General features: G+C 43.8%; 7 protein-coding genes across 18 annotated transcripts; 4 read left to right on the plus strand and 3 right to left on the minus strand.

The window, feature by feature from the left end:
- Positions 1 to 2,424: 2,424 nt before the first annotated feature.
- PLGRKT (plasminogen receptor with a C-terminal lysine) lies at positions 2,425 to 13,552 on the minus strand. The gene is made up of 5 exons (XM_035097382.2): positions 13,404 to 13,552; positions 11,310 to 11,396; positions 4,163 to 4,293; positions 3,318 to 3,427; positions 2,425 to 2,944 (listed from the first exon to the last, which is right to left on the minus strand). The coding sequence occupies exons 2-5, from the start codon at positions 11,388 to 11,390 to the stop codon at positions 2,823 to 2,825; spliced, it is 444 nt and encodes a 147-aa protein (XP_034953273.1). The 5' UTR covers positions 11,391 to 11,396; positions 13,404 to 13,552; the 3' UTR covers positions 2,425 to 2,822.
- Positions 13,553 to 20,935: 7,383 nt separating this feature from the next.
- LOC118075403 (programmed cell death 1 ligand 2) lies at positions 20,936 to 45,155 on the plus strand. Of its 7 annotated transcripts, XM_035097352.2 has the most exons (7): positions 28,983 to 29,492; positions 35,826 to 35,894; positions 37,766 to 38,122; positions 39,693 to 39,992; positions 40,302 to 40,445; positions 41,427 to 41,459; positions 43,334 to 45,155. In XM_035097352.2, the coding sequence occupies exons 1-6, from the start codon at positions 29,444 to 29,446 to the stop codon at positions 41,444 to 41,446; spliced, it is 939 nt and encodes a 312-aa protein (XP_034953243.1). In that variant the 5' UTR covers positions 28,983 to 29,443; the 3' UTR covers positions 41,447 to 41,459; positions 43,334 to 45,155. The 7 variants fall into 7 exon arrangements, with proteins under 7 accessions (XP_060124805.1, XP_060124806.1, XP_034953243.1 ...); XM_060268822.1 differs by lacking the exon at positions 28,983 to 29,492 and adding an exon at positions 20,936 to 21,035 and having other exon boundaries at positions 41,427 to 45,155; XM_060268823.1 differs by lacking the exon at positions 28,983 to 29,492 and adding an exon at positions 20,975 to 21,006 and having other exon boundaries at positions 41,427 to 45,155.
- Positions 45,156 to 62,781: 17,626 nt separating this feature from the next.
- RIC1 (RIC1 homolog, RAB6A GEF complex partner 1) lies at positions 62,782 to 114,610 on the plus strand. Of its 3 annotated transcripts, none has more exons than XM_035140482.2 (26): positions 62,782 to 63,282; positions 71,197 to 71,304; positions 76,234 to 76,310; positions 83,793 to 83,900; positions 84,974 to 85,116; positions 85,318 to 85,451; positions 92,585 to 92,676; positions 96,013 to 96,101; positions 97,120 to 97,264; positions 98,040 to 98,088; positions 98,901 to 99,044; positions 99,344 to 99,547; positions 100,057 to 100,095; positions 100,310 to 100,420; positions 101,604 to 101,693; positions 102,196 to 102,356; positions 103,773 to 103,911; positions 105,242 to 105,358; positions 106,123 to 106,851; positions 107,822 to 107,980; positions 108,340 to 108,476; positions 108,727 to 109,013; positions 109,551 to 109,745; positions 110,532 to 110,709; positions 110,874 to 111,062; positions 111,560 to 114,610. In XM_035140482.2, the coding sequence occupies exons 1-26, from the start codon at positions 63,142 to 63,144 to the stop codon at positions 111,846 to 111,848; spliced, it is 4,254 nt and encodes a 1,417-aa protein (XP_034996373.1). In that variant the 5' UTR covers positions 62,782 to 63,141; the 3' UTR covers positions 111,849 to 114,610. The 3 variants fall into 3 exon arrangements, with proteins under 3 accessions (XP_034996373.1, XP_060124832.1, XP_060124833.1); XM_060268849.1 differs by having other exon boundaries at positions 92,588 to 92,676; XM_060268850.1 differs by lacking the exons at positions 62,782 to 63,282; positions 71,197 to 71,304; positions 76,234 to 76,310; ... (1 more) ...; positions 84,974 to 85,116; positions 85,318 to 85,451 and adding an exon at positions 87,829 to 87,849 and having other exon boundaries at positions 92,588 to 92,676.
- Positions 104,676 to 158,271, minus strand: ERMP1 (endoplasmic reticulum metallopeptidase 1). 2 transcript variants are annotated; one of them, XM_060268853.1, is made up of 16 exons: positions 157,804 to 158,271; positions 145,935 to 146,236; positions 144,545 to 144,672; positions 142,566 to 142,671; positions 139,492 to 139,638; positions 137,547 to 137,639; positions 136,704 to 136,916; positions 133,897 to 134,114; positions 132,032 to 132,206; positions 128,442 to 128,632; positions 126,937 to 127,089; positions 124,906 to 125,108; positions 121,774 to 121,889; positions 120,482 to 120,648; positions 117,580 to 117,762; positions 104,676 to 104,693 (listed from the first exon to the last, which is right to left on the minus strand). In XM_060268853.1, the coding sequence occupies exons 1-15, from the start codon at positions 158,154 to 158,156 to the stop codon at positions 117,598 to 117,600; spliced, it is 2,730 nt and encodes a 909-aa protein (XP_060124836.1). In that variant the 5' UTR covers positions 158,157 to 158,271; the 3' UTR covers positions 104,676 to 104,693; positions 117,580 to 117,597. The 2 variants fall into 2 exon arrangements, with proteins under 2 accessions (XP_060124836.1, XP_060124834.1); XM_060268851.1 differs by lacking the exon at positions 104,676 to 104,693 and adding an exon at positions 114,679 to 117,008.
- Positions 158,272 to 164,210: 5,939 nt separating this feature from the next.
- Positions 164,211 to 175,582, plus strand: MLANA (melan-A). 2 transcript variants are annotated; one of them, XM_060269194.1, is made up of 5 exons: positions 164,211 to 164,300; positions 169,504 to 169,598; positions 172,172 to 172,268; positions 172,909 to 173,013; positions 174,800 to 175,582. In XM_060269194.1, exons 2-5 carry the CDS (start codon positions 169,525 to 169,527, stop codon positions 174,866 to 174,868), a joined length of 345 nt encoding a protein of 114 aa, XP_060125177.1. In that variant the 5' UTR covers positions 164,211 to 164,300; positions 169,504 to 169,524; the 3' UTR covers positions 174,869 to 175,582. The 2 variants fall into 2 exon arrangements, with proteins under 2 accessions (XP_060125177.1, XP_034996949.1); XM_035141058.2 differs by lacking the exon at positions 164,211 to 164,300 and adding an exon at positions 167,404 to 167,534.
- Positions 175,583 to 180,596: 5,014 nt separating this feature from the next.
- BRD10 (bromodomain containing 10) lies at positions 180,597 to 216,814 on the minus strand. Of its 2 annotated transcripts, XM_035140995.2 has the most exons (8): positions 215,681 to 216,814; positions 204,931 to 205,131; positions 195,738 to 197,134; positions 193,506 to 193,582; positions 191,083 to 191,172; positions 187,178 to 187,293; positions 186,447 to 186,625; positions 180,597 to 185,106 (listed from the first exon to the last, which is right to left on the minus strand). In XM_035140995.2, exons 1-8 carry the CDS (start codon positions 216,274 to 216,276, stop codon positions 181,448 to 181,450), a joined length of 6,315 nt encoding a protein of 2,104 aa, XP_034996886.1. In that variant the 5' UTR covers positions 216,277 to 216,814; the 3' UTR covers positions 180,597 to 181,447. The 2 variants fall into 2 exon arrangements, with proteins under 2 accessions (XP_034996886.1, XP_034996887.2); XM_035140996.2 differs by lacking the exon at positions 204,931 to 205,131 and having other exon boundaries at positions 215,681 to 216,813.
- Positions 216,815 to 239,447: 22,633 nt separating this feature from the next.
- On the plus strand, positions 239,448 to 251,253 carry LOC118097825 (uncharacterized). The gene is made up of 9 exons (XM_035141083.2): positions 239,448 to 239,529; positions 239,631 to 239,681; positions 239,795 to 239,833; positions 240,764 to 240,881; positions 242,998 to 243,042; positions 244,590 to 244,690; positions 246,207 to 246,269; positions 247,561 to 247,734; positions 250,669 to 251,253. The coding sequence occupies exons 1-9, from the start codon at positions 239,470 to 239,472 to the stop codon at positions 250,690 to 250,692; spliced, it is 675 nt and encodes a 224-aa protein (XP_034996974.1). The 5' UTR covers positions 239,448 to 239,469; the 3' UTR covers positions 250,693 to 251,253.
- The last annotated feature ends 7,498 nt before the right edge of the window (positions 251,254 to 258,751 follow it).

Here is a 258,751-nt window from a genome sequence, read left to right on the forward strand (position 1 = left end):
ATCACTTCAGCACTTTGTCTATCTGCTCAGAAGTAAGTCCTGTTGAATTCAGTGGTGCTTACTGCCCAGTAAGTGTGTTGGGATCGCAGCCTATGTTGCCGTTCCTGGGTCAAAGGACAATCAATCATCAGGAAAGTTTACCAAAGTTGCTTATATGTTTGTTTTTCATATTATTTCATGCTCATGTGAGGAGAATGAGGCTTTGGCAAGTTTCCCCGCCATGTTGGGGAACCTAGGCATAAAGGAGATTATTTATTATTAAATTTAGATCCTGTCTTTCCTCCAAGGTGCTCAATGTGGCATACAAGGTTCTCCTCGTCTCACAGCAACACCATGCTGGGGGTTAGGCTGAGAGATGGCGTTTGCCCCAAACTTTGTGGTTCAGTGGGGATTTGTACCCCTCCCCATCCCCACACACAGTCCCACTCCGAGTAAGAGACACTAGCAACCATGCCAGACGATTTTGTCTACCATAACCAGCAACTTTTCCATTAATGCTGAGCTGGACACGAGTATTGACAAGGCAGCTACGGCAACGGCTCGCCTCTCCGAAAGGGTGTGTCTACCAGGCTTGCAGTGAGCCCACTGCTTTATGGAAGCGAGTCATGGGCAACTTACAACCGCCAGGAGCGACGCCTCAATGCCTTCCACATGCACTGCATCAGAAAGATTTTGGCGGGGTAGGGTTTCAAACAAAGATGTGCTCTCCCAAGCCCCCATTCCCAGCATGTTTGCAGTCCTGTCTCAGCAACGTCTATGCTAGGTTAGTCATGACTACAGAATTGCAGGAACCCAAAGGATGTGCTCAACGGGGCAGGGGCGTACCCAGGATCAAAACTAGGAGGGGGCAAGAGAGGAGAAGAGAGAGGGAAGGAAGGAGGGAGGGGTGAGAGAGAGAGAAGGAAGGAAGGAAGGAAGGGAGGGAGGGAGGGAGGGAGGGAGGGAGGGAGGGAGGGAGGGGTGAGAGAGAGAGAGGAGGGAGGGAGAGAAAAAAAAGAAGGAAGGAAGAGGGGGGAAGGAAGGATGGAGCTCCCATCCGCCGCCCCCCAAGCTCAGGCTGCTCCTCCCCCCTCCCACGTTCCTGTCGCAGGCTGCAGCTGCGGAGAGGGCGGAAACAGCCCGATTTCCATAACCCACAGTGACTTTTCCCCTTCAGTTTTCGGAGGGAAAAAGTGTGGGTTATGGTCCGTAAAATACGGTACTTTTTTTTTTTTTGCTTCTGGGGGGGGGGCAGCTGCCCCTCCTGCTGCTCGCTGGGTATGCCCATGCAATGGGGAGCTGGCTCCAGGCACCAGGCCTGTTGGCAGACCAACTCCATGATTGCAAAGGCTGGCAACATCAACCCTACCTAAAACATTGTGTTATGGGGACAGACCAGAGCTGGCTAGTATATTTGGGGCCCTGTTTGGCTACTCGGTCACACCAGCCTAGAGCCATCCTCTCCCCATCCCGTTTCTTTTCTGGTTGGCATGGGTTCTGGGATGCAGCAATCCATCATCCCCTCTCCCTTGCTGCTCCTCACTAGGTGTTAGAATTGCTCTGCTAAGACTTTAAAAATGGCACCAAAATGATGCAGCTACGGAACGGAGAACAATTGTGCTGCTTCAATGGCACTATCTAAGCATGTCATGGTGACCACGCAATTTTGTCCTAGACAGATCTTCCAAAAAGTCCCATTTCCCCGAAATGTAATGTGGCGAAGGTCAATCTTGAGGAAAGACGTCTGGGTCTCATGCAACAAGTGGCCTCCTGTGAATAGCCCAAACAGGCAATTCAAATTGATCCAATTTCTCAAAATGCCAGCAGGTTGAACTGGCATGAGTTACAGAACGTGTGACAATCAAGGCTGAACTACACATGACACCAAATCTTTTCTAAGAGCAGTCACCCGTGGGAGAACTTCCCTCCGATGCCGAAAAGCAACTTGGGGAGAAGGAGAGACATTTTCATGCAGTCTCCGTCCCGATTATTATTTTATTGTTGTTAATTTAATTTATTGCCCACCCTGCACCCTAAGGTCCCAAGTTGGAATGCACAACCATTTAAAATAAAACATTAAAAACTGTTGGAAATAAATTTCACAAGTAGAGCAGGTCCTAAAAATATACCTCTCAGGTATCCAAAGGCCAAGGTAAACAGGTGTTCCGGTGGCTGTTTAAACTCAGTCACGCAACTCCAAATGACAAAAACCATAATGGGTAATTTGGCCCCTTTGCAACTCTTAAAATCCCCACACACCCTACAACTCCCTTGTTCAGGTGTCTCGCCATCTTCAAGGGAGTCCTCTACCATTTCAGAGCTGCTGCAAGGAGATCCAGGTTGCACTGAAAATGTGAGCATCTGCAAAAATTCCATGCTCGCTGTAAAGGAATCTCCTGCTGCTATTAGAAATAAGACACAATGAAAAGCACAACCCAACCACAATTGTATTAAATCCGTTTTATTCCATAATGCGCATTACAGTCAGATAATAGTTTTTTAAAACAAGTTTGCCATGATCCATCTAGGTATAGTGCATGTAGTCCTCTTCTCTGATCCAACAGGAGAAATTGTGTGTGCTTAGCCCAGATTAAAAAATAATAATTGGCCTATCGGCTTTTTGAGAGGGAGAGCAATGGTCTCTAGAATCTAGACACACACACACACACACACACACACACACACACACACACACCAACTGTCTTTCTTGTCAAGCAGCTTGACTGGTGAGATTTTAGCAAAGGCTCCCTGCATACACACTGTTAGATCAGAGCTTCACAAGTCAGTGACATGATTACAAATAGATATTTCTGTTCTCTGAAGCACTGCTTCACCACACCAAACTATTTTTCAATGAAAAACAAGCTCTGTGCTCTTCTGGCTTTTTCAAGGCCATCGAAAGTGAGGGGTCCTTTTGGCATTTCCACCAACGCGTTCTCTGTGTCAAGTATATTCTCTGCTTCACCTTGGGAGAAAAATACGGACACGTGTACAGTATATACGTTTGTAAATTGTGAGAGCAAAATGATGACAAATCTGCCATTAACTAAGTGTTGTTTGCTTATATTAGATTTATATACCGCTCTTCATCGTAAGATCCCAGGGTGGTTCACAGAATAAAATACAGGATAAAATCAAGTAAATAAGTAAAACAAAACACCAAACAATACCCCCCCTTCCCACAGACACATTTAAAAGGCTGTAGTGTAGGATATTAATCAGCCCAAGGCCTGGTTGAAGAGGAATGTTTTTGCCTGGCACCTAAAAATATATAATAAAGGCGTGAACCTTTCTGGGGAGAGAATTCCACACTGCAGTGTGGAATATACAATACCTACCTTTCATTCTTTGCAGAAGTGATCCATAACCCATATCATAATTGTAGGCAAGTATAAAACTTAAAGGAACAATTGGAATGAATAATCCAGGCTTTTTTCTTTTAATTGCCCTGTTTATTTAAAAAAAGTAAGTAAGTAAGTAATATCCTAAAGCTTCAAACAAAACAACACATTGAATCATAGCATCATAGAATTGTAGAGTTGGAAAGGGACCATGAGGGCCATCTAGCCCAACCCCTTCACAATGTGGGAATCTTTTGTCCAAGGCGGGACTTGACCCACGACCCTGGGATTAAGAGTCTCATGCTCAACCATCTGGAGGGCTGAGTTTGCCTATGCCTGTTATATACAATACAGTAGTCTATTTTAATTCCCTTGCTTTTAACTTGCTTTTAATCTTTTATTATTTTACTGTGTGCCTTTTTGCTTCTATACTGTTGTAAACTGCTGTGATATAGTTCTATGATACGGCGGTATATAAATATTTTTAAAATGTGTGCAGCGAATGACATCTGCTTGCACAACAGAACCTTCTTCCCTCTCCTCCCTCCATGGACACTCCCCTAAGTCCCCCCCCCCAATCCTCCAGAGAAGATTTAGGGGGCACAAGAGACGGGGAAATCCCATTGCACAAATGGACCTCATTCTGCATGCACACAACAGCTTGGCTGAGTGCCACCCACTGAGCAAAATTCAACTAAGTTATACCCAGAGTAGATGCACTGGTATTAATGGATGGACCTAACTTAGTCACGTCCATTAATTCCAACAAGTCTACTCTGAGTAAAGCTTAGATGACAAACATGCAGTCTCCCTTGCATTATTCAGAAAAAAGGGGTGCATACCCAGCTGTGAGACCGACGACAGAAAGTCCGAAAAATGCTCCAAAATACTTGAGAAATTCCCGCGTCCAAGCAACCTGCATAGCCATTTGCCTCTCACGCATCTGATTTTGCATCAGGAGTTGCCTTTCAAGCTGTAAGTAAAAGAAAAAGACAACAATAATTTTATTTGCAAATTTAAGTAACTTTTCTACAGGACAGTTCCTACGTAACTGGTAAAACATGGTTTTTGTATTAGTGTACTGTATATACTTGTTGTTATGGTTGATATGACCATGACGGTCAAAACAACAAACTACGTAAGGATATATTATTTGTGGCTTAAGAGCAGCGTCGTGTCTAAGCTGTGTGGCTGTTCTAGAACTCTTTCAGCAAGGAAATTACTGGCAAGTGTAATATTTCTATTGTTCTTTTGAAGTGTATGATGTGCCCTATTCAGGTGCTCTTTTTAGAGGGGGCAAAAGCATGAGTCAGGAGCAATGATCTTTCTAAAGCCACCCGCTAGCAAAGGTTATTGACATCGCTGCACATTCAGTACATCTTGCTATTTGGTCAAGAGATTGTTGAGCTAAACTGCAGGTGACAACTGCACACACACATATGGTGATGGTTTTCTGGGTTTGCACTACACAGAAGCGTTATCCACTCCATGGCACCGAAAGCTTCAAGAACAGACCAGTTTGGCCAGTACACTGCCACAGCAAAATGTTGCCCTGCGCGTCCTTGCATGTGCTCCACCACGAAGCTCGCGGGGTGACCCTGGGCCAGTCACTTTCTCTCTCTCAGCCCAACCTACCTCACGGGGTTGTTGTGCCGATGAAAGGAGGATGGGGAGAACCATGTCCCTGAGCTCCGTGGAGAAATAGGTGGCATATAAATGGAGCAAATGAAATCCCCGCTTACTTCTGTATCATGTTTTAGCTGGAAACCCGTGATCCTCGGGATGTTGGTTGGACTCCCAGCTCTCACCTGTATGGCTGCCATGATGGGAGCTGGAGTCCAACCTCAGGAGGAACACCGATTCCCAAATCCCTATGTTAGTAGAAAAAAATTGCTCTCCATTGAAAGCAGTGCAATTTGAACAGCGGCTAAACTTTATTAAAAGCGGCCACTGTGGCAGCCTAAGCTTGCAATGTTATCGATTTCACAATATCCAATATCTTGCTTAGGAGGCAAGAGTTATCCAGCTCTGCCTTATCAGGGACTCTTGTTTCGTAACCTTCCCACTTAGGCATAGGGATTACCCTAGCTTCTGTCCTGCAGCAGCCATAGACTCTGAAGGCCTGCATAATATATTGCATGAGAGTCAGAGGGGGGCATGTCCTCTCCTTGTCAGAATGCTCAAACAGCTATTTTGTGTCCTTGGTGCCAGTATAATGGTATTAGTTGTTCCGCCAAGACTGGTGCAAGATTCCAACGGTAGAGCATCAACTGTACTGGGTATGGCGTAGGATCGTTCAAAATCATCATGTTCAAGCAAACAACATGATTTCTTACTTTGATAAAAGAAAATCTGTGAATAGACTGCATTTATTGGTATAGTTGTTCGGACTGTTGGGTCCACCCAATAGAGGGTCCAACAGTTGCTGTATGTTCTGTAGATGAAAATGAAGGGAAGGTGGGGCTAATCAATCTAAGAAGGTAGCCCATCTAGGAGAAGGAAAACTCTGATCCTAAAGCTCCACTGCTATAATGATCTCTGGCAGGCGAGTGGCCTGGTAAAGCAGCAAAGACTTGCTGTCAGTCTTATACTGTACAAGTTTATTCAAAGGAAAAACACATTCAGAGCATGGCAATCTGCCTCATTAATCTAGTTGCTCAGTCTGACTTATCGTTCCTTCCCCCAACAGGAAGAACGCCAAAATCCCACCTTTCGTCTCCGTTGCGCTCTAATCTCCTCATTTTAGGACTGCAGGGCCGAGCTACCTCTTCCTCAGAAGACTCAGCCTCTGACACCTTCTTATCTGCTGGTTGCCTGGCAAAGCCTTGGCCAATGTCCAACTCTCCCACCCCTTGGGAACTAACTGCTTCTTCCCTGGAAAGGAGGGGCCCTGGGCCGTTCCCTCTAAAATCAGACAGATGGCTCACATCTACAGAGTCAACCTCTTCCTCACTCAACTCAATTTCCAAGGCTGACTCTCCTGGTGTGCTCGGGGGGCGGGGAGCACATTCCTGACAACTGCTTTACAGGATATCTTTGGGAGAAGAGAAGGCTAAGGAGCAAACCCTACACAAATCCAGAGTGGAGTTCCTAAAATGGTTGGATTGGGCTTTGTACACCTCCTTCCGGCAACACCTGGAGCCAAGCTGGCGCCAAACATATTGCTCTGCTTTCCTTTGGACCACGTCAGTGACGCCGGGAAGGGGGGGTCTTGTCATTTGGGCAGCCCCTCCATACACACTGCCCAGGTTACTTTGGTGCTGCTAATGCAGCGGTTTAACTCCCCACCACCACCACCGGAGGCGCACTCCATTGTCTCTCAAGAAAAGTTGTCCAGATTCTAACTACAGAAAAGCAACATTTGGATACCTGGATTTTCAACAGGCAAACATTGCCATATAAATTGAGAAAAATCACCTAATTCATTTCATTTATTGCTCTCTCGACTCTAGCAAAACATTGTGTGTGTTTTTTCTTAAAAAAAAAACACATAGAAAAAGATACAAGGTAATGCTGGCATGTTTTGCCGGAAGCTAAAATAAAATTAGTTATAAAAGATTTCACTACCAGTTTTCTTTGCCAGCACTACCATTTTTAATCCACAAACTAAATGGAAAATTGCATTTGTCCACATAGATTAAGCTACAGCCAAGACAACTGCAAGATAGTTATGACTTTTTTCATATTAGGCCTATATGTATTCCCACACATTCCCACACTTGACAAATTATTAAATGCCAAAATATGTAAGCCATATGCAAAACTTGCAAATAATTTTAAACTGCGCATTTCCACAGGCAAAAGAGGTGAACAACAAAGAACACCCTGTAGACTTTCTAATAAATGCTTTTTGGACTCCAGCACTGGAAAGTAGCACCTTCATAAAGTAATTTTGAATCCCACATACCATTTTTAAATACAGTCGTACCTTGGTTGTCGAACGGAATCCATTCTGGAAGTCTGTTTTACTTCCAAAAACATTTGACAACCAAGGTGCAGCTTCTGATTGGCTGCAGGAGCTTCCTGCACATAATCGGAAGCCGTGTTGGACGTTCGGCTTCCAAAGAACGTTCGCAAACTGGAACACTCACTTCCAGGTTTGCAGCATTCAGGAGCCAAAACGTTTGACTCGGAAGCTGTTTGGCTTCCAAGGTACGACTGTAGTTGCTGTTCTCAAGCTTAAAGATATACTGTAATTTACGATATTCCAGAGAACTGGGTCTGAAAAAGACAAGGGCTGGACCACCATTTTAAAATATACTCCTTTTATTTTAAGCACATTGGTGCTTATTTTCCCACAACGCACTCCTGAAAAGGGCTCCAAACTATGCCAGTTAAGATGATATAAAGTTATTTCCAGTTCAACTGAGTCTAAGGGAGGGGTAAAAAATGGGAAGGCAGGACATGAGAGAAAATGTCACCCCTCTCCTGTCATGTCCCTCAGAAACTTCCACCACCCCAGAACGGCTCTCTTAGAATTTTGATCAAATCATGACACTGAAAGGGTATCTTTTTTATGTTACACTTAATAGTGGGGAAATCACCCTGATAGTCTAAAATACATCTTTAAAGGTCATATATTTTTGCAACGGTTCAACTAAAATATAAGCTATGAAATGTTGAAGTTAGAGGAGTTTCTTAAGATTTATAACAATGAAAACTCCAGCCTTCTCCTGCTACTCCTAATTTTTTTAAAAAAAATAGTTACCAAGACCCTTCTGTCTACTACCAAGACCCTTTTGTCTACTATATTGACATAATTATCTGAATCAAGTACTAGAAATGTAGTAACAGAAATATATACTATCATCATATTCTGCAAACAAAGCATTCTTTACATAACTCAAGAAAATATTAGTGGTCCTTATCTAGAGAAAAGTGCAAAATCTCCTGGAATAACCATGTTTTATAGCCTTGTGCCCTTTGGACTTAATATAGGGCATCCTATATGACTTGCGTTAGCCATTACTAACAAGTTAAACATCAGGAAAAACTTTCTGACAGTGAGAGCCATTCGACAGTAGTACAGTCTCCCTCGGGAGGTTGTGGACTCTCCTTCCCAGGAGGTTCTTAAGCTAAGGTGGGATGGTCATTGGTCATGGATGCTTTAGCCAAGATTCCTACATTGCAGGGCGTTGGACTAGATGGCCCCTGGGGTCCCTTCCAACTCTAAGATTCTAAGCCCTATGGATTTCAGTGTGTCTACTCTATGCATAATCCAGAGATCCAGCCCAATGTTGCGAACTTGCAGTAGGTTAATCTTCTGTACATATTTGATTCATATCCTTACTCAAATATAGTTGCCATTAATATGAAATCCGAGATCAGCTCTGCGGTTCATTATGTAGTACTGGACAAGGCAATTTATTAGGTTCACATTTTACATCCTCTTTCACTGAAATCTCGGATGCGTGAGGGGGAGGGCAGGTGGCGAGAGAAATCAGAACGTGAATAACATAGTGGTTAGCAATGAGATAAAATCATTATCCAAGCTTCTTTTGGTGTTCTTACATTTTTAACAGCCGGTCCGCTGCGAAGTGCTACTAACAGAAAATGTAATGTTCCTATTTCCTCAGAGAAGTTTTAAATTTCATAGGACACCCACCCGCCCTTATGCCAAAGGCACGATTCTCCTTCATTATAACTTCACAGTGTCACTGTCTGTTAGATGAAGCTAACAGCTATGTGTTAAACTGGTGTAATTCCCATTATAGTCAGGAAACAGGAAGCACGTAGCTTCTCTCGTGCTTGCCCCAACGTTTATTATTATGTTCTTCAGCTACAACCCAAAAGAAACACTGTGTGCACTTTTTAACAAGTCAAACTCTTTAGTCATATGGCGGTAAGATACACGGCAAAAAACATTCCAGTAGCCGATATTTTGTGACAACTGAAAGTGACACATCTAATTTAGTGGAAGACACCCAAGCAGAATTTATTGTCATTAAAAATTAAATTTATCCACCTGAGTTCTATGATTCTATACAGTATTTAGTACGTATCTTGCTGCAGACATTAAAAAACAACAACACTGAACTGCAAGAACATCAGTCACTCTTATTTTCTAGACCAGGGGTTCCCAACAAAATTTTCTCGAGGACCCCTCATCGAGCCGCTATTGTGACAAGGACCCCCATTAATTCCTAATCCTAAAATTAAAAAGTGAGAGCCAAATTAAGAGACTTTTTATATTTTATATTTATACGTTTTTTACAGTTACAACAGAGTACTCCATCAGTATACAGTTAGTTTTAATTTTCAGTTCTTAATGAGATGAGTTAAATCTGTCCTTTGAGTCCATTATTTCTGAAATATTAGGTTCCAAACTTGAAACCTTCACTCTGAAATCCGACCGCATGTCGAGCCGATTCCTATACAGTGGTACCTCAGTTTATGAACACAATTGGTTCCGGAAGTCTGTTCATAAACCGAAGCGTTCATAAACTGAAGCGAACTTTCCCATTGAAAGTAATGGAAAGTGGATCAATCTGTTCCAGACGGTCCGCGGAGTACTTAAACTGAAGTGTTCATAAACTGAAGCAAACTTTCCCATTGAAAGTAATGGAAAGCGGATTAATCTGTTCCAGACGGGTCCACGGAGTACTCAACCTGAAGCGTACTTAACCCGAAGCATGGGTGTAATTGGTTCCGGAAGTCTGTTCATAAACTGAAACGTTCATAAACTGAAGCAAACTTTCCCATTGAAAGTAATGGAAAGTGAATTAATCCGTTCCAGATGGGTCCGCTGCGTTCGTAAACCGAAAATTCGTAAACCGAGGTGTTCATAAACCGAGGTTCCACTGTATTTGTTTTTCATGAAACACATGGAAGAAAATGCTTGCTCACACCGATATGTGGTTGCAAATGGAAGGATCTTTTTCATTGCCTTATCTCCAAGTTTCTTGTAGTCCTTGCGGCATACAGCAGAACTACTGCCTCTATCTAATTCTAGTTTTGCGCTAGACTCTGCTCATGCAGGAAGCGGCCAAAACAAAAAATCTGTTATCATACGAAATATATTTAATATATTTTTTATTCTAATAGGATCTTGAGGACCCCTCTGGCATAGCTCGCGGACCCCTGGGGGTCCCCGGACCACCTGTTGGGAACCACTGTTCTAGACTAAACCATCTTTTCTTCACCCTCTCACAGGAAACAATACCCCTCTAATTCATTACTTTTGTTTGCTCGGGAGTTTGCCAGGCTTGGATTACACAAAGTGTGCATGCACACGAAAGCTCATACCTATGACAAACTTAGTTGGTCTCTAAGGTGCTACTGGAAGGAATTTTTTGTTTGTTTGTTACAAATACCACTGTTAAAACTAGGCAGCATATCATTCAAATAACTAGGAGCGTAAAATATTCTATATTTTGAACCACATACTTTAAACTCTTCTGCCTCCAAGAGAGCCCCAAGGACTACTTTAAGGGAAGGAAAAAATATTTTGAAGACAAATTGCACCAAGTTTAGAATGTGATTCTGGAAGCAGAGAATACGTAAACAAGCCCTGCAGAGGTTTTTTCCCCTTAAAATAAACATCAACACACAATTATTTCGGATATATTTGTATCGCTTAAGTGTTCTGAAGCTGCACAGCAATGTATTATATTAACAGTAAGGTCTTCAGGATAAGACAATCCGATCACCCAATCAGATTTGCCAAGGAAGACAAAGACAAAATTAAATTCTACATGGCAGATTTATAAGATCTGCAGGAAAACAGGATACTGTACTTTATTACCTTTCTGTTCTTTAATCTGCTTCCTGTTCTCCTACTGGGAAGGTTGGGCAATGAAGAAGAGTCTTTGGCAGTTCCAAGGTGCTTTTGTCTGGGAACAAATGATCTAATCCATATTTTTACTTCAGTTCCCAGTACCACGTATGAGATGCATGTCATTGTGGGGTAACCAATGCTGTATGCACATATTTTTCCACCAGAGTATAAAATAATTGCATTGCTACATGCTCTGTAATATAATAACCAACCTGAAGTCGAGAGTTCATGAGCATAAACTCCTGTTGACTCTTCAGGCTTTCATTCACAGACTTCGAAAACATGAAACCCATTTTGACCTAAATGGAGATAATATATATTTTTTTGCAATGAGCATTAACACTGTTGAAATTTGAGCTACAAGTATTATTTCCCCTCCCATAAAGAAATGACTCAGTAATAAAACGCACCAACTGTCCAAATCTAACACCTGAGAAAACTACTTATTCAACCTTTGCATGTTATTGTCAACACTTCTCTTTATTTGGCATTTTATTGACACTAGCCCATCCAGAGAGGCAGTGGCCTGAAATTACATAGTAGGAAATGTGGAAAGCCTTGCTGTGGATTCCCAGCCCTGGTGCCCTTCAGATATTCGTTGGACTCGGGTGATTTCCTTCAACCCCACCCAGCATAGCCAACAGCCAAGGGTGATGGGAGTTCAAAACACCTGGAGGGCACCAGGTTGGAGAAGCCAGTCCTAGAAGGTGGCTTTCTACAGTCTCTGGGTGGTAGAGGCAACTCAATCCTGGAGGTGGGGGGAAATATACATCACCTACCCAGCCCCACAAGTACTTAAAAGTAATTGGGATTTACCCAAATGGCAGACTATCTGTGGGGTGGGGTGGGGTGGGGTTGTTTTATATACAGTGGTACCTCAGTTTATGAACACAATTGGTTCCTTAAGTCTGTTCATAAACTGAAGCGAACTTTCCCATTGAAAGTAATGGAAAGTGAATTAATCCGTTCCAGACGGGTCCGCGGAGTACTCAACCTGAAGCGTACTTAACCCGAAGCATGGGTGTAATTGGTTCCAGAAGTCTGTTCATAAACTGAAGTGTTCATAAACTGAAGCGAACTTTCCCATTGAAAGCAATGGAAAGTGAATTAATCCGTTCCAGATGGGTCCGCAGCGTTTGTAAACCGAAAATTCATAAACTGAGGTGTTCATAAACCGAGGTTCCACTGTACATATATACTGTATATGTGTGCGTGTGTTGTTTTATATGTGTGTGTGTTGTTGTTGCTGCTGCTGCTGCTGCTGTATGTTGTTTTATATATATTTACAGTGGTACCTCGGTTTAAGAACAGCCCTGTTTACGAACTATTCGGTTTACGACCTCTGCAAAACCGGAAATAGTGTCCCGGTTTGCAAACTTTACCTCGGTCTAAGAGCGGAATCCGAACAGCGGAAGGGCACTGGCGGCAGGAGGCCTCATTAGGGAAAGCGCGTCTCGGCTTAAGAATGGTTTCAGTTTAAGAACAGACTTTTGGAATGGATTAAGTTTGTAAACCGAGGTACCACTGTATACTGTATATGTGTGCATGCATTGTTTTATATGTGTGTGTATGTGTTGTTGTTGTTGTGTGTGTGTTGTTATGTGTGCGTGTGTTGTTGTGTGTGTGTGCATGCGTTGTTGTTATATATGTGTGTGTGTTGTTATGTGTGTGTTGTAGTAGTAGTATGTGTTGTTATATGTGTGTGTGTTGTTGTTATGTTTGTGTGTGTTGTTATGTGTGTGTTGTTGTTGTAGTAGTAGTATGTGTTGTTATATGTGTGTGTTGTTGTTGTTGTTGTGTGTGTTGTTATATGTGTGTGTTGTTATGTTTTTCTGTGTGTGTGTTGTTATTTGTGTGTGTGTTGTTGTTGTTGTTGTGTGTGTGTTTATTTGTGTGTGTGTTATGTGTGTGTTGATGTTGTTGTAGTATGTGTTGTTATGTGTGTGTGTGTGTGTGTGTTGTTGTTGTTATATGTGTGTTATTTGTGTGTGTGTGTTGTTATGTGTGTGCGTTGTTGTTATATGTGTGCGTGTGTGTGTGTGGTTGTTGTGTGTGTTGTTATATGTGTGTGTTATGTTTGTGTGTGTGTGTGGTGTTGTTGTTGTTTGTGTTGTTGTTTGTGTGTGTGTGTGTGTTGTTTTTGTTGCAGGAGGGGAGAATAACAATACAGGGTGCAGAAGCGCTCCAGGTCCGAAGGTCCACCCTGGCAGCCAGCCCTAGAGAGCAGGCGCTACCCCTGGGAAGCTTCCTCCCGCCCCCTCCTCCTCCCTAGACCCTCGCTCGCCCCTCTTTCCCTCCCCCCTTACCTGCCGCCTCCCCGGCCTCCCCTCCTCCTCCTCCTCTCAGCGGCCTCCCTCCGTCAGCCCAGCCGGGCTCTCCCTCCTCTCCGCCCGAGCGGACTTCGCTTCGGCCCGCCAAGACTCGCTTGTTTGCGGGGAAGCTGTCCGTGGGCCAGGAAGCGACGGGACGTCATTTCCGGGCACGTTTCCTCCTCCTCCTCTTTCTTTTTTCCCCTCTTCTGCTGCTTCTTCAGCGGCCGGCCGGCGTTTTGGCCGGAGTTTGGCATAAGTGGCCCCGTCCCTCGTACTGACCCGTCGTTTCTACGGACTGCTGTGTATCTTCTATGAATCCTAGCAGGTGTGGTAAGGGGCCACGAGGGTCATCCAGCCCAGCCCCCCCCCCCGCGATTCAGAAATCTTCTGCCCGACGTGGGATTCGAACCCACGACCCTGAGATGAGGAGTCTCGTGCTCCACCGACTGCAGCTGTAGAAATCTTCCAATAAAAATAAATACTGTAAACAGGGAACGATTTCAGCGGATGGGTGGAAACTGCGGGAGGGAAAGAGAGGTTGGGAGACCCTCTTTTTTATTTGCAAAAAAGAAAAGAAATGAAATGAAATGATCACACACATAGGGTTACTAGACCAGGCTTGCGTGCTGTGTTGTGTTGTGTTGTGTTGTGTTGTGATTCCCCAGCTACTGTTTAGGGGGCACATTTATGGGGAGTAAGCCCCGCTATCTTTCAGGTTTGCTTCCGAGTAAAGCTCGGGCTGTGGGGCTGCAATCCCCAAGCTTACTCAGAAGCAAGGCCCATTTAATTTAAGTCAGGGTTTGTAGGTGGGAGTGGGGAAATGTGTGTAAAAGAAGAGGCAAAGCTCTTCTACTTAGGATATAACTGGCCAAATGAAGTGTTCTGTTCAGCAAAGGGACTTTCCCTCAGCCCCAGCCAGGATGGCCGATGAACAGGTATACTGCATTATTGGCTGAAACCAAAAGTGCATTCATTGAAAGTGCGTAAGTTCCCCCAAAGAATTCTGGAAATTGTAGTTTCCCCTTCCAAGTCCTACCCTGTTTCTCATATTTTAAGACATACCCATAAAATAAGCCATAGCAGGATTTTTAAGCATTCAAGGAATATAAGTCATACCCCGAAAATAAGACATAGTGATAGGCGCAGCAGCAATGCCGGCCGCGGCAGGAGGAGGAGGAGGAAAGAAATAAGACATCCCTTGAAAATAAGCCATAGTGTGTTTTTTGAGGAAAAAATAAATATAAGACGTGTCTTATAATATGAGAAACACGGTACAGCTCCCAGCACTTCTTAACAAGCTTTGGGGGGAATCATGTGCTTCAAATGTGTGTTGAATGCACTTTAAATGCATGGTGTGGATCCAGCAGAAGTGCGAGAAATATATTTTAAATGCATGCATTTTGTAACCAAATCAGTATGGAAGTGGCTTTCCAGCTGCAAAAGCTGTTAATCAAAGAAAGGGACCAGAAACTAGATAAAACATGAAATCTTTAATTCTCTAGGTCAGATCTTTGGACGCCCTAGATCAGTAACATTGTAGTATATAGTTGGAAATTGCATGTATGCGAGACTATTTAAGGTGCTAATTTAGTTTATATGCCTAGTCTCCTTAAAGTTTTGTGTTGTTGTTCTTGTTTTTAATGAACTTACCGTACCTATGCACAGGCCTATAAAGTACAGTACAGTATTCCATTGCTTCTTTGAAAGGAAATGACCACAGACCTTGTACTTATTGTACACCAGGTGGCACTATTTCTTTTCCATTGTGCTGCAGTTTGGCTACTACTAGACAACTGAAACGTGCATGGTGATGGCTTCCAGGTTTTTAAAATCTATATAGGGCCACATCCGTATTATAATTTAAAGCACTATTATACCACTTCAACAGCTGTGGCTTCTTCCAAAGAACCCAGGGAACTGTAGTTTGTTAAGGTAGGGTTGCCATATTTCAGAAAGGAAAAACCAGGACAGGACTCGAAAGTTGCTGAGCTTTTAAAAGGAAAACCCCTAAGATCCAGGTATTCCACCTTTGAAACAGTGGCATGGCAGCCCTAAGTTAAGGGTGATGAGAACTCTGTGAATTTTAGCTCTGTGAGGGAAATGGGGGTCTCCTAAGGGACGCGGGTGGCGCTGTGGTCTAAACCACTGAGCCTTGGGCTTGCCGATTGGAAGGTCGGCGGTTTGAATCCCTGTGACGGGGTGAGCTCCCGTTGCTCGGTCCCAGCTCCTGCCAACCTAGCAGTTCAAAACCACGTCAAAGTGCAAGTAGATAAATAGGTACCGCTCCAGCGGGAAGGTAAACGGCATTTCTGTGCACTGTTCTGGTTTCGCCACATGACCACATGACCCGGAAGCTGTCTGTGGACAAATGCCGGCTCCCTCGGCCTATAGAGCGAGATGAGTGCCGCAACCCCAGAGTCGTCCACGACTGGTCCTAACAGTCAGGGGTCCCTTTACCTTTAAGAACTCTCTTCAAATGAACTCCTGGTCCCCATGTTACTTCTAATTCTTAATTCTAATGTATTATTTATTCTCTAAGTGACTTTAATATTCTAATTCTCTTTTGTAACTGCTACTTCCAGTCCCCCACTTTATTGAATACCTTAATATACTGTCTTTCTGTGGTACTCATTCTAATCTAGCACAACCTCTTTCCCTTTCCTTGTGTTAGGCCTGTTCCTTACTACTACCGGTATATTTCCTAACTAGAGCCAAAGATTTGATGCAGGGCAAACAAGGATAATGTCCTGATAATTTTTACTGCAGCAGTGATGGGCTCCAGATTTGATCAGAGCAGAGCCGTTTCCCCAGTCAATATGGTTCCATAAAACTGCTTTTGTTCTGTAAAGGTTAAGGCCATAGGAATGCAAGTATTAACTCTTCCTCCCCTTTGGCTTCTTGCACACTCCTGACATCTGCTCAAGAGGGGGGAGGGGCTTCCATAGCAGAAGAGAAACTGGAGGTTCAAATTAATTTCCTTACAGCAGAGGCCATTTTTTTTGGCATAAGGGCTCTGCCGGGGTCCCAGAGTCGTCCTGCCTCCTTCCCAAAGCCTAGTATATTGAGGATGATGTCTGATTTATGGTCAGGAAGGGGTATGCCTACGTGTCGAATTTCACATGCAAGTGTGAACTGAACTAGTTGTAAGCTTCTAGTGAAGTATTACTTCGCAAATAGTTTCTTCATGAGACATGCAATATTGCACAGTCATGATTTCTTCTTTGTATTACTTTCTGTTTCCAGTAAAGCTCCAACATTCTTTGGAATAAATTTCCCCAGAGTAGCTTCCTGGAGTTCGCCTATTTATAAAATAATTTCAGTTTCGTTTGTTTTGTTTTTACTAAAAAAAACATTTGCAAGCAGCACAAGTCACTGAAGGTTCAGCAACTAAGGCTGCCATCCTACGAATATTTAGGAGACGGCAGAAGCACTTTATAAACTCTAGTTCAACTTGTCAGTAAAAATCAAGCCACACTTTCAATCCTGTCCCTGCTACTTTGGAGTTAGACCCATCAAAGGGTTTTGATGCACCATAGCTGACATTCAGCAGATGGGAAATGCAGCAATGCTTCGGCCAGGACTGAGCCCATGCACACTGCATGAGACACAGTTTCTAAGCCTGAACTTGGCATCTTCTGAATCACCTCAGAGGTTTCCAGAAGTATGCCGCTGGATAGAAAGTTAGGAAGCGAAAGCCTTTAAGGCTGTTTTCAAAAGGCCATGGCTCTGGCATGAAGAGTCGTACTTGCTGGGCACATGCCAAGACCGCCACACTTACATGGGTGCCATGAAGCCCCCCCCTCCACCACCACCCCACAATGCGCCTGTTCATTTGTCCTCTCTGACCATTCAAGCAGTGACAAGAGGGAACAGAACCTCATCTTCCACTTGTGTTGTAGATAGAGTTGAGAGTGGGAAAGTGTGTGTGGGGGGGAATTATATTCCATTTAAAGGTGGACTTCCCTAATTCACACCCTCTGACATGATATGCAAACAAAGTCAGCTGTCCCTTAAAATGTGCACTTCTAATTTCACAAATCAGGGTAAAGTGTTCATAAAAATGTATATGTTAGTGAAGACGAGATACAAAAATACATCTGTATTTGGGGAAATGGCCTGCAAAGGTCATTAGGCAAAAACGAACATGCAGAAATGTGTAGGGGGAAACTGTACAAAGATGCTGTTGAATTTTCGTGCAGACTTTTTTTGCAAACCGAGGTGGAAATGTGGAAGACTGAACTTAAGCGTAGGAAATTTGAAAGTGCCACCCTCGTGCATCACTAGCATACAGTCAGACTATGAATAGGCAGAAGCAAAGAGGAGGTGAGCCAACTTGGCGTCTTGCCCAAGCAAGGTCTTCTGAAACCTGGAGTTGAAACTGCAGAAGACAAGGAGTTCCTCAGAGAATGTCATTGCCTGAGTCACTAAAGTCCTGTGTGATCCCCCATGAGTCATGGGACGTATGCTTGGCCAATATGAGAACAGGATGTTGCACGAGATGGGCCACTGGGCTGATCCACAAGGCTCTTGTTATCTTCATATGTGTGCATACCCTCCAACATTTCTCCAATGAAAACAGGGACATCCTATTATTCAATAATAATATTTTATTATTTATACCCCGCTCATCTCATTTTTTGACAGAATTACAAGCCTGGTAGATGAAGGGAATGCTGGAGAGAAGTGACTAGTGGGGTGCCACAGGGTTCTGTCTTGGGCCCAATCTTATTCAACATCATTATCAATGACTTGGATGATGGGCTTGAGGGCATCCTGAGCAAGTTTGCAGATGACACCTGTCACAGTGGCCTGGGTGGGCTACTTCAGAGTAAAGACTCCACACAGCTCTGCATTTTATCCTTTTATTGGTGCTGTGTATTTACAGTGCTGAAAACAGTGCTATTTACAGATAGTGGTGCATGCTGTCAGTCTTCCGCAGAACCTCCAAATGGCGGTTCGCGCGTTTTCCTCCAACAAAGTAATCTTGGCATACTGAATCTCCTCCCCCGGCGCTTCTTACGCAATTCCGGAGTAGCTGGGATCGGCCTCTTTTCCACCGTCTCCCTGCTTCCCTGTTCCTTTCCCCGGCGGTGCCTGTGCTCCGCTAAGGTACTCAAGCTCCTGTTTCCACTTCCTGAATCACCACTCGAAGTCTCCCCCTCCCCGCTGGGGGAGGAGCTGGTATTCAGGATGGGAGGGGGCTGTCGGTAGCTCTTATCCCTCACAACACCAAATTGGGAGGGGTGGCTAATACCCCAGAGGACAGGATCACACTTCAAAATGACCTTAATAGATTAGACAACTGAGCCAAAGCAAACAAGATGGATTTTAACAGGGAGAAATGTAAATTACTACACTTGGGCAAAAAAATGAAAGGCACAAATACAGGATGGGTGACACCTGGCTTGAGAGCAGTACATGTAAAAAGCATCTAGGAGTCTTTGTAGACCACAAATTTGACATGAGTCAACAGTGTGATGCAGCAGCTAAAAAAGCCAATGCAATTCTGGGCTGCATCAATAGGAGTATAACATCTAGATCAAGGGAAGTAATAGTACCACTGTACTCCGCTCTGGTCAGACCTCACCTGGAATACTGTGTCCAGTTCTGGGCACCACAGTTCAAGAAGGATACTGACAAGCTGGAACGTGTCCAGAGGAGGGCAACCAAAATGGTCAAAGGCCTGGAAACAATGCCTTATGAGGAACAGCTTAGGGAGCTGGGTATGTTTAGCCTGGAGAAGAGAAGGTTAAGGGGTGATATGATAGCCATGTTCAAATATATAAAAGGATGTCATATACAGTAGAAGAGGGTGAAAGGTTGTTTTCTGCTGCTCCAGAGAAGCGGACACGGAGCAATGGATTCAAACTACAAGAAAGAAGATTTCACCTAAACATTCGGAAGAACTTCCTGACAGTAAGAGCTGTTCGACAGTGGAATTTGCTGCCAAGGAGTGTGGTGGAGTCTCCTTCTTTGGAGGTCTTTAAGCGGAGGCTTCACAGCCATCTGTCAGGAATGCTTTGATGGTGTTTCCTGCTTGGCAGGGGGTTGGACTGGATGGCCCTTGTGGTCTCTTCCAACTCTATGATTCTATGATTCTATCTGACTGGGTTGCCCGAGCCACTCTGTGCTGCTTCCAGCATATACAGAAACATAATAAAACAAACATTAAAAACTTCTCCCCACGCAGGGCTGCCTTCAGATGTCTTCTAAAGGTTGTATAGTTACTTATCTCCTTGGCTCAGGGGGTCACATAACTCCATACCCAACAACATTTCTCTGATGAAAATAGGGACGTCCTAAGGAAATGTGCAGGATCAAATCAGAAACCGAGATGGCTTCTGTATTTATGGGACTGTCCCTGGAAAATAGGGACATTTGGAGGGTCTCCGTGTGTGGATGTCTAAGCCATTCCTAGGATTTGGCCATTAGCTACTCGAAATCCCTCCAAGTGTTAGTAACCACCTTCACTACTGTGTCCTTGAAACTGACTTTTTTTCCATTCTGCCCGATGAAGGGTTCTGGTAAGCGTGCATGTTGGGGGAATAAAAAGATTGCAAAGTGTTGTTGTGTCAGTTCGGAACTGCCTTTGTTGCTCTTCAAGCAAATCCCAGGCATGCCCTAGGATTGCCCCAAAGAGTGACTTGATCTGAAAGTGAGGGAAAAGGAAGTATTCTGTTTTCTCACCATGTAGCCTTTGGTTTTGGTTAGCATTGTGCTCTTGGCTGGAGTAAAAAAGGTTATTGGTCTACCATGGACCTTGGTGTTGCTCTTACTACTGTTCCTCAGAAACAACTACTGTCCATAATCTGTTCCCTACTACAGTGTTTCTCAACCTTGTGCCTCCAGATGTTTTGAGACTACAATTCCCATCATCCCTAGCTAGCAAGACCAGTGGCCAGGAATGATTGGAATTGTAGTCCGAAAACAGCTGGAGGCACAAGGTTGGGAAACACTGCCCTACTACACCACTCAGAGATTGAGGTGGCATGTAACAATATAAATGCAATAATATGTTTAAAATTTATAAATGCTTCAAATACCAATGATTAAAGGCACTTTTTAAATGTTGCTTGATACATAAGCTTTGTAGCAGCTATTTCCGCGTCTCACACCAACCTATGGAACATTTATTCATCCTAATAGTGACTTTTGCACTGTTTTTGAGCTTTAGCACCAGAGTGGGTGTTGGAAATGTGTGACAATAGGCTTACGGTATATGACAACTGACCTTTTAAAATAAGGTTTCATCCATTGTTGCTTCTCGTTAGCCTGTCAGCACAACCATCCTTCTTGCAAACATGCCCCACAGTCTGATGAGTGAATTAAATAAAGACTTTCGTTCCTAATGCTAGTTCAAACAAATCTCTCTTTTGTGTCACGCCTGGGAAATTTTGCAAAAACATTTCACTGATACAGCCGAGAGAGAGGGCTTCTTTTTTGATAACTTATCGGTCAACAGGGGTGGGAACGTGGGTGGAGAATAAAGAATTGGGAGTGTTCTTCCAGTGGGGAAAGAAGCTAAGAAAGTTCAAGAGGAAGTTCACTTACCACCTGAAGCAGATGAGATCAGAGGCTTCCAATTGCTGTCTGCAAGGTAGACTCAAGCCCGTCTTACCCATTGAGGTTAGTGGTGTGGGGCGCCGGGGCGCCAAGTTCTAGAGGGCGCCAGGTGAGAGTCCAGGGAACACCGAACGAGCGTGCTGAGTGAACGAGGGTGCGTGCGCCGCTCCCACCAAGCATCGGCTCTGTTTTTTCCCTTTTAGCCTGCAGGCGCCGAATTATGTGGGGCGTCAGAAGGCTAAAAGGGAAAAACCAAGTCAATGCTTGGCGGGAGCAGAGCATGCACCCTCGCTCGCTCGGCGCAGACCCCCCGCTTACTCGGTGTGCTGCTGGCTGTGGCCACCGCGGCATGAAGCAGTCAGGTGAGCCAGGAGGCGCCGTGTCCAGCCTCCTCTTCCCCACCGGAGGGGCCACCCTCCAGCCGCTGCCCGCCTCCTCCAGCCCTAAAAAAGGGTCAACCCTGGGAAAGGGGGGGCACCGGAGGGATCTTTGCACCAGAGCACCAGGTATGCTTAAGACAGCGCTGGGTAGACTAGCTTGTATTAGCTTGTGCAAAGGGCAAGGCATAAAACTGTACCAGTTTCCAACAATATTTGTGTGATTTGGCTCTGGCTTTGCTTTTTTTAAAAATGCAATTTGTATTAACCTTTTCCATAAACGGATAGACACATGCACATATATGTAACCGAAAGAAAACAATAGGAAAGCACAGGAAAATAAAGGAAAAAAGAACTATCAACAACTATCCCGTTGAGGAAGGAATTGCAAGAAGCATATATTTTGCAACAATGCAATGTCGTGTACATGTCACAGGAGCATTGCTGATCTGGAGCAACTGATGATATTGAACAGGAACCAACAGAACACCTGTGCCACGCTCAAAGTTGTGACGAGCTCCATGGAAACTTCTTGGTAGGACTGGTGGGAGGGAGAGTATGAAAGTGCTGAGCTTGACACAGGGGAGAGGCTGAGGAGTTCAACTGGAGGCATCCCTGCCCCACTGATGCTAGACATTCCCACCGAGGTGGGAGAGATGCCTGAAACAGCCCTTGCTCTGCTTCCTGTCCGTAAGGTTTTGTTACAGCCCTGTCCAAAGTTCTGTTGTTGATCAAGGAGGGACCAAGAGTCTCGGAGGAACTCTTGCCTAAGAGCAGAAGCCACATACATAGTTGACAAGCCATAGGTTAGGAAATCCTGATGATCACAGAGTCAAGGGTCCAGAGGGAGAGCAGGAAGCAGCAGGTAGGGCTAGGAACCACAGGCATTGTTTCCAGCACCTGAGTGCTGCTGATAGTTCTGCTTAGGAAGGCCAGAGCCAGCTGGTTCTCAACAGTGCCTTCTCCTCTGTGAAGGCTGATCAGCTGCAGGTGGAGTCATTTTGCCTCCTCCCCTTCAGGATGCTATTCAACAGGCACAGCTAATCACCGTCTCGTGACAAGTTTCCCTAACAACTGGGAAGGCACCTGAGCCAGAGTCCGCCAGCGAGCTAGCCAGGTAGGCTCAGTGCCCATCTTCAAGGAAATGCCATTGGGTGTTCTGGCAGGAGCAGATCCAGTCTACTTTCAGGAGTGCCTTCTTCAGACCTCCTGAAGATCAGGGTACTAATTTACACAAGGATTCTACCTGTAGTCCAGTTGCCTCCCTGCTATAGAAGTTCACTTTGCAACATTTGGAAGGGAATGGAGTCAGTGATCGGGAAACAAAGAAGGGGAAGAAGTCAATGGGTTTGTCTCATCTCTCTCTCTCTCTCTCACACACACACACACACACACACACACCACACACACACACACACACAGAGCAGTAAGGGCAAGAACAACAGGGGAGAGATACTGTAATGACTTACTGAATTCAAAACTCCTAAATATTGAATTATTGTTTTCACTCCACTGTTTGCAAAACTCACACTTATATTCACAGAGCAGTACCTTTGTCCCCTGAGGTCCAGCGTCGAGGGCCTTCTGGCGGTTCCCTCACTACGAGAAGCCAAGCTACAGGGAACCAGCCAGAGGGCCTTCTCGGTAGTGGCACCCGCCCTGTGGAACGCCCTCCCACCAGATATCAAAGAGATAAACAACGACCAGACTTTTAGGAGACATCTGAAGGCAGCCCTGTCTAGGGAAGCTTTTAATGTTTAATAGATTATTTTATTCTTCTGTTGGAAGCCGCACCGAGTGGCTGGGGAAACCCAGCCAGATGGGCGGGGTATAAATAATAAATTATTATTATTGTGAGTCCAGTATCTCTAATTGAAATGGTTCCCAAATCAATGATTGCTATTATCTCAGGAAAATACTCACTCTAAAGAACGTCAGCTGACTAGTGGTCAAGATGTGAGCAGGGACTTTCTGACAAAGGTTCATGTTGCAAAACCTCTAGAGGATAAGAGTGCTCCCATGAGTCAGCTTTGTTGTATTATGAAACCATTATGTGGGACTGATTCATAAATGTACCTCAGAGATGGCAATAGGCATTCAAAGGCTCCTGTCACAAGGGCCACACAAAGTCACCTTCCTCCACCTTCACTTTTCCTGATAAGGATTGGCCAGCCGACACAACCCTTGGGACTCAGGGACTCGGATAAAGATCCTAGATGGGTAAACCGGCATTATATATTTATCTGGCCCACTGAACAGCTTCACACCACTGACAGGCTCTCAGTCCCCGAGAGCAAAATGCAAATATTAGCACACTATAGATTAACTTCTGTTGCAGGACTTTTACGAGCTCTGCGGGGCCGGCTCTAGGTAGAGTCCCGGTGGCGCGGGGCACTAGGGCGCCAGGCCGGTAGGCTGGGCGCTGCGCAGCAAAGCCGCGCGGAAGCCATGCTGCGCCCTGCGAGGGCGGGGGCGCCGGAGCGATCTCCGCCCCTCAGCGCCAGGGCGCGCGACCTGCTCGAGACTGCCCTGGAGCTCTGTATAAAACTTTTTGTTTTTCACTGTATAGAACTTTTTTGTTTTTGTTCACACACCACTTACTGTACTCTCACTGCATTTCCAGTGGTTCATCTTATTTTTGTCTCTAGACAAAGTGTGAAGCGATTTGCATAGGGGTAAAGACCCTAGCCACCCCCACCCCATGTCCCCCAGTATGTACACAAAAATAAATGAATTGAATTGCTGGTGTGAACAGCTAGCGGGGGTGGGGAGAGCTGTGAAATGCACTGAAAAAAACAACACTGTGCTCTAAAGCAGGGGTGCAAACATACAGTATATTCCTGCGTATAAGACTACTTTTTAACCCAGGAAAATCTTCTCAAAAGTCAGGGGTCGTCTTATACGTCGGGTCGTATTTCTTATACAGTGAGTATATCCCAAACTCTATATTTTAACTGGAAAAGTTGGGGGTCATCTTATACGCCCAGTCGTCTTATAGGCCGGAATATACGGTACCTTAACAAAGGTAGGGTGCCCGGCCTGCGTTTCTGTGTGCGGAGAAAAGGCATTTGCAATCTATGCTCTGCGTGAGCCTCATTGTAATCCTGCTCTGACTGCTTCCTTTGTGACCATCAGCCTCATCAGTCTTGTTGTTGTTTAGTCATGTCCAACTCTTGGTGACCCCATGAACCAGAGCACACCAGGCACTCTTGTCTTCCACTGCCTTCCGCAGTTTGGTCAGACTCATGTTGGTAGTTTCAAGATCACTGTCCAACCATCTTATCCTCTGTCGTCCTCTTCTTGTGCCCTCCATCTTTCCCAACATCAGGGTATTTTCCAGGGAGTCTTCTCTTCTCATGAGATGGCCAAAGTATTGGCACCTCAGCTTCAGGATCTGTCCTTCCAGTGAGCATTCAGGGATGATTTCCTTCAGAATGGATAGGTTTGATCTTCTAGCAGTCCATGGGACTCTCAAGAGTCTCGTCCAGCACCATAATTCAAAAGCATCAATTCTTTGGCGATCAGCCTTCTTTATGGTCCAGCTCTCACTTCCATACATCACTACTGGGAAAACCATAGCTTTAACTATAAGCAGGGCCGCCCCTACGGCAAGGCTGGGTGGCGCAGGGGGACGCCGCACTGCTGTGCCTGCGGCAGCTGCGCAAAACACTGTGCCCACCAGACAGCGGCACTGGGAAACGGGGCGGGAGGGGCGCTGGAGGGATCTTCGCACCACGGTGCCAGGGCACCAGATATGCTTAAGACGGCCCTGACTATACAGACCTTTGTCGGCAAGGTAGTGTCTCTGCTTTTTAAGATGCTGTCTAGGTTTCTCCATGGAGTTCTTCCAAGGCCATGAGGACAATTTGCCAGACATCTTTGGCGATCTGTTGGTGTTTATTGACCAGAGTCTCCTTTTATTCTTAGTGTTTTCCTATAGATTCCCCCTCACCATACCTAAATCTTGTCTGCTGTTGTTTTCTTGTACAGTATTATCTGTTTAATGATTGCCAAAGGGCTCTTCTGTGTTGACATGATTTTACTTTTGTAATTGGACTATTTATTTTTAATAGAATAGACCTCCCCCGCCGCTTCATAATTTAAATGCAATTATCTTAAAACTTCGACTCTCCAGAACACAAACCTTTTCCCGCCCCCATCTCCATCTGTGCAACTACAAGATATCCTAGTTAATGCAGTGAAAAAAGAAATGTTACAAATGTTTTTATGCATGCTGAGTGATTTTTTTTTCATGTGATCTTTTCCATGTTATTTGTGTTGGGCAAAAAGCAAAACATCTCTGGTTATGACACCCGTGATTTCCCCTCAGGCACATGATTGTGAGATAGCATGTGATTATGTCTATTTCTTAAACGATCTTCTGAGGAAAAGCCAAAGTAAAAACAAAAAAGCAGCTGTGCAACAAGATAATGGTTGCTCAGATTCCAGTCAGGAAACGAGCAGAAATGGAGGAACATTTATACATCTAAGTTTGCATGAGGGCAGTAAACAGTTCTTGCTTCTGTGACATCATCACAAGAGCTGGGGAAAATAGCATCTTCAGCCACTTCCCTCAAGGAAACCGAGTTACTTTAAGAATGATGGTGGATCATTAATCCAAAGTGTAGCCACTCAACTTAGAATTTAGAAATACAGCATGGAGGCAACTTTGGCATAAACTAGCAGACCCTTCAAGTGTCCCTATTTTCCAGGGACAGTCCCGGATTTACAGAAGCTGTCCCAGTTTCTAATTTGATCATGGAATGTCCCGCTTTTCCTTAGGGCATTCCTATTTTCATCAGAGAAATGTTGGAGGGTATGGAGTTAGGCTACCTCCCAAGCCAAGGAGATAAGTAACTATGCAACCTTTAGCAGACATCTGAAGGCAGCCCTGTATAGGAAAGTGTTTTTTGTTTTTTTTTAAGTATTATGTCTTATGTTTTTGTATATGTTGGAAGCCTCCCAGAGTGGCTGGGGCAACCCAGTCAGATGGACGGGGTAAAAATAATAAAATAATTCTTATTATTCGGATTATGGACTAGGGTGGCCCCAAGTTTAATCGGAGAAATGTTGGAGGATATGAACTAGGTCAGAAACCTTGTTTAACAGGGCTATTCAGAGTGAAAAATCCATGCCCCACGGCCTGTTGTTGGCTCCTGTGTTGAGCAGTGGAAGAGCAAGGAGCTGGGCCAATCTGAATAGTCTCGCCCTGATGTAACGGATTGACACGGTTTTGAAATATTTATTCCTAGGTAAAGGTAAAGGGACCCCTGACCATCAGGTCCAGTCGTGTCTGACTCTGGGGTTGCGGCGCTCATCTCGTTCTATAGGCTGAGGGAGCTGGCGTTTGTCCGCAGACAGCTTCTGGGTCATGTGGCCAGCATGACAAAGCTGCTTCTTTTGAACCAGAGCAGCACACGGAAACGCCGTTTACCTTCCCGCCGGAGCAGTCCCTATTTATCTACTTGCACTTTGATGTGCTTTCGAACTGCTAGGTGGGCAGGAGCTGGGACCGAGCAACGGGAACTCACCCCGTTGCAGGGATTCGAACCGCCGACCTTCTGATCAGCAAGCCCTAGACTCTGTGGTTTAACCCACAGCACCTACCTGGCTGGAAAAGAGTTCATCCACCTCCAGCCTGACTGATATAACATTCTGGTGGGGGCGGGACTGTTCCCAGTTTAAAAGGAGGGAGCAGCGGTTTTGTGAGTTGAGGAGAGGGAGAGGGAGTGGGTAGGTGTGAAGAAGAAAGTATAGAGGCCAGGATAGTGGGGAATCTAGATGAGGTTTTGGAAGGCTCGATGTTAAATGTTTGACAGAGATTATCTACAACTGAAACATATCTTATAAACACATGAAACGTTAAAGAAACAACTATGTTCTAAGGTTAATAAAAATTCTTCTCTTTTGTGCCAAGAAGTATCGTCATTATTTTTCCGGGACTCACAGAAGTGGTAACTCATTAGAGGACAAAACTTACCTCAGGAAAAGAGGCAAAGGTTTGTGTCTTAGAGTAACACTGAGGAGGCTTAGGAAGATAACCTGGGGTGTCCACAAGTTGCCAGCGTGGAAAGGGCAAACTTTTGCAGTAGGGGGAATCAAGCCAAGAGAGAGACCCTTTACTGGTGGCAGGAGGTTATTCTATTAAACAGCCTAGAGTTTTTCTTTGATACCAGGCCACGTGAGCTGGAAGGAGAGTCTCTTTACTTATAAACCCACAAGAATAAAAGGGTTTATTTGGGGGCGGGGGGCGGGAGAAGAGTGTGTGTGGCTTAACCTCTGGATTCCTGTGTCACATTTTAGTAATAGAGAGGGGGGCATTCGTCGCACCCGACATCACACACTCCTTCCCCAGGTGTCTGCTGCAAACACAGAACAAACACCTGCAAAGATTCTGGCCTTTGCCTGCACAACTGTACATGCCAAGGCTTACGCAGAATGGTTCCAGAATATGGGTAGGTCTTTGGGTGTACAACTTCTCCTTACAGAGGTGAATGCTGAATGCTCAGGCATTGTGGGAGGAACATGTGATGCTGTGGTGTATCTGCTCCGCACAGGAGCCCCGTCGCTTGCGAAAAATCCTGAAACGAGTCATTTGTGTCATGAAGATGCATGTAACATAGCAAGGTTTTCATTAACATGCTGGATGCCAGAATAAAGATTTTTAAAAAGGTAAAGGACCCCTGGATGGTTAAGAGCAGTCAAAGGCGACTATGGGGTTGTGGCGCTCCTCTTGCTTTCAGGCTGAGGGAGCTGGTGTTTGTCCACAGACAGCTTTCTGGGTCATGTGGCCAGCATGACTAAACCGCTTCTGGTGCAACGGAACACCATGATGGAAGCCAGAGCGCATGGAAACGCCGTTTACCTTCTTGCCGCAGTGGTACCTATTTATCTACTTGCACTGGCGTGCTTTCGAACTGCTAGGTTGCCAAAATATACTTGGTTAAAAGAGGGGGCAACATTTCTTCTCAAAACACTTGAGAGCCCTTGAGAAATATTTGGGGACTAAAACTATGAAAGGTGAAACATGAAGGATTTGGGATTTTTTCAAATTTGCCACAGAGAATCCTTTGCGTCACGTTATATTTTTAAACATATGCATGCTACCATGAGACCTAGAACTTTGTTGTTGTTTTTTAAGGTACAAGAGTCCAGATTTTCAGGACTTTGAAAATATTTACTTCACAGTCCTTATTTTATGGTATACGAAATGATTGGTCATTTACGTATCAGTGCACTTCCTAATTTGGGTGTATAATGTGAAAAACTGGATTTATATCAGGAACGTTTGATTCATCATTATTTCTTGTCAGCTGCCTGGATTTCTTGTCAACCATTTAGAGTTTTTATTACAATCAAGCAGTATATAAATTTTGTTAGATAATAATGAAGATGTACATTATTGGTGTTTTCTTCATAGATGGACAGAGACAGCAAAGTAGGATGATAACAGCAATGTTACAGTGTGCTCATTACAACATATTCATGAACGAGGATGTATTTTCTGATGATATATTTATTATTTGGTCTGCATATTTGCATCATCAGTTATTTGCATTCAGGCACTTGAAGAGGGAAGCTCTTGGCTCCTTTAAAAAAAGAAGTTTACATACTCTTTTCCAACTAAAACCAGTCCATTTGAGGGTGTTATTTCACCAACTCGTAAAAACTATAGCACTCTGAGTTTCCTTTTCTCCTCCTCCTCCTCCTCCTTCTCCTCCTTATGTTTTCCCTACCACCCCGAAAACTACAATACACATTCACCACTTCCTTTTGCAGAGAGTCTCTCTGGGCTTAGAGACAGCATAATCGGAGAAGAAAGCGCAAAGTTAAGCCATAATCTTTGTCATTCATCACCTAGGAGTCCACATTGGATAAGCCAAATTCAGGGTGCTGAACAGCTGTCAGCTTGCTGTTATTTTCAAACAAAGCCATGCTCGTGCTGCACATGTAGGTCAGATTAAAATGAAAGAGAAACCACAAGCACTTCATTTCCCGAAAGAAGCTGGCATCTGACTCTAACCACTTTCCTCAGAAAAGCTAGTAGTTGAAGTTCAGCATTTTATTCACGAGAGGAGACTCTGGCAATGAAGCATGATACCTTGTTCCTCTCTGACTGTCTCAAGGCACAGACATCAAGGAGGTACTCTTTTGCCTGGGAAAACAAATTCCACTGTGGAGGAGATCTGCCTTAAATCTTGAGGTGAATATAATTCTGATACAGAACATCAGTATTTGTAATACGCTCTAGAACAAATAATTTGTCTGGATTGTCAGGCAACTCTCTTGGCATAAAGAAAAACATGAGATGTGAAGGGAATTGGTGAAGATTAATCATGGCCAAAACTTTAAACAAGGAAAGGAGTGTGTGTGTGTGTGTGTGTGTGTGTGTGTGTGTGTGTGTGTGTGTGAATTTTTATGTCTTTATTGACATTATGCAGTGGGCAGAAACTAGATCTCTGGTAGATCTCTAGGTGATTTGCAGTAGATCAGACCCCCAGTTGTCTAACAGTCTCCTCCCAGTCTAAAGTAGGGATGTGTGCCCATTATACCTTTAAAACACATTATTTCCCTCAAAGAATTATGGGCACTGTAGTTTGTTAAGGGATGGCTTGGAATTTTAACTTTGTGAGGGGTAAACTACAGTGCCCAGTATTATAGGAGAAGGGATGTAGGGTTGCCATAGGTCCTCTTTTTCAGTGGTACAATTTCTGTCCAGGCGGATTTTTTGAATTTGCCAAAATGTCCTCATTTTTTTTCTTTGGTACTAAAGGGAGCATGTGAGCGCTCTGGAACTGCCATTCCGGGAGTGTTAAAATTGGACAAGAGCTGATTCAGACATGTGTGTTTGGTTATTCTTTTACTTTTTTTCAACAGTTGTCTCCTTCTTTCCCATAAAAGAAAAATAAATCAAGGAAGCAAACAATGTGATAGGAAATTAAAACAATACCAAACAATAAAATGCATACAATTAGGCTAAAACAACAATAATCTCGAAGTCATATGCTGGAGGGGGAAACCAGTTCATCAAAAGGAGTGCTGTGATGAGGCTGAACTTCCTTTCTTGTTGTCAACATCAGAAAGCCCCCATCCTGTGACTTACATCCTGTGCTTAAGATGGAGGGGGAACAGGGCCTTAGAGGATTATCTCGATAATGAAGCTGAGAGCCAACATGACACACTGGTTAAAGCTTCTGGGCTGAGCCCATAGGTCCATAACAAGGATCCTGAAGGATCAAGCCATATTTCTTCTTCTCTGCCGATCACTTGTAGCCGAGTAAAATTGTCATTCCATAAACACGGTTTTAAAAGTGAGTCAGTAAGTGACTGTAGAGGCCAATCCTGAATCCACATGTCCTTCCACAGTGGGGACATAGGTTTTCGGGCGGGAGTTGATCATGATGAGGGTTTGCCGAACGTGCCTTGCTCTTAGCACATTTCTCCCATTTGTCCTGAGTTTGAGCATCTTCAAAGTCCATGGCACGTTTGGTAAAAGCTGTTCTCCAATTGGAGCGTTCACAGGCCAGTGTTTCCCGGTTGTCAGTGTTTATATTACATTTTTTAAAGATTTGCCTTGAGAGAGTCTTTAAACCTCTTTTGTTGACCACCAGCATTACGCTTTCCATTTTTAAGTTCAGAGTAGAGTAGTTGCTTTGGAAGACAATAATCACACACCCAAACAACATGACCATGTTGAAGAATCATTGCATCCAAACAACATGACCAGTCCAACAAAGTTGATGTTGAAGAATTGTTGCTTCATGGTGATCTTTGCTTCTTCCAGTACACTGGCATTATAGGGCTATCTAGGCAAGCATCTTCTCTCCCACATCCCTCTCTGCCCCCCACCCCAGGCCTCTTTTTTGCTCTTCAAAATATGGCAAGCCTAGAATAGTGTGTACTTACTTACAATGTGCTTTGAAGTTAGTATACATAGCCACAACAGAACCCTAAGGCGGAGACCAGGAGTAGACTACGGTGGGAAGGACTTGTGGTTCTGATACGGATCACGAACTTTTTGCCCTGAGTTTGTGCTCAGAGGCATCTTTATTAATTCCTAATGTATGTCTGCTCTCTCCCATTGGTAGACTCCAGGGTGGTAGTAAAAAAAACACTCCCGACAAAGTCCAAAAAACCCAACGAAGTCCAAAGTCTGCCCCTCCTCCCCAGTTTTTAGACTGTCCTATAACAAATGTTAACAAAATCTGGTCTGAAGCTCAACATCAAAAAACCCAAGATCATGGCCACTGGTCCCATTACCTCCTGGCAAATAGAAGGGGAAGAAATGGAGGCAGTGAGAGATTTTACTTTCTTGGGCTCCTTGATCACTGCAGATGGTGACAGCAGTCACGAAATTAAAAGACGCCTGCTTCTTGGGAGAAAAGCAATGACAAACCTAGACAGCATCTTAAAAAGCAGAGACATCACCTTGCCGACAAAGGTCCGTATAGTTAAAGCTATGGTTTTCCCAGTAGTGATGTATGGAAGTGAGAGCTGGACCATAAAGAAGGCTGATCGCCAAAGAATTGATGCTTTTGAATTATGGTGCTGGAGGAGACTCTTGAGAGTCCCATGGACTGCAAGAAGATCAAACCTATCCATTCTGAAGGAAATCAGCCCTGAGTGCTCACTGGAAGGACAGATCCTGAAGCTGAGGCTCCAATACTTTGGCCACCTCGTGAGAAGAGAAGACTCCCTGGAAAAGGCCCTGATGTTGGGAAAGATTGAGGGCACTAGGAGAAGGGGACGACAGAGGACGAGATGGTTGGACAGTGTTCTCAAAGCTACGAACATAAGTCTAACCAAACTGCGGGAGGCAGTGGAAGACAGGAGTGCCTGGCGTGCTCTGGTCCATGGGGTCACGAAGAGTCGGACACGACTAAACGACTAAACAACAACAACAATAACAAATGTTCTTTATCCCATGACAGCTTTACTGCTCTCTCTCTGTACACACACACACACACACACACACACACACACACACACACACATTTTTAATTGGAGATTTTATTGTTGTCGGCCATGTTGTCAGCATTGTTTATGGAAAGGCAAGGTACAAAGGTGATAAATTAATGAGCTAGTTGTGCAGAACAACACATCCAGGTAAAGCTGCAGACTGCTGTCCATGTTAGATGTTCCACCTGGCCAGTTCAAGACTTGCTGCACACATCTGCAGCAGCATGCGCTGTACGCATGGGAATCTGGTGCCTCACAGCAGCAGCTCAGAAAGGGTTGGGGAAGCAGTGGTCTTCTCCAAGCAGTAGTGGTGCTGTGCTGATGGGCAGGAGTGCCAATTTGGCCCTGTGACCGTGGGTGCCCAGAGCCATGGGTGCCATGCAACGTGCATGGCCTTGGCACCAAAATTTGTGGGTGCCTGGCTCCTTCATGGAGGAACCTATGCTTATGGGGATAGGTCAGGGGAGTTGGGGGCAGTAAAGTCAGCAGAACTCCTGGTTGGAGTTCTCATTTCCTCCCCGTTTCTCCTTTTCACCCTTAATCTCAGAAGTGACAAGTAAGAACACTGGGCAAAATGATGAGTGAGATCTATACTATTTCTGGGTTGTCCCCTCTGTTCCCCATGGAGAGTTTGCATGAAGCATAGGTTGGGCAATTCAAAGCAGAGGTCTAGTGGTGAAAAAATGAGTTTCCAATCTTACTTGGCCTGCTCTCTCTCTTTTTTAATCATTCATGGCAGCATATTTGTGTCAAGGAATGTGTGCCTCTCAGCATGTGCAGAAGCTGCATCTGGAGAAGATATGGGGCAGGCTCATGATATACTTAAGGCTATCATGCTAACTATTGAAAATGAGCGTAGCTCAGCCTTGCATTTCCTTGCTTTTCAGCACAAGGTAGCCTGATCAGGATGTGCTCTGAAGTTCCTACCTCAGATGGCAAATATTGGGTGTAGCATTAAGGTGGAAAATGTAAAATATATCTCATCCTTTGGCCCCGAATATTTGTGCTCCTTGCAGTGGCGAAGCTGCATGTTTTGCTACCGGGGGCAGAGAGCAGGTGGGGGGGGTGGCTGGCGCCCCCGGGGGTGTGACGCACACCCCCGGGGGCATGGCACGTATCCCGGGGGTGTGGTACGCAACCTGCGAGGGTGTGGCACACCGCCAGCAGGGGCGTGACGCGCATTCTGGGGGCGGGGCGTGCCATTTGTGAAGGTATGGCACACACGCATGTCCGGGGGGCCCCACCGCGTTGGCACCCTACCGAAATAGTGGTGCCGGGGGTGGTCCGCTCCCTCTGCACTCCCGTTCCTCCGTCAGTGGCCCCTTGCAGTGGTGATGAGGGTTCAGCCTCCCAATTGGTTTCCTTGCATCTACCCTGTCCGAGACCACACCACTGTTGTTGGTTCTTGGCTCAAAACCAATATCAAAATGCATTTTAAAATGTATATTTTGAGAGAGAAAGGTTTCGGGGAAATGACCGCATTTTCCCATGTATAAAACGATGGGGTTTTTTGCTTTAAAAATTAGTCAAAATTTGGGAGCGGATGGTGAATGCACAGGGGTTCGGGTTCTGGCTCTTGAAATACAGCAACCCTAACTATTTTTAAATGTTGATTTCTTAATTTGGGGTTCCAAAAAAATAGGGGTCGCCTTATACATGGGAGGAGCGTCTTATATGTGGAAAAATACGGTATATAGAAAGTTAAGTTTAAAGTACAGTAATACCTCCGCAAGCATCCGCCTTGTCTAGCGTCCATTCTGGCGAATGTCTATGGCAAACCCAGAAGTACCGGAACGGGTTATTTCCGAGTTTGCAGTTCATGCATGCGCAGAAGCGCTAAATCGCGCTTCGCACATGCGCAGAAGCACAAACCGCTCCACGCTTGTGCGCAGACGCGGTGCTTTGCCCTGCATCCTTTTCGGCTAGCGGCCGGGGCTCCGGAACGGAACCCGGCCGTAAATTGAGGTACGACTGTACATATTTAAGTGTGGTTTTTGTGAGAGGGAGATCATACACACACTCTCTCTCTCTCTGATTAATGTGGCTATGGGATGAGACAGACTTACAACTAAACACATAATGCGAGTGATTTGGATGAAAAATAGGCTGATTCATCCATTCCTGGTTGTCACACCCTATACTAGCTGACATCTCCAGCTGTCATGCAGCTAGATCAGTTCCTGTTGGTTAGAACAGTTCCTCTTGGAAGGCTGTATGAAGCATACAAACTGATGCCGTCTTGGAGCTAGCCAGGTATGTGTTCATGGAGCTTGGGGGGGGGGGAGTCTTGCAAGTTTGGCACCTTATTACTTAAATTGCAAATTGTATGGAACAATGACTTCCCTTCGTCTCTTTCCATGCTTCATTTTACCTATCATGCATCCCATTCAACCATTCAAATCAGTTTCCCACTTTTACATCCATCAGAAATTATTTGCTCTGTTGATTTTATCTCAATGCTGCCAGTGTTTTCAGCTGTACACAGTTATTTTGCATATATTCAATAAATGTTTTCCACTCTTCTTTAAATGTATATTCTTCTTGCTCTCTTATTCTATATGTTACCATAAATTATGTCAATTTAAGGTGTCAATCCTCTTTAGTTGGGACCTCGCTCACTTTCCGTTTTTGGGGCCAACAAAACACGGGCCGCAATTGTTGCATACATAAATAACCTTTTCTGACCAGAAGCCTGGAAGAGGCACGAGGGAGGGAAGTGGGGGGGGGAGGAGTTACTGAAAACAAACAAACAAACTTCTATGACACCTAGGAATTTCAGTCTTGGTTATCCCCAACAAAAAGGACTCTGTTTTTTTTTTGTGAAAGTAATTTTAAACATTTTTTTTTCAATTCATTATAAATTATTTCCCAATACATTTTTACCTTTTTACATGTCCACATGAGAAAAAACATTTCCTCCATTTCTTTACATTTCCAACACATCTGATTCTGTTTTATCAATCTTAGCCAGCCTACTCGGAATTAAGTACCATCTGTTAATCATTTTCAGGTACGGTAATTCTCTTTCAATGAATAACATGCAGTAAATTTCAGGTCGCTTCTCCAAAGTTTCTCCCAAAGGTTGAGCTCTATATCGTGTCCTATATCTATTGCCCAGTGTGTCATTGAAGCTTTAACAAGCTCATCTTTTGTTTCCCATTCTAGTAGAAAGTTATACATTTTGGACAAAAGTTTATCCATATTTTATAAAAGTTATTTTTCAAATTGTGAGCCATGTTTATTGTATTTCTTACCCACCCAGAACGGGTTACAGCAAAGCAATGATGCAATTTAAAATCAGATAAAACGAATACTTAATAGTTCATCGAAAGTACAGTTTAAAACAGAGAATAAAGTCAGGTTCAAAACATGTATCTCAGCTGTCAAATTCTCTTCTTTTAGGGGTATATTACTGAATCATAAAGCTGCTTTAAGTGGGAAGACATGCATTCTTTGGCAGAGCAGTTGTTTATATGCCACAATGTAGGATGTTTATCATGTCGACATTGCCTTTCAGATATGTCTAGGCAAATGTCCAAGCTCCTGCCAATTGTGCTACTGGAAATCCATCTTCATATGATTGCAGGTGAGAGCTTTCATTTGGGCAGGTTTACAATGAAATCCTCAAAGAGTTGTACATTTCCCTTTGGATTTGAAGTCTAAGAGCTTCAGAGCTATCTGGAAGGCTTGGGTGGGGTCACACATTCCTGAATGCTAGGGTCAGAAAAAGTCTACCATTGTGGATGGAGGGTTGCAATTCTTGGCTGCTGGGCATTTTCCTTCCACCTTTGCAGTCCGCAGGAAATATTCCTGAGCCCTGAGATGCTCTTACGGTACTTAGGTCTCTGTCACTTTGTGTCCCAAATGGGTTGTGCCTTTGGTCTGTAGTAACAGCAATGGAATGTGTCCTCATGGGGTCCAGGACATGCACGTGATCCCAGCCTCATAGAGTGGTTCAGGGAGGGTGGTGTGAGAAGGACAGCGCCCTTCGCCCTTCGACCCTATCCTCACCCTCACTTTGCAAGGCCGGGATTGAAGGGCGCATGGCTACTGTGTAATATTATAATAATAATAATAATAATAATAATAATAATAATAATAATAATAATTTATTATTTATACCCCGCCCATCTGGCTGGGTCCTCATGCGCCCCCCCCCAAATGTGCCTGGAGCCATTGTCCAGGCAGCCCCCTTACCCCAAGCTACGCCCCTGTGTAGTGATGCCCAAAGGACTGTATTTTCTTGTGGATTCAAGGACAAAAAGGCAGGCAACTGGAAACAAAATCCGCTCTGCAAAAGAAGTAATCTGTTAGCAGGGCTTGGGGGGGGGCGCGGGGCTGTCACCTTTTGCATCGCTGTTCCTGAATATGTCCATGTCTAAAATTATCCATGATTTTAGAATCTCCCTCCTGGTACACTTCCATGTAATTCAAATTGGTCCAACACAAAGAGCCTGGAGGAAACACCGTTTACCTTCCTGCCACAGCGGTACCTATTTATCTACTTGCACTGGTGTGCTTTCAAACTGCTAGGTTGGCAGGAGCTGGGACAGAGCAATGGGAGCTCACCCCGTTGCAGGGATTCAAAATGCTAACCTTCTGATCGGCAAGCCTAAGAGGCTAAGTCAGGCATGGGCAAACTTGGCCCTCCAGCTGTTTTGGGACTACAATTCCCATCATCCCCGACCACTGGTCCTGTTAGCTAGGGATGGTGGGAGTTGTAGTCCCAAAACAGCTGGAGGGCCAAGTTTGGCCATGCCTGGGCTAAGTGGTTTAGACCACAGCACCACCCGCATCCCTAGGCTGAGCAAATGCTGTTCAATAACCATAAATGATGAAGGAGGAGTGGCTAAACAATCGTCCAACCAGGAGTGCCAATGTGAATTAAATTTTTAGAGGGCCCATTTGAGCTCTGCCCTAATAATCGATCACATGGCATGGCATGCCACACATCTATTGAATGACAATACCCATCAACTTTTGGGGGGGAGGCCAGGCGAAGGTTTGGCTCCTATGGGTCCAACAAAGGAAGAAGATGTCTACAATATCCCGTCTCTCTATCAGCATCCTGAATGTGTTAAATGCATAGTTCCTGAGTATGCATGAAATTGGTCTTATGGGAGTTTGAAGTTTGATCCTGGTTGTGTGAAAATTTACTCAAATACTTTTTTAAAAAAATGGCAGCAAATCATGGCATGATTTTACAGAAACTCATTTAAAGGGCCCAATTCTGCATTACCTTTACACTATAGTGTGGTGACATTGGCATGGGAAGGGGCTACCCTACTGAAGCAGTCATGTCACTAAGCAGTCATGTCAGTAAGTTGTGAACAAGAAGAAGACATGCCAACCAGAAATCCACACTCTGTTGATATCAGACTAACTGGGCTTCTTCTGTTCCGCATAAATCCTGGCGCTTCCAGGATAAGAAACTCATGCTTTGTTTCAACCTCTCAGCTTTATTCACAGTCAAAGTTCTTCAGCCACGTTACACTGCGGAGTATGGGAGTGATGTGATTATGGGATGTCACTTTCCAGTCCATTCCCCATTAAATTTGATGGGACTAAGTGTCTCGTGGCAAAGAAAGCTGTCACTGGGGGACAAAGAAGTCTACAAGCTCAACAATGGCCAAGAAGACCTCACCCATCAGGATTCCGATTATCACGGGAGAGCGTCATTGTCGCGTGAGGAGTTAGACAAAGGACTTTCCTTGTTGTCTATCGCCAACGTAAAGCCCACAGATGCGGGAGTTTACATCTGTGTTGTTAAATACGAGGGAGCAGACTACAAGTACATTACTTTGGAAGTTGAAGGTTGGTAGCTGCAGCACCTACAATATATATATATTGTAATATTATTGCACCCAAGCAGTGAGAATTTCAGAGATTGATTTGCAGCATTCGTTTCCCCCGGAGGTAAGAATGCTGAATACACCGTGTCATTTTAATCCTTTGTTTCTTTTTCCCCCCTTTTAATTTTTATATCTCTTTATTGTTTAAAATCAGTACATTTATAGAAGAGAAATACATAGAAATAAAAAAATACAAAAATTTACAAGCAAACCTACATACATTTAAAGAAACAAATAAATACTGTAACATCCAAGCTGAAATTAGCAAATTTAACATGATCTATCTTATTTATAGGGACCCAGGTGGCACTGTGGTTAAACCACAGAGCCTAGGGCTTGCTGATCAGAAGGTCGGCGGTTCGAATCCCTGTGACGGGGTGAGCTCCCGTTGCTTGGTCCCAGCTCCTGCCAACCTAGCAGTTCGAAAGCACGTCAAAATGCAAGTAGATAAATAGGAACCGCTACAGCGGGAAGGTAAACGGCGTTTCCATGTGCTGCTCTGGTTTGCCAGAAGCGGCTTTGTCATGCTGGCTACATGACCTGGAAGCTATACGCCGGCTTCCTCGGCCAATAATGCGAGATGAGCGCGCAACCCCAGAGTCGGTCACGACTGGACCTAATGGTCAGGGGTCCCTTTACCTTTACCTTATCTTATTTATATATCCAACCATGAAAGTAATTTAAAACCTGAAAAGAAAAAGGTTAAAAATGACTTCCAATTAATCTCACTGTGTTTTGTCTAGTAGTTACATCTTTCGTATATAATTTCTTTGTAGACCATTACAGACTTCTATTTGTCTCCTACAAGGGTCAGTCTAATTCTGCCAAGAGGTTTCCTTTTATACCACAGTTTTCTAAATAATCTTTGAAGATTCTCCACTCCTTATAGACTGTTAGTTTTGTTTGTCCCCTTATCCTTCCCGTCGCCTTTGCGAGTTGCAAAGTTCCACAGCTTTGAACAGACAGAAGGTATGCAGAAGGTTTGAAAAGGACTCCTATGTATATACAGCTGTATGCAATGGTGGTTGGTCCTCTAGGTCTACTTCTTTCGTATCTTTAAAAAAGAGTTAATTATTTGCAGTTATTTATGTGAGAATTTGGAGAAGAAGAAAAAAGAGTGGCTTTTGCATGTGCTACAACTTTCAACACGTGTGTGTGTTATTGGAATTGCAGGGTTAGTTAGCACTGTATGTGTCTCTAGGTTTGAGAGAAGTATGCAGAGTTTGCACTCCTGTTTCACTTCAAGAAAACTAACCCCCTGCTAACCTCGTGGCCCAATCAGGACAAGCAAAGCAGAAAGCCTTGGCTTCTCGTTATGCCTGAACGAGATCTCCTGGTTTGCTTCTTCCAACGTATTTTAAAGATGTGCACATTCAATGCAAAATGTATGCAATGTCCTTTCTTGCTTAGTTCAAAGCATGGGTCTTCTCTTATATCCTGATTGCGTAAATCAAACAAAAGGAAGAGAAGCGGGGAAAGTGCCACCAAAATACTGCAAAGCGCTCTGTGATACTGTCCTCCGCCTCTTGCAGCACCCTACAAAAGAATCAATCTACAGGAAAGAAGAGAGGAAGAAGACTTGATCTTAACTTGCCATTCAGAAGGGTACCCCCTGGCTGAAGTTTCTTGGCACTATGATGAGAGGAATCTGAACGCCAGCATACATGCAAACACTACACATGAAATGACAAGTGATGGACTTTTCAACATAACCAGCACCCTGAGAGTCAGACCAAGCACCCCTGGAAACTACAGCTGTGCATTCTGGAACCAGGAACTGAATCAGGAGACATCAGCCCACAAATCAGTGGTTTTGCCAGGTAAAAACTTAGGTATGGCTTCACGTTAATCTGTAGCATGCCCCTACAATCAGCTGGTCCCAAGGGCGAGTTAAATACCAAAGTGCACCACCAGCAAGATGTACCAATGAATGTTCTTGGTCGCATCACAGCACCTGGTGAGATTCGTAGCGTTAGCTCGCTGTCCATACGAGAAACAGCTTCAATTGCAGGGAGAATTATGAAAACAGTTGGGGGGTTTTAAAATTCCAAATTAATTATATCCTGCTGCTTTGGTCAAACTGAGCAATGTATCAGATCATGTGCGGGATAATATACATATTTTAATTTTCTTGTTTACAGATAAAATATCTCCAGAACATAATGGGGGGAAATCTCCCATCTCATTCATCCTACCAATTTGTCTGCTGGCATTATTTTTACTCATAGCAATTGCCATTAAAGTCCAAAGGAGCAAGTCAAGCACAAAGCTGCGTACTCAAAAAGGTGAGAGACTATGGCAAGACTTGGGCTCTTGGAGTTATTTCCGTATGTGTGGGTTTTGTTATATATTTACAATCTATTGGAAGCCGCTTTGGAGATATTTCAGTCAAAAGGTGGAGTATAAATCATCAAAGCTAATAAACAATTAACTTTGATCATACAGACCATAGCTGTCAACCCTCCCGTTTTTGGCGGGAAACCCCCGAATTTAAATCCGTTTCCCGCTGCAACCCCGGATTGTAAACTACCCTGTAAATGTCCTGGCTCCCGGCTGGCTGCTCGCTCACTTGCCAAGTGCTGCCGGAAATCGCCTCTGCGCATGCCCGGGCATGTGCAGAAGCGATTTCTGGTGCCCAGACATGCGGACATGGGCAGCCCAGCACCGGAAGTCGCTTCTGCACATGTCTGGACTTCCGGTGCCGCTCTGCCCATGTCTGGGCACCAGAAATCGGGCAGAGCCAGCACCAGAAGTCGCTTCTGCGCATGTCTGGACATGCGCAAAAGCGACTTCCGGTGCCACGCTGCTGCTGATCCCTTATTTTCCAATCCGGAAGTTGACAGCTATGATACAGACACTGAAATTCAGTGTGTCTATTCTGATTATGGCTTAGGGGAGCACCACCCAATTTGGGGGTTGTCCACACTTCCACTTGTCCCTTTGCCTAGAAAGTACAGGTCCAAGCGATTTTGCCTTTGCCTCACAGATTTCCCTGGGAAAACCCACTCTTCGCGGCTAAATTGGAACAAACAGCATTCCGTGGAAAACCCTATTCCAGATTTCTCTAGCAATAGATAACAGGAAATATCTAAGAACAGCTACTTCCTATTGTGGGGATTTACAGCTTCACTGATGTTTTGGCACGATGATAGATTTGCTAGCGTTGCTTGCAAATTGCCACGCTCGGAAACTCTCTTTGTATAATTTTGCATGTTTCTAGGTAAACACCTACCAACATTTTGTTTCCTTTTCATATTTCTTCCCAGGAAAAAGAAGAAAATTCTGACAGTTTTTAAAGAGTATGTAATTCTGATACTGTATAATTCTTTGGCTCATTTAAAAAAAAACACCACACCTGCAGCTTTAGGCAAATCTCCAGTGAGCTTTACGGCTAAGCGGAGATTTGAACCTCACTCAAACCAGTCATAATCCAGTAGGCTTCCACTGCATCACACTGAATCTTACTGGAAGGAAAAGGTCTGTGTTGGTTTGTGTGTTGTGCACCTCTATATGCTTATTTGTAAATAACTGTGAAGCTCCAAGTTTGGGTTTCAAATTGGATTTGGGTCCATGAATCAGGCGGTGCCCATATGTATCCTACCTACATGGATCATGAATGTGCATAAGGTAAAATGAAACTCAAGCTGTGTACATGTGGATTTGTGTGATATTTCTCCCTTTGGGGGGCAGAATGATTACACAAATCATATGCAACCCACACCTCATGTTACAAGCTCTCCCCACACCTTCATGTTGTATATCCCACCACCACCAAAAGATGTTTGGTTGTGGGGGGTGGGGGTGGGAATGTAAGATAGGACCTTTTTTGTGTGGCAGAACCCAAGTTGTGTAATTCACTCCCTCGGGAGTTGAGACTAGCTCCATCCCTGATGGTGTTGAGCCAGGCTAATGTTCTTATTCCACACGGCTTCTAATGGCTGTTAAAATAAGATGGAAGGTTTTTAACTTTGCTCCTTTTCCATTCGAGTTTTAATTTTTATTTCACCACTTGGTGGTGGTGGTGGTTGTTGTTGTTGTTGTTTTAAAAAATGTGAACCACATATTTTATTTATACAACTGCGAGGCAAAGGCAATGTGAAAAGTTGTATAAATAAGAGAAGGGGTCTCTTCTGGTAAGTGTGTGAATTGGCCCTGGTTATTCCGATGAACTGAAGCGCTTGTCTGAGAAATGCCTTCTCACAATCTCAGTTGCCCACCCAGAGGTGAATTTGCCTCCTAAATTGGCCGTAGCTAAATCATACCGCCGAATGTTCGCATCGCCATCTGGCCCATCCTAATGCTGTTTAGCTGCTTCTCTGTTTATAAAAGTATTTGCATACTGGCCAGCTCATATTATTATTATTATTATTATTATTATTATTATTATTATTATTATTATTACCCTGCCCACCTGACTGGGTTTCCCCAGCCACTCTGGGCGACTTCCAGCAGAATATTAAAATACAATGATAAATCAGATATTAAAAGCTTCCCTAAACAGGGCTGCCTTCAGATGTCTTCTAAATGTTGTCTATTTCTTTGGCATCTGATGGGAGTGCGTTCCACAGGGTGGCCGCCACTACTAAGAAGGCCCTCTGCCTGGTTCCCTGTAACCTCGCTTCTCACAGTGAGGGAACCACCAGAAGGCCCTTGGCTGGACTTCAGTGTATAGCAAAGTGTTGCATAATATATCTATGGTGATGTTATTGCTTCTGAAATCCATGGCATTGTTTCCATCCAAACTATCAATCTGTTGAGTCCACCCACCGTCTCAAGGGAGAAAGGAAAGGCACGCTAGATTTACTTTAAGGACTGAAAGTGTGTTCAAATCTGTGATTAAGCCTGTGAAAAGCAATCATAATTCTCACCTCTCTTTACTATGTAAGCCGCTCTGAGAACAATTCGCAACCACCACCCACCCCGGTATTTCCTGTTTCAAACCCAAAAACTACGGATGTGACTCCGGAAATTACTCATGGTCCATCAATCTGAGAAACTGGGGGTTCTCCCCGTGTCAGTTTCTGAATTATGAAGTGTCGTATGTACCATGCACAAAGACAGGAACCTTGAACTTGTGGGACTCTGGAACATCCAGTTAAAGTAAAGGAGACAAAGGCTTTAATCCTTTCCCTTTACCACTTTCTAAAGTTCTTTGTCTTTCTGCTGTTCCAAGGAGATCTAGATCTTCAAACCAAGGATCTTACTGGGCTGACTGTTACAGACTGAAGAGCCAAAATGAAGCTGGGAAACTGTTCTTCTGAGCTGCCTGCAATTTTGCACTTTCCACTTAATTCCGCTTTTAGAAATGTATGAGGAAGCGCTGGTGCTTCAGAGGTTAATAGGACTGACACTTCTGGTTTTTGTCAGCGCTGCAGCATGTTCATTTGCTGGTATTCTTTGTGCACTTCAGCACTGTCTTTTTAAACTACAGAAAATTGGGTTGCTGGTCAGCACTTCAAGGGGTTATTTGAGTACATACATTCTGTGACTGCGTGTACCATTTCTCTGAATCTCTCCTTCCCTAGTTTCCTCGAAATGGACATGTACATGCATAGACATGCACATCAATTTATGCATTAAACATCCGTTGTTATTTTAGCTGAGTTAACTTCTTTTCCTCGAAGGGAATAGCAAAACAGCTGCACGTGGGCACTTAAGGTTCAATCGTGTATCACCTTATCAAACCAAGATTGTGACCATCCAAATGTAGCCAATGCAACATGCAGCTGAAAAACTTGATGAGCAGGGTCACATGCATTATTATTATTTTTTGCTGGACTGAACAGATGGGAGACTAACAGCGCAATCTTGTACATGTTTACTCAGAAGCAAGATCCACTGGGTTGTACTCAACGTAGCACTAGGTTCTGATAGTACAAGGATTTCTGCTTATGCAGAACTCCCCCACCCCGCTTCCATTGGACCTCCTGTGACGGGAAAGTTTGTTTTGCTGGGCAGGTTGGGTCCCCAAGTGTCTTCTTTTTCTTTTTCCCTGCCAGCAAACGGTTAACACATGGCAGCCTCTGATTGGCCAGGAGAGGGGGTTGAAAAGGAAAGGATTTGGAGAGACAGTTTTTTAGGTTAGGATAGAGCAGGCATCGGCAAAGTTATCCGGCCATGGGCCGGATCGTTCCCACGGACATTGTCCGTGGGCCGGATGGGCGCAGCGCGATGCCGTAAATGGCGTCTGCGCATGTCCGCAGCGCCAAAAATCGCTTCTGTGGCTGCGCAGACGCCAGAAATTGCACCTGCGCAGAAGCGATTTCCGGCGTCTGGGCATGCGCAGACGCAGTTTTCGGCATTGCGCAGGCGCCATTTCCAGCGCCGCTCAGCGAGTCCTCGCGCCACGCTGCGCTGGTTTAGCACAGCGCGCAGGGGACTCGCCGAGCGGGCGGCTCAGTTCACGGGTGGCCCGTGGGCCGGATAAATGGCCTTCATGGGCAGCATCCAGCCCATGGGCCAGAGGTTACCAACCTCTGGGATAGAGGTTGGGAGAATAGGTTGGGAGATAGGTAGGGAGTGAGAGGAGAGTTGGTTCTGGGGACTGGGTAGGAACATCCACTCTGAGGAATATATCAAAGCTAGAAAAAAGGAGTCACTGAGCTTAGTGTGAAGGATAGTGTGTGGTGTCCTGTAAGAGTAATAGGCCAGGAATTAACTGGGAGGCTGAGGCTGAGCCAGGAGAAGTCGAAGCTGTGAGGATACAGTCTACTTAGGTCTCATTCCAGCCAGGCGGGGAGAGATTCTTCTACAAAAAGAGAAGACTCCCCAAACCAGTTAAGATGGGTGTAGTGATCCCTTGGGTCTGTTACTTGGAGTACCTCAGGAGTAGGGTTGTCTAAGGGGTGTATAACTTGACAGGAGGTACCACCTTGTTTAAGAACCAAAGATTTAAGCAGCTGCAACAACTGAGAAAGAACTGGAGTGAAATCACATTACAATTTGAAGTATCTCATGTTTTAACCACTTTGTGTCATAAACTTTCTTTATTTAATACAGCCATTCTTGTTTATTTGATCAAAACCTGCCTGAGACTCCAAGTTATTAAGTTTTCCCTCACACAAGTCCCCCCACAAGATAATCCGGGGTAAAGGTAAAGGTAAAGGGACCCCTGACCATTAGGTCCAGTCGTGACCGACTCTGGGGTTGCGCGCTCATCTTGCATTATTGGCTGAGGGAGCCGGCGTATAGCTTCCAGGTCATGTGGCCAGCATGACAAAGCCGCTTCTGGCAAACCAGAGCAGCACATGGAAACGCCGTTTACCTTCCCACTGTAGCGGTTCCTATTTATCTACTTGCATTTTGACGTGCTTTCGAACTGCTAGGTTGGCAGGAGCTGGGACCGAGCAACGGGAGCTCACCCCGTCACAGGGATTCGAACCGCCGACCTTTTGATCAGCAAGCCCTAGACTCAGTGGTTTAACCACAGCGCCACCTGGGTAGTTTGTAGGAATTAATGGAATTGGTGTTCTGTGAGGTGGGTGCACTATATTTAAATGAGGGCGGGTCCAATGGCGCCAGGGGGGAAAGGGCCGTCGCACCTCCTCAAATTGGTTTGAAGGGTTTCCAATCCTCCAGAGCAAATTGGGGGAGGGAATCATTGTGCTGGAAGGAATCATTGTGCTAACAATTAGCAGAATATTGGCAATTTGGTACAGGACTGGAGGCAGCCTAGGGCTGGGCGATATCTGGTTTTCAACATTGTTATATATCACCAGCTAAACATTGTGATATACCAATATATCAGATATCTGAAATAAGGTTTTCCCCGTACCGTGATTTTTGCCAGTGCCTGTTCTGGTGTTTTGCTGCCCCTTGCTAGAGGCAGGAAAGAGCTGAGCCAGCAGAGTTAACAGGGGCTGCGGGAACCGAGAGAAACATTGGCTGGTTTCGCAGTTTCCCCCACGCTGTGATTTTTGCACAGCGGATACACACATACTGTAGCCTTATCAGCTACTAAGGGTCCTTTTAGTTGCGCCCAGGCAGGGACAGAGACAGTCAATAATGACACCGGGGGTTGAATTCAGAGAAAGAATTTAATCCTTAAATTTAAGGGACTCTCGGTGATCCATGTTTCACGACAAGAGTAAAGAAACGCAAATTTGCAAAGCTTCTTATACACTTCTTGGGCTCCTTTCCCCCTCCTCTGTGAATGTGCGCATGCAAGGGGGGTCACAAGTACATATAAGGAAGATCCGTATCCTGTCCTTTTCATAAACACATGATGACTCAGCAAAGCCTTCAATACGACTATGCATCAAGCTAGCAGCTTCCAGCATCAGGCTGGACGTGCGTCCACTGATAAGCCTTTCTCTGTGATCCAGACAAGGTCAGCTCTTAGCCTTGATAGCAAGTCTCACTGTTACATTGCACTTTGACACACAGAGGCATAGAGGCAAAGAGGAAAGCTTCTTTAAGAAGCATTTTAGGAGGAATATTGGGGGGGGGGCAATGCAAACTATAGGATCAGATCTAGCTCAATAACACATTTGGCAAACCCCTCCCTTCAATACTACGATTTGCGATATATCGTCCAAAATTATGAAACCGATATCATGACTTCAAACCAGTTTGGATGATATATTGCCCATCCAGAGATCCAGTGTGGTGAAGTGGTTAAGAGCGGTAGACTTGTAATCTGGGGAACCGGGTTCGTGTCTCCGCTCCTCCACATGCAGCTGCTGGGTGACCTTGGGCTAGTCACACTTCTCTGAAGTCTCTCAGCCCCACCCACCTCACAGGGTGTCTGTTGTGGGGGGGGAGGGGAAAGGAGATTGCTAGCCGCTTTGAGACTCCTTCGGGTAGTGTAAGGGGGAAGGCTTACAGAGAACAGCCTCCCCTCATCAGGAGCAGCTCGTCTCCGAGCAGCCACGAGAGCGAAGGGTCTGAGGGGCAGAGCCAGGAAACGGAAAGGGAGTGCCAGCCCTCGAGCAACATCCAAGAGCCTTGCTCCATAGGCAGGGAGAGAGGGAGGGAGAAAGAGGGGACAGGAGTCAGTCAGTCCGCAGGCCATTCACCCCGACACCGGAATTGAGGAGGCGGAGAAAAGGGAAACGCTTCACAGTTCCGAGGCTTTTATGTTGGTCTAGAACGCGACGATCGCCAGTGCAGGAATCTGATTCGGAGTGAGCAGACATGAAACCGGCAGCTCGCTACACTGTAAATAATGTGCACTAATAAAAGCATCTGAAAGACAAGCATGTGGAGGGTCGTTACTCAAGAGTAGCCACAACAACCCTGACAGGTAGTGATAAAGTGGGATATCAAATCCAAATTCTTCTTCTTCTTCTTCTTCATCCTAATGCCATCATGGCTAAGCCCTTACATCTCATGGGAACTAATTCTAAGAGCCAAATCACATCATGTCTCAAGTCCTGGTGAACCAAATGCACTGTGGGGGCTCATGACCCTCCCTGGCGCTTTGTAAGAGGCCAAATTCTTTGCCTCCTTGGATTAATATCCAAGGGAGGATAAGAAACTCCTCGCTTTCCCTTCCTCCCCTTCTCATCAGTTTCTGGTCTGCAGCAATGATGATGAACAGCAGTAGCAGCAGTATATGGGGAGGTGAGGAAGGAGAGCTGAAGTTCTTCTCCAGCAACTCCCTCTCTGTTCCAGCTGCTCGTCCTTTGTAGGAGGTGGACGCAGCTCTCGGGTGTCAGCAGCTGGAAGTACAGTGGTGCCTCGCTAGACGAAATTAATTCGTTCCACGGGTCTTTTCTTATAGTGAAAAATCCGTCTAGCGAATCACATAGGAATGCATTGAATTTTTTTTTGCCCATAGGAACGCGTTAATTGAATTTCAATGCATTCCTATGGGAAACCGCGATTCGCTAGACGAATTTTTCATAAAACGCATTCGTCTAGCGAGGCAACCTCCGCTCAAAAAATCCTTTCGTTAAGCGGAAATTTCGTTAAGCAGGGCATTCATTAAGCGAGGCATCACTGTACTTGTGTGCCAACTCTCTAGGCTTCTGTTTTATCGGAGGAGTTTCTGAATCGGCCATTTCTGCCTGAGCATGTGGATGCAACCGTTCAACACAAGTTTCTTATGCACTTTCTGCTTCACCTAATCTCACACAAGCGGACACTTCGAAGCACCTGTGGGAAGCATTTTCTGGCTTGGGACAGCACAGATGAAAGACAACCATCGCAGGAGAGGATTTTGAAAGCACACCAGGTTAAGCAATCCTAGTTTTCACCGGGCTGCACAACTTAAGGGTTGGACTTCAGCTGATGGGTCACTTCTCCATAAAAAAATCCTTACATGATAATAATAATAATAATAATAATAATAATAATAATAATAATAATAATATTCATTCCACCTCCCATCTGGCTGGGTTTCCCCAGCCACTGGGCAGCTCCCAACAGAACACTAAAAACAGAATAAAACTGCAAACATTAAAAACTTTCCTAAACAGTGTTGCCTTCAGATGTCTTCTAAAAGTCAGATAGTTGCTTATTTCCTTGACATCTGATGGGAGGGTGTTCCACAGGGTGGGTGTCACTACCGAGAAGGCCCTCTGCCTGGTTCCCTGTAACCTCACTTCTCACAGTGAGGGAACTGCCAGAAGGCCCTCAGAGCTGGACCTCAGTGTCCGGGGAGAACGATGGGGGTGGAGACACTCCTTCAGGTATACTGGGCCAAGGCTGTTTGGAAACTTCAAGGGTCAGCTTTTATGAGCAGCTGCACAATGATCTGATGGCATCTTTTTCCAGCTATGAGAAGCATATTGTTGACAAGCAATGACTTCCCTGTTGTCTATTCTCTGTACCTTTATTCAAAAGCCCAGGGGTTTCCCAAAAGGAACACAACGAACAACAGACTTAGTGACTCTAGCAATGATGCACTACACGAAAATTAACCAAGGGTCTTTTTCAAAGGAACCACAGCCATCTGCTAGCTTACACAATTATAAGGGCAATGAGGAACAGTAAACATTATTTACAGGGATTGGTTCCAGGCAGACACACTTCCCTAATATCAGGCTGTGTCTAACACAGATGTGCAATTACTCCTAAGGAGAGCGTTTCGATTGTTCACATATCCATGTATATGTTTGAAGATACACTCAAGGGTCAATGCAAACAGCTGGCCAGCAGCAACAGGACTTGATAAGTCTCCACCACTTCTAGGCTGGTGCAGCAGAGAGGTCTGGATCAAGCCCCTTGCCATTATGTGGCGGTAGCATGGACAGCATGGCAGTAGCAGGTGCTGCGTCAGTCTACCCCACCCCAGCCCAGCCCCCTCCCCTGAAACCCCTCATTTTGGAGTTGCTCTGTTGCTGCCACCAGTCAGAATGGCACTGGCAGTAGCTTCCACCTGCCTTTTGGACAGGCAAATTGGGGTGCTCCTTGCTAGCAGAGCACCCCTGACACTGGAGGCCCGCAGGTGGTCAGTTTCCCCTCATCCAAACTCCTCCAGCGTAGCTCTGCCAGCTTTAAGAGCATATTTATGAATGATTCAGTGCAGATAAGTGGCAAGACCACCCTAAGCATTTGAAACGCGTAAGGACCATTCCCTCCCGCCCGAGTGCTTCCGTAACACATCCCTTTGCAGCTGTCCCAACCTGTGAACAATATTGATTGTTGAAGTGGTGGCTATATTGCTGCTATCTTCTTCTCCCCCCCCCATTAAATTTTATTTAGTTTCCATATCCAATATAAAAATTCATTACTCATACACCACAGTTTCCTCAACTCTGTATATACTTAAAAAACTTTTCCCATAATTCAGAAAAAGTAAAAAGGCACAAAAAAAGGAAAAGGGAAATTAGGGAAATTAGGGAAAAAACCCATATCAATCAATTCAAACCTTTATTGCGTTAGCATACAGCCATAGCAAAATAAAAACAATACAAAATGCCAGAGACAAGCAACAAAGCATAATTCAAGGCGATATTGCTGGTGTAATAACATTTAAATTACCCTAAGACAATAACGCAAAGATTTAGGTGCCAGCACCAAAAATCTAATATGCAGATATATGTAAAGCATAAAATAGCCCAAAATAGGCTCGGCACATTAAGTTAAAAAATATAAAAGAGAGAATTAAAACAGGTCCAGGTCTAGGACACACTACCCTGTCAGGGTAGCCCTGAGTTTCAGAGCCTGCACTATGAAGATTGCCACCCCACGTGAAATTAGGAGATTTGCGTCCACAAGAAGCAATTTCAAACAGTCTTCCTTAGATGTAATGGTGGACGGGATCAAGAGGAGGAGCTTAGATCTTATTGGCTCATAAATGGGGCAGTAGAAAAAACCATATCCATAAAGCTGACATTAATACAAATACTAAAATGTGACTTCCACCCTACTTTCACCTGCCTTTTTAGAGTCTTACTTTAACTTTAGTTTAACATTCTTTATGCTTTAAATCAGGCATCCCCAAATTCTTTAGATGATTTGGCATAACATTCGGTTTGATTGATATATATATGTGTATAATTTGAAATATTGAATGTGATATAATTGGTTTTAATTGGAAAATTAATAAAAATATATATATTTTTTTATAGATGTAATGGTGGACGGGATCAAGAGGAGGAGCTTAGATCTTATTGGCTCATAAATGGGGCAGTAGAAAAAACCATATCCATAAAGCTGACATTAATACAAATACTAAAATGTGACTTCCACCCTACTTTCACCTGCCTTTTTAGAGTCTTACTTTAACTTTAGTTTAACATTCTTTATGCTTTAAATCAGGCATCCCCAAACTGCGGCCCTCCAGATGTTTTGGCCTACAACTCCCATGATCCCTAGCTAACAGGACCAGTGGTCAGAGATGATGGGGATTGTAGTCCAAAACATCTGGAGGGCCAAAGTTTGGAGATGCCTGCTTGAAATCATAGGTCCACTGTTATCCATATTTTCACAATCATCTAAATTCTATTTTCATTCTGCTATATTGCTGCTATCTTCTTCTTTAGCGATCACACATAGCCGAGTAAGATTGTCTTCCATGGAACGGTCGTAACAGTGAGTCTAGAGGTGACTGTGGAGGCCAATTTTGGATCCACATGTCCTTCCATAGTGGGGACATAGGTTTCCGGGTGGGAGTTGATCACAGTGAGGGTTTGCCAAGCATGTCTTCCTCTTAGTACGTTTCTCCCTTTCGTCCTGAGTTCGAGCATCTTCTAACTCCATGACACCTACTTCTATTTGTACACGCAGGTACATTATAGTGGGGGAGAGACTCCATCAGGCAAGGCCTCTTTCCACCTGCCTTGCCCCATCCCCTCCAGCCCTGGGACTCCTCATAAGGAAGCTGTGACTGGAGGAAGAACTGTGAGGGGAGAGACTCCATCAGGCAAGGCCTCCTTCCACCTGCCTTGCCTCGCCCCCTCCGGCCCTGGGACTCCTCATAAGGAAGCTGTGCCTGGAGGAAGAACTGTGAAGGGAGAGACCCTCCAGTCTCTATTTTTCAATTTGTATTGTATTGTTTTATGCACTGTGGCTTGCTGTTGTTTTATTGATTATTGTTTTGAAATTATTTATTGTAAATGTTAAGAGTGGGTTTCTGTTTAATTTTCATATGCTGATATTATTCTATACTATTGTAATGATTGTTGAACGTTACATTATTTGATTGCTTATTTTAAAGCTATGTTTTATTATCATATTTTTGTATTGCATTAGATTGTTATAAGGTTGTTTTGTATTTCATGAGATTCTGTTTCTTCAGCTTGTAAACCGCTTTGAGTATTGTATGATAGAAAGGCGGTATACAAATTAAAAGTGATGATGATGATGATGATCAATGAACTCAACTCCATCCCTCTAGTTAGTGTTTCCCAGTGCAATTTCACTAGTAAAAGAAGTGTTGGAACTCACCATGAACACCTCCCTCATTCTCTTAGAATGGCAATGGCATCCACCTAAGAGGTGCCGGAATTGAATTCCGGTGAGTTCTGGCTGAAAAAAATTTCCTGGTGTTTCCACACCCCATTGCAGGCATGTGTGCATGTATTTATTTACTTGTATGCACAAAATTGTATTTTTTTCTTTAAAAAAATTGAGACCCAGGTGGCGCTGTGGGTTAAACCACTGAGCCTAGGGCTTGCTGATCAGAAGGTCAGCGGTTCGAATCCCTGTGACAGGGTGAGCTCCCGTTTCTTGGTCCCAGCTCCTGCCAACCTAGCAGTTCGAAAGCAGGTCAAAATGCAAGTAGATAAATAGGTAAACGGCGTTTCCGTGTGCTGCTCTGGTTTGCCAGAAGTGGCTTTGTCATGCTGGCCACATGACCTGGAAGCTGTACGCCGGCTCCCTCAGCCAATAATGCGAGATGAGCGCGCAACCCCAGAGTCGGTCACGACTGGACCTAATGGTCAGGGGTCCCTTTACCTTTATGCACAAAATTGTATTTTTTTTTCTTTAAAAAAATTGAGGTATACGTTTTCCAGTCTACCAGACTTGTGTGTGTGTCCTGCCTGACCCCTCCAGTAGGTCCACCCTCCCTGAGTTCTGGAAACCTGAGGTTCATAGACCCACGGAAACCAATGGACCTCAGTTAGCCATGCCAATTAATTTTGCCGAGTCTACTCTGAGTAGGAGTAGCATTGCTACAACCATTTATCCCCTTTGCTCAACGAAAAGCCCCTTTCTGCTTTAAAAGGGAACTATGTCAAAAGCATAGTTCTTGGAAAATGTCAACAAAATCTTTTTGGAAGAAAAAACCCAAACCCCTAGACCAACATATTGGGTTAAGGAACTAGATCCACCGGCGGAAGGATTTCTCCTTATGCAACAGACTTCACGCCCTCCCCTCCACCTGCCCCCTAAATCTGTTTGAGGGGTTCCAATGCCCCAGACCAGATTGTGGTGGCTCAACGCATGCACAGGGGGAGAGAGCTGGGAAGCCCCTTTGTAAACCTTGATCTCACAGGTTTACTTAAATATTGCTGGAGTCTCCAATCTGGACTTGCGTCACCCTTCATTACTTCATCAAAACCCTGGATTCCTTGCAAGAAGTAGCAGACATCTTACTAGGAAATTTCTTAGCATGAGGGAAGCGTGCAGATTTGGGACTTTTCATTCTGGAGAAAATGTGAGTGATGGCGTGATATAAATCTATAAACTTTGCCTTTCCGCATGGCATAAGCAGATAGGAAAAGTCCCCTTGCCCCGGTAGAGGGGCTGCTGGGGCGATGGCCCCGGGCACATATTTTAAGGGGGCACTGCGCATGTGGCTCCACGCGCCATCCTGCCAGCCCTGCGCTGCTTTGCGAGGCTGGGATCTCACCTGAATGATTCGCCGGGTGAAATCATTCAGATCAGATCCCAGCCTCGCAAAGTGGCACAGGGCCGGGAGGGCAGTGTAAGAAGGACACAATAGCCACATACCCTTCAACCCCAGCCTCACCCTTGCTTCATGCACCTGGGATCGAAGGGTATGTGGCTGCGGTGTCCTCCTCACTCTGCCTGTGGGCGTCAGGGGGATTTGCCCGCCAAGGGCTGCCTTGGCTGGCTGGGATTCCCTCCCCCCCGCGCGGGCGGGCAAGCGGCACAGCGTGGCCCCACTTGGCTCCAGGGGGGCGCCCTGGTGGTGTCGGTGGCAAGGGTTGTTCTCATGTGGTGGGCTCCATTCACCCTCCATGCCCTGCCCATCCTGGTGCATATGCGCACCTGCCCCGGGTGCCAGCAAACCACACTACACCACTACACATAACACTGTACCTGAAGCTGAATGCTGGAAGATTCAGGCTAGATAAAAGGAAGTACAGTGGTACCTCTACTTACGAATAACTCTACTTACGAATGTTTCTACTTACGAAAGGAGCTCCATCTGCCATCTTGGATGCGGTTTAGATAGGATTTTTTCTACTTATGAATTTTTAGATAGGGTTGCTTCGACTTACGAATTTTTTCTCCCAATGCATTCCTATGGGATTCGACTTACCAATTTTTTCGACTTATGAGTGTGCGTTCGGAACGCATTAAATTCGTAAGTAGAGGTACCACTGTATGTCTTCATGCAACACACCATTAGAACCAACTGGGTTTAAAGAGGAATTGGACAAATTAATGGAGGGCCAGTGGCTACTAGTGTCAATGGTTCTACTCTGCCACCACGTGCAGAGGCTGTAATGCTTCTGAATGCCAGCAGCTGGAAACCACATGAGTGGGGTGCTCTTGTGCTTGAATCCTGCTTGCTGGTTTCCCACAGGCCCTGTGAGGAGGATGCTGGGCTTGATGGGCCATTGACCTGATCCAGCAGGCTCTTATATTCTTGCTTAAGGAGGATGGCGTCAATCTGACAAATGGATTTCCATCAAGGAGACACCCTTCTCTCGCACATCTTTTCTCATGTCAATCGCTCTTGCCTTCCTCCCCATGCGCCAAGTGCTGCAAGGTCACAAAGAAGCGTCCTCGTTAGCCGGCCTGCGGTTCTCTTGAATTCTTTCCCATGGGAGAAATGATCAGAGACAAGACAACAGAGACTAAATGATTCCAAGAATGGTATTTACATTTCCCAAGACTAAACCAAACAAACAAAAACTGCATCGCTCAGAATGCCCAAGGTTTTAAAACTGTACAATATCTGATGGCTAGATTTGTAGGTGCTGGTGCTTGTAACCTGATCCTACGCCTATTCCTTGAAGGACTCCCTCCCTCCACCCACCCTGATTTTAATAAATTAAATATGTCCCTCTTTATCGATTTTCCAAATGGATCCTCCCCCCCCCCCCCGTTTCACATGTGAACATTTCCCTGAAAGCCAGAATCTGGCATGGAAATTACATTTTTAGAAACAGCAAGGACCTTTTTTCCAATGCATCCCTCCATCACTTTTTAGGGAAGCTTTTAATGTTTAAGAGATTGTTGTTGTTTAGTCATTTAGTCGTGTCCGACTCTTTGTGACTCCATGGACCATAGCACGCCAGGCACTCCTGTCTTGCACTGCCTCCCGCAGTTTGGTCAAACTCATGTTCGTAGCTTCGAGAACACTGTCCAACCATCTTGTCCTCTGTCGTCCCCTTCTCCTAGTGCCCTCAATCTTTCCCAGCATGAGGGTCGTTTCCAAGGATTCTTCTCTTCTCATGAGGTGGCCAAAGTATTGGAGCCTCAGCTTCACGATCTGTCCTTCCAGAGAGCACTCAGGGCTGATTTCCTTAAGAATGGATAGGTTTGATCTTCTTGCAGTCCATGGGACTCTCAAGAGTCTCCTCCAGCACCATAATTCAAAAGCATCAATTCTTCGGCGATCAGCCTTCTTTATGGTCCAGCTCTCACTTCCATACATCACTACTGGGAAAACCATAGCTTTAACTATACGGACCTTTGTCGGCAAGGTGATGTCTCTGCTTTTTAAGATGCTGTCTAGGTTTGTCATTGCTTTTCTCCCAAGAAGCAGGCGTCTTTTAATTTCGTGACTGCTGTCACCATCTGCAGTGATCAAGGAGCCCAAGAAAGTAAAATCTCTCACTGCCTCCATTTCTTCCCCTTCTATTTGCCAGGAGGTGATAGGACCAGTGGCCATGATCTTGGTTTTTTTGATGTTGAGCTTCAGACCATATTTTGCGCTCTCCTCTTTCACCCTCATTAAAAGGTTCTTTAATTCCTCCTCGCTTTCTGCCATCAAGGTTGTGTCATCTGCATATCTGAGGTTGTTGATATTTCTTCCGGCAATCTTAATTCCGGCTTGGGATTCATCTAGTCCAGCCTTTCGCATGATGAATTCTGCATATAAGTTAAATAAGCAGGGAGACAATATACAACCTTGTCGTACTCCTTTCCCAATTTTGAACCAATCAGTTGTTCCATATCCAGTTCTAACTGTAGCTTCTTGTCCCACATAGAGATTTCTCAGGAGACAGATGAGGTGATCAGGCACTCCCATTTCTTTAAGAACTTGCCATAGTTTGCTGTGGTCGACACAGTCAAAGGCTTTTGCATAGTCAATGAAGCAGAAGTAGACGTTTTTCTGGAACTCTCTAGCTTTCTCCATAATCCAGCGCATGTTTGCTATTTGGTCTCTGGTTCCTCTGCCCTTTCGAAATCCAGCTTGCACTTCTGGGAGTTCTCGGTCCACATACTGCCTAAGTCTGCCTTGTAGAATTTTAAGCATAACCTTGCTAGCGTGTGAAATGAGCGCAATTGTGCGATAGTTGGAGCATTCTTTGGCACTGCCCTTCTTTGGAATTGGGATGTAGACTGATCTTCTCCAATCCTCTGGCCATTGCTGAGTTTTCCAAACTTGCTGGCATATTGGGTGTAGCACCTTAACAGCATCATCTTTTAAAATTTTAAATAGTTCAGCTGGAATATCATCACTTCCACTGGCCTTGTTATTAGCAGTGCTTTCTAAGGCCCATTTGACTTCACTCTCCAAGATGTCTGGCTCAAGGTCAGCAACCACACTACCTGGGGTGTACGAGACCTCCATATCTTTCTGGTATAATTCCTCTGTGTATTCCTGCCACCTCTTCTTGATGTCTTCTGCTTCTGTTAGGTCCTTACCACTTTTGTCCTTGATTATGGTAATCTTTGTACGAAATGTTCCTTTCATATCTCCAATTTTCTTGAACAGATCTCTGGTTTTCCCCATTCTATTGTTTTCCTCTATTTCTTTGCATTGCTCATTTAAGAAGACCCTCTTGTCTCTCCTTGCTGTGTTTTGGAAATCTGCATTCAGTTTCCTGTATCTTTCCCTATCTCCCTTGCATTTTGCTTGCCTCCTCTCCTCCGCTATTTGTAAGGCCTCGTTGGACAGCCATTTTGCTTTCTTGCATTTCCTTTTCCTTGGGATGGTTTTCGTTGCTGCCTCCTGTATAATGTTACGAGCCTCCATCCATAGTTCTTCAGGCACTCTGTCCACCAAATCTAAATCCTTAAACCTGTTCCTCACTTCCACTGTGTATTCATAAGGGATTTGATTCAGATTGTATCTTACTGGCCCAGTGGTTTTTCCTACTTTCTTCAGTTTAAGCTGGAATTTTGCTATAAGAAGCTGATGATCTGAGTTACAGTCAGCTCCAGGTCTTGTTTTTGCTGACTGTATAGAGCTTCTCCATCTTTGGCTGCAGAGAATATAATCAATCTGATTTCGATGCTGCCCATTTGGTGATATCCATGTGTAGAGTCGTCTTTTGTGTTGTTGGAAGAGAGTGTTTGTGATGACCAGCTTGTTCTCTTGACAGAACTCTATTAGCCTTTGCCCTGCTTCATTTTGAACTCCAAGGCCAAACTTGCCAGTTGTTCCTTTTATCTCTTGATTCCCTACTTTAGCATTCCAATCCCCTGTAATGAGAAGAACATCCTTCTTTGGTGTCATTTCTAGAAGGTGTTGTAGGTCTTCATAGAATTGGTCAATTTCACTTTCTTCAGCACCGGTAGTTGGTGCATAAACTTGGATTACCGTGATGTTAAAAGGTCTGCCTTGGATTCGTATCGAGATCATTCTGTCATTTTTGAGATTGCATCCCATTACAGCTTTTGCCACTCTTTTGTTGACTATGAGGGCCACTCCATTTCTACTACAGGATTCTTGCCCACAGTAATAGATATGATAGTCACCCGAACTGAATTCGCCCATTCCCTTCCATTTTAGTTCACTGATGCCCAGGATGTCGATATTTATTCTTGTCATCTCATTTTTGACCACATCCAGCTTACCTCCATTCATGGTTCTTACATTCCAGGTTCCTATGCAATATTTTTCTTTACAGCATCGGACTTTCCTTTCGCTTCCAGGCATATCCACAACTGAGCGTCCTTTCGGCTTTGGCCCAGCCGCTTCATCAGCTCTGAATCTACTTGTACTTGTCCTCCGCTCTTCCTCAGTAGCATGTTGGACGCCTTCCGACCTGAGGGGCTCATCTTCCAGCGTCATAACTTTTATATGCCTGTTGTCTTTGTCCATGGAGTTTTCTTGGCAGGGATACTGGAGTGGCTTGCCAGTTCCTTCTCCAGGTGGATCACGTTTAGTCAAAACTCTCCACTATGACCTGTCCATCTTGGGTGGCCCTGCATGGCATAGCTCATAGCTTCTCTGAGTTATTCAAGCCCCTTCGCCACGACAAGGCATTGATCCATGAAGGGGGTTTAAGAGATTATTGTGTTTTAATATTCTGTTGGGGAAACCCAGCCAGATGGGTGGGGTATAAATAAATTATTATTATTATCATCATCATCATCATCAAACAGCAAACACCCACTTTTTATTTTTTTAAGTGGGTTTGTTGTGCTAGGGTGACGAAGCACTTTAATATACTTTAAATGTGCAAACCTAATGTTCTGACATGGGCTTGAACTCCTTCTGCAGGGAGCCCTGGGATGTAAAAGCAAATATTCAACTGCTTTTAGAGTCAGCTGCAATGTCTGCTATGAACTACATTTTATTCTCAAAAGTACAGTACATCAAGCTTTGTAGCTCCCCCTTGTGTTTGTTTTTTAAATTACATTGAAGCACCATACACTCATGTGGTACCTCGGTTTACGAACTTAATTCATTCCTGAAGTCTGTTCTTTCTTAAACCAAATCCATTCTTAAACCGAGGCACACTTTCCCTAATGAGACCTCCCGCCACCGATGCCCTTCTACCATTCAGCTTCCGTTTGTAGACCGAGGTAAAGTTCACAAACCAGAACATTACAGGTACTTCCGGTTTTGCGGAGTTCCTAAACCGAATAGTTCGTAAACAGGGCTGTTCTTAAACCGAGGTACCACGGTATACCTATAAATTTATTTATAGCAACTAATGCCTTATTCAGTCCACATAACTTCCCCTTGTTGCAAACTATTGCAGAAACTTTGAATTAAGAGTGTTCTGTGGGGTGGGGAATATTTGCAGTTTTTGATTGACAAATGCTGTCTCATTTTATAGATCCAGACAAACTAAAAATGATTGAGCAAATAAAATAAAATAAAACAGAACGTTAAGATTCACTATAAGTGTTTGTATCCAAAGTAGGGTCTCCTGAAGGAAGTGGGCTGCATGTTCAAATGGAACTCAATTCGCTGTTTTCACAGCATCAGTTTCTCTGAGCAAAGGGGTTCTGCACCAGAAATATAAAAATTTACATCAGAATATGTAATTATCCTAATTTTATATACTTCACGGCTCTCTAGGACAGCGTTTCTCAACCGCTGTTCCGCGGCACACTAGTGTGCCGCAAGACGCTGGCTGGTGTGCCGCGACGTGCCGCGACGAGAAGGGCGATTTGCATTGTCACGTGCCTGGCGGAAAGCAATATTTCTCCTCCTCTTTCCCAAAGCTCAGTGCAAACGATCCTGGCGGCCGCCAATACACAACTATGACCTGCCGGACGGCTTGTGAAGCCTTATTACAGGAGATTGCAACCAACACAGCAATTGGCAAGTGTTTCTTACAGTCATAATTATAGTCAATATAGGGCGGCACAGAGTTAAATTTTTTAACTTTTTTAATGGTGGTGTGCCTCGTGATTTTTTTCATGGAACAAGTGTGCCGTGGCCCAAAAAAGGTTGAGAAACACTGCTCTAGGACATACTGTTTGACAATGACTCTAGATAGATTTATGCATCAATCTAATATTCTACACGCCACAGTACCTGAAGAAAAATATAGACTGCATAACAGAAAAGGTTTGCAATGATGTTGCGGTATTTACTCTTAGTAATAAAGATGCATTTGCCTGTGAAAAAAATTAAGTGGCAAAACCTCGGGGCAGATGCAGAAGAGAAAAAGTCTGCTATGACAAGTTTTCTGTTTCTGAGGACGCAAATGAATTTGTTGAATGAATTTGCCAAATGGATACTGTCCCACTAACTGCAATGGCCGGGTGCTCATTTACTTTTGTGTACAATATTTTTCAGCCAAGCGTGCAAATTTGTGGAATGTGACAAAAGCTCATTTTCTCAACTCCCAAGTCCTTCTGTTTTGCGTGTTTCTAAACAGGCAGTCAAGTTTTCTGCTCATTTGCCAGTCTTCTTCAGAAACCGCAACCAATATCAGGGTTCAGAAGTGATAGCCATTGACTTCCAGTCTTCAGTGTGTGGTATCTCGTACAGTGGAACCTCGGTTTATGAACACCTCGGTTTACGAATTTTCAGTTTATGAATGCCGCGGACCCATCTGGAACGGATTAATTCACTTTCCATTACTTTCAATGGGAAAGTTCGCTTCAGTTTATGAACACTTCAGTTTAAGTACTCCGTGGACCATCTGGAACAGATTAATCCACTTTCCATTACTTTCAATGGGAAAGTTCACTTCGGTTTATGAACGCTTCAGTTTATGAACAGACTTCCGGAACCAATTGTGTTCATAAACCGAGGTACCACTGTATTTAAAATAGAAAGTATGATGTGAAAACCATGTTTGTTTCCATAAACTGTGTTTTTCTGAACTTGGCTTTGACAACGACAAGGCTTTCCGAATGCTAATACAATGGAGGCCTAGCGTTTTTGCAACCTGTCCATGTCTAATTTGCCAACACTCGCTTTAGTGACTGGTTTGGCAATCCAAGCTCTTTCAGTTTTACCAAATGTAGCATTGGGGGGATTTCCTTCTTCGTAAGCTTTTTGCAAGAGGCAGAACAGTGGCCACATTTTATAACTTCAATAAATGGGAAATTTGTATTGACAAGCATTGGAAACTAGCTTTAGGCACTTGATAATGCTGTTTATTTTGTAAATATTTATGCCTTGGGCTGTTTTGATGTAAATGCACCAGTTGAACTGGTTAGTATATATATGCCTTTCCTCTTGCTCTACTACTAATCTTTGTTGGTTATTTTAAAGAAAGGTATGGATTGCTTTTTCTTTTCATTTCTGTTTGAATTGATGTGAACACATTAATTGTGTTTATCAAACACTGGGTTTACATAAGCATAATACAAAACACATGAACCCACAAAAGTTTAATTCCTAACATGAAAAAATGTCTTTAGATGCAGATATTGTCAAACCTATTATGCTTCTGCGGGTGCCTGCATTTGACTAGTCGTTAAGAATTTTCTTTATAGAACCAATTAACTAATAAATGAGCAATCATATTTCCATTAAAGGAGATCAGAGGTCAAGTGTGAGATGGACTTCAGACTGCAAGGGAGTTTTAAAAAATGTTCCTCAAGCTGAAAGCAAACAACAGGGCTACAGCTGCTCTTAAGCACCTACTAGTGTTTCAATTTCATTTCTAGTTCTCAATCGAGAATGTAACTGATTTCACTCAAGAAAATGACGTCAATGGTTTGTTTGGGAGGGGGAAGTGTTTACAGAGTTCTGAGTATACATGTTTGGAATCCACTGGTCTCCAGTTCTGTATTAGTATCAATCACACGCAGGTTTTCAATTGTGAAGATTTATATTTGGGATAACAGAAGATACATACAGAGAGAAGAGGGACAGAAGAGGAAGAAACCTGTGTGGGAGACAGCTTAGAGTGGTTTTTCTCAGGGGGAAAGGTTGAGAAAGGTGGAAGCTATCCCAGGTGGGAGCTGCGAGGACTCACATCTCTGTATGTGAATTGAAGATTAAGACAGAGTGGTGATAGAAGGGGATACACACACACAATATTTCCTTTCTTCTTTCTTTTCCCTTTTATTGCTCGTTTTCTCTTTGTATTTATTTATTTATTTTTAAATTGAAAACCTTTAACTAAACTGATTGGAAAAAAGGAATCTGCAGGTGCCCAATTCAACGCTACAGAAACTTCTGCAGTATCAAGACTTAGCGAGGCGTTTCAAAATTGCATGTACAGTATTCAGCTTTTTCACATGAACCTGCAGCACACAGCCCGTCCGTACCTAAGCACCTCTGCAACAACAGAGATCAATCAGAGCTCAGAAAAGGAAGAACCTATTTATTTACAGAAAGTGGTTTTGTTGGGTGTTATACTGGAGTGGATGAAATGAATATACATAGCAGACAATATACAGCGGACAGACGAAGAATCGGAAGTCCTTTACCTTCTGAATTTCATTTCTCTCTTTCTTTTAACCTCTTCTCTATTTTTCTTTACTTCTCTATTTATTCCTTTCTCTTCGTGTTTCTATTGCATTTAGATCAAAGTCTTAATTTGGGCAAAAAAATAGGGAAAGATATTAATTTTTGTATTCCTAATAAAACAGACCCTCCAAGTGTCCCTATTTTCCAGGGACAGTCCCGGATTCACAGAAGCCATCCCGGTTTCTGATTTTATTCCGGAATGCCTCGCTTTTCCTATTTCCATCAAAGAAATGTTGGAGGGTATGGAGTTCTGCAACCCCCGAGCCAAGGAAATAAGTAACTACTGTATATAACATTCATAAGATATCTGAAGGCAGCTCTGTATAGGGAAGTTATTTAATGTTTAATTATTATTATTATTATTAAATAGGACATAGACACGTCGCGTTTCCTCCACCGCTCAGAACAGGAAGCCAGGGGGCGCGCGCGTTCCAGCCCCAGCCTTCGAGCGGCGCTCTCTCTCTCTCTATGGCCGCCTCGCGGCGACTCCTCCTCCAACGCCACTTCCGGCTCCTCCCCTTCCCCGGCGCCTGAACCAATAGCGGCGCCTTTAGTGTGTCTCCGCTTTCCCCCACCCCACCCGCGGCGTCCCGCCCGCCCTCCTATCCCCAGTAGGGCTGCCGAGTCGTTCCGACGGAGGGCCGCCGACGCTTGTGCGCGTGCGCGCTCGCCTCCTCCCTCCCTCCCTCCCTCCCACCCGCCGGCATATTCCGGCGACCAGACGCTTGACGCGGCTGAGGGGAAGAGATGGCGGCGGCGCCGGCGGCGGAGGGAGCCTCGGCGGGGAGAGCTAGCGACGGCTCCCGGGGGGAGGCTGAGGCGACGCCGCGAGGGCTCCGTCCTGAGCTGTAACGGCCTTTTCCCCGCGACCCGGCCCAGCGGAGAGGAAGGAGCCCCTTCTTCCGAGCTGCCCCCCTCAGCCTCTTCCGAGCGCCCCTCAGGCGGGGATTATGCGCGGCTCCTCCTCCGCGGATCTTCCGCAGGCCGCGCGGGGCAGAGGCCCATGAGGGAAAGGCTCCTGGCTCCGGCCTGCTAGTGCCTCGCCAGCCATGTATTTCCTGAGCGGGTGGCCGAAGAGGCTGCTGTGCCCCGCCGAGGCGAGGGAGCCCCCGCTCCGCATCCAGGCGGACCCGCAGCGGACTCTGTTCGCCGTCTTGTCCCGCTCCCAGCTCGGCATCTGGTACAACAGGGTGAGTAGGAGGAGACCCTATTATTGTTATTATTACTATTATTATTATTATTATTATCTGGGCGGCTTCCAGCAGAATATAAAAACATAATAAAATGCAGCGGCGTAGCAACCCCCGCCGGCGCTGGGGTTGGAGGTTTAAATAAGATAAACAACTGTCTGACTTTTGGAAGATATCTGAAGGCAGCCTTGTTTAGGGAAGTTTTTGATGTTTGATGTTTTATCGTGTTTTTTAATATTCTGTTGGGAGCTGCCCAGAGTGGCTGGGGAAACCCACACAGATGGGTGGGGGTATAAATAATTTTTTAAAAAAATTTGTTTGTTTGTTTGTTTGTTTGTTTGTTTATTATGAGAGATGCTTCAAAGTGGTCAAGCTCTTTTTAGGAAATGCCCGGGACCACCTACCAACTCCCATGCAGCTCCAATGCTGCCCTCCCCCCACCGCTGGTGACACTGCGTCCGCCCCATTGTAAAACTTCCCGATCCAGGGCTGCCTTCAGGTATCTTTTAAAAGTTGTGTAGTTCTTTTTCTCCTGGATATGGGATAGGAGGGCGTTCCACAGGGAGGGTCCATATGAAATATAACTGATAGACTTCTACAGGATGGGGTATTAGTGTGTGGAAACAGTCCAGATCCTAGAATCCCCAAGCGTGCACCTCCAGATGGTGATGTCAGGCATCATCCTCACTTACCGGTAGTCGCAAGTGGTCAATAGCTAGGTGCAAAATGTGCCTGGCAAATTTTGAACACTGGTTTGACCGGGTTCAATGAGATCAGACGGCTGTTGTTTTAATGGGTTTGACCCTAAGCTTAAAAGCCTGGCTTTTAAAATCCCTACACAGTCAGGTTTTTAATGTGCGACTTCGGTTAGAGCCTCTGTTCTTTGACAGCAAATTTGGAAATGATTGGCTTACTTCACAGTTGTTTCATGTTAACTTGCCTTAGTAAAAGGAATGCCAGCAAAACTTACGGCGAATACGTAGTATCATTGTGTTGTGCGGTCTTTTGAACAATCAGGGCAGGGTCCTCTAATAATAATAATAATAATAATAATAATAATATATTATTTATACCCCGCCCATCTGGCTGGGCCTCCCCAGCCACTCTGTGCAGCATCCAACAGATTGAAATACAATAATCTACTAAACATTTAAAGCTCCCCTAAACAGGGCTGCCTTCAGATGTCTTCTAAAAGTCTGGTAGTTGTTATTCTCTTTGACATCTGATGGGAGGGCGTTCCGCAGGGCGGGTGCCACTACCGAGAAGGCCCTCTGCCTGGTTCCCTGTAGCTGTGCTTCTCACAGTGAGGGAACCGCCAGAAGGCCCTCGGTGCTGGACCTCAGTGTCCGGGCAGAACGATGGGGGTGGAGACGCTCCTTCAGGTATACTGGACTGAGGGATGCTTCCCAATCGTTCTCCTCGCCTTCTTGCCTGCAGCCTTCAGATTGACTGGTTTCCAGGGGCTTGTTACTTACATAAATAGCTATGAAAATACGAGAAAGTTGGGTTTGAATGATGCTTACTTATAGGGACAGTGCCCCACAGTTTTGATTGTCTGGTTCTCCTGTAGGTTAAATAGTTACTGATGCTAAAGTCCCTATCTTTTCAAATACTCATTTCAGTTTAAAATGTTGGCACATCTGATCTGTTTTCAATTCTATCTTCTGCTGTACTATAGCAATGATTCAGGTACTGTACATATAAATTAATATTTCCAATAATATGTCCACTAAACATTTAAAAGAAACAGTGGATAACATTAAGTGCAACCTATACCTACATTCTGTTGGGACGCGGGTGGCACTGTGGGTTAAACCACAGAGCCTAGGGCTTCGAACCGCCAATCAGAAGGTCGGTGGTTCGAATCCTCGCGACGGGGTGAGCTCCTGTTGCTTGGTCTTTGCTCCTGCCAACCTAGCAGTTTGAAAGCACGCCAAAGTGCAAGTAAATACATAGGTACCGCTCCAGCGGGAAGGTAAACAGCGTTTCCGTGCACCGCTCTGGTTCGCCAGAAGCGGCTTTGTCATGCTAGCCACATGATCTGGAAGCTGTATATTGGCCTTGGCCAATAGAGCGAGATGAGCGCCGCAACCCCAGAGTCGGTCACGAGTGGACCTAATGTCAGGGGTCCCTTTACCTTTTTATACCTACATTCTTACCCCAAATGATCATTGGTCTTTCATGATTTCTACACATATACAGTGTGAAAATCCACAAAGACCAATTTTGGTCATACACCTTAAGTCTGAATGTTAGGTTTTTAACACAGGTTCCTATTCAGGAAGAGTAAAGTACCATTCATTAGATCTGGAAAAACATATTTTCTTTGAATTTTACACAGTGAGTCTGCACCTTTCAAGCACAACTTGGCAATGAAAGTTCTGCTGACAATAGTTACCTACCTGCTTCTCCATATGGCAGGGAACTGGAACTAACTGCAACTCTGATCAGCTCTGATCAGACTTAAGGTGGTCCAGTGGTCATGGATGATGGAAGTTATAACTGAACAATTTGGATGGTCACAGGTTTTCTGTCTCTGCCATACGGTGTTCATGCTTTAGCAAAATGCTTTAGAGTTGAAATTGTAAAAGGCTGCAGTGAAAAGTGTTTTTTCCCTCTAGACATTGATAGGATACTAAAATCAAATTCAAATCTGTTGCTTGAAGTTGGTCAAAGCATCTTTTATCAATTTTAAAAATGGCAATAAAGGAAAGCAAGTTTCAGATGCTAGTGAATTGCTTAGCTTCTAGTTCAGCTGGTGCCAAATACCTATGATGCAATATTTTACAGTGTCCCTTTGTCACCTGTGATGACTTCAAGTAGGTTGGCTTCAGTCTTTCTCTCTGTGTGATGTTGTCATATTTCAAAACCTTTAACACGTTTATGACCAAAGTCCTAATGCCAATAATTTTTGATAGTATTATTTACTTGGAACATAACTGCAAAGCTTTATTGTTCTCACTGCTCCATTAAAAAAAAAGGATATTGTAGATCTGGAAAAGTGGCAGAAAGGGGCAGTAAAAATGAAGATGATTAGATAACCATTGAGGCTTTTTAGTTTAATTAAAAATAGCTCTGGGGCCTCATGAGGGATTATTGAAATTACAGCATGGGGAGAGAGTTTCTCTTCCTGGCACAAATAATAGAACTTGGGGTAACTCAGTGAAGTTAGTTAATGGTAGGTTAAGGATGGACAAGAAGAAGTGCTCCTTCATTCCTGTGTAATTAGCTGGAATTCACTGCCACATCATGTAGTGATGGACAGCAGCTTAGATGACTTTAAGTAGGTTAGGGTACAGTACTGTACACAATTAACCTGAGAATAAGCCCTGTTGAAAGCAGTAGGATTTACTAATGGGTAAACAAGCTTACTATTATGTTGCAAAATGTTTCTTTCAGTGGTCTGTCAATATCTGTTACAGTAGTTATGACAATTGAATCTGACTTCCATTCACATGCAGTGTATACATTTAATCCCCAAGTTTGGGGGGACAAGCAGGCTCATAATTTCCAAAGTAGACAATTACTGTATAATGATGCTCTGCTGTGAGAGTCTGTATGTGCACAGGGATTGAGGGATACTAAGAGGGGAAAGTGGCTGTTTTAAACAATGGCAGATGTTTCGGTGAGGCAAAGTGACACAGAGGGAGAAATGACAGTTTGAGTTCAGCAAGAAAGGAATTTGGAAAGGTTATGTTGTGCTGGGTTTTTGGTGTTGTCTTATGTGTTGTACCCATCTCTGCTATTTTTCCCTGTTAAAACTGGCTTGTTTGTTTGCAGTTGTTTAAAGCCACCATTTTCCTCTTGGTGTCCTTCCCACTTTAACTTCTGTCATGGTTTAAAATAGCAATTTATACCCTTTCAGCTTGTCTCCCTCCTCACTGTACTCAAACTTCTTCTATTTCTGTTTCCTCAAGTGAGAGAGATAAAGGATGTGGAGGCCTCAAATGTTCCTAAGTACCTTCACACAATGGTATTTCACTCCCAGTACTATATGTGCTGTCTTTAACATGAAGTTCCAGGTTCAATGTAGTAATTTAGTCTAGGTATTTCATCAGCAGGCAAACACCTGTAGATGTACAGCATCCATCAACTGAAATTAACCTTCTTTAACTGAACAAGCTACCTTATGGGCTTGTTTTTAAGATTCTGTTTGCCTTAAAGGTACTGCGACATACATACATCATTACTGGATATGTATACAAAAGGGGGTTACAGAATAGAGAGAAGCTATGGAAGTGGGGGTGATCTGTGTGCAGAGTTGAGAAGAGTAAGGAGGGGGCTAGGAAAAACGGGGTGAATGTGAAAATGGAGGTGCAAAAAAGGTTGCTAAAAGGAGAGAGTAGGGGGCATGGAAATAGGGTTGAAGATGAAACCAGGGGCATTGAAAAGTCTGCAGAATAGGAGGCCATGGTAGCTTCATAATGGGATGGAGGGGTAAAGGGTGCTTAGTAGTTGCAACATGAGAGAGGAGGAATTTGCAGGAAGTTACCACAGAGTGCTTTATGTGCAAGGGAGGGGGATACACAAAAGAGGGGAAGGAGAAGTGGCTTCAAAAATGGGGTTGGGAGAGTGAAAAGTGGTCTGAGTGGCATAGGAAAAAGTCTGGGTGGTTAATGTGGGGAAATGGCTGAGAGGGGTAGCAATGGAGTGAGCAGGGATGCAGTCCCTAGAAAAATGCATATACTCATAAAAATGTATGATTCTTGCCTGCATCCTATCATTTTACTTCATTAGTGGAAGAGTTCAAACTGGTCTGCTCCTTTCTCTTCCAGTGAAGAAAAGAATAGACCAGGGACATCCAACTCCCAAGAGACTGCGATCTACTCCTGGAATAAAAAACCGGCAGTGATCTACCCATTTGGGGGGGGGTGGAACCCAAAGTTGTGGAGCTTTTCTTGGGGGGGGGGCTTAGTTCTGCTCTTTTTCGGGGGGCACAGCATAAATCGCTAACGAAACAATAAACACTCTGCTGCTCCCGCCTCGCATCTAAATCGGCGCTTAGGCGGGCCTTTGTCCACGGTGACGCTCCTGCTCCGTGCTCCCCTCCGTTTGGACCATTGTGGGAATGCAGAGAACGGGCGCAAAGAGCACTCTACCACCGCCCGATCGCATGGGTAGACCCGCACGGCTGGGGATCCGCGAAGCCTCCTGCTGGAGTGAATTTGGCGCACCCTGCCAGAAGGGGCTTCCAGAACACCGGGGCATACCAGGGCACCGGCGGCCAAGGTCACGATGGCCTGCACGCGGATGCTTTTTCCTCGCGGAGGAAAATGAGCCCGCAATCGACCAAGATCAACCACTATCACCCGGGGATCGACCTGTCGATCGAGGTTGACCGGTTGGACATCCCTGGAATAGACAAACGGGACTGCAGTGGTCTCAAATCAGGAAGTTAATATTGCAAATTTCCTGTCCTTTTCATGGTTGTGGCAGCCCTGTTTTCTTATTGTCCTTTCCCTCTGCTTCTATCATCAGAGCAGGTTGCGGTGAGCTTCTGCTAGGTGATATTGTGAGTGGCTGGGGAAACTCAGCCAGATGGGCGGTGTATAAATAAATTATTATTATTATTAACCTGAATTTATTCTTCTAAACTCCACAGTAATACAGTGTGCTAATGGGGCCTTTTTATTTTCTCTGACTTTTAGAACAGCTTTTTAGAGATGATTAAGGACTTTTTATAGCATTGAGGGTTCCACAGGGTCTCTTATTTGGAATTCTGACATTAAAAAATCTGTGCTGTTTGAAGATTTCTGCTGTATTTGATTTATTATCAGTTGTCCAATATATGTTTATTATTTTTATGTAAGTTTTTAAAATGAAAATGTTATTTATTGTATGCTACCTCAAGAAATTTCTTATAGGCAGCATATAAGTATAATAAACCCACTATATATTTTGAAAAGTTGTTCATATGTTTGCTATGCATTTGGACATCTTTAAAGATATTGTAACCAAATTCTACATGATGGCTTCTGGGATAAAGGAGCAGGTTTTTGTCTGTTTGGATACAATTGGACACCATATTGAATTATGATGCCAGACTGCACAGATTACTTTAATGGCTTTCAAAACTGCACTGATTTTTTTGTTTCCCAGAATTCCAGAGGAGCACTGGTTATGAGGGTGGTAGAAAATAATAAACAAGATTGAAACTGCAATAATGTGCAAGTAATAGTTATCCTGATAATCAGGGCATTCAAATGCTCTTAATTTCAGCTTTGAAGTGCATGTAAATTATGACTCCCTTCTCCTTGATTCATACTGTTATTTTAAATATGTTTGAAGAATAGCTGTGAGTTTTCTTTTACTTGTTTTTTGTTGTTGTGAATTGCACTATGCACAGCTATGTGAGGATCAAAAGCTACAATTCTCCAGACTTTGATGAATCTCAGATATTGCAACATAAGTGTGCATTTGAAGGAAACTTTATCATGCAAGTGTTACCTACATGCAAATGAGCACCAGGTTTTAGAGCAGAATTAATGTTTGCCAGCAGTAGCTTCTCTTTTCATTTCTCTTTTCACCTCTTAGGTGGCATGTCTGTGCTTGTAGGATATTAAAATTTGCTAGGTTTTAGTTTAGAGGACTGTAATGGAGAAGGTAGAAATTTGTTCAGTTGGGTTTGAAAGGGGTATTACTTTAACAATTTGAAAAAGACACTAATCCATATATTTCTTGAATGCTTTGGTATCAAGTTCTTGTCATGATGCTCTTCATCTTGATTCAAACATCAGTAGAGAAAGAAAAGCATGACGTTGGAATATGTATTATTTATTCACAAGGCTGCCTAACAATATGAGCCTGGTACATAACCTACGACACCCTCAAACTATTTTTGGAGGGCAGCTCAAACTGTTACCTGTCTACATTAAGAGTAAAATCCAAATATTGGGCAGGCAGACTTCCCCTTTCTCTCCTTCCCACTCTCTCACATACACACCCTGACAGATTTGGGATGCTTGTGGGGGGCTAAGAGGGGAAGAGAGGAAGGCGAAGTCTGCTCCAAGCACAAATACAGAATTATGATTTATCTATTACATGCCCTTCACCCTAAGGTCACAGGGGAGTTAACAGTATTAAAACACAACACTTAAGATGGAACAGAGAGACAAAGCTGAGCGTCATCTGCGTATTGATGCTTCACTCGAAATCTCTTGGTGACTGATCCTAGGAGCTTCATATAGATGTTAAATAGCAAGGGGAGCAAGATGGAAACCTGTGGGACACCACAGAAAAACTCTCATGGTGTTGAACAGTAGCTTCCCATGACTGCTTTCTGGAAACGATCCTGGAGGTAGTACAGTGCCCCAACCACTACCTCCCTGAGATGCCTCAGAAGGATATTGTTGTCAACAGTATCAAGAGCCACTGCGAGATCAAAGAGAACAAGAAGGGTTGCCCTCCCCCTATCTCTCTTCTGATAAATGTCATCAACCAGAGAAACCAAGGCAATTTCAGTGCCATAACCAGATCTGAAGCCACACTTGAATCTGTCCAAGTAACCAGCTTCTGTCAAGCATCCCTGAAGCTGGACCACCACCATCTTCTCAAGCACCTTGTCCAGAAAGGAGATATTTGCCACTGGACAATAGTTATTTAACAGCTCTGGTTCCACCTCCTTCAAGGCAAATGGTACCTTCCTCCATCCAAAGAAGCATTAATCCTAAATTTTGAAGTCTTTGAAAAGTTGAAATCTTTTCCCGGCCTCAATCCTTAATACTTTGCTGAAAAGTAGCTCGCTAAACATTTTTTTAAAAAGTGAATCAGTTAAAGAATGTTTCTGTCTCCCAGAGACTTCCTATAGCTATTTTAGAGAATTGTATCTGTAAAAATATCCAATAAGCTTGGTTTTGTTTTAAAAGTTAGCTTTGAAATGTAGGAGAATTTAACTGGATCTCTTTTCCTCCACAGCCCAGTGTGTTAATCGTAAGCTACAAAGAATCGTCAAAAGCAGTATTGCAATTTGGACCCTATGACCAAGCAGAGTGGAGGCCTGACAGCACCATGATAGCTGTTTCGGTGAGTAAAGGAGCTGTTGGGGAGGTTTTTATGATATGGTGATAATGGTTTAATGTCCAAAGGAGTCCAGCATGCTTTAAAAAGAGAAATTATATCCAAATGAATGCTAGTATTATCCTTTATTCACAGCGAATACTATATGCTTTTGCATTACGGTAACGTACAATTTATATGTGTTGACATAATATTGCTAAGTGGAAACAGGTCAAGCAGATTTATTCACATTACCCATTTCCTATTCATGTATTAAAAATGAATGTCTGAATTGACAGTGACTGACCAGGAACAAGACCTTGGGGGTTGTAGTGGATAGCTCGGTGAAGCTGCTGACCCAGGATGCAGCAGCTCTGAAAAAGGGGAATTCCATGCTAGGTATTATTAGGAAAGAAATTGGAAATAAAGCTGCTGATAATTCAATGCCATTATACAAGTCTGTATACATGGCATGGAGAAAGTGGCTGGAGAGAAGTTTTTCTTATATTCTTCTAGTTAGACCATGGAATTCACTTCCACAAGAGGCAGTGATAGCTGCCAACTTGACTGACTTTAAAAGAGGATTAGACAGATTCATGGAGTGCAAGGCTACAAGCCACAATGGCTGTGTTCTACCTCCATTGTCAGAGGCAGAATGCCTCTGAATACCAGTTGCTAGGAATCACAGGTGGGTTGGGTGCTGCTGTGCTCATGTTCTGCTTGCAAATTTCCCCACAGACATGGTTGGCCACTGTGAGAATAGTATGCTGAAGAAGAATCATAGAATTGTAGAGCTGGAAGGGACCATGAGGGTCATCTAGTCCAACCTATGGTGTATTTTGCCCAACATGGGGCTCGAACCCACACCCTGAGATTAAGCATCTTGAGATGGGCCATTGGCCTGATTCAGCAGCCTTTATTGTCTTCTTAAGGGTTGTTTGAGTTTTTAAATTACTATAATTATCTACTGTAATTATGTGTCCTTTTACTATTACCAGGAAACAATGCTGGTAGAAGTGTGACAGTTCATGCTATCTTCAGCCAAGCCTTCCGTCAGCTAGGGTGAACCTGGTGTTGCTAACTCTGATTGAATCTGCCCTTCAGTGCCCTGATATTGGTAAAATAAACTGCCATGGTTATACTTGGATTTGCCCCATTGATTTTGTTGTGATTTAAATTATATATGATAAACTTAAGTCTGATTGATTTCAGTGGGTCTTCCATAAGTAGGACTGAGCGATATCTGGTTTTCAACATCATGATATATCACTACGGTAGCTAAATATCACAATATCTCAATATATTTTTGCAGTAGTGGAGGGCCTTGCTGGGACTCCCCGCAGCGGCAGAGGGTGCACCGCACTTCCCCACAGTAGGAGAGAGCCTTGCTGGGCCTCCCGGGGTGGCGGAGGGTCCTACCATACCTCCCCATGACAGTGGAGGGTCCCACCGCACCTCCCCACGGCAGCGGAGGGTGTGCCATGCTTCCCCACAGCAGCTGAGGGCCTTGATGAGGTGGAGGGCCTTAAAATGTAAGGAAGTAGTAGATTTAATAAAAAAATATTTAATAATAAATAAATACCCCGCCCATCTGGCTGGGTTTTCCCAGCCACTCTGGGCGGCTTACAACAGAATATTAGAATACAATAATCTATTAAACATTAAAAGCTTCCCTAAACAGGGCTGCCTTCAGATGTCTTCTAAAAGTCTTCTAAAATAAACTTGCCTATAATATATTTAATACATTTTCAATTAATTTAAGAGTAGTTTAAGTGATTTAGAGTCAAGTTGCATCTGCTTCCCCACTCAGAGGTCTTAAGTGGAATCTGTGCATGCATAAGCTGCACTGAGTTCAACTAAACTTACTTCTACTTTCCTGGGAGTAAGCCTCATTGAATTCCGTAGGGCTTGCTTGTGAGTAGACATGCCGGATTCATCATACAGCCCTACACCACACCTACTTATTTATATGAAAAATTCAAATTCACAACCACCCACTTCCGAATGATGTTGGTTAAAGATTTTCATGGTTTCTGTCTAGAACTTAGAAGTTGCAGAGCAATGTTTTAGGAAATCCATGTTTACCCATTTCTGAATTGCTAAATACTTCACTTTCTTTTGTAGCTTGTGTTTGCTAATGCACTGCATCTAGCTGCTGCCACCAGAAATGCTTGGTTCCTGTGCTCAGTTCTGAAACACCAAGGGGGTTAGGTTTCCCTTCTAACAGGTTCATTTTTACAGCAAAGTTAGCCTTATGACAGGCCTAAACAAAATAACATATACCACGGTATCATTTGGAAGAATTGACTGAAGATGGATGTTTTAAATATGCAAAAGCTTCATACATACCATTGATGTTTTCAATTTGTTCAAGTATGTACTGGTCTAAACAAGAATGTTCAATTCTTCAAGGATTTCCTGCCCCAACTAGTTTATAAATAACTATTTTCACATAGGCCTTGTGCTTGCAGTACTGACATCTAAAGTGAATGTCTAAAAAAGGCAGACATTCTTACATTGTTCACTTTTTTACTTTGTGTAATTGTCCCTCTGTTCTTTGGTGACAAGACAGTGAACTTCTGCATGTTCACAAAGTTCTGTTTTTAGCTTTGTGACTGTAAATTTCTTTTGGAAAGTTGTTCTCCTAAGCATTGTAAGTAACATTAAGCACCAACATCTCATGCTTATTAGAAAGGGTAAAAATAAAAATCTAAGCCTGGAACTGTCAGATTCTTCACAGGCTTTATTTAGAACCAAAGTTGGCCTTTAGTAAATAAGTACTGTTTCAATAATGGTTTTGAATAAATTGCTGGCAACAAGTGGTAATGAATATCCTTCAGAAACCACTTACAATTTGAAATCCTTGTGATAACTAAATAGACACTGAAACATAGTAAACAATGATATCTTTAAACATTCACTCTGCATGTACCATAAAGGGATATTAGCAGCACCAAACCAAACTGCAAACTTGAACATGTTGGTATCAATATTGTTTGATAACATGATCAGTTATAATACCTTTGGGCCAGATGTTTTAAACCTTTTGATTGTCAAAACTGACACTTGAGTGAACAGTTTTGTCTATTGCTATTTGGCCTATGGTTACTGTTCTTATAAAAGCACAGACTGGCTGCACTTAGATGTTATGCTGTTCATTTACCATGGCTAGGCAAATTAGTTAATGCATGCAACCCAAGCTCTATTCAGAGAGTACAGAGTTGTGATCTTATGCATAAGGCATGAACTGTGTAGTGGAACATGATAATGGGTTGTTAAACTATGCAGTGGTCAGCCTATTTGTCTTAAATACATTAAAACTAGCTCTTTTCCATTGTGCTTGAAAGACAAGACAGAGCCAGGTCACATGCTGAATAAATAATACGTGATCAGTGATCTACCTCTACCAAGAATGGAAGCTTTTGAACAGTTTTTAGTGCTGTGCCACATGTGACAGCATATTGCAGTTTTTAAATCTTGAGGTTACAAAAGCATAAATAAATGGCAGCTGATAAGAAAAGCTTATTTGCCAGTTGGACTAACAAAAGTTTTGGAGGGGTATTGTTTGAATTAGCTGGTGCCCCCCCCCCCCCGGAAACTTCAAGCTAGTGCTAAATGTTGCTTGGAGCTGGCTCAGAAAGGGGATTGAAATTGGGGGGACTTGAGGTGACAGACTCTGTTGTCTGAAGGACCTGTGACAGAATGCAAGCATGGCCTCCACTCTTGGTTCTGTCAGTTTTAAGCTCTTCTCCTTGTTTCATACAGGTGAATGAAGTGAGTATATTCAGTTCACTTGGATGGAACACGTTTACATGAAAGCTTTGTGAATTTTACCAGTTGTGAAAGTTAGCTGTTTGACTCAAATTCCACAGTGACTGGTGGCAACTCTAAAACCACCCAGTATCCTTGAGTTGTGGAGCATTATTGAATTGTGATTGCGTAGCAAAATATAGCTATATTTTGTTTTTGAAGGGCGTGTGAACAGAAATGAACCTTCTTTACATCATCGACTAAGATTGAGGATGGAATTCAGGAAAGTTAATGCTAGAATGGGAGTTCTACATAGTGTTCTTTCTGCTCTTTCTCATGGCATAAGATACTGCTGCTAGTGTGTGTAAATTGTTTAAAGATGACAGAGCAGTAAAGGCAAGTTAGGAATAGATAGTGTTAACTTTCATCTTGTACGCACTTTGCATTTCAAGAAATATATTTCTCTTGGATTTTTACTAGTTTTGCTTCTAAAACTGAAGAAATGTGACTAGGTGGGACAGCTAAAGAAATAGGCTAACAAGTGTATGGCCTCCTTCTCCTCCTGTATCCTTAATTGAAAAACAGGAAACCATGCCTGGAAAGAAATTTGAAACCTTCCATTTTTCTCCTTCAGCCTTGCCGCTTTGAGAAACATCCCCGGCCAGTACAGTATTAAATGACTGAAATTGCAGCGGTAGCTAAGATGAACTTTTTTCCTTGCATCCTGATCGCTAGCTAAGAAGCTGCTCTGGACCTAGGGTTGACTTCAGATCCTTAGCAAATGTGTCTTGGTCATAAGAAAATGTATTTTCATTTCTTTTTAACGTCACTTCATGAGATTTATTGAAGTACTTATATGGGCATTGTCCCTTTGGATAGCCCCCCCCCCCGCACCACAGGCATTTCCATTCAGAAGGGTCCCCAATCCCTGGAAGAGGCATATTTGGGACTGCTGTGGGGAGGAAGGGAATGGGAAATCAGAGCTTCTGTCGGGTCTCAGCCATGGGCTTCTCTTTAAATCACTATTATTATTTATAAGATTTTTATCCCATCCTCCTAGGGTGGCAAACAAAAATGAAATAAAGATGTTAAAGACATGAAAAACCATAAAACATATCATACACACAGTGTATTGAAATAGCTCGAAGTTCCTGTGAGAACTTTTACATGTGTGCTTCTTTGATTTTTATATCTTACCTCTTTCAGACAGAAAATGGATACATCATGTTTTTTCATCTATCATTGGCAAGAGACAAGTATCTTTATGAGCCAGTTTATCCCAAGTAAGTCTTCCAATATGCTTCACTTTTTTACATTGTATATTGCTATAAATCGCTTCAGACTTTCTCGTTGTAACATTATTTTTTAAGAATTACATAAAGTGACCTATTTACCATAGTGTTTTGGTTGATTGTTTATAAAGGTCCTATGTAGAAACTGGTTTCCTAGAGTGTTCTTGCTGGCAATTATAGAATTGACATTAAGGGTTTTTTTGGGGGGGGGGTTGTTGACTTCCTCAGCTAGAGTATTCTGCATTGGAGTAAAACTGAAAAATGAATAGTAGTTGATATTTGAAAGAAGCCAAGTGGCTCTGCTCCAACTGCATAGCCTTTCTTCCATTTCAGAGTGGAACTTGGAAGATTGTCAGTGTTGGCCTTAAGCCCATGTTCAGTGTGAGCATAAAGAGCACTGCTCAGTTTTAATGTGGTGATGGAAAGCTGATTAAAATATAAAAGAAGCCAAATAAAAATAGCACTAGAAATTAATGTTAGGCAAAAAATTTTTGAGTATGCCACGTGTAAATTCATAATTTTATTCAGGAAAATTCAATAGGGACACATTTATACTGGTTATACTTCAGTTAAGTTGATGTTAAGAACTTAGAAACTAACTGTTAAATACGTAAATGAAATAAAACTGTGAACATACTGAGATGTTGCACGGTATGGGTCTCTTATTCGGTATAAACACAGTACTTTCCTCATGACTTCCTCTCCCCTCGACCTTCCTGATGCCCTCTTTTAGATGTCTAATTTGGACAGAAGTGCAGCCATTGCTGATGTGGCAACACAGATGAAACATTCCTTCCGCTTTCTGTCACAGCATAGTTCATAGATTAAAGGTCAAAGCAATCAATATATTGAAACAGGCTCGCAAGGCTTTATGGCACACTTAAGCACTTCACATGTTTGTGAGCACCTTGCTTGCATATGCCATATGCTTCTCTCACAGTTGTAGCTGCCAAAGGAGGGAGAATGGAAATTGAGAGATCCTGCTTCCTGGCCTGAATATTCAAGAACTGCCACTGCCTGGGGCTGAATTCTGGTCCACTTCCCTCCTAGTAAGATTGTACAGGAAATAAAGCAGCTTTCAGGCAACTGCTAGAGAGCAATGCCTAATATGGCTGGTCATTTCAGGCATTTAAGACTTCAAGTGTAATGTTGTGCAGTTTTCTTTTGAGGAAGAATGAATTTTATCTGGGAAGGCAGATTAATGAATTGGATTTGTGGGGAGGAGAAGAACAGAGTGGAATGGGTTCTGAGGCTGGAGTGGGGGAAGAACAGGGCAGGAAAGAATTTTGGACCACTGCTTTTCCTTGGTTGCATTCTGATTCCTCTTGATCCAAGCCTAATGATTCCAGAAGCACCTGAGGTTTCCACTTCCCCTGTCCTCCTAGGAGCTCTTGTCCCCTAGAAAGATTGTAATGATTGGACACCAGAGATTAAGAGGGGTTTAGGCATGGCCATGGGATTGAGTCTGCCTTAGTTGACCTTTAGAGAATGGGACAAGAGGCTTTTCTAGTGCTTCTCATTCTCTCTGTGGCTTTCGATATCATTGCCCATGGTAACCTCCTGATCTACTTCCATAGATTAGGAATTTGGGGGCACTGTGTTACAGTGTTTCTGGTTCTACCTATGGGACCAAATCCGAAGAGTAGCACTGGGATAGTCCTTTCCATCCCCCTTGTGGTTGTGCTCTGAGGTTCCGCAGGGCACTATTCTGTCCCCAGGGCTATTTAATATCTATATGGACATTAAGAGATTTGGGGCAACATGCATAGGTATATTGATGACACAGCTCTATTTCTCCATAATAAGTGAATCAGAAGGGCTGTGTGGGCCCTGGAACCAATGCCTGGATTCGGTGGTGGGATGGATGAGGGAAAATAAGCTGCTCTTGAATCTTGACAAGATGGAGGCACTGTGGATGAGTGGTTCCCGTGTCTGAGAAATCGGTCAATTGCCTACCCTTGATGGGGTTGCACTTCCCCCTGAAGGAGCAGCTATGCAGTTTGGAAGCTCTTTGACAGTTTTATATGCTGCCTTTCCATCATCTAGATCTTCACGACATCCTAAAAACATCTTCCAGTGACCATTCCTTTCCCATGTGTAGATATCTAAGTATTTTGCAGTGTTGGCTCTGTCTTACATTGTCACTGTTAAAATGAAACTCTATGATAAGTTCATATTGGGCAAGAATTTGTGATGATGCTGTGAGCTGAAAAGCGTATGACTACCTTAACTAACATGGACTGCGTATTTTTTATTATTATTCTGCTATGCACCAAACTCGTTAAACCAAGCTTGTCTAGTTCTTCTTTTAGATGAGGTCACACAGGCAAATTTGTTGAGGAGACCTTAGTCAAGTTCAATTTTTATTACAGCAAAGGCCAGCAATACAGAATATCATAATTCTAAACAAAATAAAATCAGCAATAACACCACCAGAAATAGAACAACTACACAAAAGGAATTTGCAATGTGTCATTCAATAGAAGGGATTTACGTTTCTTAATAGCTAAAGTGCAGAATTTGGCCACGTCATATGACACTGGGCTTGAGGAATCTTCCAGAAGGAATTTTCGTAAGATTTCGGGGGGGGGGGATTCCAAATAATATTGTAAGGGTGTAAATTTTGATAAAAGGGGTAAAATAAGTCGAGATCGTTCTTCACTATAAAATTCACAAAATAAAAGAATATGAGTGACAGATTCTACCTTGTTAGACATGCAAGGGCAAAGGTGTTCATGAATTGGTACCTGCATAAATTTGCCGTACAGCACCGCTGAGGGCATTGCCTCAAAGCGGGCTCTAGAGAAGGCCCATCTATAAGCTTCGTTAGTGATGTTAGATAAGTAAGGGGCAGCTGTAAAATTAGGCCACAATTTTAGACATCTATAATTCTCCGGGAGTAAGGCATCTTCTTGTTGTAATTCGACATCGTAAAGTCTCTGAGTAATAATTGTTTTTGCCTTGTTCAGAGTTCCATTAAAAAGATCTTCAGGATTTAGGCCAATTTGTTTGATCTTGTTAGTTATTTGCATAAGCCAGGGTGGATAGGGAAATGCGGCCAGGAAATGAGGTAACATTCCCTTTGGAGGGGGAATTTGCGGGCGGGACCCGCTCTACGCAGCAAGCAGGGGGCGGGGTCCGCCCCCTGTTCCGCCTTTACCTGCCGCGCTTAGGGCTGGCCAATAGGGCCAGCTGGGGGGGCGGGGCTAAGAGGTCTTTAAAATAGCGCGGCAGGCTCCAGATCGCCCCTTCTCGCCCCTTGCACCACATCGGATCTCCCACCCACCCGCCCTTTAGGTCGTCCCTTAGTCAGGTACATTTTGACCTTGCTATGGACTTCGGTTGGTCGCCTTTGGGTCGCCTTTGGTGGCCCAAAGGGTCCGGGTAGGAGTTTTTTCTCCAATTGGCTAATTGGCACCGGCCTCTTGGTTTTTTCGCCTACCTCGTAGCAATTCGTCACAACTTCTTCGGTATTTGGCGGTAGGCATTGGAATATGGAGTTGTCTGGTGTGTTTGAGGACTGGTTGTGGCCATCATCCAACCCTCCTCGTATAGGGGTATCCCCTTAAGGGATCCGGCGGTCGTGGATCCCGTCCTACGCCCTGCGGGTGGCTAGGGCCATGGCACGACCCCGGTGGCACCAGGGGGAGCTTTCAGTTGTATTTGCATCAACAGGCTCCGCCCTTGGGGTGTTAACCTGATATGACCCCCCGCCGAGCGGGGTGGAGTCACGCTTGCTAGGGAGTCCAATGCCTAAGCCAATACCTCTCACTTGCTTTAACCAATAAAGTTGTGGCCTTATTCTACCCATTAACGTTAATACCACGTGTCACTGTGCCTTCATTTCTTGCGGGGGGCGGGTCCTCGAACCGCAATAGATTTTCAACCAGAGGGATATTGCTTGCTCCCAGACTTTTAATTCCACTCTGGGAAGTCCTGCCTCTTGCCTTAATACTGCATTAGGTGTGCTCTTTGGGGTACCGAATAGTGATCTTAAAAATTTTTATAGTACTGTTTCAAGGGTCTTAAGATTGGCAGAAGGTCCGATTTGAGAGCCAAACAGGAGCTGGGCTAAAGATTTTGCGTGAAAGACTTTTAGGGCCATAGGAAGGAAGCCGGTGCCTTTCCTTCTGAATTATCTAAGGATGGCATTTGCACTTCCTCCTGCTGAAGTAGCTGATGCGGTCAAGTGTGTTGACAATTTGGCATTGTAGGAGGTTATGCCTAAATATTGGAAGATCTTAGTTTGTTCTATGGCGTTTCCATTTATACTCTGATTGTCTTTCTTAAAGGAACAGTCGAAACGTACAATTTTAGTTTTGGCAAAATTAATTGTTAACAATTTGGTGTTGCATTGGTCACTAAACTTCCCTAAGGCACGTTTCAAACCAGCATTAGTTTGAGAGAGAAGAACAGCGTCATCCGCATACATTAGAACTGGTACTTTTCTACCACTAGAAAACTAGGGCGGGTGGGTATCAATTTCATGACAGCATGTGATCAGAGAATTAACATAGATGTTGAATAAAAAAGGAGCAAACATCCTTGTCTAATCCCTCTTTGAATTGGGATTCCTCTAGAAAGTCTGCCGTCCTGATGGGAGACCTAGTCCAACAATATCGGTTGCGGGGGGGCACTGGTTCTCCATTCCAGAAATATCCTCCTTAGCTTGATTATATTCCAGAGAACTCTGGGACCAGGGTAGCCTCAGATGTTGTGGACCAAAAATTAACTGTTCGCTCATCGCCTTTTGCAACTCAGAGCACCCCTTTTTAACCCAGTGGAGATTTCCTGTTGCAAGGTTTGCTAGGGAGAGGCAGGGCAAGGTCCCTGACTGAGGGAGCACAAAAGTTGAAAAGCGGTTATCATCTATTGAGCCTCTGAGACTCCCCAGGAGACCTTTTGATGTACTAAAGAGCGAATCTGACTCCCCTATGGTACTATTTGCATAAGCTGCAGAGCAGCCTTGGTCCTTCTGCCCCAGGCAGCTGATTTTTCAGATCACTCTTCCCCTCCAAAGCAGCTTGTGTTTAAGCCAGCAGTGCTTTGCTCCTCTGTTAAAGAGGCACATTTTCAGAGAGGGGTGGATTAGGCCTTATTTCAGAAGAGGAGAGCTGAAAGAAGATAAAGGGTGTGTATGGGAGTGTTTTTTAAGCAAACTGAGCTTTGCTTTGGGAGTTGGGGGTGAGAGAGGGAGGCTGGCAAATTTCAAGTTTACTTTTTTGTGGGCATTCCTTTGATTGATTGATTGATTGATTGATTATTACGGTTCTTGACCAGCACACATAAATATGCGATACATAAAAACAATAAAAGAAAACAAGAATATCTAAAAATAGACAATAAGCATAAGTTTTAACAATTGGTTAAAATAAAACTAATTAAAAGGAGTATTACTACTTAGGGAGGTAAACTGCAGCAGTTAATATCACTGGATCCTCTTTAGCTAGTCCTGAAGATGTTCTGAGGATATTTGGACACTGCTAATTAGATTGGACCGAATTTTTATGGCTCTAGCACAGAATTTGGCTACCTTCGCTGACACATTAGGGTTAGCGTCGGAAAGAAGCCACTCTATATAGAAATTATCCGAGCGTCCAGGTAGCTCTGCCAGTATGGTGTGGATAAGCTCGCCTTGCACCTCCTCATAGAAGCAGCATCGCAGAAGTATATGGCCAATAGATTCCACTTCTCCTGATCCGCACAGGCAGCATCTCTCACATCAAGGGATCCGTTTGTACTTCCCCTGGAGAACTGTTGAAGGCATTATGCGGTTACGGGCCAAAGTGAATGCTCTTCTATGAGAGGGTATTTCCAGGTGGAATAAATATCTGGCTGGGCGGGCCAAGTATCTCCTTTCCTCCTCAATTAGAAAGTGAGGTACTTTACTTAAATCCTTCTGTCTTTCTATATCTATAATCCTCTGTTTAATAAGGGTCTTTGCTGTATCAAGATCACGTGACATAAGGCTGGATGGATTGAGGCCTATACTCAGCATCTTATTCACTATGGTCTTGCTCCAGAGGGATTGATAGTTATCTTTCACTAGCAACAGAAGTAGGCCCTGAGGATTCATGTTAAGTTTCAGCCATAGATTACAAGCCTGCATCCACACTCTGGCCTCCACAGAGATCAGGCCTGTTTCTAATTGTATGGCCGCGTTTGACACACACGGGGGCATTTGTAAGGCCGCTCTAAGGAATTTGGACTGCACTCTTTCGGCTGTCATCAGATTAGGTGGCGGGATGTTAATACTGTCCCCCCTTTGTTCTAAGAAAGCTTAGAATAGCTGTAGAGGATTTGTGGGCTGCTGTTACTGACTGTATTAGGTGGGCTTTCTTTAGCCCTTTATCGTGAAAGACGACGCCTAGATATTTTAGGCAGTGGACCTGTTCGATTTTCTGGCCGCTTATGCTCCATGTATGGTTCTTAGGGCATTTGGCGAAAGACATTATTTTTGTCTTTTGATAATTGATAGTGAGATGGGCTTCTGTACAGTATTCCGCTAATGATCGCAGTGGGCATTCCTTTCTTATTTACATGAGACTCTGGAAGGCTGCTTTGGAGAGGTTTGAGACTTCCTCTCTTCCACCAACCCCCATTATTTTATTTATTTATTAAATATTTTCTTGATTTACAAAGATATACCAGTATGCAGTGTCTCTCGTAACATTTTTACAAATCGGTTTCATTTGTTGAGACATTGGGAAGAAAGAGGAAAAGAGGTAGATGGTGGGGGGAGAGATGGGGGGGTTGGGTGACGATGTTTATATTTTACTTAATATATGTGGGGTTTTTTGTTAGTATCGCTTGTGGAGGTTCTCTGCTGTTCGCTTGTGTTCCTTAGGCGGTGAGAGATGTTGGGGTTGGCCTAGGGTATGGTTGTCTTTGTTTTGTGTGTGAGTGGGGTGGGTGGGTGTTTTGGATCAGGTTAGCCATATTGATTTGTATGCTGTTGGTGGGTTTTTGTCATTGTCTTGTTGGGCTATGTATGTGATAAAAGGGAACCATACCGGGGTGAAGCCATCTTCTTCTATTTGTCCCCGTGTCAGTTTCAGCTTATTGGTTAATTTTTCTAGTAAGGCTGTTTCCCATACTATTTGGTACCATTGGTCTATGCTTAACCAACCCCCATTAGACCTAGAACTATATTTCTACATTCCTGATCATTGTACCCACAGGATCACAGAGCCTTCAGTTCTTGTACACAACAGAACTTAGTTTAGATTGCTGTGACAACTATCATTTTTGGCTGTTTTCTTTATTTGATTGTTTCTACATAGAGCAGTGATTCACTTTAGTGCAAATAGTCTCTATTTAAAGTATCCTACTTAAGATAGAGGGAGACTTTCAAAATCCCTAGGTCCTACCACCATGTTTCCCCCCTTAAATATGAAATTTACAGTATTGTAATGTGGCACACTTTGCTATAGTTTTTGATTTCCATGTTCTGGGTTTGCTTTTGTTTTAAAGAGGAAGCCCCCATATGAAAGGAACACCACACTATAAGGAAGAACAGTGTGCCCCATCATTAAATCTAGAGAAGAAGCAAGTGTTGGATTTGCAAGCATCTATAACCAGGTATGGCGAATCATCATTTGTGCATCAGCTTTCAGTGCCAGTGCAGATTGTGTGACAAAATTAAATAAGGAAATACTGATGTAACACTTGAGGCATTGAGATTATGGGACTGTGTGATGCTCTCAAAGAAAAACGGCCTAGTAGGAGAATCTTGTGGTGATATACATAAGATACATTATGAAATTGCACCAAACCATGCACAAGCAGGAACTAGCTGCTGCAAACCTTGGGCATACATGCACTCTCTTCCCCTCCCACTTTCAATTTTGGTTAACTACCGTCTGATCCAAGAACTGTTGTCAGCATTAACTGTTTAAAATAAGAAGCTCTCATTGAAGCTGGCTTGTTTCAAGTTCAGCATAAGTAATATTAACCACAGTTTGTCAGTCAGAGTAGGATAACAAACCACCCTAAAACCATACTCTTCTTGGCCATGTAGGGTGGGGTGGAGAACACATAAGTCAGGCTCACAGCCACTCATTCTTGCTCATGCACATCACACTAAACCATGGTTTTGCATGACAACTGAGGACAGCTATGGAATATTTTATTCTGCCATTAGATGAAGTTGGCTGTTGGATTATTACTGTACATTTTTCTATGATTTAGCAAGCCCTCTGTTTTCTGATATTTAGGCAAAAAGCCCATTCCCATGCTTTGGAAAAGTTGAGGGTACACTCTGCTCCTTTAGAAAGGAAAATTGGAATGAATTAAGAAATGACATGCTATCAGTTGGAGGAGACTGATAGCATTGTTCAAAGACTTGCTCTTAGATACATTCAATATTAAATCAGTAGTTAAAGGATATTTGTTGTGGGATCTTTTTAAAATAACACTTTAATAACTGTGCTCTTGAGGGGAAAATGTGCAGGGGAGAAGGTTTTTTTCAGATTTATTTGTGTAAATTCATCTGTGACGGTGGGTGATATTGCTGTATTAGTAGAAATATTTTCATTAGGAAACTGGATCAATGAAACAATGTATTAAGCCTTGAAAAGTACTTCTCTCTGTTGAGTAAATCGGCCTATTTCTTTCAACCTCAGTGTCTGGGGAATGATGTGTCTTTCTTGTAGCTTACAGTCCATGCTGGAGGATCTGATTGTTGCTACTATTGATGGTTTCCTGCATCTTATTCACTGGGATGGCATGATGAATGGAAGGAAAGCCATAAACCTCTGCACAGTCCCATTTTCGGTGGATCTGCATTCTTCTAGAGGTATTACTTCTCTGTCTGGGCGTAAATGGGAGGGAAACGCTTCACTAAAATGAAATCTACTTTAACCAGTCCTTGCAGCTGACGTGAACATTTTTTCATTTATGTAGCTGTGGATAGTACCACTTCTTGTACTGATGAAAGAAAGAAATAGTTTGCAGTATGAAAATGGCCTTTTTGATAATTGATCTTGTTCACTACCAGGTTCATATTTGGGATTTGAAGATGTGCACATCAAAGACATGGAATACTGTGCTACTCTTGATGGGTTTGCTGTTGTCTTTAATGACGGCAGAGTTGGTTTCATTACACCAATATCAAGTGGATTCACAGCAGAGGTATAATTTTCTAACATTTGATTAGTTACTTGTCAGCATTTTTCAGATTTAGCTAAATGTTTGCTGCCCTGCATTAGACTTTGTATTAATCAGCCACAGCTGAGAAATTATGAAACTTCATATGGTCGAAATGGTTTAGGGAATACTGTATGAGGGTGTTCCCCCCCCCCCCCCCGAACATGCCTTCAATGAAAATAATAGAGGAATCTTTGGGCAGAAAAAATATTTCATGTATGTCATTAAAATAAGTCTATAAAGTTCTTTCTGATGTACAGTTAAGAAGACTATAATCTTACTACAGTTAATTTCTAAAATTAATTCTGCATTATCTTCCTAAATTTGATTTATAGTCTTTCTCTCACATTTTGCGTTATGTGAACTGATTATTTTCAAATCCTTTGTACATACTGTCACAGTGGCCGGAGTGGACTACTTCAGAGTAACGACGCTACGCAGCTCTGCATTTTATTCTTTTATTGGTGCTGCGTATTTACGGTGCTTAAGTCATTGCTATTTACACGGAGTGATGTGGTCAGTCGGTTTCAGAACCTCCTAATGGCTTTTGGCGCGTCTTTCTCCAACACAAAAGCTTTGGCAGACCCATCCTCTTTCCCCTCCTCTTTCTGCGTAATTCCGGAGTTGGGGGGATGGGTCTCCCGCCCTTATTCGCCCCTTCCTGTCCCACCTGGGACCCTGGCTCCTCTACCTTGCCTGAGCCTCGGACACGACTTCCTGCTTCCCCACTGGAATCGGAACTCTCTCTGCTTCCCCCTGTGCTCGGCGATTGGCTTGAACTCAGGAGGGGAGGGACTTCGCGATATCCCCTGTCCCTCACATCCACCCCCCTCCCAAGCTCTCCTTCACCCCTCCCCAGGTCCCCCCCAGGTGTCGGTGACGACTGGAAGCCTAAGAACTCAGTGCTTTCCGAGCCCGTTGGTGTGAACACCTCCCCCCAGTCCTGCAAGCCCCCCCCTTCCGCCTGGGAGGACGGGAATCCCAAAAAGTCTGTGGCGTCAGAGCTGGTGGGGGTAAAAATGTTCTGCCAATCTGCTCCTTCCTCTGACTGGGTGGATCTCGGTGACACCCATACCTCATCCTCTGGTTCCTCAAACTCCGCTTCCCAGCGCCATGGTGAACTGCTCTCCCGTGCTTCCTCCCCCTCCCCCTCCCTTTCCATGTGCCAGGGCTTGGGTCTATGGGGAAAGAGGGCGTGAAATTCTTCTACCAGGAATTCCTCCTGTATCTGAGTGGCTGGGACCCATTCATTCTGGGACGGTGGAGCATCCTCCCATGCCATGAGGTACTCCAGTCCCCCCACCCCCCACCTTGAATCCAGGATGGCTGTGGCCTCATTGAGTTGCTCCCTGCCTTCCCTCTCCCCCCCTCCCTCAGGGGTTTGTTCGCTGTCTCGGAGCCTGCTGCTTTCCCTGTACGGCGACAGCAGCGATCTATGAAACACTGGGTGCACCCTCATGTCCTCTGGCAGTGCCAGCCTGTATGCCACCGGGTTGACCTGTTGCGTGACCGTGAAGGGGCCCAACCTTCTGGGCGCCAGCTTTTTGCATCGCCCTCTGATGGGAAGGCCCTCCGAGGACAACCAAACTTTGTCCCCCACCCTAATGACCTCCCCCGGTCGCCTGTGGCGATCTGCCCCCCTCTTGTACGCTTCCTTGGCTCTCTCCAAGTGTTCTCTGAGCTGCTGGTGCACCGTCTCCAGTTCCTCTGCCCAATCCTCAGCCTGTGGGCCCTCCTCCTCCTCCTCCCCCTCCCTCTCAGGGAAAGATCTGAGGTCACGCCCGTAATTGGCCTTAAAGGGCGACACCCCTGTGGAGACGTGCACCGCATTGTTGTAGGCAAATTCTGCCAGTGGCAGGCGATCCACCCAGTCCGTTTGCCTCTGGCTGACGTAACATCTCAGGTACTGCTGCAGAATGGCGTTGACCCTCTCCGCCTGTCCATTGGTCTGCGGGTGTCTAGCCGTCGACAAGCTGACCTCCACCTGCAGGAGGTTCATGAGCCGCCGCCAGAACCTGGAAACAAATTGGCGGCCACGATCCGAAATAACCCTTAAGGGTAATCCATGCAGTCTGAATACGTGATCCACAAACAGTTTGGCTGTCTCTTCTGCAGAGACCGCCCTGGCACACGGTATAAAATGGCACATTTTGGACATGAGGTCCACCACCACCAACACTGCGGTCTTGCCCCTGGAAGAAGGCAGATCTGTGATGAAGTCCATGGACACCACTTCCCACGGCCTGTGTGGCGTGGCTAAGGGCTCCAGCAATCCCGGTGGCGCTGCTCTGACCACCTTTGCCCGCTGGCAGGTGTCACAGCCCCTTACATAGTCTCGAACATCTTCCCGCACCCCTGGCCACCAGAAGTGTCTCATGACTAGGTGAGTGGTTTTGTCCCTCCCAAAATGACCCGCCGTTGGGTTGTCGTGCATCTGCTTGAGGACCGTACGTCTGAGCTGGGTGGTGGGCAGGTACAGTGCACCCTTGTAGAAAAGCAGCCCCCTGCGTTCTGCAAAGTCTTTTGCCTGCTCCCCCCCCCCTCTCAGTTCTCTGAAGATGCGGTTGGCAAATTCATCCGCTGCCGTCAGTGCTGTGAGTTCTGCCTCGCTCACCACTGCTGCTCCGCAGGACCATGCTGACGGGGGGAAAATGTGCCTGGGTGCCGGTGGCGCCTCCTCCTCCATGTACTCTGGCTTGCGGGAGAGGGCATCCGCCCTGACATTCTGCTCTCCCGGGATGTAGTGTATGGAGAAGTTGAAGTTCGAGAAGAACTCTGCCCACCGTATCTGCCGCTGGTTGAGCACCCTGGCAGTTCTCCAGAACTCCAGGTTCTTGTGGTCTGTGCACACCTGGATGGGGTGCTTGGCGCCCACCAGGAAGTGTCTCCAGTGCTGGAACGCAGCGTGGATCGCAAGAAGTTCCCGATCAAACACTGTGTAGTTTCGCTCTGGCTGGGTCAACTTCCTGGAGAAGAAGGCACAGGGTCTCCACTCTCTGTTGGCGTCCAGTTGCAACAAAATGGCGCCCACAGCTTTATCAGAAGCATCTGTCTCCACGCGTAGGGGCGCGTCCTGAACCACGTGGAACAGGTTCTGGTCTGAGGCGAACACCCTCTTGAGGCTTTCGAACGCTGCTTGCGCCTCTGGTGTCCACCTGAACTTCTGCTTGCCTCTCAGGCAGTCAGTGATGGGAGCCGTAACGCGAGAGAAGTTCTTGATGAATTTCCTGTAGAAGTTGGCGAAGCCTAGTAGGCGTTGGGCATCTTTGCGCGTCCTGGGGCTGTGCCAGTCCAGGATGGCCTGCACCTTGTCCTTGTCCATCGCCAGCCCCTTGTCTGACAGCTTGTAGCCCAGGAAGTCCACCTCCTTGGTGTGAAACTTGCACTTCTCTAGCTTCACATACAGGTGGTTCTCCTTCAGGCGCTGCAACACCTCCCTGACGTCTTTCACATGCTGCACTGGGTCATTGGAGTAAATAAGGATGTCATCCAGGAAGACCAAGCATTTCCTGAAGAGGAGGGACCCCAGGACGTGGTGCATGAAGGCCTGGAAGCATGCTGAGCCCCCTTGCAACCCGAAGGGCATCACCAGATATTCAAAAGAGCCCAGAGGCGTGAACATCGTGGTTTTCCATTCATCGCCTTCCCGGATCCTGATCAAGTTGTACGCCCCCCTCAGGTCTAGCTTGGTGAAAATCTTGCCCCTGCGTGCCGCTGTCAGGAGATCATCCACTCTGGGCATGGGGAAAGCCACTGGCTCTGTCACTGAATTCAGCCGTCTAAAATCCACCACCAGACGGCGCTGTTGCGTGTCTTTCTTGTCGACCCAGAAGACCGGGCTGCCCCCTGCTGCCTTGCTTTCTCTGATGAACCCCCGCTTGAGGTTCTTGTCGATGAAAGCGCGCAGATCCTCCAGTTCCTGGTCTGACATGGCGTACAGCTTGGCTGGGGGTATAGTTGCCCCTGGCACCAGGTTGATCTGGCAGTCAAAAGGCCTGTGTGGGGGTAGGTGGTTGGACTCCGCTTCGCTGAAGACCTCCTGCAGGTCCCAGTACGGCTTGGGTATCGCCTCACCCCCTTTGACGTGCATGGTGGCCACCGTGGCTATCGGAGGCCCCTCCCCTGGTTGGTGCTGCATGCAATTTTCCAGGCAAAAGTCCGATCCAAAAGTGATGCATCTCTGGTGCCAACTTATGGAGGGGTCATGGCGCGCCAGCCAGCTCATGCCCAAGACGATGGGGGGGTCTGAGATGGTTGTGACGTTGAATGCCAGTGTCTCTGAGTGCCTTCCCACCGTCATTCTCATGGGGGGGGTTTGATGAGTGATGGCCCCTCCCAGCAGTTCTCTGCCGTCAATGGTTGCCACGTGCAGGGGAAAATCCAGCTGCAGAAGCTGGATCTGGTGCTCTTCTGCAAAGTTTCTCGAGAAGAAGTTGGCTGAGGCACCACTGTCAATTAGGGCGAGGACCGTCAGGGGATAGCCATTTGGGAGCGTGAGCGTCACTTCTAGAACCACTCCTGCTCTGGGAGGGGTGGGCTGGCTCTGCTCCTCTCTGTGCGGGTGGGTGGGTTGGGGCTGTTGTCTGCTGACTGTGCCTGGCTGCTGCCCCTTGTCTCCTGCAGCCAGGCTTTCCCGTTTCCCTGCTGTGGTGCTGCGTCAGTGGGGGAGGGCACAACCGTTCCCGCCTTTCCTTGCCACTCCCTGCGATGTGGGCAGTCTCTGACGAGATGCTGGGGGGAGTTGCAGAGAAAGCAATTCCCACCCCTTCCCTCCTTGCGTCTTGGCGCCGCTGGGGTTTGAAAAGCCCGCGCGCGCGCGCTATCAATCTGCATGGGTTCCTGGTCCTGACTGGCCCCAGGCGTGGCTTGAAAGGGTTGTTGGGGGAGTGGCTTCTCCTGCGACCGTGGGAACCAAGCCCGCTTTGCGCGCGTTGCTTGCTTGTCGCTCCACCGGGATTCCTGTCTCACCCCCACCGCCAGAGCCGCTTTGCTCAGCTGATCCATATTACTGGGCTTTGGACCTCTCGAGAGCTCATCCTTCACCTCCTCATGCAACCCCAAGTAGAACGCCGCGTGCATTGGGGGTGACTCTAGTTCCCACCCCAATCTGTGCACCAGCATGGTGAATTTCGCCCAATACGCGCGAACTGTCATATTTCCTTGGCGTAAATTATGAAGTTCCTCCTTAGTCTGGTCCATATGACTATCGGACGAATACATCGTTTTCAAACCTTCTAGAAATAGTTTGACATTCTTCATGCAAGGATTCTTTGTTGCAATTAACGGTCTTAGCCACTCCCTGGCTGCCCCGGTAAGGTGCTCCACAATAAACGCTACCCTGTACTCATCATCAGGGAACTCATCGTGGTGCAGCTCAAGAGCATACACAATCTCAGTCTCAAAGCCCTGATATTCCTTCGGGTCTCCATTGAACTTGCTTACTAGCGTCCCGGCTCTCCTTCCTGGCAGCACTTGGACTTGGGGTGCCCCTCCCGCCTTGTTTTTCTCTGCATCCAGCTTGTTTTGGAGGTCTACCGCCACCGCCCTTAATTCCTGCTCTCTTTCCTGTAGCGCTCTCACCTGTTCCGCAAGTTGTAGCCGGTCGTCCTGGACCTTCTTAGTCTCTTCTTTAGCTGCCTTCAATTCCCCCTGCGCCTGCAGCGACAGCTGCTGCAGTTCTTGCTGGGCTTGCTCCGCGATCTGCCGCCATCTCTCCGCCTCTGACACGCTCATCCCGGCAACTCCAAAGTAGCCCAAAAAGGATTAGGAGGTTGCTGCCACAGTGGCCGGAGTGGACTACTTCAGAGTAACGACGCTACGCAGCTCTGCATTTTATTCTTTTATTGGTGCTGCGTATTTACAGTGCTTAAGTCATTGCTATTTACATGGAGTGATGTGGTCAGTCGGTTTCAGAACCTCCTAATGGCTTTTGGCGCGTCTTTCTCCAACACAAAAGCTTTGGCAGACCCATCCTCTTTCCCCTCCTCTTTCTGCGTAATTCCGGAGTTGGGGGGATGGGTCTCCCGCCCTTATTCGCCCCTTCCTGTCCCACCTGGGACCCTGGCTCCTCTACCTTGCCTGAGCCTCGGACACGACTTCCTGCTTCCCCACTGGAATCGGAACTCTCTCTGCTTCCCCCTGTGCTCGGCGATTGGCTTGAACTCAGGAGGGGAGGGACTTCGCGATATCCCCTGTCCCTCACACATACTATCCTTTTAAAGTAAAGCAACATGCCTGTTCGCAACATATGGATTCAGTGGTCGTGTATTGAATTAAACCGCCCTTTTACTGGTTACTTTAATTTGTTATTTGTTATGTTCCTTTTTACTTATAGCTTTTCTAAATCTTGCAGAATGGCTATAGGGTTCATATTATCAGTGATGCCTGGCTGCATTTTGAAATCCAAATATGGAAACTATTTCAGCTGCTGACTTTTTATGCTAAATAATTCAGTCTAGATATCTTTTGAAAGAGCTGCACTGTCCAATGGCATCTGGAGGGCCATGGGTTTCCTATCTCCATTAGGTGCTGAATCCCCAGTGATTTGAATGCTCTTTGTCACTTAATTTTCAAGTGTACAATATGCATAGCTTCAAAATGTAGCACATTGTGAGTGATTTCACATGACCGACTTGTTAAGCCAAGACATTTGCAGCCTTCAGATATCAGCCCACAACTGCTTTGCTCGTCCCTCCGTGCAGTTGGTGAAACTAGCTTGGAAGCCACAGTTTCCCATTACGTGTAACCGTTTAATTTCACTGCACACAGGTGGTGTAGTGACAGTAAAGGTTTATTATTAAGTGTAAACCAGGAAACTAGGTTTCCTAACAGGAAACTAAGGTTAATGGCCTCCAAGCCTTGATCTGAAAGCTGTAGTTTAAAGTGGTTTATGTAGAAGATATTAACCATAGTTTCAAGTTCAGACAAAGCAGGATGCTATGGTTAAGTGTACCTTTCTAGCTGGTTTGCTTGCTCACACAAATAAAGGAGCAAGGCAGTAGGAATTGGGGCCGCATATAGGTACAGAGTATTGTGTACATATATGATTGCACAAACATGGCCTGTGGTCAACACTGAGCACGTTTATGGGATAAAATCCTTTGTAATGTTTCTTGCAGCAGCTCCATGGCGTTTGGGCGCAAGATGTTTTGGATGGAACCTGTGTGGCTGTAAATAACAAATACAGGTTGATGGCATTCGGATGCACAAAGTAAGTTGCATGTCTTCGTGTGGAATCTGAAAGGAATGAACTTGGTATCTCCTGTAGCATATCTACCCTTAAATAAAGCTGTACCTACAGTTTCTGAATCCCTGGTTAGGAGGTGTTCTAGAAAATGTTGTACTGTTCTTTAAAGAAAAGTACAAAACATGTTACATCTTGGGGAAACTATATCTTGAGACACATTCATGAAATGAAGCACTTAGGAAATTACAGGCCATATTGGAGAAATTCTGAGCTTTCTGTTTGCTATAGGCAACCTTGCCACCATAAGTAAATGCTTAACATTCTTTGCATAGTTCAGAATGTCTATAAATATGTAAAAATATCAGATCTGGAAAATATTTCCCTTTTTAGTGCTGGCAATAGCTTCCTGTTTTCACTTGTTCACTTAGTAGAGTACCCTGCTTTGTCCAAAATTTCTTTTCTTTTCTTTCCCTCCCTCCCTCCCTCCTTCCTTCCCTCCCTCCCTCCTTCCTTCCCTCCCTCCCTCCTTCCTTCCTTCCTTCCTTCCTTCCTTCCTTCCTTCCTTCCTTCCTTCCTTCCTTCCTTCCTTCCTTCCTTCCTTCCTTTTGAGGACTTTTCAAGTAAATGATTGTTTTGTCAGGAATATGCCTGTGCAATCCACATTATCCTCCCTCACCCCTAATGTTGCTTCAGAATTGATTGATGCTGTACATTTCTGGAGCAGGCAGACTTTTTTTTATTTCCCCAGTTTGATTATTGGAACATTCAACTGAGGGATATCATATGCTACTTTCCACTAACTTTGGAAGCTAAGGAACAGGTGGTTGCTGGAAATTCTTAGCCCTAATTTTTAATAGTACTGTTTAGTTTGACATCCTAAAACTTGAGTGTCTTGGATAGAATGTTGGTTATTTGAAATACATACGTGAAACAGTCCTGCTTTAGAAAGCTGAGATGGTAACTCTTAGCTTGGATATGTAAAAGTTACATTCTTTAATTGATGTCTAAAACCCTAACAGAGCTTGTTGATTTTTTTTTTGTTTCCAGGATGTGTACAGTCTAGCTGTACCTGTTATATAAGGGGTTTTTTTGTGTCACAGTTCAGTTTTGGGGATGGAACTGGATAGTGAACTTTAAACAACAATGTTGCTGTGTGTGTTTAAATGTAGGTTCAAAGCTATCTTTCCTTAAAATAGTTAAAGTATTACACTACCTAACATACTAACCCTAAGTTAATACACACAGAGGAGTATGCTCACACACATACATATCAAGGATCCGGGCTACAGATCTTATAACAGACAAAAAATAGGAAAAAGGTAAGGCCTGCAGAGATGTGTTGCATTTATTGGATTTCTGCTGTTTAAGTCATCTTGGAATTGTAAACCATTTCCCAATTGGAATTGGTTTTCTCAGTTCTGCTGGATCTTCTCCTTTATTGGCTTCTCCACACTGTATTGCCTTCTCTGAGTTGGCGAGGGAACCGTTTTTATGGCTGCAACAAAAACTCTTTCCCATTGAATCTGCAATGCTAGGTGGCTTGTTAAAACTTAATTATTCTCTGCCAAGATCCAGGTTTGAATTGTTTCTGTAGTGTTCTCTACACAAACACACAGACACACAAATACCATAGGTCCAAAGTTTGTAGCAAAGTCCAGGTTGTGGACATACAGATATTGCCAGCTTGCTAATCTGCTAGGCTAAACATGCTTCTTTTTTTTGCTTCTTCGCTCTCCTGTGAACAAAAACCTATTTACACACGAACACACACACTTCTGTTCTGATTACTATGCAGCCAAATAAGGCACATCCAGGTTGATACATTCTGCCCTGCAAAGCTCACAACCTAAGTTTCAAAACCATATGGGTTAAACACAACTTTACTTAATTTTTAAAAAGGGTAGAATAGAATGCAGAGTTATGAGACATGTTTTAAAAGCATTGTGAGTATAGCATAAGCATAAACATCTCTTTAAAAGGTAAAGGACCCCTGACCGTTAGGTCCAGTCGCGGACGACTTTGGGGTTGCGGTGCTCACCTCATTTTATTGGCTGAGGGAGCTGGCGTACAGTTTCCCAGTCGTGGCCAACATGACTAAGCCGCTTTTGGCGAATCAGAGCAGCGCACGGAAATGCCGTTTACCTTCCCGCCAGAGCGGGAACTTGCACTTTGATGTGCTTTTGAACTGGCTAGGTTGGCAGGAGCAGGAACTGAGCAATGGGAGCTCACCCTGTTGCGGGGATTCGAACTGCTGACCTTCCGATCGGCAAGCTCTAGGCTCTGTGGTTTAGACCATGGCGCCACCCGCGTCCCTTAAAGATCTCTTAACAAACATTAAAAAATTGTCCAGTAGCGCCTTAGAGACCAACTAAGTTTGTTCTGGGTATAAGCTTTCGTGTGCATGCACTCGTCTTCAGATATTGCCAGCTTGCTAATCTGCTAGGCTAAACCTTTTTCTTCTTCTTCATATCTGAAGAAGTGTGCATGCACACGAAAGCTTATACCCAGAACAAACTTAGTTGGTCTCTAAGGCGCTACTGGACAATTTTTTAATTTATTTCGACTGTGTCAGACCAACATGGCTACCTACCTGAAATTAGTTTACCAGGTTGTCAAATACACAAGTTGGACCTAGTGCTTTTGCTTATTAGTGTTACCAACCTCTTGAACCCGTGTTTTAAAGATACAAGATGCTCCGCAGTTGTGACACTAGCACTTCTTTTTGTAGCTTGGGAGGGGATTATATAGAGATACTACTGAAGGCGATGGAAATGGCAAAGCAGTGTGAGAAATGCTTAGTGAATGAGCTGGTAACAACAGGCAGACATAAACACTTCCCTGAAAAATAAACAGGATTTTGGAATGCGAAGGTCGACTATTGTTACACGGGGTTTCACTTGATTTATAAATATTGAGAAACCCAAAATAAATATACTTAGTACACAGCCTTAAAATATCTTTCATTGCCTCTAGACCTGATTAGTGGAGCAAAACTGCATAGTAATTCTCTCCTCCTAATCTATTCACCAACTCCGTCTTGAGAGGCCATGGAGGTTCTCAAGGCTTTTCTTTTCCATTGAGCTTTTGAGTTAACTGTTTTATAGAATTGTTTTGTTTAATTCTGGCTCTTGGGGTGTATCAGTTTTAAAGTGCTACTGCTTTCTTTTGTATTTGCTTATTGCAGTTTAGTCACAGAGTTCAACTGAGTTGACTCCCAAACATAGTTTACAGTCTGTTTATAGTCTAATGCTGCGCACAAACTAACACAATGGATTTATTTTAAAATACTTACTTTCCTGGAAAATGTATTTTCCATTGAAAATACAGATTTCTAAATACTGAAAAACTGCTCTTTTCCAGTGGTTCAGTGCAAGTTTATACAATTGATCATTCTACGGGGGCCATGCAGCTGTCTCATAAACTCGAGTTAACACCAAAACAATATCCTGGTAAGTCTGATCGTTACAAGATGGATACGGAATGTTAAACTTTTTTGTTTTTGTTTTTTAATATAGCCCAGTGTTGGCCAAACGTGGCCCTCCAGTTGTTTTGGGACTACAACTCCCATCATCCCTAGCTAACGGGACCAGGGGTCAGGGATGATGGGAATTGTAGTCCCCAAACAGCTGGAGGACCAAGTTTGGCTATCCCTGATATAGCCCATTCTGATTCAATGTAGCAAGTCAGTCATTTGGCAAATGATGGCAAGTGGCAATAAGTGCTTTCCTAAAGGCAGCACTATATTTAAGTATGGGTTACCAGTAATTTTTAACCCATGCTTAACTTTAACTATGCTTTCTATATTCCAATCACTTCTGAATTACTCCTTGTTAAAAATCTACTTTGCTGTTGAAAACCAGTGGAACATTGGTCTTTGCCTTAAAATATTGACACTTACAATCTTGCCATAGAATTCTATAGAATCTCCCAGTTCTAGATTAGTAGATTAGTAGTTCTGCTTCTGACCTCATTTCCTTCTACTATTTATACAGCATAGGCACATATAGAATTTGTGTTTTGGTATTTAAAATACGCACGGTGCAGCTACCTAGCGCCAGTCTGTTTAGATCAAGTGTGTCATGTAAAGTTGAAAGTCTCATTTCGCTGTCTCTTGTGCCTGGGCGACAGCTGTAAATTTCTGGTTGCAAGATTGGCTTACTAACGTGAAAGGAATTGTGGCAGGGATCCAAAAAGCTAAGAGCCTGTGCGTATCCTGTAAGAACGGGAATATGAAAGGCATGCATCTGCCACTCATCTTCTGAGTCCTCATACTGTTAGGGATTGTGAGGAAGATGGAGCTCTCTACCGGTATATGTAGCTGCACCTGATTTGACTGGATTGTGCCTTTTGAGTATCAATAATTTACAATAAATAGTGTTCTCCTTTAAAATGGTTAAAGAGCAAGTGCATAGTTTTTTCATGAGTTTTTTTTTTTTTTACATTGTGGATTTTTCTGCTTTTCAATAGACATTTGGAACAAAACCGGAGCTGTTAAACTGATCAGATGGTCTCCCGATAGTTGTGTTGTTATGGTGACTTGGGAATGTGGAGGCCTCTCCTTATGGAGTGTATTTGGTGCCCAGCTGATCTGTACTCTAGGAGGAGACTTTGCGTAAGTATCTTTTAAATAATGTTGTAACTGAGGAAGCTTAGCAAAATGGCCCGACGCATCTCCCGTTCAGCATTTTATTTATTGTGCATTGTTCTATATTTTGTGCAACACTTCCATGACCGCAGTAGTGTTGTTTCTAGTCGTGCAACAAACCATTTAAAATAGTTTTTTGAATAGACCGGTAAAATGCTCATTATACTATGTTGGGCTGCATTTGCTTTTATCAGAACAATCAGACACTTAAAAATATTATTAACGTTTTGGAATCAGACTTTGTCTCAGGCCACAAAAGCTTATTATTTCTAAATCACACTACATTTCCCATAGATTCTTTTCCTACATCTCATGTGTCTATCCCTTCTGCCACCCCTCATCTCACTTAATTTGTCAATTTGTAACCTCATCAGCTCCTCCTTTTTGACTGATTGGAGCTTCTGAAAATGATCAGGTGTTTCCCACCTATATATCAGAGAAAACATTTGTCATTTGCTAAGGATCACTAGAATTGGGAGAGGGAAATTTTTGATATTCTGAAAATAGAATAGGAGGTATGTACTTTCCCAAAGACAGGAGTGCCTGGCATGCTCTGGTCCATGGGGTCACGAAGAGTCGGACACGACTAAACGACTGAACAACAACAACTTTCCCAAAGACAGGGCCTTTCCTTCTGTTTAATATATCTGGGTACAGGAAAAAAAATCCCTTCTTGTTAACATGCATGCCGTATAAACACTTTAAAAAGCCTCATTTGAATCTGTTTTGTTTTTATTCTAAGTAATCGGTCTGATGGTACCAAAAAAGACCCTCTGAAGATCAGCTCTATGGTAAGCACTGTTTGAGCATATACTGTATCTGTGTCACATGCATGTGGCATGGTCAAATTTCATTTCAAGCACATCCCCTATAAACCTACCTAGATTTAACCCATTGTATTTGACTAGCACTTTTTCTTGCTGTTTCAGTTTAGCAGTTTTCAGGATTATTTTTGCCACCCAGTTTAATCAAGGAATTGCATTCAAGTCCATTGAGGCTTGCCCAAAATTATTTCTGTCTGGGTGAATCTTTCAGCTGTTTTCCCACTTGGCACCACCTTGCATTTCCTCTAGCAAAAGTAGCAGCGAACATGGTCATATAGTTTCTAGTGCAGGCATAGGCAAACTCCAGCCCTCCAGATGTTTGGGACTACAATTCCCATCATCCCTAGCTAACAGGACCAGTGGTCAGGGATGGTGGGAATTGTAGTCCCAAACATCTGGAGGCCTGGAGTTTGCCTATGCCTGTCCCAGTGTGTGATCATGATGGGCAAGGCAAGTGCTACATATATGGTTGGCGGGCTAACTTTTGTGCAGTAGTCTCATCTGCCATTTCTGCTGCCATGACGAAAGCTTGTATGTGTCACATCTAGGCCATTGGAGGGGTCGGGAGGAGACCAGACAGTGACAAATGGGAAAGCGTAAGGACCAGCAGAAGAAAGGGATCGTGGAGAAGGAGGAGGGAGGCAACAAGCCCATATTTTTGGACAGCCTTAAAATAGACCCCTGGGTTATTGCATAGAAATTGCTACAAAATGTTTCCCCCTCCATTATTTTATTCCAGCAGTTTTAAACAATTGATCGTTTTCATTTCTCTCTTTCAGAGTTGGGGAGCAGAAGGCTATCATCTATGGGTGATTGATGCAAATAGCTCTGGGATGGAGAGAGAGGGCAAAAATGAATCCCAGGATTTTGGTATCTTACAGTTTCAGTTCATCAAGAGTGCACTCACAGTTAACCCTTGCATAGTAAGTATGCATAAATCTTCTTGTTAATGTATTATACTTCTAAGTAACTTTTCGTGCATTTTTGGCCAAGTTTATTCTCGTTTCGATTACAGAACAAAAGTTTTCCTTAATACTACTACTATCCCCTCATAATACTACTATGCAAGAGGCACTCTCCAACTAAAGCCTTTCAAAAATGAAAGTGATTCCATTTTAAAACAATTTTCTTTAGTAACTTAATCCATTTTCATTGAAATTTTATTGATTTCTCTTACTGTTCATTGTTTGCTAACTTAAAGTATTTATTCCTATATTTATAGAGCAACCAGGAGCAGGTCCTCCTTCAGGGAGAAGATCGCTTGTACTTGAACTGTGGCGATGCAATACAAGCTCAGAATCCTAGAAATTCTGCAACACACTCTGAACATAAAGCTGTCAGAGAAAGAGGCCATTTTTCAGATGGGAGCTTAGATTCTCAGGGTTTAAGCACTTTATTAGGGCATAGACATTGGCATGTTGTACAGGTAAGGTGCCTTGTTGGCGTTGTTACTGTTTTCTTCGTCTCGTCATTTATTTATTATATGCTTGTTGCAGTGCAGTAGGAGAGGATCAGGTGAAAACTAATGACTTTCCAAGATGAAAACATGAGCTGCTTAGCTGTGTTGGAATTTGAGCCTGAGTCTTGTATATCAAAATCCAACGTCCTATCCAGTGGTATCTATTGTTCTTTCAGAACAAAGAATCCTGTCAATGATAAGTCTTACTTGCACAGTACCTTCCTAATTAAAAATGATTTTATGGCATCGGTAGAAAAATAAACTACTTATCTTGTACGTATAAATTGTCTTGCCTTGCTCTTGAATTGTACCGCCATGTGGCCATTGTTTCCAAAGCAAATTGGAAATAAGTTTTGCATTTGAGCCATGTAGGATTTTACAAAGTGAAAACTGGGAATACCTGAAAGAAAAGCATGCTAAATGGTAGCAATTTTTTATTATGATTGTTAATTCTTTTTCCTTCTTCTCTTTTTAAGATACACAATACTTACTTAGAAATCAATTGGCCTATAAGGGTGAGTTGTTTTAAAATATTTATTTTGCAACTTTGGATTATATATAAATGCAAAGATTAAATTTTAAAGGGATGATATAGCATGAGGAACTTTATGGTACATTGGCTGTCATTACAGAGGTGGGGGTAAAGAAGGCAAGTAGTGAACCAGTGTATCACTGTTCCTATTAAGGCTCTAACAAAGTTTTATTTCTTTCCTTCTTTCCTGTGAACAGTTTTCAGCTATTGATAAGATGGGGCAGAATGTAGCTGTAGTTGGGAAGTTTGGTTTTGCACATTATTCTTTGCTTTCCAAAAAATGGAAACTGTTTGGAAACATTACCCAGGTGAGTAGTGTTTTATATATATATGTGAAGGAATGAAGAAATGTGACTGTTAGAAAAATGCTTTCCTAAATTGCCTGTTGCAATGGTGGTGGTGTTTTTATCTAGCAAAGAGGGGAGCTGTCAGCATTCTCGCTGACAGAATAGATTGCGCAGTTTTAGACTTCTCGCTAATAATATGTGATGCAAAAAGAAGATGCGGGCAGTTGATAGGGCCAAAATGTCTTGCAACTTGCTCTTGCTGTAACCTTAAATCAGCAGACAGTTCTGATGGAGTTCAGTTTGGAAGAGAGATCCAGAGATGACCAAGGAAGGCAAAGGGTGATCACCTCTCCACTGAGGGCCAAAGCAAATGTGCACATGTTTACCAAAACCAGTCTTGTCTCTTTTGTCTATAAAGCAGGGATATAGAGGTTTAACTTTGCATACTAAGTGGAGTGCATAGGAAAAGCAGAAGTAAAACTCTCTCCCCCCCCCCCCGCCGCCGCCTTGCTTGCAATATTCTTCTGCTTTAAGCTGCTCCTCCCCAGCCCAGTTTTGATACCAGAAATGAGCTGGCAGGAATAAAACTGCTGAGAGCAGCAGGATGCAATCACAAAAGGAGGGGGAGGTGTTTGCTCCCTGTTTTTCTGCGTTCTGTTAATTCCGCACCAGGACTTTCAAGCCAGATGAACACACCTGGTTTGACTCTTAACCAGGCAGCACATCACACATTCCACATACTGTGGATGGAGTGGAATGCTGCCTGGTCATTGGTAGAGTTCATACTATGTACGCTAAAGGCCTCAGGTTCAACCTGCAGCATCTGCACTCAGAAGGATCTTATATCTGTTGATGCGAAAGAGACCCTGGAGAGCTGCTGCCTGTCAGAGTAAACAACACTAGGCCAAATGGACAAAAAGTCTGATTAAGCACAAGACATTTTATTCTGTACATGTTGCTACTACTCTTTTTTTTTATGTGAGCCATGTCCACACTGAACAACAGCAGTATGTAGGATGCTGAAACAGTAAAGTGCTTGGCTGAGCCTTTGTGAACCTGATTTTTATTGCTTCATAGTTTACAAATTATGTTCCTGTTGCAATGATAAAGTTTACAAATGTATTTAGTATTTATGGATAAACTGGGGGAATGAAAGTTGTTGTTTTTAAAAAACGTTTAATGCTTGCTTTTTTTTAACTTTAAGGAACAAAACATGACTGTGACTGGTGGCTTAGCCTGGTGGAATGATTTTGTTGTTATTGCATGTTATAACTTAAGTGACCGCCAAGAAGAGGTAAGCAATGGGGTTTTTTAATTGACAATTTGCTAGTTGTTGTGCTCAATGCTACTGTCAGGGAAGGATGGTTTCATTACATCTACCAGTAGAATTCACCTAAGCTCTGAAAACTAAATCCTGAAAATAACATTATTTTTTACTTCTCTATAGAAACATTTCTGTTTAACTTCATGGTTCTCAAGTTTGTACTGAAAGTTTGTACTCGTGAGTTACCTGTGCCATGTGCCCCTTACCTGGCCTGCCCCACCACTAATAGTAGAAGAATGGCGGTGGGGATAAGTAATGGGTGCTTAGGGGGACATTTGCAGTCACACACACCCTGAAATGCCAATTCATAATAACGAGGCCATGGATTCTGTTGATGAACCTGTAGAGCAACAGCAGACTGCTTAACAAATTTCTCTTGCGGGTGGGTCTTGAGTATTCGTAAATTCATGTTCTATTTAGACTCATTATCATACAATTCATAATAGTGGGGTGCTTTTTTTCTATTTTTCAGCTAAGGGTGTATTTGCGAACAGCCAATCTGGACAACGCTTTTGCCCATATCACCAAAGTGCAGGCAGAGACATTATTACTCAGTGTCTTTCGGGACATAGTAATTTTGTTTAGAGCAGACTGTTCTATTTGCCTTTATAGTATTAAAAGAAAACCTAATGGGTAAGTATATTATGAAAACAGTTATTTATAACTCCCCCCCCCCCATTGTTGCTTTTAGTTTGTGTGTAAGAGAAGGAGAGGAGTGGGCGGGTTAAAATTTAGTACCCTTCCTGGAACATCTTGAAAAGCAGGCAGCTTTTTACAAGCTCAGATGTATACTGTAGTTAGCACTGAGACAAAGAATATTTGTGTCTGTTTCTGTCGTAATGCCCCATTCACCTGTGCGACTCCCTCGAGGACCAGATCCCGGGGAAGCAAACTTTAAACGTGACGTCTCATTTCCCCTTAGCATTAGCACCAAGAAAATTCACATGCTGAGCTAAAATTTTGGGTAGTTGCGAAGTTTATAGCCTATTGTGGAGTTGTGGTTAGAGTGATAATTAAGCCACGAGGCTCATTGGGGTGACCTTGAGCCAATTTTTTTTGCTGCTTGAATAATACCCAGGGTGGAATTCACGGCCTGCTCACACAATGGGGTTTCTTGCCTACTCCTCTCATGAAATCTGTCCTGGGGTTTTTCTGAAACCTCCAGAGCAGATTTAGGGGGTGTTAGCAGGGGGAAAGTCCAGTAGATCTCATTCCATGCACACAACTGCTTAGTTGAATCCTGCCCGTAGGGAACAGCTACCTAAAATATTTATAGCATTGTTAATTTTAGGAGCCTTTTTTGTTATCTGTAGATCAGGGGTGGCCAACTCCCAAGAGACTGCGATCTACTCGCAGAGTTAAAAACTGGCAGTGATCTACCCCCTTTTTTTGGTTAAAGTTGTTGAGCTTTTTTTTAAGGAAGGAAAGCCCTGTTTTTTGGGGATCCGGGTAAAAGTTGTTGGTTGTTGAGCTTTTTTAGGGGAACAAAGCTTGTTGAACTTCTTTGGGGTGAGCCAGCAGTCTACCAGTGATATACCACAGACATCCAGTCTACCTGTTGGACACGCCTGCTGTAGATTAACAAAGGGATGAATTAAGATATTGGAGGATCTCTACAACAGGGATAGGGAACCTCAGGCCTGGAGGCCAAATGTGGCTTTCGGGACTCTTTCCCCCAGATCCCACACACCTATCCCCAGCCTGCAACCCTCATTGACCCTGCTCCATGCCCTACGGAAGTGCCTTTGCCTAGTTGGAACATGTCCTTGAACTGTAATAATCCCTCTTACCTGGATGAAGGGGGAGCAAACACATAAACCTCAGACTTTTGCACAGGTGGGATGTCTCCGACTGTGCAGAGGTAGTCTCTGGCCTCACCCACTGTTGCTTCCAGGTCCATCCACCACAAGCAACGTGGCTCTTGGAAGGTTGCCCCTGGTGGAAGGTGGCCCTCTGTTCCCTACCCTGATCTTTAAGTTCAACTGATGGCAAAAATTATTATTCTGTACGGTTAGGAGCGTTGTCACCATTTTTGCCTTTGCCTTTCAGTCCCAATCCTACTACCAGTATTCAGGTTCTTCAGGAGGTTTCTATGTCACGATATATCCCTCACCCTTTCCTTGTTGTGTCTGTTACTTTAACATCCGTGAGAACAGAGACCGGCATCAGCTTGAAAATGCCACAGCAGGTATGTACAGGACTGCAGAGAAAATATACACTAATCCTGCTGTGTAAACTGTGACAGGTTGAAAGGCTGTTTCATCAGAGAGACAACTCTTAGTACGATGCTTAAGACACTGTTTGAAACTAAACAAACTCTCCAGAGAGGTGCTTGAATTTTATTTATTACAGCATGTGGTTTCATGACCTTTAAGCAAAGTTTCAGCACCTACCTAGTTAAAGCCTACCACTCACTAAATCTGCCAAGGGGTATTTAAGTGCTGTAGGTAGGGAAATGGCTTGATCTGGGGGGTGAAGTGCAACCACTTCTGGGTAGAATCCGACACAGCCCTCCCTGAAGGCTATGTTAGCAGTTTGGGAGTTCTTCTGGACTCAGCTCTGCTTATGGAAGCATGAGTGGTGATGGCAGCCAGGAGTGTGTTGCCAGCTCAGGTTGGTACACTAGTTGTGTACCTGCATAGCAAAAGGCAGGTACCAGTTACATCCATGAGACCTAAGCAGAGCTGCTTTTGGAGATAACTTGGAATCTTGCTTGTTATAGCTGGATTATCAGAGCTTATTACACTGTTTCTGTACCAGTTTCACTGCTTACCCAGTGAATTCCTGGGCCCAGTTTGAATGGCTGCTTTTAATCTTTAAAACATTGAACCGTTAGGGAGGCACGGCGTGTGTTCAGCGCTTCCCAAATGCCAAGTGCTGGGCTAGAAAACCTGCTTTGACGTGGAATTTGGCTGTGCAGTCGAGTTCCCCACAGAATCAAAGGCCAGTTAGGAAGTCGCCAATAGCCATCTGAAAAGAGAGAAAAACAAACCTTGTTTCTTCCGATTTGGGGAGCTAATGTTTGGCCCCTTCAATTAGACTAGAATAGCAATGGCAGAGCCCCTTGCACTGCACTTCTCCAGCTGGCTTTTGGCACTTGGGGGGCACTTGCGCAAGGAACTTTGACAGGTGGGCAGAACCCATTTGATGGTGTTGCACTTGATGGTGTAACGTCAGAGTAGCCCATGGGGTGGGAACAAATAAGGACCTGGCCCACTGGGCCAAAAAGGTCCCCCCCCCCACAAAACCACGGGAAGAGATTGTCAGAGGGCCTAACAGGGATAGGTATCACCCAGGGGCTGATGACACCCAGCTCTGTTTTCACTTTTCATCTAATCCAGGTGAGCCAGTGAGGTCCTTCATGTCTGTGATCAGTGGGGGACTGGATGAGGATGAATAAACAAGTCTACATTAAGATGCTTTTATTATTATTGTGGCTTTAACCCATTCACATTTCAGGATAAAAGCGATAGATTCTGTAGAGGTGAAGGAAGTAATAGAGCTTTATCTTTCTTAAGGCCTGTGAAGCAGAGAGCATCATGTTAAACTTAGCAGGACAGTTAATTATGGTGCAAAGGGATCGATCTGGTCCACAGATAAGAGAGAAGGAGAGTAATCCCAACCAAAGGAAACTTGTGAGTTAACCTACAAGAATATCTTTCTCTAAAACAGTATAAAGAATATGCATTGTGAATGTGTAGTATGGTAGTAGTTTATAACACAGCATGAACCGTCTAGTTAAACCACCTGTCTCTCTGTGAATGGATAGCTCCAACTTCTGTATGTACTTGATTTCCAAACCATCTTTAAAAATTGCTTTGTGCGCAAATTCTCACTGTAAACTGTTTCATTTTTTTTTTAATAGCACATGCCTGCCTACCACAGCTACTTAGGGAGACTGACTCTGATTAATGTATACACAGTCACACATTCCTTTGTCGCAAAACATAAATAATTGTGTGAAACACACTGGTCTCTTCGCCAATGGAGGAAAGAAGGGGACTAAAATGAGACTGTGGAATTCCTAGCAAATTAGACATTAGTTTTGTAGTACTTTACCAAACTGTGTTTTCACCTCTGTATGTTTATAGCCATGTTACGTTACTATTGAAGATTAACAAGGTGAATAATAGAGAATGCTACCTTTCCAAGTTAGAACTGTGCTGTTGCTTGCTTTTTAAAAATAAAATAATACCATTAAGGGGTAACAAGAGAAATGTGAAAACTGTTTAGTTGAGGAGAGATCTGGGTGAACTAGTAATCTAACATTTGCAACATATTCATTATGAGATAGAAAATGAGGATGGGAAAGGAATGGCTCACAGCAGACTTTTAGAATAAACTTGTATGAAAAGGTAAAAGAAAGTAGTTTTTAAAGGAATTGTGCTTTTGTTTTTAGCTGCCATTTTGTGCTCCAGTTGTTCTTGCCCAGTCTGTTGAAAATGTTTGGACTACATGCCGTTCTAACAAACAGAAACGACACTTACTGGAGGCTCTGTGGCTCAGCTGCGGTGGCTCAGGTATGAAAGTCTGGCTTCCTTTGTTTCCCAGGGACCACCGCAAACCGCATTCCTTTCTTTCAAGACGGATCATGTTGCCTTTCCATATTAACATATACCCCTTGGCCGTCCTGTTTGAAGATGCCTTGGTTCTTGGTGCTGTCAATGACACTGTGCTCTATGACTGTTTGTACACTCACAGCAGCGCCGCAGAACATTTAGAGGTTCTCTTCCCTTTCTGTATTGTCGAGAGAACATCTCAGATCTACCTCCATCACATTTTACGCCAGCTTTTGGTGAGGAACCTGGGCGAACAAGCCTTGCTTCTGGCTCACTCCTGCGCCTCGTTACCGTACTTTCCTCACGTGCTCGAACTGATGCTGCACGAAGTGCTGGAAGAAGAAGCTACCTCGCGGGATCCCATTCCCGACCCTCTGCTTCCCACTGTGGCTAAATTCATCACAGAGTTCCCCCTCTTCCTGCAGACAGTTGTTCATTGTGCTAGGAAGACAGAATATGCCCTGTGGAATTATCTCTTTGCTGCTGTTGGGAACCCGAAAGACTTGTTTGAAGAGTGTTTGATGGCCCAGGACTTAGACACGGCTGCTTCTTACCTTATTATTCTACAGGTAACTGCATTCACTCGTTTTATTCCAAAGGGAGTTGCTGCGAGCATGCTGCACAAAAGCGATGGGCCATTTTATTTATTGTTGTTGTATGCGTTATATCCATCTAAGTTCTATTCAGAGTACAGACCCATTGCAATGAATGGAAGTAAGTCATGCCCACTTCAGAGGGTCTAATCACGAGTAGGACTAGAGTTGAATTCTACAGAACCAACTGAAACAAAAATTTCTGAGGTGGGAGGGGGAGGATTGTGACACGAGTGGTATTTTTTTTAAGGGAACAAACATGATTAATGACTCCCATGCATTCTTCAACTATGCAAGTTCCCATGTGGAGCTATTGAACCTTACAGTAGTTGCCTCCAGGCCATCCTACTGACTCTTCTGTGATAGGCCTGGGAGTGTTTAAATGGTGCTGTGGTGGTTTAGATTCCCTGGTAATAATTTTTATTAGTTTTCAATTACAATCCAGTAATAGCCTCATTATAACAATACCAATTTATAATTCCATTACTAATACCAATCATTCAAATACTGAATTATATAATTTAGGTGACCCCCTCGCTTGCTAGAATTGATGGTTTGTTTATTTCTTTATTCCAAAATCTTATTAATTTCAATTACATTTGGGTCACAATAACACTTTCTACAACAACTGCAATATTAGTAACTTCTCTTCGTGTTGACACATTAAATGATTTCTAAAACTACAAGTAAGGCACTTAAGCTATATCATTGTTCTTCCTGTGTGTGGCAATTATTTTGTCCCTGGTGTTTCTTCCTGTCCTTGTAAAATTAGATTTGCACAGTGAATGGAAAACATATGGTCCAAAGTGCATTTCCATCCACAATCCTCATTTAAAAAAAAAAAGATTTATTCCACAGGATCTATTTCTTGAACCTTGTAAGAGAAATAGTATATGAACTCTCACATCAGTGGCTCCCATCTAAAAGTGTTTTGTGTTGTCTCTAGAACATGGAAGTTCCAGCAGTTAGTAGGCAGCATGCAACTTTGCTATTCAATACCGCCTTGGAGCAGGGAAAGTGGGATCTCTGTCGTCACATGATCAGATTTCTGAAAGCCATTGGCTCTGGGGAGTCAGAGACACCTCCTCCTACACCAACAACTCAGGTTTGTTAGACGAACACGATAGATCTGTCATATATGTTACTGAAGTAACATCAAGGAGTAATTTAATATATACTTAATAGCAGAAAGAATGTGACACTGAAGGGTACCATCTGTTCAGTCTACAGCTATATAAGAGAACAAACCATATTCTGTCAAAATTGGCAAGTTACATTAAAATGAAATAAGGAAGTAATAACTTTATGTGGCTTACATAGTTGTTGATCAAGAGATAATAAATATTGTAAATTCAGATTTTTTTAAAAAAATGGTGTCCCCTCTCTTAGCTCTCAGGCCATGCCTCCCGTCCTGCCCTGCCCTGCTGTTGTATAATATTTTTCTTTATGCTTTTTTCCATGTAGGAACCAAGTTCAAGTGGCGGCTTTGAATTCTTCAGAAATCGCAGCATTAGTTTGTCCCAATCAGGAGAAAGCCTTCCTCCTGGCAAGTTTAACTTGCAGAAAACCTTGAGCATGCCCTCTGGTCCATCCGGCAAAAGGTAATGTGATACCAGAGGCTATAATCCTCATTATGGTAGAAGGGAATGTACAAGGCCTCTTCCTGGTCTCTTAAGAAACTAAGAAGACCATGTTGGATCAAGCTCATGGTCCAGTATCCTATTCTCACCATAAGAATAATAGTCCAACATGGTCCTTGGAAGACATGGCATAGATCAGCAAAGAAGTACTGTGGAAACTAATCTTAAATTAACTGGGTTTTAGTCATGTGTCCTGATATTCTCTCCATAGGTGGAGTAAAGACAGCGACTGTGCCGAGAATATGTACATTGATATGATGTTATGGCGACACGCCCGGCGCCTCCTAGAAGAAATCAGGCTTAAGGACCTTGGTTGCTTTGCTGCCCAGCTGGGCTTTGAGCTGATAGGCTGGTTGTGTAAGGAACGCACCAGAGCTGCCCGTGTAGAGGATTTTGTAACAGCTTTGAAGAAACTGCACAATGACTTTCTCTGGCCGTTTCCAATTATTCCAGTTTGCTCCATAAATTCTCCTCTCAAGAATGGAAAGTACAGGACAGGTACGGTATCCTCAGTGTGTGTGGGGGGGGGGGGGTGTTTCCACAACTAGGAAGTAAAAGCAGCTTCTAGGCCTGACCGAAATCTGGAAGGAGCAGAAGTGCAGTTGCCTAGAGCAGGCATCCCCAAACTGCGGCCCTCCAGATGTTTTGGCCTACAACTCCCATGATCCCTAGCTAGCTAAGAGGACCAGCAGTCAAGGATGGTGGGAATTGTAGTCTAAAACATCTGGAGGGCCGAAGTTTGGGGGTGCCTGGCCTAGAGCGTCCTTATTCCTCTGTATCTCCAAGTAGGTTGTATTTTTGTTAAATCAAAAGTTGATCTCAGTATGTAGAGAGAGTTTCAGAGATCGGTTTGCATACAAGTTACATTGCGCTTAAATAATTACAATAGGCAATTTTAATTGTTTTGGTGCACACACACGACACACGTAACCTGGCTCAGATTCAAAGTCCTACTGTATCAATTAAGAATGAAATCTTGGCACGTGTTCATTGCCTATCGGGAGCCATCGTTTATTAATGTGCTTTCTTTTCCAGTAATAGGTGAACAACTCTTAAAATCCCAGTCTGCTGACAGCTTTTTGAACATGGAAGTGGACGGTGGCATTCCAAATGTGCCACGAAGTCACAGCTGGCTCGGTGCCATCGGTTCCTCCCAAAGAGAGATGGATGCATCATCATCCCATGGTCCTCACATGCAGGAGGCCTTTCTCTCCCCTTTGTTAAATAAAGGTATGTGACTCCTTCATCCCCGCAGTTGGCTTCCTTTGAGAATGCATTGTAGTTTGAATGGATTCAAACTACGGTACAAGAAAGAAGATTCCACCTAAACATTAGGAAGAACTTCCTGACAGTAAGAGCTGTTAGGCAGTGGAATTTGCTACCAAGGAGTGTGGTGGATTCTCCTTCTTTGAAGGTCTTGAAGCAGAGGCTTGACAGCCATATGTCAAGAATGCTTTGATGGTGTTTCCTGCTCGGCAGGGGGTTGGACTGGATGGCCCTTGTGGTCTCTTCCAACTCTATGATTCTATGATTCCACATTTTCTTGAGGGAAAGGGGAGCAGGGAATACTTTCCACATTTCATGGCTCCCTTCTGCTTTCTAGTCTTTCTCTGGAATTCTTAAAGAACAGAAGGGAATGTATTAAGCAAAAACAGCGCTGCTAATGAATGGATCTAGGCTTAGAAATGTTTAGAGCTTGACTGCTGTGGAGAATTCCAGGGCTTATTGTAGAATGTTCACTCGGGGTATTGAATAGGCCTCACTAACAGTCTGTGTGAACTCTGAGCATACTTTTAAAACCTATTCCGTATTATGGGTGGAAATCAGCTGTGGTTGGCAAGCTTTATTTCAGAGAAGTTCCCTTAATTACTGATCTTATTGAAGGGAAAGCCAAGGCTTCCCTGTAACAGTTTGGAAACCACAGATCTCAAGGTTTTCATTCTCTTGGGTTCGCTACACAGACACGATCAGTACTGATTTTCTAAGTTCCGCATTAAAATGAACGTGTTTCGACAGGTGATGAATGTAGCATTGGTTCAGCAACAGACCTGACAGAAACAAGCTCTATCGTGGATGGAGACTGGACGATGGTGGATGAGAACTTCTCAACACTGAGTTTAACACAATCCGAGCTGGAACATATCTCCTTGGAACTGGCCAGTAAAGGACCACATAAATCACAGGTTCAGCTGCGGTAAGTTAGGTTGGAATTTGTAGTAAAGGGGTGAGGAGTATTTTCTATGTCTCCTTGAAGCCAATCTTAGCAGGCTGGGGTTAAAGGGGACAGCAGTCTTGCAGTGGTGTTAAAAAGTTTATTTTGCCTTACCTTGTTTGCTTCAACTTTTTGCTCTTCTGTAGGTATTTGCTTCATATTTTTATGGAAGCAGGATGTCTGGACTGGTGCATTATTATAGGCCTTATTCTCCGGGAATCTTCAATCATCAGTCAAGTTTTTAGCCTAATGCAATCTTCAGAGGTTGATGGAGAGATGTTGCAGAACATAAAGATGGGATTGCAGGCAGTAGATAGATGGGCCTCTACAGACTGGTAAGTTTCATGAGCCTTATCACCTCCCATTGTCTGCCAGATAAATCCGCATGCAGTTTAACATAGCATTGGTGATTATAGGATGATTTCTTTTAATGTTGGACCTGTCTCAACCAGGAACTGTTCAGCGACCTCAAGAATAGGCATGATATAAACGGCATGATATAAAAAACTGAACAGTGGTGTGAGAACAGGTTGTATCTATCCAAAGAACAAGCAGGGTATAATACATGTATATCTCGAATCACAGTGGCTTGGGCTATGGTGGGAGCGCCTTCAGGGGTAATAAGGGAAACTTGGGACACCATATGGGTAAATACAGGCTTTTACTATTAGAAGTGTTTGCACAACCATTAATTCATGAGCAAAATGTTTTGAGTATGTTTACTGCGAGGTACATCAAGTTCTGAACTTTAATGACCAGGAGAAGGTCAAAGCCTGAACTAAGAGTTTTGAGATAATTAACTAGAATGGCTTTTCTCTTTTATGTCCTTTAGCCTCGGGTACAAGCCATTTTTAACCGTCCTCAAGCCCCAGCTCCAGAAACTGAGCGAGATAGCAGAGGAACAAGTGCAGCAGGAAGCCTTTCAGCCTGCAAACCTCTCAAGAGCGGCAGAGCAAGCCAGCCCGAGGGCAGAAGAAAACAGAAGTTCAGCTGGCCACAGTGCCAGTCCTCAAACTGACCCTGGCAGTAGCAGCATGACACGGCACGATGAGGACATGATTGGAGAGGAGGAGGAGGAGGACCCACTCCCAGAAGGCAGTTATGACTGCACTGTGTCCTAACACTGCCTGAAAACTTTTGGCTGATCATATGAATAAGAGCACAGCATCATAGTAATGGCATTTAAGAACATTGCTTTTGGGGTGGGGGTGGGGAAGTAATCAAAGCCTTCAACAGTTAAACTCTTCTTTTTTTAATGCTGTTTTTTAAAATGCATTAACTAGAGAACCTTCTTGAATCTGTGAAAGCTTCTCAGTAAGCACTCTTCTTGGCTCTTTCATCTATAAACTTGGCTATGTGGAAAGCAAGAATATCTTATTTGTAGTTTTCATACCAAGATAATTTTATTTTGGAGATCTTGGTTTTTCTGCCCCCCTCCTCTCGCCCTCAAATATTTTCCTGTTGTTTTGGAAAACTGATCATGCAGAAGGACATATATATCAGTGCACAAGTTGAGTTCCTTTGGGATGCAAGAAGAATGCAGCCTAATGTTTGGAGGTTCTAAATAAAACTGGTCCCCTCTGGAAAACGAGACAATATTTAAGAGGAGTGTTTGTCTAATGTTCAGCTTGCCTGGTTTTTGAACCCAAACTTTTTTAAAAAATCAACAATGAAGCTAACTAGGATGACAACTTCGTATGTTCTGCTTAGCTTGATTGCCCGAAACGATGGCTTGATGGAGCTAGGCTCTGTCTGTTTTATAGATTATGCTGTTTGATATCACTAAACTTTTTATATTAAATAATTGTAAAATACATTGTATGTTTTGTGAATATTCCTGTATATTCTGTTCATGCTTCTGGTGCTTGTACTACAGTGAAGGGTCGCCCTCTCTGTCTTGCATGCTTTGACCTTTAATTCCAGGAAAATTGAAGCATAGTTGCACTTCCATCAGGATGCGACCCAGACTTTCACCAAACTCTTCCACGGCAGTAAAAACAGTTGCTAGGTACTTCATTTTGTTTCTGGACCTATTCAGATGTATCCTAAGCAGATTTTAAACAAATAACGGAAGGTTCTTATTTATTTCACTTGTACATTTTCTCTCTCAAGACTAGTTTTATGTAAATAGAACCACCTTATTGCTCTTAAGGCTGGGTAGTGACAATGTACAGTGTATATACTTAAACTACCACCTTGCAAATATTTTATAATGCATATACTTGTAACTAATTGCAAATGTTTATTTTAACTTTCATACAACAATGTTAAGAGAAGCTGGCTGCAGCAGAGGCTCATGGTTGCTTTGAGGTACTTATTCCCCCCCCCCCGTCTGCTGCCCCCAATATGTATAATATTAAATACCTGTAACAGTATTAAAACTTAGCCATTGGTTGGTTTCTACTGTGCAATTGGGGTTACAGGAAAAAGAAATGCAACACTTCTACTTTTTATACAAAACCTAACACTTATTTTTATAATGTGGGGGTATAATGAATACCAATATGGACCAAAACCATTTTATTACGCAGAAGCATCGCTGTCTGCCACAACCTCAGTTTGTTCATACATTTCTCTGTATGAATTCTGAGCTGGCAATGTATTCTGAACTTTCAGAAGGAGCGTAGAAGTGCAGATTATAACTTTGTCTATTTTTCCAGGGGACAAGATCAAATTGTCTTTTAATGGATAAATGTAACTAGATAAGTTTTATTACTGTTGCTTAGACTTTTGCCATTAGTACTGGTACATGTGCAATAACTTTCAAATAAATGACGAAGGGTGGAAATGAGGTAGCAATCCATACTTCTTGTTAGTTTGACATGCTGCATTGTGTAACATTAAGGGCATAAGCATCTGTTGTTGTTTTCAGGTAGAAATATTTAATCTGCTTTTTTAATATGTAATGTCCACTCACTAAAGCCTCTCTTGCATTAAGAAACATGCTGGTGAGTCCTGCGCCAACCCATCCCCTGCAGGGTTTTACCTTTAATTTTGCTCAATGCTTCGCCCAGGTTTCTATTTGCTCCCTGCTGGTCAGACCACTGACCTCAAGACTAGCCTGTCTTAGCAAAGTCATGCTGCTAGAAGTCTTTCCCCTTCTCCTTCCATGGCCCCTGAAACAGGGAAGAAAATCTAAGAACGAATCTACTGGCTATACCCATCCTTGACTCTAGCTACAGAAGCACCTAAACAGATTAGACCAGAAAACAAAAGCTTTTTCATAAAATCAATTTATTTAGCATTGGTTATCTTTTACATACATTCCATTCTCTGGCCTCGTGTGTGTTTCTTCCAACATCTGTAACCAGGGCCTGGTTCTCAAACGGAAGACAAATTGGCAAGCATATATGCACCGCTTTAGGCAGCAGGTGAGGGGCTCATAGATAGATTGCTTCCTTTAAAGAACAGGAAGGATTCTTGCGTGGAAGATTGGTACTAGCTTTGCCTTTTTCCAGCTGTGCTAATCTCCCTGGCAGGCACCTTCTCCAAAGAGGGGTGTTTCTTTGGACACAACAGTCCAATGAGCTCCATAAATGCAGTCTGAAGTGGTACACCCAAGCACACATTTAACAACTCGCCAGCTCTATTGTAATGTATATGACAAAAACCAGGCCCACAGTTAGGCTAGCTAGACAAAGCAAGGAGCAATAACTGCAGGATTTTTGTTCACACACACACACTCAATTTATCCTTGAGAACTTTTTAAGCTGAAGAATGCCATACTGGGAATTTCAGTGCAATGCTAGAACAAGGGAAGACAAGATAGAATGATCAACAAGAGAATTCATGTGCTGAACAATTAAGTACTTTTTTAAAAAAGGCAGGAGTTCACAAAAAAGGCATCCCACTATTTCATTCTGCTACTTAATAAAATATACAACCTGAGTTAGGCAAAAAATTTCTTTCAAGGAACAAAATAGTTATTACTTGCCCTGATGTTCCTAAGCATGCTCTGAGACATGTAGGTATTTTTCATTACTCCATATTTACATCATGCAGAGTCATTTTCAAACCATTATGTAAGTTTTGAGGCACAATGTAAATCAGTTGGGGGGGGGGAAGCTTGGTGAGTTCTGACTTTCTCCAATCTCAGTTTATTGGAGAACAGACTATGTGCAAAAGGTGCACTGAGATTTTAAACGCATGTTGCAAAAGCAGTACATTAAGATGCAGTACATTTAAGATCCGCAAGAGATTTGGGACAGATAAACACGAATGGAAAATACTACATGCAAAACCAGTTGTTTTTAGTGCAAAGAGTTTGTGCACTTTTTAATATAACGTGTTAATGCAGGTTTGTAGCTACAACAATTAAGACAGTAATAATATAGGCAATTTGTTGGGCTTTGCTTGAAATATTTGAGTTCTAAGTACAAAGCAGTGCTCTTACTTAGGACCAGCTGGTGCATTCCACTAAACATTTCCCACAATATTTAGCTTCCCCACCCCTCTGTAACGGGGAGTATAACGCGCCTTGTGTTCCGATACAACGGAATTCTGAATTTCCTTCCAATCACCATTGGGTGATTTAGAACGGAGACAGGAAAATTGCAGCCCACAATGTCATGACACAAACAAGTTATACAAGAGGCTACAGAGAGCAAAGGGGGAGCGAAATGCACACAGCTGCTAGTTTCAGTGGCACACAGGCATCTAGGCTGGCATTGACCTTAACGTTCAAATTAAAATTATGCAACATTTTCCAAGACATTAATAAGGTAATATTAATGCAATTCAGGATTACTGGCATTAAAAAAAATGAGGCAAATGGAAATGTTGAGAAGTCATCTGAATGGAAAAAATCGAAGAAAATTTGGGACAGTAAAGCTGAAGAACTAGGGATTTCAGATAGCATCCTGATCTAATTATTTTTACTTGGAGGGAACTCCTTTAAATGGAACTTACTTCACGGTAGAATTGCAGTAAGCTACTTCTCACCTTGGCCTTTGCATATGGTTTTGTTCCTAACCCACCTGTGTGAAAGCCGCTACAGGAACACGGTTTGTACGCTTTGTTATTTGGCATCTTGGCAGCAGCATCACAAACCTGAGTCTTGATGAGCTCAGAGGGGCAACATAGCCTTACAGCTTCCTACTATAGCTTAACTGGGAAATGAAGGTTTTCTGCCCAGTACTTATTTTCTTCCCATACTCAGCCCTCCAGATGTTTTGGGGCTACAACTCCCATCGTCCCTAGCTAACAGGACCAGCAGTCAGGTATGGGAATTGTAGTCCCAAAACGGCTGGAGGGCCAAGTTTGGGGACGCCTGCTCTAGAGAATAGAGTAGTATTTTATACAATTAAGTTCTCTGAACATTCTGGCATATGCCCCTTTACATCTCCAGCAGAGAGACTTTCCAGCCTATGTTACTCATTTTGATGAAATTTTTTCCCCTTCCTTCACTATGCAAATGAAGCAAATGAGGTAGGAGGGGGAAAGGGGTATATTGGTTGTCACTGGAAGTACTTTCTATGATCTGACTGAAAACCTCCCCTGCAAAAAAGCTGCTCGATGGGACCTGAACCTTCTGTCTGAAGTTATTACTGTGTATCTGAAACAATTTGCTTTTTATATCACTTCATGTTTTGCTTATTTCGCCTGCAAATGGCTTCTAATTTATGGCGGGCTGTTCTCAGCCTCCTCCTAGGCAATTCTTCCCAACATGTTTCCTTTTGGAATACGTTTCCTTCCCCTCGATGCACTAAAATATTTGGGCTTTGAAAGCTGGAGTCATTAATAGCAAAATCCCAAACATGAATAGCATTAATACTACACGTACCTATTCAAAAGCAAGTCCCATCAAGTTCAATAGAAACAGGGTAGAGCAAGGTAATCTTAAGTGGAAGGAGTTACAGATGAGCATACTATGATCAATATCTCTGAACAGAGTTCCTCATTCCAGCGTCTTTTAAAGGAGCACGTTTTAAGCATGTGCAACTTGATTTCCTGCAAGCTTCTAACAACACGGTGGAAATGTGTAGTTTTTTACTAACTTGTAAGAAAGCAACTAAAGAATGGGAACTGACCATTGACAATTTTAGCAACTACTGAATAGTTGGTATTGCCAAGAATGAAAACCCAACACATACATACATGCATACAGAAGGCCAAAGTGGGTAGCTCAGTGCTTCCAAGTCCAAAGAGACGATAGCACTGTGCGCTTGCATCCGATAGAGCCTGGCCTTCATTCCACTTGTTCCCCATAGAAAAGTGAGCGCATTTTGGGGTTGGTCCAACTTCTACTCAAAGACACTGCAGTCGAGCACTAGTGCAATGCCCTCAAAGGGGACATAAGAAATTTTTATAAAGAAAAACCATTAAATCAGAGCAGGCAAGAATTAGCAATCGTCAAGGTCTCTGCAGTTAAGAATTTAAAGAGCTTTGATTATAGATGGGCATCAATACTTTGGAACTGTAACGATCACTGGCGCTTCTTTTATCTTCCATGATGTACGGTCTTAAAAGTCTCCAACCCAAAGCCTTACTTTAGCTGATTAAGAACAGAACGAATCAAAATGTTACTGGAAGGCAGAACTCGGGTTGTTTAAAGCCTGCGGAGGATTTAACATTGTGCTTGGAATGCTTGCGCAAAGCCCCTTTTATTGCAAGATGCCCAGGACGGCAACTCTAAAACCACTTCCTAAAAAGCAGCTTTCAAGTAGGTGATATTTTGCATAAAAACCACAGAGGTTTCCTTCTCTTCCCCCTCGCCCCCTTTTACGTATTCAAGCTGCCATAGAAATACCTTTGTGGCAGAAGTATTTTACACAGTATTTTTCGTCAACAAATACTCATTCTTCCAACTCCTTATGAGCGAAAGCTGCATCCAATGTAGGGGAAACAATTTACCTTTGTGTTATCTCCGGATTAAAAGATAAATTGATCATAGGTGGAGACCCAGCCTGAGGTAAAAGTCCAGTTGGGAAATCTTTCAGCTAAAGCCTGCAGCTGAGGAGAGTTGTGATTTTCTTCAAATAAATACTGCGAAACCACAGCAAGGGTGACCATTCCTTTAGTGGGCTCTTCAGAAGCCTGAAAAAAACAGCCAAGGCAAAGCCAGATTAAGCAAAGATTTGATCACTGTCATGCTGAACATGATTTCTAGAAACTTCTAAGTCCCTTATTTTCACTCCGCAATTATAGGTGGCAAAGGGTGTCAGATGTAGAAGACTCAGGGCCTGCAAACAATATAGAAGCCTGTGCAATTTGACAACTATAACACACATTACGAGGAAGCATACTGAAATGGGAGCATGGCAGGATATCTAACCAACAAGTTACAGTGGTACCTCGACTTACGAACGACTCGACAACCAAATTTTTCGACTTACGAATGGGGCAAATTACTCGACATCCGAACGGAAACCGTGGCGGTTTTAGATAGGGTTTTTTCGACTTGCAAATTTTTAGATGGGGTTGCTTCAACTTACAAATTTCTCCGTTTCCAATGCATCCCTATGGGAAATTGTGTTTCCTTTTTATTATTATTAATTTTATTAATCTCTATTGAAATTTCAAACAAAATCATACAGTTAAAATGCATGCAAACAATAATTTTTAAACAATAAAATATATAAGCAAAACAAATCATACATACCTCTTTTTGCATAAAATATACTAACAAATATCAAAATCATATATTTAAATCACATAAACTCTCTTAATGTTAATGACTTTTATTTATTTTATATAAATTCATATTCAGATCGACTTCCACTCGTCGTCGGGAAATCGCGTTTCCAATGGCGCTTTTCGACTTACGAATTTTTCAACCTACGAAGGTGCCTTTGGAATGGATTATATTCGTAAGTCGAGGCACCACTGTATATGGAGATGGAGCAATCTCTGCACATATTTTTTAAAAGGCTCACAAAAAGCAAAAGTAGAAATGTTGGTTCATAAGAAAATTGTGGGTTTGACCTTTTAAGACAATTAGAAACAGTAGGCTTGTAATCACATGCACATTCTAGGATGGGCTGAAGTTTCCAAAGGCACCCTCTGATATTCAGCAGATGTGCATTTTTGCTTCTTGCTGCTGGCTAAAAAGGGAATCCAGTATGAAGAAACAGCCTGTACAGAAGCCATTCTAGGTCATGCAGGGATACAGAAGGAATTTTCTCCCTATTAAATATCAGACTAGGTAGAAAAGTCATTAAAAGAAGTAACCCCCCCCCCCAAAAAAAACCAGGTTAATAAAAGAGGGACAAAACAGCTAGGACAACACAGATTGTGCTAGAAGTATGAAAACCACATACCACAGTATGGGAATTATAGGGATAGAACTACCTAAATTATATAGAAATTTATGTATGCGACTACAGCGACAAGAATGTTACATGCCCCAAAATAGAAAGAAGAAGCCCCAGCAAAGAGAGAATGGATACGAAAAGTTATGGAATATGCAGAAATGGCGAAACTTACTGGAAGAAGAAGAAATCCAGATAACAAACTTTTTATAAAAGAATGGAAATGGTTTATTGAATATTTACGGATAAATTGTAAGCAGATAAAAAACACTGGCAGGATTATTGTAATAACCTGCAGCTATATAAGAGTATAAATATATATATAAAGAAGATAAATAAATAAATGAGCAGGTCAAGTTAATTTGGATGTGCAGAAGATAGTGAAAATAAATTTAAGGAACCGCAGAAAGGGGGAAGGAAGTCAAGTTTTAAAATGTCAAAATGAATGTAAAATCAGTGAAATGTATATACAGTGATGCATTGGTTCTCAAACAACTTGGAACCCAAACACTACAAACCCAGAAGCAGGTGTTCCAATCTGCGAACTTTTTTCAGAAGTCAAACGTGCTCCGTTTTGAGTGTTACGCTTCCGATTTGAGTGCCACACTTCTGTTTTGAGTGTTACACTGAGGCCTGTCTGTTTTTGCTATTTATTTTGCGTTTTTTGTTTTTGTGGCTTGCTTTTTTTTTTGTGACTGTGTGGAACCCGTTTAAGCTACTGATTGATTGACTGTGTGACTGCAGTACATTGTTTATCGATTTCATTTTATGGATCAGCGGTCTCGTCAGTTAGTAAAATTCATGTTAAACTGCTGTCTTAGGGGTTGTTTTCAAAAGTCTGGAACGGATTGATCCGTTTTGCATCGCTTTCTATGGGAAAGCGTGCCTTGGTTTTGGAACGCTTTGCTTTTGGATCGGACTTCCGGAATGGGTTAAGTTTGAGAACCAAGGTGCCACTGTCTTTGAAAAGTATAAATAAAATTTAAAAAAAAGAAAAAGAAAGAAAAGCGCCTCTACTTTTGACGAGAAATAGAAGAGTCGTGTAACTTGAGATTTTACAGTGAGGCCAGTGCATAGATAATATCGGCTCTCTTCACTATAATCAGGAGATCAAATGGGGGGGGGGCAAGGGCTCCTCTCTTCAGGCTGGCAAGTGGGTGTTAATGATTATTTTACAGGGGTTTGGGGAGGGCCAGAAAAAAAGCTCTGGGTTGCCAGATGTGGCCCACAGGCTACAGGTGGCCCACAGGTGAGTCATCCCTGAAATAAATGGTCCCCTATGAATCACATTTTGAAGCAAACCTTTTGGGATGTGTGCAAGGAGAAGAGGAGTAGACTTACAAGCCAAGGGGCAGGAGGGAACAGCACAAAAAGCCTGCATTTTCTTTACAAACACACACACACACATACACAAACATGAACCATTGGTAACTGTGTTCCGAAAAAGCAAATCATTTTAATAGCGTTCTAAGAAGTAAGATTGCATGTTTTTGATATAGTCTCACCTTCATCTCTATCCAGAAGCGCCATGGTGAGGCCTGGAGTCCATGTGTATAATATATAAAATAATCTCTGCCTACATTATTAGCAACAGGAGTTCCATCTCCAAGAGACCACCTGGACAGTGTTGAACCTTCATGTGGCCGAAGAAACACGGACATGTGGCTTGGACCTAAAGTAGCGGGCAGACAAAGATTTCTACATGAGCACAGAATGAAGAACACAGGAACTTTTTCAGGTATACCCAGAACTATCGTGAATTTCGTTTTCCTCCTGGGTTTCTTTATGTCCCTTACTGCTTGCTTTAAGGCAAAAAAAACCTCAGCTGGATCAGGCCAAAAAGTCAATCCAGTCCATAGAATCATAGAACCATAGAGTTGGAAGAGACCATAAGGGCCATCCAGTCCAACCCCCTGCCAAGCAGGAAACACCATCAAAGCATTCCTGACAGATGGCTGTCAAGCCTCCACTTAAAGACCTCCAAAGAAGGAGACTCCACCACACTCCTTGGCATAAAGTTCCACTGTCAAACAGCTCTTACTGTCAGGAAGTTCTTCCTAATGTTTAGGTGGACTCTTCTTTCTTGTAGTTTGAATCCATTGCTCCGTGTCCGCTTCTTTGGAGCAGCAGAAAACAACCTTTCACCCTCTTCTATATGATATAATTTTATATATTTGAACATGGGTATCATATCACCCCTTAACCTTCTCTTCTCCAGGCTAAACATACCCAGCTCCCTAAGCCGTTCCTCATAAGGCATTGTTTCCAGGCCTTTGACCATTTTGGTTGCCCTCCTCTGGACACGTTCCAGCTTGTCAGTATCCTTCTTGAACTGTGGTGCCCAGAACTGGACACAGTACTCCAGGTGAGGTCTGACCAGAGCAGAATACAGTGGTACTATTACTTCCTTTGATCTAGATGCTATACTCCTATTGATGCAGCCCAGAATTGCATTGGCTTTTTTAGCTGCTGCATCACACTGTTGACTCATGTCAAGTTTGTGGTCTACCAAGACTCCTAGATCCTTTTCACATGTACTGCTCTCAAGCTCAAGTCCAGCATTCAGTTCCCACAATGGCCTGCCACATGCTTTGAAAAGTCCACAAATAAGACTTGAACTCAATAGCTGCTCATGGTTCCCCAGCAGGAACCCATTCACCATGAGACTTAGCGCATGACTACACAACAAACTGGTTCGTTCAGCCAAAGGTTGTATGAGTCTAGAATTCGCACATCCAACTCTCCAAAAGTGCTCCAGTGAGTAGCAAATAAAAATACAATAGCACACACAACTCACCGGTTATTTCAAAGGTGAACTTTGTAGAAGCTGACGGCGTTTGCTCTTTGGAGAGAAGCTTAAATTGAGCTGGTTTCTTGGGAGTGATGGCTGGAGCAGGAAGATACCAGTTTTTCCTGAAAGAAAAGGTTGCGTTTAAGATTAATGTGACTCTCCAAAACGGCATTTTTAAAGTACTTTAAATTACTGCTCGGTATTGAAATCTGTCCAACTTAAAGACTCTGCACAACACAACTGGTCATATCACAACTAGGTTTGAAAACTAAAGTTATGGCCTTAGAGCCAGACACAAATACATAAAGTAAATCCAAACAACTATCTTCATCATATAAAAAAAACAAAAACAAACTTATAAAACCAGACGTGTTGGCAGATGCCCAAAAGAAAAAAGAAGTCTACTTTTAAAAATCCAGTTTTCCTAAAAGCTTATGGGGCCAAATGCTTTTCGCAGTGGAGCAATAGCTCACATTGAATCAATGATATTTCAAATGTAAGACTAAATTTAAGCTTTAAAGAAGGAAACGGCATGATAACCAATGCTTGCTTTAGCTATAAACTGTTGTTATTTATTAAATTTCTATACTGCCCTTCACCTGAAGATCACAGGGTGGTTTATAATATGAAAACACAAAAATATATACCATGGTAGCAAACAAAACCAATACCCCCCCATACACACAGTTTTAAAGTACTTTAAATTATTTAAAGTACTTAAATATTGCTGAATTAGCCAAAGGCCTAGGAGAAAATGAATGTTTTTGCTGGTGCCTAAAGATACGAACAAAGGCTGCAGGTGAGCTTCCTTGGGGAGAGCAATTCCACAAGCGGAAAGCCGTTCTTGTGTTGCTATCCTAAAGGACCTCTTGTGGAGGAGGCACATGAAGAAGGGACCCCAATGATCACATTGTTGGGGGCGCTTGACATGGGGAGAGGTAGGCTGTGAGGTATTGGGGTCCTGTACCGTTTAAAGCTTTCTAGGTCAAAACCAGTGCTCTGAAACCAGCCGGAAACTAGTTGGCAGCTAAGTGCAGTCAGGCCAGGATTGGTGCACAGGTGAAACTCGGAAAATTAGAATATCGTCGAAAAGCGCATTTATTTCAGTAACGCAACTTAAAAGGTGAAACCAATATATGAGATAGATGCATGACATGCAAAGCAAGATATGTCAACCCTTTGTTTGTTGTAATTATTTGTCATTAGGCGAGTCAATTATAAATGGAATGTAATTAATGAAATGTAATAGCGATGTTTATTTTTGAAGTGTTGTAACTATTTGTTTTATTACTGTGGAATTTCCAAAAGAAAGCATTTGTAAAAATTAAAAGAAAAATAAATAATAAGTTGCATTAATAATAATAATAATAATAATATTCATACCCCGCCCTTCCCAGTCAAGACCGGGCTCAGGGCGGCTGAGATATTGAAAAGCATTGGGGAAAGGATTGCACCTTGCGGGACTCCACACACCAAGGAGTGCCGCGGTGACAACCCCCTCCCTAGTGCCACCCTCTGTCCCCGACCTGAGATAAAAGAACGCAGCCATTGTTGGACTGTGCCCTGAATCCCCACGTCCGCAAGGCGGCAGTCTTAAGGCTCATCATCAACCATGTCGAAGGCGGCTGACAAGTCTAGAAGAATCAGCAGCCCCGACCCGCCTTGATCCAGCTGTTTACAGAGGTCACCTGTTAAGGCAACCAGAGCCGTCTCGGTCCCGTGGCCAGGACGAAAGCCGGACTGGAATGGATCGAAAGCCGATGTTTCAGCCAGAAACCTACCAAGCTGTTCAGCAACCGCTGAAATAAATGCACTTTCCGACGATATTCTAATCTTCCGAGTTTCACCTATATGCTCAAACAGTCTTGCCCTGAGGAACAACCTGGCTGCTGAATTCTGTGCCAGCTGAAGTTTCCAAACAATCTTGAGGGGCAGCCCCACATATGACATGATGCAGTAATCTAAACTAGAGGCTACCAGAGTATAGACAACACAAGGTAAGACTATCCCAGCCCAGATAGTTGGTGCAGTTGGGCCACGAGCCGAAGCTGATAGACAGCGTTGAAGGTGGAAACAAAGGGGGAAATGTAGGGCCATGGCAGGGTGGATCTGCTTCAGTCCCCACAAGCTATATTACTCTGGAAGGTGGGCATTATGGTTGAGGGGATATGTGCCGTGAAATTTAAAAAGTCCCCATCCCTTAACAAGGTTTAAAAGGTCCCATACAGGTAGGATTTGAGAGGAAGGAAAGACGGCGGGGGGGGGGGGGAACCGCACACCTTTTCCCTTCAAGGCCACCCTCACCCACTCACAATATAGCAACGAAAGCACTTAAATGTGGCACAGGCTTCCAGTCCTAAAAGGGATCCTCCCTTTTTCCTTTGCCTCCTCCTGAAAACCCTCTCACCTGCAAGCCCCAAACAGCAGTACAGGACTGGTCCAGGCCCTAAACAGAAGTGTTCCTCTTAGAGATGCAGCAGAATTTCCCACAATTCCCCACTTACAGGCATCCCAATTTAACTATTGCTTGCTTTGGGGCCTTTTTGTTACGTGAAACAATTTATAAACACAGTATGGTTCTCAAACGCCTTGGTACTCAAACAACTTGGAATCCAAACACTGCAAACCCGGAAGAAAGTGTTCCGGTTTGCGAACCTTTTTCAGAATCCGAACGTGCTCCGTTTTGAGTGCCACACTTCCATTTTGAATCTTACTCTGAGGTCTGTCTGTTTTTGCTATTTATTTTGTGCTTTTTTGTTTTTGTGGCTGTGTGGAACCCAGTTCAGCTACTGACTGATGGATTGTGTGACTGCAGTACATTGTTTATCGCTTTCATTTTATGGATCAGTGGTCTCGTCGGATAGTAAAATTCATATTAAATTGCTGTTTTAGGGGTTGTTTTTAAAAATCTGGAACGGATTAATCCATTTTGCATTACTTTTATGGGAAAATGCGCCTTGGTTTTGGAACGCTTTGGTTTTGGAACGGACTTCCTGAACAGATTATGTTTGAGAACCAAGGTACCACTGTAAACCTAACCTAAATACCAGTTCATTGCTATTTTTTATAAAAGCATTTCATCCGCTCTCAGTCTTATTAAAACACTGAATAGTACATAGAGGAGATGATGTTACCAACTTGAATAAATAGTCCACGGGAAGGATCCAGGGAAATCCACAGAGAGGTGCGCCTTCCTCGCATTTTGTTCTAATGGAATCGTTGAGTTCAGGTATATGAGGAGTGATATGAGATATCCCGCCATAGTCGAGCCCATTAATCCATATTCCAGAATCACTTTTCGCCAACCGCCCATCCAGGCTATGAAATCTTCGACTCATGTGCTGGAAAAGTGACCCAAAAAGGCTCGGAATAAATTTTTGATTCCGGGTTATCTGTTCAGCGGACTTGCTATGACCATCCACGAAGACTAGCCTTAAGGATTTGCACACACCATACCGTTAAAGCCTATGATTTCTCCCAAAGAATCATGGGAACTGTAGTTTGTTGAGGTTGGGAATTGTAGCTCTTGTGCAGGGTAAACTACCGTTTCCAGGATTCTCCGGGGAAAGCTGTGTGCTTTATGTTTGTGCCCATGTGGTACCAACAATTTTGCGAGACAAGGGTTTACTTTCCATCTTCAAGGGAAAACCAACTACCAACTTGGGTGGTGTCCAAAATATTTTGCAGGAGCGCATTACAGAATGCTCTGTGGGTCTGAATGTGAGCAAAAGGCCAGCTAAGAATGTACTTGGAGTTTACACAGAGACACTATATCGGAAACTACAACTAATCCAGAATGCGGCCGCTAGACTGGTGACTGTGCGCGGCCACCGAGACCATATAACACTGGTTGTGAAAGACCTACATTGGCTCCCAGTACATTTCCGAGCACATTTCAAAGTGTTGGTGCTGACCTTTAAAGCCCTAAACGGCCTTGGCCCAGTATACCTGAAGGAGCGTCTCCACTCACATCGCTCCAAGGGCCTTCTGGCGGTTCCCTCACTGCGCGAAGTGAGGTTACAGGGAACCAGGCACAGGACCTTCTCGGTAGTGGTGCCTGCCCCGTGGAACACCCTCCCACCAGATGTCAAGGAAATAAACAACTATCTGACTTTTAGACGACATCTGAAGGCAGCCTTGTTTAGGGAAATTTTTAATGTTTGGTGTTTTATCACTTTATTATTATTACTATTAATATTCTGTTGGGAGCTGGCCAGAGTGGCTGGGGAAACCCAGCCAGATGGGTGGGATATAAATGATAAATTATTATTATTATTATTATTACTCCAATGATTGAATTAAGACATGCAAATCAACCTTCAGGGTTGACATATAGCAATCGTATTAGGCTAGATGTCATGAGAACCCAAGTCTGAGAAGTGTCAATAAATACTTTCCATTCTGGGATCAATGGGAACTTACTCAGGCTCTAATGAGCAATAAATGTACATTTATCAACTTCTGAAGAATATATCCAGGAAGAAATTCCAACTTGTTCCCAAACGGAACCAAATCTTACGTTTCTAAACTCAAACTACTGCAGTTCAAACAGAACTGCACAAAAAGTCATGGGCGGCTATGATAAATACATAAAAGATTTAAAGGGTTGGGAGATTAAGTGTTTCACTACAGCAGCACCCCAGGTTTCCTGTGTTTATCTCTGGTCCATTTCAGTGGCTACACAGAGCATTATGAGCTAGCAGCTTCAAAGACTTGCTGAGTTTCACTCATTTGCCACATCTTTCGTTCACAACTGCATGGATACTCCCTCTGCAGCATCAAAAGCAGGGATCGGCAAGGTTTACCAGCCATGGGCTGGATCACTCCCACGGAGATCGTCTGTGGGCTGGGCCGGCGCAGTGCGACACCAGAAATTGCGGCTGCGCACGTCCGCGGCGCCAGAAATTGCGTCTGTGCATGCCCAGATGCCAAAAATCGCTCCTGTGCAGAAGCGATTTTCGGCATCTGGACATGCGCAGATGCGCTTTCCAGTATCTGCACGTGCGCAGATGCGATTTCCGGTGCCACTCGGCGAGTTCCCGTGCCGCGCTGCGCCACTTTAGTGCAGCGCACAGGGGACTCACTGAGTGGGTGGTAAAACAGTCTTCGTGGGCCACATCTGGCCCATGGGCCGCACAATGCCGACCCCTGATCAAAAGCATTCCTTACCTGAAGAAAGATTCGCTTTGGTCTGGGGTTTGCGAAATCTGAACTGAAAGGGAAGAAGATTCCACTGCAAACCAGGAGGAACGTGATCGCAGAAACCGTTGCTAACGTTAAAATTGTCATCTTTGTACTTTTGGCAAGGTAGATGAATTTAAGCTGAAGAGCAGGAGGAGAGAAAAACAAAGATAAGAACACTTCATCTATTAAAAAAAAACACATCCAGAAAAACCAACTAGTGAACCTGCAGCTTTTGAAATTTAGGTTTATTTAATGGCAAAGACTTCTCCCAAACACAATTCTGCGTGGCAAATCTGGATGAGGGCCAGTGATCTAACGAAGACCACATGGTTTAGGGGACAGGCAGATGGGAGAAAGGGATCTACCGGCAAATTTCTGGGCAATTTAGGGGGGGGGGAATCAGCTCCCAACTGTTTAACAAAAAAAAAGGCTTTTCTCTCTAAATTAGGCTGCTCTAATGAACAAAGCTTGGGAGGGGGACTAGGAGTGGTACTGTAAATGAACTGCTGGGCACATGTGAAAAAATCTTTCCTGTTTCTTAATTATAAGGTTGGTTGCAGTCAGTGGGCTTTGGGGTTCCAGCAGAAAGAAAATAAAAGAAATCTGCTCTGCCCATATCTGACTTATAAAGTTTCATATTTAAGCAGAGATCTGAACCAGGGACTTCCGTGCCTCTCCTTTAGTAAGGCCAGGAGGGAGCAAACTAGCGTGGTATTTACTAGTGAGCAGAAAGAAGCATTCTGAAAATATCAGCTTTTGTTAAAATGTAAGAAAATATTCCTGCTCCTTAAGAGTTGTGAAGATAGTGTTGGAGATGACTGGTGAAATCTAAGATGTTAGAGGTTGTCCCGGGAAGAATTTCCAGGGGTTGCAAGTTGGGGTTACGGTTCCTTACCTTTCCACATAACTTAATGGGCACAATTCATTATGCTAATTCAACGGCATCTACATAATTTGCATCTATTCCAGCAGAAACAGCAGTTTTGTTGACCTCCCAGCGTCTCGCCAGACAAACCAAAGTTTGTGAAAGTGAGCAGCCTGCTAACATTTTTTCTGGACATGTTAAATACTTGCTTAGATCTGCAGGGTGTTGTCATCTCTATTTCGCAAGAGGGAAAAACTTTAAAAGCAGCTAATTGAAACACAGCCCATGGCAAATTGCAATTGACGCACAAACTCTCGGGCCATACATGTTTCACAGCTTAAAACAGAAAGATGTAGAGAAAAATGGTCTCGGAAAATTCATGGTCGCATGCACAGAGGAGCCGCATGTATTTTCATTTTTTCATTTTTTTTAAATCACAAGAATTGTCACAGCATTTGTTTAACCTACAGATCGAAGTTTCTTAATGCTGGGACCTTGGACACTACTTCTCTGCAGTGAGCAGCAAGGAATATAACAAGACGTGCTTCTGATAAGGCATGCCTAGGATTGCACTGTGAATCAGCTTAATTTGTAGAACACAAAGTATTTCTGAAAGCATTCTTACAAAGTAGGAAGACAGAAATATCGTCGCCAAAACGATAAAAGCAGCCACGACAAGATCAGGTGGAATTTCTGAACCACTGCGTCCCAGGATGGGTATTAACATTTCAAATATAATCCAGTTGAGGTATAACGAATAGACATGCGGAATAAACATTCCCAGGAGGTAAACTGCTACAAATTTCATTGTGGCACCTACATTGAGAGAGGAGGGGGAGGGAAAAGTAGTAGCCAGCAATATAGAATTCTAGACCTTTCTTCAGATTTAATGTTCCTTCACCACTAACACAAGGGTTGCTGTGTAAGCATGAGCAAGCATGATGAATATGAAATTAAATATAAGAAGGTCCACCCACAAAGCGTTCCCTGGAAATAGTCCGTTAAGCAAGCATTTGCCCAACAATTGGGAATCGGTGATCTCCCTCCCCTTCCTGCCATGGTTTCTTCCTAAAATGGCTGCAGCCAACCAGCAAAAGAGGTGAAGGAAAGACGGATCTCTCCAATCTCTCCTGCTTTCTGATTCACCCAGTCTTGCTCCCCGCCTCCCCTTCTCTGTGGTTTTGGTCCGAAAATGGCTGCCACCGGCCACCAAGTAAGGAAGCAGGCAAACTCCGGCTCTTTGGGTGTCTGAATCTGCGGAGTAGATTGCGAGGTTTTGGGCATAATTATTTATGTCTGCCTAAGTGAATCTGCAGATAATTGTGTGTACAACAAGCTGTACTGGCAGATGCTTGTTGGGAAGCTGGCGGCATAATTGGTTGGGCAACTGAAACTATCAGGAGTACACGCAACTGGTTGTGAAACCAGCTGCGAGGTACGTACAGTCATACCTCGGGTTACAGCCGCTTCAGGTGGCGTCTTTTGCTCCGCGCCGAACCTGGAAGTACCGGAACGGGTTACTTCCGGGCTTCGGTGCATGCGCATGCACAGAAGCACTAAATCGTGTGTCAGAGGTTGTTGTAGCTATACTTGAGTAACGACCCTCCATATCTGCTTGTCTTTCAGATGTTTTTATTGCTGCATATTATTTACAGTGCAAAGTGTCCATAAAACATGTCTGCCTCAGTCTGAGTCAGAATCTCGCAATGTCTGCTTTCTGTTTCGTGCCCAACATAACAGCCTGGGAACTCCGAAGCACCTCCCCCTGCTCCGATGGGGAGCCGTTCGCCTCAATTCTGGCATGGGGGGGGGGGATGGCCTTCCTGCTGACTGTCTGCTGGTCCTTCTTCCACTGCTCTCCCTCCCACCCTTGGAGCAAAGGCTCTCTGATGCTGTCAGAGCCTTGGTTCTCCCTTTCTGTTTTCTGGCTCTTGTAATCTGATCCTGCGCTTGACTTACTGCTTGGCGAGGAACTCGACCTGATGAGAGGGGGGGGTTGTTCCCTATAAGCCTTCCTTCTTACATCACGCTTTGCGCATGTTTAGAATTGCGCTTTGCGCATGCGCAGAAGCGCAACCTGCGCATGCAGATGAAGGTTGCAAACGTGCAACGGATCACGTTCACAACCCGAGCATCAACTGTACTGGCTTCCTGCACCTGATCTTGCACAAGCCATTTCTCTAGTGCAGTTAGTACATATGGGATGGCCATAGCTCAGCGGTAGAGCATCTGGGAGAGACTTCTGCCTCAACTCCTGGAGAGCTGCTGCCAGACAGTGTAGGACAATGTGAAGGTAGATGCACCAAAGGCCTGACTCGGTAGCAAGCAGCTTCCTCTGTTCCACTGCTGAGGGACTTTAGCTCAGTGCTACACTGAAATCCTCCTCTTGACATTTGCTATGTTACAACCCAGATTCCATTATCTGAAAGAGTCACAAAAGAAAGTACTGCACAAAAGAAAGTATTAAAGTACAGTCGTACTTTAGTTTCCGAACAGCTTCATTCTCGAACATTTTGACTCCCGAACGCCGCAAACCTGGAAGTGACTGTTCCGGTTTGCGAACTCTTTTTGGAAGCCAAACGTCCAACGGGGCTTCCGATTGGCTGCAGGAGCTTCCTGCAGCCAATCAGAAGCTGTGCTTTGGTTTCCGAACGTTTTGGAAGTCAAACAGACTTCTGGAACGGATTCTGTTCGACTTCCAAGGTACGACTGTAGTTTTAAGCAAGAGCCTATCTATTATTTTTGAGTCAACACAATTCTAAACAAGGAGCAGGGAGGAAGAGATTTCCCAGCAATGCCAATTATCAGAGCGCTTAAAAAACAAAACAAACCCAATTTGGGCTAAGTTTGCAGAACAGGATCGGTTCACATAAGAGGAGGAACAAGAGACTATTGGAGAGACTATGCTTTCATCAAGTGAAAGCAAGCATTAATGTGATGAAATAAAGATGAAAAGGTGGGTGGCATCGCAATTTTTGTACAGTCTAAACCGTACACTTTGTTTGATGCGAATGCCAGGTACAGGTTGGCAATGGCAGGTGGGAGTTTTGCAAAAAAAAGCTCCAAGAAGAACGGCTTGTCAGCCCAGCAGATTCTGAACAGCGCATGGGGGCAAGAGGCTGGCATGAAGGCAATAGTCTACAACAGGCATCCCCAGACTTCGGCCCTCCAGATGTTTTGGACTACAATTCCCATCTTCCCTGACCACTGGTCCTGTTAGCTAGGGGTCATGGGAGTTGTAGGCCAAAACATCTGGAGGGCCGCAGTTTGGGGATGCCTGGTCTACAAGGTGGAGGGGCTCTGCTATGGCAGAGAGCCTGGGATCCACTGAGGTGAGGTGGCCCCTCAGCTGCCTCACATTTTCCACATTAACAAAAAGAGAGAGAGAAGAGAAAAGCACTTCTCCTTCTTTTTCACCCTGGCCAGGCACTCAACTCTCCACCTGGTTATAAAACTCACAGGGTGACCTTGGGCCAGAGAAAAACTTTTAGAAGTCTAACCTACCACACACAGTGCTGTTGTGAAGATCACATGGAGAGGGGAAGAAGGAATGAATGAATCTTTATTTGCGTCAGCCATCGGCCATGGCAATAAAACAACAATACGATATTCAAATAATAGAAATAAAAAGTCAACTATATAAAATGCATTTTAGGGTTTTGGAGAATGAAGTCCGCCACCCCAGGCTTCTGGGGATATACATGCAAATATGCATGTAATTTTACCGTTTACTATTAGATTCAAATGGATTGTTGAATATTGCTTCATTTGATATAAGTTGTTTATTTTATTATTTTATTATTATTTATCTTTTTAGATATTCTTTATTAAATATTGTTTTAAAAAATCACACAAGTATGTAAAAAAGGCTTATATACATCCTTCACATTAACATACAAGTAGTTTATTTTAAAGTTATTGTGACTTTTTCAAAAATTGCATCAGATTGTTGCTATTAATGTTTAATGTTTTATTGTGTTTTTGTGTGTTGGAAGCCACCCGGAGTGTCTGGGGTGACTCAGCCAGATGGGTGGGGTATAATTATTACTACTACAACTACTATTCCCCAGCTGTGAACATTTCCACTAGAATTTCTGCCACAGAAAGTCATAATAATTTATATAGGAACACCCTAAAGTTCTTCACAAATATTATCTTTTTGCAATCCTTACAAGAACTCTCAAAGGCAAGTCTCAGAGGTAACATACACCATACCTTTTTCTTTCAGTTCCTTATAGGTCATTAATTTTGTGAGCAGAGGAAACACAATCCATATTGCGCTGACAAATGCTGAGGAATGTCCTAGGTAAGTAAGCAAAGCCAACATAATGGACCAAAAAACAACTGGAACGTCAAAGAAGAGCTCTCCCAGGAACTGTTCGCTTGTATTCTGGGGAAACAAAACAAGCAGACAAAAAAAAGAGGCAGGTTGAAATGTCTGTGCATTATGTAAAACAGCAAACGTTCCAAGCTTCTTAAGACGCAGACTGGCAGAGCAGTTCTGTGCATATTTGCTTAAAAGTCAAGTCCCACCATGTTCAAAGGAGCTTGTTCTCAGGTAGGTGGATAACCATCTCTGTGTTTCTCTTAATGTTTGTACTTAGAGTACAGCCAAGAGAAATGTACTGTGTTACACAGGGCAGGATTCACCGGTCTCAGCAGCAGAAGCCTTGTTCAAGGACGTCCACTTGCAAAACACTATTTTTTCTGACACATACTCAAAAAAATCTTTTTGGGGGGGGGGGCGGTCAGGAGAACTCCCGGATCAGCATGCAAGGGGACGAAAGGGGGGGACGGGACTGTTCCATCTAGCAAGCCAACATGCTTGTGCTAATGTAAAATCGAAGGAGTGCGATTAAAACTGCTGCCCCCCCCCCCGGACATCACCAATATAAAGCTTGAATTCCTGAGCTAGGGGGATGAAGAGCACGGCCTATTTGTTGCAATTTATAACGTCTTTATTTATTTTTGCACAATGCTTATTGCCAGAGTGTTGCTATTCTATTAACAGTAACAGGCTCTAATTCATTTAATACATTACCCAACGCAGCCAGACTGGAACGGCATAATTAGATTTACTCCCCCGCTTCAGAATGAATGGTGCCTGAAGCACAGAGCTTCTCCTGCCAAGGCACTGCCTGCAGCTTCTCTCACCCCCACCCACCCGCAAGAGGCAGCATAGTTTGGGGTCAACCATTATTCGGCCGATTGCTGAATCTGTGTAGGGGGAGAGAGGAAGGAACTAGGCTCCCGGATCTTGCAACCTGGAGGAGAAAGCAATCAAGGGCACAGTCGACAAAATTAAGCTACGAGTTTTGCATCTGTGGCCAGTTTAACGGAAGGGGCACAGCCCAGCAGAGCAGCACATGCAGAATCCTCAGTTAAAAGGAACAGGTAGCAGGTGATGGGAATGACGACTGCCAAAGATCCCGCGGAGCTGCTGCCAGTCGGTGGGAAATAATGGATCAGACAGACCATCAGACTAAGTCAGAATGAGACAGTCTTGTGACTAAATCCAACACACAGTTAGGCAGGCTTAAATCCATTGGTTTCAACGGGATTTGTTGTCGTTTAGTCGTGTCCGACTCATCGTGACCCCATGGACCAGAGCACGCCAGGCATTCCTGTCTTCCACTGCCTCCCGCAGTTTGGTCAAACTCATGTTTCAATGGGATTCATACCTGCCAAGTTCCTGCCTGAAAAATAAGGGATCGGACCGGAAGTAGCAGACCGGAAGTAGCGCTGCCGCCATTTTGGAACTGGGCGGAGCATGCTCAGAAGTGACTTTTGATGCTGCTCTGCCCAGTTCCAAAATGGCCACCGCACCAGAGGTCACGCTGCAGCCATTTTGGAACTGGGCAGAGCAGCATCAAAAGTCGCTTCTGAGCATGCTCCGCCCAGTTCCAAAATGGCCACCGCGCCAGAATAAACTGGGAACAGCTGGAAAAACGGGGGTTTCCTGGGGAATACGGGAGACTTGGCAGCTATGATGGGATTAAGTTCGCCTAACTCTGAGCTGGATTTAGGCCTATATGTTTATAATTAGAGGAAGTCCCTAATATTTTGCATGCCACACTTACTTTGTAATAGAATGTCTTGGCTAACGTATGCAAGAGAATTAGTTTAGCCACGGCTGCAGTTCCATACAGAAAAACGGAGGCGTAGAAATGGGTGTACCAAAAAAGGGAGCGTCCAAGAAGAGAGATTAAGACAGCTATGAGAAGGACGCCAATCAAGACAGCAAGCCAACTGAGAACTGAGAAGCCAAAGGCGATGGCAAGTTCCTTCAGGTAACTCACTGTGGGAAGATAAAGACATGAAGCCCGGATCAATACATTTCTTCTAGCTGGAACTGCTAAGGCTACAGGATCCAGACTAGACACACCTAACCAAAAGAACAATGATACCTCTCTTTTCAGAACTGGGTGGTAAATGGCCAGGCCTCACCTTTTTGCTATTCTTTGTCCAGAGCAGGAGAAAACAAACACATCCCCTCTTCCATACAGTCATGTATGGAACCATGTACCGCATGGTCATGTATTGCAACCGAACCCGGAAAGACTGATCTCTCCAATCTCTACTTCCGAACCCGGAAGTACCAGAACGGGTTATTTCTGGGTTTCGGCGCTTGCGCATGCGCACAAGCACTAAATTGCGCTTTGCGCATGCACAGAAGAGCCAAATTGCGTCATGCGCGTGCGCAGACGCAGCACTGCGGGTTGCGAACGTGCCCCCCACACGGATCATGTTCACAACCCAAGGTTCCACTGTATTGTGATATCAGTTTCATATTTTTGACTTGGTAATATATTGCAAATCATGGTGTGAGTGTGTGTGTGCTATGCAAAAACCTCAGAGACACGGGTGGCGCTGTGGTCTAAACCACTGAGGCTCTTGGGCTTGCCAATTGGAAGGTCGGCGGTTCGAATCCCCGCAATGGGATGAGCTCCCATTGCTCTGTCCCAGCTTTTTCTGGGACGCCAGTGCAAATAAATAAATAGGCACTGCTGTGGCGGGAAGGTAAACAGCGATTCCGGGCACTCTGGTTTCCGTCACGGTGTTTGTTCCATTGTGCCAGAAGCGGTTTAGTCATGCTGGCCACATGACCCGGAAAAGCTGTCTGTGGACAAACGCCAGCTCCCTTGGCCTGAAAGCAAGATGAGCGCCACAACCCCATAGTCGACTTTGACTGGACTTAACCATCCAGGGGGTCCTTTACTTTCTTAAAAATGCAAAAACCACAATGCTCCAGAGGGTGGGACCTGAACCAATGGCTTCAAGTTACAAGAAATGAGATTCCAACTCAACAGCAGGAAGAACTTTCTGACAGTAAGAGCTGTTTGACAGTGGAACAGACTCCCACAAGAGGTGATGGACTCTCCTTCTTTGGAGGTTTCTAAGCAGAGATTGGATGGCCATCTGTCATGTATGATCTACCTGAGATTCCTGCAATGCAGGGGGTTGGACTAGATGACCATTGGGATCCCTTCCAACTCTACAACTGGATCTCAGCCAAGGTGTCTTGGCTTCCTTTTCAAATGAGGCCAACACGCTTCCCCTGCTCTCTCTTTAGTGCATGCTCTCCACCTCCTGCAGTTTAAAACTTGTTAGCAGCTTTCTTGGTAAAATGCATTAAGTGCAGCAACAAAAACTAAAAGCCAATTTGGGGTAGTGATTACAGCATCGCCCTAGGAAATGGGAGTCCAGGGGTTTGAATCCCCACTCAGCCATGAAGCATGCTAGGTGACCTTGGGATACTCACTTTCTCTTAGGACTGAGCTATACGGCTGCAAATAAATGTTTTAAGAGGGTTGCAAAGTGCAATACAGTGGTGCCTCGCTTTACGAATGCCTCGCACAACGAAAAACTTGCTAGACAAAAGAGTTTTGCGTTGCGCGAGGCATTCGTAAGATGACAAAATTTTCTATGACCGCCACTTCGTCTTACGAAGCGCGGCCATAGAAAGCGGCAAAGGAAGATCAGCTGTCAGCGCGGGAAGCTGACAGCTAATCTTCCCTTGCCAGGGGGGAAGGAGCTGAAATGCGGCGGTGCAGCGGCTGCCCCTGCCTGTCTTCCCCTTGGCTCGGGGAAGACAGACGGGGGCAAGCAGCACCTGCTGTGATTCGGCGCCGTCCCCCGCCGCTGCCTCTCGCCCCACACCACTAGCACGGAGCGCAACTTTGGAGACCTCCGAAGTTGCGCTCCGTGTCGGGGGAGGCAGGCAAGGCGGTGGCTGGGAGAAGAGAGCTTCTCCCCCCGCCGCCTTGCACACAGCCGGCATCGGACAGGGCTTCGGAGACCTTCTCCGAAGCCCCGTTGCATGCCGCTGCCAGTCCCCCAGAGCGTATAGGAACACATTGATTAAGTCGATGCATTCCTATGGGAAACTGGGACTCGCTAGATGAAAAATTCGTTACACGAATTGACCCGTGGAACGAATTAATTTCGTCTAGCGAGGCACCACTGTATACAAATGTGACACTAGATGGCGATGGCAAGCTACGGCAAATTCCATACATTTTCCAAAACTTTTTTTAAAGAAGCATTTTCACGACATTTTTGCGTGTGTCTAGATTCCACCTTAGTCTAACCCAGGCATTCCCAAACTTCGGCCCTCCAGATGTTTTGGGCTACAATTCCCATCATCCCTGACCACTGGTCCTGTTAGCTAGGGATCATGGGAGTTGTAGGCCAAAACATCTGGAGGGCCGCAGTTTGGGGATGCCTGGTCTAACCTACCCCAGAAGACTGTTGCAAGGACAGAAGGGGGGGGTGGAGTGTGTATGGGACCAAGCTATAATTATGCAAGGGGCCAGTTTGTCTGTTCATGAACGGAATTATAACCAGTCCTGCTTTGTCAGAAAGCCATACATGGAAGGAGACTTACCTCTTTTTCTCAGCTGCAATGTTTTTCTCCCCAGATAAAGTAACACAACTGCTGTAACGATATAGTTCATAATGGAACCGACACGAGCTGGGTAGGACATGACGAACATGCCAAAGACATCAAAGAAGACAACATTTCCATGTCGATATTCATGAGATCTGGCCAGTTTGTCCGACTGCGCTAAGTACTTTAGCACACCCAAAATATTGTCACCTTTGGGGGGGGGAAATATGAGCATATTTTTAGAATTCGTCTCTCTCCCCTCCCCGCCCCCCCCCAATACATTGTTTTCACATAAAATTCCACATGGCATCACAAAACAAAACAGGAATTGGAGCTTTATGATCAAAATAAAGTAAAAACAAAGGAAAGGCAAGTGACCTTATAACTACCGGTAGACTTTATGCAGGCATTCTCAGTACTATAAGAACATTACAAACTGAAACTCTTAAATGGAAACACTATATTTTCTCTAAAATGTAGAGAAAACTAAGGCAAAAAGGAAAAAATAATTCTCCAATTGAAAGTCAGTGCCAAGAATGATAAAAGAAAGGAGATAAAGGCGTAACTAGAAGATAGCTAAAAGTATATAAAATCAGTTTGTGAAATTTATAAATTGCCTTCACTGATTAAACAATCCAAGTAGTGTAGGCCGCCCAATTTATAGAGCCAATTAATTCCCACCCACCCCAGTGATACTCTATTTTGGCTTTCCTTCCCCACAAGTTTGATTTCTTTGGAATACTAAAGTGCGCCTGTGGCTTTGAGTTGTAACAACCAGCGTGCAAAGCAATGTTTTGATTTACATTGCTATAAAATCCCAGAGAAACTCCGAGTACCGACCTGCTCTCTGAATAGAATCTGTCAGAATTCGGTCTGCCGTGTCGTACTTCGTGTGGTAGATGTAACCATTTTCAATGAAAGCCAGGTCTATCCCTGTCGATATAATTTAATTGTAAAGTGATCAAACTCAAAACTAGTCAAGGTGTTATTTAACTAAACCAAATAACTTTCCAGCTTCACGATCGTGAAGCTGAGGCTCCAAAACTTTGGCCACCTCATGAGAAGAGAAGACTCCCTGGAAAAGACCCTGATGTTGGGAAAGATGGAGGGCACTAGGAGAAGTGGAGAGCAGAGGACGAGATGGTTGGACAGTGTTCCCGAAGCCACCAACATGAGTCTGACCAAACTGCGGGAGGCAGTGGAAGACAGGAATGCCTAGCGTGCTCTGGGGTCCATGGGGTCACGAAGAGTCAAACATGACTAAACAACAACAAATAACTTTCCACAAAATGAAATGAATTGCTTATATACCCATCTCCTTCCCCAAGTGCAAATTTGAATGTTCACCCATGACCTCTGGACTATCCCCGGCATTTCTCCTACGCCCAGGACAGAGATCATCGTCTGAATTAAGTCAGAGTTCCCTGCTGTGTCTGATCAATAACAAAATAAGCAACCAATGAAACAACTTGGGACAAAATGAGCCTCTTTGTGCAAGTCTCCCCCCCCCAAAAAAAGGTCTAGTACCATACAGGGCGGGCCAATGCTCATTTCTAGTGCATTTACTTAAGCTTCAGTTAACCTTCACTCCCAACCTATCTCTGCAGATTTGCTATGCTCATGGAGGAACTGAACATTATTATTTTTTGATGGTTTTGCAGCATTAATGACCAAGCTGAAACTGTTTTCTGCAATAGCACCTTGCCTTTATTTTGATATATTTTAATCCACGAGCTGGAAATTGCCCAACAGAGATTTTTGTTCTGTTTGTTTCATGTATTTTGCACAGAGCAAATGTAAACTGCTTTGCTAAACCAGTGGCGTAGTAGCTCCAGATTTTATGGCAGAAGTCCACGAGACCTCCACAATAGCAACACCCTAAAGGTCCCAGGCCCTAAGGAAGTCAGATTAGCCTCAACCAGAGCCAGGGCCTTTTCAACATTGGCTCCGGCCTGGTGGAACGCTCTGTCTCCTGAGACCAGGGCCCTGCGGGATCTGATTTCATTCTGCAGGGCCTGTAAGACAGAGTTGTTCCGCCTGGCCTTTGGCCTGGAACCAACCTGACCCCCCTTCCCCCTCTTTCCCTTTTCCTTCTGTGACGGAATTCATATTTGGAGACTTCCCTGGCTTTTTTCTGGCCCACGTAGGACCAGTCTGGATAGTTGGCCTTGGTGAAGATCTGATATTTTCTTCCCAAAACAGTTTTTGATTTGAGTTTCTATTGAAATGAGGCTGCATTTTAATGCTGTATTTAATCTTGTTTTTAAGCTGTATTTTAATCAATTGTTTTATATCCGGTGTTAGCCGGCCTGAGCCCGGTCTTGGCTGGGGAGGGTGGGGTATAAATAAAAATTATTATTATTATCACTGTCATTACTTGACTGATGTCTCCCTGCCTTCCACCCGGGTTAGTGTGAGCAACAGGGCTGTGGACACAGCAGCAGCTCTGGAACAGAATCACACCTCCCACTGCCCTGATGGAGGTCTGGATTGTCCTTGAACAGAATCCAGGGTCTAAGTGCTTTCAATTTGCAGTTTATTGCTGTTGCTTCGAAATCTGTGCACCCTGTGCCTCTTTGCCATTAGTTACATTGCCCCAGGAAAGAAATGCCTGGAATTCTTTCCAGCGCTGGATGGCTAAGCCTGCGCCCTAACGCTCCAGATCACGTTTTTGTTTGCGTGGCTCAAACAAGAGGACCGTCTTTTTCTACCTTCTTTCCTTTGTTCTCCTGCACACACAATTGAAGCAGAAATAATGGCCCAACCAAGCGGTCAAGCAACATACCTGGAACGTTGCCGAAATCTCTGTAAATGCGGAAATCTGTTTCTGCGGGGATAATGCCACTCTGGAAAACTTCCTGAGCCACAACGCAACCAAAAGGGTGTTTTGCAGCCGAGATATATGCTTGCACCAGCCAGGGGTTTTCAGGTCCTGGAATAATTTGGAAACAATTGCAAAAATGAAGAATTGCCCGGTTTTAAATTTGCGCTCTGTATTTTATCTGTAGCTTGCCCTATTGCAAAGGCATAGGCTTGACTCATATAGCTACATTTATTTGCTTGGACCTCTCAATCCCATATTGCTCAGGAAGGCTCCTAAAGGAGCGTCTCCACCCCCATCGTTCTGCCCGGACACTGAGGTCCAGCTCCGAGGGCCTTCTGGCGGCTCCCTCAATGCGAGAAGTGAAGTTACAGGGAACCAGGCAGAGGGCCTTCTCGGCGGTGGCACCCTCCCTGCGGAACGCCCTCCCTTCGAATGTCAAGGAAATAAACAACTATCTGACTTTTAGAAGACATCTGAAGGCAGTCCTGTTTAGAGAAGTTTTTAATGTTTAATGTTTTGTCGTGTTTTTAATATTCTGTTGGGAGCTGGCCAGAGTGGCTGGGGAAACCCAGCAAGATGGGCAGGGCATGAATAATAATAAATGATGATGATCCAGAGAAGGTCTTCAGAGGACACAGCCAGGTGCTCATGAGAAGCTGGGACAGGGAACTTTTCCTACATGGACCTCCTTTACTTATCTTAATGTTGAAACCGTAAGGTGGGGGTATTATGCAGAGCAAGAAACTGCGCCGATGACACCTGTGTTTTTAGTTCCAGTATAGCTAAAGGCAAATACAAATATTCCCAAAATTTGGATTTACAGGAAGTCATTTGTGCTGGATCCAGGCACCTTTGAGCTCGAGGAAGGGTCGAACAACTGCCGCTTCCCATTGCAGCCCCTTTGTGCTTCCCTCCAAAAAAATCTGCTTCAGAGGGTTGGGAGACCGTAGGGAACAGATGGAGATGGGAATTGCATAGAAGCTTCCACTGGACCTCAGCCTCTTCCGTAAACATTTTATTTTTCATTTTTATTTTATTAAATTTATATCCTCCCAAGGGAGCTCCAGGTCCCTCCTACTGTATTTGAGGAAGGGGCTGCAATGAACCCTTTTAGCTGCACCCGCCATCAACTGTGAACTGTATCGATGCTCAAATTGTTCCCTTGTAATCCAAATTTCAGGAATATTTGCATTCATCTTTAGCAATACTGGAACTAAAAACACAGGCAAAAGTACTTCTGAACGAACTACTTGCTCCTTTGTTTCGTGCCAAAACATGGGAGCAATGTTTAGATACATTGGCTATTTATTTCTCTCTCTCTCTCTCCATAAAAACCTTCCCCAGAGAGCTTTACAAGGTCAGCTGAAACAGTAATAATAAAAAGAAACAGCAATATTCAGTCAGCAATCATACATCCATTCAACAAACAAAAGAAACAATTCCATCAATATAAAACAATCCAATAGCAGAGGAGGACAGATGAACTCATTTCTAGTGTCTGGAATTCTATGGGTGTCATTCTTAGAGTCAGTGTTTGCAAGAATAGCAATGTCTTAACCTCAGGGCTAAAACATTAACAAAGTGGAACACAGGGAAACCAGATTGCTACTGGTGAATAGGCCTTCTACATTGTTCTTGTAATAATGTAGGAGAAGAGAATACTTGAAATTGCAGTTAAAGATACAGAGATTATTAGTGAGACTCAGAAAAAGTTAAGCATGTTCAGAGGTTGCTCCTTAGATACTTAAACTTCTTGTAATCACCCCGAGGCAGAAGCATACACAAAGCAGAGCAAAACTACAACTGCAGGTTTATCTACTATGTAGGAGTAGATTCCTGCTATACCAGAAAGGGGGAGGGGGATTTTTCAGGCCAAAAGCAGATTAGATGGGTAAAGAAAAAGCAATTTTTATGCGTTGTATGTGCAAGATAACATTGTGCCACCAGATGGCGACGTGGAGTCCCGGTTTTTCTCTACCTGTTTTCCCTGTTTAAATTTACACTTTAAACCGAAACGCTTCCTTTGATGAGTCTCGATCCAGCTTTGATTTCTGCCAGTTTACACAGGCCTTATGTAAGAAATTCATTCACTTTTGCTGATTTTTCAAACATGTTCCCGTTTAATTACTACAGAAACTTTGGCACATCGATAGTTGCCAAACCAGTTTAAATGCTAGCTGGAACATCAAGGGGCTGAACGGTTTAATATTAACCTTCTCTGAATATCAGATCAGATGACTTAAGAGCAAGGATAACTAATTCATTCAGCAATTATTTTGACTGTGGGGGGAAAACCCTGATTTCCCCACCTTTAATTTTATATCTGTTTGCTTTCGCCAGAGCCATGATGAAAGTTCAACTATATGATAACATTTTAAACATAATAATAACAGCAATGGATTCTGCATCAGTTGTATTTGAGTAGAGTTTTGTTTTTCTCTTTTTTCTTGGGAGAAAAGCAATGACAAACCTAGACAGCATCTTAAAAAGCAGAGACATCACCTTGCCGACAAAGGTCCGTATAGTTAAAGCTATGGTTTTCCCAGTAGTGATGTATGGAAGTGAGAGCTGGACCATCAAGAAGGCTGATCGCCAAAGAATTGATGCTTTTGAGTTATGGTGCTGGAGGAGACTCTTGAGAGTCCCATGGACTGAAAGAAGATCAAACCTATCCATTCTGAAGGAAATCAGCCCTGAGTGCTCACTGGAAGGACAGATCCTGAAGCTGAGGCTCCAATACTTTGGCCACCTCATGAGAAGAGAAGAATCCTTGGAAAAGACCCTGATGTTGGGAAAGATTGAGGGCACTAGGAGAAGGGGACGACAGAGGACGAGATCTGACCAAAGCTACGAGTCTGACCAAACTGTGGGAGGCGGTGGAAGACAGGAGTGCCTGGCGTGCTATGGTTCATGGGGTCACGAAGAGTCGGACATGACTAAACAACTAAACAACAAAGAGTTTTGTTTTTGATTTGTTTTCTTTTTTAAAAAAAACATGATAGGGGATATGTGATAGGGGAGATTAAGCCTCTTACCTGTCTGAAACACAAGTTCCTTCCCTCCTACTCCAGCAGCCTCCAGATTAATAAATGCTCTAACTGATTTAGCCCAGGGGTGCTGAGTAATGAAGCCATGACTAGCCTTGATGAGAAGCAAAAACAACAGACGTCAAACATGGCAACACATTTGAACCAGCGTCTCATCACACAAAAGCAATTCTGGTTCTCACAAAACCTTAGGAGACGGTGTTGTGAGGCAAGGAAAGACTTATCGCAAGAGCACAGAACAAGTTAAACTGGAAAACGTCCAACGGGGCTTCTGCGGCTTCCGACTGGCTGCTGGAGCTTCCTCTTGAAGGCAGCAAGAGAGTTGGGGGGGGGCATAAAATTTTGGCCTTGCATTGAAAATGCTTTTTTTTAAGCGTTTTGAAAAATAGTTTGAATTTGCCATAAGCTCACCATCGCCATTTAGTGTCACATTTGTATAATGTGCACTTAAAATGTTCTATTTGCTCTCATTGCTCGGTCCCAGCTCCTGTCAACCTAGCAGTTTGAAACCACGTCAAAGTGCAAGTAGATAAATAGGGACCGCTACAGCGGGAAGGTAAACGGCGTTTCCGTGCACTGCTCTGGTTCGCCAGAAGCGGCTTTGTCATGCTGGCCACATGACCTGGAAGCTGTACGCCGGCTCCCTCGGCCAATAATGCGAGATGAGCGCTGCAACCCCAGAGTCGGTCACGACTGGACCTGATGGTCAGGGATCCCTTTACCTTTACTAACTGGGTCCTAGGAATGCTCAAGCCTTTAAAGCACAACATCAATATCTGGATCCATTTCAATCTGCCTCAATTCAGCCTTGTTTTGGGACAGAAACTGCTTTGGTTGCCCTAGTTGGGTGGTCAGCGCTGGGAACTGGACAGGAAACCTGTGTCCCTTTTGGTTCTGCTGCAACTCTCAGCCACTTTGAATACCATTGACCACGGTAGTTTTTTGGGCTACTGGATACAGTTTATGCATCCAAAAGGTGGCACTGGGAGACTTATTTCCTTAAAGCATTTTATCCTGCTCTTCAGCCCAAAAGTCACCCACAGCATACAGTAACAAGCAAAACAGTGCCTTCCCTCAAGATCGCAGTGCCATAGTCCTTGAGCTTTTCAAGCTCTATACCAGGCACGTCGAACTCCCAAGAGTTGACTCCCAGTATAAAAAAACTGGCAGTGATCTATCCATTGTCATTGTGGGGAGGATTTACATGCGTGGGGTGGGTGGGTGGAAGGCGAGGATTGCCCAGAGTTCATCAACTTTGTGGGGGGGGGGGGAGGCCAATGTCGTTGAGATTTTTTTTGAAAGGGGGGGGGGAGGCCAAAGTTGTTGAGCTTCTTTTAGGGAAGGGACACGCCATGGTTTTTGAGCTTCCCTTAGGGGAGGAAAGGCATCGCTAACATGCACGCAAAACAATAAAGCCAACAGACGTCGGAAGCAGAATGCATAAGATCAACCTTATGACGCTATGTAGGGACAGGGCGAGGAGGGCAGGGGGGCGGAAACATTCAAAATACTTTACTTTTCTTCCCGCAATCAATAAGGGTCCCGCAATTGCCCGAGACTCTACCTGTCGAATGCGGTCGACCGGTTGGACATCACTGCTCTGTACGAAACTGCTGGGAAAGGATTTGGGGTTTGTGGTGCAAACCGTATGCAGATGACACCAGAGCTACTCCTAAACATGACAGCGCCCAACGTAAGCAGCTCTTGCGTTCGTCCTTCCTCCGCTTCCTCTCCTGCCCCTCCTCTGAAAACTTTTTAAATGCCTTGATGCTAACGCCATCCTGTATTCTTTTCACTGACTGGCTTCAGGTGGGAGCCAATCTCACTGTTTTCATTCACATAGTTAATCCACTTTGAAGACCCTCAGATGCAAAATATAAACCAGTATTATAAAGCAATGCAGTTGTTTTGTTTGGATACAGGCCTACGCCATTGGTTTTGTTAATGTTTCATAAATCCACCCTTACCTGCAGGACACTCTCTTCTGCGCCATTAAACAGGAATATGACAGCATGCTGCAAGGGCTCGGGTGATTTACAAAGGGTGTGCAGTATTTCAAGCATCACAGAACAGCTGACGGCGTCATCGCTGGCCCCTTAAAATGAAAATATGCAGAGCGCAATCAATTGACGTGCATTGATGCACAACTGCGGCACAATTTTTAAAAAAACCTCATTTGAGTAAAACGCCTTAAAAAGGTTTTCTTTCAACCTTGTATTGTTACATGAAAACACCCTAAGAGGATTATGGAAACGAAACGAAGAATTTCCTCCCTCCTTGCCAATTGTGAGTGTTTGAAAGTGCTTGGCATAAAATCAGACGCAGTCCTTCCTTTCGCTAGCATTTCAAAAAGCAAAAGGAAAATGATGGTGTTCAGGCACAAAATTATCAAGGGAGTTCTGAGCCGGGATGGCCTTTGACATTTTAATAGTTTTATAAAAACTATTGTTTTTTTTTAATAAAAACAAAAACAAAAAAGAAACAAACAAAAAACTACTGTGCAAAAATTTCATTACCCAGATTCAGAAAAGTTTGTGGGATAAGTCTTTGTAGGCAAGTTAAGTCTTGTTAGCAAAATTACGTTTAGGTAAGAGGTTTTTTGCCTTTTATAAAATGTTAAGCTGGATAACCAGTAAATTAAAACTAATTTTAAATCACATTCTGCAGAAACAGAAAAAGTGGGGGGAATGTATACAAATTAACCCCATTAATATAAACTTTTGAAAGGGAAAAATATTCTCAGTGTGATGAAGCTGACGCTGTCTACAAAGCACCCAGCAACTAAGACTTACAAAGCATAAGGTAAAGGTAAAGGGACCCCTGACCATTAGGTCCAGTCGTGACCGTCTCTGGGGTTGCGGCGTTCATCTCGTTTTACTGGCCGAGGGAGCCAGCATACAGCTTCCATGTGGCCAGCATGACTAAGCCACTTCTGGCGAACCAGAGCAGCACACGGAAACGGTGTTTACCTTCCCGCTGTAGCGGTACCTATTTATCTAATTGCACTTTGACGTGCTTTCGAACTACTAGGTTGGCAGGAACAGGGACCGAGCAACGGGAGCTCACCCCGTCGCGGGGATTCGAACCGCCGACCGTCTGATCAGCAAGCCCTAGGCTATGTGGTTTAACCCTCAGCACCACCCATGTCATAAGACAACTTTAAATAAAATATTTAGGCTGGCTCAATAAATTGCATTAGTGAAGAATTTTTGGAAATTCCTCCACCGGAATCAATGAACAGAAAGATCTGGGCCTTTGCTGGGGTTCACCTCTTAAAGAAAGGGGGGGGAAACACAAATTTCCTGCGAAGTGGCAGGCCCCCGCCCCCATGATACAAAACTTTTCTGGTGTGCCTACCGACAGTATTTGGTACAGAGTCAAAGTGGCAATTGGAGAGCACAGAATGCTCCGCTCCGGTCCTGGGTTCTAGCTTGACCACGACATTAGTAATGTTGTCATAGTAACTGGTGAAGCCTCCGAGAAAATCAATACTGAAGGTGCCCGTGGGCCTCTGTATATCGACGGAGATGGTGTGCACATGACTGCTTTGAGTTTCAATAGCTTTAACTTGCTCCAAGAGGTAGTTGACTGTGAAGATTTCGTTTTCCGGACTTCCAACTGCTCTGGGTCCAATTGCAGTAATGTTTTCTAGGTAAGTCCTGTAGGAGACCATAATAGGGCATTAGAAGCATGTCTTAGAACCATACCTGCCAAGTTGCTGTCGGAGAAATAAGGGACCAGGCGGAAGTAGCAGACCAGAAGTAGCGGTGCCGCCATTTTGGAACTGGGCGGAGCATGCTCAGAAGTGACTTTTGATGCTGCTCTGCCCAGTTCCAAAAGGCCGCCGCGCCAGAAGTCGCACTGCAGCCATTTTGGAACTGGGCAGAGCAGCATCAAAGGTCGTTTCTGAGCATGCTCCGCCCAGTTCCAAAATGGCCGCGGCGCCAGAATAAACCGGGGGGAAACCAAAAAATCCGTTTTTTCAGCTAGGAACAGCTGGAAAAACGGGGATTTCCCGGGGAATACGGGAGACTTGGCAGCTATGCTTAGAACCCACAAATGCATGCAAACTCAGCTGCAAAAGAACAGCTACTCCAACGGGCCTTCGAGCCAATGAAGAGAAAGCTAGATCTGTTGGTGTGAACAATGACATAATTGCAATGACATTCCTTATGCTATTAGGGCATGGGTAGACAAACTAAGGCCCGGGGCCTGGATCCGGCCCAATCGCCTTCTAAATCCGACCCACGGATGAGACGGTCCAGTGTTTTTACATGAGTAGAATGTGTCCTTTTATTTAAAATGTATCTCTGGGTTATTTGTGGGGCTTGGAATTCGTTCCTTTTTTTTCTCTTTCCACAATATGGTCCTCCCCCTCCCCCCAAAAAAGGAACGGTATGAGGGACAGTGGACCGGGCCCCCTGCTGGAAAAGGTTGCTGACCCCTTTATTAGGGGAACAGGGCAAACAGAGCTTAACGTTCCACTGAAACCAGAGAAAGAGAACAAAATGTCAGTTCAGCAGCTTAGTCTCCATGCACCCCTAAAGACAGGCTAGAAATATGTTAAATAGCAGTACAAATCTGGGCACATTACTGATTTGAATAATGTGCAAAAGGGGACACTTAGTGATGTCCAAATGATGTGCAACAGATTCCTGCCTGAGCAAATAGAATCATAGAGTTGGAAGAGACCACAAGGGCCATCCAGTCCAACCCCCTGCCAAGTAGGAAACACCATCAAAGCATTCCTGACAGATGGCTGTCAAGCCTCCGCTTAAAGACCTCCAAAGAAGGAGACTCCACCACACTCCTTGGCATAAAGTTCCACTGTCAAACAGCTCTTACTGTCAGGAAGTTCTTCCTAATGTTTAGGTGGAATCTTCTTTCTTGTAGTTTGAATCCATTGCTCTGTGTCTGCTTCTCTGGAGCAGCAGAAAACAACCTTTCACCCTCTTCTGTATGACATCCTTTCATATATTTGAACATGGCTATCATATCACCGCTTAACCTTCTCTTCTCCAGGCTAAACAAACCCAGCTCCCTAAGCCGTTCCTCATAAGGCATTGTTTCCAGGCCTTTGACCATTTTGGTTGCCCTCCTCTGGGCACGTTCCAGCTTGTCAGTATCCTTCTTGAACTGTGGTGCCCAGAACTGGACACAGTATTCCAGGTGAGGTCTGACCAGAGCGGAATACAGTGGTACTATTACTTCCCTTGATCTAGATGCTATACTCCTATTGATGCAGCCCAGAATTGCATTGGCTTTTTTAGCTGCTGCATCACACTTCTTTCTCCCTTGGCCACCCCATAGCCACCAGAATCTCCTCTGTCAACTCCATGGAGAAGATCTTGTGGCTGCAGGAGAAGTTTCTGGGGGGGGGAGGAGGAGGAGGAGGAGGAGGAGGAGGAGGAGGAGGAGAAGAAGAAGAAGAAGAAGAGGAGGAGGAGGAGGAGGAGGAGGAGGAGGAGGAGGAGGAGGAGGAGGAGGAGGAGGAGGAGGAGGACATCGACTCACACAAAACTTGGATGTCACCCAATGTTTACATATTATAAAATAATATGTAATAAAATAATAATATTATGCCCAGAGATTTTAAAAATCAACACCATTCATATTTCATGATCACTGGAGTCTGGCAATCTTCCATAGACATGGGGTTATTCTATTTATCCTCACACCAATATGGACTACCTCAAGCCCACTCAGCGAGTTTCATACTTAACTGAGAATGTAACCTAGGTCCAACTCTGTATTAAATATACCATGTGTATCTTTCCATATACACAACACACCCTAACCACCTGATTTAATGCCCAGGGCATTAACTGAATATTAATCAAAAAAATTTATTTTTATGTTTATTGGTCACTTTTTGGCCATAGCAACTCAAAAGCGTCTTAAAACATTTTAAGCCAAAAACAAATACACATGCATAAATACATTAAGACCAGTTTCTCAGATGTTTGCTTCAGACACCACCATATAAAATGTTGCATATGTTTGAAGGGCACACAAGGTCGTACAAGCCAAACTGCAAAATATTTAACGTACTGAAATACTTTAAGTGCTGCTGAAACCAGCAGGACTTAAAACTAGGGCAGTTTACAAGCATTGCTGCCAAAGGCTGCAATTCTATACATATGCATTTGGAAGTGTTATCCTGAAATCAATATGATCCAGTTCCAAATAAATTGGTTTAGGTTTGAGGTGCAAAGGGAGATCTGTTGCTAAAAACCACGAAGAGCTGCATGTGTACGACATAAAAGGGGAAAGGGAAGTTTCCTGAAGCCCGGCATCAAACAGGAGGAGATTAGAAAATAACAAACAGGACAGGACCTCAAAGGCTCACTTTACCTAAAACTTGATGAAAAAGATAAGGAGCTCCCTCGTGGTAAATTTAAATAATGCAAGGACTAGAAAGCAGTTTGGTGCTTTCTCCTTAGCTCAATTTTAAAACTCAATAATCAGGTTTCAAAAAGTCACCCGAAATGTGAGCGTAGTACACCTAGGAATCTGAAATATTTATTCGCAGAGTGACTTGCGGTTCAAGAGTATTGAAGCCAATATCAACAGGTGATACAGACTTTTAGCACATGGCTCTCCTAAATTTGACTCAGGGAATGGAAAGTGTTGCAGTTGGGGAGACGAGGAAGGGATAAGAATATTTTAAAGTTATTTTTCTATACCACGTTCCTTATAGTCACACTCATTTCCACGGGTCCAACGCGAAAATGTTAACAGAAGCATAGAACCTATAAATACAAATTGGGACGCTTTCCCTTATTTAAAGTATTACTGAATTGATACTGAAAAGCAGCCTTTGTAAAGCACTTTGAGGTTTCTTCTACTGTATAACCAAGCAATAATATAATTTTTAAATGAAATAAATAAATAAATAAATAAAAGCCAGTTCGGCTGAAACTCTGTCTACGCTCCAGAACTGTGTGTCTATATTTTGGATTTGCTCTGAACGAGGAAACTACAGAAGTTTAAGCTAAATACCTTCCATAACAGAAATAAGGCACTGGATTGGACAGCAACAGTTCAGGATTATTTTTATTTTTTAAAAAAGAATAAATTATAAATTGTGTACCCTTCTCTCTCAATTTGATCCTTTTACGTGGTTTTGTGCCATATTATGCATTGCTCGTCATTTTTAATGTCGTTTAGTAATTCTTTATCGTAGCAGTTAAGTGTAAACTGTAAACTGTTAAGTGTAAACTGCTGATATTTAACTTTACTATTTACTATAATAATTTTTTAAAAAATGTTTTTTATTTATTTCAATTTTAAAAACCTTACAAAAAGGGCATAGATACAAAGGGGGGAAAGGGATAAACATTGGAACATTTCGTTGTTGTATACAAAAGAAAAATTCCATTTTCAAAAATAAAGTGGGGGGGAAAAGGAAAAAGGAAAAGAAAAGTTACAAAATAAAAATAAAATACAAAACCACGAAAAGTACAGTCTTCCAATCATATCCTGTGTAATTTATGTACATCCGTCTTATTTCACACACAAGTTTCACCTCTATATCCCCTTCTTTTAAATTTCAGCATGGTTCAAATCTAGTCTCCTTTCAGGATTTGGTTGCTTTATTCATTGTCATATAATCATCAAAAATCCTCCACTCCTTTATTTTTTGTTTTGTTTGCCCTCTGATTTTTCCAGTGACTTTAGCTAGCTGTTAATATTCCTTCATTAAAATTTGCCAATCTGTTATGTTTGGTGTGCTCTTGTTCTTCCAATTTATTGCGATCAAAACTCTCGCTGCTATAATACCAAATATTGAATATTACTTTATTTGATATAAGTTGTTTATTTTATAGTTATGTGTCCATTTTGATTTTTTTTTGGGGGGGGTATTAAATTTAATTGTGATCAGGTGTGCTGTCTACTTTGTCATTTCTTTCAGCTTGCAATCTGCTTTGGGAATAGCAAGATACACTTACAATTGCATCCTCCCAACATCATCCCCTTGGCTCTCTCAGCCTTGTTTTTTATTTCTGATTAATTACAAGCCTTGTGGGAACACATGCCAGTTTTTATCCCATAACAGCTTTTTCTATTTTTGGAAGCTTATTAGCAGGTTATAAAGGGAACTGCCCACAAACTACCCACAGTGGCCAATAACAATGTGATTTCTGCCTCACTCTATTCCAACATGAAGGGGCTCAAAATACCCCAAGTAAAACTTATTTACCTGCTGTAGTGGAAGTGCCCCTCCCTGCCCCTCTTAACCAGTTCCTCTAATCCAAGACAGAACTGGGAAAACAGGGAGGGGGGGGCACTGTTTTTCAAGAAATACACAAAAGGGCAAAAGCTGCCACCACTTCCGAGCAACCTTAAAGCAGGGTCCAAGGAAGTCAACTCCTGCTGTTACCAGGCTTGCATGGCCCTGAGCCACTTTACCATGGCGCAGGCAGAAATTCAACAGGTAGGGTCGAGCAGTCAGGTACTGGTTTCGCTTCACAGGCAAAAGACACAAAAGAGAAGGCCAAAAGTCCTTTCAAGATTTATTAAAAGAAAGAACAACTAAAATGGTTACACAGTTCTCAGAAAGGTTTTGTTGTTGTTGTTGTCTAGTCACGTCCGACTCTTCGTGACCCCATGGACCATTGCACGCCAGGCACTCCTGTCTTCCACTGCCTCCCGCAGTTTGGTCAGACTCATGTTCGTAGCTTCGAGAACACTGTCCAACCATCTTGTCCTCTGTCGTCCCCTTCTCCTAGTGCCCTCAATCTTTCCCAACATCAGGGTAAAATTTTTGTTGGTTGATGCAAACCCACGTATTACCCATGCGGTAGCGGTTTTTGTGATGAAGGCCATGAAAGCCAGGGAAAGATTTATAGATGACAATGTAAAGACCCCTTCATCGTCTGTTTAACTCGTTGCTTGTTTTCCTTCTCTTCGTGTTTTGTGGGATGAAGGTTTTGTTGGGATATTGTTGTTGTTGTTTAGTCGTTTAGTCGTGTCCGACTCTTCGTGACCCCATGGACCATAGCACGCCAGGCACTCCTGTCTTGCACTGCCTCCCGCAGTTTGGTCAAACTCATGTTCGTAGCTTCGAGAACACTGTCCAACCATCTTGTCCTCTGTCGTCCCCTTCTCCTAGTGCCCTCAATCTTTCCCAACATCAGGGTCTTTTCCAAGGATTCTTCTCTTCTCATGAGGTGGCCAAAGTATTGGAGCCTCAGCTTCACGATCTGTCCTTCCAGGGAGCACTCAGGGCTGATTTCCTTCAGAATGGATAGGTTTGATCTTCTTGCAGTCCATGGGACTCTCAAGAGTCTCCTCCAGCACCATAATTCAAAAGCATCAAGCCTTCTTGATGGTCCAGCTCTCACTTCCATACATCACTACTGGGAAAACCATTTGTTGTTGTTTAGTCGTTTAGTCATGTCCGACTCTTCGTGACCCCATGGACCATAGCACGCCAGGCACTCTATACGGACCTTTGTCGGCAAGGTGATGTCTCTACTTCGTGACTGCTGTCACCATCTGCAGTGATCATGGAACCCAAGAAAATAAAATCTCTCACTGCCTCCATTTCTATTTGCCAGGAGGTGATGGGAAAAGTGGCCATGATCTTGGTTTTTTTGATGTTGAGCTTTAGACCATATTTTGCGCTCTCCTCTTTCACCCTTGTTAAAAGGTTCTTTAATTCCTCCTCACTTTCTGCCATCAAGGTGGTGTCATCTGCATATCTGAAGTTGTTCTCAGAAAAGTTACAAACAGAAAATAAAACCGTGGTAAAGTATAACTAACTAAAACTCATACTCACAAAGAAACTTGAGAGCCAAAGGATGTTCCCGGCCTCCCTAAGAGTAGAAGCATGGCCAGCAGCCGATCCAAAGTGCGAGCAAATTAACATTTCAAACCAGCCCTTTATCCACCCTGAAAGTACCACTAGGGGTTCCGATCAGGGGCCAATCAACGTAGAATAACCAATGGAAATAACCAATGGCAAGGAGATGAGCATTCATCATCTGATTGTCAAAGATCAAGGCAGCTGAGCCCTGTTACGTCTCTACACAGCCTGGGACCTGAGATACTCCCTGCGGGACTGCCTCTCCCGGTATGCCCCGCAGAGGACATTAAGGTCCACAAATAATAACATACTGGAGATCCCGAGTCACAAGGTGGTTAGACTGGCCTCAACCAGGACCAGGGCCTACTCAGTACTAGCCCCGACCTGGTGGAACGCTCTCTCTCAGGAGACTAGGGCCCAGCGGGAGTTGTCATCTTTTCGTAGGGCCTGCAAGACAGAGCTGTTCCGTTTGGCTTTTGGACTGACTCAGTCTGACCCCGGTTTTACCCTCCCCTAAGGTTTTATCCTACAGATATTTAAATGAGGATCCACTTGTCGACTCCCATTTTAAAATTGAATTTTAATACTGTATTTAATCTGTATTTTAATTTAATTCTTTCTTTTATGCTTGTTTTGATATTTTTGTGGTTAGCCGCCCTGAGCCCAGCCTTGACTGGGAAGGATGGGGTATAAATAAAATTATTATTATTATTATTATTATTATTATTATTATTATTATGCATTCTCAAGCACTTTTAACACATCTGGGGTTTGTAATCAGCCCAGGGTTGATAACCTCCTGGGTTCTTACCCCCTTCCAATATACATCCTTTCACACAACTGTAGCAGTTTTCACTTCAACATGTAAATCAGATACCGTGTTTCCCCTTTTTTAAGACACCGTCTTATAACTTTTTTTTCTCAAAAAACCACAGGGTGTCTTATTTTCGGTGGGGTGTCTTTTTTAAAAAAATTACCTGTCATCTAGCCCAAATTCTACCATCAAGTTATCCCAATGCAGATGCAGCACATGAGTGTCTGATGAGAGGGGAAAGAGACGGAGAAGGAGGGAGGGAGAGAAGTCCTAGAGCAACCCCCCAGCCCTCCGGATGCTGCAGTCGCCCTCCCACCCAGTCCCCTGATTTCTGCTGATCCGGACGCCACAGGCTCAGGCACTCCGCCCGGCCCGGCAAGGCGCTCTAAGCACTTGGCGTTGCGGAGCGCTCGGCGTGCTCCATGCTGCAGCCGCCAGTTCGGGCGGCGGGGAGGCAGACCTCCTCGGCGGGGCCAGGCGGAGGCCGCTAACTCAGGCGCTCCGCCCGGCCCGACAGAGCGCTCCAAGCGCTCGGCGCTCCGGAGCACTTGCTGTGCTCCACGCTGCAGCCGCCGGTTCTGGGCGGCGGGGAGGCAGACCTCCTCGGCGGGGCCAGGTGGAGGCCGCTAACTCAGGCGCTCCGCCCGGCCCGACAGAGCGCTCCAAGCGCTCAGCGCTCCGGAGCACTTGCTGTGCTCCACGCTGCAGCCGCCGGTTCTGGGCGGCGGGGAGGCAGACCTCCTCGGCGGGGCCAGGCGGAGGCCGCTAACTCAGGCGCTCCGCCCGGCCCGACAGAGCGCTCCAAGCGCTCGGCGCTCCGGAGCACTTGCTGTGCTCCACGCTGCAGCTGCCGGTTCTGGGCGGCGGGGAGGCAGACCTCCTCGGCGGGGCCAGGCGGAGGCCACTAACTCAGGCGCTCCGCCCGGCCCGACAGAGCGCTCCAAGCGCTCGGCGCTCCGGAGCGCTTGGTGCGCTCCACGCTGCAGCTGCCGGTTCTGGGTGGCAGCGAGGCAGGTCTCCTCGGCTGGGCCAGGCGGAGGCCGCTGGCTTAGGTGCTCCGCCCGGCCGGCGCTCCAAGTGCTTGGCGCTCCAAGCGCTCAGCGCTGCAGCCGTCGGTTCTGGGCAGCGGGGAGGCAGGTCTCCTCGGCGGGGCCAGGCGGAGGCCACTGGCTCAGGCGCTCTGCCCGGCCCGACAGAGCGCTCCAAGCGCTCGGTGCTCCGGAGCGCTCGGTGCGCTCCACGCTGCAGCTGCCGGTTGTGGGTGGCGGCGAGGCAGTTCTCCTCGGCTGGGCCGGGCGGAGGCCGCTGGCTGGGGTGCTCGCCCAGCCCGGCAGGGCGCTCCAACTGTTTGGTGCTGCGGAGAACTTGGCACGCTCCACGTTGCAGCCGCCAGTTCTGGCTCCAGGCACCGAGCCGTCAGGCCTCCTGCTGCTGCTGCTGCTGCAGCCGACATTCTGAGTCCCGCTGGCTGGCTGGGGCGCTCGGCTTTCTCGCTCCATATGGCATGGAGGTATGCCTTATTTTCGGGGTATGTCTTATATTTCGCAAATGTTTAAAAATCCTGCCATGGCTTACTTTATGATTACGTCTTAAAAAAGGGGAAACACGGTAGTTGTTGGTGTCTTTTTTTTGCCAAAGGGGAAGTAGTGAAAGGGTCTTGTATTGCTTCTTTTCCTCTCCAAATACTGGCGCGAAAATTCCTGTCTGCTCCCCTCTCAATTCCTCCACACATGCAAGACTCGTGCTACTTCTGCAAAACTCCCAAACTAAGTGAGATAGAGCCCACTTCATCCCAAATCTTCTGGGTAGTCAGTGAGGACCCCTCTGATAATACTTCCGGGTTTGCCGCGTGTGTATCCCAAAGAATACGTAACCAGAGGTGCGTGTAAGTAGAGATACCACTGTAGTGGTATACAACACTTCATCAAATAAAATGCACTACATGGATTAAAATGAAAACCAGTAAACCAGTAAACATGAGCAGCACATATTATAAATATAATAAAATAATAAAGCACCCAGTCATTAAACCAGCCACTTCCACAGGAAGGCAGGAGCAGGCGGGGAGCTGCATCCTAAACAGACATCTGAAAACTGTTGGCAACCACAGGTCTAATGGGAGGGAGAATAACATATAGGGGGCCACAGCAGAGAAGGCCTCGCTTGCTCCATGCTATTATACAGCAAAACAGCCCCTGATGGAGGCAAAAGAAAGGCGTGGGTTAGCAGGAAGCAGGAAGCAGGAGATGCGCTTCTTCAAATACTTGCAACCCAGGCAGAGAGAGCTTTGTATACCAAAGTCAGTAACTTAACCTGAGCCTGGTAGCAAATTCTAGCAGGCCAAGGCAGGGATTGTCCATCTTCATTTAGCGGAATTTATCTTCTGCTGTGGTTGTCCACTAACCTCATACATCCTAGCCCTGGTGTTGGGAGCATTCGGACCCCAAGGCGCTCACTTGTGGGGGTGCCTCAGGGATCCGTCCTCTCCACCATGCTTTTTAACATCTATATGAAGCCGTTGGGAGAGATCATCACAGGGTTTGGGCTGGGTGTTCATTAGTATGCGGATGATACCCAGCTCTACCTGTCCTTTAAATCGGAACCAGTGAAGGCGGTGAACGTCTTGTGTGTGTGTCTGGAGGCAGTTGAAAGAAGGGTGGTGGCTAACAGAACTGAGGCTGAATACTGACAAGACAGAAGTACTGTTTTGGGGCAACAGGGTGGGCCTGATCCTGGGCATGAATGGGGTAACTGTGCCCCTGAAGGACCAGGTGTGCAGCCTGGGAATCATTCTGGACTCACAGCTGTCCATGGAGGCGCAGGTCAATTCTGTGTCCAGGGCAGCTGTCTACCAGCTCCATCTGGTACGCAGGCTGAGACCCTACCTGCCCGCAGACTGTCTCGCCAGAGTGGTGCATGCTCTAGTTATCTCCCTCTTGGACTACTGCAATGTGCTCTACGTGGGGCTACCTTTGAAGGTGACTCAGAAAATACAACTAATCCAGAATGCGGCAGCTAGACTGGTGACTGGGAGTGGCCACCGAGACCATATAACACCAGTCCTAAAGGATCTACACAGGCTCCCAGTACGTTTCCAAGCACAATTCAAAGTCTTTGTGCTGACCTTTAAAACCCTAAACAGCCTTGGTCCAGTATACCAGAAGGAGCATCTCCACCCCACATCGTTCAGCCCAGACACTGAGGTCCAGCGCCGAGGACCTTCTGGTGGTTCCCTCACTGCAAGAAGCAAAGTTACAGGGAACCAGGCAGAGGGCCTTCTTGGCAGTGGCACCCTCCCTGTGGAATGCCCTCCCATCAGATGTCAATGAAATTAAAAACTATCTGACTTTTAGAAGACATCTGAAGGCAGCCTTGCATCGGGAGGTTTTTTAATGTTTGATTATTTATTATGTTTTAACATATGTTTGGAAGCTGCCCAGAGTGGCTAGGGAAACCCAGCCAGATGGGCGGGGTATAAATAATAAAATTACTGTTATTACAGAGACCGCTTCTGGGGCTTTCTCACAGTTCAATTAAACCACAGAGATCCCAAATACACGAGTGCACCGTTCGTTCCTACCTACACATTAAAGGCGCCTTAATAGCTAAACAAGACATACTGTATTTTTCCATGTATAACACGCCCCCATGTATGAGAACACAGGCCGAGCATCTATCCTTTACTGCTAGCTACTAAAATCAAAAAGTACATAGGGAACACAATGACACAACGTTTGAAACCCCTATCTAGATCAGAGTGAAAGTACATCAGGGTACATCAGGGTACCTCGGGCTAAGAACTTAATATGTTCTGGAGGTCCGTTCTTAAGCTGAAACTGTTCTTAACCTGAAGCACCACTTTAGCTAATGGGGCCTCCCGCTACCGCTGTGCCGCGATTTCTGTTCTCGTCCTGAAGCAAAGTTCTTAACCTGAGGTACTATTTCTGGGTTAGCAGAGTTTGTAACCTCGAGGTACCACTGTACATTAGTCAGGGAAGAGGGTGTAGGTACCAGCACCCCAGGGCCCTGGGTGCCCGCCCAACTACCCACAAAATTTCCCACGAAGGGGCCGGGCACCCACAAATGTCAGTTCCAGGGCCACATGCGCTGCGTGGCACCCACGGCCCTGGGCACCCATGGGTGTGGGGCCAAGTTGGCCCTCCTGGAGGAGAGCATTCCACCTCTCTCTCCATGGGCAGAGCAAAGATTTTTTTGGGGGGGAGGGAGGCAGCCAAAGTTATTTTAAGGGGATCCTCCCAAGGGGAGGTGCAGGCTTCTGCTGGGAGAGGGGGGCACACAGGACCTCAGATAATTGCGTGCTTTCGATTCTTTTCACAGCATTGTGGCGACGCCCACGTCTCCCTCTCCCAGGGATGCAGGTGCGCAGTGAGGACGGGGGAAGGGAACAGGATTCCTGTTCGAAGGGGCGGGCTGACAGGCTTTATATTGGGGTGGTGGGGCAGAACCTCAGTTAGTTATGTACTTGATTTTTTTGGGGGGGGAGCACCCTGCCCACCCACGCACCCCACTCTTGGCCACGGAAGAAGGGACCTAGGACCCGGCAAGCCAGAGCGCGCGCTAGCCGCCGCCACCTGCGTTACCTGGCGCGCAGGGCGTTGAAATCCTCGCCGGGGCGGCGCTCCGCCGGCTGCACCAGCCTCCGCAGGGAGAGGTGCGCGATCCCGCGCAGCGCCAGCAAGTAGAGCAGCAGCACCAGGGCCGTGCGCGCCTCCGGCAGCAGCAGCAGCGGGAGGCCCCGCGCTCCTCCTCCTCCTCCTCCCCGGCTGCCCGGCGGCAGCTTCTTCCCGTCCAGTCCGTCGGGCGGCTCCTGGTCCGGGCGCCACGGCGGCGGCTGCTGCTGCGGGTGCTGGTGGTGGTTTGGGCGAGGGTGCTGCTGCTGCTGCTGCGTACGGAGGCGCCTCACGGCACCCACGGCGGCCGAGCTGCGCTCCATGGTGGAGACCTCGGGTGCCTGGCTTTGGCTTGCAGCAGCAGCAACAGCAGCAGCAGCTGTATGGCAACGGCGGGAGGGCCAAAAGGCCGGGGCCAACCCACCTTGCTTTCGCGAGAGGGAGGCGGGCTCAGGAGTCGCTTCGCAAGGTAGCCTGGGCAGGAAATGTCAGGCGGCGCTCCTCCTTCTCCTTCTCTTGGTCCCGCCCGCCCGCCACCCCGACAGGGTCAACCGCGGTGACTTTGCGCCAGGGCGCAAGTACGCGCGCTGCTTGGTCCTCCTCGCCCACGCTCCTTCTTGGCACGAGTCGTGCGCAGAGCCGGACCTGGGAAGGTCCCCTAGCGATGGGCAAATTGGGGTGCCCCCCCAGCAGCCCCCCCAGAAAAAACAAAATATGCGTCTGGAGCAAGCCAGAGAGGTGGGAGGGGTGCAAATAATAACATTAGGCTATTGGTTTTGATGCAGTTCAAAAAAAGCAAGCCGCGTTGCTGCTGGTGGTTTTGTTTTGTTTGCAAGGACGCAAAACTTGCATGCACGCCCGCCGAGATGTACGCGCGTGCATTATGCCCCGTGCAACGCGCTGGCAGGGAGGGCTCTTCTTCCTGGCGTTATTTTGATCTGCTGTCGGTGGGGCGCCCCCTGGTTTAGGTGGGGATAAGTCATAAAAAGAACGGGGAAACGAAGGAAGAGTGTGCAAGGGAGGGAGGGAAGTTAGTCGAACCAAGTTCTGGTTTCTGCCACGATGGCTCCGTCAGCGCTTCTTTCGAAAGATCAAGTGTCAAATTCTTTCCATTTTTTTTAAACTCTTTTTTGTGTCCTTGGTTTTCCAGTGTGCTTAGTCTTCCTATTAAGTAGCTCAGCAGTGTGTCTGCATCACCCATATATAGCTGCCAAGTTATCCCTTTTTTACCGTAAGGGAAATTCCCTTATGCTGAATAGGCTTCCTCGTGAGAAAAGGGAAAACTTGGCAGCTAGGCCCATAGCAGGCAGGGAAGGGGGTCTACCGTGACAAATTTGATGCGGCTGTGCCCCATTACTGTTCTCAAACACCAGGGGGGGGGACTCCTGGAACAGCTGAAGTGATGATAAAAAGAAATGTCAGTGAGCATGTGTAGTTATTTTTTCTCTTCCCTGCTAAAAAGCTACCACTTTTTCCACACTTTGTACACAAGATTTCCAGTCAGGCCGGATAAATTACTTGGGGTGGGGAGGGAGGTGTTTAAACCCTCAGTATTATTTCTGTTTTTATACTGCTTTGTTTTACTATACAGTATATTGTTATGAGTTGGGGTGCCAGGGTTTGGGAGTGTCAGGTTTCCTTAATTTCCTGTGTCTGATACATGGGCGTACCCAGGATCAAAGCTAGGGGGGGCACACCAGCCACGCCCCCCAGCCACCCTGTTGGCTAGCTGGCAATGACATGGCCAGGATCCCCCCAGGAGGCATGGTCAACGTCCACGCCCCCCAGAGGAAAAGGGGCCGTTTGCAAGGGCAGCACACTGAGCCATTCACGCTTGCACTCCTGCCTCTCCCGCTCCTTTAATGGCAGCAGTGGCTAAAACGAGGCAGCAACAGCGAAGCTGCCTCCGTTGAAGGAAACCTGGACCTGGGCTAACTTCAGCCCACACTTTTTCAAGTCATAGCGAGCACATGCCACGGAGCATTGTGGGGCAGCACTTTCTGTGCTGTGCTCGCTGTGACTTGAAGGAGTGTGGGCTGAAGTTAGCCCAGGTCCAGTTCCAGGTTTATGTCAAGCAGGCTGAGGCGGAGCACAGCAGGCAGCGTCCCTGCCTGTCCTCTCCAGCTGCCCTGCTTCTAGGGGGGGCAGCTGCTCCCCCCTGCCACATGCTGGGTACACCCATGGTCTGATAGGTGGATTTAGCCAAGTGTCTGAGGGACAGTGGGCTGGACAGTGTGGGGGGGACGGAATATATTTTGGGGGGGAAAATGAACAAAGTCCTATGCCCCACAAATAACCCAGAGATGCATTTTAAATAACACACATGCTACTCATGTAAAAACACGCTGATTTAGAAGGCGATTGGGCCGGATCTGGCCCCTGGGCCTTAGTTTGCCTATTCATGGTTTAGCGGCTTAGCCTGTATCTTAACATTGGTTAAATCCACCTATCAGACCCAGGAAATTAAGGAAGTTGCCTAGGGCGCCAAAATGGAGGGGGCGCTGGTGTGTCTCCCCGCTCGCAAATGCTCTCTCTGCCTCCGCCGCCACTTTCGCTGCTGCTGCTGCAGAGGCGTTTCCCTGCAATGCCCAGCAGGGGGCGCAGGGCCGCGCCACACAACGGAGCCAGAAATCAAACCAATCAATCGAAGCAGGTGGGGAGGCGGGGGAACCTGAGCGCGTGCCCGCCCAGTTGTTAGGAAGACGGGTTTTAAAAAAAGAAAAGGAAAAAAGAGTGTGCGGCCTGCGGGGCGGGGCGGTGGAGGACATGCTCCACACTCCAGGCTCCTCCCCTCCTTGGCCAATTGCCGAGCGGGAAGGTGGGGGGGGCGCGCCAGAAGGTGATCTCGCCTAGGGCGCAAAAAACCCTAGCGCCGGCCCTGATCCCAGCAGGATACCCAGGGGGATCACTCAAAGTCCATCTGTCACAGCCTCATCCCCTCCTTTAATGCCCAAGTAGGGTTACTGCCACATCTACTTGTACCAGAGCTACATTTTAGCCCCCTCGCTTTTCAAGTTTTACATCAACAACATAGTCCCACATTTTAGCCCAAGCTCCCTCTCCCTCTCCGTTACTTAGAAACAGGAAGGTGTTCTGCTTGCTGTATGTGAACGATATAGTCCAGGGGTCGGCAACCTAAGGCCCATGGGCCACAAGTGGGGGTCATTTAACCAGCCCCTGAGCCGCCCCCGAACCGAGCTGCCCGCTCAGCGAGTCCCCACGTGCTGCTCTAAACCGGCGCAGCGCAGGGAGTCGCTTCTGCGGTGCCGGAAATCGCATCTGCGCAGACACAGACGCCGGAAATTGTGGGTGCACAGTAATTATAATTACTGTTGTATAGTGGAAAAGATGGGCAACAGACACAGCTTCTTTAAGCAACAACTCTTTATTGCAGCAGTTAGAACTCCTCCATGTTCTCTCTCCACAACAGCGCAGCTTGCTGTCTTATATAATGTCAAGCAATTAGTAACAGTAACAAATTCCAGCTAACCAATCCTTGAACAGCAGCTCCCAACCCTTCATTTGCATACTGGTGGCCCAGTGTGAGAACTGCAGCCGATTTCAATAAATAACAATTACTACCCTGCCCATCTGACTGGGTTGCCCCAACCACTCTGGGTGGCTTCCAACCAAGCATTATAGACAGCAAAGTCAACGTATTCAGCTGAATTCTACCATTATCTTGTTGGTTTTATTTTGTATGCCTCATTGCTATGCCATGATGTGTGGCAAAACCTGGATCAAAAACATATAGAAAAGGGATTACCGGTTGTATTTTTTAAAAAAGAATTTGAATTCCTTGCTACAGCAATAATAATTGTTCTAAGCCCATATATAGCATCCCGGCCACCCTACTTGAATGTTTGACGGATAAATGTTGCTTTTCATGCACAGGGCTAAATAAATATTTGAATTAAGGAATTTATTTAAAGACAGTTGGCGCATAAGTCTTTATTTTTTAAATTTACACTCTGCCTTTCTTCTTCCCACTAGAGCAAGATCAGACTAAAGAAAATAAAGCGAGAGAAGTCCCCATTTTTAACCCGATTTAGCATAAATCTTAAAGATTGGGGGGCTCCTAAAGGCTTTTGCCAGTGTCTGCAAGTCTTCCACCCCCCCCCCCCCAAGAACATAGCAAGACTGTCCTTAAATGGAAGGGAAGAAATTGCACTTTCTTCCATTTTAACACAGAGATGTGACGCTAATCTGCAATTGTGAATTCATAGTAAAGTGTTATATGGGCCTTGTTTCAGAGACATTTATTTGCGGGTATCTATTAAAGAATTCCCACATGTTATATTGGTTAGGTTATGTTGGTCACACTAAACTTCTGCCAGAAAACTTTTTTCAACAGTTTCCAATAAACATTACAATATGTTTGACACTCGCCCATGAAACATTCTGTATATTGCTGAAGATGGATTTTTAAAAAAACAAAAAAACCATACTTTTAGAGAAGACAATTGTTTTAGAGAAAACAAGTTGCACATAAATTCTTGAGGCTGGTCATATCTTTTAAAACACACACATATAAAATAATCTAATCTACCTGTGGCACACTTTTCTTGATTATTTTTGTAGGGAAGATTATGTCAGCATAATTTTTGGAGTATAGTAATTGGAGTTCAAATAATATTAGCTGAAGCACAAAATATGTAAAGAAGCTTACGAGTGTTACATTAGTCACGACAGAGTTACCCTACATCCATTATGCCCTCACAATGTTCCTCCATCCAGTTTCCTGCTTGTCCAAAGCAAAAGTTAGTATCCTTGGGACTCACAAAGGGAATATCAAGCTATTAGCATTGAAAAGAGCTTGGCAGTAATATAATCCAAAGGCTAAAATGTGTTTGGGACAAAAAACCACCCCCTCTTTGTATCCATTGGAACCATTTATCAGACATGAATTCCTTAAGGAAGTAAATGACTCACGTTTAACTACGGTAACATCTCTGCATCTAGCACAGACAAGATGGTAAAGGTGACATGTTACTGGAGTTCCCTCTAGAGGAAACATTAAAAAATAACATGTTTTGTTTCATCTGAAAACCAATCATACAACAAAGGATTGAAGGCTCACAGTCAAATATAAGGAAAGGAAATAACTTTTTGAAAGGAAAGGGAATGAATGCTGTCTTAAATGTGCATTTCATATTCGACTTCCTTTAGTAATGTTTTCTTTTGAAATGTTTAAATTAATTTTGTTGTTAGCTTTGCTCCGTTAAATGTGCATTTTGTAATGCGTTATTTGTAATCTTTAAGATAGGGTTGCCATATTTAAAGAAGTAAAAGTTGACCCTTTTTTTGAGGGGGGGGAGTTTAAAAAACCTGGACATTGTGGCGATTTCCTGAAATCCCCCCCCCCAGAAAATCTGGACGTATGGCCAACCCTACTTTAAGAAATTATTTTAGTTTATAGTTTACTTTCTTCAGTAACGTTTTATTCCAGATTGTTTCATTCGACATTTTAACGTGTTGTAAACTGCTTTTGAGATTTTTATTTCCCTTAAAAATATAAAGCTGTATAGGAATGAAGCACAAAATGAACCCTCTCCTATTTCATGTACAAGAGGTGACCAGGGCTGGATTTCGGTTTGATGAGGCCCTAAGCTACTGAAGGTAATGGGGCCCTTTATATGTCCAGCTGTCCTTTGTCAACAACAAATTGTCGCTGTTTTTTGTGTTGAATATATGCTATATGGTAACTTATGGACCTAATGGGTATCTAAAGCCACTTGCACGTAACAAACATGTATTTTTATCAAAGTAATTGTTGAACTGAAATACAATTAAGAAGAAGTATCTTAATAGTGAAATACAATTAAGAAATATATTAATAGTGAAATAATTTTTAAGCTCTAACTTAAAATGATTAGGCATTCATAACAAACTTACTAACGCAAACGCATTGGCATTTGGCAATAATAAAAGTTCCTTTAGAAACACAATTTACAAAGACTCATAATCTAGTCTTTAGAAACTTGCTATAACATGAAATAATACCCGTAATAGCAAACCAGTGATATTTTAGGGAGCAGGCTAGCAGGCAGGGCCCATGACTTACATCATAGGAGCCTACACAACACAAAACACTGTTGCTGTATGTAGGTTTTATTTTGTTTTTATCTTATATTTTGGAAATGTACATCCAGTCTTTTTTCCTTTAATTTTTTTTGGGGGCCCCCAAGAGAGTGGGGCCCTAAGCTATACCTTGTTTAGCTTAGACGTAAATACAGCGCTGGAGCTGACTGAGCGGGAAGTGGACTCGCAAGAGTTCAGATACACAGGGATTCCAAAGAAAGATGAGAGATGAGGTCTAACTTGTAATTTTTTTAAAGGGACAAACTTACAGCAAAGGTCCGAAGGCTCCCTCCTCACCCCTGAGCACAGCGTTCGGTGGAAAAGACTCCGTAGCGAGAAGATGGCTTGTCGGTACCCAACTCCACACACAACCTTTAGAGACCCAGGTAGGCTACGTTACCTGGGAACACAGGTGGCTTGTATTAACCATCGCCTCCTCCCCCTTTAGCTGTGCCTGGGGCTACATCCAATCATGTGAAATGCAGATGAGCTCCATGCTACAGCTGCTCCCAGGGTCATCTTGGCCATTGTTGGCCACAAGCAGGGCTTCCAAACCAGCTCGCCTTTCCTGGTCAACACAATGATTGGCCCTGCTCGGCACTTAGGAGTAGCATGGTACCGGTAGAAATACTTCTGCTGGGTGTTGTGTGGCAATGTCCCTCCTTCCCGTGTAATAAAGACACAAGACGTGGTAAATAAGTTTAATTGGGTGGTTAAGGCCACAACTTTATTGATTACGAATGTTGAGCAGAATTGGCTTAGGCGTTGGAATCAGACTATATCCGACTCCAACCCGTGTGTTGGAGCCCGTGAGAAGTTAAGCACCAGTAAGGAGCCCAGTGATGTACATCTACCGGAAGTCCTCCTGTGGCCACCGAAGGGGCGTGCCCTACGGCCCTGGCATCTCCAGGCTCAGGACCAAGCCCCGCCCCCGGAATCCTTTAACGGAATTACTTCTCCAAATTTGGGCAGTTGCTGACGTAACCTGCCCCTCTCCGTCTAATTGTTATGCAAATTTCCAACGCCTAACCGCCTAACCTAAGTTGTGACGGATTGCTATGAGGTAGGCAAAAAACCCATTGCAGCTAACCCCCAATGGGAAAAATCCTACCAGGCCCCCTGGCCAACCAGGGCGACCAACTGACGTCCCCTACCTAAGGGGTGGGCGGGCGGGTGAATCGTTCGCTCCGGTGAACGGGGCAAAAGAGGCAGAGTTCCCGCCTGCAGGGAGCTTTAAACTCGAAGCCCTGCCCCCGACCGACCTGATTGGTCGGCCCGGGTGTGATGCAGGTGAGAACCTTCCATTGCGCAGGGGCTGAGCTGGCAGCCCCTGTGCAATGGTTCAGTCGGGAAGCCCACAACCCCACGTCTGTAGCAGGCGCGGAAGTGGCTTTACCAGACAACAACAACAAAATGGATTTAAAAAAAGAAATAGATCTGTAAAGAGGTCTTCTGCCAGCTGCATAGGAGTTAAAATGGGAAGGGGGCGGTTAATATATAGCCAATTTGGAATTTATACGAGCAGACTAATAAAGACCCCCCCCCCAGCAAAACCAAGACCAGGCTCAAGCCAATGTTTTCACCTTATAAACTGCTCGGTTATTAATATTTTTCTGCAACTGCCTGCTCCGAAGGCATTAGCTAACACGGACGGGGATCTCTTCATCGCTCTTGAGAATAATAGACCTTTGACATCTGGAATCTTGAGTCATCTGAATGTAAAATCAGCCCATGGGCAAAGCACAAATGCATTGGCATTATCATCACATGGGCTATTTGTGACTGCCTGGCTGCTGGCACTGACAAAGAACCCCTTTATGTAATGCGCTCTCTCTGCAAGCCGTTATTGATGGATTCTTCTCTGAGAGGGAAGAAAGTATACCTGATTTGTTTTTAGCCATAAGGAGTACAAGAAAGCCTCTCATTGACTTTGGGTCTCATGCTATTCCCCCCCTGCTTTCCCTCTCTCCCCCCCCCAACCTCATGGCTCTTTCTACCCTGCTTCCATGGGCTCAAGTCCATGTTTTCACCTTATAAACTGCTCGGTTATTAATATTAATTGTGCAATGTAGGATAACGTAGCATGGAAAAGGTGCTAATTTTGATGGCACTCCATGCAACTGTTGTGGTGGCCTGAAGCAAATATTTACATGCTTTAAAATAAATAAAAAAGGCACATGCTGGACTTTAGAGAAAACCAAGTGGTGAGTATTATACTCTTTCACTCAAGTATTGTGCCCCACCCCCATCGAATTTATTAAAGCCGGACAGGACAGTGAAAAATACAGGCAGAAAATCTGTGCCTAGTAGGTCCATTACTCAGACACCATCTTAAGAGACCCTCTGCTGAACTCACAGACCTGAGGGAGGAAGGAAGGATAGTAATCAATAAATTTATCCTCTCCTAGCATCTATAAAAGGTAAAGGGACCCCTGACAGTTAAGACCAGTCGCGGACGACTCTGGGGTTGCGGCGCTCATCTCGCTTTACTGGCCGGGCGAGCCGGCAGTTTTGTCCACAGACACCTTCCAGGTCATGTGGCCAGCAGGACTAGCTGCTTCTGGCGAATCAGAGCAGCGCACGGAAATGCCGTTTACCTTCCCGCCGGAGTGGTACCTATTTATCTACTTGCACTTTGACGTGCTTTCGAACTGCTAGGTTGGCAGGAGCTGGGACAGAGCAACGGGAGCTCACCCCGTCGCGGGGATTCAAACCGCCAATCTTCTGATCGGCAAGCCCAAGAGGCTCTCTGTGGTTTAGACCACAGCGCCACCTCCACCCCCCTAGCATCTATACACATCACTAATTAGACCTTTTATTTATTGCCTGCTACCAGTTCGTGTTCAATGCTGTATGGGCAGTTAATTCAGATGAACCCCTCTAGAATGAACCCCACCTCCTTATTGGTTCTATATTTCTATAGGTAGCTTTTGTGTAAATCTTTAATTTATTTTTATTTAAAAAAATCTTTACATTTGTTTTACAAGATTGCAGGCTGAGCCCTTAACCAGCTTGCAGGGAAGTCTCTTTCCATATTAATCTCACCATATTTTAAACAGCAGAGGCCTTGATGCAAGTACCCTCTTTGATGTCAAAAATGATGGAGCTTAGATAGGACAGTTTCATTGGCATCCCCACAACTTCGGGGTCCCATCAGGCCACCCGATTATTAGAATTCAGGTGCAGTTTGAGCTGAGATGATCATACCAGCAGCTGTCCTTTGTACTTGTATTAAGCATTTGCTTCTGCCCCTCTGCAGTGCTCCAAGAAAAGAGGCATGGATTGCTGCACACAATAACTGAACAGCTACTCTTTATTGGTTTGCATAAGGCTGCAATCCTAGACACACTTAGCTAGGGAGCAAGTCCCCACTGAACTGAATGTGGCTTCCCTCTGGGAGGGGTTTGGGTAGAAATGGAAAGAACAGAAACCATTTCTTGGGTCTTAGCCTTTCACGCCAATTAAAGCGATCAAAAAGCTGCGCCGCCAGGAATTCAAACTCGTGATGGTCATGAGAGCTCAGTAGTCCTAAGGAGGAAAATTAAAAAAGTAAAAAAGAGATAGAGGAGGAAGGAAATCTGGTTATGCCTTAGCACTCAGCCAGAAAGTCTGCAAGAAAGGTAAGCCTTGTTTATTTATTTCACAAGATTTTCACATTGTATTAAATTTCAGTTACAGGTAGGTAGCCGTGTTGGTCTGAGTCGAAACAAAATAAAAAAGCACCTTAAAGACCAACTAAGTTTTGATTTTGGTATGAGCTTTCGTGTGCATGCACACTTCATCAGATACACAGGATTTTTATTAAATTTCAGTTTGACCAGTTTTCTTATCTCTGAAAAAATGTATTTGATTAAGAAATAAGCTTCTTAAATTGTGGGACCTTTAGCATGGGTTCCTCCCCCTTCCTTACCTGACTGTGGTACCTCTGTAATTTTAGTTCACAGCGCAATTTACTATTCTGTGCACTGCTGAAATCAGAGCCTGCAATCCTGCACTTGATATAGGCTGTTTCAATCTCCTTTCATTTAATTAGATTTAAGTAGCATAGCTGTGGGCAAGACTGCAGCTAAAATGTTTATCTGTGTGCTTTTCTGGATAAAGCCATTCAGTTGGATTTGATATGGCTGGTTAATTTTCCTCGGGTATTTACACAAATAACAACCAGATAAATCCATCAGATTGTGACATTAGGAAAAGCACAGGGCAATATTGGTCTACTGCCTTTGCAGAGTTGTGTTCATTCACATCCTAATAGCAAAACCTATTAAGTTTTTTCTTTTTTTTTAAAGTTACACAATGCTCCAGTGTCTCCCTTCCCCCCCCCCCAAAAAAAATCAAGGGTCACCGAATTCTAATCTAAATCCTGGAATCTCTCTCTGTTCTTCAAACAGTGGTCCAGGGACTGGAAGTTTATTTCATTTTTTTAAATAGGTTTATTACGTTTTGGTGTAATAACTGACCCAACTCCCTCTTGCAGTCAGTGATCTGGCGCCATTAAAAAATTGATGCTATCTAGCTGTAAGAACACTCTGCCCACTTTTTATTACTGTATTTAAAACATTTCCCCCTTTCTTTTATGAATTAAAAGTGTGTGTGTTTGTTTTTTACCATGTTTAAATTTGATAGCATTCAAGGATAAAATTTCAGAGTCAGGCCTGCCCTGCAGTCCACTTTCTGTCTCTTTGCTACATTACCAGAATGTTTGACCAGCTAGCCCTGAATTGTCTGCTCTGATTGACAGCAGGTCTTCAAGGGCTCAGACAGCCTCTTTCACATAACTTGCTCTCTGTTCTACCTTTTAACTGGGTATGCAAGAGACTAAATATAGGATGATTCTGAATGCAAAACCTTTGGCCCACCCTACGCTATAAAATGCATGTGCTCTGAACCTGCTATGCATATAGATATTCTGCAGATTACAATAGTCTGAAATGTCCCCGTCCCCGTCCCCCCCGCCCTCTAAAACCAGAGTGCATGGGAGGAAAGAAGTAAATGTGTGGGGAAATGTCGATGAGACTATTTATTTCACTCAGATTCTTCACATGCAGAACTATTTAAATGCTTTAATAAGCAACCGGCTCATTCACTCATTGAGATTTCCTTTAAGTGGTCAGTGCAAACATTTGCCTTTAATGCATTAATGTCTAATCATTTCCCCACCATCCTTCCCCCCCTCTTTCGAAGGATTGAGACGATATCTAAAGCAAACTAGGAAAGACAATAAAATAAAATTTTAAAAAAACGTAAAAATAAAAACCTTTCTGAACCCTAGATCAGGCGTAGGCAAACTCGGCCCTCCAGATGTGTTGGGACTACAATTCCCATCATCCCTGACCAACTGGTCCTGTTAGTTAGGGATCATAGGAGTTGTAGTCCCAAAACATCTGAAGGGCCTATGCCTGCCCTAGATGGTCACCACCCAAGACTTCAGCTGAGTAGCTCTGCATGTTTGGGGATAATGGCCAGTAAGCTGTTTTCTTTCTTAAGAAACTGTCCTGTCAAGAAGTGATGCTGTGTTTCTGCCAAGATGATCAAGGATACAATGAACATGCCACGTGGAGAATGGTCACCCCTTTGTCCATTTTGTAGGTTTGATCTGAACCAAACAAGATGCCCAGGGGACAGCACTACCTAGATGGCAACTTTGCTCGAGGAAAGGGATCCAGCTCTCTGTCAGCGGAAGAGTAAGCAGAGCATCGGACTTATTGACCGACTATTTCAATGCCCTTCCAAATGTGCAATTTTAGTCGCAAAAGGGAGAGTGATTTTCTCCATCTGAGTTCAGGGTGTTGCTCAGAGACAAGATCAGCTCTCAGCTCATCAATTTATAACCACTACCCCCAACTGTGATTGTCCTAAGGGTGTGCCTGCATGAATGTGTTGTTCTTGTTGGGCTTCTGATGTGCTGGTTCACTGCATCTAATCCCTAATATCTCCAGGCTTTTGAAGATTACCCACCCTGACTTCAGTTCTTCACAGTTTATGCAGTAGACCAGGGGAGCGGCAGGGTCAATGTGAGAATGGCACAGTCTAAGCTACACCATAAGAGGTGGTTAGCAGCCTGGCCCAGGGCTCAAATTATTGGGGTGGGGAAGCTTGAGGGCTTCTAATGAAAACCCAAACCTGACTTTTCTCAGTAATTTAAGCCAAATCGTACCCCACCCTTCTAACAACAGTAGTTAAATAGGCTGTCACAAAACTGTGAGGGGTGAGTGCCAGTAAGCATGGCAAAAGCCGGGACCTACATATGAATATAGGCGACCTAAAGAGGCCAGTGATGGAAACGTTATCTCTTAAAATACCTCCTGCTAGCAGGTGATCAAGGCCCTGGTCAACAGAGCAAGAATCTTGGAGAGATGGGAGTTGATATGACAACACAGTAATTAATTCACCTTTTACTGAAATTCTCAGTAACAGGTTGACAACACTAATTATGCTCATAATGCTAATTGCGTTACATTCGTAGTTACACAATCACATGACTGAGGGGGCCAGGTCCAATCAATGTAGCCAATTTGGGTTAGCAGGGAGTCATAGGTGATGGTCTACACAGAGCTTTGATCAGAAAGCTGTTGCCTTGTTATCTGCTGGACACAAAGTTGTCAACAGTCTGTGTTCTGGGATTTCCTTTGACTCAGATGTCTGTGTTAGGAAACACCTCTCTGCACAAATAGACCGTTTCCCACATTCCTCTGAGGCCTCCAGTATCTTCCTCTGTGTCTTTCGTTCTGGTTGGTATCAGACCCAGCCCACCGAGGAGGGTTGCCCGAGGTTGATTTGAGTGCCTGGCATAGCTTAGTTGGTGGACCATGGGACTCTGAATCCCTAGCATCTCTAGGTAGACCTGGGAAAGAATCCTGCTTGGAGCCCCAGATAGCCTCTGCTAGTCCGGGTAGACATTATCAAGCCATACAGAGCAAGGGTCTGACTCAATTTAAGGCACCTTCCTACATTCCTAAGTTGAATATCCCAAGCTTAATGGAACTTTTGACATACAAGATGTCATCTTATTGAACACAGTGAGGTTTACATTCAGGGTGTCCTTCGGAGGTCTTTCTTTGCAAGGGACGTGGGTGGCGCTGTGGTCTAAACCACTGAGGCTCTTGGGCTTGCCAATCGGAAGGTCGGCGGTTTGAATCCCCACAACGGTGTGAGCTCCCATTGCTCTGTACCAGCTCCTGCCAACCTAGCAGTTCAGAAGCATGCAAGCGCAAGTAGATAAATAGGTACTGCTGCGGTGGGAAGGTAAATGGTTTTTCCGTGTGCTCTGGTTCCCGTCACGGTGTTCCGTTGCACCAGAAGCAGTTTAGTCAACCTGGCCACACGACCTAGAAAGCTGTCTGTGGACAAACGTCAGCTCCCGCAGCCTGAGAGATGAGCGCTGCAACCCCATAGTCACCTTTGACTGGACTTAACCGTCCAGTGGTTCTTTACCTTTACCTTACCTTTCTTTGCAGTAGCATCGTGCCTTTGGAATGACTTCTCTGAGGGGCATCTTGCTTCCGTTCTGCTTCCTTTTTTTATGGCAGGTGAAGATGCTCCTCTTTGCCCAGACCTTTGGTAGAGGTGCATTGAGTTTTGATAAGTTTGTTTTCACTGCCGCGCCTGCCTTATTTCTTATTTTTATTGTTCCGATTTTATTGTCATTGTTCAATTTCAGCGTATTTATGTATTTTCCACCCTGGGACTTTCAGGTGAGAGGTGGACTATAAACACCACAAATAAACAAATAATCATTTGCGCATTCACTTTTACGTCCCATCACCCTCAGGGGGACGTACCCGTCCCCTCCACTGTGTGAGAGGTTGTCTCTTGCGTGAGATGCAGTTATGTGCATGCCATTTTCAGCTGCAGCATGAAATATTTTTGAACTCGGCCCTTACACCCCCTCTAAATCCTATTGTGTCAGTGTTGTAATAAGGAGATAATTCCATATCAAAATATATTTGGATGGAAGCCTCATTATGCAGTGTGCCAGTTGTATTGCAGCCCATAATCAAAAGCCCATCTTTATTTCTTTGTTCCTGCCTGCCTGTGGGTTTTTGGTGGGTTTTTTTGCACAAATTCTGTACTGAATATGCAGAGTTTCATAGAGTTGATTCAACATGCTGATCGCATTCCCTACAAAGCTACAAAAGGAAAAACCAGTTGTTGCGTCTACTGGTTTGCCTGACCCGGTGTTAAACAGGGCATAGTAAAATCTTCCTTGTTCCCATCTGTGTTTTGTAATGGTGTCTTCTTCTTCTTTCCCAAACAGGGCTGCAGGCATTGGAATTCTTGTTGTGATTCTTACAGCTTTGCTGATTATTGGCTGTTGGTATTACAAAAAGCGCAATGGTTATAGAAGCCTTCTGGTAAGGATAAAAATTAAAATAAAATTTAAAAAGCTGCATTTCAGTTCTGTCCAGGATCCACAGTCCAGTAGTCTTTCCCCCTAAATTCTGATGTGCAAATACACTTCATGGTTACTCAGTACTGGTGAGGCAAATACACTCTGGCACTGTACTTCCTATGATCTAGAGTTAAACCTAAACATAGGGAGCAGATACTAGCCCTGTCATAAGTTAAGCCTTGGGTGTACTCAATGTGCACAATAGCCTATGACAGCCTTTGCCAGCCTGATTGCCCTCCAGATGTTTGGGAGATCCCCATCAGACGCAGCCCGCAGAGGGTTGCCAAAGGTTGAAGCAGCTAGGCTGTATTGCAAGACTATAGCTCGTTAAGAATCACACGAGAGCAAGTAGGACCCCACTTTCACTGCGACTTAAAGAGCAAATTTTGTGCGAGACCACATGTGAATGCGGATAAAAAAGAAACTGAAAGCACATTGACATTACAGACAGATGATGTAAGCCACAAACAGATATAGGCCTCATGTGCAAAACACTCTTAGACTTAATTCTCATTACTGGTGTTTTTATTATTATGGACCTTCTAATTTTCCTTGCACTCAAATGTCTCGTCTCTCTGCCCTTTTCTCCCTGTGTGCCACAGAGTAAGAATTTTGGAGAGATCACTGGAAGGATCTCGGAAGGCAAAAGTGGTTTGCTGGGCTCCAAATTGCCCTTGCAGGAATACAACAGCAACAGAAGCCATGTGGTAAGATTATCTTCTCTCTTAACATTTGGAAACCCTTTCCATGATCACCAGAGAGTGCAGTGAGAGGGCCAGTGGGGTGTAGTGGTTAGAGCAGTCATCCCCAAACTTCAGCCCTCCAGATGTTTTGGACTACAATTCCCATCATCTCTGACCACTGGGCCTGTTAGCTAGGGATCATGGGAGTTGTAGGCCAAAACATCTGGAGGGCCGCAGTTTGGGGGTGCCTGGGTTAGAGCTTTAGACTAGGACCTGAGAGACTGGGGTTCAAATCCCCACTCAGCCATGTTGCTCACGGGGTGACCTTGGGCCAGTCATTGCATCTTAGCCTAACCTATCTCACAGGGTTGTTCTGAGGTTAAAATGGGGGTGTCCATGTGACTTTGAGCTCCTTAGAGCAAAGGTGGGACATGAAATGAACAAATAAATAACTGTTGCTGAAGAATCAACACCACACTGGTACAGAATAATAGGGGCTGAATGATTTTTTACAAATGAAATTTCCTCCCTGAGATATTCTGATGGGGTGGCTGGTACCCCATGGCCCTGAGGTTCAAAAGGCCTTTACCAGGAACCGAGGCTTTAGTGTCCTGTGGAACTACTTGTCAATAGTGTTGGTCGGGAATAGGTATACGAAAAGGAGAATTCCTGCATGCTGAGGTACAGGTTTCGGACGACTACTCTTTGGTGAGTGAACTCCAGCAGAGATTTAAAATAAAATATATATACAGCAAAGTCAAGTGTGGAAATATAATCTGTTAGACCTTTAAAATACGCCCTTATGAGTTCCAAAGCTTCCCTCTTCCCTTACCATAGAAAATTGTTTACTTACAAATTCTTCAAAAGTCAGGTTCATGTACTTTTCCATGTGGCTTTGACTGGCTGGCTAAGCCAAGTGAGGGTGGCCAATGGGTCTCAAACCCTCAGTGAGTTACAGACTTTCCCTGTAGGTGAAGACAGGCTCCGGCAGATTGAGCCGTCAAGACCTATAGTGGTGTAGAGGGAAGTGAGGGGGAAACTCATCAACCCGAGAAGGTAGTCCATCTAGAAGGAGGAAAACTCTGATTCTAAAGCTGCCTTGTCAGATATATGGAGTGGAGTTGCTAAGATGGTTGGAAGTCTCCTTCTGGCAACTCCTGCAGCTAAGCTGGTGCCAAATGTCTTGCTCTGCTTTCCTTTGGACCACATCCTCAAGGCTGATGTCTGCGCAGTCCAGGGCGCAGGTCACTTCGTTGCTGCTAACACCGTGGTTCAACTTCACTCCTGGAGGCACACTCCATTGTCTCTCGAGACAGAGAGATGCCAGCAATCTTGACATAATGTTTGAATGTGATGATTATGGGAAGCACATTAAGAACCGTCTGGCATTATTAGCTTAATGAAGCTATAAAGCGCCTTGAGCCTAGGGCTTGCTGATCGGAAGGTCAGCGGTTTGAATCCCTGCGACGGGGTGAGCTCCCATTGTTCGGTCCCAGCTCCTGCCAACCTAGCCGTTCAAAAGCATGTCAAAAGTGCAAGTAGATAAATAGGTACCGCTCCGGCGGGAAGGTAAACGGCGTTTCTGTGCGCAGCTCTGGTTTCGCCAGAAGCAGCTCATTCATGCTGGCCACATGACCCGGAAAAACTGTCTGCGGACAAATGTCATCTGCCTCGGCCAGTAAAGTGAGAAGAGCGCCGCAACCGCAGTCGTTCGCGACTGGACTTAACTGTCAGGGGTCCCTTTACCTTTTTATTTACAACTTAGCATATCATGAATAACTTTTCCCTTTCCTGACTTCCATTTTCACAGGTGCCTGATGCTCCACCGGCCTATGACAAAATATCTGCCACCCTTTTGCCACCACCATATGCACCATGAAGCAGGAACCATTTAAATCCAGCGCTTGAATGATTACACGCACCGTCTTTCATTTTTAGCTACACCTCTTGAAAAACAATGCATGCTATTGCGAATGTTTCTAGAAGCCATTATTGCTTAAGAAAATGCAGCTGTTCCCAATTGTATGAGATAACTGGAATGCTTTTGTACCTGCATTCCAGTTGCCTGGAGTCATTCAGTGTAAGAGATGCTCTGATATGCTTGGTATCGCTCCTGGAATAAAATATAACAAATACCGAAGAGCAAGGACCAGCCTTCCTGAACCAGTGCTTTAAAAGAAGTTTATGGGTGCTTTCATTTTGACTCAAGAAATTACTGTTTGATAGTTCAAATCGGGAAGAATACAGTAAATCAGGCATCCCCAAACTTCGGCCCTCCAGATGTTTTGGACTACAATTCCCATCATCCCTGACCACTGGTCCTGTTAGGTAGGGATTATGGGAGTTGTAGGCCAAAACATCTGGAGGGCCGCAGTTTGGGGATGCCTGCAGTAAATGGACAAAAGTACAAAGATTCACAAAATGTTTAGGGGTATGTGTATCCCCAGGGGGGAAAAAGCACTGATAATAACCCTCACACATGGACTCTATTACTCTTTGGTTCTTTTTGAGATTTACTAAAAGAATAAATGATTTTATCTCTTTAATGCTTCTCATTATGTGGCATGCGAATAAATAAAGCCCCTTTTAGCTTCTTGTGCTTTATTTGCTCAGCTCTCAGCGAACGTTGGCCTCCCAGGAGTCTCCTCTCTTGTCTCACGAGCCATTTCTCTACAAGGCAAACTAGACGTGAAGGTGGAATAGCCCACCTGAGATCCCACTTACCGGTAATTCAAATAGCAACACAATGATTTCTAGTGTGTGGTGGGGAACGGGAGATTCTGATGGGCCCTGAAACCCACTCTATGGGGAGAAAGAAAAGCTGGTGCCAAGCCATTTCAGGGGGAAATCCTGGGTGGAGTCACTTAAGGCAATATTTCCACATTCAGGGAATGTGTGGTTGCAGGGGCAGGTAAATCTAGCAAGCAATTTATGTGGGTAAATACATCCATTTCCTCTCTGGGGTGAACAGCAACGGCCTTAATGCATTTCATGTGTACATAGCTCCATTGTGATATGGAAGATTCCATGGCAAGTTTTACCTACATCTTTTTTTTCTTTATAGTTACCATGGAGGTTATGGATTGCGGCCATTACTCTGGGACCAGGTTAACTATTTCCCCCATTTCCGCAATTTCAGACACTTGCAGAAGCAATGATCTGCGGGAAAATGGACATGTACCCCTAAACATTTTTAATAGAAAAAAAGAAAGCACTGGACTTGCCTGTGTTGTATCTGTAGACCAGCATTGCTCCAAAGCCAATAGCAGCTTGGAGAGGCTTACCACCAAGGAAACTGCATGGGAAAACATGTTAAACTACCTATCCCACAGCACTGCGGTTGCAGTCCAAATAAGACTTATCCTATACAATTGTTTCAGCATATGCTTCCAGCATTTGCTTTTGCCTTTTTATATATATATAAAAGGAACTGTCTAGCCCAACAGAGATGATACTAGATGTGCAATCAGGGAGAAGACATTAATCAAGCAAATTGTGCCATGTACATGATAAAATTAAGAGTGGTAATTGGTCTCGGCCATTACCAGGAGCAGCTAAGGGGAGCTAACGTGCAGTTAATACTGGTGCTGCACTTAAATGGGGTGAAAGATATTGTGTTCCATGAACATAATTGGCCGCAGCAAAGCCCAATCCACTCTTTGACAGTGTCAGCCTAACTTCCTTGGCAGTAAACCAACTGTGTACCTCTAATGTTGGAAATGCTGGTGGGCTAATGGAAAGGCTTTGTTTGGCCTCAGCATCATTACCGCACGGCATCAGGAAGTTACCATGTCTACTATAACTTTCTGTTTCGCTGCAAACAAAGAGTGAAGATAGCCAAAGTAGCAGACAAGAACAAGGACTGTAAACCAGTATGTGAAAGGTAAGGGTCCCCCCCCCCCAATAGATAATTTCACTGACCAAACAGCAACTCGTGTAAAGAATGGAGCACCAACATACTTTGCTGCAGCACATTTCTCTGGTTGCGGATCTCCAGTTTTGCAGGTATGGGACAGTATTGACTTTCAGGGAAGGTACGGATATCCATGAATAGGTCTGTGTACAATTGCAGTATCCCTCTTGCCCAACCTCCCTTCCATACCATTAAGGTACTCAAAAGATCAAGGCAAAGTAAGAGGCACTTCCAAGAACCAAGGAGTGGCGAGTTGAGAGCTGACAGCAAGGGCACTTACATACATCATTTTTAAAGGTGGTACTCAACTCAGTTTTACTCGGGAGTAGATCTATTCAAATTAATGAACCAAATTTAGCCATGTTCCTATTTTCAATGCATCTATTCCGAGTTACAGTAAATTTAATTGAATGCCATTCACTTTTCCTCATGATATTTTATTTTTCATAATAAAATAATCTAAATAAAAACAAAGAGCAAGGAAAAAGAAAATGTGGGGTCCTCTCTCAAAGGTAGTTCTTAATCCTTGTCACCCACAGAAAGTGAATGGCATTCAATAATGGACCAGAGCAGAGGACACCAAAGGGAAAAAAGAAAGAGGAAAAGGGGGGGGAGAGAGAAGGAAAGAAAGGAAAAAAAAAAGAAAGTCAAATAAAAAGGACTTTCCGTCTGTTACTTACATAAAAGAAATTATTAATACTGTAACATTCACTCTAAATTGACACCCAACTATTCTACTTTCTGTTAAGTAATATTTTTTTTCCATTCTTCAGACTCAAGTGTCTCAAATTCATTCATTCTCCTTTTCACACACAAAGTCCAAAAGGGGTTCTCTAATTCAGTGTTTCTCAACCTTTTTTGGGCCACGGCACACTTGTTCCGTGAAAAAAATCACGAGGCACACCACCATTTAAAAAGTTAAAAAATTTAACTCTGTGCCGCCCTATATTATAATTATGACTGTAAGAAACACTTGCCAAATATTGCTTTCCGGCGGGTCAGTGATGTGTATTGGCGGCCGCCAGGCTCGTTTGCACTGAGCTTTGGAAAAGAGGAGGAGAAATATTGCTTTCCGGCGGGTCAGCGCTGCCTATTGGCGGACGCCAGGCATGTGACAATGCAAATCGCCCTTCTCGTTGCCGCACGTCGCGGCACACCAGCCAGCGTCTCGCGGCACACTAGTGTGCCGCAGAACAGTGGTTGAGAAACGCTGCTCTAATTATTACATAATGTCAGCAATGGTTTTTCTCTAATCAAACAACTTTGCCTCCAATAATTTCAACAACCATGCCCCTCCATATCAAACAATAATGAATCTTTACATTGTGCATTCATGATTTGCGCCGATCATGCTATTGTGGAAGTTATAGACAACCCTGCTTTTAATACTGTTCGTGCCCGCAACATTTTGGGCAGTCATATTGCTTCAGTTCTGGTCAGTGCACATCCTGTAACTTCCTGCTGAAATAAGGTTACCATTTTTCCCCCCAAAGAATCTGGGGACACTTTTTTTTTAAGAGAGAAAAAAAGTTATTTTATTTTTTAAAAAAGTAATATCTTCTCTTCTGTGGTCTCCTCTGTTGCGCAGCCTTCCTCTGCTCTTCCCGGCCTGCTCTCTTGGAGCACTAGCTGCCGTGGAGTAGTCTTGGGTCGGGCCTGGGCTTGGCCACGTGTCCTTGCCCTCCAAGTGCTCTCTTTTTTCTCCTTCTTTCTCTCTCTTCCTTCTTCTCCTCTCCTCCTCCTCCCTGCATCGGCTCCGGGGTTATCCTGGCCCCAGAGCGCCGCTGGGCAGTTGGCCGGGTGGATGGGGGCTCTCGCTCCTGGCTCGATTTGGGTCATGGGGGGGGGGAATCAGCGGTTCCCCCAGTTGATGCACCGGGCACCCCCAGTTCCCCCTTGGCAGTGGCAGCGGCAGTCTCAGCAGTCCAGAGCCAGCCTGGTAGCACAGTTGGCTCTGGCTGCCTTCAGGAGCTGCTTGCTGCTGTGGTGCCCGCCATTTTGCCTCACCGGAAGTCCCCATAGGATGTGTCTTGTGCCGTTGAACCAACCACGCGACATTCATTCCCTACTAATAAATCTACAACACTTAAAATATAAATCCGGGGACATTAAATGAAATCCAAGGACATTCCGGGGATGGATTTTGTCCAGGGACAGATTTGTAAATCTGGAGACTGTCCCTGGGAAACGGGGACGTCTGGTAACCATATGCTGAAATCTCATAAATGTTCTGCAGTGTTTTTTTGTTGTTGTTCCACTTTTGTTGTGCTGTAGCCCCTCCAGACAGCAATGATTTGGTAACATTGGGCAAGCATCACAGGGCAAAAAAGTGAAACATCGGGCAGACAGTCCAGTATAAATGCACCACGGATGCACTATTATTGTGTCAGTAATATGTTGCAGAATATACCCGCACACACCCCCAACACCCCCCCAAAGGTATGTTAGATGTAGCCCCAAGCAGAGTTTGATGTACATCTAAAAGACTCTTCTACAAATGGCTTGAAGTCCTAGTGGTTTGAGTGAAGGGGAGACAGACTCTAAATGTTAGCAGTTTCAAAGATCTATATTACAGAAATCGTTACGGAGACAAAACATTATCAAAACCTAAACATTCTCTAGAATTTGTAATCTTTAATTTTGTTCAACAAAAAACAATTGTTTAGTGACAAGTCACCTACCACAACATGAATCTCTATGATCAGTCTAGTGCTATCGCTAGACAAAAAAGGGAAAACCTGGCTATTGCTCATTGCCTACTATGAAGTTCGAGGTAAAATAAGGACAGCTGGAGGAAGAATGTTTAGGCCAGTTCTGGCTGAAACTCCCAGTTAGACTTGGCTAAAGACAGCCTAGCCCTGCAAATATGAAATCCTGCCCAACTAAATTAAGCAAAGTGTGAATAAGCATGACTTAGATTTCTACCTTTCCGACAGATTCAGTTTTGCTTTTTAAAAGTCACATTTCAAACTGTTTTAGGTAGGGAACAGTTCCTGTGCTTGCTGCTTAATTCAACTTCAAGTTCAGTTTCTTAAAACAGGCAATCCAGTTCTTTACTCATCTTCCTTCTTTCTAACAACTGCAGCCCTTGTCCCAGGCTTATCTGTTACCAGGAAGGAACATTCAGAATTTCAGCAATTTCTCACATACGATTCAATTCCCCAATTCTTCCAGCTTGCAGCAACTGTAGCCCACCCCATCCACCATATTTGCTAGAAAACCTTGATTTTTCTTAGTTTCTCTTTGTAGTCACTTATATAAAAGCTGAAGTATTCATTAGCGTTTAACCCCTCGATGCCTTTGACACAATGAACAGATCTGCAATCAAATCTGGCAATCTTTCTTTTTTTCTTCCTGATAATGGGAAAAGGAATATTTTCACTCCCTGTTGCAATGGTGAAAATAGAAAAAACTCAAATGTCCATAACTGTATAAGCGGGGGGGGGGGGGCACAAATGATGCACAAAAGAGCAGGAAAAAGAAATAAAAAGCTGGGAAACCACAAACTTGGGCACGTTTACTTGGCAAAAAAATCCCATTTAGTTTTAATGGAATTTATGTCTAAGTATGTGAGCTTAGGACCACAACCTTTCTGTTAATCCCAACATAATAATTTCTTAATGCCCATACATTCCATAACCCTGTGCTATCAAGTATTTCTTCTCCAGATGAAAGTGATACATTATCAAAGAAATACGGCAACTTTGTTTATTACATGCAGATTTTTCTGCATTATTGCTAAACAGTACACTTGTCCAAAATTACTAAAATACTTAAAAAACTATACATTATGTAAACAAAACATAAATAAGACAGAGTAGCTCTTTTTACACATAGTTTAGTACATACTGTTAGGGAGTCAGGGATATGTACAATTTTACACCATAGATTGCATTTTTACAATGCATAAATATGCTTTAAAAAGAGAGAGAGAGAGAACCAAAGTATTTTTTTTAAAAAAAGTGTACTGTGTTTATAATTAAGATGGAAAAGTCTAAATTTCGAGAAGAAACACATCCCTGTAAATGTGCTAACCAAAAATTAAACGTTGCTTTCTACAACACACCTTAACAGACGGCCTTTTCTGACCACTTTAATAAAAACCCTTTGAAAGTATAAGTCTGAAAAGTATTTTAATGATGAGGTTCCTCACCATTTAAAAATAAAATTGTAAGCAGCTGCAATCTAATATGAAGTAATTTTTAGAAAATCAACTATGGCCATAAACCCTTGGGTAGATGGTAGGCGTTTTAAAATTTGAGCATGTGGCAGCTCCAAATAAATGGCAAACTAGCAGCCGATACATCTGATGTGCAGAATTTGAATCCATTCAGCCTGCGAGTTCCCAAGAGCATGCACAACAGCTTAGTTCTTTGCCTTGCGGCTTCCACCTGCTCAAAAGTAGCCCTCACATGCCATAGGTTCATGTACACCAGCCTCATGTCTGGTATGTTTCAAATATCAGAAGAATTTCTTAAACAATTATAAATTAACTTCATACACAAAAGAATGCCCCAACATTTTAAGGGCTCATTTACTTTACATTTAAGATGCAGCTGTGTTAGGCACGCCTATGTTGGGTTTCAGAAAATTAGGGAAGACAACAGGAGGACTCCTGGTTGTGGAAACTATGTCAGGAGAGAAGGACGGCGGTAGAGAGGAAGATTTCGATGCTGGAGTCTTTATAGCATTCAGAATGGCTCCTTCTGGGCTGACCATCAGTTTTTTTATAGATGTGTCTAGATGTAATACAGGTGTACTGCTTTGCAACTGTGAGTTAGCAGTGTGAGTGGCACAAACCAAAGATGTTTTAGCTAGACCGCCGGGCCGGGTGGTTGCCAAAGGCGCAGACAATGTTGCTGCAAAAGATGGGGCGCTTGGTTTTGTAGCGCTGTTTGCAACTTGTGGTGCTGCGTGTACAATTGGCAGGGGGTTCGCAGTCCCAAGAGAGTTCACAATTTTGGTAGAGCTTTTCAAAGGCTGTTTCGACGGCTGCCAGCTTAATGCATTGCTCAACACTTGTGTAGTCTTCTGGGGAGAAGGAGAAGCATGGGATACACTTTGAAGCCCATGGCCATTATTAACAGTTAAAAGAGGCCCAAGTTTTGGATTTGTAGAGATGAGAAGAACGTGGCTGCCGGCTCCGAGACCCTGAGGTGGAACAATGAACCTAGTGCCACTGATCATTATCTGAGTTCCAGGTGCCAAAGGAGTACACGTGTTAATAATTATTTTTTGTTGAATACAAGACTCGTTCAGCTGTCCTCCTACATTGCCAGCTATAGATGGTGAAGCTGGAACAGTCTGAGTGGTGGTGGCAGTAGGAGCAGAAGTGAAAGCAGGGACAGGCTTTACAAAATTAGGAGGCAGCGGCTGACAAGGTAGGGAAACTAAGTTAGAAAAGCTAACAATTTTACCTGTATTTGGTGGATTGGGGGCCAATACAGTTTGAGGTTTAGGAGCACTTCCATTTGTTGGCACTGCAGCTGGAATTCTGGGTGTCGGAAACTGAACGAGTGTGGACTGCTGACCTTTTGAAAGGGGCATACATGGTACAACAGAGGAAACTGCTGGCAATTGAGGGGCTGTTGGTATCATTTTGGGGGCACTATTCACAGGTCTGGGCAAGGCAACTGTACCTGGCAATTGAAAAGTAGATGACAAGCTTGGATGAGCTGGTGGAGTCGTTGAAATTAGTACTGATGAAGCAAGGTGTCCTGTTTTCACAGTTGATATAGCTACAGTATTTCCAACATTAGAGGTACGCAGTCGAGTAGTTAAAACGGGTGTCACTTTTGTTGAAGTATCTGTTCCACCAGCCAAGGCAGTAGACCGTGTTCCAGAAGTCGTTCCACTCAATGCCACGGAAGCAGCATCTAAACATGTAGTTGCTGTTGTTGCTGTAGAAATCGCTCTTGTTGCAAGGCTCAGAGACTCTTCGACTGGTGCAACACTCTGACTTGCCAAGCTTGAACACAGAGGAACCGAACCATCATTTGTTGACAATGGCAAAATTACACCCTGGCTACTTTTCTCTTCTGCATCTTTGGGAGCTGCCGATTGCATAATGTTAATTGGCGGAACACTCGATGCATTAGCTGTGCTATTTATGATGGCCTGACCAATATTAAGTCCTATTTTCACATCTTTTATTTGGGAAACCGTTGGCGATGTATTAGCTTTAAGTGATGCTCCCACGGTAGATGGAATCAGGACTAACTGAGGCTGCTCTGTGCTTTTAACAAATGCTTTTCCCATCGAAGGAGAGAAGGTCTGTTTAAAGGGCTCTGTGGTCAACCCGGTATTAGATTGAATATTGGCAAGCGGTCTATTAATGAAAACCAGTTTCTGTGGAGCAATGCCAGTGGATGTCGGAGCAGGGGCGAGGTTGACTCCTGAAGTTCTGCAAGCAGGAAGAAGGGGGGGATTTGTGACCAACATAAGTTTTTGAATTTGAGTGCCACTCACAACACTTCCACTGCTTATAGGTGTGGCCTCAGGCCGTGTAACAGAAGAGTTTATACTATTTACATCAGCTTGCTGATTAATAAAAGAAGCCTGGGTAGTGCATGTGGCATTCTGCCCACTACTACCTGGCGAAATGCTATTTGCATGACCAGAGCCGTTAGGCTGTGCCGGCACGGCAATATTAGATGATGACATTGGAGATAAGAAAGTGGGGGAGGACACATGTACAGTTTTTTGCATTCCATGACCCACCGTAGCACTGTTCGCCGGTTGCCCAAACGCAAACACCATGTTTTTCCCTATTCCCTGATTCACACCACTGGGAACAGCTGGAATGGAAACAGAAGTCGTGGGAGAGGACTGGATAAGGGCTGGGATATTAGATACGACCGTTGTCGCAGCCGAAAAGGTAGAGGTTGACAATTGCGTGGATTTTGGCACTAAAAATGCCTGAAGCTGAGGTGCGTATGTGAAAACGGAACCTGGAGATAAGTTACTAGGGGAAATCTGATCTGAATTTGTCTGCACCTTGACGATTCCTGTGTTCCCACCTCGCGTCCGAACAAGGATGGATTGTGAATCTCTGATGCAGACTGTTTTCAGCTCCTGTTTAGGTTCGCCGGTGTCACTTTTCTGCGGGGATGATAGTCTTGGGGAGGAACCGCTGGTGCAAGTAGGAACACTTGGTGGTAGTGTTGTTGTCAGCGCCTGAACTGTGGATGAAGTGACAGGGAATGAGGTACCTGAAACAACAGTCTTAGTTTTAGTAGTCTCACTTTGGCTCATTTTCACCACGGACGCCAACACGCTACCTGTGGCTGATACAGAGGGCAACGCCGAAAGACTGTTTGCTGCATTAGCCCCTTGGGGCATATGTGTAGTATTATTTTTAAAATTTGCGCCGGGGAGAAATGCAGTAGCAGCATTTATAACCGAAGCTGGAAAGGCAGGAGCTAAAGTAGTGTTGACAGCTGTTGACGGCAGGAGAGAGAGACGGTGCTGTTCGTTAGTCTTCTGCTGCAACGGCAGAATTTCTTTTGCAACACTTTTACCCTCTCTGTGGTGGATAAGGAAATTTTTAGGCAAAATAAGGACCTGCTGCATGAGTTTCTCCCCTGCGGTTTTTTCTCCTGGTTTACAATCGGCCACAGGCTGCACCTGAATTTTCAGTGAATTGTTATGCAAGTCTATTGGCACGCAGTGGCCATCGGGTATTTTGTATAACACTTGTAATGGACTCTTGGAACTGGCCTGGCAGGGCAACACTGGTTTGACTGGGGAAGAACCTATAGTTGACATAATCAGTTTTTCAGACGTAGAAATGCTTCTACCTGCAGCGGGTGGAAGCTGACTTGTTAAGGTCACTTTGTTCCCAATATTCTTAGCAAGCAAGGCCTGGATGGGTTTGGTCCCTTTTATTGAGCTTGATATTGATGGTGGAGAGTCTGTCGTGTCCAATGATTCTGAAGATGAGGATTCTGTCTGTTTAGGTTTATTCAAGCCACCATCAATTGGCAAGTCATTTTCCATACCATAGACTGTGGCATCACCTGTGCTTAATTTCAGCTTTTTCCTTAGAGAAAACTCTCTTGTGCTATCATCTAGGTAACTGTTTTGCCTGGACTGGCGTTTAAAAGATTTAGGCACCATCTTCTGTATTTCTTTGCAAGTCAGTTCTTTCCTTAACAGTCTGGATTTTCCTGCAGCAAGTTCCACTTCTGACAGTTTCATGTCCTCTAGGGAGAGAAGAAAGCAAAAGAAAGGTAAGTTTTAAAAAGCTAAATTAAAATGTTTCTATGAACTTTATTGTTAGTGGAGGCTCTGTCAATGTAAAATATATTTACATCGCCATTCCAACCAATGGGAGGAGGTTCTGAGAATATTCTTAATGATTTATTGCATCAAGAACTTGCTAATTACACAGTTTCAGAAGACAGTAACTTAATCTACATCCAATTTAATTTTCTAACATTTTCTGTACAGGCATAAGACCTCATTAGGAAGTCAATACTGTTTAATTACTATTTGCTGGTGTTTAATTTTACTTTTTACTATTAGATTTTAATGGATGATTGAATATTGCTTTATTTTATATAAGTTGTTTATTTTAACGTTGTTGTGACTTTTTAGATTGGATCACATTGTTATTATTAATGGTTGATGTTTTATTATGTTTGTATATGTGCTGAAACTGCCCAGCCAGTTTCACAAGGGGTGTGTGTGTGTGTGTGTGTGTTGTGTTGTGTGTGTGTCATTACAAACTAAAATTGTGAAGGTTTTTCAAGATGTTAAATTCAGATACCTACGTTTTAACTGGCAGTAAAGCTTATTTAGTAAAAGACCACACTGCTTCAGTTGGAAAGTATCTTAATCAAAAATAGTGGTGACTCATGAACTTCCCACCATTTACCCTGAAATAGGCTGAGCTTTTGCAAGTGTGCCCATTGAACACTTGCAAAAGGCTTAAACCAGGCATCCCCAAACTGCGGCCCTCCAGATGTTTTGGCCTACAACTCCCATGATCCCTAGCTAACAGGACCAGTGGTCAGGGAAGATGGGAGTTGTAGTCCAAAACATCTGGAGGGCCGAAGTCTGGGGATGCCTGGCTTAAACGGTACTCAAAAACCTCTGCCTCTGCCAATTTCCCTTTTCCTCAAACCAAAGAACACACCTTTGGAGGAAGGAAAAGGGAAGACAGCAGGCGCTCCCAGGGCCATGGCTTCTTCTACTGGGACTATCGTCTCTGTTTTCTTCTTCCCCAAATGTAAGTTCTTGAGTTTCGGGGGAAAGGAGGCAGCAGCAACAACTGTTCACAGGAATGAGTGAGCATAGCTTTAGCCAGCCTGTGCACTGAGCTGCGCTCAACCCTACTCAAATCCTCACAAGATCCTAAAGCTACATAAATTGCTGAGTTTCCCCCCCTTAATAAATAAGCACCCCCGAAATTTCATGGTGGGAACTAGGCTGAAGTGCCCTGTGTTGTACCACTCAAACTCTCTAGCTGACTAAAATAAGAACCACATGCAGGCACTGCTGTACATGCCTAGGCACTCACAATGACTGGCAAAGGACTTACCTGTATCTGCATAATCCATTTTCAGAAGTTCGTTGTGCTCAGGGGACTCACTGGTTGCTTTAGTGGAAACCTCCATGCCAGTATTTATTTCACCATCCTCATTAGTCCACTGTTCTCTTGTAAATTTATCATGATCTGGCTGCTTTTTGAAGTCATCATAATCCTTTTTTAACCGAGACCTTCAACAAAACATCACAAGTAAGAACGACTTTGACATGATACTCCTGCTGTACGGTGATGGCAGGACAATAAAGGATCTTACACAGCCTAAATGGTCACTAAGAGAGTTACTTCAAGCCTGGAAAGATAAATATCCACCATTAATACATAATGGTCTGATGACCCTAACATCACTGCTACATTTGAGCATACTTTGCATGGATAAATATCTGGACGACAAATTAATCTATATGTGTAAATTAAGATGTTTATTGATGTTTAAATGTTTCATTCATGTGAGCTAACGGGGTTTTCTTCTGCTTCTTCTTCCCTTCTTTGTTTGTTCTCAGTCTCTTTTTCTTTTTTCTTTAATGAATTTGCAATAACAAAATCAATTGGGGGGAAAACAAACTGGATAATTCTGGCTAGAGACACAGATCTGGTGACATAATTACCCGGACCCATCACTGTCTAAGGTAGGAAGTACCATAAAATGTATTCTTGTCTGTAGCAATCACAAAACAACTGGTGCAGAGTCCTTACACTTCATGTTATTTAAAACAGCTAATTACCTGTTTCTTTGAAAAGCCTTCATTAGTTTTGGTTCCCATGGTAGCAATTCATTGAGCAGTCGCAGCAGAGTACAGTGTAGTTCCTTTACAGCTTGCTTTCGGTGATACCACCTTCCCTGTATACATAAAGTAGGACATTACTGTAGTGCATTTGGATGTGATAAAGATACACAGTACAATCTTTTCATAGTACAACAATATATCAACAGACTTTCCATTTATTTTCACAGAGGTAAGACCAGAGGTTTTTATTTTATTCTTTTAATCTGTTTTATGATGTGAACAGCATTGAGAAGACATACAAATAAATACAGTACCTAAATTAAAAATGGCTTCCACTTAAAACCACAACAGGAGAAAAGTAACTCGTAGGTAAATTACTGTGAAATTTTATGCCCAAAAAGTAACCTTTCCATTGAGTGGCACTAGACTACTCCCAAAAACATATCTGCAAGTGTAAAACTGCAGGAGCTAGCAGATATGTCATTTTAAGCAAAAATACATATTTCAAAATGTCATGAATAAAAAGCTAAGGTGAAAAATCTTTATTTAGATTGTGAAGAAATCAACTTAAAAATCCCCATTTTTTTTGAAACTTTAAACAGCCACTCATTCCTAGGACAAAGTTACCTACAGGTCTGATGATTTAGGCTGTAATTCTATACAAAAGAAGATGAATTGAGTTTACGTCTGGGTTGCCATGCACAGGATTGCACCATTATTCTGAAAGTACTTTGGAACACTTTGATTACAGCTCAAGACTAATTTCAGATGTTGAACTGAAAGTTGAACTGAAAACTGATGTTGAACTGATGTTGAACTGAAAGCCTGCCGCCACTACTTGTTAGCCATCTTGCCACTCGGTAGTGAACTGACCCACTGGGCCAAGTAGGCTCCCTTACAAATTTGAACTAAGCAGATAGGTTGAAATTTAAATGAATTATATGCTCAATATATCTGTGACCTACCTCTGCTGTTCTCCATACCTCTTTCTTAGCAGATTCCCAATTCTTCGCCTAGCCATGGCAGGCCATTGACACTTGTCAAAAGTTCAAAAGAGGTCGCTTTAACTGCCATTCAGCAGTTACAGGGAGCCCTTTGAATTCCTTTTGGAGTATGCAGTGAAATTTAAGAGAATGGTCTAGAAAATCTGAAGGTGAACATAAAAATATGGAACTTAGGCCTGGGTGATGTAATGATACATCGCCCAGGACCGGTTTGAGGGCCAGAGTGTGATGGTGCCTTCAATTGGCAGTATATTGCGGGTGGAGCTTGCAAGCACCTGGTGCTCGGAGGGAGGAATAAGCTGCATCGGCCCGCGAAGAGCCAGGGTGAAACCGCCGCAACTCCCGCCAAGGAAGCTGAAGCAGTTTCACCCTGGCGCCTTGCAGGGCTGATGCAGCTTGTTCCTCCCTCCACTTCTCAACACTGTGATGTATCACTGGTGATACACTGTGATGTTGAAAAGCTGACATCATCATCATCATCATCATCATACCACTCTATACCCAGAGAACAAAATCAAAATATAAAACCACAAAATATATAACCAAAATAAAAACAACCCAACCCCTCCCCCCAAATCCCCACATTTTAAAAGGGCATAGGATGGTATCGCCCAGCCCTAATGATAATAGATTTTAAAAGCAGACGGAATATGGAGTTTAATACTGCGCATGAAGCCTCCAAAAGGAGGGCAAATATTTTGAAGCAAATGTATTAACATAAACAAATCAACACAGACCTGGGTGTGGCAATAACACATGACAGGACCCCAAATTTAGGTTTAAATGCTCATGTGTGTTTTAACAGCACAATCATAAGTGAATTTGGTTCAACAGATAAAAGGATTTGAGCCCAAATGTGACTGTCCTGCTTTCAAGTTCTGAATATCAACTTGTTCCTGCAAAAACCTAATGGTGACTTAACTGAATTGAAAGAAGTGTGTGTGTGTGTGTGTGTGTGTGTGTGTGTGTGTGTGTGTTAAAGCTGTGTTTAGAGAAAAAGTATTGTGAACGGGGAGATGTCAGAAATGCAAGGTAAGAAAACATTGACTGCAGCTTGGATGAAAGATTAGGGATGGAAAACAAATACAATATAGAACTATTTTAGATTAATATTTAACTAGAGTGAGCTTGCCTGCAATTTCTATCATATTGTAAACACAAAGCAGGCAGAAGTTGTACATATGGATTCTAAAGTGCTTAGGAAAAAGACTGCTGGACTTTACACCTGAAATGCTATTCTATGCACACTTACTTGAGAACAAGTACCATAAAACTCAATGAAGTCATATTTTTGAGTAAACATGCATATGATTAACCTGATAATCTACAATCTACCACAAAACAAAAGTACAGAAAGATGTAGGTATGAACTACTCTTCAGTAGAGTAAGTTCCAGTGTCCAGTTAAATTATTTATTCTTCAAGTTCCAACCCATGCAACTCCATGACACATATACAAATATAAAGGTAAAGGGACCCCTGACCGTTAGGTCCAGTCACGGACAACTCTGGTGTTGCGCACTCATCTCACTCTATAGGCCGAGGGAGCCGGCATTTGACTAAGCCGCTTCTGGCGAAACCAGAGCAGCTCACAGAAACACCGTTTACCTTCCCGCCAAGCAGTACCTATTTATCTACTTGCACTTTGACATGCTTTCGAACTGCTAGGTGGGCAGGAGCTGGGACAGAGCAACAGGAGCTCACCCCGTTGCAGGGATTCGAACCACTGACCTTCTGATTGGCAAGCCCTAGGCTCTGTGGTTTAACCTACAGCGCCACCCGCATCTCTTTAATATACGGTACATATACACAGGAGCAAGTTAATATCTATGAAACAAGCAGGTTGGGGCAGCAGTTTTGCCACAAATACACACCTCTGCCCCATTCAACAGATCTCTTCCACTTAACAGTAAAGTAGCAGCAGGAACATCTCTCTGAAGCTGTAACTATTGAAACAGTTGCAGGAGCCTGACTGCATGATTTGCAATTCTGAAAACCACTTACAACTGTGAATAGTTACATACCTTTGGAAACAACCTTTCGGCATCTTATCATTCTAACAATTTTTTCAAAATTCTTGTAATTCAGTTGGATGATATCCCAGTTGGGATATTCATTGAGCAGAATACAAGTTATATCCACATATATCACTAGAGCCATGGAGCATGACTAAGTTAACTTTCACTCTAATACAATGTGAGATGAAATATAGGCTCACACATGGTTTTCTCTTAGATTCAGGGTGAGAAACAAAACTGGAACAGTGTGCTAGGCACCATATGGACGTGATACGTCCATCAAGGTAACAACCTAAATTCAACTGATTAGATAAAGGGCAGCACTTCACAAAACAGCAGTGAGAATAAAGAAGAGGAACACCTTATTGGTTATATCCAATGAAGTTGTCCTGCTTGTGCAGGAACTTCTACCTGGGGCACAGAGAGGGAGGGAAAGTTCTGTTGTGCAAGGAGAAGTCCTTGCATGAACGAGCAACTTTATTGGATACAGCCCTTTGTTTGTCTACAGCAGCAGTTCTCAATGACCAACGGGGGTGTGTGTGTGTCCATGGTACCATTCACACAACAAAAGCTACCATTTCCCCCCATTTTTTTCAAAAGTAGGAAGTTCATGGCTTGGCTTTTAAAAAACAGGGGGTCTGCAAAACGTGGCTATTCAGGAACCACTAATCTACAGAGTTAGCCACAAGCCAACTTTTATTTGACTAAAAAGGCACTAGAGCAATGCTCAAACACTATTGTTCTTCCTAATAGCTGGTAAGAGGCCACAGTGGAAACTTTTAAAAAGTTTTCCATGATTCACCTGGAGAAGGCATAAATTTAAAATACCTATAAGTGATAATCCATCCAAACATGTTGCATTTTTTAAAAAGTAGACATACCGATTTCTTTTTAACATTCTCCACATCTTTGAGTTCATTCTCAATTTTTCTAATTAATTCCCTGAGTTCATCAAGATTAGTGCAAATAAGCTGAAATAAGAGAAAAGATAACATAATCAAGCAGGGAGTTTAAAATGGACAATACATTCAGTAAAATTTGATACACATTTATTCAGAAGTCAATGGGTCTGACCTGCTCCCTGCTTTGCAGGTCTTTCCTCACCTGGCCTGGGAGGGAGCCTTGACTGACTCTCAATACAAAAGCTGAGGCTGCTAAAGAGATTATTGGGCTGGGGTATTGCTTACGGGAGCTGTTGCTTTTATTGATATTAATTTTTTATCTTTATTATGATTGATGTGGAAATTGTTCAACTTGCCTGTATATTTTTTATATTTTATTTATTGTTTATGACTACTTTTGTTATGTGTTGAAGTATGTATTTTTTCCTATTATAAGCCACCTTGAGCATGGTTTGAACTATGAAAAACTGGCACACAATAAAATGATGTATGTCTTTTTAGGGCCACAATTGTGGCCCTATGTTAAGAGTGTTCTACCAAATCACATTTCACTATTATAATGAGCAACAGTCAGTTCTATGGCATCCGAAGTTAGAAAATAGTCAGTGGGTTGATTTGAAAACTGCAAGTGTAGGAGACATAGGTTTGAGGATGGTCCATGCCAAATTTGGGAATAATGAGTTTTAACGGGAGACTTTGGCAAGTTCATCTTTCTTCCATAAACTTTGCTGATGTGGTTTTGGGAGAAATATTTCCCCATCTGTATTGAGTCTTTTGAGAAATGGTTTGTTGTGTTGGGTCAAGGGGAACGTCCGGCAAGTGCCATTACCCATGACTTGTAGTTTTTATTAAAAAGGCATTTTGATAGCCAATGTTAATAAATTGAATTTAATAAGGGTGTCTTGGGCATATTCTCAGTGTAAACATGCTGTGAGAATGGAATGCATGTGGAGTTGAGAGTGAATGAAAGGCATGGAGGGTCTGTTGGAAAATTACAGAATGTAATTTTGAGGGACAGAAAAGCACTTGGAGTGGGAAAGGAGATGAAAGGTAGAGATGAAAGTACTCAAAGTTCAGGCTTTAGCCTTGAATAGTTTATAACATTTAGGGAGAAAAAAGCAAGGGAGAGATTCAGGAGCAACTGTGCATGCTTTATCTGGTGAATTATATATTTTTCTATTGTAACTTTTGAAGACTAGGATCGCCATTTGGCCAGAAGAATCTTAGTTAGGCCTGTTCCTGCACCTTTAACAACCATGCAACCTGCAGAAATAAACCAGGGTGAATTTAGGGCATGGGAACCAACATAGCTAATGTTACCCAGTGAACTGGTTGTTGCAGGAGGGGAAACAGCAGTAGCCAGTAAATGTTGGCAACCCCATTAAAGACCTAGGAGCCAGGTTACAAAAAAAAAAAAAGTTGGCAACTTTTTCTGTCCCCTCCCATCCTTTTTGACTAAACCTACTGGGATACAAATATCCCACTAGGGTGATCATTCCATAAAGGCAAGCATTTATATTATCCCCTCTCCTCCTCTGCAAACTGTTCTGGGAGTGCTCCTAACCTGCACAGAGCCAGTTTTGGGGAGCATGGGGAACCTGATGCATGGAAGGAGAGGGAGAAAGCCCTGCTGCACAAGTGGAAGCTCTTGTGCAGGGCTCCACTGATGGGACTCATAATGTAGTAATTTTGTCAATATAGGAGAGGAATTTCCCTTAGAACAATAGTGAACTCATTCTCCCAATGTGGATCCTATGCAGCTAAAACATCACCACACGCAAGAGGGAATTGTCTAATCTATTGGTTCCAGGAGTTGTTAAAACTGAAAACACTGGCATAATTTTCTTTTTAAAAATCCTAACATTTATAGTGACTGTCAGTATCGATTGGCATTTTCAAAAAACAATTGGGAAAATATATTTTTACTTTAGATATTAGTGCTTATTCTTCACAAGTGAATTTATTCCCTTTGAAGTTATTTGTCTATTCATCTATGATCCATAAACAACACATTCCCCACTCCCCCTGAATCCAAAAAGCAGCACTACATGTTGCATTGCCTACTATTCTGAAGGGTTGCCTGACCTTCAGGTGTGGCTTTTCATGGGATGAATAGATCTGGTGGGAAGACCCCTCCCCCAATAAAAGCCCTAGTTATTTTGCATAAAACTGCACATAGCCCTTTTGGATTCTAGCGGTTGTAATTCTAGTACAAATCCTAGTATGTTTTACTATCAGTATCAACTAAAATATATGTAACTGAATATACAGTCAGCTTAATTCAATTCATCTGCCCCAGTAGAGAAAAACAAAGTGTTTTTTCTAGGCTTTCTGCCTTCTACTACATGAAGTACAAAAATTAAAACAGTGCAAAACTAATTAAAAAAACAAGAACCACTTACCTGAAATTCTGGATCAGCAGGCTTCGTAACAGATTTCCTTTTCTTTGTAACTGCTTTTTTAGATAATGATTTCTTTCCTTAAAGGGGGAGAAAAAGATTGAATTTGCCGATACCAAGATGCATATATCCATATATTCAAATTACATACAGTCTTGAAAATTAAATGGTAACAAAGATTGTGTAACAACCAACAAACTGATGGTTGCAGGCCACAATAAGAGTTTCTCTTCAGAAAGCTGTATTTGAGTAGTAACATTTGCATGAAATTAGACATACAAGAAGTTATTTTAATAGTAATCCTTTTGCTCAAATTCCATATTGTGGCTCCTCCTCCCATATCAAAACTATACCTGCCTCTTACAATAGGCTCTCTATATCCATATCCCCAAGAGAAGTATATATACATAGGCCTGAACATTGAGTCTGCCGGCTCTGAAAACACGCTTAAAAAACAAAATTTCCCAAAATCTTATACATACATTACAATTGCACCTTAACAGCCTATATACTGCTCTACCTGCAAAAAGCTTGTCAGCTCGCTTGTCAGCAGTCAACGCCTAAAGCTTTCAAAAAGGCAAACATCCACAGTCCTCTGCATTTGCACAACTGATAAGAGCTGAAATCCTTCTTAGCCCTAAAACCAATCACTTACTTTGAGTCATCAATGTGCTTTGCATAGAGCAAATAAGCATTGAAAGAAGTCAACCAGCCATACAGCTGTATAGGGACCACCAAAAACAGGGGATACACCCCCTATCTCACCTATTTAACAAAATACTTTATATTCATGAAAGATATCCACGCTGGATTTGTGTACAACAGGGTAACAACACAGAGTTTGGGCTTCATGTTATTGATACTAACAAGCATGCATCTATTGTGAGAGACATTCAATAACCCCTATGATAGGCAATATCACTCCCATTGTTACCTATTTATTGTTCCACCTGACAACAGATAGGTGTACAGAATTGTCTCTCTCTTGGGACAACTTGAGAGAGAAGGGATGCTAACTTCAACTCCTCAGGGATCATAGAAAATAGAAGAATTATTGAAAGAAGAATTTTGTAAATAGCAGTGGCTAGCCAAATTTTCCAGGAAAACACAGGAACAGGGTGTAATAATCACCTGTTTTTATCCATACCACTTGATTTTTCAGAGATGTATTGTCTCTTAATATTTGGGAACGATTTAGCATCATGGTTAATCAACATAAGATACGTCTAACATCTACTCATTTGTCTAATTATTTTTCAAAGCCATGTAAATTAGCAACCATCACCCCATTATATGGTAATGTATACCTTAATTGTGATTATGCATTGTATGAAAAAAACACAGTATAATATTTCTGTTTTCAAGCTACTGCCAATTGCACTGGGTGGATGATCCTGATGTTCTGGTGTTTGTGGGGGTGGGGAGAACACACTTTCTAAACATTATTTATACTTTTAAACAACCTTTTATTACAATGGCCACATATGAAAATTGTTGCAAATTATTTCTGCTGCTCTGTCCCTTCTCCTCCCCCCTCACACACTAAAAGGCTCTTTTTAAAAACCTTATTCATTGCTCCTTCTCCTACTGTCCGCACCCAAATTAATTGCTCTTTCTTCTTGAATCCCAAGCAGGGTGGATAATGAGTGGTGACTTTTCCTGCTCCTCCCCGCACCCACACACATTGTGGATCTTGCCTGAATAACACAATGTGAAAATTTGACACAATTTTGTGACATTTTGTTCGGTCTTAATAAAGGTTACCATGCAACTGGATTGTGGAGCTCCCATAATCCCCCATTTTTTTTCCAATTCAAAGCCATAGGGTGGGGTGGCAAACTGGATCAATGAAAGACACCTAACTCCTTCTCACTCCCCATCCCAGTTCAATTTACCAATGTAAACTGCGCTAGTATTTGCCCTATGAGGAAAACTATATTGATACCTATGTAGGTTCATGCTAAAGAACTGACAGCCAGTTGAAGCACCTGTAATATTTCTTTTGTAATCTGGAATTCTCGTTCCATCTTCTGTGAGCAGTCAGGTATTTTTTTTTACCATAGGCTACTAAAACATACAATCAGGACTGGAAAAAGCAATGTAAATTCCTAAGTATCAGAATCATTTTTTAAAACGAGCCCAAATCAAATGTTTTAAGTACAAGGACACTTAAAAAATTTTCACAGCTCTGCATGCAAAAGACTGAAATAAGGGTATTTGCTCAAATCACCTTACCCGATTTGTGCTTCTTGTGTTTGGCTTTCTTTTTCATCATGAGCAACTTATTCTGGATCTCAGGTTTATACGATTTCAATGAGTGGAGGTGAATCTCACGCTTTCTCTGAAGGCTTTCATTCAAAATATCTTTCAATTTCTTTTTCTTCTTTTTCTTCTTCTTTGCTCGCTCTTTAGTAAACTGTAGTGTTTTGTTTTCTACAGAATTCTCTGATGTAGCTTCTTTTGCAACTTTGTGGCAGTTCATGTCTGGATTGTCGCTGTGATTCCCATTCACATGCATCTGGCAAGTTTTAAGAGTGTTCTCCTTTAACGGGGTGGTCTCGGTTTTCACTACAGAAGATTCACCACATTTCTCCCCATTTTCCACAACCCTGATTTCTCCCGGGCTGAGGGGCCCCCCAAAGTTAACAACATCTCCTGGAACAATGGCTTTATCTCGATTTTCTTTATAGCAATCTATTGTAAAGTCACAGTCCCCACGAATTTTCTCTTCACAGCTGGAATTCGTGTCATTTTCTGGGGCCACATCCAAACAGCCCAAGTGCATCTTTGCTAAGCCGATATTGTTTCCAGATTCTGCCCCTGTGCAAGGCAGCTCTTCTTTAGCGCTAAGTCTAACTTCGCCATTGCTTTTGGAGACATATTCACATTTCACTTTCTCCAGTTTAATCCGCGGTACTCTTTTCACCTTAATGGGAGGAGCTGGAAACTCAGGGGCATGAAAAGGCTTCTGCTTGTAAATCCGTACATCTGCACCACAGAACTGCGGGAAGTGAACATAGGCATGCTCTAAGTAATCATAACCCAGTATCACCTCCCTGCACTCGTGGATAGGCTGCCCAAGTACTGCATCTTGCACATCTTTCTGGGTCTCATACACAAAGTCACAGAGGCCTTTCAGCAGCCACACTTTTTGACAAAACAGGAGCTCATGAAATGGTTTTTCCTCCAAAGGATTAATTTCCCCAAGGACTTTAAAGAACTGAGGACAAAGACCAAGTTTCTCTGCGCAACTGTCAGGATTGTCCGTTTGCCCCACAGCTGTATACCACTGCTGTACTTTCTGCTTAAGTGCTGCTTCCCAAGTCCTGTAAGGAAGAGTTGGCCTTCGATGCAAGGTAGATCTCCGATGAGGAGGACTTAACAAAGAAGTCATTATTTTAGACAAAAAGGCGCTACATTGAGGCATCAGAAGGCAGCGTTCTAGCTCATAAAAGACTATTTCAGGCAAATTTAAAATATGTTGTGCTAAACAAAGGAAATGACCAATAGCTGGGATTTCCCACATGTTTTCCATCCGAGTAGGTGATGCTTGAGACAGAAGTGTCCTCTCCCATTCTTCAATTTCTTTTTGGCTAGCTTCTTCTGCCTCTTTTCTTTCTTGCTCTCGAAGCCTAAGGAAGTAAAACAAGTCCGGTTAAGTATTAAAAGCAGCAAGAAAAAAATAAAAGCAATAAAGAAAGCATACTTGCAGAAAAAAAGATTTTTACTGACTTTGGGTAACACCTCAGAGCTGAAATATATAAACCTAACAGATGCTACTGAAATGGCAGACTGGCACTTATGTGGCCCTGTTGCTACTGGTCATGGTAGCTATTAATCAACTAACATGTTTAAAATCCTAATCAGATTCAAATGTTTTGATATTCTATTCTCCACTTCATATATTTGTTATATATGTTATATATACTGATGATACCCAGCTCTACCTCTCTTTTAAATCAGAACCAGTGAAGGTGGTGAAGGTCCTGTGTGAGTGCTTGGAGGCGGTTGGAGGATGGATGGCGGCTAACAGATTGAGATTGAATCCTGACAAGACAGAAGTACTGTTTGTGGGGGACAGGAGGCGGGCAGGTGTGGAGGACTCTCTGGTCCTGAATGGGGTAACTGTGCCCCTGAAAGACCAGGTGCGCAGCCTGGGAGTCATTTTAGACTCACAGCTGTCCATGGAGGCACAGGTCAACTCCGTGTCCAGGGCAGCTGTTTATCAGCTCCATCTGGTACGCAGGCTGAGTCCCTACCTGCCCACTGACTGTCTCTCCAGATGGGTGCATGCTCTAGTTATCTCTCGCTTGGACTACTGCAATGTGCTCTACGTGGGGCTACCTTTGAAGGTGACCCGGAAACTACAACTAATCCAGAATGCGGCAGCTAGACTGGTGACTGGGAGCGGCCGCCGAGATCACATAACACCGGTCCTAAAAGACCTACATTGGCTCCCAGTACGTTTCCAAGCACAATTCAAAGTGTTGGTGTTGACCTTTAAAGCCCTAAACGGCCTCGGTCCGGTATACCTGAAGGAGCGTCTCCACCCCCATCGTTCTGCCCGGACACTGAGGTCCAGCTCCGAGGGCCTTCTGGCGGTTCCCTCATTACGAGAAGCCAAGTTACAGGGAACCAGGCAGAGGGCCTTCTCGGTAGTGGCACCCACCCTGTGGAATGCCCTCCCACTAGAGGTCAAAGAGAACAATTACCAGACCTTTAGAAGGCATCTCAAGGCAGCCCTGTTTAGGGAAGCTTTTAATGTTTGATGGATTTCTGTATTTTAGAATTTCTGTTTTTTTGGAAGCCGCCCAGAGTGGCTGGGGGAACCCAGCCAGATGGGCGGGGTATAAATAATAAATTATTATTATTATTATTATTATTATTATTATTATTATTATTATTATATAAGTTCTACATGTCATACCTACTGTGTTTCTCATATTTTAAGGCATACCTACAAAATAAGCCATGGCAGGGTTTCCAAGGGTTGGTGAAATATAAGGCATACCCCAAAAATAAGCCGTACCGGGTTGTGGTGGGAGGAAAAGGAAGATGCTGCTGCCACGAAGAGGAGCCACGAAGCCTCCAACACGAGGCAGCCGCTTCTCCGGGCTGCCTCAGACGGACGCCCCGCCACCTTCCCCCGCCCCTGCGTCTTGCCGTGAAAAGCCGGCACTGAACACAACTTCGGAGGTCTCCGAAGTTGCGTTCAGTGCCGGGTGAGGCAGGCAAGACGCGACGGCGGGGAAAGGTCTTCCCCCGCCGCCGCTTCTTGCCGCAAAAAGCCGGCCGCAAAAAGCCGGCACTGAACGCAACTTTGGAGGTCTCCGAAGTTGCGTTCAGTGCCGGGGGAGGCAGGCAAGACGCGGCGGCGGGGAAAATAAGCCATGCTGTTTTTTTGAGGAAAAATAAATATAAGACGGTGTCTTATAATATGAGAAACATGGTAGTTCTACAGAAAATGGAAATGCAGCAGAAGACTTTCCCCCTTTTGGTTCTTCCACATGTACACCATTAATCAATAAGAAGAAGTGGAACCTACAGCAAAATGTTGCGGTTTATATTCCTCCTCCTAACAGTAGTGCTGATGCTCAGGGTTTCAGTCAATCTTTATCTCCAAGAACACTATTCAACCTCACCTCTTCCTGAATTTTCTGTTTTACAATTGACACAGCACTCCATGGCTACTAAGTATGCTCAATTCTTGTTGGGATATTTGAATGTGCCTATGGCTCACCTCTCCAAAAGGGTATGGGCGAATGTGATGCTAACATCCAATACCAAGATGAAGGTCTACCAGGCTTGCGTGTTGAGCAGGCTGCTTTATGGAAGGGAGTCATGGGCAACTTACAACCACCAGGAACGATGCCTCAAAGCCTTCCACATGCACTGCATCAGGAAGATTTTGGGCATCACATGGCAGAGCAGAGTCTCAAACAAATATGTGCTCTGCCAAGCCCACAGTCCCTGCATGCTTGCATTCCTGTCTCAAGCGACATCTACACTGGCTTGGTCATGTCCACAGAATAGAAGATAGCAGGATTCCCAAAGAGGTGCTCTATGGGGAGCTGCCTTCAGGCACCAGGCCTGTTGGCAGACAAACTCTGCATTACAAAGATGTCTGCAAACATGACATGAAGGCTGGCAAATCAACTCCACTGTGTGGGAATCCCTTGCAGATGACTGCAGTGTCTGGAGACAGGCAATCAGGTTGTGCCTCCATAGCAGTGACGAGGAATGACGGCTGGAAGGAGCACACAGAGAAGAAATACCATGCTGCATCCACAGCACAGCAGCATAGCCAGACATCTTCATCTGCCCCAGTTGCAACAAAACATGTCTCTCCTGTATTGGTCTCTACAGCTGTAGAGTTGACTTCACCCCCAAAGGCACACTCCTCCATTGTCTCCTGAGACAGATGGAAGCCAACAACTGTGCCACTGGTTCATTTTTAAAGAGCTTTTTTTGTACTTTTACCAACATCAGAGCTCCTCCGAGCAGGCAGATTATTCCTCAGGGTCCCTGCCATAGTTACAAGTCTGGCAGTGCTCACCATCACAGTTTGCCATTACAGTGGTACCTCGGGTTACGTACCTGATTCGTTCTGGGGTGCGGTTCGTAACCCGAAAAGTACATAACCCGACCAAGCGTGAAAGACCACACGCACGGCAAAAAATACTTCCGGGTTTGCGGAGTACGCAACCCGAAAGTATGTAACCCGAAGCAAACGTAACCCGAGGTATGACTGTAGAGAGAATTATGCCAAAAAGTTTATAGAGCACAATGTTATAGAAAATGGCCATTTCTCTTCAAACATATACTGTATTTAACTGCCTCATCAGCCTAGGAGAAGGAAAGGAAATGGGGGCTATAACTTGTGCATAGTGCACTTGCTAAATTGTGATTGGCAGTCTACTTCCACCGGAAGTGAAGTGCTGTGGCTGGCTGCCACAGTGGCGCTAAATGGTTTGCCAGGTCTTAAATCTGGACTTACCAGAGCTGCCATTTTAATTCCGCCGCTGGCCATAACATGCACACAATGGGGTGGAACCAACATAATTAACATGATAGTGCAGATAAGTTCAGGCTCAAAGGCCCAGAGCACTGCTGAGCATCACCTTCAGGCCACTGTCACCATATTTATGCCACCCTGGGCAGGCATGCTGTCTGCTCGCAACAGCAGCCACTTACTAGCATCACTAAGCAGCAGCCTAAGGCAAAGACTGGCAGTAGCCTGGAAAGAGCAGACCTTTCTGGAGCTCTAGCATTTGTCCAATAATGCTGTGTGCTGGAACCAAGCCTTTATAACAGTCATTCATGTTCAGCTGCCTATAATTTGGACAACTACCAGCATGAAATTGGGGGAGTTTTAGGGAAGGGGTCATTATAGATCAGTGATAGAGCACGTCTTTTGCAAAAAAAAAAAGGTCTTCAGTTCAATCCCTGGCATCTCTAGGTGAAAGTATCGGAGTAAGAGTAAGGGAAAGGCCTCTGGCTGAGACCCTGGAGAGCTGCTGCCACTCAGGGTAGATAATACTGGGCTAGACCGACAATAAGTCTGGTCTGGCATAAAGCAGCTGTCTATGATCCTAAATTATACTTTACAATACCTACAGGCAGGAGCCAAGGAGACATTAGCCTGGGGGTAGAGGCAAAGAGAGAAAAGTGCTTATAAGGAAAGTCAATTCTTGTTGTTCAATAAAGAAATATTAATTAATTGTTAGAACACACAGCATTGTTAATTGCCTCGCGTGCTCAGAAGCAACTCCCACTCAATTTGATACAACTTGCTTCCAAGTAAGAGCGTGCAGGACTGTTTTCCCCACCACCACCACGCCATAAACTAGAAAGATATGCTTGTATCTAATGATGCTTTGTGCAATAGGAAAGCACTTCTGCTAATTCAAGGTGCTCTCTCCCCACTTCCTTCTTCCTGCTACAGCCACTCATGTCACACAGCATGCCATTCCAGAGGGGCCCTTGACTATCAGCTTTTCAGCAGGCTGCAATGAGGAAAAGAATAGGAAAGTTGTGCTTTGCAACCAGAGTTACACTTTGCCAATTTCAGCTTGTTTTTTTTAAGAAAGTTTTTTATTTCATTTTATGATGTATAATTGTGTCTTGATTAAAGATAGAATTCATGACTACTTGGATTTCAGTATCTTACTTTGCTCTCGTTTAGAAAAATATCCAGATCAATAAGCTAGGCTGAATACAGCATTCTTAAGAGTCTCCAACTACAAATAATAGAAAGTCATAGTGCTTTAACTCTGACTTGGTCACATCTTAAACACAAAATACATCATATATATATTTTTAATGATTATAGAACTTTAATGTTCATTCGCTTTCCCCATAACTGTATTCACTTATATATTTCAAATTTGTTTTTAATTTCATTTGTAACCAGATATTACACTATAAACATTTACTATTTTCAGTAAATGGAATATAAACATTTCCTCCTTCGGGGTACTATCAAAATAGCTGGTTGAGTATGTTATAGGAAAATAAAGCTGCTTTCACAGCTGTGAAACATGTTTAAAGCATGTAAAATCAGAACATGGAAAACTTTCCATGTTAGAAAATGCTACAAAAAAACCAACCATGCCCAAATAAATCACAGTGTTGAAGGGCAAAAAGCAATTTTGAAATACTTTTTAAAAATGACTGATACTCTGTTGCTAAACAAATTCACTTAGAAAAGGTCACATACATGTCCGCATTGCCTCCCCCCCCCGCCCCCAACTGCAGCTCTTCGTGTTGTGTCAGAGGTTTCTGCCAAATGTTTTGTGAGCAACTAGTCAGGTAACATGGAAATTTAGAATGGCAAAGGCATCACATGACCCATTCACACACTGCTATACAACTGTTTGCTCTATCATGCCTGAAGAGTGAATTCCAAATGTCTTTTGAAAGTTGATGTTCCACTTCTGTGTGCCCCCAGTGAATCCTTTCATGCATAGAGCCTTCTGTGCCAGCAGCCAAAGGATGATCATACGAACTATCCACAGTTGAACATGTAGCAAGAAACAGAAAGAATAATACTAAGGTATTTTAGAACTCAAACATCAGAGCTACACCGACAATCCGCCCAACCGAATGCAGTGATGATATTTCCCTTAGACAAGTCACTGAAAGACCAAATTAACTTACAAATACATAGACTATTATCAAGATAGAAAAGGACTAATAATGAATACCAAACACCACTCCCATAAAAAAGCCATTTACAGCAAAAGTTGAATCTATCTTGTAACCCTCTAAAATATTGCAAGAACATCACTGCCAAACACATACCCACCCATCAGCAAGAAGAGAACGTTTAGGCCTCATGGCATGCAACTGACGTGCCTGGATTCTTACCAGTATAATACAGATAAGGTGACTTATAAATAACACAGAAACTAAAATGCAAGGTACAACAAAGCTGATGTATATAGACTTTTCTCAAGTTTGAATCTTAATTTCACATACCAATATTTATGGGATGTTTAAACAAAATATTAAGTCTTTTAGCAGTTCAAATGGTTACCTGACACATGGTCACTTGTATAAACAACTTGCTTTACTGTTCCCCTGCAACATGCTAAAGATTAAATATCTTTAATCTTCAATAAAAAAAACAGAAGTCTAAAAAGCCATCCCTTAGAAATTATTTGTTGCTCTTCCACACAGCACTAAAGACAACATAGCACACTTTCCCAGGTACTCCTTTTGGCATACCATACTCAACTTTACTGTAAAAGAATTATTGCTGAGATGTTAAAATACATTTTTATGTGTGGGGAGGGAAGGAGTGTTTGAGAACTAAAGCAATGTGCAAATGCATTTGACAAGTTCTGTCCTGACATGATAATGCCTTGTGAAATGGGCCTCCCTTGTAAAACCTGAATTCCCCATATATGGCTGCAATTCCAGCCAAGAAGAGTAAAGAATAACATGCCTCAAAGATTGCAATAGGCATCCACCTGCTTCAGTGCAACAACAGTCCGATCACCATCACATTTACAAATCTTACTACAAACATAGGTAAGTCCACACAATAAATAATTCCTTGTTTGCACATCCAAGCACCCACATTATGCATCACCACCAAACTGTCAAGATCAATAATCTAAGCAAAGCAGAGTATTTAATATAATCTCAGTATCTGGCCAGTTGGGTTTCAGCAAAAATGTCAATCTGTATGTATTTTTTTGGGGGGGGGTGTGATTTATGTTTAGAGAATTAATGTGTGCATTATGTACTTTTCTCTGTGTGTGTGTCCTTGTATTATTCCATGACGAACAATAAAAATCAAGAAATAGTTTTGTTTAAAAAATCTAACACCATTTAGTTTCAAGCTAATGCTCGTAGACAGCTTTCAGGGTGTTGAGGTGGAGTTACCATGACTTGGAGAAAATGTGCCAGAAGTGTCTTTTTTAGTCAGGTGTGTAGTTCTGGGATACAGAATTGTCAGACTGCCACGCTCCACACGTTGATGCATGATTCAGTGACAACACAGAAAACTGGTGTTACAGCCAGGCCACTATCACATTTACCTTGCTGAAAACCTTTCTCCTACTTCACTTCTGCATGCCAATCACGTGGCAAGATGTTTTAGTATTATTATATACAAATTCAAATGAAATTTGTATAAAAAAAGAAAACTATTTCTGAGAAAGGAGTACTGCATCTTTAAACACTTGCCATTAAGTCACAGCATTTTCCAACTACATGAAGAATTAGAACAATGAGAACTGTAGCAGGGCAGTGAAGCCCATCTTCTGAAAGAAGTGGAATTAGGAGAAGAGGCCTTCATAATAACTGACGTTATTTAATTGGGGAAGCAAAGCAAGACAGTCTGTCTAATTAGTAACTTTGCCTATGTTTCAGTCTCTCTTTCCTTCTCCACCTTCCCAAAATATGTACGATTTCCCCGACATACCAATATTATCCATGGATGTCCATTCACCATATTAAGAAAAGCAAATTAAGTATTGATTATGTTCTGATACCTCGATAAATAATGATAAAATTCTAATGAAACTGAGAAGGTAAATACTCTCCCAGCAATATGAAGTGCTTTGCTATAAAATATAATTTTAATAGATACAAAAAGACAAATACATTACAAAACAACAGAAATGTGATAATGATATGCAAGGTAACATATGAAGGAGAAGACATAGAATAAAGAACAGACCATGTGATTCTTCTTATTCTAGACTGTCAACATACTTAATTCATAGGACACATTTTCAAATGTTTGACTGCCTAAATGTGATATTCAGTTACATAGAACTCGTAGGCTGAGAAGTCAACTTCGAGGCAGAAATGATGGGGAAGTGAGTGGTATGTTTGATCTCCCAAAGTGGCAAAATTGGGGGGGTTGGGGTGGGGAGGAAAGAACAGCTAAAAACAATCCACTTTTGCCTTTTACCTCTTTTCTTCTTTTGCTCTCAGTTGCTCTTCCTGTCTCAGAACCTGAACCATTACGGATTCAAACACGCCTGTGGTCAAGCCTGCTAAACTGCGTGGTGTTGAACGCCGCCTTGTTGAAGTACAAGCTGTTCCCTTCTCATCTTCCAGCCCACAGAACCCTTTAGATGTTACTCCTATTGCTGTCTTCTCTCTCAAATGCCTTGAAAGAAAAATCAAATCAATGCACAAGAATATTTTTCCTGACCACCAGTAATCCAGTAGCTACACTTTTAAAACTTATAGAAAAGGGCCAAGTAAAATAAATATGGTGACTCTTCAAGTAGTATGGCTGCACGTTTTCTTCATAGCAGAGGATGCTTGTTACTTAAAAAGAAGAAGAATCTAGATTTAGTGCTATCATTTGAAATTTGAAGGTAGATTCTCTCTTTACAATAGAACAATGTTCTTCCGAGGAAGTAATTAATTTTCTCAAATCAGTTTCCATTCATCCTTTTTGGACAGGTGTATACAAAAGTATACACAAAATACTCTGAAACACAATGCAATCCTGCTAAGATAATATTTTCCATATTTTAGTAGCACAGGTTCAGTTGACATGCCAAAGCACGCTCAGAACAGCATGAGAGTGAAAAGCACCACAGAGGAGCAAAACAGCTGTGAACTCCCCATAGGAACCCACATTTGCTTACCATTCAACTTAACATCCTGGTTTACACAACACAGTAATAGCACATTATTTTTTGTTCAAGCTTATACACCAATCAGAATGATTTAAAGAAACTTCATTCAAGTCAGACCATTTGTTCATCCATCGTAATACTGCTACTTCAAACCATCGTTTCTGGTTCACACGTTTGGAAGCAAACTTTGGTTTGCTGTAACTGTTGTCCTTATGATCTGGATGTTACAATACACCATAGTTCACTATAACATCCACATCTATAGTGTGGTATGAAATTGTTAAGTACTTGAAGGGAGCAGGAAGAAAACAAATCCAAATTTCATTCATGATGGCCAAGTCATGATTTGGCTGCGACATCTAAATCAGGCTTCTGCCTGCAAAATGCCTTCCTTTATTATGGCATCTTTGATAATGATATATTAATTTTAATTAGGAATACAACATGAACCCATAAAAAATACCATTCCTATTTTCAATGCCAGAACTTTTGTATTGTTTTTAATATTTGATGCTTTGTGTTTTTGCGTGTGTTGGAAGCCGCACACAGAGCGGCTGGGATAACCCAGCAAGATTTTATAATAAATCTTTTATAATACGTTGAATATGGATCTTGTTCTATATGAATCCAAATTGTCCTCAGGTGAATAAGGGCCCTTTCTTATGGATTAATGCAATGGTTGTTACTTGTGTAGAGTTTAGCAAAGTGTTATTATTTCCTCTAAAACTAATGAACATTTTGTACATTTTTTCAGAAATAATGAGTGATGGGGTTCTTTCCTATATGGAAGCTATTTATAGTTTTTGTCATGTCACTGACAGTAGGTTAGAAAGTGGGGTGCCCTTCTCTTATCCTGTTAGCCTGGAGTGGTATTCTTTTTTGTATGAGACAGTCAGCTATTACCATCTCTTTCTGAGATGACATCATCCATACATCCAATAAAATTCTGGTAAACCAGAAGCTCCTAGAAGAGGATTCCAAGTGAAACACTTTAGAAATCTGCATAAGATAGATAGGGACACCTCTGAGGCATGGCCAGAGCTACAATGCTTTATTGCCAGGTTTGATGGGTGTATGTGTCAGTCACCAATACGAAAAACGACCAAGACTCCTCCAATTTTCCCTGTGTGTACATGGGTGTGTTTGCATGCACACAAACATGCTTGTCCAACATTGTCTGCTGGACCCTGCTGCAGCATCCCTCCTGAAGCAGAACAGAGGTAGAGTGAGGTGTCCAGCCAGTTGCCGCAGGCAGTGTGATCCGTTTTATTAGTTTGTTTTCAGTAGCAGTCCGATAAGCAGAGATACATGATAAGAACGCCACTAAGAGTTCAAAGCCTCAATGCTTAAAAATCAGAAGTTTCCATTCCACAAACCTGGATTCCACCCACCCTGTGAATAAGCTCTCACCACCATCTCTTTCTGCTTTTAATGGAATGCATGGAATATGCTATCAAAGAGGGCACTTATCAAATAGTGCCCGACATATTAAAATAATGCTCACTTATACAACCATCTTATGGATGTCTACTCAGACAAAGTCCCCTTCTGCTCAGTGTGGCTTACTCCCTAGCACAAATAAGGGGACATATAAGTCATCTGTAGACTTGAAATCTTTATCAGTTATCTGTAGAAATACAGAAGAGGAAATACAGAATAGGTAGACAGTCATATTAGAAAGCTAAGCTTATCTTGGGGATTTCCAGAATATTACAGTTGTGTGGAAAAGGATGAATATCCCCGCCCAATATAAAGAATAACAATTTCCCCCTTATTTATCTAGTCACCCTTAGACCTGACACTATATAGTTTATCAGCCGTTTTAGTCTTGGCAAGTTGCAAGCGTGCATGGGATTGCAGACTTTAATGAAGCTTTATAACATTTTATCTTCCTTTAGTTTTGAACCTAGGGGTGTATCAAAACTAAATTTTAATTGGATTATATCAATTGAACTTAATAGACATGTCAGTCATATCCATTAATTTAAATGGGTCAGCTCTGGGTATGCCTAATGTTGAATACAACCCCTTCTTCCTAGATTTAAAATTTCTTTCCCAAGGTGGGATATTCTCTTATCTTCCCTCTCCTATCCCCCTTATGAGAATTATCTCTTTTTCTTTTTCTTATTCAGTAACACAGAAAAACTCTCTCTGATCTATTTATTGCATGCCTGTTCAGGTTTAACTTGTTATGACCACAGACCATTCTATCTCTTTTGGGGGGACAGTATTGTCCTATTTGCATCTTTTAAAAAGAAAAAGAAAAAATGAATCTTATATCCAAAGTATGGGTAACTTATTGTTGGCAAGATCTGCACCTCCAAAGCTCTTCCTGCTGGGACTAATGTATATACAACTAGAAAATGAATATAGATTATTGCAATATATGATCACAGGGGAGATTGTTCTAAGCACATTATTACCTACTATGGAATAATTGTTATTGAAATTAATGGATTTGGCTAAGCTGGCAAAGTTGATGTGTTTAATTAGAGCAAAATCTCTGTTGACATTTATTAATGATTGGAAACCCCTTATGGATTTTTTTGAGCCAAAAAGATAATGAGCTCATGATATCTGGGTTTGAAGAATGAAAAAAAAGGTTGGTTTATGGAAGATAGAAGAGTTGGATGTTATTAGGGAGCAGGAGTTTTGCAAATGTTTTTAAAGCTGAGAGACAGAGAGTTGGAAGTTAGTTTGTTTTTTCTTCTTTTTTCTTTCTTTTCTTTCTTTTAGTTTCCATGTTAAAAAATGCTTGATATTTGATGTTGACCTTTGTATATTGTTTTTCCTTTGTTTTTCAAGATTTAATACCCCACCCCACCCCCCAGAGTCTTATGAGTGTCTGATTTGGATATTATTAAACATTAACTGATGTTATAAATATTTTCATGTAACATTTTACACACATATATCAAAATATCATTACAGAACATCGTTATCTGTATAGTATAAAAAAGGAGATATGCAAACTGAGGATATAGCTATGCCTATTAAACATTTTTACAGTTTGCGCAAGATAATTTACTTCAAACAAATGTATGGTTAATTCCCACTTTTCCCTTTTAACAATACTATAATGCAAACATTATATTTGGGGTACTCATTAAAGAGATAAATCAGACTACCGGTACAATCCTAAGCATACTTAAACTGAATGAAGCTGTTTCTGAGAAAACATGGTTGGGACTGAACCTTATTACTGAGTAAGAATTACATTCTTACAGTTTATATTTCTACACCCCCTGTACCAAGGAATCTGTTATGGTGCTTATAACTATTGGCAGAGAACTAACTATTCATTAGGTCACTACGGCTTTCCCACAAGATATAGTGACGGAAACCAACTTGTTGGCTTTTAAAGAGAGAATTAGCCATTTGGCTAGTTAGCTCTTGATAGCGTTGTCCTCCATTAATTTGTTTTACGTTCTATTTCCACTCTCAGAGTGTTGTGTATTGAGTCAAAATATTTTATCTCTGTATTATTATTGTCTGTATTTGCATTAGGATAAAGTAACTGCCTTTTGGTTCCAGAGGGTACAGCTACTATTGGTTCATTTAAGCTGCTTTATTTGGATCCTCTGCCTTATTGGTTTCCTCCAAAAGGCAGCACTGTGATTGCCTGATATTGTTCCCTCCAAAATGTATCCCTTTCTAGCTAGTCCCCTGTCCCTATAAATGTAGCCTTCCTGCCTTCAGAGTCAGTCTTGTTCACTTTAATAAAGAACTGTTACTAGAGAACTGTCTCCAGCATGTTATGTCAAGAGAGCTGAAATCACAAACCCCACGTCACAACACAGAGGCAGTATGTCTCTGTATACCATTTGCTGGGAATCACAAGTAGGAAGAGTGCTGTTGAACTCAGGTCATTCTTGTGGGCTTCACAAAGGCATGTGGCTGACTACTATGGGAAGAAAATGCTGGATTAGATGAGACTTCGAGAACGGACTTCGGGAACAGATTCTGTTCGACTTCCAAGAGACACCTACTGTACTGGTTTCAATACAAGAAGCTTAGCCTAAGTCTGGTGTTCCCAGAGCTCTTGCCACTGGTTCTTTGGCTTTTACATAGAACCGATGAAAGTGAGTTGCCATTCCCGCTTAGCTTGGCAGAGACAGTACAGAAGGATAAAATGAAATAGTAGGCTAGAACCCAATATTCAGGATAAGCTTCCTTAAGTTAATTTAATAGAACCTAATATTCTTGTTTACTTGACATCATGACATCTAAGTTTAAAATTATTAAACTGTAGCCAAAGGTCTAAAGTGGATTGATTTAGATTGTACAGTACTTTGCTCTCCACAGTCCAGGTTTCCCTCAAGCATACAAGAAATGGTTATCATCCTTTTCCTCATAAGTCTGCCGCAAGCCAGGTTGTAAGCAGTCCTGCCTTGGGTTAACTGCTTGCTAAGTACGAAGGTGGCACTGTGGTCTAAACCACTGAGCCTCTTGGGCTTGCCGATCAGAAGGTTGGCGGTTTGAATCCCTACGATGGGGTGAGCTCCCAGTGCTCTGTCCCACCTCCTGCCAACCTAGCAGTTCAAAAGTAGATAAATAGGTACCGCTGAGGCGGGAAGGTAAACGGTGTTTCGGTGTGCTCTGGCTTCCGTCACAGTGGTCCGTTGCGCCAGAAACGGTTTAGTCATGCTGGCCACATGACCTGGAAAGCTGTTTGCAGACAAACGCCAGCTCCCTCGGCCTGAGAAGCGAGATGAGTGGTGCAAACCCAGAGTCGCCTTTGACTTAGCCGTCCAGGGCTCCTTTACCTTTTAACTTCTTGCTGCTATCCCACTGCCAAAATCTATGAAGCAGCACCAGCTGCAGCTTGAACACAAGCTAAACTCTGCCCCGTAACCAACCAGGGGTTGGGGACAGGCTAGATGTGGGTTGTGGTTCTGAAAATTCTTTCTTATCTTCCCAAATTCATCCACCCACTAGTACCATCCTCATCGCTTTGAGGGTTTTTAGTTTTAGTTTTTGTTTTTGTTTTGTTTGTTTTTTGGTCCTGTGTGAGGCTGTAACAGCAAGGAAGGGGGAATCCTGGGTTGCAATTAAAAACTGTTTTGTTAAGAGAGATACCTCTTAGACCTCCAAGAAATGCAAAACAAAAACAAACAAAAAACACCTCTTTATTAAAGGAGACAGAATACACACACACCCCAAAACGCAGAAAGCACACACTTCCTGCCTCCTATACACACAAAGTACACAGGCAAGCTGAAAGCAAATTTTGCTTCTCCATATCCTGGGTTTTGGTAATGTAGGATCCCACATAATTAAAATGGACCCTCTTGAATTAGCATGATTTTTACATGGGTTCCCCCCCCCACAATCATCCAAAAATTAAAGCTTATATTAGCTTCTATAGCTTACACAGTAAAAAATAAGAGAACTAGTGCTTGCCAGTTCTCTCATTGTGCCAAAACATTGATTTGAAGTGGATCCTGGTTTTTTTTACAAGGGATTCCCCCTTCCCAGCAACTGAAGCCCCACTACCACACACACAAAAATTCTGCAGGGAAAGCAAGTGGAGAGTGTGCCAGTTTGGCTGATACTGAATGGCAGCACTCAGAGCACTACCAACCAGCAGTGGTCAAGGAAGCCTCATTGGAGACGGAAACAATGGTTGTGCACAGTTGGTGTCACAGTCCCCCACCCCCACCCCACCTTCAGTAGCTTCAAAGGTGGGAGAAATGCTGATCACTATTGCAGTTCTCAAGAGGGCAGCACTATTCTTGTCGTGACAAGGAAAACACTCACAGCCTAAATGTATATACCGCACCTAGCTTTTTGCACTGGCAGAACTGGGGTGAGGATAAAATAGCTTCACTAAAAGAACCCCAGAAAGATTTTTAAAAGAGAATTCTAGCACTATACTAATACACCAGAAGCCCTGCTGAGATCAGAGGGAGGCCTATTCACTATTATAACAAATTTTATTTTATTTAATGTAATGTATATACTAATTGATTGTAAAAGCCAAAGTTAATAAGAGCAGAATTATGTATTTGTGCAATCTACGTGAAACAGGTGGTCTCTAAATAAGCGCAACTGGTGTGCTCGAATCTGTCCAGAAAGAAAGCGGCATTACTTGATACCTGTGGCCTCCAGACTGGATTTGGTGAGCAAATACTCCTGCAATACTGTAAATGTGGGTTAGTGGGATCATGCTAGAAATATATTGTGTGTTGTGATACCTCCATCCAACCAACTCAACAAGTACAGTGGAACCTCGGTTTATGAACACCTCGGTTTACAAATTTTCGGTTTACGAACGCCGCGGACCCATCTGGAACGGATTAATTCACTTTCCATTACTTTCAATGGGAAAGTTCGCTTCAGTTTATGAACGCTTCAGTTTATGAACAGACTTCCAGAACCAATTACACCCATGCTTCGGGTTAAGTACGCTTCAGGTTGAGTACTCCGCGGACCCGCCTGGAATGGATTAATCCACTTTCCATTACTTTCAATGGGAAAGTTCGCTTCAGTTTATGAACGCTTCAGTTTAAGTACTCCGCAGACCGTCTGGAACAGATTAATCCACTTTCCATTACTTTCAATGGGAAAGTTTGCTTCAGTTTATGAACGCTTCAGTTTATGAACAGACTTTCGGAACCAATTGTGTTCATAAACCGAGGTACCACGGTAATCAAACATGCATAGCAATTTCGTGCAGCCACCACAATTCCAAAGAGCCAAACTGACCAACGTCCAGATATCCTATAAAATGCTGTCAGTTCAACTTTCTCCAACTTCACCAGTTCTGTGCTGGAGGTCTACGCCAAGCATAGGCAAACTCGGCCCTCTAGATGTTTTGGGACTACAACTCCCATGAACCCTAGCTAACAGGCCCAGTGGTCAGAGATTATGGGAATTGAAGTCCCAAAACATCTGGAGGGCCAAGTTTGCCTATGCCTGGTCTACGCATAGGGATTTTAAGACATAGCTGTCAAGTTCTCCCTTTTTTAAAAAAGGGAAATTCCCTTATGCTGTATAGGCTTCCTCGCAAGAAAGTGGAAAACTTGACAACTATGTTTTAAGAGGGTGTGTGTGCTTATTTAAAGACACATTCATGATGCAGTTTCCCAAAGTTTCAGAAGGAAAAAAGAGCACAATTATGAGAAGAATTTATTTGAGCCAACCCTTCTCAGTAACATCACAACAGCCAGGTTGTGGACGCAAGAGCAAACCTTTGACCCTTTGGTCACAGTTATCAAGTTTGATACAGGGGGAAGAGGCTCTTCCCATAGAAAATTGAGCCAATGTAGGGGTTAGCAGGTTATTTCTACTCATACCCTGCTCAGGTATGGAGTGTTGCAGAGTAGCTGGAGGTGTGCAGGAGAATCATATAATGATTGCAAGAGAAACCTACAATGGATACCCTCCCACACAAAAAAAACCTATGTGCAATTATGAACTAACATATCCCAAATATTTACACCTCAACAATGTTAAATTTTCCAATTGTAGTTACCTCTGCTTCTACATTGGCATGAATGCATCTAACACTAAGCCATAGTTTATTAAACTATGGTTTATCAATACAAAGCTTAGTGTTAGGTCTGAAACTGCCCAGCAGATAATCCGTAGTTTGTTTACTGCCATCAAACCACAATTGGAAGCTGCAGCTTGCCATCTTCTAATGAATCATAGTTTGCTTTAACTATGGCTTGGTGTTACATGTGGATCCAGCATCCTTCCTTAACCATGGTTTATTTGATCACTTCACTCCAGATCCCCTCAAGGCTAAAAAAAACAACCACAAGCCAAGAGCAACTAGAAAGCGAAACAAACTATGGAGAAACAGAACATTATTTGATTGTCTGTGGGGTGGGACAACTCCTGGAATGTTTGTTTATTATTATTATTAATAATAATAATAATAATAATAATATATTTATACCCCGCCCATCTGGCTGGGTTTCCCCAGCCACTCTGGGTGGCTTCCAACAGAAAAATAAAATACAACAATGGATTAAACATTAAAAGCTTCCCTAAACAGGGCTGCCTTCAGATGTCTTCTAAAAGTCTGGTAGTTGTTTTTCTCTTTGACATTTGATGGGAGGGCGTTCCACAGGGCAGGCACCACTACCGAGAAGGCCCTCTGCCTGTATATATATATTTGTATATACCAATATCCATTAAATGGTTTATAGTAGCCATATATAAAATGATACAATAAAAGCCACATTTAAAAAATGAAATCAGGGACCATCCCATAACTATTATGGAAAGATGTCTTCCGAGTTACCTGCATAAGCCTGGTGGAATAAAAAAGTTTTCAGGAGGGGTTTAAAGGATGAAACAGAATACACCTGCTGAAGATGTATTGGCAGGATATTCCATAGAACTGTGCCAAAAGCACTAAAGGCTCAATTTCTTGTTGCTGTTCAATGTACCTCACCTTAGAGTTAAACTGGGATATAAGGGTGCATGTGATCCCTAAGGTACCCTAAACCAACAGTATGTTGTTTAGGGCTTTGTAAACAAACCATGGTTTAGTGTTATGTGCAAGCCAGGCCATAGTCTCCTAATTATTTGCATCACTGAATATTTTACCTTCAGAGATTTCACTTTTGTCAGCAGTAAGTATCACCCCCACCCTTCTTATAGCAACAAGCTAATTTTAAAGGGAAAGAGTTAATAATAAAAAATGCTTTCTTAACATAACAAGAGGAAGTAAATTAAAATTTTAGTAGTTAAACATTGTTGTAATGAACTTCAGGAACATTTTGTCTTCCATTATGACCCCACCACACAATCAATCATACACTTTTACTCAGGTGTAGCTTCTGAGCCCCTGTTCTACATTCCTAAGCCAATGAGCATTCTCCATTTATAGTCTGTTGCTATATTTTTAAAGCCACATAAACAAATTTTTGCTACATCCTAAACATGTTTCCTCAGAAGCATGTATCATTGTTTTCAGTGGGATGTACTCTGAGATAAGTGTGCATTATGTATTCAGCCTAATGCTAACATTCACAGAACCCAAGGCATTACCTCATCAGGACTAGGATTTCATTTTAATGATTAAATTCAGACCCTAAATCCAGTTTTCAATGTCAGGACAACAGGTCCCCACATACAGACTCAGGGAATTAATCGGGTTTAAAGAAACCTAAACCCTATAACCTCCCTTTTTAGAAATTAAAACAATTAACAGATATTGTCTCTTTGGAAGTATTATTGTCATTTACTCTACCGTAAGTGCACATGCTACAAAAAAAGATAACATGCTGCTAAAAATGAAAATGAATGCTTTCAATACCACATGTTAGCAACCAAACACATACACATTTACTAAGAAATTTCTCTGTATTCCAATGGAACTTACTTCCAGGTAACTGTGCACATGTTAGGCACGATCCTATACACCAGGTATCCCCAAACTGCGGCCCTCCAGATGTTTTGGCTACAACTCCCATGATCCCTAGCTAACAGGACCAGTGGTGGGGAAGATGGGAATTGTAGTCCAAAACATCTGGAGGGCCGAAGTTTGGGGATGCCTGCTATACATACTAGCCCTGGAGCAATCTCCCTGAATTCAATAGGAGTTACTACTAAGCATTCATCCACAAGTCTGCACTACAAGTGGATTATCACCTCGAATGAGTTTGTGCTAAAGATTTGCAGCACCATCTTAAACATGTTTACTCATAAGGAAGCCCACCGAGTGCAATGGTACTTACTTCCTACTAAACGTCCTTAGGACTGTAGCCACAGAAATAGAGGTAATATATTAAAAAATAGATTTCTACATGAATTGTGGCATTCCATAACATTTCACAAGAACGACAACTCTACGTTTTCCTTTTCGGTGTTCCTTAAGAGTCAGTGTGGTACACAGTCAGTGGTTAGAGTGCTGGACTAGGACTTGAAGGACCTGGGGTCAAACCCTCACTTAGCCATAGAGTGGCTAAAGTACTCCCAACACTAGCCTACCTCACGGGGTTGTTGTGAGGATAAAACGGAGAGAAAGCTGAGCTCCTAAAGAGTGAAGCTCTTCACTCTATGACAACAATACAGCAGGAAGAACCTCTGCCCATCCTCATCACACCTTACCGAGACAGCAGCGCCAGCTTCTGCTCCAGCATCATCTCCAACTTCTGGGCCTGCTTGGAGAGCCAGTGATCCACCCCGTTCAGCCGGTAGCACGTCTCTAGCATCAGCCGGAAATCGGCCACGAAATCCGCGATCCCTTTGTACTGGCCGGAGGAAAACTTCTCTTCCATCTTCAGCAACCACATCCCAGAGAGCGGCGGCGGAGGGTCTTGGCTGGACGGATCCTGGGAAGAAGAGGAGGAGGAGGAGATGGGGCCGGCCGACCCACTTTGCAGCCCCCCTTCAGCCTCCTGCTGGCCTCCGAAAGGTCTCAGGAAAGGAGCTGTCAGGGGCCGGTGCTTTTCCAGCAGGAACTCGCTCAGGATCCGGCGCGCCTGCTGCAGCTCCGGGCTCAGGCTCTGCTCCCAGCCGCCGCCGCCGCCGCCGCCGCCGCCGCCGTCTCCTTCTCCTCCGGCCGCTTCTTGGAGCGGGCACCCAACCGGCGCCGGGTCCGCTGCAGCCGCGTCCTCCGGAGGCTCCATGCCGCCTTCCTCCTCCTCCTCCTCGCCGCCGCCTTCCTCCTCCTCCTCTTGGCCCTCGGGCTGCGCCAGGTTCATGCCCCGCCGCCGCCGGCCCTGACGCCGAGGCTGCCGGCGAGGGGCATCCGACGGGCTCCCCGCTTCTCCTCGCTTAGGCCGGCCGCTGCCGCCACTCTGTGCCCGGCATGAAGCCCCTCACGGCGGGGTATATACGGGGCTGCCCACCTGTGGAGGCAGGTGGCAGCAGCAGCCGCCGCGCTCCCCGGCCTCGGACGCCTCTCGGACCCCGGAGAGGAGGAGGAGGAAGACGGCCGGGGAAGCCGACGCCGCCGACACCGCCCCCCTCTTGCCCGGCGTGCGGGACCCGCTGCCGGGCTGCCCCCTTCCGCTAGAAGCCGGCGGAGGCGAGGCCTGCTGGTTCCCCTCACGGCGCTCGAGCGCGCGCGGCGTTCGCTGAGGGACGCGGCCGAAGCCGGTCGCGCTGTCAGTTAAGCGGGAGCGGGGAGGGGGGGGGTTGCTGCTGCTGCGGCTGCCAGACCTGAGCTGTCCCCTCCCCCCCGCCACAGACAAGAGGCAGAAAGGGTGGGGGGAAAGGGAAAAAGAGTGGCCTCTTTAGGAAACTGCGCATGCGTGGCGGCTCCGACTGCGCGTTTTGTTTTGGACGCCAGCTGCGGGGCTTCGTCATCGAGGAGCGACGGGGGAGGGGGCGGGCAGGCGGTAGAGTAGTACTGCGCATGTCCGCTCTGGGTCATTTAAAGGGAGCTCATGGAGAAGCTGCTGGGCTCGTAATACGTCTATTAAGATTCCGTTGGAAAATGCAACAAAGATCTCTTCAAAATAAAAAAAATCCTTCAGTAGCACCTTAAAGACCAACTAAGTTTTTATTTTGGTATGAGCTTTCGTGTGCATGCACACTTCATCAGATACACGAAAGCTCATACCAAAATAAAAACTTAGTTGGTCTTTAAGGTGCTACTGAAGGAATTTTTTTATTTTGTTTCGACTCAGACCAACACGGCTACCTACCTGTAACTAAAGATCTCTTCGTCATGGGTTGTATGCGGCTGGTTGTTTTGGGGTTTGAGTTCCAATAGGCTCTCTGCAGTTTCGGAGATTGTTGTTCCGTGCCGTCTTCAATGGTTGGGAGGGAGAGGCATTTGTCATCAAAGTCCGTCGACTTGGTGTTTTGGGGTTTTTGTTGTTTTGTTGTTTTGTTTTTTGCATCCCTTGCAATCTTGCGATGGGGGCGGGCTGGGGGGTAGAGTCACGTTGCGTTTGCGGGAAGGTTTTGAGGAATGTGCAGAAATGTGTCGTTTTTGGGAGCGCGATTAGCTCATTGTCCAGTAGGTGGTGGTGGAAGCTTTGTGCAGCAGCAGCAGCAAATTACAGTACAGTGGTACCTCGGTTTATGAACACAATTGGTTCCGGAAGTCTGTTCATAAACTGAAGCGTTCATAAACTGAAGCGAACTTTTCCATTGAAAGTAATGGAAAGTGGATTAATCCGTTCCAGACGGGTCCGCGGTGTTCATAAACCGAAAATTCATAAACCGAGGTGTTCATAAACCGAGGTTCCACTGTATTCACTCATGTTTCAAGACTTTCTTGGCAGAAAACCCCATTGATACCGGTAGGATGTCTTCAAAGTAGACGCTATTAAGATTATCGTGGCAGTGAAACAGTTATTTATGCCGGGAACTGAAAGATGTATCAGTGTAGTCTATATCTTATTTAGTGTTTAGCTGAATATGTTTATTTAGAGGTAATGGCAGCTATTTTTCTAGAAAAAGAGGTGCTGGTACTCACTATGAACACCTCCCTTGTTAACTTAGAATGGCACCTGAGAGGTGCCAGAACGGAGTTCCAGTGAGCTCCTGCTGAAGAAATGCCCTGGGTAGTAGGCTGCAAAGAATCATAAAACTTAAACTCCCCTCATATAAGTGTAGCAGCACACACTCCACCTTAGCTTTGCTACATGTTACAATACATAATATTGTATGTTAACTGCTCCATAACTTTTATTTATTTATCTGAATTCTTGCCCACTTTCAGTAAAACCTCAAATCAATATTTATTTTCTATCCTGCTCCTCCTCCCAAAGGAAGTGGAGAATGGTAAACACCAAAAAAGGGGACGGCATAGTTTTCAACAACATTATGAATGTTCAAATATGCTCACAACTAAGCTTGGCATAAAAAAACACATATCAAAATTGGGTGAGAATCAAGAGCAGCACAATTAAAGCCTGACAGAATAAACAAGCTAATCTAAAGGTGCCTGTAAAAAAAAGGGGGGGGTTCTTTAGTTGGAAGCAAAATCTCATAATGGTTGTCATCAGCTATATCTGAAGGGTTGGGTGCATCCATAAAGGGGAATCCATAACAATTTCCTGTACACCTAGAATATTCTATGCTTGGTCCTATATACCTGAAGGAGCGTCTCCACCCCCATTGTTCAGCCCGGACATTGAGATCCAGCACCGAGGGCCTTCTGGCAGTTCCCTCACTGCAAGAAGCAAAGCGACGGGGAACCAGGCAGAGGGCCTTCTCGGTAGTGGCGCCCGCCCTGTGGAACGCCCTTCCATCGGAGGTCAAGGAGATAAACAACTACCTGACATTTAGAAAACACCTAAAGGCAGCCCTGTTTAGGGAAGTTTTTAATCTGTGATATTTTAATGTATTTTGGTATTTGTTGGAAGCCGCCCAGAGTGGCGGGGGAAACCCAGCCAGATGGGCGGGGTATAAATAATAATAATAATAATAATAATAATAATAATAATAATAATAATAATGTTTGATATTCTGGTCTGCCAGTATTTATGGTTGCCATTGATCCTACCACTCTTAAGTCTTCCCCACGTGCTAGAGGACTTGGAGAAGTGGGTGATCTTTCTCACTTTGTTGGTCTTTGCAAAGGACAAAGGTGTGTGCTATTAATATAAATATAAAGCCATTGGGGCAGTCACTGGGTGACTTGAAGCATGGTGTCATTATTATATTGATGGTGCTCAGTTCTATTTCTTGGTCACATCTGAATCAAGTAAGCTCATGAGGGTCCTAGACCATTTTCAGATTACAATGATAGGCTAGATAAGGCCCAATAAACTTGAACTCAATTCCAGGAAGAGATCCTGTTGGCGAGTGGTTGTCAGATCCAGGAATTGGGTTATCATTTGTTCTGGGTGAGGTTGCACTCTGCTTGAAATAATGGGTGTATTGCAGGAGTCAGCAAACTTTTTCAGCTGTGGGCCGGTCCACTGTCCCTCAGACCTTGTGGGGGGCCAGACTATATTTTGGAAAAATATATATGAACGAATTCCTATGCCCCACAAATAACCCAGAGATGCATTTTAAATAAAAGGACACAATCTACTCATGTAAAAACATGCTGATTCCCGGACCGTCTGCTGGCCGGATTGAGAAGGCGATTGGGCCGCATCCGGTCCACGGGCCTTAGTTTGGGAACCCCTGGTGTATTGTTTGCTAGTATCACTGGAGGACACACTCTTTTACACACACGCACACACACACACACAGCTCTATACAAAGTTGATGACACCCTTTTAAGTTGAAGACACCCTTTGACTAGGATCTAAGCAACAAAAGCTGATCTTAAATGTGGGGTTAATTACAGCTGAAGCAAAATTGCAGGGAGAACTCGAGCAAGGCAAACTGTGAGCACTGAACCTGCTTAAATCTGTGATTAAACTCTGCTTGCGTCACACTGTTTGCATAGGGCTCTTAATCACAAGGTAGTATCTCATAGGCATTTATCTGATAATCATGCTATTTCCAAAAAAAATTACATCACTGTCCCAGAATATTGAAATGAACACACTGTGTGTTTCTGTAGTTTTGCAAGAAAATCATGCTTCTGCCAGAATATACACACACTTCCCATCTGTTCTCCAGAAGATAACTTTTGAAGAGAAGCAAAATAAACGAGGACAGAAGACCAAGGCTGAAGAAGGGCCAAACAAGATGCAAGCATAGCTGCCAAGTTTTCCCTTTTCTCGCGAGGAAGCCTATTCAGCATAAGGGAATTTCCCTTAAAAAAGGGAGAACTTGGCAGCTATGGATGCAAGCATAACAGCAATTAACATGCACTTTGAAATAGGTGGGTGTTTTTGCGAAAACAACCTCATGGGCCAAGTTAGGACACAAGGTGGGCATAATTTTACCTGCAGGCTGGAGATTACTGATCTAAATGTATGGAATTTGAATAGCCCTAACAATACAGCTCCTATATAATCAAATCCAAAAATTTGGCTTGAAGTTGCACATATGTTTTTACATTACAAAAATACAAATGTGTGACCTGATGTCCCCCTACCCCACTCAATTCTCTCATTCCAAAACACATAGCCATGCTTTCCCTGACTGCTTAGTTTTGACTCACAGGATGCTGGTTATGTTGAAAAGTCCATTAGAAAGAGGTTCAGAAGAGAGAGTCTTACTTTCTTGTAGCAAAGCTAAACACAATGGCAATTGCTCCAAGCACACCTGCCCTCATGCAACTTTTATTTTTTTTAAACCCCACAAAAATACTTAGGCTAGAATAAGTCACACTTAGCTTGGCAAATAGGTGAATATTTTCCTTACAAAGTTTCCAGAAGTTGCAGCAAACAAGTCTCCACCCACTGGCAGTAAATCAAAGAAGAAAGGTTCCAAGTGACTTAAAAAGAAAAATAACTTGGTTTTCTTACAAGAAGGATCTTGCAATATTTGGGTTAGCAAAGATGCAGGCTTTAAAAATCTCCTTTTTGAGAGATTCAGCTCACTTGCAGGAAGCCTTGGCCCCATTACTTTTTGCTTGTTCTAGGAAGCACAAAAGGGGTGGGGGCAGAGGCTGCTGAGAGCCTGCTAAACCATACCCAAGGCAACTTGAGCTCAGGTTAACCTTTTATGTACACAAGCTCATGTGTAGAAATTTAGCCAGAGAATAAAGGAGCCCGCATTGTTCTGCCCGGACACAGGTCCAATGCCGAGGGCCTTCTGGCGGTTCCCTCACTGTGAGAAGCAAAGCTACAGGGAACCAGGCAGAGGGCCTTCTCGGTAGTGGCGCCCACCCTGTGGAATGCCCTCCCATCAGAGGTCAAAGAGATAAACAACTACCTGACATTTAGAAAACATCCGAAGGCAGCCCTGTTTAGGGAAGTTTTTAATCTGTGACATTTTATTGTATTTTAATCTTTGCTGGAAGCCACCCAGAGTGGCTGGGGAGACCCAGCCTCCTCCTCCCCCTCCCCCTCCCCCTCCTCCTTATCTTCTGAATGGCAAGCATAGATCAGGTCTTTCCTGTAGATTGGGTTTTTCATAGGGTGCTGCATAACAAGAAGTGAATTACAATATCAGAGTTTGGGGGAATTTTGGTTACACTTTTCCAGTTTATTTTTTCATTATATTTGTGAGATCCTTGCTATTCTGTCCCACAAAGTGAGAAGTGGCCCTCTTTCTAGACCAGGCTTCCTCAACCTCGGCCCTCCAGGTGTTTTGAGACTACAATTCCCATTATCCCTGACCACTGGTCCTGCTAGATAGGGATCATGGGAGTTGTAGGCCAAAAACACCTGGTGGTCCGAGCTGAGGAAGCCTGTTCTAGACTTTGCATGACTTGGCTATTTGACAGGAAAGAATGGACATTCTAGTAGGCTAGACCAAGTATTTAGAATCTGGGATTGCTGCCAGGGTTTGGGTCAATTGGGTTCTCCTCCCCCACCCCACAGTATATGCCATGACAACTATTTTGGGGCATGGCAGAGAAGCTGTTTCAGGATTTGGGGATGTCTGAACTTAGACATAGCACTACCTGTCCATATGTTTTTTCTCCATCCCTATAATGTTACTCAATAGCTCCATTCATATCTTGGGTGGTATCCAACTAACATTTTCTCGGAGCAGACTTATTGACATTAATGAGCACGACAAATTTAGTCATTAATTTCAATAGGTCTGGCAAGCTGGCACAATCCCTCCCCTTCTCTTGTACATTCAGTGAATGGGTATGCATTTTTCAAAAAGGGCTTCAGAATTCTTGGCCTAGGTAAACAACATTTAATTGTTTTGGAATCCTTCCTGCTGGAGCGGTCCCTATTTATCTACTTGCACTTTGACGTGCTTTCGAACTGCTAGGTGGGCAGGAGTAAGATCTGTCTCTTCTCTTTTAGTTTTTTTTCTTGGTTGTTTGTTATACAGTGGAACCTCGGGTTGCAGACGTAATCCGTGATGGAGGCACATCCGCAACCCACAGCATTCATATCCCGCAGCACCGCATCTGCGCACACGTGTGACGCAATTTAGCGATTCTGCGCATGCGGCAAAACCTGGAAGTAACCTGTTATGTACTGAGCTGAATCCTAGAACAATAGGATTCAGAATCAGCGGGAGCTACCCAATCCAACTCCAGGTGGAAGTGAATCCGCAACCTGATTGGCCTGCTGGAGCAGCCAATCAGGCGGCTGGCAGAAGTGAATCTGCTACCTGATTGGCCTGTAGGAGCAGCCAATCAGGCTGCAGGCAAAAGTCAATCCACAATATAATTGGCCCACAGGTGTAGCCCTGAAGTAGCCAATCACGCAAGGCCCATTGTGTAAATAATGTATATAAGCAGATGGTTTTGGGAAAAGAGCCATTCGTCTTCTCTTCTCCTCCTTGATGACTATGAGCTGAATAAAGAGCATGAAATTCACTCTTGACTCCGAGTATATTTCACTGGCGACGAGGATGGGATCCTGCTGAGCTGACCGCCACCACGCACTGCACCGCAGCACCGCCACCTGCTGCACCGCTGCATCGCACCGTGCATCCAGGCTTCAGCTCCAGGACCCAAGGAACCCAGAATGGCAACCGACAGCAGCTTCTCGCCATTCAAACCAGCATCAGGAGACTGGGAAGGGTACGCCGCCCGTTTCAACTTCCTCCTGCAAGCGAAAGAAGTCACCAACGATGCCATGAAGAGGGCGACATTCTTCAGCGTCTGTGGAGAGGAGACGTTTGAAATCGCCCGGGCTCTCCTTGCACCTAGAGATGTCGCTACCGTCTCTTACAAAACAATAATGGAACGGCTGAAGGAGCACTTCTCACCACAGCCCTCGGTGGTAGCTTGCCGAAATGCCTTCTACGCAAAACGGCAAGCCCCGGGGGAAACCATAACTGGGTTTGTGACCTCCCTCCGCCAAGCCGCCCGGTTATGCAACTTCTCAGAATTGGAGAACATGCTTCGTGACCGCCTCGTCGGTGGCCTGAGGGACGAGATGTTGCAACGACGCCTCTACGCCAAAAAAGACCTCACGTTCCAGATTGCTCTGGAGGAAGCCCTGGCAACCGAAGGCGCCGAGAGGTCAACGCAAGAGGCACGACCGGCCCCGCCATCCCAACCGAGGGTCTACCACGAAGACCTCACCGACGAATCCGAATCTGACAGGGAGGAAGTACACCGAGTACAGCGGCGCACTCAAGCAGCACACACACCACAGCAGCCTCGACGAGAAGGAGGGAACTGTGCAAGCTGCGGGGAGAACCACGAGAGGAGGACCTGTCGTTTCCGTAACGCAGAGTGCAGGCAGTGCAGAAAATTGGGACACATCGCCCGGGTGTGTCGGGCTCGACTCACCCGTCGACAAGCATCAGATGACCGACCCAGGAGCCCCAGGTCACAGGGCACCATGCACCAAGGCAACTCGACGGAGATCACGGACTACCAGGTATTCCAGTTGCCCCATCCCAGCACAGAGAAAATTTATATAGAGGTACAGATAGAGGGAGCCCCATGCCGCATGGAGCTGGACACGGGTTCAACTCTATCCATAATCTCGGCCCGAACATTAAGGGAACTGTGCCCTAATGGGGGTCCCAAACTAAGGCCGGCCCCATTCACCCTCCGGGACTTCCAGAAACGTAAGGTCCCTACTATGGGGGTGGGGACCTTCAGGGTGCAATATCGAGGGCGAAAGCAACAATTGGACTTGCTGGTAGTTAAGGGCCCCTACGTTAGCTTACTGGGACTGGCATGGTTTGGACCTCTGGGGCTAGCCGTTACCGGGGTGAACCGCACTAGCTTACAAGTGGACGTGGACGCCATATGCAAAGAGTTTCCAGGGGTTTTCGATGGGGCATTGGGACGATATACAGGACCCCCCATTGCCCTACAGCTAGACCCCGCTGTACGACCCATCAGGCACAAGGCCCGCCGGGTCCCGTTTGCCCTGAAACCCCGCATAGACGAGGAATTGGACCGGCTCGTGGAGCAAGGAGTGCTGGAGCCGGTGCCCAACGCCCCCTGGGAAACTCCAATTGTCACACCCGTCAAGCCTAACGGTTCGGTCCGCATCTGTGCAGACTACAAATGCACCATAAACAAGGCTCTCACGGCCCATGCATACCCAGTGCCAGTGGTCAGCCATGTCCTCGCCACCCTGGCTGGGTCAAAAATCTTTGGCAAACTGGACTTGGCCCAAGCGTATCAACAGTTGCCTGTGGACGAAGCCACAGCAGAGGCTCAGACGATTGTGACGCACAGAGGGGCATTCAGAGTAAAGCGGCTGCAATTTGGCGTTAGCGTGGCACCAGGCATATTCCAGAATCTAATGGACTCTCTCCTTAAAGGGATTCCTGGTGTCACCCCCTTCTTCGATGATGTACTGATCGCCGGGCCCACACCAGAGGAATTTGAGGACCGCCTCCGCTCCGTCCTGCACCGTTTCCAGACGGCGGGCCTCAAGGTGAAGCGGGAAAAGTGTTTACTGGGAGTGCCGCAGGTGGACTTTCTGGGATTTAAGGTGGACGCAGAAGGGGTCCATCCAACCGGTGACAAGGTACGGGCCATTTGTGAGGCCCCAGCGCCCAAGAGCAAGCCCGAACTTCAGTCATTCTTGGGACTATTGAACTTTTACCATGCCTTCCTTCCCCATAAGGCAGCGGTAGCGGAGCCCCTACACAGACTCCTAGATAAAAGGGCCCCTTGGGTGTGGGGCCAGCGACAAAGGGCCGCATTCCAGGCAGTCAAGGACTTGCTCGTCTCGAACTCGGTCTTAGCACACTTCGACGAGAGGCTGCCAGTGGTGCTGGCATGCGACGCCTCTCCCTATGGCATCGGCGCTGTCCTGGGACACCAACTCCCGGATGGAAGAGAGGTGCCGGTGGCATACTTCTCCCAGACGCTTGCTGCAGCCGAACGAAACTACTCACAGATTGACAAGGAGGGTCTGGCAATCGTGAAGGGCGTAAAAAAATTCCATGATTTCTTGTACGGGCGGCCCTTTACCATAGTGACTGACCACAAGCCGTTGCTTGGCCTGTTTGCCCCTGAGAAGCAGACCCCCCAAGTGTTGTCTCCACGTGTCCTCAGGTGGTCAATTTTCCTTGCCGGCTACCAGTATGCACTAATCCACCGCCCTGGGAAGGCGATGGGCCACGCAGACGCCCTCAGCAGGCTACCACTACCAGAAACAGGCCCCGACCCAGCGCCTGCGCAAGAGGTTATGACCCTGGAGCTGCTTCCCGACCGACCCATTCAGGCACAAGAAGTTGCGCACCATTCCACAAAAGATAGGGTCATCTCCCGGGTCCTGGACTGGGTGTGGCGAGGATGGCCCAGCAGCAGCCCCGGGCCAGAATTCGCTGGCTACACAAACCGCAAACATGAACTGTCGGCCCACAAGGGGTGCCTGTTATGGGGAAGCAGGGTTGTTGTTCCCCAGCCCCTCCGCAAAAGGGTCCTCACAGCCCTACACGAGACACACCCAGGGGTAGTGAGGATGAAGGCCCTTGCCAGGAGTTATGTGTGGTGGCCGGGGATTGACAGAGAGATAGAGGCCTGGGTCCAACACTGCCAGACCTGCCAAGAATCCCGCCCGGATCCCCCAAGGGCCCCAGTCCAGCCCTGGGAGTCCGCCCGACATCCATGGTCACGCTTGCACGTGGACTTCGCTGGCCCCTTCCAGGGAAAAACATTCTTCATAGTGGTGGATTCCTACACCAAATGGCTGGAGGTCGCACTGGTACCATCCACTTCTACGGCGGCAGCCATCCGGGTACTACGTAAGCTGTTTGCGACCCACGGGCTCCCTGACACCCTCGTCTCGGACAATGGAACCGCATTCACGTCAGAGGAGTTCCAGACCTTCACAGCGCAGAACGCCATCCGCCACATCCGCTCAGCACCATTCCACCCTGCCACCAATGGCCAAGCGGAGCGCATGGTGCGGACCACCAAGGACAGCCTCCGCCGCATGACACAAGGGGACTGGGAATACCGCCTTGCTGCATTTCTTCTAGCACAGCACAGCACCCCAAGCACAACGACGGGCCGGAGCCCAGCTGAATTACTAATGGGCCGGCGCCTTGCAACTAGACTGGACCGACTTCACCCCGACAGAGCTCAGGATGAGGTAGTGGTGGGGAAAGGCAGGAACCCCCGGACATTTGTGGCCCAGGACCCAGTGTATGCAAAGAATTTTGGGGCAGGCCCAGCATGGGTACCCGCCACAGTCACCAAGGTGACCGGTCCCGTGTCGTACGAGGTACTAACGGAAGGGGGGCAATGTTGGCGCCGCCACTGCGACCAGATACGGCGACGATTCCCAGGAGGAACCCGGGAGGAGAGCGGGACAGAGGGGTCCCAAGGGGACAGCAGGGCAGTGAGGCCTGTAGAGCGAGAGGGGTGGGCAGAGGAAGCAGAAGCAGTAGGCACAGAGGGGCGCCCCGAGGCTGGAAGGACACCGGAACCAGAGCTACAACCTAGTGGTTCAGTGGCGCCAGACCAGACAGCCCCGGCACAGCCAGCAGCCTCGGAACACGAGCCAGAACCAGAACCCCTGACCAAGGAACACCCCAGGCCACAACGCACACGGAGGCGGCCAGCAGACCTTGGGGACTACGAATGCAACTTCCCGGGCAGGACTGGAACTTAGAGGGGAGGGGTGTTATGTACTGAGCTGAATCCTAGAACAATAGGATTCAGAATCAGCGGGAGCTACCCAATCCAACTCCAGGTGGAAGTGAATCCGCAACCTGATTGGCCTGCTGGAGCAGCCAATCAGGCGGCTGGCAGAAGTGAATCTGCTACCTGATTGGCCTGTAGGAGCAGCCAATCAGGCTGCAGGCAAAAGTCAATCCACAATATAATTGGCCCACAGGTGTAGCCCTGAAGTAGCCAATCACGCAAGGCCCATTGTGTAAATAATGTATATAAGCAGATGGTTTTGGGAAAAGAGCCATTCGTCTTCTCTTCTCCTCCTTGATGACTATGAGCTGAATAAAGAGCATGAAATTCACTCTTGACTCCGAGTATATTTCATAACCCTTTCCGGTACTTCCGGGTTTCCCGCAGTACGCAACCTGAAAACGCATAACCCGAAGTGCCTGTAACCCAAGGTACCACTGTACTTGGTTTTAGTGCTTTTTTGTTTTTGTTTTTGTACGTTGCTTGGGTCACTTACCAGCATTTGAATTTATTTATATTCGTTTTTGTTGCTGCCAAGTTATTTTGCTGGCTTTTGCTAGTTTGGATAAATGTAACTGTGATAATCCATGTGATGAAAGATGGTTTACAAATTGAATAAACAGGAATGAACAATAATAGTAGTAGTAGTAGTAGTAGTAATAATTTTTATTTGTATCAATCAATTAAAATGCACCCAAAAATTAATTTAAATAAATTAAAATTAAACTAAACAAATGGCAGTCCTCAGGTTAAATTGAAAGCGGTTCTCGCCAGGATCAACTGTTTCCACTGATATTATAAGGACCTGTGAGCGGGTGGGAAACCTCCTTTGTGCTTGTTCTTATACAAGGAGAAAATGAGTCAGACTGGACCCTGGAGGAACAGCTCCATCTTGCAGGTCCTGTGAAAAGATGTCAAATCTCGCAGGGCCCTGGTCTCTTGTGAGAGAGCGCTGCAAGAGCAACCTTTCCTCCTTTTTAAAAAATGCTAGTTTGGTAGAGTGTGAGTATGCTATGGACATTGTGCATGTTTATTTCAGCAAAGCATTTGATAAAGTCTCCCATGCTTTCCTTATTCATCAGAAAGTAAAGCATTGTTACAAAAATTGAGTGCTTCCCCCCACTCTGTGCCAATTGGTAGCAGGAGTCCATGGGGTTCTAGGGTCTGTGTTCCTTTGGAGAACTGAGACACGTTGGAGATTGTAGTAGCTTTAAGAAATATGGTTTATTCACCTGTTTACACTTTCAGTCCACAAGGAGGGAGTCCGGATCTTACAGCATGGTCGTTTCAAGAGGGGCTTGTCACCCGCAGCAATGCAGCTAAGGACTCCAAGGCATCTCTCCCAGCCAGCCTTCAGCCAACCTGACCAAGATGGATCCCAGTCTGTCTTTCTTCCATCTTCTTCCCAGAACACCTTGCTAAAAACTCTCTTTTCCTGTCACCTCAAACACATACACCCTCACCTTGGCAACATGTGTCTTCCCCAGGCCAAAGGATTCCTCAGACGGTCCATCAGCCCCTTTTGTCATGTTAACAGATTTGTTCTTCACTAGGCCAGCCAGACTGGTTTTTTGGATAAACCAGCCCAGGGATCCCTTGTCCAGCACAGTTCTGTAGTTTGTATTTTCATCCATAACCCAATTAATCAAAATCCTGCCATTTATTGATTTCTAGGGTTAAGGTCGTGAAGCTGAGGCTCCAATACTTTGGCCACCTCATGAGAAGAGAAGAATCCTTGGAAAAGACCCTGATGTTGGGAAAGATTGAGGGCACTAGGAGAAGGGGACGACAGAGGACGAGATGGTTGGACAGTGTTCTCGAAACTACGAACATGAGTTTGACCAAACTGCGGGAGGCAGTGCAAGACAGGAGTGCCTGGTGTGCTATGGTCCATGGGGTCACGAAGAGTCGGACATGACTAAACGACTAAACAACAACAACAACAACAACAGGGTTAAGGAGGGTCCCCCCCAAATCTATAACAGTATGTTCTTATAAGTGTATCCACAGCTGTTTGAACAGCCACACTCGATGTGTGCTTGTTAAAAGCTCTGCATCAACCTGGAGGGAAGACTCTAGTGGAGACTCACAAGACCCTGTTCTTGGCTCTGTGGTGTCCCAGTTTTCAGCCTCCTGATCTGCCAATCCTTTATCTATATTCTCCTCCAAAGACTCTGTGTCCTCTTTGATTCCACTTTCCATTTCACTCATCTCTGGTTCACTTTTATTCCCTATCTCATCAACCTTGCTGAAGGATGCCTACAGTCAGTAGACTGCCCAACGGTATACTTGCCATATTGAATGCTTTTGATCAGACTTCCTCAACCTCGGCCCTCCAGATGTTTTGAGACTACAATTCCCATCATCCCTGACCACTGGTCCTGCTAGATAGGGATCATGGGAGTTGTAGGCCAAAAACATCTGGAGGGCCGAGGTTGAGGAAGCCTGCTTTAGATCTTACTAACAATTCAGCCTTAAGCTCTTCAAAGCATTGTCTCTTATCAAGTAAAGACATTCCCTTCCCACAAAAGAAATATGGAGATAATTAAGAGCGGCTAAAGCAGACCCTGTGCCCATCAGTGTTCTTACGTGTCTTTGGGGCAACATGTTGATTTCTCCACTCATAGGTTGCTGTCCCCAGAGTTCCCAGGAGCTGACAGCTTCTCAGTCTCCAGATGTATAAAAAAGCTTTTTCAGAGCACCAGAGGTTAATTCCCCGTTCATTCTCATTTCTGGAGTGAATTAATAGCCAAGAATTATGTTTCTGCTGTCATCAGTTACCACAGGCATCCCCGAACTTCGGCCCTCCAGATGTTTTGGACTACAATTCCCATCTTTCCCGACCACTGGTCCTGTTAGCTAGGGATCATGGGAGTTGTAGGCCAAAACATCTGGAGGGCCACAGTTTGGGGATGCCTGAGTTACCAGGTAATTATATCTCTGTTGACAGCCTGCCATCTTCCTCCCACAGGAAGTCCTATATAACTCTCTTTCTTTAGGTGGTGCACATAGAGAGCCGCCAAGAGTTAACAGAGGTAGCCCCAGAATCATAGCCTTACAGCAGTCAAGGAAGGCATTGTTCTCTCATTGGAACCATTACTGCAAATGCTGAGAGAAATAGAAGACATCAGAGGATATTCTTATGAAGATTTGTGTGTGTCTGTTTTTGTACTGACCCTCATTTCTGATAATGTAGCCCAGGGATGTCCAACCAGTAGATCGCAATCTACCGGTAGATCCCTGGCTGTTCCTGTTAGATTGCGGGATCCTTATCGTGTACAAAAATTCACGGGGGAAAGGCTAAAAAACTCTGTGCAATCCTCCCCCCAAAAAGCACAACAACTCTGGCCACTTCCCTCCTTAAAAAAGTTCAACAACTGGGCAATCCACCCACCCCAGGGACGCTCCTCCTCCCTCCAATGACAATGGGTAGATCACTGCCAGTTTTTTTTTTATACTGGGAGTAGATCACAGTCTCTCTAAATGCCTGATGTAGCCCTTATGCTATCTCACGCCTACTCATGTCAATAACTAGGGTTTAACAAGGCTAGGGTTTTATAATACTAGGGTTTTACAATTCATTATCACAGATCAGAATCTAAGTTTTCTAACATTGGCCCTGACATGCAGAAAACCATAGCACAAATATCTAACATCAAAATATGCCACAGGCAATAAAATTCGTAGGAATTCACATCCTGAGGAAGTAAGCGCAGTGACATGAACAGTCAGTGACCCTTTAATCAGAGGCATATGAAAAGCTTTAACAGAACTTGGAAAACAAACACGCCTACGTTTCTTGGAAGAATAATCTCAGGGAAGATGATGATGTTGCCAATGCATATGTAGGTGACCGGCATACCTCAACAACTACGAATGCTAACCTTCCGGGCGCAACAGGAACTTAGAGGGGAGGGGTGTTATGTACTAAGCTTGGATCCTAGAACAATAGGCAAGTAGGATCCTAGAATGCAACAACTGATTGGCTTGCAGGAGAAGACCAATCAGGCTACAGGAAGAAGTTAATCAGCCTATTAGGTTGGTAGGTTCGGAGAATGCAACAACTGATTGGCCTGCAGGAAAAGACCAATCAGGCTCCAGGAGGGAAGCAGAATCAGCCAATCAGAATCAGACGGGACTCATTGTGTAAATAATGTATATAAAAGACTGAGGTTTGGGGGGCATTTCATTCACTATTTTACAAGCTGCAATAAAGATCATGAAGTCACTACAGGACTCCGAGTATATTTCACATACACATATCTTGCTTAAAGGGTAGGTGTTGCTGTTGTTTCTGTTTAGATATGTATATATTCTTGGATAAGGTATGGCTGTGTTATTCTCACATTCTTAAATTCAGTATTGCGTAATGGTCACTTTAAAAACACTACCAAATGCATGACAAGCAGCTACAAATCTTTTTGCCCAAACAGAAATGTTTTCATTCTTACTAAATTATGTGTAGAATGCTACATGATAACCTTGTAAATTTTTAGTTTCACATTTGTGCTGTGCAGAAGTGAGAATTTATTCCCATTCTTACTTTATTTGCATATCTACTTTCTTCCACTTGCTGTTCCTAAAATGAAGTAAAACAAGTACCATATTTTTTCCATGTATAGCACGCCCCCCGTATAGGATGACCCCTATTTTTGGGGACACAAATTTAAGAAAATGGGGGGAGATGGCCCAGAGTTGTTGTGCTTTTTATGGAAGGATTGCCCAGAGTTGTTGAGCTTTTTTGGAAGGGAATTACCCAGGGATGTTGAGCTTTTTAGGGGGAATGCCGAAAACCGCTATCCAGACTGAAAACGCTTGAAATTGCTAGCGTCGGTTGAAGTCCAACAAGTGGTACGTGAGAATTCATCCATCAGAAAAAATGACATTCTTAAATAAAGAAATTACATCAATGGAAATAATAGAAGCAATAAAATCTATGAAAAAAGGGAAGACTCCCGGTCCAGACGGGCTACCTGTAGAATACTACAAGGAATTCCAGGAAATAATATCAACTCCACTCAGAGATCTAATGAACAAAATACTGATGAGGGGGACGATCCCTAAATCTTGGACAGAGGCGCAGATAACATTAATACCCAAAGCACAAACAGACACAGACTCACCATCCAATTACAGACCGATTTCCCTTCTAAATTCTGATTATAAGATATTTACAAAAATTTTGGCAGATAGATTAAACAAAATTTTGGAAGAGTTAATACACAAAGATCAAGTTGGATTCGTAAAGGGAAGATTTGCAAAGGACAACATTAGAAATATTGTAAATATTTTGGAATGCCTTGAAAATAGAAGAGACAAACAGGCAGCCCTTCTATCGATTGATGCCGAGAAGGCTTTCGATAGAGTCTCCTGGGCATTCATGATAAAAACAATAGAAAATTTAAATTTGGGAGAACAAATGGAGAAAATAGTAAAAGCTATTTACAAAGCCCAAGGAGCCAAGATATTAATAAATGGAAGATCAACTAGTAGAATAAATATCGAAAGAGGCACAAGGCAAGGCTGCCCTTTGTCGCCTATTCTTTTTATATTAACATTGGAGATTTTATTAAAAAATATAAGAGAAGAAGATACCATTAAGGGCATAGTAATTGGCAATAAAAAGTTCAAAGTAAAGGCCTATGCAGATGACATAATTATAACCACTGAAGATCCAATTCAAAGCATACCCTCTGCAATTAAGAAAATAAATGAATTTGGCAGATTAGCAGGATTGAAAATAAATTATGAGAAAACTAAAATGTTGGTGAAAAATTTGGAAACCAAAGAAAAACAGGTACTCCAGGAAAAAACAGGCTTAAAAATTGATAAAAGACTGAAATACCTGGGCATCCAAACAACAATAAAAGGAATAGACCTGGTGCAGGAAAATTATAGAGCAATGTGGAAAAAGATAAAGGCAAATATGGAAGAATGGAGAAAATTGAAATTATCATTAATGGGCCGAATCTCTCTAATTAAAATGTGTGTTGTCTCCAAAATGAATTATCTATTTCAAAATCTACCGATTTTAGGGAAGGATAAAATTTTTGATGAATGGAAAAAGGATATTATGAAATTTATTTGGGAGGGGAAGAAGCCGAGGGTGAGATACACAATTATGATAGACCACAGAGATAGGGGAGGCTTCGGTCTCCCAGATCTCGAAATATATCACGATGCGGCTGCAATTGCATGGATCAAAGAGTGGTTGGAACTCAAAAATATAGACCTCTTAGATTTGGAGGGCCAAGGGCTAGCTTTCGGCTGGCACCGTTATTTAATGAAAGATAAAATAGAAAAAAAGAACATCTTTATGTTCAATATAATTAGGAAATCCCTGCACCTACGGTAGTATGGCAGAAATATAAAAGGTTTTTCGAGCCGAAGACTCCATGGTGGCTCTCACCATTAGAACTAGTTGCAGTCAAAAGAACTAACATGGACAGTAACTGGCCCACCTATAGATTGTTGTTGGAAGAAAAGGAGGGAACCCTAAAATTAAAAGAATACGCTGAAATAAAACACCTACTGACCACCTGGTTGCAATATTTTGAAATCAATCAAAGATTACAAATTGACAAGAAATTGGGGTTTGACGGGGAAATGTCAAAATTAGAGGAAATATTATTAGTGAAAAAGAGTAAATTTATAAAAAATTTATATCAGATAATTCTAAAATGGAGAACAGAAGAAGAGATGACGAAGGACTATATGATTAAGTGGGGTCAAGACCTGGGAAAAGTCATCCCAGTACAGAAATGGGAAAACCTATGGAAAAAAGATTCAAACTTCACGCCCAATTCCGATCTAAAGGAAAACATTCTAAAGATGCAGAATAGATGGTACTTGACCCCACTAAAAATGTCTAAAATGTACCCAGGGACTAACAATCTGTGTTGGAGGTGTGGAAAGGAGGTTGGAACATTTATCCACATGTGGTGGAATTGCAGTGTAATCAGAGAATTCTGGGAAATGCTGTATAAAGAACTAAAAAAAATGCTAAAATATTCCTTTAAGAAAAGCCCCTAAATGTTCCTCCTTGGAATGATACCTGAGGACATCCAACCAAATGATAGGTGTGTAATCAGTTATGCGACAGCAGCCGCCAGATTATTAGTCGCAAAAAACTGGAAAACCTCGGAAATCCCAAGTAAAGAAGATTGGCAAATAAAATTATTTAATTATTACAATTTAGCAAAAAAAATATGAAGAAATTAGAGGAAAGAATTCAGAGGAGATCATAAAAATTTGGGCATCATTTATTAATTATATTAAGAATAAATTGGAAAAACCAAATATAATCTCAGACGTCTAACAATTCTGTCATGAATAATTTACCAAAATAATATGTAAATTTGTTAATACAGCATGTATACATATTTCACTTTTTTTTGTAATTGAATGAATTACGGTATGTAAAGATCACGTGGAACAAAAGGATAAGCTTGAAACGGGGAGAAACGCAGGGGGAGGGATAAGGGAGGGGTGGGAAGAGAGGGATAAAGAGGGCTCAACAACGAAATATGATATATGTTTTTATTGATTTTATTGGTATGTATTGTTTTTCTTTTTTTCTTTTTGACATCAATAAAGTTTATTTTAAAAAAAAGAATTCATCCTTGTATTTATGTTATTCATAGCTCTTCAGCTTTGTATTATGAGCTCCATTGTTGCATCTGGGAGAGGCTAAATTAAATAAAGTGATATTTAGTTAAAACTTGCCTACATTCACCAGGCGTATGGCACGTGACCAATGTAACATGATGAGCATAGCATGTGTCAGTTAACTGATTGTTGTTGTTTAGTCGTTTAGTCATTTCCGACTCTTCGTGACCCCATGGACCAGAGCATGCCAGGCACTCCTGTCTTCCACTGCCTCCCGCAGTTTGGTCAGACTCATGTTGGTAGCTTCGAGAACACTGTCCAACCATCTCGTCCTCTGTCGTCCCCTTCTCCTTGTGCCCTCAATCTTTCCCAACATCAGGGTCTTTTCCAGGGAGTCTTCTCTTCTCATGAGGTGGCCAAAGTATTGGAGCCTCAGCTTCAGGATCTGTCCTTCCAGTGAGCACTCAGGGCTGATTTCCTTCAGAATGGATAGGTTTGATAGACACCCACCAATAAATGTTTCCCGTTTGTCCAATATCCTGAAGCAGATCAGGCCACTTCCTTAGTTTCACAGGCAAGGACATGTAAATGTTCAGCCAAGTCCTGTCCATAGCTCTCAACCCTCCCCTTTTTTTTTGCGGGAAACTCCCTTATTCTAAGCCACAGCTGTCAACCTTCCCTTTTTTTGCTGGAAATTCTCTTATTCCAGCGCCGTTTCCTGCTGCTATCCTGGATTGTTAGATATACCGTAGACTGTCCCCGGGACAGGTGAGGCTGCTGCTGATCCCTTATTTTCAAATCCAAAAGTTGACAGCTATGGTCCTGTCTATGCTGTTCAGCTGCCAGTGTGGTGAAAGAGACTCTGGATTCCAGACACAATTGCTGCCAAAAATGAATCATTTGCTAGGGCTGCAAAGAAACCACAAGGTTCACCTGGTATCTGTAGTGTTTGGAAGCAACCCATTTCATTCCAGATCAAATCATTATTCATATCCAAATCTTGTGTCACCACATTGACTATCGTGGGAAATATAAAAATGACTACAAAATGTTTTTTTTCTTCTGTTTCACACAAGTGCATAAGATTTGCACATAAAAGAGCCCCGGCCTAGAGAGTGAGTTAAACACATCAAATTTCAGGCAGATCCATCCAGGTGGTTTCTTTTCTTTCAATAAAAATAGGGTTTATTGTCTGCCAGAATTGAAAGCAAATTGAAGGCTTGGTTACCCCTTTTGAGGGGACAAAGTCTGACAAATTTCAGAAAGGTAAGTGCATCATTTCTCCCACAAGAGCAGGCTTTGCTGCTTTAGGGTGGGAAAACAGAAAACTCGTCCCTAGAGTTTTATAGGCAATCAGTTTCAAAACTGGAGAAACGAGAGAGGTGCCCCTGGGTTAAAAACCTGTCAAGGATCTGGTGAATAGGTCCAAGCCCTTTTGTGCTAGGTGGATTTACATTCTTCTTTTTAATGCTAAAGTTACGTTTTTTCTTGGAGCACCCCCCCCTTCCTGGAACTACTACACCCCCAATTAAGAAAAAAAAAAGAGGGAAAGAGCTATGATTTGTTCCTTAGGAAAAATAATGGGAAAGGAGGCAGCAACCCCAACATTCTAGTTTTGCCACTTCTGCCCAACTTCCCAGCCAAAATTCAGAGAATGATGACCCACATGAAGAACAATAGCCTACTGTTTTATTTACATCAATGTTTCTCCTACAAATCATTGTGAGTTAAGTGACCTTGGGGAAATAATTCACGGTGATTGAAAGCTGGACCTGTATGCTAAAGACAAAATACTGTATATTCCTGCGTATAAGACTACTTTTTAACCCAGGAAAATCTTCTCAAAAGTTGGGGGTCGTCTTATATGCCAGGTCATATTTCTTATATGGCGAGTATATCCCAAACTCTATATTTTAACTGGAAAAGTTGGGGGTTGTCTTATACGCCCAGTCTTATACGCCGGAATATATGGTATACCCCTCCTTCTTCTCTCAGTGGGTGTTTCCATTTCTCTGTGGGGGAGGTAGCGAATTTAATGGTTTTTTGGGGGGGAAAGAAAGGCCGCAGAGTCACTTGAAAGCATTCAAGGTCCTTGATCTGCCTCCCTTGTTAATAGTGCAAGAATGCGAGATCATTACTCAGGGGTGCACGCTTCAACCAATGCACATCACTGTCACCTGCAGCATATAGAGAAGCTATCTGCCCATTTCAGTAGTTTGGGTAAGTTAAATGCTTGTTTGACTGCAGTACTGTATGCTGCACATTTTGTGAATCTATTTGTTTGGTTAAAACAAATTCAGTCCGAATTTAACTATTTTGAATAGCCTACAGTATTTCACCCCAGATCCCTACTTTGGGCCTCTTAGCAAGCTAGTTTCCAAGCACAGTTCAAAGTGTTGGTGCTGACCTATAAAGCGCTAAACGTAAGGTTACCAGATGCCCCCGTTTCCCGGGGACAGCCCCCGGATTTACAAATCAGTCCCCTGACAAAATCCATCTATTTAGTGTTGCACTAGCAAAGAATGACGTGATGACAGGGTGGTGGTATCACGGGAAGGCTACCACGAGCTACACCCAAGGGCTCCCTTTTATTAGGAATCTCACATGCTGGTTAATGATTAGCCCCTCAGGCACAACTTCAAACCAAATAAGGGCATATACAAACCAAAAGGTGGTACTGTAACACCATATAAGGAAATGCTCATGAATAGGGCATCTTTGGTAACGCCCCCAAACTTCCCTACATGACTTCTCCATTGAGTACATGCTTACTCTCCATGCTCCTGTCACATGCTCCCCTCATGCCCCCTCCTCATGCTCATCTTGTGACTTTCCAGTACTTTTCCACCACCCCTTTGTTCTGCTATCCTGCTAACCTGTGTCTACCTATCCTGACGTTCAGCGTGGTTTGCCAGCGCCAATCCAGCCATCATCCCTACAATTTAGCAGGAAGTTGAAAAGTGTCTCCGGGTTTATTCAAAAAATCTGGTAACCTTACCTAAACGGCCTCGGCCCAGTATACCTGAAGGAGCGTCTCCACCCCCATCATCCTGCCCAGACACTGAGGTCCAGCTCCAAGGGCCTTCTGGCGGTTCCCTCAATGCAAGAAGGGAGGTTCCAGGGAACGGGCCTTCTCAGCAGTGGCGCCCACCCTGTGGAACGCCCTCCCATCCGATGTCAAGGAAATAAACAACCACCTGACTTTTAGAAGACATCTGAAGGCAGCCCTGTTTAGGAAAGTCTTTACTGTTTGATGTTTTATGGTGGTTTTAATATTCTGTTGGGAGCAGCCCAGCGTGGCTGGGGAAACCCAGCTAGATTGGCGGGGTAGAAATTATAAATTATATTATTACTAGTGTAATTCAGCCCGTTGAGTAAACGGGCGTAGGTCCCGGGGTTCGGAGAAGCGCTGCGCAAGCGCTTCTCCGAACCCCGGGATGTCTCCTTCCTGTTGGTGGCAGGGGGACAGGTACGAAGGAGGAGAAAGCAGCCCTTTCTCCTTCCTTCCTCTCCCCCAGCCGCCGACAGGAAGGAGACATCCCGGGGTTTGGAGAAGCGCTTGCGCAGCGCTTCTCCGAACCCCGGGACCTACGCCGGGGAGGAGAGGCTCCTTCCCCGCCCTGGCGGCATTGGGCTCCGGGGTCGCGGCAGCGGCGGGAGCTGGACCGGGATCCTCAAAGGCGCCCTTCCTCCCCCCCCGTTCACCTCCGCCGGCCTCCACCCTCGTTTCTCCGACGTGCCCTGCAGTGAGGCGGTGTCCGACCGGGAGCGGCAGTTGGAGGAGGCAGGGGGGGAGTGCACGCGGGTGCAGTCTCTTCGTCCAGTCCCTGTGTCCGTGGGGCACATGCGCAGTAGTGCGGACACAGGGACACGGAAGCTGGATGCAGAGACACTTGCACATTATTATATAGGATTATTATTATTATTATTATCATAGTACTAACAGTGGGTGTTGACTCTCTAGACATATTGAATGGGCATTGTTTGGAAGCTGGTGGGGTAGTGGATGAGGCTACTTGCTACTGCAGACAAGTCTTACCCCGTCAATAAAACTGCAGGAGCCTACTTCTCTGAATTCAGTAGGTGGAGGCATTTTATTTTATTTTGCAACTGCCAGTCAACCTTCCTTGGTTGCTGAGCATGCTCAGTCTTCATTCATTAAACTGTGTGCATTTTTGGGGTGGGGGTGGGGAGAATGCCCGCTAGGTTTTTAAAAAAATAAAAAAAAGATTGTTTGGAGTTCTGCAAACCTAAGGGCTTCTCTAAGCACACAGCCTCCTCCCTCTTGTTTCTTACTCTGCCTCCTTTGGCTACCATTCTGTCAGCACTCAATCCCACCTCTCAAGTTTGCTATTCGAAGGTGTGATGGTCTTGCTCTCTGTTGCTCATTTGCTCTTGGCTGGTGCAGGTGAGCATTCTCCCCGGAAATGCTTCTTTCCAGGATCATTTAGCACCATGGTAGCCCATTTGTCATTTCCTGGAGAGTTCCCGCATCCTCCTGGCAGGCCACCAATACTATGTGGCCAGCACAGAGAAGGAGAAAAGGCTATTGGGAAGTGAATTCTGGAAATTTACTTATGGCTATTCTTTTTCCTGGACATTATGTAGACAGCAGGCATCAGCATGCCTTGCTTGCACAATTCCACAGGCCCTGAGCCAAGTTCTGTTTCTGAGTCACATTTCAAGTGAATAAATTCGTTGTGCCGCTCTAGTAAGCCACACAATGATGTCAGCCAGCACCAAGATGAGAAGCAGAAAGCAAAGGCAGAGACCTACAGATAGCGTAAGCAGGAGAATGAATTCTCACTTTAGTACAGTACGAAAATTGTAACGCTTTTGTGGCAAATGCATGCAGATAAATGTTACTTGATTTCTTTTATTTAGCCCAGTACAAGGATGGAACTGAGAAAACGATGCCGAAGAACGACAAGTAACGTAAATACAAGAATAAATTCTCACTTCTATGTACCACAAGGTTTTCTGATAATTTTCTGGTTCTGGTTTTTTTTTTCCTTGCTGAACTACTTATTTGTTTTACTTTATTTTAGCAACAGCAAGTGGAAGAAAGCTACAGATATGGAAAGAAGGTAAGAATGAGAATAAATTCTCACTTCTGCACAGCACAAATATGGCACTAAATATTTATTAGATTATCATGTAGCATCCCGCAAATAGCTTAGTAATAATGAAAACCTTTCTGGTTTGGCAAGAAGACTTGTAGCTGCCTGTCATGCAATTGGTAGTGTTTTTAAAGCAGGCACCCCCAAACTTCGACCCTCCAGATGTTTTGGACTACAATCCCCATCTTCCCCAACCACTGGTCCTGTTAGCTAGGGTTCATGGGAGTTGTAGGCCAAAACATCTGGAGGGCCGCAGTTTGGGGATGCCTGTTTTAAAGTGATCATTATGCAGCCATACCTTCTCAGGAAATGCGTATCTCGACAGAAAAAAAACAATAGCACTACACTATTTATGAAAGCATCAAATACAGGAGTGTATATGCAATCCTTTTTAAGCAGATCTCACAAGGCTCTTCTTTCTCCCTGCAGCAAAATCTGTTTTGTGATATAGACAAATGCCTCTGTGTATATACATCTATGCATATAGATAGATAGGTATCTGGTTATTTGCAAACTATATTTCTTCCTTTCCAGCACTGGCATACATAACTAGACTGATTTTTTTTAAAGAAGTAAATGCAATCCTCCAATAGAAAAATTGGGTCTCCATGGGGATAATAAAGCACAACATCACTTTGTTTTGAAAGAAGACTTGTAGAATAAAGGTTCTAAGGCAAAACATTGTAGGAGTTAGATTTATTAGATAATGCAGAAAAGTTCCTATAAATTCAGCTCATAGATCATGCATTCAACTTGCATTAAGCATTAAAAAAATATCTCCCACACTTCATCCAGCAAATTTGTGGTATACTGAACATGTGGTATACTGAAAAATGTCTCAAGGAGCCCCTCACATTGCCTCATGTATTTCATGGCAGATTTTTCTGTTTTTCTCAGGCAGCAACAGAATATCAGTTTCTCCACCAAGAAGAATGTTTATTCTTAACAGAGGCCAATGAAGTAGTGAAGTTTGATGTGAATGGAATCTCTCTCTCTAGACTCCAGAAAAAAAATGGTATGTTGTTTCTATGCAGTCTTTTTTTTAATTTGCAAGTTGAACAGAAAAGGAGGGGATAAAAGACAATAAAATAAAAAATAGTACATGCATAATACGAATAACAACAAACAATAATCAGTTCACAATCTGAACGCAATAACAACTAGTAGAGACATCTGAAGTTAAACATCTAAGTTAATATAAGCCCTCCAAATGTACAGACTGATATCCACACAAAATACAAAGTAATACAAAGGTCAATTTTGTGTGGATATCAGTCTGAACAAATTCAGCCATGACTGTAAGGTCCTCCAATCACTGCGTACAAGGCTCAAAGTGCAAGCGCTTGCAGAACCCACTTTTGTTGCTTCAATGTTAGTTCCCCTACTAGAGTAATATAATTTAAAAGCACACGGACCTCTGAAAATATCAAGCATTTCGCTAATACAAAATTGATGCAGAATGAGACAAGTTGGTATGTTTTTTCCCCCTGTTTTGCAATGTTTGCTTATTAGGGTGATGACTTTTTCATTTTTTTCCTCAAAAATTATTTCCTGCAGCACAAATGGATGAACTTTTGCCTATCCATGACTAAAATGAGGTATATTCCATTGTAATATTAAAAAAGGTTACGCACAAACCGCTTTTAATTTTTTGTATGCCGTTTTACCATTTCATAAAATAGTATTAACAATTCTATATATATTTCATATCAAATTTGGACACAACACCACATTCCACAATGGGGAGTGTTCTTAGCAACATAGGGTATGCAAATGTCACACCTGCGCAATGTAAAAGCCCCTTTTTGGGACCTGAAAACTCAGCAAGCAAACCCTGCCGGGCATGCTGGGAAAAGAACCTACAGGAGAGGTAGCAAAACATCGTCCTCTAGCGGTGTCTATACTGTTACTGCAGCTAAAAAAAAGCTTCCTTGTGTGTTTGATGACCCTATATAATGTTGTATATATGTGACTCTAAAGCTTGGGTTCAATTTTATATCTGCTTACAGTGACTTCAAAAATGGTCAAAAAACTGATAAATAAAAAATTTTAAAAATTTTTTTGTGCGTGAGGCTTTTTTAAAAATAAAATCTCTTTGAAAGTAAGATTTTATATAATATTTAATGAAAGCTCATCAAATTATGATACAGGGAAATGAGGTTGTAAAAAAGTCATCACCCTATTGCTTATACACTTCTTTATTTCATAAATAAGAGGCAGATTGACTCTCGCACTTGGAAAGTAATGACAGACAACAGGCAGGCATCCTCTATTCTTAATGGAGGCATTGGCGGAGGAAGAGGGGGCGGGGGGAGTGCACCACCCCCAGCACCATGATCCCAGTGGGGTGCCATCGCGGCTGGGCCCCCCTTCCCCCGTGCGCACTGGGCGCGTCATCAAGGATGTTGGCTGCTTCAGTCCAGCAACATCTAGAGGTTTTACGTCTCTGGTATAACAAACAAAAGAACTTTCAGGGGCGAAAGGGATGGATTTGCCTTCTCTACCCCTGAAACCAGAGTTGTCTCCCTACTTTCTCCTGGTTAAGTCTAGAACATTATTGAAAACAATCCCTTAAATTAAATGCTAAGGGTCAAACTAGTTATGGTTAATATCAATAGCAAATGCAATTCTCTAAATAGTTGCCTTGTTTTTATGTTTTTAAATGTATTATTGCTATGATCTCGTATTCTTCTTGTTAGCCACCATCAGACCATTGGGTGTGAAGGCCGGATACAAGTTTAGCAAAGCAACCCTTTTAACAAACAAGCAAATCATGACGACAATACATCCTGTACATTTTATTATAGGAGGCAAATGCAGATACTGTGAGAGAAAGAATACAAAATGAATGATCTGTCCTTTGAGTTAGTCTATAAAGACCACATCATTTTCTTTTTATGACTAAGCATGACTGCCCTGACCACAATACAGCAGGAGGGGCTTTTACTCATATGAGTCTTTACATACTGCCTGAAGTGGAGGAGCCCAGAGATAGGTTTACTACCTCAATGATAAGTAGCCTAATCAAAGGGAGGGGTGGGGCATGAGAATATTACCACTCATTGTTATATTATAGCGGAATTATAGATGACAAGTTAGACGGTTAACACTTTGATGTGTATTGTATTTAGATATCAGATGGATGACTACTTGGGTCCATTACTTCCGTGTTCAAGGTAAGAATTGGGTGACAGTGATCCAGGTGATTTTTGCTCAATTCTGTTTTTTATTTAAAGGTCAATTTTAAAATGTGCACCGGCTGCCTCCGACATGAGTCCTTAATTATCCCCTACTGTCAATTTACCCCTATTATACCAGGAATGTGTGATAGAGGCTTAAGAGCAAAATGTCCATGTTCTAAGCAGTGAAATGAGGAACCAAGATACATGCAGCCGCCACACTTGAGAAGTGAGGTATCATCTTAACTTTAAGAGTAACTTCCATTATCCAATCCATGTTCCAAATTACCTGTAGTGCATTAAATGTCTGAAATATACTCGGAGTCGAGAGTGAATTTCATGCTCTTTATTCAGCTCATATTCATCAAGGAGAAGAAGAGAGGTTGCGGATTCACTTCCACCTGGAGTTGGATTGGGTAGCTCCCGCTGATTCTGAATCCTATTGTTCTAGGATTCAGCTCAGTACATAACAATGTCCAAAGCAGTAATTGCGCCATAAAAGTATATTGCAGGTTCCCTCACAGCCCTGAAGACTGAGATGTTTCCGGATAAATAATCTGTAAAGATTACAAAATAAAAAAATTCCTTCCAGCAGCACCTTAGAGACCAACTAAGTTTGTCATTGTCATTCTTCTGAAGCGGTGTGCATGCACACGACAGCTCATACCAATGACAAACTTAGTTGGTCTCTAAGGTGCTGCTGGAAGGAATTTTTTAATTTTGTTTCGACTACGTCAGAGCAACACGGCTACCCACCTGTAACTGTAAAGATTAGTCTGGCAGGCTTGTGCTGTGGTTTATCAAGAAGTCCCTTGCCCTGAGTGACATCCATCTGTAAGGTGGGATCGATCACAGAAGATCAAGCCATGCAATCTGGGCCACAACCAGACATAAGATACACCAAAAGGAAGTTTGGTAGAAAACAATTGGCTTGGGACAATTCAAACCAATGAGCCAAACCATACACTGTATATAAGGTGGGACAAAGTAAAAACCAACCAACCCTCTCAGTGTCATTGCCAGTTTGACCTGGAGGAAAGTCCTTTATTTGTCCCAAACATAGTGAAACACCAGACCCTAGTCCCAAGCTTCCTTTTTCTGTAATATTATTTTTATTTATTTATTGTACTTGTATCCCACTTTTTTCTTCAAGGAGCTCACAGTGGCATATATGGTTCTCCCACTCCTCATTTAATCCCCACAATAGTCCTGTGAGGTAGGGTAGGCTGAGAAGCAGTCACTGACCCCAGGTCACCCAGTAAGCATCCTAGCCCCTGGTCCAACAATCTAACCACTGCACCACATTATCTCTGGTCTTTGCTGCCATTGCTTTAGCATGGTTTGCACCCACTCTTTGTGCTCCCAACCATTTTTGGAACATTGAACCTACTGTTGTTTCACTTGTGTCACCACATAATATTTATTCCAATGGATAATTACTTTAGCTCCAGTAATTATTTGAAATTCTTTTATAAATTTATACATAAATCCTGTTATATCTATTATGTTGCACAAAGATTCCTTCTTATGCTCCTCTTTTTTAGGCCCAGGTTGTGGCAGGTTTCTAGTTACTTTTAGCCAAGTGTCCGATGAACAAAACAAATTGCTGGTGCTGACCAAAGACATTGACCGCAAGCAACTGAAGGTAACCACAAGTCTGTTTATGTCTGAGATGGGATGGGGACTGAGCATCACAGAAATGCAGACAGAAGGTAGAAAGTAATCTGCACGTTCTGATTAAAATGTGCATTTAACTTGACATACGTTTGCCCAACATGGGCCTTAACTGGTAGAACAAGAAGAAGAAGAGAAGAAGAGTTTGGATTTGATATCCCGCTTTATCACTACCTGAAGGAGTATCAAAGCAGCTAACAATCTCCTTTCCCTTCCTCCCCCACAACAAACACTCTGTGAGGTGAGTGGGGCTGAGAGACTTCAGAGAAGTGTGACTAGCCCAAGGTCACCCAGCAGCTGCATGTGGAGGAGCGGAGACGCGAACCTGGTCCCCCAGATTATGAGTCTACTGCTCTTAACCACTACACCACACTGGCTCTCTGGTAGCTGTGTGATTCTTTATCAATCACATTTTTGCCATTTCAGCTGCACCCTTTTTCTGGTCACTGACACTGGCCAAACCTGAAAAATCCTGAAGAGGTTGATTTAGGACCAAACTAAATACGGCACTACAGGTATTAATAAAATTACTTTAAGAAGTAAGTAGCAGATGCACCAGTTCAACTTTGAACCTTGGGTATACAGAGGCACCAAACTTTTGCTCCCTGTTGCAGTCCAAATCCGTATACAGTAGTCCCCTCCTGCGCCTGCTGTTTACATTAGAAGAAAAGCTTCCATTGCTGCCTCAGATAGATTTCTCACCTGCCTTTATTTCCAATAAGATGCCAGAAAATTCATTCTGTATCCCTACAGCAAGTTACAGATGAGGCTTCCTTGACATTATCAATGCTTGGCCAGTTTACATGAATTTAAGGGCTCCCAAATTGTGAGGAAGCCTTAGAGTTGTGCCCAAGAGGATGGGGGATTGCTTAAATCCTTTGAGAAAAGAGAGGTACCCCGTTACAATCTTGCAGCAAAAACGACAGTCTTGTGGCACTAGCTTAAGACTAACATATTTATTTATTTATATTTTTCAAAGCACAAATATATCATCTATCTATCTATCTATCTATCTATCTATCTATCTATCTATCTATCTATTTTATGCAGTGCATGAAACAGCATTATAATAGTACAAAATATTATAAAGAGCTGTATTGTCCAGGAATTTATCATTCCCATATATAGTAAAACTAGCAGCCTAGTACCTGTCGTTGCTCAGGAATTCTAAGAAGCCAAAAACCCAGTGTAATTTTAAAAGGTTAAATCTGGCATCTTGATATTAAATGGTGTTGAATTGTATCCAAACATAGATGGAAACCTGCTCCTTAATCTCAGGAGCCATCATACAAAATTTGATTATGATTTCTTCGGAGGTGTCTAAATCCATAGCATCATTTTCAAAATATGTAGTTGATAACGACCATCATTTTAAAAAATCTGTTGGTTTGTTACTTGTTCTTCTACACCATGTCCAATCTAGTCATTATTTTGGTATCCCATATTTCCCCAAAGCATTCTGAAACTAAGAGGTCTTTTCTTTGCAGGTGTTTTCATGTGATATGCCGAATAAGCCACATACTAAGGGCAAAAGGTTTGATATCACTAAGGTACGAGTTCAACCAATATTGTTTTCTGAAGAACATGAACACTTAGAAATGCTTTATGCCAGGTCTGCACAATTTGTGACCCACCAAATTGAGCACAATTCACTATCAATATCTACCTACTAGGTACATACTGTACATGGCTCGAAAGCTGCATTCAGTTTTATAATCATAAGTGGTGCAGGCTTATAGTCCCTTTTATTTTATTTATTTATTTATTTTATTTATATTTATATTTTTGTTGTTGTTGTTATGCCACCCATCTGACTGGGTTCCCCCAGCCTCTCTGGGCGGCCTCTAGGAAAATATATAGAAACACAATAAAACCTCTAACGTTAAAAGCTTCCCTATACTGGGCTGCCTTCAGATGTTTTCTAGTCAGATAACTGTTTATTTCCTTGACATTTGACAGGAAGGTGTTCCACAGGGCTGGTGCCCCTGCCTGGTTCCCTGTAACTTCATTTATTGCAATGAGGGAACCTCCAGAAGGTGGCATGAGAGTGCTTTAAATGTACAGGGCAGAAAGCACCCATGAATACTCAGAAGTAAGCCCTACTGACTTCAGTGGGGCTTACTTAGATGTAAGTGGGCTTGGGATTGCAGCTTTAGTCTCGCTTGGAAGAAGCACAGGAGGTTTGTGAGGGAAGACTCGTGTGTTGTCAACATGAGAAAGGATTAACTATTTGGCTAAAGTGCTATTTAATGTGTGTGGAAGTCTTAGATACAAAACAGTTGACCAGGGAGACTTGGGTCCAAATCCCTATTTGGCCATGAAGCTTGGTAGATGACCTTGCACCAGTCAGTCTTTCAACCGAACCTACCTCACAGGGCTGTTGTGAGGATAAAATAGGCAGAACTGTGTACTCTCAGGGTTGTCAGGCTCTAGAAGGTTACAGACCCTCGAGTGAAGCCCTATCTGAACAAAAAGCTAGGAAACTGGTTAAAGAGTGGTCAGTAATCACAGATTTGTAGGGGAAGTTGGAGTAGTTTGCTGAGAAATGTATGTGCTTCCATAAAAAATTCCAGAGGCAACAGATTGGCCAGTGGCGTTTGTTTTTCCAGAGTGCACATGCAACAAAATGCATATCTAAAGTGCAAGGGAGACAGTGAACCTTCTTACTCTGGTATAAGGAATTGCAGTGCCATTGAAAGTGGTACTTTAGAAAATTCCCCAGGACATGGTGTTTTAAAAAAACTTTCTTTTCTTATGAAACTTTCTTTTCTTATGTAAGATACTGGAGAAACTGAATAAAAAGTAGGTGGCTTAATAATCTATATTTTGGTATTTCCATAGCTAAATGCAGATGATCTAAAATGTCATCTTTTCTTCATGGATAAAGAAAAAAATGGAGAAGTGGTACAGTTTAAATGCCCCGAAGATACAACACACTATATTCATGCGAGTCGGACACTGTTTCTAAAGTACAGAGACACAGATGTGACGGATGGATCAATATTCCGCTTCAGGGTGAGAAACTGTTAAATAAAGGGACTCCCAAGATTTTGCAGTGTTTTGAGATGCAAGTGTAGAAGGGCAGAAGCCTGGGGGAGGGGTTGTGGCTTAGTGGTAGAACATCTGCTTTGCATGCAGAAGGTCCCAGGTTCAATCCCCAGCATTGCCAGGTAGGGCTGGAAAAGACTCCCACCTTGAAGAGCTGCTACAAGCCATTGCAGATGTACCAAGTGTTTGCCTTGGTGCAAGGTAGCATCATATGTTGCAATGGTTGGCAATTTATTGCCACCCTTCTTTTAGGGCTTAGCAACAACAGACCAGAAGTACAAGTTAGATCTCCCCCTCCCATCCATAATATCTAGAGCCACTAACCTGTGCTGACTGACAGGGACATGGGTGACACTGTGGTCTATACCACTGAACTTCTTGGGCTTGCCAATATAAGGTCAGCAGTTCGAATTTGCACAGCGGGGGGAGCTCCTGTTGCCCTGTCCCACCTCCTGCTAACCTAGCAGCTCGAAAGCATACCAGTGTGAGTAGATAAATAGGTGCTACCCGTTGCACCAGAAGTGGTATAGTCATGCTGGCCACATGACCCTGGAAAAGCTGCCTGTGGACAAACACTGGCTCGAAAGCAAAGATGAGTGCCGCACCCCATAGTCAAATTTGACTGGACTGAACTGTCCAGGGTTCCTCTACTTTACCATTAGCTTAGTTTATTTCCTAATCTTTCCCATAACTGGCAGCTTATGATCTCCCCCACCCCCCAAGATCTCCCTGTCTTTGAAAGCTGAGGATTGAGGGAAGAACAGCATTAGGGCAACCATGGACACAGCTGGGAAGGGGCAGCTCCCCCCCCAATCAATAAAAATACTTAAATAACTGAGGTTCTGCCCCCACCACCACATGAACCCTGGCTAGGGCCATGGGGGGCAACATAAAAATAAAAGTGCAATAACACTAAGGATGTCACAGTGACATCAGGGCAGAGCAATGGGGCAAACCTGAGGGAGCATGTGAGCAAACTTATGCAAATATCCTGTATTGATATCCTGTACTGCTATCAGCCTGCCTTACCACACCCACAGCATGAACTGTGCCCATTGATACTGTGTGCAAATATTGGGATGGGCCAGCTGCTCTTGCCCAGTTACACCTAAGCAGCCAGAGTCCATTGGGTGCTGGTTCTGGAATGTCTGTGCAACCTCTTAGCCAAGTGCCATAGAATCATAGAATCTTACGAGTTGGAAGGGACCCAAGGGTCATCTAGTACAACTCCCTGCAATGTAGGAATCTGAGCTAAAGCATCAAGTAGGCTTCCTGTACGGGTGCTGGAGAATTCCATCGGAAACAGAAAAGGGAGCAGAAATCCCCCAATCTGCACGTTTGTTAGAGGTCATGAACAGAAGTCAAACGAGCAAATATGACCAGAATTCTATTCTTTTTGTCTGCAAGCATGTTTACCTTCCATTGAAATTAGTTGTGCAAATTTTAGCCATAGCAGATAGTGAGGAGGACAATGTAGGAATGTAGTTTTTGGTGGAATCTGAACTGTAGCAGATCAGAAATAATGGTGATTGCAACAAAGCCAGGACTGGATGAATTTTGCACCCCTAGCTCCCTGTTATTTTTTCCATTTGAGGAATAAATAATATGAATACAAACAATATTAATCCCAGGAAAGCAGTTTAGAAGAGAATCTTGCTTGTGTGCATCCTTTGGAGAAGTATGCACATTTGTGTTTTTGTAGGAAGGCCAGGTGCGCTGCAGGTGAAATTGTGTGTGTTTGTGTGCCCCACTCCCTCTGCATCTGGGAATATCCTTGTTTTCCCTTCAGCTGGTGACTTCCAACTTCTTTCCTTTGTGTAAACTTTTTAAAGGTTAATTCCTCAGTGTTGACTTTTTCTAGAAACAGCCTGGCTATCTGATGTCATAGAGGGGACATAGTCTGTCACTTTATGTCTGGGATAGGGAACCTCCATGGACCTAATTTGGCCTGGCATGGGTTCCACTTTTGCCATAATGCAGTTTTCCCCAAACCAGGCCCTCCAGCCCCTGTGTGGTGCTTTGAAGTCTCAAGCATTCATGGGGACTTCAAAGCATCCCATCATCTGATGTCAGGGGTTTGACAGGTGATTGGCCCTTCCTACTGGTCGAATTTTCCCAACAAGGAGTAGGGAAGATAATGGTCTGTTTCACCTATCAGATCCTTACCTTCATTCTTTTGACTGAAACACAGCATATGAATAAACAGTAACATAGCATAACAGATCTAGTTCCCTGCCTTTGATTTAGATGACGGAAGTCAATGGCTCAAATCCTGTATGTAAAATGCTCTAGTTTAATTCTCCCCACTCCAACTATGCTGCCTCCATCCATACACTCCTACTGCTGTCACTTGTGCACTGTGATATTTTAGATGACAACTGCCAACATCCCTGACATTTAGCCATGCTGGCTGGAGTGGATGCGGACCTGGTTGGTGAAGGCTGCCTTAAGAGACTCCAGCACCAACCCCTTCCATCAAGTCTCTGTATGCAGTAAACTAACAGGTGAAATAGGAAGGCAAGAGCAGGCTGCTAGATAGGTTCTCTAAGGGTGAGGAGAAGGAAGTCCTTGGCTTCAAGTGAATGGCTTACTGCGATTGCAGAACATAAGAGATAGATGTGGAGATAGTGTATTGGAGGAGGGTGGGATTAAACTAGGGCACCAGAAGTTGGTTTTATTGGGGGGGGTGTCACTGCATGCTAGATGCATAGTTCATAGTTGCATTTTATAAACATATGATGAGCCTCTTGTTGTTATTCAATTTGCTATCCAGTTCCAGCTATGGTTACTCAGAAGTAAGTTCCAGTGTTTTCCCTACTTATGTTTAGAATTTCAAATTTGGTATCGTAGTAGTCCTCATGCACAGAACCTCTATTTATGACTCTTTCTGTATTTTAACAGCTCCGCAAAGCTGTCCAACCATGAAAGTTTGCGACTGCATATGTTCAACTAAGAGAAGGAAAGATCCCACATTATACTGCCTGTTTTTTGTAACTCTGTGTTTGAAATAACCAAGTATAGTACTGTATTTATTCAATTTGATGTAGAATGACAATTTGTTGTTCTGTCGTTTGGTGCACTTAATTACTTTCTAATACATTTAAAGAATTGGGACTAGTATATCTTATCTCTTTATGCTGATTAAGATCCTCTTATTGTTTTCCTTTGCTGTGCAAGATAGAATCTGGTAACAGCTAGGAGCCTTTATTGTAATGGCCAAGGTTCTCCTCCCTAAGGAGATCAGAAATACTGTAGCTCTTCCATTACGGCCCTCTGAAATGACTGCAACGCTAACTTTCTCTGGAAGCTATTTGAAAGCTGCATAAAATTTGATGAAAGATTTGTCTTAATTTTTGCTGGCTACTGATTTTGTTTGCCTTCTTGAATTTAACTGTTTTTATTTTTTTATTTTTATACAACCTGTATTGTAGTTGTAGATCTCTAATGGAAAGGTTGAATGTACATATTTTCAATAAAAGTAGTTTAAAGCAATGTTTATTGTCAGTTATTTCTAAACTCTCTGAGTCCATAACTCTATGGAATAGAACACTCAGTGTGTAATATACAGTGTTACTTGTATTCAGAGTAGGTCCGTTTAAATCAATGTACTGGTAGTTAAGTGAAAAGTCTGTTGATTTCAATGGGTCTATTATGTGTACTGCTAGTTAGACATCACCCAACGCTGAACAAGTCTGAGACTTGAACCCCTTTCAGCAGACTTCTAAGTCTTCACTTTTTGTAGTGGTTCTTGAGAGCCAGGGTTAAAGTGGCAGAAGACTGGGTGATATAAACACTAAGTTTAGTTGAATTTAAATGGGATATTTTGCTTCTCCTTTTAAATATGTTAAACCAGTTGTCATCCACCCAAATCTTTTAATATGGGGGAGTTATAACTGGAAGCTCCAGGGTTCACCCAGTACTGCCAATCAATATTACACGTGGGGAGGAGAGGCGCACAACCATCGGTGCTCCAATTTCATAACTTTTTGTGAAGTCCAGGTCAAATCAATACACTGGACTGGAAGTCCACCCTTACACATTCATTTCAGGGTTGGCTATTGAAATATGCTGTTTCAGTACTATTTTTCTAGAAAAAGAGGTGCCGGAGCTCACCATGACATTCTCCCTTGTTCTTTTAGAATGGCAATTGCACCCACCTGAGAGGTGCGGAAGCTGAGCTCAAGTGAGCTCCAGTTTGGGGGGGGGGGAACCTTGCACTATTTGATTTGCAAATGAAACACATTCTACAGCAGGACTTTCAATTGTTGGTATGCTAATTGTGTTCTTTTTTTGCCATCTAGTGGACAAAGAAAGGAGAAATGCAGGGAAACTATCAAGTGCATTACCTTTCCCTTTAGAATTAGGTTTCAGCTAAAAAACTTTAAAACTGCTAAAGCTGCAATTAACATTGACCTGACAGTATGTCTCATTAAAGAGAATGGGAAACTTGCATAGGGGCTGTGCTGCAAACATCACAAGGATCAAGGCAGACTTCTGGTATCTGAATGGATGTGAGGTTTCAGGATAGGTGTTTTTTGTTTGAAAAGAACAAATATTTTGCTAGGTCTTTTATATACATTGCTTAGAGGGGTTATTAAGTGATTTCTAAATGGTTCTAAATAAGTACTTTACAGAGACAGAACTCTGAAACTCACCTACAGGTGGTACTTAACACCACGGGAGCTGGTGCTGATATGCCCAGGAACCTCATCAAGATGTTAAAGTGGCTGCACATCCACAGGACATACCTCCACATGTGCTGGGAATGCCCTAAAATCCAGCCCTTCTGGACAGCAGTCCCACAAGAGATATGCAAAATAACTAAACAGGTATTAGAACTCACCCCAGAACTGGCCCTACTGAACATCTTCCAAGATCATAATGACCACTCACATTATACAAAGCTTATAACCCACCTATTCTCAGCAGCCAGAAGCCTCCCAGCCAGACACTGGAAAGACCTGTCAGGAGTAAACATGGACCAATTGTATCAAATTGTACGGGAAACAGACTTACTAGAAAAGCTAACCTACAAACTGAAATTGACATGGGGACAAATAGAAGAGGGCGACTTCACCCCAGTATGACTCCCCTTTATAACAAACACAGCCCAACAAGACGACAAAAATCCACCAACAGCATACAAATCAATCTGGTTTACCTGACCCAACAAGCCCTCCTCCACTCACAAATGCAAGCCAACCCCACTGCAGACAACCACAGACAACCAACCACACTCTACCCCCCAATGCCTCTCACTACCAAGGAAATGTAATACAGGTAAATGAATAGAAAGAGAACCTACCCAGTTGATGCTGACACAAACCCCACACGTACACGATACAAAAGAATATAAGCCTCACCACACCACCCCTCCTCTTCCCCCTCTTCTTCCCCAACCTTATACTGTACTCAACACTAATGTCTCACAACAAGTGTAACTGGTTTGTAAGAAAGACTGTACAACCTGAAAAAAGACAAGGAATGTACTTTTGTAAACCAAGAAAATCTTTAATAATTTTTAAAAGAACTGATCTATCATGCAAAACATGAATATGCTTCTCTACTGACTTCCCCAGACACAGTTTACAAACTCATTGACATTGATTTGTACTGTGGTATTTGTTTTGAAGTTCACTGACTAGAATTAGAGCTTCAACCTTAATTTACATAGTCTATGAACAAGGCAAGATCATTCACATCCAAGACTTATTTTACACAATTATTTCAAGCAGGGATTGCTGAAGAAGGGACTGGAGGACAAAACATACTTGTATTTTTCAAACCAGCAGACCAAGCCACGTACTTGCTATAGAAAAAGTGGAAAAACCTAAACCTTCTTAAATATGATTAAAGAAAATAGTGAAGCTTCCTCTGAACCCATGACATTTCCAAGTCAATGGAGAACACAATATCATTTCTTTACCATTCAGAATGGCACCCTTTACAATAATGATTTTAAGAACACAAGCTAGCCAAAGATAAGCACCTTTTAGTCCCACTGACTTCAGTGGGAGAGATAAAAACACGTCCTTTCCTTTTTCACTGAAAGTAGTTGGATATAAAAATACGTAACTTGGCTGGATCATGGCCTTTAAAAGTCAGGTTCATAACCTATTCTAGAGTCGTATCCTATTAAATTGCTTTTATTATTATTCTATACTTCAGCCCACAAGCAACAGCCATAACTACAAAGTGAAAGATTTAAGCATTTCAGTGTCCTAATCGGATTCAGTTAATTTGTGTGTCTTGAAACAAATTCTGTTCTCAAAGCAATTTCAGTAAATTCACATTGAATAATGTCAGAGGAAAACATATTAGAATGCTGGTTACTGATTCTTCAAGCTCTGAGAATGGACATAGTTTGCCCTTGCAAATACCTAAAACAGTAAGAAAGTGACACACACAAAAATGGATAAGTAAAAGAATGAGAGGAGAGAACAAAAATAATAATCTATTTAAATAGACATTGGGAACATCAGGTCATGGAAAGGGGGCATACTGTAAAATCAAAATTAACAACCAAATGGGGCATATTAGTTAGAAGATGTGAAGAAGAGATACAAGAAGAGAAATAAATGTAATGTCTTAAAATGTGCCTCATAAAAATTGCTCTTTTCAAAAAAAATAAAATTCACTTTTAGTCATAGCTGTTGTGAACAAAGAATCCCTTCTATAGGTATGGTAGGTTTTTATAGTCATCAAATGTTGGTGGAGAAGTCACAGATTTAGTTTAGCAAACTGCTAACCAGTTATCCCCAGGATTAAATCCTAGTCTTGCTTTTCTTCCACAGGAATTTAAAGAATTGCTATTATCCTGCATTTGTGAACTACATACATGTTGTTGTTTCTACATTTATTTCAAAAGATTAAAAAGGTACATTAATGAAAATCCACAGTCTGTGTATATGTGCTGCATGCACACCATACATTTAAAGCACCCCCCCCCAAAGAATCCTGCAAACTGTTAAGGGTGCTGGGAATTGTACCTCTGTAAAGGGTAAACTACAGTTCCCAGGGGTTGCTTTAATCATATGGTGTGCACACAAGCATGTCTTTAGAATTTTCATTAAGTGAAGTTACATTATGCCAAAGGTTCACTTGCTGCATAATCCTATAGCCCTGCCATGCCAGCAATCGGCTTATGCTTGTGTAATATCAGCATAGCTTAGTCGAAGTTCTATGCCTCCCCAGCAGAAAAGCAGGGGGGGGGGAAACTGCAGTACAAACACCAGGGAATACATCAATCCTACTAGCCATTCCACCAGCATCCATGGCAACACTGCCAACTCCCACCAATCGAAGAGCAGCACACCAATTCCCCCACACCAGCTCGGCATGGATAGAGCTAGTTGAGGAGAAAATCACAATAGGACAAAGAACAGAGAATGCAGCAACACGGCCAGCCACTTCCCCAGCATCAATGGCAATACCACCGGCACGCGTATCCATCATGGAGCAGCATTCTGACAACGGTCCTATGTTAGCCACACATGGTCTGACCGTCTGAGCCACTCCACCTACAGCAATGGAGATTCTTCACCCTGTCGCAGAACATTCACAACACACAGCCTGCCAGCTACAGGGATAACATAGCACCCTCTACTGCAAGGGCCATCATGGAGCAGGCAACAAAAATAAAATAAAATAATGGAGCCTCTTCAGAGATCTCTGAGCACAGACCTGTGGAACAGTACAGGTTCCAAACCCACCAGTTTATATCCTCACTACCAACTTGGCATCATCCGTGCAGTGGGAAACCTCAGACCAGCTCTCCATCCAGATGACCTCTTCCCATGGTTTCAGATTGGAGTGCATTGCTACTAGCTTTTATCGGAGGCTCATTTTGCCACCTTTTGTGGATGGATGGGTGAATGGGGAAAGACATATCATATTACAGGGTAGCAACATCTGTTATTTTGTATGGTTTGGACTTTGCTTGCAGAATGTCTGCCGTGCATGGAGTTGCTCTACCAGGAAACAAAAAAGATGGAAATGCCTAAGCAGTAGTAATGTTTTCTAGACCAAAACATTCATATCATCCTATATACCGGTACTATATACTGTGTAGGCTTGATGGTCTGGGGAATGTGTCTCCTTTTTGTGTAACTGGTTTTGTGTATCTCTGTGAATATGGAAAGCAGTATAGCATAAGGACCAACAAAATATCTTTTATTACAATTCTATCCTGCCTTGCCTTCCAAGGAGCTCAAGGAGGTGTACAAGGAGGTTTTTCTGCCCTACATTTTATCCTTGTAACAACCCTGTTGATAGGTTCCTAACAAATACTCACAGAACTTTCTTCTAGATGTGTAACATTACTCCTGCCAACCTAGCAGTTCAAAAGCACGTCAAATTGTAAGTAGATAAATAGGTACAGCTCTGGCAGGAAGGTAAACAGCGTTTCTGTGTGCTGCTCTGGTTTCGCCAGAAGCGGCTTAGTCATGCTGGCCACATGACCCGGAAAAACTGTCTCTGGACAAAAGTCAGCTCCCTCGGCCAGTAAAGCGAGATGAGCGCCGCAACCCCAGAGTCGTTCACAACTGGACTTAACTGTCAGGGGTCCTTTACCTTTTTAACATTACTTAGGCAGACCTTGCTTGTGCTGGGCAGCTTGCCATAAACTGGCAACCTTATTAAAGTCAAGGGAAATTCTAAAACAATCTTCCTCCTGAATATTGACTTTCTTCAAGCTTATTAGCTCTAGTGAAGCTGAACCTTGCTTCACACTGGATAAGAGTATAGTCTGTAATAAACAGTAAGTTGATGTTATTCAATCTTAAAATGTAAAAGAAAAAGTTATTTACTTGATAAATAATGAAACTAGCTGCAAGACTCTAGAGTAAAAAAAAACCAACCATGGAAGGGAAAGATGACCTGTAGATTTGCTGGAACTCAGGATTGAGAGGAAATGCTCTGCTGCTTCTAAATAAGTTTTTCAAAAATATATCAAATCCCTAGTCAAGTCGGATGCTTTGAAAATGCTCCACTGATTTTAAATGAGCTTTCCCAACAAATCTTGATACAGATGTAATACTAATTCTCAGCTGAGACTAATGGAAGATTACTATCACCTTCAACTTAATTTAGGATTTGGTGAAAATGTTCCAGTAAAACTAATGAAGGATTTGATTCACAACACATTTTAGCTTTACATAAGTTATTTCCCATCCCTGATCCTCCTAAACTTCCTAAAGAGGGGAAAAATCTATGTGAATATGCTTACTAGTGGGCTGAGCAACACTATCATGGCAGCGGTGAGCTCAGTTTCTATCCTGGAGCAAGAGGCCGAACCAAGAGTATCTACAATATGTTGCATTCCACAACTAACTATATATTGCATATGGTATTTTGTATATTGCATTTTATTTATATATTGTAGTTTATTTTATTTTAGTATACCTTGTATTTGATTGTGTATATATTGTATTGTATTTATATACATATTTATTACTATTTTAATTGAAATATAAAAATACCGTATTATAAATAGATGAAGCAATAAAAATAAAAATCAATGCGAATGTGCTGGAGGAATTATTTCCCATCTTCAGCAAACCCACAGGCCACTTGAATGAAACTTGCAGACTACTGGTGATCCATGCACCAGTCTGGGAATCCTGGGCTGCTAGAAAGGACTTATAGCAACTGCTTTGGTTAAGTTGCATTCATTTTACGTTACACTAGTAGGCGTATTAATGTTGCAATGTGCAAAACTGACAGATCTATGATCTGGCAAGCACAAGGTGCATGCATGGGCATAGCCAGGATTTATGTTGGTGGGAGTGGGCAGAACCTCAGCTAGTTAAGTATTTTATTGATTTACTTGATTTGGCTATGCCCATGGGTGCATGTAATTAATATGTAGCCAGGATGAATTATTAAAAATCTCCTAAATGTATCACCTATTAATTGCATTGACATCCAGGGCTTGGGAGTAACCCTATTTAAAAATGCAAAGGATCCCTGGAGATGTGTTCCTTGGAGCCTATCGCTGCAACTTAGAAAGTGATATTTGTAGTGCAAACTGTATAGAGAGGCCGTGTGACAGGGATTCTGCGGATCCATGTGAAAATTCAGAGGATCCATATTTTATATGGATGAGGCTGTCTGTGTAGATACATTCAAGCTGTAGATTGCTCAGTTTTGAGGGAACATGGGAGACCTGAACAGAGTAAAAAAAAAGAAAAGTTTTTATAGTTCAACCCATGAACATGATGTGCGGGTGGGTTCTATCGAAAAAGCCAGAGGTGTTTTTTTACTCTATGGGCGCGAAGCGCTGGGTTCGTGATTATTCTGATGCAGACTTGCAAGCACCGAGGTGATTGGGTGGTTTTGGTGCGCCATGCGGTGTCACGATCCACAAGATCCATTTTCTGTGCGCCATGACGGCGGAAATGTTAAGCACCAGAGGTGTGAATTATTATGCAGCCTGTGGGCCCATGAGACCAGGGCCGGGATTGAGGTTTGCTGAGGCCCTAAGCTACTGAAGGCAATGGGGCCCTTTATATGTCCACCTGTCCTTTGTCAACAACAAATTGTCACTGTTTTCGTGTGTTGAATATATCCTATATGGTTATTTATGGACCTAATAGGTATCTAAAGCCATTTGCCACTGTTGCTGTATGTAGGTTTTATTTTATTTGTTTTTATCTTATATTTTGGGAATGTACATCCTGCTTTTTTCCCTCTAAATTTTTTTTGGGGGGGCCCCCAAGAGAGTGGGGCCCTAAGCTATAGCTTGTTTAGCTTATAGGCAAATCCGGCACTGCACGAGACTGATTCTCTGCAAAACAACAACAACATGCAGATTCACCACCATCCGTTTTCGAGTGTTTCTCCTCACAGAAACGAAGGGTCTACCTGGGGCGGCATGAAGAGGCCGCTCCCTCAGCTTCGGAAACCAGGCAGCCCCCCTGACAGAATCCATCAGTTCGGCGGGACCCGCTTCCAAATAAAAACACGGACGTGGCTGCCGTTTTGC

The sequence above is a fragment of the Zootoca vivipara genome, chromosome 16 (genome assembly GCF_963506605.1).
Source record: "Zootoca vivipara chromosome 16, rZooViv1.1, whole genome shotgun sequence".
NCBI lineage: Eukaryota > Metazoa > Chordata > Lepidosauria > Squamata > Lacertidae > Zootoca > Zootoca vivipara.

Bases quoted from the DNA above. Each gene is read 5' to 3' on its own strand.
- PLGRKT (XM_035097382.2), bottom strand. From the start codon at position 11,390: ATGGGTTTCATGTTTTCGAAGTCTGTGAATGAAAGCCTGAAGAGTCAA. The intron at 4,294-11,309 runs GTTGGTTATTAT...TTTTACTTACAG, and splicing joins TCATGAACTCTCGACTTCAG to CTTGAAAGGCAACTCCTGAT. The intron at 2,945-3,317 runs GTAGGTATTGTA...TTTTCTCCCAAG, and splicing joins ACTTCTGCAAAGAATGAAAG to GTGAAGCAGAGAATATACTT.
- LOC118075403 (XM_060268818.1), top strand. From the start codon at position 29,444: ATGATACCTTGTTCCTCTCTGACTGTCTCAAGGCACAGACATCAAGGA. The intron at 29,493-35,825 runs GTACTCTTTTGC...ATTGCCTTTCAG, and splicing joins AAGGCACAGACATCAAGGAG to ATATGTCTAGGCAAATGTCC. The intron at 35,895-37,765 runs GTGAGAGCTTTC...TCAACCTCTCAG, and splicing joins CCATCTTCATATGATTGCAG to CTTTATTCACAGTCAAAGTT.
- RIC1 (XM_035140482.2), top strand. From the start codon at position 63,142: ATGTATTTCCTGAGCGGGTGGCCGAAGAGGCTGCTGTGCCCCGCCGAG. The intron at 96,102-97,119 runs GTAAGTCTGATC...GCTTTTCAATAG, and splicing joins AACACCAAAACAATATCCTG to ACATTTGGAACAAAACCGGA. The intron at 109,014-109,550 runs GTACGGTATCCT...TTTCTTTTCCAG, and splicing joins GAATGGAAAGTACAGGACAG to TAATAGGTGAACAACTCTTA.
- ERMP1 (XM_060268853.1), bottom strand. From the start codon at position 158,156: ATGGAGCGCAGCTCGGCCGCCGTGGGTGCCGTGAGGCGCCTCCGTACG. The intron at 136,917-137,546 runs GTCGGTACTCGG...CCCCCCCCAAAG, and splicing joins AGATTCTATTCAGAGAGCAG to GTGACAATATTTTGGGTGTG. The intron at 120,649-121,773 runs GTGAGTTGTGTG...CCGCTACTTTAG, and splicing joins GTTCACCTTTGAAATAACCG to GTCCAAGCCACATGTCCGTG.
- MLANA (XM_060269194.1), top strand. From the start codon at position 169,525: ATGCCCAGGGGACAGCACTACCTAGATGGCAACTTTGCTCGAGGAAAG. The intron at 169,599-172,171 runs GTAAGCAGAGCA...TTTCCCAAACAG, and splicing joins AGCTCTCTGTCAGCGGAAGA to GGCTGCAGGCATTGGAATTC. The intron at 172,269-172,908 runs GTAAGGATAAAA...TGTGTGCCACAG, and splicing joins ATGGTTATAGAAGCCTTCTG to AGTAAGAATTTTGGAGAGAT.
- BRD10 (XM_035140995.2), bottom strand. From the start codon at position 216,276: ATGAACCTGGCGCAGCCCGAGGGCCAAGAGGAGGAGGAGGAAGGCGGC. The intron at 197,135-204,930 runs GTAAAAGGCAAA...TTACTTCCTTAG, and splicing joins AGAGCAAAAGAAGAAAAGAG to GCTTCGAGAGCAAGAAAGAA. The intron at 193,583-195,737 runs GTAAGGTGATTT...TCCCCCTTTAAG, and splicing joins ACACAAGAAGCACAAATCGG to GAAAGAAATCATTATCTAAA.
- LOC118097825 (XM_035141083.2), top strand. From the start codon at position 239,470: ATGATGTCAGCCAGCACCAAGATGAGAAGCAGAAAGCAAAGGCAGAGA. The intron at 239,530-239,630 runs GTAAGCAGGAGA...TCTTTTATTTAG, and splicing joins GGCAGAGACCTACAGATAGC to CCCAGTACAAGGATGGAACT. The intron at 244,691-246,206 runs GTAACCACAAGT...TTTTCTTTGCAG, and splicing joins TTGACCGCAAGCAACTGAAG to GTGTTTTCATGTGATATGCC.